The sequence below is a fragment of the Salmo salar genome, chromosome 02, assembly GCF_965601325.2.
Source record: "Salmo salar chromosome 02, fSalSal1, whole genome shotgun sequence".
Taxonomy (NCBI): Eukaryota; Metazoa; Chordata; class Actinopteri; order Salmoniformes; family Salmonidae; genus Salmo; species Salmo salar.
Genome location: NC_138292.1, coordinates 23,826,190 through 24,082,730, shown reverse-complemented (window position 1 = coordinate 24,082,730; position 256,541 = coordinate 23,826,190). Strand labels below are relative to the sequence as shown.

The 256,541-nt window shown below is 41.4% G+C and overlaps 6 protein-coding genes, 2 long non-coding RNA genes and 3 pseudogenes across 23 annotated transcripts; 6 read left to right on the top strand and 5 right to left on the bottom strand.

Moving 5' to 3' along the window:
- The first annotated feature begins 5,556 nt into the window (after positions 1–5,556).
- On the top strand, positions 5,557–8,100 carry LOC145860370 (uncharacterized). Its single transcript, XR_014380410.1, has 2 exons — positions 5,557–7,460; positions 7,610–8,100. It is a non-coding gene; the product is annotated as an uncharacterized LOC145860370 (long non-coding RNA).
- A 13,925-nt stretch (positions 8,101–22,025) lies between these two features.
- Positions 22,026–26,968, bottom strand: LOC106578648 (NXPE family member 3-like; annotated as a pseudogene).
- A 2,658-nt stretch (positions 26,969–29,626) lies between these two features.
- Positions 29,627–136,783, bottom strand: LOC123728689 (cell adhesion molecule CEACAM5). Of its 4 annotated transcripts, none has more exons than XM_082961087.1 (12): positions 43,873–45,683; positions 38,049–38,138; positions 37,465–37,785; positions 36,440–36,724; positions 35,715–35,981; positions 33,128–33,403; positions 32,649–32,903; positions 32,302–32,419; positions 32,066–32,094; positions 31,677–31,759; positions 31,325–31,366; positions 29,627–31,169 (listed from the first exon to the last, which is right to left on the bottom strand). In XM_082961087.1, the coding sequence occupies exons 2-12, from the start codon at positions 38,116–38,118 to the stop codon at positions 31,167–31,169; spliced, it is 1,749 nt and encodes a 582-aa protein (XP_082817213.1). In that variant the 5' UTR covers positions 38,119–38,138; positions 43,873–45,683; the 3' UTR covers positions 29,627–31,166. The 4 variants fall into 4 exon arrangements, with proteins under 4 accessions (XP_082817213.1, XP_082817211.1, XP_082817218.1 ...); XM_082961085.1 differs by having other exon boundaries at positions 29,627–31,172; positions 43,873–45,682; XM_082961092.1 differs by lacking the exons at positions 37,465–37,785; positions 38,049–38,138; positions 43,873–45,683 and adding exons at positions 125,223–125,543; positions 136,504–136,764 and having other exon boundaries at positions 29,627–31,172.
- LOC145850293 (cell adhesion molecule CEACAM2) lies at positions 61,344–76,714 on the bottom strand. Of its 7 annotated transcripts, none has more exons than XM_082961101.1 (10): positions 75,237–76,714; positions 73,255–73,346; positions 71,086–72,113; positions 69,971–70,295; positions 64,702–64,971; positions 64,188–64,442; positions 63,696–63,816; positions 63,417–63,445; positions 62,945–63,147; positions 61,344–61,692 (listed from the first exon to the last, which is right to left on the bottom strand). In XM_082961101.1, the coding sequence occupies exons 4-10, from the start codon at positions 70,251–70,253 to the stop codon at positions 61,642–61,644; spliced, it is 1,212 nt and encodes a 403-aa protein (XP_082817227.1). In that variant the 5' UTR covers positions 70,254–70,295; positions 71,086–72,113; positions 73,255–73,346; positions 75,237–76,714; the 3' UTR covers positions 61,344–61,641. The 7 variants fall into 7 exon arrangements, with proteins under 7 accessions (XP_082817227.1, XP_082817228.1, XP_082817230.1 ...); XM_082961102.1 differs by having other exon boundaries at positions 71,086–71,176; XM_082961104.1 differs by having other exon boundaries at positions 75,394–76,714.
- LOC106578641 (NXPE family member 3-like) lies at positions 105,870–116,024 on the bottom strand (annotated as a pseudogene).
- A 2,827-nt stretch (positions 136,784–139,610) lies between the features above and the next one.
- Positions 139,611–142,297, top strand: LOC123728686 (uncharacterized). The gene is made up of 4 exons (XM_045700654.1): positions 139,611–139,884; positions 140,232–140,349; positions 141,688–141,731; positions 142,230–142,297. Exons 1-4 carry the CDS (start codon positions 139,644–139,646, stop codon positions 142,280–142,282), a joined length of 456 nt encoding a protein of 151 aa, XP_045556610.1. The 5' UTR covers positions 139,611–139,643; the 3' UTR covers positions 142,283–142,297.
- A 10,882-nt stretch (positions 142,298–153,179) lies between these two features.
- Positions 153,180–161,790, bottom strand: LOC123728683 (cell adhesion molecule CEACAM6). 2 transcript variants are annotated; one of them, XM_045700643.2, is made up of 11 exons: positions 161,575–161,790; positions 160,657–160,977; positions 159,790–160,065; positions 158,687–158,941; positions 158,435–158,546; positions 158,190–158,218; positions 157,859–158,035; positions 157,662–157,732; positions 157,465–157,500; positions 157,208–157,239; positions 153,180–157,050 (listed from the first exon to the last, which is right to left on the bottom strand). In XM_045700643.2, coding segments are annotated over exons 1-11 (1,356 nt in total). In that variant the 5' UTR covers positions 161,621–161,790; the 3' UTR covers positions 153,180–157,049. The 2 variants fall into 2 exon arrangements, with proteins under 2 accessions (XP_045556599.2, XP_045556596.2); XM_045700640.2 differs by lacking the exon at positions 157,208–157,239.
- Positions 161,791–188,464: 26,674 nt separating this feature from the next.
- On the top strand, positions 188,465–206,320 carry LOC106578702 (cell adhesion molecule CEACAM20). Of its 3 annotated transcripts, none has more exons than XM_045700614.2 (9): positions 188,465–188,742; positions 198,068–198,388; positions 203,811–204,098; positions 204,323–204,577; positions 204,809–204,926; positions 205,114–205,142; positions 205,449–205,531; positions 205,843–205,884; positions 206,037–206,320. In XM_045700614.2, exons 1-8 carry the CDS (start codon positions 188,697–188,699, stop codon positions 205,849–205,851), a joined length of 1,149 nt encoding a protein of 382 aa, XP_045556570.2. In that variant the 5' UTR covers positions 188,465–188,696; the 3' UTR covers positions 205,852–205,884; positions 206,037–206,320. The 3 variants fall into 3 exon arrangements, with proteins under 3 accessions (XP_045556570.2, XP_045556578.2, XP_082817200.1); XM_045700622.2 differs by having other exon boundaries at positions 206,040–206,279; XM_082961074.1 differs by lacking the exon at positions 198,068–198,388 and having other exon boundaries at positions 188,502–188,742.
- A 4,113-nt stretch (positions 206,321–210,433) lies between these two features.
- Positions 210,434–212,499, top strand: LOC145850434 (NXPE family member 3 pseudogene; annotated as a pseudogene).
- A 16,038-nt stretch (positions 212,500–228,537) lies between these two features.
- LOC145860364 (uncharacterized) lies at positions 228,538–242,231 on the top strand. 2 transcript variants are annotated; one of them, XR_014380399.1, is made up of 2 exons: positions 228,538–229,201; positions 241,117–242,231. It is a non-coding gene; the product is annotated as an uncharacterized LOC145860364 (long non-coding RNA). The 2 variants fall into 2 exon arrangements; XR_014380398.1 differs by lacking the exon at positions 228,538–229,201 and adding an exon at positions 238,980–239,227.
- A 273-nt stretch (positions 242,232–242,504) lies between these two features.
- Positions 242,505–253,899, top strand: LOC106578911 (cell adhesion molecule CEACAM2). 3 transcript variants are annotated; one of them, XM_045700607.2, is made up of 9 exons: positions 242,505–243,327; positions 244,263–244,432; positions 249,454–249,723; positions 249,984–250,238; positions 250,610–250,730; positions 250,981–251,009; positions 251,279–251,439; positions 253,401–253,433; positions 253,586–253,899. In XM_045700607.2, exons 2-9 carry the CDS (start codon positions 244,399–244,401, stop codon positions 253,589–253,591), a joined length of 909 nt encoding a protein of 302 aa, XP_045556563.2. In that variant the 5' UTR covers positions 242,505–243,327; positions 244,263–244,398; the 3' UTR covers positions 253,592–253,899. The 3 variants fall into 3 exon arrangements, with proteins under 3 accessions (XP_045556563.2, XP_045556559.2, XP_045556545.2); XM_045700603.2 differs by having other exon boundaries at positions 244,109–244,432; positions 253,589–253,899; XM_045700589.2 differs by having other exon boundaries at positions 242,506–243,327; positions 244,109–244,432.
- The last annotated feature ends 2,642 nt before the right edge of the window (positions 253,900–256,541 follow it).

Genomic DNA, 256,541 nt, shown 5'->3' with positions numbered 1-256,541 from the left:
ATAAGGGTCACGAGCATGGCGCATTTCGTGACAAAAGATTTCTAAATATTCCATTACCGTACTTCGAAGCATGTCAACCGCTGTTTAAAATCAATTTTTATGCCATTTTTCTCATAAAAAAACGATAATATTCTGACCGGGAATCTGCGTTTAGGTAAACAGACAAAAGAAAACAAAGCATGGGGTCGACGCGGGCACGAGCCTGAGTCTCACAGTACTATAACCAGCCACTATCCAAACGCGCTACTTTTTTTCAGCCAGAGCCTGCAAAGCCACGATTCAGCTTTTTGCCACCTTCTGAGAGCCCATGGGAGCCGTAGGAAGTGTCACGTAACAGCAGAGATCCTCTGTAATGGATAGAGATAATCAAGAAGGGCAAGAAATTGTCAGACAGGGCACTTCCTGCATGGAATCTTCTCAGGTTTTGGCCTGCCAAATGAGTTCTGTTATACTCACAGACACCATTCAAAGAGTTTTAGAAACTTTGGAGTGTTTTCTATCCAAAGCTAATAATTATATGCATATTCTAGTTTCTGGGCAGGAGTAATAATCAGATTAAATCGGGTCCGTTTTTTATCCGGCTGTGAAAATACTGCCCCCTAGCCATAACCCTGAGACATTTTCTGACAGGAAGTGGATACCTGATGTGTTGAATTACCTTTAAGCCTATGCCATTGAAACACACAGGGACTGATTAATGTTTTGGCACTTCCTATTGCTTCCACTAGATGTCACCAGCCTTTACAAAGTGTTTTGAGTCTTTTACTGTGAGATCTGACCGAACAAGAGCCTTGGAACGGTGATGGCCAATTAGACTCTGGCGCGCGAGTTCATGTTGGGTACCCTCGTTCCAATACGTTTTAAAAGAGAATGCATTCGTCCACCTTGAATATTATTCATGTTCTGGTTAAAAAAGGCACTAATGATTTATGCTATACAACGTTTGACATGTTTGAACGAACGTAAATATATTTTTTCCCCTCGTTCATGACGAGAAGTCCGGCTGGCTTAGATCATGTGCTAACAACACAGAGCTTTTTGGACATAAATGATGAGCTTTTTTGAACAAAACTACATTCGTTATGGACCTGGGATTCCTGGAAGTGACATCTGATGAAGAGAATCAAAGGTAATGGATTATTTACATAGTATTTTCGATTTTAGATCTCTCCAACATGGCCGTTTGTCTGTATCGCAAAGCGTATTTTTCTGGGCGCAGTGCTCAGATTATTGCAAAGTGTGATTTCCCAGTAAGGTTATTTTTAAATCTGGCAAGTTGATTGCGTTCAAGAGATGTAAATCTATAATTCTTTAAATGACAATATAATATTTTACCAATGTTTTCTAATTTTAATTATTTAATTTGTGGTGCTGACTTGACTGCCGGTTATTGGAGGGAAACGATTTCCTGAACATCAACGCCATAGTAAACTGCTGTTTTTGGATATAAATATGAACTTGATAGAACTAAAAATGCATGTATTGTCTAACATAATGTCCTAGGAGTGTCATCTGATGGAGATTGTCAAAGGTTAGTGCATCATTTTAGCTGGTTTTATGGTTTTGGTGACGCCTGTCTTTGAATTGACAAAACATTACACACAGCTATTGTCAATGTACTCTCCTAACATAATCTAACTTTATGCTTTCGCCGTAAAACCTTTTTGAAATCGGACAACGTTATTAGATTAAGGAGATGTTTATCTTTCAAAGGGTGTAAGATAGTTGTATGTTTGAAAAATTTGAATTTTGACATTTATTTGGTTTCAAATTGGCTGGCTTGTTAGCTAACGTTACGTGACGTGTGTGATCTTACACGTTGTTTACCTAGCTAGGTTCATTGTTTATCTAGCCAGCTAGCTACATGGCTTAAGCTAAACTGTACAACACCCGTTAAATATGGCCAGTGTCAATAAACATCTGAAAAAAATCAAATTGTTGCCAGCAGAGCTGGTTAGGCTGTTTTCATGTTATCCATAGGTAAACAAATCATTGGCCAGACGTCAAGTGTGTGCTCTGAACGCTCCGAGAGTGAAACGAGATGGGTGGGGCTAAAGCTTAAGAGTGTGTGAACGATGCTGAATGGGTGACGACAAAGAGAAGCTCTTCACTAGATACCAAAAGATTCAAAGGCCATTTTCTTAAAAGTGAGTTTACAAGTTTATCAACTTTCAAAGAAGTGTCATGACGTTGGCCTCTTTGAGTACAGGGAGGACAGTTGACCCCCTCCCCCCTTGCACCATCCCCCAACCTACCTCCCCCCACCCAGTCCCTGTGTGAAAGGGTTGTAAAATTCCAGAGGAGAATCTTACAACCACATGGCCCAGTTGAGACACAGAGGGGTCCCATAGAGAGACACAGGAAATTCTTCCAACTCACAGAATTGGGGAACCGAATGACATTTGTGTTCTGGAGAAGGTATGGAAGATTGGTGAAGAATCCAGCTACGAACTGGTCCGCTTGGTACAATTTTGTGATACTCAGAAGAGACAATATAGCCATATTACCATGAAACGGTTTATATAATAGCCTCAGCCTTGAGACTTGAATCCACATGGTTGTATAGAATGTATTAATAAGGATAAAGCTGTTTGTAATACATTGAGATGCTATGTACTGATGTTAATGTGATAGAATTATATTTCTGTACCAAGCTTAACTCAGTCATCGGCACGCCCCCAGGGACACAGACAGGACCAGGTGTCATGTGACATGTTCACTATAAAACCATAGCTTGATCTACTTTCTTCAGACCCGGCCTCCACTCCATTGCGAGTTGGCCAATAGGTTTGACCATCCAAGTACTCTACTAAAAGTGAACTATACCACGTGGTTAACTTTTAGACTATCGATACCGACAGAATAAGAACAAGTCTTTGATATTAATTATTAGTCTGCAGCTAAGTAAATTATATCATTGAACGCAAAGACCAACGAAACATCCATTCTATGACGACATTAATGAATGTCGCTTTGAAAGATCCATTCCAACCGAGAGAGAGAGAAAGAGAGAGAGCGAGAACTCTCCAACCGAACGACGCTTCAACAAGGATCCCGACGACACACTGAGCGCAAATATATACTGCCCCAAAAAATAAAGGGAACACTTAAACAACACATCCAAGATCTGAATGAAAGAAATTATCTTAGTAAAGACTTTTTTCTTTACATAGTTGAATGTGCTGACAATAAAATCACACAAAAATAATCAATGGAAATCCAATTTATCAACCCATGGAGGTCTGGATTTGGAGTCACACTCAAAATTAAAGTGGAAAACCACACTACAGGCTGATCCAACTTTGATGTAATGTCCTTAAAACAAGTCAAAATGAGGCTCAGTAGTGTGTGTGGCCTCCACGTGCCTGTATGACCTCCCTACAACGCCTGGGCATGCTCCTGATGAGGTGGCGGATGGTCTCCTGAGGGATCTCCTCCCAGACCTGGACTAAAGCATCCGCCAACTCCTGGACAGTCTGTGGTGCAACGTGGCGTTGGTGGATGGAGCGAGACATGATGTCCCAGATGTTCTCAATTGGATTCAGGTCTGGGGAATGGGCGGGCCAGTCCATAGCATCAATGCCTTCCTCTTGCAGGAAGTGCTGACACACTCCAGCCACATGAGGTCTAGCATTGTCTTGCATTAGGAGGAACCCAGGGCCAACCGCACCAGCATATGGTCTCACAAGGGGTCTGAGGATCTCATCTCGGTACCTAATGGCAGTCAGGCTACCTCTGGCGAGCACATGGAGGTCTGTGCGGCCCCCCAAAGAAATGCCACCCACACCATGACTGACCCAACGCCAAACCGGTCATGCTGGAGGATGTTGCAGGCAGCAGAACGTTCTCCACGGCGTCTCCAGACTCTGTCACGTCTGTCATGTGCTCAGTGTGAACATGCTTTCATCTGTGAAGAGCACAGGGCGCCAGTGGCGAATTTGCCAATCTTGGTGTTCTCTGGCAAATGCCAAACGTCCTGCACGGTGTTGGGCTGTAAGCACAACCCCCACCTGTGGACGTCGGGCCCTCATACCACCCTCATGGAGTCTGTTTCTGACCGTTTGAGCAGACACATGTACATTTGTGGCCTGCTGGAGGTCATTTTGCAGGGCTCTCCTGCTCCTCCTTGCACAAAGGCGGAGGTAGCTGTCCTGCTGCTGGGTTGTTGCCCTCCTACGGCCTCCTCCATGTCTCCTGATGTACTGGCCTGTCTCCTGGTAGCGCCTCCATGCTCTGGACAATACGCTGACAGACACAGCAAACCTTCTTGCCACAGCTCGCATTGATGTGCCATCCTGGATGAGCTGCACTACCTGAGCCACTTGTGTGGGTTGTAGACTCCGTCTCATGCTACCACTAGAGTGAAAGCACCGCCAGCATTCAAAAGTGACCAAAACATCAGCCAGGAAGAATAAGAACTGAGAAGTGGTCTGTGGTTACCACCTGCAGAACCACTCCTTTATTGGGGGTGTCTTGCTAATTGCCTATAATTTCCACCTGTTGTCTATTCCATTTGCACAACAGCATGTGAAATTTATTGTCAATCAGTGTTGCTTCCTAAGTGGACAGTTTGATTTCACAGAAGTGTGATTGACTTGGAGTTACATTGTGTTGTTTAAGTTTTCCCTTTATTTTTTTTGAGCAGTGTATATTGATTGCAATTGTTCCCGAATGAGTGAGCGTTCAATTGTCAATTGTTAATATTAAAGAACTCTGTGTACCTCCTCAGCTGAACATTTTATGACCCATTGTTCTACAAGACACCAGCCATGCCTGTTTTAGACCACTAGGGCACATTACTCTACCAATTCTTTGTGACGATAATTACTGTTTGTATACTTTATGTGAATTACTTAGTTTAGTAAATAAATGATTTTAAGACAATTGATGTATGGATGACTCTTAGTAAAGACTGGGTTCGTGCAGATACAACAATTTACGACGTTTGGAATGAGACTGGACGCGAGGTAAAATACACCATTCAAACCAGAAGATAATCGGCCTATACTATAATAGAATAGAATATATAATATAGGAAAGTTATATTAGGAAAATTATAACTTTGTAATCTGAATATTTTCCTTGGTGCCCCGATCTCCTAGTTAATTACAATTAAACGATTAATCAGTTTAATCGCGTGATAATAATTACAGGGAGTTAATTGATAAACATGTCTTCAGTTTAATGGTACCCCAAAGACACGACAGAAGTAAATGATATACCATTTTGTAGCTCTGAGTCTCTACTTTTATCCAATGTAAAAAACAATTTCATATTTTGCTACATAAGACCAAATCCAGGTGGTGAGTCACATATACAGTATCATTAGGCAATACTGTATGTTCCATCACATGTCAAGGCTTTTGATTTTTGATAGAATTTTTGTTTTCTTACTACAAAATGTTCATACCATTAAAGCCCAATGTTGCATTTTTGCAACGTTTCCAGAAATCTGTTCTGCAAACTTGAAATTCATAAAAATATTATTTTCATAATCAGAGGCCCATTACAAGTATTTCTGAAGGGGAATACATTATTTTCCTAATTTGGATCTATGCTTGGGTCTCACAGGGTTAACACAGTAAACATGTTGTATCTTACTGTACTTAGCTCCTAAGTTAATAATTAGCAAAAAAAACAACATCAAAATCTGTCTGATTAAGCTAGAGTTATGTTTTTTTTGCATGGGCTGTGTCTTCCGCATCTGCGGTGGCAGAGCTACAGTGGTGTTTGTTAGACCATGAGACATCCCGAAAATCGGTCTTCTCACGAAAACGTCTGCAGAGTTTGAATGGATCGGGCTAGAACAAGCTTCATGGTACTCGTCTGAAGTCGGGACCTGCTGATGTGCCAACTTCTGTCTGTAGCGTCCGAACGGTTTGGGCTACAAACTCATATGACCCCACCATATAAAGCTGAGCTCTTCTGCATGGCACAGCTCCTGAAGTGCTCATTTCAGCTATGTTAATGAAAGATGTGTGCAAATACAGCTAAACACTATACTGTGTGGCATTGGATCAGTCAACTAAGCAAATAGGAAGTAGTTATTCTGTTTTTAACACACAAAGCCAGTCTCCAATGTGGTGATAATTGCCACTGCAACACATTTTATGGAGTTTAACAGTACATTTATTCCGTGCTGCCCTCAAACCAAAGCACTCAGACTGTTTTTATTTATAGTCTGTTTTCAACTTGTCAATTTTAAATACTTTTTAAAGTTTTTAATTTTCTAATAACAGTTTGAATTGAGGTGTGTTCCGCCTCATTCATTCACATAGAAGTAGTCATTTTTACTTTTGCGGACCAATACATTTTTTTGACGTTTCTGACCCGGACAAAATTCCCCAAAACACTTCTCAAATGTTTGTGCAGTTCAAGTCTGCAGACATTTGCTCATCTGCCGTCCTACATGTCCATATTTTACATCTGTTGCCTGCATCGCAATCAAAGTTGATTTCGTTACCAATAATAACTTTGGAAATGTGTGCGTTTCTATCAAAGTAAGTGCCTTATTACGTTATAATAGTTTCTGCATGTCGTGTTATGTCGTTTCTACTGTAGCATAATGTTTTTGTGTATATTCCTTATAACCGTGGACACGCGATGTAATGTTACTCATTTCATAACATTTATGGTGTTAAACTCAATGCTTAGGTAGCTAGCTACATTCTTCTATTAGCTCTGGAAAACAATGCTAATTGCGTCAGGGAAGTATTAGCATGTGTTGTATTTTGAAGCTACCCTGGCCTTATGACTCCCAAGTGGCACTACGTCTCAGTGCTAGAGGCGTCACTACAGGCACCCATCTTCAAATCCAGACTGTGTTTCTATCAAAGTAAGTGTCTTATTACGTTATAATAGTTTGTGTGTCGTGTTATACCATTTCTACTGTAGCTCACTGTGTGTATGGAGCACAATATATTTGTGTCTATTCCTTATAACCATGGACACGCGAGGTAACGTTACTCACCTTTTATGGTGTTATATTCAATCGTGCTTATGTAGCTAGTTACATTCTTCTATTATCTCTGTAAAACAATGCTAAATGTGTCAGACGTATTGGCATGTTGTATTTTGAAGCTACCCTGGAAAAATTCAAAAATATCTTATACCACTTGGTCATTTTCTGAGTGCATTCCACAAAGCTGTTTATCATGTCAGCCTTATCCACTGCCCCCATTTTGAGGTTATAGTCAAGCACGCAGTCTGGTTTGATGTTTCTCTGTCTGGTTTGTTTCTCTCTCCTGTCAGGTGGTCCACCTTCCCTGTGGCCGACATGGTTGCTGTATGGACAGTGGAGAGGACATGGACGTCTCGTTTGTCATGGCACTTTACTGCCAGCTGTTAACATTTCTTATTTTGTATAACGGGTCATTTAGGATGGCAGTACCGTTGTTGATGAAATGCAGTCATAGCAGCAGAACTAGAAAGCAGTCTTGGGAAAAGAGGGTGGCAAAGAAGTGAGTTGCAGACATAGGATCTCTGCTCCAGTATTCTCTTAGGGAGTTCTTCTTTATTATCCCCATGAGAAGGACTGTCACCAGGAATGCATACATTTCACTAATTGTGGTTCTCTCCCCCCCACTCCTGGCTCTCTCTTCTCCTGTAGCTCCAAGGCATAGCGATTGGTCTCTACTATGTCTCCCACCAACTCCTCTGTCAGAAACAACTTGAAGCACTCTGCCTCAGATGGAAATGGCAAGGGGCGTTGCACTCCAGACTGGGACTCATTAACACAAACAGCAGTGAAATGCTGGCAGCCTTCCAGCTACCACAGAACTCCTGTACTTCATCCACTATCGGTCTGCCTCCACCACCACCAGCATCTTCAAAGGGAACTGGGACTTTGTCAGTGGACAAGGGGTCCTCAGACAAGGGGTCCTCTGTCACTGTCAGAATCTGATTCCTGACTTTCTTTAAATCCCCAGAATTTCTGCATTTCTGAGTTGTCTCCTTATGAAAGACATTGCTAATGCTACAGCTTAGCTCATTAGCTACATACATAAACAACAACACTGAGTGGCTCAGAGTGTGAGTGAGAGGTTACCATGATTGACTGCCTGCATGCGCCATTTGTATCAATAAATCATTATCAGAAAATGTTTTGTGTGGTATTATTGATATATTTACTATTTTATTCACGTTTTTCAATTACCAGTGATAAATCATGCATTCCGATTTTTGCATAGATTGTAATGGGCACATAGTATGTGTGTAAAATAATGTTTTGAAGGTTGTACTGATTATGATGAGCTAAGCTAATTCCAGCTATGCGTGTGGAGCCATGTTTGTTGACATACAATGCATTCTGGGTTTCACTTGATCATCTGTTGGACCAAAGATGCTATAACAAAATGAGGTGCGTAAGGGTTCACTCATTTTTTGAGAACTTCAGGAAGTGAATGTGGGATGTGAACGATGGGAGACGACACACCCCTTCAACATGCATACTATAAACAGACCAAACTAATATTGTCTTCTCTTATTATCTTTGGTTTCTGTGAGGTAAAAAAGCATGGCTGCGCGTTGAAACTAATTGACGGATTTATTTCGATTTCTATGGTGAGCTCACCCATGATGTGATTAATTATATATAGTAATTGCTATTAGCTAATTCATAGTGTAGTTTATGTCAGCCGAGAGTTAGAAAGTATGACCACTTGTGTTGCGTCGATCTTTCCTCAGTTAGCGCTAGGACAAATGTAGCCTACATTTCTCCGGTTAGGATGATTGTGTTATGCTATAGATACTTCTGTGAATATCTGAACATTGCATCCAAAAATAAACTGCTCACATTCTGGACATAACTTTGTAAGGACTGTATATGTGTAAATAGTTTCTGAAAAAAGTGTGGCCAGCGAAAATGCTGATTGTTGCGTCATTCGAAACTGGCCGTTCTAAATGAGCGTTCTAAATGAGTGTTCTAATCACACGGGGTGTGATCGTACGCTTCAGGGACCACTGTAGAACGATCACACCCGTGCGATGGTACGTGTGAAAGGGTTAAGGGCACGGTGATGATAGTTTGTAGAGTGATTACCTTTACGGTCCATTGAGGTACTTAACACTGTGTTATAGTCTCCTACCATAATGATTAGATCATTTGTTGCCTGTAAGTTCAATAAATTGGTATAAATGTTTTCGAAGAAGTGTGGATCATCCTGATTTGGACCATAAAGATTAATGAGACAAATCTCTTTTTTGTCCACTTTCATATTCAAAAGAATCCAGCTATTAATATCATCACACCCTTTGAGTTCCTTTCTCCATGCCAGAAAATTATTTCACCACCCCATTCCTTTTTCCACGCAACATCATCTAAGGATGTAGAGTGAGTTTCCTGTAAACAGTTTATGTTATATTCCTTTTCTTTTAGCCATGTAAAGACTGATCTTTTTTAATAATCTGCCAAACCGTTACAATTATAACTAGCTATACTTATTTCACCCCTTACCATAACTAGATACTATTCTCAGGCTAAATTGACCATAATTAGTGCTTGTTAAGTTACTGCCACCAGAGGTATATTGAAGGTCATAACTAGAGCTTTCAAATGTCTGATATTTAGAATTCAAGAAATAGGTTCTAGCAATATTTTTTTTATTCCCTTGCCTGTTTGCCTGTGAGCTGATGTTAGAAATGATGTTAGAAAATTGAGACAAATGATCTGTGTAACAAATCTGAGTAGGTTGACGTGTATGATATTGGATATGATATAATGAGAGTGTGTATGATGTCTGTATAAGAGTAAGACTATAATGTGTGATGTCCAAATAAATAATAACTCTGCCAATTTGCATGTTTGAGTGTCTATGTGTGTATTGAAAAACACATCCCAGCATTTCCATAGCAATTGACGTTTCACATGATCATGAAAGAGACCTTGCATTACTCTAGAGACGGCTTCACTACAGTAGAAATGTATTCCGTACAATATGTTATTATTCCCCAATGCCCCTATTTTGATATCTTCCCTTTGCTTGTTGTAAACATATATAAACTTGTAGACAAATACATAAAAAAGATAGACAAACAAACACATCAAATTATAAAACAGTTCTCGACAATAGAAAGAGAGGGAGAGAAGAGAAGAGAAAGAGAGAGTGAGAGAAGAGAGCGAGATCAGGTGTGTGTGTGTATGTATAAGTCCGAATGTGTAAGCAAGCATGTAGTTGAGTATGTGTGTGTTCATATCCACCTCATAATGTTCAGATATTTTAAACAGTTCCCATACCTTCTTTTTTTCGTAACCGGAAGTCCCTGTAGAATTTAGTACAGCCACGGTGTTATGGAGCTGTCTCGGAATAGCTGTCCATCTATAAAGAGTTTGTCCACAATGATAAAGGCATGCCTACCATCCATCCTTTGTTGTCTTTGTACCGGATACAGTTTCTTACGACGTTCGTTTATCTCCTTTGGAAATTGGTCACTGAGACCGAATTTGGTCCCTTTAAGCTCCCTTCCTCTGCTTTTGATCAGCTCCTTTTGTTGGTAGGGTTCAATTTTGCGATGATCGGTCGGGGACCCTTGGTCTTGTCGCTCCAAGTCTGTGTACTCGGTGGAAAGCCATCTTGTTTACAGTCTCTATAGGAAGTTTCAATGCGGATTTCATGAATTCTCTTATCGCGCCCTCTGGATTATTGGATGCGTCCTCAGGAATACCCGAAAAAAATTGATTTTCCCACATGCTACGACTTTGTATGTCTAGTAGTGTCTCCTTCATCACCCTGTTTTCCCTGAGTAGACAATCCATGTTGGAATCGTGTATTTTTACCTTGGCTGTGAGTGTCTTGTTTTCTCTTTGGAGCTTGAGAATTTCACTCTGGCTGAACTCCAAACTCCCCCTCAGCCCTGCTACCTCCTCACACAACTTTTCCATTGTTGCATGGATTTAAGCCAGAGCACTAGCCTCTACCTCAATGGTAAGTAAATCGTCCGTGTCTGTAGATGAATCTGTTTTCTTTTTTTTCTCGGGTTAAAGTTATTTTGTGAGGTGGTTCGGATCTTTCCAGGAGTATGTTGTTCTTCCATAGCGTAAAGCTGTTGGTACTCGTCGATTTCCCTCAGGATCTGCTTGGTATCCAGATTGGCTCTATACTGCAACCAGTTGTTTTACAAAAAGATAACAATGAGTCTTTCCCACGACGTCGACAGGTGTCTGTAGTACAGCCAGCCAGCACTTGCAGAATCCACGCAAAAAAAAGGAACACAAACTTGCAGTCCCAGCCGTAAAAGCTAACCGCGTTGTGGAATCCTTAGTAACAAAACTTTAGTTCGGATTAAAATCAATTTAATGAAAAAGTTTTAATGTAAACAACAAACCGAGTGTAGAGAGTACAGTGTCCTGTTGCGCGCTCTGATGACGTCTCTCTCTCGTCTCATCTGCACTTGTGTTAGTGTCTGTACACTTTTGTGTATATGAAAGTCTGTCTTCTATTGTATGTTTCTGAGTTTCAGGCTGAGCACCTATTGGTTTGTGAGTTATATCTCTTAGGTCGTTCCATGAATAGCGCTTTTTTGTTCGTGTAATTTTTAAAAGAATAAGGGCTCTATTCAATCTGCATCGCAGAAGTTCAGCTTTACAGCGTGATTGAAATTTAAAGGCAATGTTCCCACTTTAGTAGAGACTGCATTCAGCGTGAACACTGTATATGTTGTCTCAATGGAAAAACGAACCTTTACATTTCTAGTACAGAATCTTTATGGATTGAATAAAGACCCAACTATTTATTTCACCTAATTTTAACATTCTGTCATTAAGAGCACGGCAAATTTTATAATTAAACATCTCCAGAGCTTAAATTAAGAAAAAGGACTATAAAAAAGGTGACAATTAAAGTAACAAGGTTGACCGTAACAGGGTATCAAAACATCCTATTAAATCAGCCATAACTCCTCTTGTGAAAGGGGGGATGGAAGCTTGTTGTGTGCAACCGGGAGGGGCAATTGAATGCAAGCTTAACAAAACATTTGAACTTAAAACATCCACCACAAAACATCAGAAAATTGCAAAGAAATGTAAAATTGTATCACCAGCTCACCTGCTTTTACAGTATGATTTGACTATTACACTGAACAGAAATATAAACGCAACATGTAAAGTGTTGGTCCTATATTTCATGAGCTCAAATAAAAGATCCTAGAAATGTTCAATATGCACAAAAAGCTTGTTTCTCTCAAATGTGGTGCACAAATTTGTTTACATCCCTGTTAGTGAGCTTTCTCCTTTGCCAAGATAATCCATCCGCCTGACAAGTATAGCATATCAAGAAGCTGATAAAACAGCATGATCATTACACAGGTGCCCCTTGTGCTGGGAACAAAAATGCCACTCTAAAAATATGCAGTTTTGGCAAAAACAATGTCACAGAGGTCTCAAGTTGAGGGAGCGTGCAATTGGCATGAGTACCGCAGAATGTCCACCAGAGCTGTTGCCACAAAATGTAATGTTAATTTCTCTACCATAAGCTGCCTCCAACGTTGTTTTAGAGAATTTGACAGTACGTACAACCGGGCTCACAACCGCAGACCCTGTGTATGATGTGTGGGAGAGCGGTTTGCTGATGACAATGTTGTGAACAGAGTGCCCCATGGTGGCGGTGGGGTTACGGTATGGGTAGGCATAAGCTACGGTTAACAAACACAATTGCATTTTATTGATGGCCATTTGAATGCACAGAAATACCGTGGCGAGATCCTGAGGCCCATTTTCTTTAAGGTGCCAGTCATCCCAGTCATGTGAAATCCATATATTATGGCCTAACGAATTTATTTCAATTTACTTGTTTACTCATATAAACTGTAACTCAGTAAAATAGTGGTAAAATTGTTGCATTTATATTTTTGTTCAGTATATACTAGATGGTCAAATGTTCCTTTTGAAAAAAGGTTTTACCATAGTAACACCAGAGTTCTAGAACCCACAATCTGCAATATTAAAGCTGATCTACCCCCCCAACCCCCACCCCCAAAAAAGTTCAGTTCACATAACGCGTTGACCTTAAACCTGAGGGAGAAATGTAAATTAATCACATTAAATACAATAAATAATCTTCAAAAATGACTTTGTCAAAGCAACAAAATAACTGGGGCTTCACAATGGTTAAAACTTGGGGAAATGTTGGGGTTAAGTGGGTTAAAATCTTCTTAGTAGTTGGACAAACATGATGTGAGACGTGCCAAAATTGGGATTTTCAAAGACCAAAGATTTGTGACCAAATTTACTAAACTTAGTAATAATCCATTTAGTATATAAAGGAAAATAAACAAAAAAGGTGGGCCTCCAACCCCCCCAGAGAACATGTTACCATCCAACCATCCACCTCCCGGAAACCATGATTTCACCCTCTTCCCATCCCGCCTAGCAACTAAGGTTGCCTATCAGTTTCCTCTCCCCCCACAACTTATATATAATTTAAAACACACTACCGGCCATTTTTTACATTGTTTAGATTAGTTACAGGGTAGATGTATGGGACCCAACTGTTAAATTTAGTGTTTTATTAAAATGAACACACAATGTCACAAGGACAAAATGGCACTCTACTCAAAGATAACCCAGCTATGGTAGGAAATGGGAGTTTTGTTAAGGCTCTGTTCTAGGCCCTCTCCTATTCTCGCTATACACCAAGTCACTTGGCTCTGTCATATCCTCACATGGTCTCTCCTATCATTGCTATGCAGACGACACACAATTAATCTTCTCCATTCCCCCTTCTGATAACCAGGCGGCGAATCGCATCTCTGCATGTCTGTCAGACATATCAGTGTGGATGACGGATCACCAGCTCAAGCTGAACCTCGGCAAGACGGAGCTGCTCTTCCTCCCGGGGAAGGACTGCCCGTTCCATGATCTCGCCATCACGGTTGACAACTCCCTTGTGTCCTCCTCCCAGAGTGCTAAGAACCTTGGCGTGATCCTGGACAACACCCTGTCGTTCTCCACTAACATCAAGGCGGTGACCCGATCCTGTAGGTTCATGCTCTACAACATTCGCAGAGTACGACCCTGCCTCACACAGGAAGCGGCGCAGGTCCTAATCCAGGCACTTGTCATCTCCCGTCTGGATTACTGCAACTCGCTGTTGGCTGGGCTCCCTGCCTGTGCCATTAAACCCCTACAACTCATCCAGAACGCCGCAGCCCGTCTGGTGTTCAACCTTCCCAAGTTCTCTCACGTCACCCCGCTCCTCCGCTCTCTCCACTGGCTTCCAGTTGAAGCTCGCATCCGCTACAAGACCATGGTGATTGCCTACGGAGCTGTGAAGGGAACGGCACCTCCATACCTTCAGGCTCTGATCAGGCCCTACACCCAAACAAGGGCACTGCGTTCATCCACCACTGGCCTGCTGGCCCCCCTACCTCTGAGGAAGCACAGTTCCCGCTCAGCCCAGTCAAAACTGTTCGCTGCTCTGGCACCCCAATGGTGGAACAAGCTCCCTCACGACGCCAGGACAGCGGAGTCAATCACCACCTTCCGGAGACACCTGAAACCCCACCTCTTTAAGGAATACCTAGGATAGGATAAAGTAATCCTTCTAACCCCCCCCCCCCTTAAAATATTTAGATGCACTATTGTAAAGTGGTTGTTCCACTGGATATCATAAGGTGAATGCACCATTTTGTAAGTCGCTCTGGATAAGAGCGTCTGCTAAATGACTTAAATGTAAATGTAAATGTAATGTAAGTTCTCTGAAGTTGAGAAGACAAAACGTTCTCAGTTAATTAATGATGTACAGGTCTTATTTTTTTACATTCAGAGAGTAACAATCATAACAGTCTGATGTGACAAGTAAAAACCCAGAACGTACATGTCAGGTGCATTATGTACAATTAGGATTACTAGGCATATTGCCAATATTGTATAGGTGGGTGATTCTGCACCTTCGGGCACAATCAATGTAAATTATACATACAGTTGAAGTCGGAAGTTTACATACACTTAGATTGGAGTCATTAAAACCTCTTAGGGATAGGGGGCAGTATTTTCACGGCTGGATGAAAAACGTACCCAAATTAAACTGCCTGCTACTCGGGCCCAGGAGGTAGGATATAGATTTGGATAGAAAACACTCTGAAGTTTCTAAACCTGTTTGAATGATGTCTGTGAGTATAACAGAACTCATATGGCAGGCAAAAACCTGAGAAAAATCCAACCAGGAAGAGGGAAATCTGAGGTTGTAGTCTTTTCAAGTGATTGCCTTTACAGTATACAGTGACTTAGGGTTCATTTTGCACTTCCTAAAGCTTCCACTAGATGTCAACAGTCTTTAGAACCTTGTTTGATGGTGAATTTGAAGGGAATAACAGCCCAAGGAAGTAGGTGTCCCATTATAAGGCATGGGTTCAGTCATGCGCAGAGACTTGGGAGCGAGCTGCGTTCATATTCATTCCTAAAGAGAACGGATAGGTCCGGTTGGAATTTTATTGAAGACATATGTTAAAAACAACCGAAAGATTGATTCTATACATCGTTTGACATGTTTCTACAAACTGTAGTAAAACTTTTTTGACTTTTCGTCTGGACTAAGTAAGCACGCGCGTTGTGGATTTGGATAGTGAACCTAACGCGCGAACAAAATGGATATATTTGGACATAAAGATAATCTTTATCGAACATTTATTGTGGAGTTGGGATTCCTGGGAGTGCATTCTGATGAAGATAATCAAAGGTAAGTGAATATTTCTAATGTAATTTCTTAGTTTTATTGACTCCAAGATGGCAGGTTTCTGTTTGCTGGTTGTTGTTGTCTTCTGGGCTGTACTCAGATTATTGCAAATTGTGCTTTCAAACCTTTTTTTAAATCTGACAAAGCGGTTACATTTAGGAGAAGTTTATCTATAATTCTGTGCCTAATACTTGTATATTGATCAAAGTTTATGATGAGTATTTCTGTAATATGTGTGCTCATTGTGCTCATTCACCGGAAGGTTTGGAGGGTAAACATTTCTGAACATTACGCGCCAATGTAAAATGGGATTTTTGGATATAAATATGAACTTTATCGAGCAAAACATACATGTATTGTGTAACATGAAGTCCTATGAGTGCCATCTGATGAAGATCATCAAAGGTTAGTGCTTCATTTTAGCTGTACTTCTGGTTATTGTGACGTCTCTCCTTGCTGGGAAAATGGTTGTGTGGCTTTTCTTGTTTAGGTGGTATCCTAACATAATCTAATGTTTTGCTTTTGCTGTAAAGCCTTTTTGAAATCGGACAATGTGGTTAGATTAAGGAGAATCTTATCTTTAAAATGATGTATAATACTATTATGTGTGAGAAATCTGAATTATGACATTTTTGTTGTTTTGAATTTGGCGCTCTGATTTTTTCACTGGCTGTTGTCAAAATGAGTGTTAAGGGGTCTCTAAGAGGTTTAAAACTTGTTTTTCAACCACTCCATAAATATCTTGTTAAACTAGAGTTTTGGCAAGTCAGGTAGGACATCTACTTTGTGCATGACACAAGTCATTTTTCCAAAAATTGTTTACAGACAGATTATTTCACTTATAATTCCCTGTTTCACAATTCCAGTGGATCAGACGTTTACATACACTAAGTTGACTGTGCCTTAATCAGCTTGGAAAATTCTAGCAAATAATGTCATGGCATTAGAAGCTTCTGATAGGCTAATTGACATCATTTGAGTCAATTGAAGGTGTACCTGTGGATGTATTTCAAGGCCTACCTTCAAACTCAGTGCCTCTTATTGACATCATAGGAAAATAAAAATAAATCAGCCAAGACCTCAGAAAAAAAACTGTAGACCTCCACAAGTCTGGTTCATCCTTGGGAGCAATTTCCAAATGCCTGAAGGTACCACGTTCATCTGTACAAACAACAGTACGCAAGTATAAACACCATGGGACCACGCAGCCGTCATACCGCTCAGGAAGGAGACGGGTTCTGTCTCCTAGGGATGAACGTACTTTGGTGCGAAAAGTGCAAATCAATCCCAGAACAACAGCAAAGGACCTTGTGAAGATGCTGGAGGAAACGGGTACAAAACTATCTATATCCACAGTAAAACGAGTCCTACATTGACATAACCTGAAAGGCCGCTCAGCAAAGAAGAAGCTACTGCTCCAAAATCGCCATAAAAAAGCCAGACTACGGTTTGCAACTGTACATGGGGACAAAGATCGTACTTTTTGGAGAAATGTCCTCTGGTCTGATGAAGCAAAAATATAACTATTTGGCCGTAATGACCATCGTTATGTTAGGTGGAAAAAGGGGGAGGGTTGCAAGCCGAAGAACACCATCCCAATCGTGAAGCATGGGGGTGGCAGCTTCATGGTGTGGGGGTGCTTTCCTGCAGGAGGGACTGGTGCACTTCACAAAATAGATGGCATCATGAGGGAGGGAAATTATGTGGATATATTGAAGCAACATCTCAAGACATCAGTCAGGAACTTAAAGCTTGGTCACAAATCGGTCTTCTAAATGGACAATGACCCCAAGCATACTTCCAACGTTGTGGCAAAATGGCTTAAGGATAACAAAGTCCCACTATGGTACACTTCTTCCTTGGGCCGAAGCCACATGGGATTCCCGCTGGGGCGGGACTTCTGTCAGTACTGGATTACTGAATGGGTTTTGCAAAAATGTTTTTACTGATTGATAAATTTTAATGATAAATCAAACCTGTATAGGCTATTTGGGATTTAAACTTTAATTAACCTGAGAGGTTTATTCATCTAGGTTAATGTGGAAAAAAGATTACAATGTCTCATTTAGAAAACTCATCAATTTGGATATTATTTAAAAGATCCACTTGAGAATGTAAATCTGGCAATTTCACTTATTAGTTCAATTGAATAAGACATCGATACCAGTCTGGATATCATGAGTAACGACTTGAGTGTCACCTGACTAATTCTTCTTGAAGGAAAGTACTGGTGACTCTTCAGAGGCCCCTGCTGGCACACGCTGAAATCAAGTGGAAGAACCCAGGGCGGGACTTCCGTTCCGCAAGGCGGAGGACTTACCATGTGGCACAAAACAAAACGGCTGTTTTCCCTTTTGTTAGCTTAGCATCTCGAGCTAGCTAATCCTACTTTTTGCATATTTCAGGTATAACATAGGATTCCCTTGGCAACGGAAAGGTTTTAATCATAACGTATTATTTTCAAACCCTTTTCAGCGTTATTTTGACGATGTTTTAACCGGAACTCGCGGCAAACAACAAACTGCGCCGTGGTCTACTCGCGTGTAAACACGAGAGAGACAGAGAGATACTTATCGCTGGTCAAGCTAATCTCTACTAAATTTCAATTGGCTGGATCTTTGTCCTCGCTTGAGAAGTCAATAATGACCGAGCCAACACGCGTCTGAAACGCGCGAGGCAGAAATAGCCCTGCGTTTGGCCAAACACACTATTTCTCAGATAGCTTTATCAGCCCAAATACAGAAATGTATAGCTTACGCTACCCACTGACTACGTCAGAGAACAACACGGAGACGGGGAATCTCCAGCACACACCAACAACAATTCCTGTCTACAATTCCCATAATGTATATAATAAACTTGGTATATTATTTAATCTGCTTTTCAATTTTACATAGGCTGAATCAAAATGAAAGCGTCATCCTATTTTAGATTCCTTGCATGGGGGCTCCAAAATGTTGTGTCTTTGGCTATGCCGGATTAAGTGATATGACATGCTATTCTATTAAATCCTTTCTCTGTAATTAATATTACCTGATTAAGCTAATCATGTAAATGTCATTAACTAGAAAGTCGGGGCACCACGGAAGAACGTTTATAGAGCCGTTATCTTCCGAATAAACTCTTAAAAGACTTAGTAATATTTTACATCGATAGCCGTCATCTTAATCCTCACCTTATTTCAGTCTCATAATGAAAGTTGTAAATTCTTGGTTATCTTCACGAACCCTGGCTAACAAGTTGAATCAGCAATACAAAATTGGGTTTAATTATTTATTTACTAAATACCTAACTAATCACACAGAATTACATGTACACAGAATACAAATGATGTCATACAGAAAACGTCCCTGGCGGACGGAGCCGACATGCCGGCTTGTTACACAAAGAAAGGGGGTTGGGCTTGAATGAAAGAGCGGGAAGACCGAGGAACAAAGAAACAGCTATGCTATCGTAAATACAGAATCTTATGCATTCTAAATTACCGCCCATTTGGAAAAGGAAAATGCAATAAATATTTACTCTGAGCTGTGCTTCGGTAGATTGGTCGTAGATAGTAGGCCGGGTTAGCCAAGAGAGATCTTCCTGTCCTCGGAAGAATGTCTCTGGTGGTAAATTGGATACGTTGTGGTATCTTCGTTTGTGTTAGACTGGATCCGTCATCCGTCCTTTCCTAGCCCACGTCTACAGCAGCCGCTGCTAACTCAACGGCTAGGAAGTATCACTTCTGTAGTGAATAAGTTCAAAGTTCATACCATTCACAACCAAAGCTCACGCCGAGGTTGGCTTAGTTCTGTACTTGACATGTGTGTCCTTGTAACGCAGAGGCTGCAGACCTCACGTAGTGGAACTCAATTACATTGTGTCATTGTCTTATATAGTGGTGAGGGGAGGAGGGTGTGTTTCATCGTTTATAACCCCTGTCTCTTCACAGGGGCGGGACACTGATCAAGCAGGGCACTTTCCTTATGAAAACCCAATTCTCTCAATTGGAAGTTAAAATTACATTTAATCTCCTAACAAACAATTTCAATATCAAACATTTCAATTGCATAACAATTCCATGTGACTCTGATAACTAGAGGGTGTATACTTTCCCAGGTACAGTTAATGTCGTCCTGTCATCAGTCATAATGTCTCAGATGACAACCGAACTGACATCCATACTCATTAAGTTCCAAAGCATATTTCCAACTGGTTTTATTACCAAAATATGGTTCCTTTTCCCAATTTGTTTGATGTTCTCAGACTCTCTATATTTAACAAAGGCTATTCAACAGTCCTTCAGTAGGGTCAGAAAGAGAGGGGAAGGGAGAAAGGTATTTATGGAGGGGTCATAAACCTTACCCACAGGCCAACGTCATGATACTGGATTCTATGGACGTGATGTCAAAAGTAAAGCAACAGGGGGAGAAGGACACACTAACGAGGGACAAGAAAAAAAGCAGAAGCACTTCTTGAATGGCACAATTCAGAACCTTTATTAGAATTTTAAGAGGAAATATTCAGAGAGTGCTCATGCACTCTTTCTTCAGGTTCTCACAGCACAAAGACGCAATAAGGTTCTCATTGTTCCTGCAGCTGATCACTTTGTGATACTGTAGTTTGTCCGCCATGAACTGGAAATTGGTGTGGGTTTTGCAGAGGCATGTGTCCCTATCCTGGACTGTTATTTTTCAGAATTCATAGTAGGAAATTTTAATCTCTGAATATTCCTTCTTCAAATTCTGATAAAGGTTCTGAATTATGCCATTCAAGAAGCGCGTAGCTTTTTTTCCCTTGTTCCTCATTAGTGTGTCCTTTTTCCCAATTGTTGTTGCTCTACTGTTGATATCACATTCATTGAATCTAGTGATATTCTCTTCTGTGGCTGTGCTAATTATGTTACACTGCTTTTTCCTGGAGTTTTGAAGACTTGTTGGCCTGTTTTCATTTGCCCTCACTGCTTTTGCTGAAAATCCAATTTCTCTGTTTGCGGCTTTGACCAGGCCATACTTTCTCAGGATGTTGCCTCTGAGCATTTTTTTACTTGTTATGGATAGGGGGCAGTATTTTCACGTCCGGATAAAAAACGTACCCGATTTAATCTGGTTATTACTCCTGCCCAGAAACTAGAATATGCATATAATTAGTAGCTTTGGATAGAAACCACTCCAAAGTTTCTAAAACTGTTTGAATGGTGTCTGTGAGTATAACAGAACTCAAATGGCAGGCCAAAACCTGAGAAGATTCTGTACAGGAAGTACCCTGTCTGACCATTTCTTGGACTTCTTTGTCATCTCTATCCAAAACAAAGGATCTCTGCTGTAACGTGACACTTCCTAAGGCTCCCATAGGCTCTCAGAAGGCGCCAGAACGTTGAATGATGACTTTGCAGCCCATGGCTGAAAAACAGTAGCGCATTTGGTAAGTGGTGGATCTGAGAACAATGAGACGGATGCGCGCGTGCACGTGAAGAGTCCATTTTAGATTATCAGTCTTTGAACTAAAACAACGACTCCCGGTAGGAATATTATCGCTATTTATGAGAAAAATGGCATAAAAATTGATTTTAAACTGCGTTTGACATGCTTCGAAGTACGGTAATGGAATATTTTGTCATTTTTTGTCATGATACGTGTCTGCGCGTCACCCTTCGTTACCCTTCGGATAGTGTCTTGAACGCACAAACAAAACGCCGCTATTTGGATATAACTATGGATTATTTTGAACCAAAACAACATTTGTTGTTGAAGTAGAAGTCCTGGGAGTGCATTCTGATGAAGAACAGCAAAGGTAATACAATTTTTCTTATAGTAAATCTGAGTTTGGTGAGTACCAAACTTGGTGGGTGTCAAAATAGCTAGCCCGTGATGGCGAGCTATGTACTCAGAATATTGCAAAATGTGCTTTCACCGAAAAGCTATTTTAAAATCGGACACCGCGATTGCATAAAGGAGTTCTGTATCTATAATTCTTAAAATAATTGTTGTTTTTTTGTGAACGTTTATCGTGAGTAATTTTGTAAATTCACCGGAAGTGTTCGGTGGGAATGCTAGTTCTGAACTTCACATGCTAATGTAAAAAGCTGTTTTTTTATATAAATATGAACTTGATTGAACAAAACATGCATGTATTGTATAACATAATGTCCTAGGAGTGTCATCTGATGAAGATCATCAAAGTTTAGTGCTGCATTTAGCTGTGGTTTGGGTTTATGTGACATTATATGCTAGCTTGAAAAATGGGTGTCTGATTATTTCTGGCTGGGTACTCTGCTGACATAATCTAATGTTTTGCTTTCGTTGTAAAGCCTTTTTGAAATAGGACAGTGTGGTTAGATTAACGAGAGTCTTGTCTTTAAAATGGTGTAAAATAGTAATATGTTTGAGAAATTGAAGTAATAGCATTTCTAAGGTATTTGAATAACGCGCCACGGGATTCAACTGGCTGTTGAGTAGGTGGGACGATTTCGTCCCGCCGACCCTAGAGAGTTTAACTTGTTGTTAATCCAGCCGCCATGTCAGATGTCAAAAAGGCTTTACGGTGAAAGCAAACCATGCGATTATCTGAGGACAGCGCTCAGCACACAAAACATTACATACAGATACCAGCCAAGTAGATTAGCCACGAAAGTTAGAAATAGCAATAAAATGAATCACTTACCTTTGATGATCTTCGTATGGTTGCACTCACAAGACTCCCAGTTACACAATAAATGTTTGTTTTGTTCGATAAAGTCCCTCTTTATATTCAAAAACCTCCATTTTGTTGGTGAGTTTGTCCAGTAATCCAATGGCTCAAATGCGGTCACAACAGGCAGACGAAAATTCCAAATAGTACCTGTAAAGTTCGTAGAAACATGTCAAACGATGTTTATAATCAATCCTCAGGTTGTTTTAAGCCTAAATAATCTATAATATTTCAATCGGACAATAGCGTTCTGTAACGGCTGTCGGAAGAGAGAGTAGACCAAGGTGCAGCGGAGTTAGTGTTCATCTTGAAATTTAATACGAACAAAGAGAACACTACAAAAATGAACAAAACACGACAGCAAAACAGTCCTGTTAGGAAACACTCTAAACCGAAACAATCACCCACAAAACCCAAAGGAAAAATAGGCTACTAATGTGTGACTCCCAATCAGCAACAACGAACTTCAGCTGTGCCTGATTGGGAGCCACACACGGCCCAAAACAAAGAAATACAAAAACATAGAAAAATGTACATAGAACACCCACCAATGTAACACCCTGGCCTAACCAAAAATAAAGAACAAAAAACCCCTCTCTATGGCCAGGGCGTTACACATACTCACAGTAAATATTGATATAGATTTGATTTAATTGACTCTTTCTCTAGAAGATTAAATAATGTGCAATTATTCATGTCATGTTCTCTCATAGAAAAACATAGTAGAAGCTTTTTGAGCTTCTGAGTCAGGGACAAGGGCAAAACAGTGAAATTGAGGTATAAAATGCATCTGAAAAGTAGCTACAATACTTGATAGAGAGGTGTAAAAAAAATCTGGGGTAATGTTAGTGTGAACTTAATATATAAATAAATAATACATACATATTTTTTTTATAAAATCCCCCAAATTGACCCTGAGGACATAGAAGTTTCCGTAGTTGCAGAATCACCCAGGTGTTGAATGATGGAGAATTCAGACATAAATCATTCACTTAATCTGCTAGCCCTTCTCTGGGGAGACATGAGAGAGCATAATGTCTATCATGTTCTTGATAATGATGGGGGGGCAGATGGAGGTCATGGGGGAGGTGGTGGGCAAGGGTCATCTCCTTGCCCAATGTTCAGGGGTCAGACCCCTGAACATTGCCCTGAGCACCCTGTACAGCTACACTGAGAACCAGTCACTATTGTACAGGCTCACATTTGGGTCCAGGGCCTGGAGGTTGGCCGAGCACAACACCACCAGGGTCCCCGAAGCCCGGTCCAGAAGCCACACCACCGCCCGCCGAATGTGGTGTAGTCGGCAAATGTAGACCTGCACAGGGAAGGTGCTGAAATGGGACCATATGCCGATAAACACCACAGTATTTGACCCACCAGTCAGGCCATCCAGCTCATTAGCTACATAGCGCATCTCACTGGTGATGACAGTGTTGAAGCGGATTGGAGGACCGTGACAATGGTACTTCAGCAGGATGTTGTGGGTGCTGTCCACTGTCATGAAAGGTGACCAACTTCTTAGGACTGCAGAGGTTGAACTCCTTCACCTGTGGCACAAAGAGGAAGGGAGAGTTGGGAGTTAGAAAGCACCTGAGGCATCAGAGAGTGAAAGATGCGTTGAGGTACTTGAACCACTGTCTAACAGTAGAGTCTCTGTACATGTACACCACTTTGCCCTTCAGACACTGAGTGGCAGACAAGTCATTAACCTCTCTGGGCTAGGTGGCACCAAATCGTCCCAACTACTCAACAGCCAGTTGAATCCTGTGGCGCGATTTTCAAATACCTTAGAAATGCTATTACTTCAATTTCTCAAACATATGACTATTTTACAGCTATTTAAAGACAAGACTCTCGTTAATCCTACCACACTGTCCGATTTCAAAAAGGCTTTACAACGAAAGCAAAACATTAGATTATGTCAGCAGAGTACCCAGCCAGAAATAATCAGACACCCATTTTTCAAGCTAGCATATAATGTCACAAAAACCCAGAAGACAGCTAAATGCAGCACTAACCTTTGATGATCTTCATCAGATGACAACCCTAGGACATTATGTTATACAATACATGCATGTTTTGTTCAATCAAGTTCATATTTTTATCAAAAAACAGCTTTTTACATTAGCATGTGACGTTCAGAACTAGCATACCCCCCGCAAACTTCCGGCGAATTCACTAACAATTTACTAAATTACTCACGATAAACATTCACAAAAAGCATAACAATTATTTTAAGAATTATAGATACAGAACTCCTCTATGCACTCGATATGTCCGATTTTAAAATAGCTTTTCGGTGAAAGCACATTTTGCAATATTCTAAGTAGATAGCCCGGCATCACAGGGCTAGCTATTTAGACACCCAGCAAGTTTAGCCTTCACCAAAATCAGATTTACTATAACAAAAATGTTATTACCTTTGCTGTTCTTCGTCAGAATGCACTCCCAGGACTTCTACTTCAATAACAAATGTTGGTTTGGTCCCAAATAATCCATCGTTATATCCAAACAGCGCCGTTTTGTTCATGCGTTCTAGACACTATCCGAAATGGTAAATCAGGGTTACGAGCATGGCGCATTTCGTGACAAAAAAAAATCTAAATATTCCATTACCGTACTTCGAAGCATGTCAACCGCTGTTTAAAATCTATTTTTATACAATTTATCTCGTAAAAAAGCGATAATATTCCGACCGGGAATCTGCAATTAGGTAAACAGAGGAAAAAAAAGAAAGACGGGGACGACCAGTGCACGCGCCTAAGCCCACTGTCCCTTGATCAGCCACTTGACAAAGGCGATAATGTGTTTCAGCCTGGGGCTGGAATAACGACATTCAGCTTTTTCCCGGGCTCTGAGAGCCTATGGGAGCCGTGGGAAGTATCACGTTACCGCAGAGATCCTTTGTTTTGGAAAGAGATGTCAAAGAAAGCCAATAAATGGTCAGACAGGCCACTTCCTGTAAAGGAATCTCTCAGGTTTTTGCCTGCCATATGAGTTCTGTTATACTCACAGACACCATTCAAACAGTTTTAGAAACTTTAGGGTGTTTTCTATCCATATCTAATAAGTATATGCATATTCTAGTTACTGGGTAGGAGTAGTAACCAGATTAAATCGGGTACGTTTTTTATCCGGCGGTGTAAATACTGCCCCCTAGCCCTAAGAGGTTAAACTGGCGCATCACACCACCACCCAGCGTTCGCCATGACCCTTGGAAGTAATACCCGGAAGGAGTGATCTTGGTAGACTCTGTCTTCATGCTGCTTCTCTCCACGTCTGCTTTGTCTGAAAGAGGAAAGCAAGCATCTTGTACCAGCTAGCATCATTACTTTACAGGCAATAGAGGTGCTAGGGCTTTCCCATCTTACATTACTGTAGATGCAGTAGTTGGCTTGAATACTGTCCTCCACACCCAGAAACTCTCCAGGGATGACATATACAGCCACAAAGCAGAGCAGAGCAGTTAGTAGGCTGGCTAGCTAGTGTTAAAAAGATAAACACACAGTTGTACTGTGATATCTCCTAGCTCGCCTACCTTCTTTTCTCAGGCAGCACAATGACACTGTCAGACCCTGAAGGAGGAATGGGAACTTTGATGTTCACACCACTGAGAAAGAATTGAGAGAGAATCATATTTGAATGTTAAATAAACCCACATAAGCAAGCAATCTGATACATTGAAAACAAATTCTGTGATTCAATTAGACACACTTTCACTCATATATGGAGTGTACCCCTCACTAACCTCTGGAAGAGCAAGGCCTCTTTGTTGGTGAGCAGATGTTTCACAGTTTCCTCAAATAGCGTGGTTGATCTGTGCGTCACAGCTCAGCAGCTTGTGCTTGTAGCAGTACCAGGGCTCCCCTGTGTGGGGGTCTGTGAAATTGCACAACGGATCCTGGTTTATCAGCAGACACAGGTTACATACAGTTGTTTGGGACAGTTTTCCAGAGCGGAACAGACTCTTAAAGAAAATCCGATCGGGCCGTTCTTCTCGTAACCATCTTAGAACATGAACTGCCTCACTAGGATGGACCAGTGTCACCTCCACCTGTGCATACCCCTGCTATAGTAATGGGAAAATGGCAGAGTAGGTCCCATTCCTGTGGTCCAGCACCTGTCCTGCAACTCCTGTCTCCAACTTGGAGTGCAGCCAGGCCAGCATGAAGTCTCCACCATAGCTCTTGGGACACCCCTGGAAATCGTGTATATGGACCAGAGCCTCCAACTGGTCCACCATGTGCCACTTTCTTCTGCTTCCTGCTGACAGGATCACAAAAAGGCTGTGTGCAGAGTCACTGGTCTGGTTCAGGGACACATTCACAGAGTGGAGGTGAGGCTGTGGCCAGGCGATAGACTCCAGGAGGTCACGCTCCTCCAGAGCCTTCTCCGGTGAGGGCCCCTGGCTACAGTGGCTCTGGTTGCGACGCAGAGGAGAAAGTCCCTCTGTGATGAAAGCTAGCTGGATGCTGCTCTGGAGCTGGTAGAATGTTGACACCATGTTTTGACCTATAACTTGTTTTGAGTGCAGATGGCTGTACCCTACCTCCAGAATGTTGATGTTACTGAACAGGAAGCAGAGGCATGACAGGGCCAACAGGAAGACAATACAGATATATTTCTTCTTCACATGATCCTCTGTCAGTCCCCCTGATGTTAACACAAAGAAGCTGGTAACTGTTTGCCCTATGCATGTTTGCATGTGTGCATAAATAGAGAAGAACTAGAAAATATGCATTAATTTAGCTTAGCAGGCTTCACATCTTGTTGAGCACAGGTGACCTGGTTTTTAAACCCCAGTCAGTCACACTTTGGCTGTAAAAGTTTAGTCTTTTCCTAGACCGATTGATTGTTGATCATATCATACAGTATTATATACACATGTTCACTTACCTCCATATGTATTTTGACAGTAAAGCTAAAATCTTAATTTGTCTCTATACTCCAGCATTGAGATTGAATGTATTTAGCCCCCCCTTTTGGAAGTCATAAGTATTTTGACAAATTAAAGGCCCAATGCAGCAGTTTCTCTCAATATCAAATTATTTCTGTGTAACAATTAGTTACTTTACAGTATTAGTTTTCTATTCAAATTAAATTATACAAAATATAGTTTTAGCAAGAAAATAAATCTGATGAAAAACTGTCTGGGATTGGTCTGAGCAGTAGTGCTGAGCAACTAGTGCTTTTTGAGGTTGGTTCAGATTTTTCAATTTCGGTTGACTTTTTTGTAAACAATAAATGCATTATATTTTTGGCTCCCGAGTGGCACAGCAGACTAAGGCACTACTTCTCAGTGCTAGAGGCGTCACTACAGACCCTGGTTCAATTCCAGGCTGTATCACAACTGGCAGTGATTGGGAGTCCCATAGGGCGGCGCTCAATTGGCCGTCATTGTAAATACGAATTTGTTCTTAACTGAATGTTTCCTAGTTAAATAAAATAAATATTGGTTCAATGCTGTAACACAGAATAAAACAAATTGATGGTAATGACTGCCCATTACTATCACTTATTAGGCTAACCATCATTGTTTCACATTACTAAAATAAAATATTTTGGCTGTGTATATTATTTGTTTTTAGTATGATGATGACTATTTCATTAATACAACCACAATGGTAGTAACTTCCCATTACTGCATATCACTTCTTTTTTTTAACTACCTTAATTCACATTACTTTAATAAAATATTTCAAATTGTGTATATTAGATGTTTTTATTTTATTACTTATTTTATTCCAAGTCATCATGTCATCTCTGTTCAGGCAGTAACAGCCAGCCAGCCATCTTGCGCCGTGAGTGATGTGTACGCCGAGGAACTTAAAAAAACGTTCCACCTTCTCCACTGCTGTCCCGTCGATGTGGATGGGGGGTGCTTCCTCTGCTGTTTCCTGAAGTCCACGATCATCTCCTTTGTTTTGTTGACGTTGAGTGAGAAGTTATTTTCCTTACACCACACACTGAGAGCCCTCACCTCCTCCCTGTAGGCTGTCTTGTCGTTGTTGGTAATCAAGCCTACTACTGTTGTGTCGTCTGCAAACGTGATGATTGAGTTGGAGTCGTGCACGGCCACGCAGTCATGGGTGAACAGGGAGTACAGGAGAGGGCTGAGCACGCACCCTTGTGGGGCCCCAGTGTTAAAGGTCAGCGAAGTGGAGATGTTTCCCACCTTCACCACCTGGGGCGGCCCGTCAGGAAGTCCAGAACCCAATTGCACAGGGCGGGGTTGAGACCCAGGGCCTCAAGCTTAATGATGAGCTTGGAGGGTACAATGGTGTTGAATGCTGAGCTGTAGTCAATGAACAGCATTCTTACATAGGTATTTCTCTTGTCAGATGGGATAGGGCAGTGTGAAGTGTGATGGCGATTGCATCGTCTGTGGACCTATTGGGGTGGTAAGCAAATTGAAGTGGGTCTAGGGTGACAGGTAAGGTGGAGGTGATATGATCCTTGACTAGTCTCTCAAAGCACTTTATGATGACAGAAGTGAGTGCTACAGGGCGATACTCATTTAGTTCAGTTACCTTTGCATTCTTGGGTACAGGAACAATTGTGACCATCTTGAAGCATTTGGGGACAACAGACTGGGATAATGTACAGTGTTACCAAAGAAGAATATACAAGAAAGGTTGATCTAACATTTATTTGCACACTAGGGAGAAGAAAAATAACTATGAAGGTAAAATAATAACTTAAAGCTGAACACTTCTCTTGCACCTCTCGCCACTCTGCAATTAACATCTCTGTTTGACCTCAGTGTGTCTGTGTCTGTTGAGAATGCAAGGTGAAGTCTTACCTAAAAGTACTGCCATGGTGAGAGAAACTACTGTAGCTGCTTCCATCTCTCCTGATATAACAAGTTTTGGTGATTCAGATTGAATCATCTGTCCAAACAAATAATAAGGGGTTTCAGTAATGCCCGCTTATTTGTTTTGTTATCAAAATATTATATACAATTGATATAAAATGTCTTCATAAGTGATATTGCAGCACAAGGGAACAAATTCCTAAACTGCATGATGCTGATTATATATTTAACAATACTGGACTTTGGTGTTGGGGGTGTTTAGTAAAACAAACAGTTTGATAATCCATCATTGTTAAAGCACAACTTTCAAAACCTGAATTTGAAAGTGATTATATTTCCCCAGCTCCAACAAACAGTGTCAGGTTCAGGCTGTCTAAATAGAAGATTGTACCTTTAGATAGAAAACAGGTTAGTTTGAGATTCTTCCTCAGTAGGAGGGACTACTACATATAACTAAACACCACCATCAGGAGACAATATTGTTTCATTTATTCTTAATATAACATACATACAAAATATGCATTATTGACAAATAGTTATGGGAATGTTACTAATATCAAATGTTTTTCTTTTTTATAAAGGTAGCGCTTTAAAAGTGATCCAAAACTGAATAACAATTGATTTATTTCCATTGCACTTTTCTTTGCTTACTTATTCTTTTTTTTAGATCAATTGTCCCTCTGAAAAGGGGGAATCTGCAGTTTCTAAATCCATTTCTGGATTTAAAGATGTATACCTATTGATTCTTAAAGAACATAACTTAAAATGCCTCATGAGGTTAGTTCATCAGATCCCAAACACTTGTTTTACTCCAATGTTTGTAAACAAATAATTTTATTAAACACTAGTTAAACTAGTTAAAACTATAATTTTGATATCATGGATGGTCAGTCCTTTCATCCATAGCTCTGTTTATGAATTTGATAATGGTTGCATTTCTCCAGACCCATCCCTCAGCTGTTCATCAAAATAAGGGTGGGATTGTGCTTTGTTATGGTTTCAACTGCTGATTCCCCCTTCAAATTGCTCCTGAGAGTATTGCAATAGTGAGAGAAATTACTGCAGCGTCTGCTATCTCTTCTGATGTTTTAAATGTCAGTGATTCAGACTGTAGGTCTGTCTCCACAAATAAGTATAGAAGACAAGGCTACAATAAGAGTGTTCTAAAGTAACACCAAAACCTGATATGAGGAAGAAATATTACATCTATTCATCACTGCATAAAGGAACAAATTATCAAACTTCCCTATTTGTAGCACAAACCCCACCTCCACTAACACTAATAAGGAAGCTGTGTCAGGTTTTAAATCCACTGAGCCTGTTAACAATGTTGCCCTCTATTGCTTTGCAGGATTTGACTGATAAACATAGTGGACTTTGGTCTTGAGGTATTTTACGATAGTAAATGAAGCATAATTTACATTCATTTGAGATTACATATTATATATAATAAACATCTGTGCTTTATAATCCTTCTCTAACGCTAACATCTTTTAGAACCATCACCCAGCTATGTAGGAATGAATTAACTGAATGTCATTAGGTCATATCAACATATTACTGGCCACACTTGACAATAAGAACAACAGAGTTGATGGAGAAATAGCTGTCAGACTTCATTATTCTGTTTTGACATCATTTAAAGCATTTACGTATACAGCTTCTGTGTCTTTTTGGCACCGTAATTAACAATACAGTACACAAAAAAAATGTATTTACAGTACAGGTCTCACCTGTACCACCAGATGTAACCCTTATCGTTATGCTTTAATTTATGAAATTACTGTTCAGTGTTGTTCCATCTACTTTTTATTAGCATGTTATTTTGTTACTAAAAGTACACAATAAACAGAACAATTAAACATAGCATGTGTGTATTGATTGTATTGTATTGATTATGTATATTATATTACAGATCCACACTGGGTGTTATCATGCAGGTTTTCTATGAGTTGATGATGGAACCCAGTAGAGAATGGTGGTTGAAAGGAGGTATTTTCCATTGAATTATCTTACTGCTAGATTGAAGGTAGGTGAAAAAAGAAAGGAACATTAACTTCCATTTATCAGCTATAATACGGCATGAATACCATTTAACATATAACACATAAATCAGTTGTTTTTACGGTTTTGCAGTCACATGGTGCCATGTGATCTAACACAAACTTACCATTATCCTAGTATCATAGGTACTTTTAAAGTCCTGCATTTCCTAATTTGGGATAAAGCTTAAATTAATAAAGGCATTAAATACTGTAGAAGGAACAGCCACACAAAAATTTGCCATGATAAAATACGAAAACTCAAAGTCCTGAACAAACTTTTACAGCGATCATATTATAATAAATCATGTAAATGGCTGTCAGTGAGTCAACAATTGAAACTTCCTGGATAACACTTTCATAGACAAACAGTCTTTGTATACTACATTTCTTGTTTAGAAAAGTCATCTTTATTACACTAAGATTGTAATAGAATACAGACATGCACAGACACATCCCAGGTAACCAGGTCTTACTTACTGTCAGGGGTAGAGGTGGGGATTGTTTTTGTCTTGTGTTCTCATATACAGGTGATGGGTTCTCATATACAGGTTGTTGAGTGCCTATAAGAGATACATAAATAGTAGGGGTTGTATAGATGTTGCTACAGTATCTTGTCTGCATTTGTTTGCATAAGCATTGTTACAGTATTAGGCATTAATGGTTACATCGTTAGTCATAGTAGTGTTGTACTATATCTTGTAATATGTATGAATCCATTTAATTTCTTTGTGGAAACTGTACATTTCTCTGGATAATAGTGTCTCCTAATTGACTAAACATAAATGTGGAGTAAACATACATTTAAAAACCATTAGTAATTAGAAATACCATAACAACCTGTAAGATTGGAGATACAGTATGCTTACCTCTTCGACGCATTGGCTCAGCATTGGTTCTGTATAAAACAAGAAATAGACATTGAAAGGTTGCTGTTCAGAAAACTTCAAGAACATAATATTAGAGTCCTTTTTACAGTTTAGTGTTTTTGAAATATAACCTCTTTGTGACCAGCTTTCATCAATGTGGAAACTGAGCCAACATTTTCTACAAACTGCAGTGATAGAAAATAGCCTTGTTTGACTGAAATGTTTTTTTTACTTACCCATTTTTCCTGATGAAGAACACTGCAACACCAAATGCCACTCCCACAACCAGCAATAATCCAAACACAATACCAGCGATGGCACCAGCAGGCAGACCTAGTGATAAAGAGTCCTCTCCTGCAGAGACCAGAGACCAAACCATGCGGATGAGAGAAAGGCTACACAGTGAACAGGCAGTACTGCAAAATACAGTTCAAATGGGTATCAATTACAACACAACAAAGACAGCTAAAGCAATTATTTCAAAACAAGTTTGAAATGCTAAAATAATGTATGAGTAAATCATCTTGCATCAAAGAATTTAATTACTATCTGATATTTCCTTTATAGCTTCTGATAACTTTACCTTTTACTGACAGTTTATGGACCACAGATGTTTTGTTTCCAGTGACATCATTTGTTGCTGTACAGGTGTAATCCCCACTGTCAGAGTATTCACTCTTCTCTTTAGTGAACTCAGGTGAATGTCCTGGTATCTCTGTCTCATTGTGCATCCAGGTGTAACTAGCAGGGGGGTTGGAGTCAGCAGAGCAGGTCAATGTAAAATTCTGTCCTACTTCTATTTCAGTTGGATCCTTGATTTCCATACCATCAGGTCCATCTGTAACAAAAAACACCAGTTCACATTAGAAGTAGCCATATGTTTGTTAGTTGGTAATCAGTGTGAAGTTACACATTCAAACTGTTATATATATCCATATAATTACTTAGTGATATCTTGCGTATCCAGAATTCACACTGTGACTGTCAGATTTTAATGCAAAAAACAATAGTTAGAACACAGTAATTGTAACCCCAGGCTTATAGCAGAGCAGGCCTACTTACAGTTTACAATGAGACCGTGTTTAGCATCAGCGATGCTGAATGGGTTGCTGAGTCTACACAGGTATTCTCCACTGTCTGTTCTCTTCACAGGGTTTATGGACAGCACTCTCTTATCCTCAGAGATGATTAGGTTGCCACCAGCAGACAGAAGCTGACCATCCTTCATCCACTCTCTGGTGATGATGGAGCCAGAAGCATCACAGGTTAAGGTGACAGAACTGCCCTCGAGGATTGGAGGGTTTTGGGAAGTTGTAATGATAGCGCCAGATATTAGTTCTGTGAAAGATAATGGTCATATGAATCAGATAGGTTGGTATGATAATACAGATTTTAGTTTAGATTATAATGTAGATAATATATTATCTTGTCAAACAGTAACAGTTTCCTGCAGACATGATGAACACACGTGATATGAACAATGACATGCAACACTGTAAAGTTTGTGTATGATAAAGAAAGTAGGCCTGCACATGGTACAGTATCTGACAAATGTGAATAAATGATAGGATCTGATCCTTTTTTACAATTTTCGCCTAAAATGACATACCCAAATCTAACTGCCTGTAGCTCAGGCATTGAAGCAAGGATATGCATATTCTTAATACCATTTGAAAGGAAACACTTTGAAGTTTGTGGAAATGTGAAATGAATGTTGGAGAGTATAACACATTAGATCTAGTAAAAGAAAATACAAAGAAAAAACAACTGTTTTTGTATTTTTTTTGTACCATCATCTTTGAAATGCAAGAGAAAGGCCATAATGTAATTTTGGCCACTAGATGGCAGCAGTGTATGGGAAAAGTTTTAGACCGATCCAATGAACCATTGTATTTCTGTTCAAAATGTATCAAAACTGCCCAAATGTGCCTAGTTTGTTTATTAATAACTTTTCAAGTTCATAACTGTGCACTCTCCTCAAACAATAGCATGGTATTATTTCACTGTAATACCCACTGTAAATTGGACAGTGCAGTTCGATTAACAAGAATTTAAGCTTTCTGCCAATATCAGATATGTCTATGTCCCGGGAAATGTTCTTGTTACTTACAACCTCATGCTAATCGCATTAGCCTACGTTAGCTCAACCGTCCTGTGGGGGACCCACTGATCCTGAAGAAGTTTAAGGCTAAAAGTGCAATGCGGAAGAGCTGTCAAAGCTATACCAAGATCTCTTTCATTCTGCCCATACAGGGCCTATAGAAGAACTACACCCCCTTGTACTTTTTCCATCTAAAAATGAATTAAATATTTTTTTTTCCTACAGATCTACACGATCTAGTCCACATTTTCAAAGTGAAAGAAACTTATAGAAAATGTTCAATTATTTTTATTTTTTACAGAAATATCATAATTGGATTAGTCTCCAACCCCCGAGTTAACACTTGGTGGATGCAGCATTGGCAGCCATTGCAGCTGTGAATCATTTTCATTAAGATTCTACCAGCGAGACAATATTCTTTATGCCAAATACACACCAGAATGGCTTTCCAAGAGGTGTTGAGTGTTTCTGAGTGCTCTAGTCTCCGTCCTGACTTAAATCTGCTTCAAAATCAGAGACAAGGTTTGAATATTGCTGTCCATCTATGATTCCCAACCAAATGTAATGAGCTTGAGCAATTCTGAAAAAAAACGATAGATATATGTTGTCCTAAGAGTTGTGCAAAGTTGGTAGAATATTAATGAAAATTATTCACAGCTGTAATGGTTGTCAAAGGTGCTTTGACGAAGTGGTGGGGTGGAGACTTATCCAATTATGATATTTCCTTTTTTTCGTTTTTCTTTTAAAACGTTTCTATAAAGAGTGGACTAGGTTGTGTAGATCTGTAGGATGTATTTTTATGTGAAAAAAGTTCAAGGAGGTGTAGATTTCTATAGGCACTGTATATGTTCATCCTTCTCAGTATTTGGACACTATTCAGGCCATTGAATGGTAACAAAGGGATGATCATGTTTTTTGTTTTTTTTTTCCTAACAGCATGACAGAGCATTGACCAGCTACAACATGCAATGCTCCTATAGAAAATGTTCACAACCACAGCAACCAACACTGCATGGAATAACCCATAACAGCATTCAGTACAGTATCAGTTAATAGTCCAATGTCATCTGCTTTGTCTCATGTGCCACTCAGAGCTCTCATCCAAAGTGTTGATCACCCAGTCTCTGTTAGAAGGGACTTCTCTGCTACATACAGGAGAAGGTTTCCCATCCAAACACTTTTACAAAATGGAAGGAAAAGGAAAAGGTGTACTCAAACACCTTGGATAGGCCTTGAGCACAAACCTCAACTTGACAACAAATAACATGGAATAACCCCTGTACAGTATACAGTACAGTACCAGCTAATAGTCCAACGCTATGTGCTTTGTCTCACACGCTACTCAGAGAGCTCTATTGTCATATGTCGTAGACACTGTCTCTGTTGAAAGGGACAATCTTCTCTTCTACACACAAGAAGGCTACCCATCCAAATGTTTGTATAAAATGGAAGGAAAAGGAAAAATGTGTACTCAAGCACCTTGACTCCCTAAGAACCAGTCTGTCTCTCTCATCCCATGACTCTCTCCATCACCTCTCTACCACTTACCCAGCACAGTGATGTCAGTGGGCTCAGAGGTCTGGTACCTCAGGGTTCTGGTGTTATGGGCCCAGCAGCTGTAGCTACCACTCTGACTGGCCTGAATGTTCTCCAGACTGAGTTCTGGTCCCTTATTGGACAGCAGTGTTCCATTCAGAGCCCACTGAAACTTGGCAGGAGGACTGGACTTAGCTGAGCAGGACAAATTGAGGTTTGATCCTGTTTCATAATGTACATCTGATGGGATCACCTTCATTGCTGTGTTTTCTGGACCATCTGCAATGAATGATCCATGTTTAACACCAGCATTAATGAAGGCAATTCAACCAAAAGGGATGTACAGTAGTGCTCTAGAGTATTGATACCATGTTGAAATGACCCACCTAACAAATGTCAACACAAAATGCATTTATCTTGTTTAGGTTTTACATTACCATTAATCAGACACCCAAAACATACAGTAGGCGGGCCTGATTAGGTAGAAATGAAAGCCACAGAAAGATAACAATGTGCCAAAGCATGATAAATTAACGACATAATACCAGAATATAGTGGATTATTAATATGAGTCTTGTTATTTCAAAAAATATTACGTTTACAGTATCAGACAGGCACTGCAGGAAGCGCTATGAAGATGACCATATGAATTGTGAAAGGTAAACAAAGGTTACATAAATGGCTTTGTCCACATGCAGTGAACTAAGAAGAGTTAGACAGGCAGGTTAGAGACTCACAGCTGATAGTGAGGGTTAGATTCTGTCTGTTGATGTCACTGCTGACAGGGTTGGACACAATACAGCTGAACGGTCCCTGGTCATACCGGGTCACTCTGACTATGGTGAAAGTGCTGTTGCCATCACCAAACTGAACTCCATCCCCGGCTGTGACCTCAGAGCTGGCATTCAGCCAGCGGTAAGAGAGGGAGGTGCCAGAGGAGGAGCAAGACAGACTGACAGAGTTGTTGAACTCTACTAATATGTCAGTGTTGTTCAGCGTTATTGTCACGTTGGCGACTGGCTCTGTGGGTTAAAACACAAAAACAATTGTATCTTTCCTTAGTAGACTATTTACAGTAATCTAAACCATACATTACACTTGGCTTGGCTTCAGTAAGACACATTTCCATCAACACAGCAGATTAGAACACCTAAAAATACCTGTAAGTGTCCTTCAGAAGAGCTCAACAGTGGTATTAATAACAAATAGATTTGGAACCAGCAGGACCTAACTGCTCCATACCTCAAACAAATTTGCAACAAAGCAGTTATCATAACTTGGGAACCAAGTACGCCATCACAAGCTGACCATATATATTTCTGAGAAGTACATTAATGAATGTAAATGTAACAGATTTGGCCTTTTTCAACACCATCATACACAAGTATTATACAACGCATAGTAATATACAACATTGGGAATGGGAAGAGATGGACAGAAGTAATGGTTCACACTGAGTGAAATCATTGAATTTGAGAAACACCTACTAATGCAAAAGTAGGAGCAAAGAGTAGCCTAATCAACGTATCCGCCATAGATATGTCTGAGATTTGGCAACAGGAAATGTGCTTTTTACTTCAAACCCATTTACTAAATATCGTCTGTCAGTGTTATGGTATAGTAGTATGGTATAGGTAAGGCTTTGTAATGTTTCTGCAGTCCAGCCTTACAGTGATGTATTTGGACTGATGATGTGAAACCTAAAGCTAGAACATGGAAGGGAAAGTATTGACTGATAAAAGTAGAATACAAAACATCTTACCATACACTTCCAGTTTGGTGTTTTCCTCCACTGATACTGCTTCAGGTGTTAAAATGGTCACTGTGTATTGTCCACTGTCAGTCAGAACAAGATTCATGAGCTCCACGGATCCTGACAATCTGTCCAGATTGATTCTGTCTCTGTATCCATCTTCAGGCTTGAAAGTGTCAGAACTGCTGACATAGTTGAACATAGGTGTACTATTAACTCTCATTTGTAATGTTAGAAATGGCTGGTCTGATGCTCTGTTAAATGTCACATTCCCTCCAACCTTCCCAAGTAGGAGCCCGTCTGGTAACACACCTGCTCCATAACAAGACCCTAGGGAGGCAAGAACAGGTTTGAGTAACAATATGTGAGTTACATACACATATTTCCAAAGAACATGAAATGCATAGGTCGAGTTGAATGGGCCAAAATTGGCAGTGTTTCTTCTCACCAGGTTACATTCTAAACAGGCTGATTGAGCTGAATTTACCATCATTTAATTTCCATTCCATGAAATAGGGCACACAGTCAACAATGACAACACACATTTATAATTTCATGGGGCAGAAAAAGTCATTCAAATGACTCCCTCTTACCTATAACAGCCAGTAAATAAAGATAACATATACGGGGAGAATCCATTCGAAGCATCCGTCTGTAGGACATCCTGCATGTGCAGCAGCAGCCTGTGTGTGAGCAGAATTTAGTTCCAGTAGAACACACCCAGTTGTAGAGTACGAAGTCCTCCCACCTTCAAAATGGTTAAACCATTGACTGATATTACCTATTAGATTCACATACAACTTGATGAAACATCTCAAGGTAGTTATTATTATTGGTGAAATAGAATCAGAAATTGCCTGGTGATGGTTAAAGAAGCTTTACAAACAAATGTAGGTAACACTACATTACAGTAAGGATCCTTAAAACGGTGTAACTATTCATGTAGTGTAATACGTATTGTAATTACTCATTATTACAGTGAGTTACAATTTACAGCAGTAAACTTAACCCTAATCCCTAAACATAACCTATAGGCCTAACCATAACCCTAAATAGGCTACAATGTAAGTTCAGTGTATAATTATAGGAACAATTACAAGATTATAAGGGCACTGTACTGTAAAATGTATTTGTGTAACCATTAAAGAGTAGATAGCTATTTATACAAAGAAAAATGACACAGTCAACAGTAATGTGACATAAAAGTAGAGGGGGATCTGTCAGGAGGCACTGGCTGTTGTCAATTAAAAATACATGAAGCAATACTGACTTCTGATGGTGGTGGTGTAATATGTTCATCTAGGTTAGTTACACTCCCCTACATATTTATGTGGACAGTGAAGCTAAAACTTTTAATTTGGGTCTTTACTCCAGCATTTTGGATTTGAGTTCAAATGTTTTATATGAGGCGACAGTAAGCTACCGAATGCCACCTTTTATTTGACATTGTTTTCATACATACCTGTTTTACCGTTTAGAAATGAAAGCACTTTATGTATGTAAATCCCCCATTTGATGATGTCAGTATTTGGACAAATTCAAAAATTTAGTCAAACGTTTAGTATTTAATACCATATTGCTAGCACGCAATGACTACATCAAGCTTGTGACTTCACAAACTTGTTGGATGCATTTGCAGTTTGTTTTGGTTGTGTTTTGGATTATGTTGTGCCCAATAGAAATGAATGGTAAATAATGTATTCTGTCATTTTTTATTAATTTTTATTGTAAATAAGAATAGAATAGGTTTCTAAATACTTCTACATTAATGTAGCTACTATCATGATTACGGATAATCATCAGTGAGAAAAATACAGATGCACAGACAAAGATCATGCCCTCAAAATATGCTAACCTCCGCCCATTACCAATAACTGGGGAGGTTAGCGTTTTTTCAGGGGGGAATGATATTTATGCCTCTGGAACTTTCTCACTCGTCATTATTCACGATTCATTCATGAATATCCGTATTCATGGTAGCATCCACATTAATGTTGAAGTCTTCAGAAACATATTCTATTGTTATAAAACAATGATATCAAAAGTATAGTTTTAACCATGTTTTGAGTGTTTGTTTACATTTACTTTGTTTATAAACAATGGAGTAAAGCAAGCTTATATTTTGGGTTCTGATGGGGTATGACAGTTGAACTAAGCTCATGAGGCATTTGTAAGTTCTATTCTGCAGATTGCTCCTTTTAAGAGGGACAATTGAAAATTGACAATTGAAGGAGAAGTAAGCAGAGAAAAGTGCAATGGACATAAATAAATTGTTGTTCAGCTGTGGATCTCTTTTAGAGTTCCCTTTATTACAAAAAATAAACATTTTCAGTATTCAATTTTCACAAATGTTCAACTTCAAAGTCACTAATGCACAGTTTCTTTCCCATGCTATGATGCCTGATATTAATGACATTTCTATAAGTATTTGTCAATAATGTATATTTTATATACATTATACTGTATGTAATGTACTGGATGTATATTATATTATTGTATGTATAATATGTCACAGTCAACAGAAGGTATTAATTAATGAAACTAATATAGCACAGAAATTGGGGGGAGAAATCTGTCAGGAGGCAACGGCCATCATCAATTAAAAATAAATTAAACAATATTGGCTCCTGATGGTGGTGTTCAGTTATAGGATATTTAGTCCCTCCTACTGAGGAAGCATCTCAAACTAACCTATTTTCTATCTAAAGCAGCGGAGGCTGCTGAGGGGAAGACGCTCATAATAATGGCTGGAATAGAGTCAATGAAGTGGTATCAACCACATGAAAATCACGTGTTTGATGTGTTTGATACCATTCTATTGACTCCATTCCAGACATTATTATGAGCCGTCCTCCCCTCAGCAGCCTCTACTGATCTAAAGGTACAATCTTCTATTTCGACAGCCTAAACCTGACACTGTTTGATGGGGCTGGGGAAATATAATCACTTTCAAATTCAGGGTTGGAAAAGTTGTGTTTTAACAATGATGGATTATCAAACTGTTATGTCAAACATCTCAACACCAAAGTCCAGTATTGTTATTTATGATCAGCATAGTATTATACCAGTAGAGGGTAACACTGTATGACAGGGGAAATCCTGTGCAGCTTCCTTATTGAAGTGTCATTGGAGTTTGGTTATGTGTTCCGTTGTGCTGCAGTATCACTTATGAAGACATTTTATCTACATTTTATTTAAGATTTTGATCACAATGCAAGGAGTCTGGTATGACTGAATACTAAAGGTGAAACGGTACGGGTCCACGGTGCAAGGTTCGGTACGCACTGCGAACCGAACAATACATTAATCATATATTATAGCTAGGAAAATGTATATATATATATATGTCATTGTAAAAAAAAGTATTATTGCATAAACCAGTGGCATATATATTAACATGGGTAAAATATCCACATAGTAATAAAGTTGTCTCGTAGCTGTATGCAGCTCCGTTCATTAGTTATTTCACTCCAGAGAGAACAGAGCTGAGAGACCGTCGTAGCAGCAATTAGCTTATGAAGGAATTAGCAGTTAGCTAAATGCAAAGGAGCAAGATGGCAAGCATTGGCGAGCCAGGACTCGAAGATTCCCCAGTGTCATTCAGGTCTGCCGTCTGGGAACATTTTGGTATCCTTGTAAACTATAACGGGGATTGCCAAAGAGTGGTGTATAAAACCTCTACAACATGTAGGCTCTGTTCATTGTTGATAGCCTATTCCAGTGGCAATGAGAGTAACATGACTACTCATTTGCGCCGACATCACCCCAAAGTGCCAATCGGTGGGACTAGGTGAAAAAACGAAGCGGCAACCAATCGGCAACCACTTACTCCCCACAGCCTTCAGGCAACAATATGCGGCTGACTACGGTAGGGTTAAAGAAATCAACGCCGCGATAGCAAAATTAATAGCGGCAGATATGAGACCCTTCTCTGTGGTAGAGAATGCGCGGTTCAGAAACGCTTAAAGTGGTCGAGCCGCTATTCCTTCCCGTACACATTTTGCCCAGACATTAATACCTGCTGTCGTAACGTTGTATTGATTAATGTGACGACTGCTGTTCATCAAATGATTAACTGTTTATAATTATGTGATTAAATGGACCAGGTAATTATTAACTCATTAACCTGGGGCACTGTGGGAAAGTTTTGACATTACTGAGTTTCTATTTCCCAAATGAACTCAAAGAATATCAGAAGATCGATTGTCCAACAGTCGCTAATTAATTCATTTCCTCTACAGTTTCATTCTGAATGTCGCATAATCTGGGAATCTGCACAAACCCGAGTTTGTGCGTACCACACCAATTGAGTTGATTATTTATTTACTAACAAACTAAATGTCACGGCTGTCGAAAGGAGCGGACCAAAGTGCAGCGTGGTTGTAGTTCCACATTTTATTTAATCCGTGAAACTTTGCAATACATAAGTAACTGAAATGACAAAACAACAAACCGTGACGCAGAGAGAAATAAACACTACTCAAAATATAATAACCCACAAAACCCAGGAAGAAAAACCCCTACTTAAATATGATCTCCAATTAGAGACAACGAGGACCAGCTGCCTCCAGTTGGAGATCAACCCAAAAAACAACAACATAGAAATAGAAAAACTAGAACTTAAACATAGAAATATAAAACATAGAAAAACACAAAACACCCCCTGTCACGCCCTGACCTACTCTACCATAGAAAATAACCTCTTACTATGGCCAGGACGTGACAGTAACCCCCCCCCCAAAGGTGCAGACTCCGAATGCTCTTAAACAAAAAACAAACAAAAACAAAAGGAAGGGTAGGGTGGGCAACTCCTGTTTGTCGTGGCTCAAATTCAGTCCACATAACCTTAACCTCCAGCAGAGGAGGCAGCTCCGGTTCGGGGCGTAATCCCCGCTCAACCTGCTGATCCTTCTGCTTTATTACCACCGGACCGTGGATCGTCGTCGAAAGAACCGGACTGTAGATCATTGCTGGAGGTTCTGGGCTGAAGACTCTGGGCTGCAGGCCGCCACTGGAGGTTCTGGGCTGCAGGCCGCCGCTGAAGACTCTGGGCTGCAGGCCACCGCTGAAGACTCTGGGCTGCAGGCCGCCGCTGAAGACTCTGGGCTGCAGGCCGTCTCAGGAGGTTCCGGGCTGCAGGCAGTCTCAGGAGGTTCCGGGCTGCAGGCCGTCTCAGGAGGTTCCGGGCTGCAGGCCGTCTCAGGAGGTTCCGGGCTGCAGGCCGTCTCAGGAGGTTCCGGGCTGCAGGCCGTCTCAGGAGGTTCCGGGCTGCAGGCCGTCTCAGGAGGTTCCGGGCTGCAGGCCGTCTCAGGAGGTTCCGGGCTGCAGGCCGTCTCAGGAGGTTCCGGGCTGCAGGCCGTCTGAGGAGGCTCTGGACTGGGGAGCGTCGCTGGAGGCTCTGGACTGGGGAGTGTCGCTGGAGGCTCCAGACTGGGGATGCGCATTGGAGGTCTGATGCGTATTGGAGGTCTGATGCGTGGGACTGGCATAGGTGGCGCCAGACTGGTAACACGCACCTCAGGTCGAGTGCAGGGAGGAGGCAAAGGACGTACTGGGCTGTGGAGGCGCACTGGAGGCCTGATGCGTGGGACTGGTACAGGTGGCACCGGGCTGATGACACGCACCTAAGGGCGAGTGCGGAGAGGAGGCACAGGACGTAATGGGCTGTGGAAGCGCACTGGAAGGAGAGTGTGAGGAGCAGGTACAGGACGTTCTGGGCTGTGGAGGCGCACCGGAGGTCTGATGCGTGGGACCGATACAGGTGGCACCGGGCTGATGACACGCACCTCAGGGCGAGTGCGGAGAGGAGGCACAGGGTATACAGGGCCGTGGAGGCACACTGGAGATCTGGAGCTTATGGCTGGCACAACCCGTCCTGGCTGGATAACCACCGTAGCCCGACAAGCGCGAGGCGTTGTGACAGGTTGCACAGGTTTGTGTTGGCGAACTGGGGATACCGTGCGTAGAGCTGGCGCAGGATAACCTAGGCCGAGAAGACGCACCGGAGAGCAGGAACGCTGAGCAGGCATACTCCTTCCTGGCTGAATGCCAACTCTAGCATGGCACTGTGAGGAGCTTGCACTGAGTGCACCGAGCTGTAGCTGCGCACTGGCGACACAGTGCGTATCTCAGCATAACATGGTGCTTGCTCGATCACTCGCTCCCCACAGTAAGCACGGGGAGTTGGCTCAGGTCTCCAACCTGACTCTGCCAATCTCCCCATGTGCCCCCCCCCCCCCCCGCACAAATTTTTTGGGGGGCTGTCTCTCGCACAAAATGGGGATTTCAAAAGAGAGAGAAAGAGAGAGTGCACGAGAGAAATGGTACACTTGGGTACATTTGTAAGCTATGCTTAGTTTAACCTTAACCTTGCCCCGAACTGCCGCTCTTATGGGTCAGAATATAATATGTAATTACGTGTTGAAGGTCTCTGATGGGGTGTTTCTTCGTGGACCGGGTTCCGACTTCTCCCCTGATGGCGACACTCCTGTGGTTACCGGGTGTAACTCTCTGATTGTCCACACGATGTCAGTGTCCTTTCTCTTAGTGGTCTGTTTCCTCGCCCTTGTTCTGAAAAGGGGTCTTCTGAGGACGGCTAATCAGCCGTGTAGATGGTTCCAGCGTGTGAATGAAAACAGTGTAGACACACGATTCCTTGGAGATTGGTAACTCGGTGGTCCTGCTTGAATTCACCCTCTTGGACACAGCTATTCATGCATAGCATAGATTGTTAAAAGGTTCCTTTGTCTTCAACCTTGTGTTATGTTTTGGGGTTGCTGACTACTCAGACCTTGGCTGCAGCGCAGGGTCACCTAGACTGATGTGTCAATTCTTAACTCACATGTTTTATACCCTCGGGTCAGAAATAGGTGTTTCCACCTTTAGGGCAAGTTCTCTGGGCGTAACTAGTTACGAGGCAAGGTCTGGATTTTACTCAGATCCAATTTAGACAACCAACTTCACATTTCATCTTTACAAAAACATTCTATTTGATCTGGACATTTTCCACACAACGTACAGTATGCAAACATCAAGTACATATTGTGAAAACTCTTCAAATTACAATGTTTGAATTATAAAGTCGCCATTTAACTTTTAATAACATAACAAAAACAACATTCATTTTCATATTCCATCTACGTATCATCAGTACTATCATTTTGGCTGACGAAACATATTGTCCCAAAGTCCATTTAGTGCATGTTACTGGTTAGAGATAGGTTCTCCATAATGAGAGGACAAAGGGATTTTGTCTGCTGCCTTAAGATTTACAATGGGCGGGAGGTGTCATAAAACCCCCTACCTCATACCTGTTGATCTCTCCCCCGGTGGTGGGTGTGAGTTTGAATTTGAGTTTATTTTTATTTTTACAGGGACAGTGCACATTAATCAACGTTTTAGTAAAAGTGACGGTTTTAGCCAACCAGCTAATTTTCAGCCCCAGTCCCTGGGCAGGTTATTAAAAACAATTTAAATACAGACAATCAATGAGCAGTGAGCACACGCAGAGCAACATAGGACCAGCAAGACATAGCATGCAGAAAGAGCAACATAGCACAAAACGCCAGAAAGCTAAAACCATAAAAGCAACAAAGTGTTTCCACACCTCACAAGCTACAGACAACAGACAACATGGAAAGCGACAATACACAGCTAGGGATTATGTTCACAAATCTGATTGACATTTAGCCATGTCTTCATGTTTTCTGTGGAAGTGTGATAGGTGGTGCAGTTATGTGTGTCTGATTGCAGGGTATTCCAGACATGGGAAGCACTCACAGAGAAAGCAGATTGACTAAAGGTGCTTTTCCTTAAGGGAACTATACAGTCACCTCTCATGGCAGACCTTGTGGATCTGCTGCCATATGTTTGGGTTTTATTTAACAAAAGTACTTAGTAGCGGGGGAGCCAGGCCATTTAGGATCTTGAATACAAGACATGCATCGGTGTATCGCACAAGATTTTCCCAACTGAGGAGCTCATACTTTCTGAGGATGTAACAGTGACGATGACTATTGGGCTTCCTATCAAGCACTTTGAGAGCCTGTTTGTAGACAGACTGAATGGGTTTTAATGTTGTACAGAAAGCTTGGGCCCAACTAGTCAAGCAGTATGTTAAGTGGGGGGGTATCATAGATTTGAAGTACAGTTTTGCTACTTCTGTAGTCAAACAATTTCATATAAATCGGAAATTACCTAGGTTGAATTTGGTTATTTGAATTACCTTTACACCTACTTTTTAAAAGAGAGGTTGGAATCAAATATGATTCCAAGGTACTTAAAATCAGATACCACCTGGAGCTTCTCCCATGACACATAGACATCTGGCTCAGTAGCATCTGTTGCCCTCTTTGTGAAGAACATGCAGACAGTTTTTTTCACATTGAGATGCAAACACGAGTCATTGAGCCACTTTATGACCTGGACCATTACAGTAGTGAGTTATTGTGCAGCTTGTTGTTTGCTCTTTGCATGCACATATATCACTGTATCATCTGCATCCATTTGAACTTCAGACCCAGTACAGACAGAAGGCAGATCATTAATGTACAGGCTGAACAGGAGGGGCCCCAGTATTGACCCATGGGGCACGCCCACATCATAGCTAAGAGTGGGCGACAGCTCATTGCTCACTTTGACACACTGAGTTTCATCCATCTAAAGGCATTGGGGGAAAAGTTGAACTTCAAAATTTTTTTGATAAGAACCTCATGGTTAACAGTATCAAAAGCCTTCCTTAGGTCCAGAAACACAGCTCCAACAACGCCCCCTTTGTCCATCTTGAACTTCACATTTTCCAGAAAAAAGCAGTTGGCCGTTTCTGTGGAGTGTTTTGCTCTGAAACCAAACTGCATGGAGTGTAATGTGAATGGCCTGTTGTTGAGGTGGGCAATCAGTTGCTCTGCTACACACTTTTCAACAACCTTCGACACCACAGGTAGTATACTAATGGGCCTGTAGTTACTCACGTCAGCAGGGTCACCCGATTTAAAGATGGCCGTTATTATGGCCGACTTCCATACCCTTGGAAACACCCCCTGACCAATAGATGTGTTGGTGACCTTAGTAATGGGGCCAATGAGTGACTCTGTAGTTTTTAAGAAAGGTATAGTCCAGCCCAAACACATCTTTGGCTTTAGAGTTCTTTAGTGAGCTAATCACCTTGTTCACCTCTGACTCAGAAATCTCCCTTATGATGAAGACAGGCTGAACGTCATTCACTAGCACTGAGCCCAATAAACCAGTGGAGGGGTTCTGTGTCAGTACCCCGACAGAGTCAATAAAGTAGGAATTGAAGGCTATTGCTATTTCGACTGCATCCTGTGTTAGATTCTTATTCACCATGATTTCTATTCTTTTTGCAGTGTTACTATGGTCTTTCCCTGTTAACTTTTTTAGATTCTCCCAGATCAATTTAGAATTTCCCTTTGCTTCACCAATTATGTTAATAAAAAAGTTTGTCTTAGCCTGTCTGATTTCTTTCATCACCTTATTTCTCAACATGGTAAACCTACGTCTGTCATGCTCTAATTTGGAGTTCAGGGCTGTTTTTAGAGCGTAATCTCATTATTTAATCTATTTCCAGATTTCTCCATTGAGCCAAGGAAGAGTGCTCTTTTGGCCAGGTTTGGATTTGATTTTCTTTTGGAAGCCATTTATTGTAGTCTGGATTGTGAAAAGAAAAACCTGACTACTTTCACATCTGTATAGGACAAGAGAGAGGACAAGAGATCATTCCAGTTAATTCCCTTAATTGCGTTTTCAAAATAATTGAATTCACTCTTAGGTATTCTTAGTTGATCCGGCTTTCTAACAGTAGAGAGGTTAAACCTGCTCTTAGAAAGCTTTCTGGCTATGTGTCAGATTATGATCTTCCATATTGAATGATTTAGTCACGCTCTCTGGTTTATTACTGAACACCAAATCAGTCTGTGTTTTAGAGCAACAAGTCACCCTGGTTGGCCATTTAACTAGCTGTGTAAGGTCAAAGGCATTAGTGATCCGTTTGAGGGTTTTTCCTACAAGACTTGTCTTCTTAATTAATCTTAAAATCTCCCATTAAGATGACGTCTGTGGTGGCTAATTTCTGCATTACCAAATGAGGAGAGTTACAAACTTCACACACCAGTCAGAGTTATACTTAAACTACATCTTTGATAATAAGAGCTTTGCAAAAGCACTTGACTTTCAATGATGCGCTATCTCCAATGAACAATTGAAAGTGACAACATAAAAGTACAAAGATCTATTATAGCCAAGATACACCCCTCTCAACGTACATGACAAACCACAGATCTTAGGAACAGTTCACAAAGGGACTTTATATTTGAGAAAGGAGTATCTCTTAGCCAGATAACATTCGCTATAAATTATCGTTCAGTTTGGTCCCTATGACGAGGTTCTAATCTCGTTCCTGGTACTTCATAGTACAAAAACACCAACTCATCCAATGGCATATATCAATTGTCAACTCTAGTTACTCCCATCTCAAGTAAACCCCCTCTTGATCCCACTCCTGGACAAGCTCACTGAGGGGAGTGACTTGCGCACAGACATTGTGGAGACAAATAATTGTTTCCCCATTAATCACGCGATCCCTTCACATGATTTAAGAATAGGTAAAGACACATTCACATATGAAGACAATGTTCCATTCTGTCCTCTTCCCTTTCTGATATTCTGCATTGCACCAGGGATATGTGAAAGACAAGCCTGACCTCTCCCCTCTCTGGGCCCCAAGTGACTGAGCCCTAGCAAAGGGAAAAGTGCCACTGCCAACACCAGAGTCCAAAGGGATACATTCTAATGACAAGTATCTCACATAAGCATATTATGCAAATAAAACATCTTAATTATCTATGTTACCCAACTAATTCTGATTCATCCACCACACCTCTTTCCCAAAATCAAATTTCCTAAGCATGTTATTAAACTGATCAAAAAACACACTTTTGGTGGAAGGTAGTCTATACATTCCAATAAGGGTAAAATACATTTGGGGAGACAGTGTAACATTCAGGCCAATACATTCTAGTTCATTATCACATGACCACTCAATTTGTTTACATCGGATATGTTCTTTAATGTAAATCATCAGACCCCCTCCTCTTCCTTCAATCATGTCTCTCCTGAAAACAATGTAGCCAGGCACAATCAAAGCAGCATATGGAGAGTTTTTATGGAGCCATGTCTCTGAAAGGCGAGAAAATGTTGAATTTGATCACATTTTGGAATGACACTATGAATGTTCAAGTTCCCCCCTAGTAGTCCCTAGGGCTTAGCTCGTGGGTCCCAGATGACTCGAGAGTGATTGACACATTGAACATTTTTACATTTTCTGTGTTTTCTGACAGCTGGGTTTAGGCCATTTTGTTTTGTTTTGATTAGGGGCCATTCGGTAGTGCAATGAACAATCCCTCCCGCTTGCACTGGATGTGGGGAACTAATTAAAACAGCTTACGTACCAGAAGCAGAGTCAGGGATCGCATATAGCAACTTGGATATGTTTGAAGAGTCAAATTCCATCTTGGAGCCGGGTGAGTCGAGAGAAACCATGGGACCATAGCACTCACCCACTTCCGCAGCGGCGACGATCAGTGGATGAGGCCATCCACTGCTTTCCACTCCAGTGAGTATCGCCGGCTCGGTGATGTTAGGCCCAGGATTGAGTTGCACATCCCCGGAGAGCAGGATGGTAGTGAACAGGTAGTTTAACAGTTTCTGATAAATATTGGACTTGTGTTTGTTGCGCCAAAGCGGTTCAGTGGAATAAGGAGCGAGGTAGACTTGGCCATTATTCAGAACATTATGGTATGCTGTGTACTGTCCGCTCCCGTGGAACGGTGAACCAATGTGTTTGGTGTTGATATTCTCCGGCAGTAGATTGATTGTGTCATCCCAGCAAAGACACACTGAGATTATCAGTAGAGCAGCTACATAACTGACAATAATGGCAGTGTACTGGAGATAAAACACATAATTGCTCTCTAAATCTTTGCATGAGTTACTTAGCTGGGGTCAGCTATGTCTGTAGGATTATGGTCCACGGTAACCTGACCCGAACAGGCCAGTCATGACACTGCCTTATACAAAAAAATCAAAGAACAACTTGAGAGTGAATTGTCAGAAACCCGGTCTGTTGCTCTAACAACAGACAGTTGGACATCTAGAGCTACAGAGAGCTACCTTACTGTAACGGCTCATTTCATTACAGCAGAGTGGGAGATAAAAAGCCATGTCCTTCAAACATGTCCCCTTGAGAGTAGTCACACCAGTGTAAACTTGGGGGAAGAGCTAAGGGAAGTAGTTGCAGTGTGGAAGTTGGAGAGGGATAATGTAACGATTCCTGTGACCACTGACAACGCTAGAAATATTGTAAATGCAGTTGCACTAGCTGGATTGGGGCCACAGATCTAGCATCTCAAAAAGCAATGTCAGTGAATCCAATCTCTCGCCTCCTGGCAAAGATCAGGAAGGTGGTATCCTTCTTTCATAAAAGCACAACTGCTGCACATGTTTTCAAGACAAAACAGGAGATGCTGGACCTGCCAAATCACAAACTAATCGAAGATGTCCCTACTAGATGGAATTCAAGCCATGACATGGTTGAGAGATACCTTGAGCAGAAAGTTGCAGTGTATTCTACACTGACTGATCAAGCTGTGAGGAAGAATGTCAAAGATATTGTGACTTTGTCTGAAAATGACATAAGACTAGCAGAGGAAGTTATCAAAGTGTGCAAACCTCTCAAAACAGTCACAGCACTGATATGCACTGAGAGCATTCCATCAGTTTCTATGGTCTTGCCTATGAAAACAATGATCCTGAAATCAATGGTGGCATCTGATGAAGATGAACCCGCAGTAAGGGATGTCAAGACTGCTATCAGAGTTAACCTGGAGCCTAGATATGCTGACCCTGGTGTCCAAGACTTCTTACACAAGAGCACCGCTTTAGACCACCGGTTCAAGTCCCTGCTGCACCTGGATGCTGCTGCTCGTCTGAGTCTACAATGAACTCACAGCAGAGATTGTGAACAATATACAACAGGTATTGTATTTATTTATTTTGTTAATGTGACATTTATTATTTTATTAATACGTGATTTAACAAGTAATTATAAAGTAATAATTGTAATTGTCATAATCGTGTCTGATAGATATTTCTAACAACAAATCATATTTTTAACTTCTCCAGGGTAGGGGGCAGTATTTTGACGTCCAGATGAAAGGCGTGCCCGTAGTAAACTGCCTGCTACTCAGGCTCAGAAGGTCGGATATGCATATTATTAGTAGATTTGGATAGAAAACACTGAAGTTTCTAAAACTGTTTGAATGATGTCTGTGAGTATAACAGAACTCATATGGCAGGCAAAAACCTGAGAAAAATCCAACCAGGAAGTGTGGAAATCTGAGGTTTGTAGTTTTTCAAGTGATTGCCTATACAGTATACAGTGACTTAGGGTTCATTTTGCACTTCCTAAGGCTTCCACTAGATGTCAACAGTCTTTAGAACCTTGTTTCATGATTGTACTGTTACTGGGGAGAGAATAAGAGCTGACTCAACAAGTGGACTGCCTGAGGCCAATGAGTTGTTTACTGCGCAGTCACACAGGCGCGCCGTTCCTTCTTTTTCCTCTGTAATGAATACGCTATTGTCCGGTTGGAATATTATCGAATATTTATGATAAAAAGACCTTAAGGATTGATTGTAAACATCGTTTGACATGTTTCTACGAATGGTAATGGAACTTTTTGACTTTTCGTCTAGGGTTTTGCTCTCGCGCATTGTGCCTTTGGAATAGTGATCTGAACGCGCGAACAAAATTGAGGTATTTGGACATAAATATGGAGTTTATCGAACAAAACTAAAATTTCTTGTGGAAGTGGGAGTCCTGGGAGTACATTCCGACAAAGAGCAGCAAAGGTAAGTGAAGATTTATAATACTATTTCTGAGTTTTGTTGACTCCAGAACTTGGCGGGTAACTGTATAGCTTGCTTTGATGGCTGAGCTCTGTACTCAGAATATTGAACAATGTGCTTTTGCCATAAAGCTATTTTGAAATCTGACACAGCGGTTGCATTAAGGAGAAGTGTATCTATAATTCTTTCAATAACTGTTGTAAATTTTATCAATGTTTATGTGAGTATTTTTGTAAATTGATGTGCTCATTCAGTTTTGGATGCAAAACATTTTCTGAACATCACGGGCCAATGTAAAATGGGGTTTTTGGATATAAATATGAACTTTATCAAACAAAACATACATGTATTGTGTAACATTGAGTCCTGGGAGTGTCATCTGATGAAGATCATCAAAGGTTAGTGATTAATTTTAGCTGTATTTCTGGTTTTTGTGACGCCTCTCCTTGCTTGGAAAATGGCTGTGTGGTTTTTCTTGTCTCAGCGCTGTCCTAACATAATCTAATGTTATGCTTTCGCCATAAAGCCTTTTTGAAATCGGACAATGTGGTTAGATTAACCTGTTAGGGCTAGGGGGCAGTATTGACACGGCTGGATAAAAAAACATACCCGATTTAATCTGGTTACCACTCCTACCCAGTAACTAGAATATGCATATACTTATTACATATGGATAGAAAACACCCTAAATTTTCTAAAACTGTTTGAATGGTGTCTGTGAGTATAACAGAACTCATTTGGCAGGTAAAACCCTGAGACATTTTCTGACAGGAAGTGGATACCTGATGTGTTGTATTGCCTTTAAACCTATCCCATTGAAAAACACAGGGGCTGAGGAATATTTTGGCACTTCCTATTGCTTCCACTAGATGTCACCAGCCTTTACAAAGTGTTTTGAGTCTTCTGGAGGGAGATCTGACCGAACAAGAGCCATGGAACGATGATGTCCCATTAGACACCTGGCGCGCGAGTTCATGTTGGGTACCCTCGTTCCAATACGTTATAAAAGAGTATGCATTCGTCCACCTTGAATATTATTCATGTTCTGGTTAAAAAAGGCCCTAATGATTTATGCTATACAAGGTTTGACATGTTTGAACGAACGTAAATATATTTTTTCCCCTCGTTCATGACGAGAAGTCCGGCTGGCTTAGATCATGTGCTAACAAGACGGAGATTTTTGGACATAAATGATGAGCTTTTTTGAACAAAACTACATTCGTTATGGACCTGTGATACCTGGAAGTGACATCTGATGAAGAGAATCAAAGGTAATGGATTATTTACATAGTATTTTCGATTTTAGATCTCCCCAACATGACGTCTAGTCTGTATCGCAACGCGTATTTTTCTGGGCGCAGTGCTCAGATTATTGCAAAGTGTGATTTCCCAGTAAGGTTATTTTTAAATCTGGCAAGTTGATTGCGTTCAAGAGATGTACATCTATAATTCTTTAAATGACAATATAATATTTTACCAATGTTTTCTAATTTTAATTATTTAATTTGTGACGCTGACTTGACTGCCGGTTATTGGAGGGAAACGATTTCCTCAACATCAATGCCATAGTAAAACGCTGTTTTTGGATATAAATATGAACTTGATAGAACTAAAAATGCATGCATTGTCTAACATAATGTCCTAGGAGTGTCATCTGATGGAGATTGTAAAAGGTTAGTGCATCATTTTAGCTGGTTTTATGGTTTTGGTGACCCTGTCTTTGAATTGACAAAACATTACACACAACTCTTGTAAATGTACTGTCCTAACATACTCTAAATTTATGCTTTCGCCGTAAAACCTTTTTGAAATCGTAAAACGTGGTTAGATTAAGGAGATGTTTATCTTTCAAAGGGTGTAAAATAGTTGTATGTTTGAAAAATTTGAATTTTGACATTTATTTGGATTCAAATTTGCCGCTCTTGAAATGCACCTGCTGTTGATGGAGTGCACCACGGGTGGCACGCTAGCGTCCCACCTAGCCCATAGAGGTTAACGAGAAGTGTATCTTTAAAATGGGATATAATAGTTGTATGTTTGAGAAATTTGAATTATGAGATCTTTGTTGTTTTGAATTTGGCGCCCTGCTATTTCACTGGCTGTTGAATAGTGTGTCCCGCTAGCGTCCCACATACCCCAGAGAGGTTAAAGCCACTTCAGAGATAGTAATTTTCATCTAATTTAATTCTGCAGGGTCAAGCCACAGATACCACAGGAGCAAACCCCGCTCCAGAGACGGCAGACAACAGGGGTTCTCGTCCAGAAAATAAGTCTGCCATGGCTGATCTTTTTGGGGAGTTGTTCACGACCCAGGAGCAGGGAACCAAGTCAAAGGTCAAGGTCATAGAGGAGGAGGTGAACCACTTGGTGGAAGACCAAAGAGTTAATATACCCTCATGTTGCCATGTTAGCAAGGCGCTACCTGGCTGTGCCTGCGACCTCTGTCCCTAGCGAGAGGGTATTCTCCACAGCGGCTGACAATGTCACAGCAAGCCGATCTGTGCACACTGCAGATAATGTGGATAGACTAATCTTCTTAAAGAAAAAAACAAGTAACCAGTCTCAAGTGGTCTTATTTTATTTAAGGCACTGCTATCTGATTTTGATATATGCTGCTGGACTATGCACCTTGTTAAGTTCTGTTTTAAAACACTATTTTATTTCATGTTATAAGGCAGGCACTGATGTTTTTTGTTGTCCCTTTGTTTCCATATGCTCATGGAAATTCAAGCTACACATGTTTACTATTACAATAAATGGAAAATCTAAATACAAATGACATATTTCTCAGGCATTTATTTCGTCAACGTATCGAAACCGTACCGAACCGTGACAACACTGTACCGTATCGTACCGAACCGTCAGTTTTGTGAACCGTTTCACCCCCCACCCTACTGAATACTCTTATTAATTATTTGGACAGATTCAATCTGAATCACCAGGAGAGATGGAAGCAGCTACAGTAGTTCCTCTCACCATGGCAGTACTTTCAGGTAAGACTTTACCTGGCATTCTCCAGAGACACAGACACACAGAGGTCAAACAGAGATGTTAATTGAAGAGTGGAGAGAGGCAGACCTGGCGCCAGAATAAATCAGTTGGACGTGTCACGCCCTAATCGGTTTCACCTGTCTTTGCGATTGTTTCCAACCCCCTCCAGGTGTCGCCCCCATCTCGCCATTATCCCCTGTGTACTTATACCTTTGTTTTCTGTTTGTCCGTTGCCAGTTCGTCTTGTTTGTCAAGCTTACCAGCATTTGTTCCTGTCAGCTCCTGTCTTTTCCCAGCCTCTCTTTTCTCTACCTCCTGGTTTGTGACCCTTGCCTGTCCTGACCCTGTACCCGCCCGCTTGACCACTCTGCCCGTCCCTGCCGTCTCTTATGACCAAAAATAACTTCTAGACATCAGGACTGCGATTACTCACCACGGACTAGCAGAATCCTTTTTCTTCTTTCACGACTCTGACGAGCCTGAGGCGGAGGATATACGGCTTCCTCGGGAACAGGCCCTGACCCCAGTGATCTGCGTGAAGAGGAGGCGGAGAAAGAAAAGCCGGAGGGCGGGCTGCCTTCTGAGGAGTAGGAGGAGATCGAATCAACCCCCACTCCCCTCAATTCTGCTCGCAAACATGCAATCTTTGGACAATAAAATGGACAAGTTATTGGGAAGATTAAACTACCAACGGGACATTACAAACTGTAACACCTTATGCTTCACGGAGTCGTGGCTGAACTAAGACAATATCAACATACAGCTGACTGGTTATACGATGTACTGGCAGGGTAGAACAGCAGCGTCTGGTAAGACAAGGGGCGACGGTCTATGTATTTTTGTAAACCACAGCTGGTGCACAATATTTAAGGAAGTCTCGAGCTACTGCTCGCCTGAGGTAGAGTTTCTCATGGTAAGCTGCAGACCACATTACCTACCGAGAGAGTTTTCAACTATATTCTTTGTAGCTGTTTACATACCACCACAGTCAGAGGTTGGCACTAAGATAGCATTGAATTAGCTGTATTCCACCATAAGCAAACAAGAAAATGCTCACCCAGAGGCGGCACTCCAAGTAGCCAGGGACTTTAATGCAGGGAAACTTAAATCAGTTTTACCTAATTTCTATCAACATGTTAAATGTGCAACCAGAGGGAAAATAACTGGACAACCTATACTCCACACACAGAGATGCATACAAAGCTCTCCCCCGCCCTCCATTTGGCAAATCTGACCATAATTCTATCCTCCTGATTCCTGCTTACAAGCAAAAATGAAAGCAGGAAGCACCAGTGACTAGATCAATAAAAATGTGGTCAGACTAAAAAGATGCTAAGCTACAGGACTGTTTTGCTAGTACAGCTTGGAATATGTTCCAGGATTCCTCCAATGGCATTGAGGAGTACACCAAATCTGTCATTGGCTTCATCAATAAATACATCCATGACGTCATCCCCACAGTGACTGTATGTACATACCCCAACGAGAGACCATGGATTACAGGCAACATCAGCCCTGAGCTAAGGCTAGACCTGCTGCTTTCAAGGAGCGGGACTAACCCAGAGGCTTATAAGAAATCTCGCTATGCCCTCCAACGAACCCTCAAACCGACAAAGCATCAATACAGGACTAAGATCGAGTCGTACTCTGACGCTCGTCGGATGTGGCAGGGCCTGCAAACCATTACAGACTACAAAGGGAAGCACAGCCGAGAGCTGCCCAGTGACACGAGCCTACTGGACGAGCTAAACTACTTCTATGCTCACTTCGAGTCAAATAACACTGAAACTTGCATGAGAGCACCAGTTGTACCGAAGACTGTGTGATCACGTTCTCCTCAGCCGATGTGAGTAAGACCTTTAGACAGGTCAACATTCACAAGGCCGCAGGGCCAGACGGATTACCAGGATGTGTACTGCGAGCATGCGCTGACCAAGTAGAAAGTGTCTTCACTGACATTTTCAACCTCTCCCTGTCCGAGTCTGTAATACCAACATGTTTCAAGCAGACCACCATAGTGCCTGTGCCCAAGAACACTAAGGTAACCTGCCTAAATGACTACCGACTGGTAGCACTCACATCTGTAGCCATGAAGTGCTTTGAATGGCTGGTCATGGCTCACATCAACACCATCATCCCAGAAACCCTAGACCCACTCCAATTTGCATACTGCCCCAACAGATCCACAGATGATGCAGTCTCTATTGCACTACACACTGCCCTTTCCACCTGGACAAAAGGAACACCTATGTGAGAATGCTATTCATTGAGTACAGCTCAGCGTTCAACACCATAGTGTCCTCAAAGATCATCAATAAGCTAAGGACCCTGGGACTAAACACCTCCCTCTGCAACTGGATCCTGGACTTTCTGACGGGCCGCCCCCAGGTGGTAAGGATAGGTAACAACACATCCGCCACGCTGATCCTCAACACAGGGGCCCCTCAGGGGTGCGTGCTCAGCCCCCTCCTGTACTCCCTGTTCAGTCATGACTGCATGGCCAGGCACGACTCCAACACCATCATTACATTTGCCCGATGACAGAAAAGTGGGAGGCCTGATCACCGACAACAACGAGACAGCCTATAGGGAGGAGGTCAGAGACCTGGCCGTGTGGTGCCAGGACAACAACCTCTCCCTCAACTTGATCAAGATGAAAGAGATGATTGTGGACTACAGGAAAAAGAGGACCGAGCCCGCCCCCATTCTCATTGACGGGGCTGTAGTGGAGCAGGTTGAGAGCTTCAAGTTCCTTGGTGTCCACATCACCAACAAACTAACATGGTCCAAGCACACCATGACAGTCGTGAAGCGGGTACGACAAAACCTATTCCCCCTCAGGAGACTGAAAAGATTTGGCATCGGTCCTCAGATCCTCAAAAGGTTCTACAGCTGCACCATCGAGATCATCCTGACTGGTTGCATCACTGTCTGGTAATGCAACTGCTCGGCCTCCGACTGCAAGGCACTACAGAGGGTAATGCAAATGGCCCAGTACATCACTGGGGCCAAGCTTCCTGCCATCCAGGACCTCTATACCAGGCGGTGTCAGAGGAAGGCCCTAAAAATTGTCATAGACTCCAGCCACCCTAGTCATAGACTGTTCTCTCTGCTACCACACGGCAAGCGGTACCGGAGCACCAAGTCAAGGTCCAAGAGGCTTCTAAACAGCTTCTACCCCCAAGCCATAAAACTTCTGAACATCTAGTCAAATGGCTACCCAGACTATTCACATTGCTCCCCCCTCCCCTCTCCACACCACTGCCACAGTCTATGCATAGTCACTTTAATTAACTCTACCTTCATGTCCATACTTCCTCAACTAACCGGTGCCCCCGCACATTGACTCTGTACCGGCACCCCCTGTATATATTGTTATTTTTTTACTGCTCCTCTTTAAATACTTGTTACATTTATCTCTTATTCTTATCTGTATTTTTTTAAATTGCATTGTTGGTTAGGGGCTCGTAAGTAAGCATTTCACTGTAAGGTCTACACCTGTTGTATTCGGCGCATGTGACTAATACAATTTCATTTGACCTTGAGCCTGCCAGCCATCCTGTACCTTTGCTCCACTTCTGGATTACTGAACTATACCTGTCCCTGACCTGTCATTTGCCTACCCCTGTGGTTACAATAAACATTGTTACTTCACACAGTCTGCACTTGGGTCTTACCTTGATTCCTGATAGGACGGGCATTTGATTTCCGTAGGCGGGCCCATTTTTTCACAGGGCCTCCTATGTGTGCACGTTCTTGAACACATTTTTAAATGGGTGTAATAGTAACGACCATAGGCAGTTCATTAGTTTCAAGTTTGGGGAAGCAGACAATTTATCCTACGATTTCTACCGATCTATGGACCAGTTATTAATATTTATATATGCACATTCCGTGGAACAGTTTCATTTCAATAATAACGTTGTTGTTTCTCAAAATCACTGTCACATGGTTAATCATAACTATCTGAAGTAAAACGATAAAAATCAAAAGTTAAAATCAGGTCCGCAACTTTCACTCAGGAAGGGGGGGGGGGGGGGGGGGGGGGCATTTTGGTATTTTATTAGGCTCCCCTTTAGATGTTGCAAAAGCAGCAGCTACTCTTCCTGGGGTCCCCACAAAACATGAAACATGACATAATACAGAACATCAATAGAAAAGAGCAGCTCAAGCACAAAACTACATCCATTTTTAAAAAGGCACACGTAGCCTACATATCACAGAGGGTGTTCTTTAATGGAAGCCTCTCCAACATAATCCAGGTAGAATCAGGAATTCCCCAAGGCAGCTGTCTAGGTCCCTTACTTTTTAAAATCTTTACTAACATGCCACTGGCTTTGAGTAAAGCCAGTGTGTCTATGTATGCGGATGACTCAACAGTATAATTGTCAGCTACTACAGCGACTGAAATGACTGCTACACTTAACAAAGAGCGGGAGTTTCAGAATGGGTGGCAAGGAATAAGTTATTTCTAAATATTTCAAACACTAAAAGCATTGTACAGTTTTTGGGACAAATCTTTCACTAAACCTCAACTAAATCTTGTAATAAATAATGTGGAAATTTAGCAAGTTGAGATGGCTAAACTGCTTGGAGTAACTCTGGATTATAAACTGTCATGGTCAAAACATATTGATACAACAGTAGCTAAGATGGGGAGAAGTGTGTCCATAATAAAGCGCTGCTCTACCTTCTTAACAGCACTATCAACAAGGCAGGTCCTACAGGCTCTAGTTTTGTCGCACCTGAACTACTGTTCAGTTGTGTGATCAGGTGCCAAAAAGAGGGACTTGGGAACACAGAGCGCTTGGATGTACACAGAGAGCTAACATTAATAATATGCATGTCAATCTCTCCTGGCTCAAAGTGGAGGAGATATTTATTTCCTCACTACTTGTATTTGTGAGAGGTATTGACATGTTGAAAGCACCAAGCTGTCTGTTTAAACGACTAGCACACAGCTCAGACACCCATGCATACCCCACAAGACATGCCACGAGAGGTCTCTTCACAGTCCAGAACAGACTTTGGGAGGCGCACAGTACTACATAGAGCCATGACTACATGGAACTCTATTCCACATCAGGTAACTGATGCAAGCAGTAGAATTAGATTTAAAAACCAGATAAAAAAAACACCTTATGGAACAGCTGGGACTGTGAAGCAACACAAACATAGGCACAGACACATGGATACACACATAAGATAACATACACACTATAAACACATGTACACATGGATTTTGTGTTGTAGATATGTGATAGTGGGGTAGGGGCCTGAGGGATACACACTCTGTGTGTTGTGAAATCTGTTATGAATGTATTGTAAAAAAATATATAATTGTATAACTGCCTTAATTTTGGCAGACCACAGGAAGAGTAGCTGATGCCTTGGCCGCAGCTAATGGGGATCCATAATAAATACAAATATCAATACATACACACAAACTATATAGGTCAAATAGGGGAGAGGCGTTGTGCCATGAGGTGTTGCTTTATCTGTTTTTTTTTAAACACAATAATGGCTCTATATAATACTGTACGCTTTCTTGAATTGGTTCTGGATATTGGGACTATGAAAATACCACTGGTGGCATATCTGGTGGAGTAAATGTGTGTGTCAGAACTATGTGTAAGTTGACTATGCAAACAATTTGGGATTTTCAACACAATGTTTCTTATAAAAAGAAGATGTGATACAATCAGTCTTTCCTCAACTCTTAGCCAAGAGAGACTGGCATGCATAGTACTTATATTAGCCCTCTGATTACAAGGAAGAGCAAGACGTGCCACTCTGTTCTGGCCAGCTGCAGCTTAACAATGTCCTTTCTTCCAGCATTCGACCACACGCCTGGATAATAATCAAGATAAGATAAAACTAGAGCCTGCAGGACTTGCTTTTTGGAGTGTGGTGTAAAAAAGGCAGAGCGTCTCTTTATTACAGACAGACCTCTCCCCATCTTTACAACCATTGAATCTATATGTTTTGACCATGAATGTTTACAATCTAAGGTAACACCAAGTAATTTAGTCTCATCAACTTGTTCAACAGACATACCATTCATTACCATATTCAGCTGAGGTCTAGAACTTTGAGAATGATTTGTACCAAATACAATGCTCTTAGTTTTAGAGATGTTCAGGACCAGTTTATTACTGGCCACCCATTCCTAAACAGACTGCAACTATTTGTTAAGAGTTTCAGTGACTTTATTAGCTGTGGCTGCTGATGTGTATATGGTTGAATCATCAGCATATATGGACACACATGCTTTGTTTAATTCCAGTGGCAGGTCATTGGTAAAAATAGAAAAAGACCCCCCCACATTCTGAAATTTCATTTTTGTCCCCCAAGTTTTATCATTGAATTGAGATACAAAAAGCGGCATCGGTGTGCTTTATGACCATGCGGACGCTTCAGAGCGGTCGGGTAGGCTGTTTGGTGGTTTCAACCTGTTGGACACCACAGAGAGTGCGAACAGAGGAAGCTGTTGTCTAATTAAGTGATAATGCCCTCGAAGCCGGCGTTTGGAGGATATATTGGCACGACGAAGTCGAGGACCGGCAAACCGTGCCAATATATCCTCCAAACATCGGCTTCGAGGGCATTATCAGTTTTATACAACGGGTTACCAACATATTCAAATAATGATTGACATATTTTCATTAAAAACATTATTTTGATGAATTTATTCATACTATTTCATCCTTCCACAAGACTTAGTCCCGACACAAATCTAGGGTTGCTACCCAAAGCGGCTGGTCATTTGTTCTATTGGTTTGTTTGCTAGAGACGCGACACAGTCGTTCAGTCTTTTTGTTCTGTATCTATGGACGCGGCTCAGTCGTTTGTTCTAAATGTTCCATTGCCATACTGGCTAGCAACGTTTTCATCTCTTTTTTGCTAGCTAGCCAACTAAGGCTAACTTACAGTCATGCAGCCAGAATAACAACAAAGTATCATTTGCATTTAAGCTGTTTTCTAGTGACATTTATTTGTATACATACTTAACAATGGGCTATTGAGGCGTGATTTCGCCTGCCATAGAAAATGTGCTCACTCGTCAGGACACTGTTGTTCAGAGCAGAGGAGCTAGCCAACAACACAGCTAACATAATCACTTCAAACTGAAGCTGGAAAAACTGCTTAATTTCACCTTTTTTAACTGACATTTCTTTGTGTGTGTATATATATATATATATATATATATACAGTATATCCATAAAAATGATGCCAGCTGATTCATGAGTTTGTCTAGCCAAGAAACGCTGACTACCTGTCGTTCTCGTCCCGACTCCCGACACATTCATTACTATGGGACAGCTGGAGATGAAATTTGAATAGTAAAACAATGTTGCAAATGACAGAGAAACAGACAACAAGGTTTATACAAATCTCCACTGTTGAAAACTAAATGTTAGTCTAAAAGAAATGTGAGATTTACATTTTAGTCATTTAGCAGACGCTCTTATCCAGAGCGACTTACAGTAGTGAATGCATACATTTCATACAACTCATACATTTCATACATTTTTTTTATTTTCTGTGCTAGCCCCCCGTGGGAATCGAACCCACAACCCTGGTGTTGCAAACACCATGCTCTACCAACTGAGCTACAGGGATTGACAATGTCTAGATGCTTTTTATAGTGGAGATGGAGATCAAGTTTATAAATTGCATGGCTGACGAGACAGTGGATTGTGCCGTCAGATGGAACAGAGTAAATAGGCATTTTAACATCATAGATTTAGCCTGTGTGAGGCAGAGTACGACCCTGCCTCACACAGGAAGCGACGCAGGTCCTAATCCAGGCACTTGTCATCTCCCGTCTGGATTACTGCAACTCGCTGTTGGCGGGGCTCCCTGCCTGTGCCATTAAACCCCTACAACTCATCCAGAACGCCGCAGCCCGTCTGGTGTTCAACCTTCCCAAGTTCTCTCACGTCACCCCGCTCCTCCGCACACTCCACTGGCTTCCAGTTGAAGCTCGCATCCGCTACAAGACCATGGTGCTTGCCTACGGAGCAGTGAGGGGAACGGCACCTCTGTACCTTCAGGCTCTGATCAGTCCCTACACCCAAACAAGGGCACTGCGTTCATCCACCTCTGGCCTGCTCGCCTCCCTACCTCTGCGGAAGCACAGTTCCCGCTCAGCCAAGTCAAAACTGTTCGCTGCCCTGGCACCCCAATGGTGGAACAAGCTCCCTCACGACGCCAGGACAGCGGAGTCAATCACCACCTTTCGTAGACACCTGAAACCCCACCTCTTTAAGGAATACCTGGGATAGGATATAGTAATCCTTCTAACCCCCCCCTCCCCCAAAAAAATATATAGATGTACTTCTGTAAAGTGGTTGTTCCACTGGATATCATAAGGTGAATGCACCAATTTGTAAGTCGCTCTGGATAAGAGCGTCTGCTAAATGACGTAAATGTAAATGTAAATAATTGGCAAACAGTCTTGCATACAGTATTTTCAACACTGTACATTCTGTTAAGCAAAGTAATCTTGTTTATTACAGTAAGACTGTAGTAGAATACAGATGTGCACAGACACATCCCATGTTTTACTTACTGTCAGGGGTAGAGGTGGAGATTGATTTTGTTCTGTGTTGTCACGCACAGGTGATGGGTTCTCATACACAGGTGATGTGTTCTCATACACAGGTGATGTGTTCTCATACACAGGTGATGTGTTCTCAGGTGATGGGTTCTCATACACAGGTGATGGGTTCTCATACACAGGTGATGGGTTCTCATATACATGTTGTTGCGAGCCTTTAAGAGATACACAAATAGAGGTGGTTGTATAGTTGCTGTTATCTTGTCTGCATTTGTCTGCATAAGCATTGTTACAGTATTAGGCATCGTCATAGAGGTGTTGTACTATATCATGTAATTTGTATGAATCCATTTCATTTCTTTGTGGAAACTGTACATTTCTCTGGATGAGAGTGACTGCTAAATGACAATTTTAATGTAAATGGATAAAACAAATGTTTGAAAACATGATTCATTATAAGATTGGAGATAAAGCATATGCTTACCTCCTCGATGCATTGGCTCAACATTGCTTCTATATGCAACAATAAATAAACATTACAAGGTATGAGAACATGATATTACAGTGCTTTTAACAGTTTATAGTGAAGTAATAAGATAAGAACATAATATTACAATGTTTTTAAAAGTTTATGGTGCTTTTGAAATATACCCAAGCCCTTTTTTCTGACCAGTTTAGATCAATGTGAAAACAGAGCCCATATTGTCTATTGCCGGCAGTGATAGAAAATACACTTGTTTGAATGAAACGTTTCTTAACTCACCCATTTTTCTTGATGAAATAGACTGCAACACTAACTGCCACTTCCACAACCAGCAACACTATTATCACAATCCCAGTGATGACAACAACAGACAGTCCGTCTGGAGTTAGAGAGCCCTCCGCTGCAGAGACCAGAGAGACAACCATACAGAGCTGAGAGAAAGGCTACACACAGAGAACAAGCAGTACTGCACATTACAGTGCATCTAGGTGACAATTACAATACAACAAACACAACTAAAGGCACTATTTTAAAACAAGTTTGGAATGCAAAACTTCATACGTATAACTTTTCTTCTACTAGCACTGACTTTTCTGATAATTACTTTGAGAAAAATTGTACTTACTATGACTGAGATATTTGGTTGTCCCACATAGCTACCTTAATGCATTAACTGTAAGTATCTCTGGATAAGAGGGTATGCTAAATGACTAGATGTAACTTATCTACTTACTATTTTCATATTGTCTTTAAAACTTCTACTAACTTTACCTTTTACTGACAGTTTATGGACCACAGATGTTTTGTTTCCAGTGACATCATTTGTTGCTGTACAGGTGTAATCCCCACTGTCAGAGTATTCACTCTTCTCTTTAGTGAACTCAGGTGAATGTCCTGGTATCTCTGTCTCATTGTGCATCCAGGTGTAACTAGCAGGCGGGTTGGAGTCAGCAGAGCAGGTCAATGTAAACTTCTGTCCTACTTCTATTTCATTTGGAACCCTGATATCCATACCATCAGGTCCATCTGTAACACAGAGATCACCAGTTAGTCATAGCTACAAGTTCATTAGTTTGTAATCAGTGTGACGGTGGAGTCATAATGGTTGGTGTAAAGTGTGTGTTCAGTCATTGTTATATTCTTTTCACGATCATCTGTTGATGGTACGGTTGCTACATTTATCTGGTACATTTATCAAATCAAATCAAATTTTATTGGCATGTGTATGCGACCAACAAATTTGATTTGATTTGATTTATCCCCAGGCTTATAGGGAAGTACTTACAGATTACATTCACAGTGTCACTGGCATTTTCAGAGCTGATATGGTTGCTGACTCTACACAGGTATTCACCACTGTCTGTTCTCTTCTTTATGGACAGCACTCTCTTATCCTCAGATAAGATGATATTGTCACCAGAAGACACAGGATGACCATCCTTCATCCACTCTCTGGTGATGTTGAAGCCAGCTGCATCACAGGTTAAAGTGACAGAGCCCCCCTCGATGATTGGTGGGTTTGGGGTAATTGTGATAGAAGCACCAGATACGGTTTCTGTGAAGTTAATACAAGATGAGATAATACTAATTATTGTGGTTTGTTAAAAAAGAAAAGGAGAAACAAGTTAGTTTTATGTTCATGTTACACAGTGGTAGAAAAAGTACCCAACTGTCAAACTTGAGTAAAAGTAAAAATACCTTAATCGAAAATTACTCAAGTAAAAGTGAAAGTCACAGTAAAATACTACTTCAGTAAAAGTCTAAAAGTATTTGGTTTTAAATATACTTAAGTGTCAAAAGTAGATGTAATTGCTGAAATATACTTAAGTATCAAAAGTAAAAGTACATAATTTCACCGTCCTGATAAGCAAACCAGACAGCACGATTTTCTTGTCTAATTAATTTACGGGTTGCCAGGGACACACTCCAATACTCAAACATATTTACAAACAAAGCATTTGTGTTTAATGAGTCTGCCAGATCAGAGGCAATAGGGATGACTAGGGATGTTCTCTTGATAAGTGCTGCTAAGCATTGGAAATGTAACGCCTACTTTTGGGTGTCAGTGAAAATGTAGGGAATAAAAAGTACATTATTTTCTTTAGGAATGTAGTGGAGTAAAATTAAAAGTTCTCAAAAATGTAAATAGTAAAGTACAGATACCCCCCAAAAACTGGCTAAGTAGTACTTTAAAGTATTGGTACTTAAAAAATATACACCACTGGTGTGACATTACCATGGACAGGCGCAGAGCTCATCAGCATAGACGGGGCAGTGCGCTCTCAAAGGGTCTGTCATGCCAAATAATGTCTCCCGGCCAAATAGTGTCCCCCTCTACGTCACAATGGGATTCGCTAAACTATTAGCGTCCGTTGTTATATCAACGGTGGGATGACCTAATGATTCGAATTTTTGAGATCATTACATTCTAAATTACATTCTTTTCATCATTGCTATGTAAACAAGGCTGATTTTCGTGACAATTTCGCTGTTTAAACAAGTTTGGTTTAGCTAATAAAATGAAACAATTAATTCAAACTACTTTTGGGTACCTTGTTAACATTACAACATGAAATCCATGTCTTAAACATTGCTACATTTCAGAAATGGCAAAGCAAACGTGTAATCTGCTTGACACATTAAAGTTACTTACCTTACAGATCACAAAGTCAGCTAATTTCCACTCCATTCATATGCAAATCCATTTGATTCTTACACTGGCTTGTCTGGCTGTCATGTTTTTATTTTAACCTGCCCTTCCCTTGTCTACACTGAAATAATATAATTTCACTAGTCCTCTATTAGGATTTTCTTTTCTGGCATAGCACATTAGTACACCCTTGTGGTTCAATATATTGTAGGTCCTAGGCTACAACAATGAATAATGTGGAACAAATAAATACCATCAAAGGATACCTTACAATTTACAATAATGAACACCTTGTGAAACAGCTGTGAAATCCAACCTGAAGTTCTAGCAACAGCCCAGCAACAGAAGCTAGAACTGATCGAATCCCATCAATGACGTAGAGGGGGAAACTATTTGGCAAGGGGACACTATTTGGCATGACAGGTCCTTAGCAAATCTTTTAAAATTAATAGCTGATATGCACCATCATAAAAAAAAATTAGGCTGTTAGTAGGTTATTTTATCATCTAACTTATTTATAACTTGCGTTACTGCAAACCGCATACAGAGCCTAGTTTGAGCAAAGCGAGAGCTCGCAGCTCATTGATCATGTGTTCTTATAATCCCAGTCATTGTGCAACATTTCTACATACAATCGCGTGTGAAAACCGTTTTACGTCATATCCTATTTTGACGCATGTTTAACCTTGCTTCGAAGTAGCCTATAGCCAAAATTGGACCATAGAAATGTTTAGGGAATAATTTTATAACTATTCCTCATATATCATTGAAACCAGCATTTCTCTCTTGTGCTATACATTTTTATATCAACTTTATTTCATTGTCCAGAAGCCAAAGTCACAATCCTACACTATTAGAAAAAAGGGTTCCAAAAGGGTTCAATGGCTGTCCCCATAGGAGAACCCTTTTTGGTTCCAGGTAGAACCCATTTTGATTCAAGGTAGAACCCTTTTGGGTTCCATGTAGAACCTTCTGTAGAAAGGTTTCTACATGGAACCCAAAAGGGTTCTAACTGGAACCAAAAATGGTTCTTTAAAGGGTTCTCCTTTGGGGACAGCCGAAGAACCCTATTAGGTTTTAGATAGCCACTTTTTTTTATAAGTCATATTAGCAACCCATTCTAGTTGTTGCATCTTTAGATTTCCACTCATTCTAAGTTTCTAACAGATATTTGTACCTGTCACATGAAACCACTGGGATCAGCTGCCCTTTAGAACAGTGTTTTCCCGGTAATTGCATGTTGGAAAATGATGTAGCCTAATACATTGCTTGCTATATTACAGTAGCTGAATGTTAAAAAATGGCCTAGAGTCTCTTGGTTGTGAAACAATGTAGTGGTGCTGTATGAAGTAGACTATTAGTAGTTTGTTAGTTTAACACTACTAATAGTCTACTTCATACAGCACCAATACAACATTAGAATAATTTTCCAGGTAATAATTAGACAATAATATTAAATGAAAACAAATTGTTTAGCCAAGCCTTTTCAATGTTCATATTTATTTTTTTCAATCATTATTAGCAGTTTTAAACTAACAAACGTACTAAATAAATGAATAATCATTTTGAAGACCCTGGTCCCTCCCAGCAGCAGACAGCAGCCCTGGCAGTTGCCAGTCCCAGGCCAGGGGGCCCCTCAAGGGGGTAGAGTGACAGACAGCTAGTTGTACATTGCTTTATAAAATAAGCAACACCAGCTCAGACCAATTCCAGGATCTAATGAAATAGTTTTACAGTTGAAGTTGGAAATGTACATACACCTTAGACAAATACATTTAAACTCAGTTTTTCAGAATTCCTGACATTTAATCATAGTAAAAATTCCCTCTCTTAGATCAGTTATGATCATCACTTTATTTTAAGAATGTGAAATGTCAGAATAATAGTAGTGAGAATGATTTATTTCAGATTTTATTTCTTTCGTCACATTCCCAGTGGGTCAGAAGTTTACATACACTCAATTAGTATTTTGTAGCATTGCCTTTAAATTGTTTAACTTGGGTCAAACGTTTCGGGTAGCCTTCCACAAGCTTCCCACAATAAGTTGGGTGAATTTTGTCCCATTCCTCCTGACAGAGCTGGTGTAACTGAGTCAGGTTTGTAGGCCTCCCTGCTCACACTGGCTTTTTCAGTTCTGCCCACAAATTTTCTATAGGATTGAGGTCAGGGCTTTGTGATGGCCAATCCAATACCTTGACTTTGTTGTCCTTAAGCCATTTTACCGCAACTTTGGAAGTATGCTTGGGGTCATTGTCCATTTGGAAGACCCATTTGCGACCAAGCTTCAACATCCTGACTGATGTCTTGAGATGTTGCTTCAATATATCCACATAATTTCCCTTCCTCATGACGCCATCTATTTTGTGAAGTGCACCAGTCCCTCCTGCAGCAAAGCACCCCCACAACATGATGCTGCCACCCCCGTGCTTCACGGTTGGGATGGTGTTCTGTGGCTTGCAAGCCTCCCCCTTTTTCCTCCAAACATAACAATGGCCATTATGGCCAAACAGTTCTAATTTTGTTTCATCAGACCAGAAGACATTTCTCCAAAAAGTACTATCTTTGCCCCCATGTGCAGTTGCAAACCTTGGTCTATATTTTTTATGGCGGTTTTGGAGCAGTGGCTTCTTCCTTGTTGAGTGGCCTTTCAGGTTATGTTGATATAGGACTCGTTTTACTGTGGATATAGATAGTTTTGTACCCGTTTCCTCTAGCATCTTCACAAGGTCCTTTGCTGTTGTTCTGGGATTGATTTGTACTTTTTGCACCAAAGTATGTTCATGTCTAGGAGACAGAACATGTCTCCTTCCTGAGCGGTATGATGGCTGCATCGTCCTTTGTTGTTTATACTTGCGTGCTATTGTTTGTACAGATGAACGTGGTACCTTCAGGTGTTTGGAAATTGCTCCCAAGGATGAACCGGACTTGTGGAGGTCTCCAATTTTTTTTCTGAGGTTTTGGCTGACTTCTTTTGATTTTCCCATGATGCCAAGCAAAGAGGCACTGAGTTTGAAGGTAGGCCTTGAAATACACCCACAGGTACACCTCCAATTGACTCAAATTATGTCAATAAGCCTATCAGAAGCTTCTAAAGCCATGACATCATTTTCTGGAATTTTCCAAGCTGTTTAAAGGCACAGTCAACTTAGTGTATGTAGACCTCTGACCCACTGGAATTTGTTACAGTGAATTGTAAGTGAAATAATCTGTCTGTAAACAATTGTTGGAAAAATTACTTGTGACTTGCCAATACTGTAGTTTGTTAATTAACAAGAAATGTGTGGAGTGGTTGAAAGATGAGTTTTAATGACTCCAACCTAAGTGTATGTAAACTTCCGACTTCAACTGTATATATTGGGATGTTTTACAGTGTCAAAAATGTTTTTTTCTTTGGTTTTTGGTACATCATTGTTGAAAAGTTTTTTTGTTGTTATTTATTTATTTATTTCTCCAGGATCAGGGGGCCCCTAGGTGTGTGGTCCCTGGGGTGATCACCAGGGTTGGGGTAAATTCAATTTCAGTTCCTGTAAATTCAGGAAGTACACTTAATTTCCAATTCCAATTATCTTCTATGGTTTTCAATTAGTAAAAATTGAAATTTGAATTGGAGTTTGCTTAACTTTTTGAATTGACTGGAATTTAATTGGAATTGAAACCCACGCTGGTCGTACCCATGGCCCTCACACTAGCTCTGCTTCTGACCATGGATCATGTTTGTAGTAGAGTGTCAAGAGATATCCATCAAATAAATTGCACCATCAAAAGACTAGAGTAACTGCATTTCAACAAGCACATTCAGTTTTTTGTTTTGTATTGTTTTTAGGTATGGAAGTACATTCAATTCACAGTTGACAACTCAACTTTAACATTAAGTGACATCTTTTGGAACTCAGGAGGTACTCACCATAGACATTCAGTGAAGTATTTGACAAATACATCAAATCAGACTCTCTTAGGATCACTCTGTATTCTCCATTGTCAGCAATGGTCAGTTTCAAGAGCTCCAGAGATCCAGTGCTATTGTCCAGACTGATCCTGCCAACATATCCCTCTCCGGTCACAGGACCTTCAGAACTGAGAAAGTCAACAATGATGACAGGGGGGGTCACCAAAAGTCCAGACAATTGCACTAAGTGTGGTTGGATTGATGGTGGTTTTGAAAAACACATTTCCTCCCAATGTTCCATTCGCAGGTCCAGGTGGAAGCACTTCTAGACCAGCACAATATACTGAGGAAACATTAACAGGGCTTGATTATCATGTCTCCAAAACAAACAAAAAACACTGTAACCAGACAGTTTTTATGAGTTCTTATGCACTTTTATTTAACTTGGTAAGTCAGTTAAGAACAAATTCTTATTTACAATGACAGCCTAGGAACAGTGGGTTAACTGCCTTGTTCAGGGGCACAACAACAGATTTTTACCTTGTCAGCTCAGGGATTCGATCTAGCAACCTTTTGGATACTGGCCTAAGGCTCTAACCACTAGGCTACCTGCCGCCCCCAAAATTAATTATAACATAATTATTTTATCAAGACAATTTTGGAAGTCACTGTGGAAGCCATTGTGCCTAGTAGAATGACTATCTTTTGTGCAAGCAAATATTAAGCAGCATTTGTCACCAACTGAAAGGGATAGTTCACCCAAATTACAAAATGACATATTGATTTCTTTACCATGCAAGCCATCTATGGACAAGATCTGACACCAATCCGTTAAACATTTAATTAAATGTGTATGGCCTTAGAGATGGGCATGAACATCATTGAAACTACGTCTATGAATATTGACAAAGAACCTGCTATTGATTGAAGAACCATTCCTACTGTCACGGGAACAGAGAAGAATGTATTACATTAACACAGAAATCATGGTCCTACATTTTCAGAAGGATCAAAAAGGGTTTAGAAATTATAACGTGTTTCACCCCTTGGATTTAAAATTGTCCCTTGTCGGTGCTTTTAGGGCTAACCTATATGTGGCTGTATTTTATTGAGTGCAGCAGATAAGGTCTCACCTGAGAGTATTGCCATGGTAAGAAAGACGACTACAGATGCCACCATCTCTTCTGATGTAACAAATGCCTGTGTTTCAGACTACTTCTGTACCTAGAAATAAGTATTGCATAAGAGACAGGGCTTCAATAAAAGTGGTCTACAGTAACATCAAAACCTGATATGAGGAAGGAATATTGAGATAAAGGGTTTTGATGAGATATCGCTGCATGAAGGAACAAATGACCAAACTCCACTTTCAGAATACTACAATCCACCTCCACTAAGACTAATAAGGAAGCTTTGTGGGGTTTTACATTCACTGAGCCTGTTGCCCTCTATTGTTTTGCAGGCTTTGACTGATAAAGATAGTAGACTTTGGTCTTTAGGTATTTTCTGATAATAGATGATATATTATATATAATATACTCCTTCTCAAACACTGACATCACTGTAGGATCACTTAGAACCAACACCCAGCTTTGTAGGAATGTTAGTTGAGGTAATATGTACATCTAGGTAGAGTTATTAAAGTGACTATGCATAGACGATAACAACAGAGAGTAGCAGCGGTGTAAAAGAGGGGGAGTGGGGGGAGGGGCAATGCAACTAGTCTGGGTAGCCATTTGATTAGGTGTTCAGGAGTCGTACGGCCTGGGGGTAGAAGCTATTTAGAAGCCTCTGGACCTATACTTGGTGCTCCGGTACCACTTGCCGTGCGGTAGCAAAGAGAACAGTCTATCACTAGGGTGGCTGGAGTCTTTGACAATTTTTAGGGCCTTCCTCTGACACCGCCTGGTATAGAGGTCCTGGATGGCAGGAAGCTTGGCCCCAGTGATGTACTGAGCCATTCACACAACGCTCTGTAGTGCCTTGCAGTCGGAGGCCGAGCAGTTGCCATACCAGGCAGTGATGCACCCAGTCAGGATGCTCTCGATGGTGCAGCTGTAGAACCTTTTGAAGATCTGAGGACCCATGCCAAATCTTTTCAGTCTCCTGAGGGAGAATAGGTTTTGTCGTGCCCTCTTCACGACTGTCACGACTGTCTAGACTAACAGGGATGTAAAACAAATTTGTACACAAAATTTGAAAGAAATACATTTTGTATGCAAATAGAACATTTCTGTGATCTTTTATTTCAGCTCATGAAACATGGGACCAACACCTTACATTTATATATTTTTGTTGAGTATACATGGTTTAGTTTAGTTTATTAGGATCCCCATTAGCTACCGCACATGCATAGCCATTAAAGCTTACTACTGCATGTCATAAAAACAAAGCTAACCAAATTAATTTAGCTAAGTCGACCTGGTAGGCCCATAACCTGCATAAACATGCAATAACCTGATGCTAGTCTATTGTTAAACCTTTGCAGCAGAAGGTTAATTTAAAAGATCAGCGTTACCTAGAACTTCGCCAGGTCAACATTGGAAAACAAAAAAACGGACAACAAATATGAACAATGATAATCAGAATTACGACTAACTTACCAGAAAAAAGTACGATTAGACTCTTGAATGACGATTAGTACAGTTAAATACTAAACATGCCGGCATGGTGACTGGCTTTGTAAAATCAAACAAAAATTAGCACAAAGTTAAGTGTGAGCAAATTCCCTATCTAGTCTAGTTATCATCAAACCATGGTATTTGAATATGTATTCAATGTGTCACACTCTGATCTGTTTCACCTGTCCTTGTGATTGTCTCCACCCCCCTCAAGGTGTCGCCCATCTTCCCCATTATCCCCTGTGTATATATACCTGCTTTCTCTGTTTGTCCGTTGCCAGTTCGTCTTGTTTTGTCAAGTCAACCAGCGTTTTTTCAGCTCCTGCTTTTCCCCAGTCTCTCATTTTCTCGCCCCCCTGGTTTTGACCCTTGCCTGTCCTGTCTCTGAGCCCGCCTGCCCGACTACTCTGCCTGTCCTGACCCTGAGCCCACCTGCCGTCCTGTACCTTTGCCCCACCACTGGATTACCAACCTCTGCCTGACCTGACCCTGCCTGACGTCCTGTACCTTTGCCCCACTACTCTGGACTACCAACCTCTGCCTGACCTGACCCTATCTGCCGTCCTGTACCTTTGCCCCTCTACTCTGGATTATCGACCCCTGCCTGCCTTGACCTGTCGTTACCTGCCCCTGTTGCTATAATAAACATTGTTACTTCGACAGTCTGCATCTGGGTCTTACCTTGGTTCCTGATACAATGATAATTGTAGCCTCGTAGTCTGCCGGCCCGTGATTGGTCTGTGTCAGTGATTGGTCTGTGTCAGCACGTGGTCCTGTGTGATGACAAATGTAGTCATCAGAATGGATCACAATTTAATTAAATATCTTGATTTGAACTTTCAAATAATTCAGCGCGGGGATCGAATTTGATAATAATAAAGTAATTTTAGAGCCCAAAACGGCCTTCCAAAAAGTTGTTTGGCCGTCTGACAATCGTGATTTACATAGTCTTTCTGGGGAAGACCGTGGCTTTTGTCATCGCTAGGATGCTACGCAGTAGCCGACCTGCAGAGCTCGTGACTGCGCTCCAGACCAGACACTGGGGGCCTGGGTTGGACACATTACAGCTAAATGGCCCCTGGTCATACCGGGTCACTCTGACTATGGTGAGAGTGCTGTTGCCATCACCAAGCTGAACTCCATCAATGGCTGTGACCTCAGAGCTGCCATTCAGCCAGCGGTAAGTCAAGGAGGAGCCAGAGGAGGAGCAGGACAGACTGCCAGAGCTGTTAACGAAGTTATAGAGGTAGAAATAGGGTTCGCGGATACTAATTTATGGATGGAGTGGATCCAATATACAGCAAGGTCTATGGCTAAGAAAGAAGGTTATGCCTGTGGAGCAGCCAAACCCCGATTAACGACTACACCATTCCCACTTGATGCAACTAATTCACCTAGAGGGGTAGCGTGTATGGTAAATCTTTTCATGAAAGCAGGAAAGCCTGACAATGATAGCTGTACTGATCTACATTATTTGTATCCCCATGTGCCTAGTAGATCTAGGTTTCCCCCCTTCATAGTGGCAGGAGGAGACAATTACTGTTTGGCCCGGTACAATACTCATGGGAGAGACTTGGGGGAGGTGGCCAGATGTAACAGGACTGAAAATGTCACTACTGATGAGACTATGAGGGATCTGACAGGGTGGTTGAGATCCGAGGACTTCAGTAAGATTGAGAAGCCAAGAGCTGATGTTTGGTGGTTGTGTGGGGGAGTGAAACTGTGGCCGAATTTACCTATGAATTGGACAGGTATTTGAGCATTGGTACAGTTAGGCTTGCCCTTCACCCTTATTCAATACAAAGACCTAGAGCAAGGCAGAAGAGAGAGGAGGAGTGCTCCGTCAGGGTCCTTCGACGATAGAGTATACATTGATAGTATTGGGGTTCCACGAGGGGTGCCATATGAATTTAAAGCAAGAAACCAAATATTAGCAGGGTTAGAGTCAAGCATTTTCTGGTGCTCCACCTTAAATAAGAATGTGGATTGGATAAATTATATCTATTCATAATCAACAGCGCTTCATCAACTATAGTAGTGATGCGATAAAAGGATTAGCAGAACAGACGGAGGCAGCTAGTTTGATGGCTTGGCAGAATAGAATAGCATTGGATATATTACTGGCTGAGAAGGGTGGTGTGTGTGTGTGATATTTGGATCAATGTGCTGTACTTTCATCCCAAATCACACAGCTCCAGATGGATCAGTGACCAAGGCCCTGGCTGGTTTAACCACATTGGCAAATGAGTTAGCAGAGAACTCTGGGGTGGAGACTTCCCTGACAGGGTGGTTCGATAGTATGTTTGGGAAATGGAAAAATGTTGGAATCACTGTGTTGTGGGCTGTTTTCACCTGTATGAGTGTGTTATTGTTGAGTGGTTGTTGATTGATTCCCTGTGTGAGAGGTTTGATTAATAGGACTCTGGAGAGATCGATGACGCAACAGATGGTGAGATATGGACCGATCCCAAGTTAAGAACAGTGGGACGACAAATATCAAATCAAATCAAATGTTTTTATATAGCCCTTCTTACATCAGCTGATATCTCAAAGTTCTGTACAGAAACCCAGCCTAAAACCCCAAACAGCAAGCAATGCAGGTGTAGAAGCACGGTGGCTAGGAAAAACTCCCTAGAAAGGCCAAAACCAAGGAAGAAACCTACAGAAGAACCAGGCTATGAGGGGTGGCCAGTCCTCTTCTGGCTGTGCCGGGTGGAGATTATAACAGAACATGGCCAAGATGTTCAAATGTTCATAAATGACCAGCATGGTCAAATAATAATAATCACAGTAGTTGTCGAGGGTGCAACAAGTCAGCACCTCAAGAGTAAATGTCAGTTCGCTTTTCATAGCCGATCATTGAGAGTATCTCTACCGCTCCTGCTGTCTCTAGAGCGTTGAAAACAGCAGGTCTGGGACAGGTAGCACATCCGGTGAACAGGTCAGGGTTCCATAGCCGCAGGCAGAACAGTTGAAACTGGAGCAGCAGCACGGCCAGGTGGACTGGGGACAGCAAGGAGTCATCATGTCAGGTAGTCCTGAGGCATGGTCCTAGGGCTCAGGTCCTCCGAGAGAGAGGGAAAGAAAGAAAGAAAGAAAGAAAGAAAGAAAGAAAGAAAGAAAGAAAGAAAGAAAGAAAGAAAGAAAGAAAGAAAGAAAGAAAGAAAGAAAGAAAGAAAGAAAGAAGAAGAAAGAAAGAATTAGAGAGAGCATACTTAAATTCACACAGGACACTGGATAAGACAGGAGAAATACTCCAGATATAACAGACTGACCCTAGCGCCCCGACACATAAACTACTGCAGCATAAATACTGGAGGCTGAGACAGGACGGGTCAGGAGACACTGTGGACCCATCCGATGATACCCCCGGACAGGGCCAAACAGGAAGGATATAATCCCACCCACTTTGCCAAAGCACAGCCCCCACACCACTAGAGGGATATCCTCAACCACCAACTTACCATCCTGAGACAAGGCCGAGTATAGCCCACAAAGATCTCCGCCACGGCACAACCCAAGGGGGGGCGCCAACCCAGACCGGAAGACCACGTCAGTGACTCAACCCACTCAAGTGACGCACCCCTCCTAGGGACGGCATGGAAGAACACCAATAAGCCAGTGACTCAGCCCCTGTAATAGGGTTAGAGGCAGAGAATCCCAGTGGAGAGAGGGGAACTGGCCAGGCAGAGACAGCAAGGGCGGTTCGTTGCTCCAGAGCCTTTCCGTTCACCTTCACCCTCCTGGGCCAGACTACACTCAATCATAGGACCCACTGAAGAGATGAGTCTTCAGTAAAGACTTAAAGGTTGAGACCGAGTCTGCATCTCTCACATGGGTAGGCAGACCATTCCATAAAAATGGAGCTCTATAGGAGAAAGCCCTGCCTCCAGCTGTTTGATTAGAAATTCTAGGGACAATTAGGAGGCCTGCGTCTTGTGACAGTAGCATACGTGTAGGTATGTACGGCAGGACCAAATCTGAAAGATAGGTAGGAGCAAGCCCATGTAATGCTTTGTAGGTTAGCAGTAAAACCTTGAAATCAGCCCTTGCTTTAACCTGTTATGGCTGGGGGCAGTATTTTCACGGCCGGATAAAAAACGTACCCGATTTAATCTGATTATTACTCCTGCCCAGAAACTAGAATATGCATATAATTATTAGCTTTGGATAGAAAACACTCCAAAGTTTCTAAAACTGTTTGAATGGTGTCTGTGAGTATAACAGAACTCATTTGGCAGGCCAAAACCTGAGAAGATTCCATGCAGGAAGTGCCCTGTCTGACAATTTCTTGCCCTTCTTGATTATCTCTATCCATTACAGGGGATCTCTGCTTTTACGTGACACTTCCTACGGCTCCCATGGGCTCTCAGAAGGCGGCAAAAAGCTGAATCGTGGCTTTGCAGGCTCTGGCTGAAAAAAAGTAGCGCGTTTGGGTAGTGGCTGGTCACAGTACTGTGAGACTCAGGCTCGTGCCCGAGTCGACCCCATGCTTTATTTTCTTTCGTCTGTTTACCTAAATGCAGATTCCCGGAAAAGCGCTTTTTTACGAGAAAAATGGCATAAAAATTGATTTTAAACAGCGGTTGACATGCTTCGAAGTACGGTAATGGAATATTTAGAAACCTTTTGTCACGAAATGCGCCATGCTCGTGACCCTTATTTACACTTCGGATAGTGTCTTGAACGCACGAACAAAACGCCGCTATTTGGATATAACGATGGATTATTTTGAACCAAACCAACATTTGTTATTGAAGTAGCAGTCCTGGGAGTGCATTCTGACGAAGAACACCAAAGGTAATCAAACTTTTCTAATAGTAAATCGGAGTTTGGTCAGGGCTAAACTTGGTGGGTGTCTAAATAGCTAGCCGTGATGGCTGGGCTATCTACTCAGAATATTGCAAAATGTGCTTTCACCGAAAAGCTATTTTAAAATTGGACACCTCGATTGCACAAAGGAGTTCTGTATCTATAATTCTTAAAATAATTGTTATGTTATTTGTGAACGTTTATCGTGAGTAATTTAGTAAATTCACCGGAGGTTTGCGGGGGGTATGCTAGTTCTGAACGTCACATGCTAATGTAAAAAGCTGTTTTTTTATATAAATATGAACTTGATTGAACAAAACATGCATGTATTGTATAACATAATGTCCTAGGTGTGTCATCTGATGAATATCATCAAAGGTTAGTGCTGCATTTATGTGTGGTTTTGATTTTTTTGACATTATATGCTAGCTTGAAAAATGGGTGTCTGATTATTTCTGGCTGGGTACTCTGCTGACATAATCTAATGTTTTGCTTATCTTGCAACAAATGTTGGTTTGGTCCAAAATAATCCATCGTTATATCCAAACAGCGGCGTTTTGTTCGTGCATTCTAGACACTATCCTAAAGGGTAAATAAGGGTGACGAGCATGGCGCAATTCGTGACAAAAGAATTCTAAATATTCCATTACCGTACTTCGAAGCATGTCAACCGCTGTTTAAAATCAATTTTTATGCCATTTTTCTCATAAAAAAGCGATAATATTCCGACCGGGAATCTGCGTTTAGATAAACAGACAAAGGAAAAGAAAGCATTCGGTCGAAGCGGGCACGCGCCTAAGCCCATAGTACTCTGAGCGGCCACTTGCCAAAATTGATAAAGTGTTTCAGCCAGAGCCTGCCTCGATATCGTTCAACGTTTTCCCAGGCTCTGAGACCCTATGGAAGACGTAGGAAGTGTCACGTTATTGCACAGATAAATAAAAAGAGCCAAGATGAAACACTACTTCTCAGACAGGCCACTTCCTGCTTGAAATCTTCTCAGGTTTTGGCCTGCCATAGGAGTTCTGTTATACTCACAGACACCATTCAAACAGTTTTAGAAACTTTAGGGTGTTTTCTATCCAAAGCCAATAATTATATGCATATTCTAGTTACTGGGCAGGAGTAGTAACCAGATTAAATCGGGTACGTTTTTTATCCAGCCGTGTCAATACTGCCCCCTAGCCCTAACAGAAGATCTCTTTGTTTCTTGGGACCTAGAACAAGCATCTCTGTTTTGTCCGAGTTTAAAAGTAGAAAGTTTGCAGCCATCTACTTCCTTATGTCTGAAACACAAGCTTCTAGCGAGGGCAATTTTGGGGCTTCGCTATGTTTCATTGAAATGTACAGCTGTGTGTCATCCGCATAGCAGTGAAATTTAACATTATGTTTTCGAATGACTTCCCCAAGAGGTAAAATATATAGTGAAAACAATAGTGGTCCTAAAACGGAACCTTGAGGAACACTGAAATTTACAATTGATTTGTCAGAGGACAAACCATTCACAGAGACAAACTGATATCTTTCCGACAGATAAGATCTAAACCAGGCCAGAACTTGTCCATGTAGACCAATTTGGGTTTCCAATCTCTCCAAAAGAATGTGGTGGTCGATGGTATCAAAAGCAGCACTAAGATCTAGGAGCACGAGGACAGATGCAGAGCCTCGGTCTGACATCATTAAAAGGTAATTTACCACCTTCACAAGTGCACTCTCAGTGCTATGATGGGGTCTAAAACCAGACTGAAGCGTTTCGTATACATTGTTTGTCTTCTGGAAGGCAGTGAGTTGCTGCGCAACAGCTTTTTCAAAATGTTTTGAGAGGAATGGAAGATTCGATATAGGCCGATTGTTTTTTATATTTTCTGGGTCAAGTTTTGGCTTTTTCAAGAGAGGCTTTATTACTGCCACTTTTAGTGAGTTTGGTACACATCCGGTGGATAGAGAGCCGTTTATTATGTTCAACATAGGAGGGCCAAGCACAGGAAGCAGCTCTTTCAGTAGTTTAGTTGGAATAGGGTCCAGTATGCAGCTTGAAGGTTTAGAGGCCGTGATTATTTTCATCATTGTGTCAAGAGATATAGTACTAAAACACTTTAGTGTCTCCCTTGATCCTAGGTCCTGGCAGAGTTGTGCAGACTCAGGACAACGGAGCTTTGGAGGAATACACAGATTTAAAGAGGAGTCCGTAATTTGCTTTCTAATGATCATGATCTTTTCCTCAAAGAAGTTCAATTATGAATTTATTGAATTTATTACTGCTGAAGTGAAAGGCATCCTCTCTTGGGGAATGCTGCCTTTTAGTTAGCTTTGCGACAGTATCAAATTTCTTTTTCGTATTGTTCCCTCAATTAAGTTGGAAAAATAGGATGATCGAGCAGCAGTGAGGGCTCTTCGATACTGCACGGTACTGTCTTTCCAAGCTAGTTGGAAGACTTCCAGTTTGGTGTGGCGCCATTTCCGTTCCAATTTTCTGGAAGCTTGCTTCAGAGCTCGTGTATTTTCTGTATACCATGGAGCTAGTTTCTTATGACAAATGTTTTTAGTTTTTAGGGGTGCAACTGCATCTAGGGTATTGCGTAAAGTTAAATTGAGTTCCTCAGTTAGGTGGTTAACTGATTTTTGTCCTCTGATGTCCTTGGGTAGGCAGAGGGAGTCTGGAAGGGCATCAAGGAATCTTTGGGTTGTCCGAGAATTTATAGCACGCCTTTTGATGCTCCTTGGTTGGGGTCTGAGGAGATTATTTGTTGCAATTGCAAACGTAATAAAATGGTGGTCCGATAGTCCAGGATTATGAGGAAAAACATTAAGAATACCTGCTGCCGAGCCTGGTGGAGGATTCATTCAATTACGAGGAGTCAATGTTTGATGAGACTATCTTCAATGTTTAGACTGATTGTTCCTTTCGTGAAGATTATGATGAAAATCCTGAAAATAAGAGTTATAATTGGATATAGGCCTAGAACAATAATTGATGAGTATCGAATGTAAATGTATTGGTTTTGGTTATTCTTATGCAACATTTATGTTTCCATATAGCGTTTGATGTATCAGTGTGTATTATTTAGTCATTAAGGTTGGATTGTTAAGGGATTTATATGTTTGAATGTAATGATTAAATAATTCTACCCTGAAACGTAAGTATTAGGGATATGGTCTATATAGTATGTAGAATGAGTAACTTAAGGGTTAAGCATAAGTCTAACGAGGTTGGACTAGGATAGGAGAGGAATGTATGTGTGTGCGTAAGTAAGGAGTGAACTATAAAAATGATGTCTCTGTACAACGGACTTCAGAGCGCACTCATGAATAAACATTCTTTACAATTGTAAGCTGGGAATTCTGTCTGTTTTATTTAAACCAGAACTTTACGAACTCTGAGTTGCAGAAGGAGTATTTTAACCTCTATGGGCTATGTGGGACGCAAGCGTCCCAACCCTGGTACACCCTATCAACAACAGGTGAAATATCAAGAGCGCCAAATTTGAAAACAATTAAATGTCATAATTCAAATTTCTCAAACATACAATTATCTTACACCCTTTGAAAGATAAACATCTCCTTAATCTAACCACGTTGTCCGATTTCAAAAAGGCTTTACGGCGAAAGCATAAAGTTAGATTATGTTAGGACAGTACATTGAAAATAGCTGTGTGTAATGTTTTGTCAATGCAAAGACACGCGTCACCAAAAGCAGAAAACCAGCTAAAATTATGCACTAACCTTTGACAATCTCCATCAGATGACACTCCTAGGACATTATGTTAGACAACACATGCATTTTTTGTTCTATCAAGATCATATTTATATCCAAAAACAGCGTTTTACTATGGCGTTGATGTTGAGGAAATATTTTCCCTCCAATACCGCCAGTCAATCAGCACAACAAATTAAATAATTACTATTCGAAAACATTGGTAAAATATTATATTGTCATTCAAAGAATTATAGATTTACATCTCTTGAACGCAACCGCATTGCCAGATTTAACCTCTCTAGGCTAGGCGGGACGAATTCGTCCCACCTACGTAACAGCCACGGCTATCCTGTGGCGCGATTTTCAAAACCTTAAAAATCCTATTACTTCAATTTCTCAAACATATGACTATTTTACAGCCATTTAAAGATAAGACTCTCGTTAATCTAACCACACTGTCCGATTTCAAAAAGGCTTTACAACGAAAGCAAAACATTAGATTATGTCAGCAGAGTACCAAGCCAGAAATAATCAGACACCCATTTTTCAAGCCAGCATATAATGTCACCAAAACCCAGAAGACAGCTAAATGCAGCACTCACCTTTGATGATCTTCATCAGATGACAACCCTAGGACATTATGTTATACAATACATGCATGTTTTGTTCAATCAAGTTCATATTTATATCAAAAACCAGCTTTTTACATTAGCATGTGACATTCAGAACTAGCATACCCCCCGCAAACTTCCGTGGAATTCGCTAACATTTTACTAAATTACTCACGATAAACGTTCACAAAAAGCATAACAATTATTTTAAGAATTATAGATACAGACCTCCTCTATGCACTCGATATGTCCGATTTTAAAATAGCTTTTTGGTGAAAGCACATTTTGCAATATTCTAAGTACATAGCCCAGGCATCACGGGCTCGCTATTTAGACACCCGGCAAGTTTAGCACTCACCATAATCATATTTACTATTATAAAAATTTCATTACCTTTTGTTGTCTTCGTCAGAATACACACCCAGGACAGCTACTTCAATAACAAATGTTGGTTTGGTCGAAAATAATCCATCGTTATATCCGAATAGCGGCGTTTTGTTCGTGCGTTCCAGACACTATCCGAAATAGTAAAGAAGTGTCGCGCGCATGGCGCAATTCGTGACAATAAAATTCTAAGTATTCCATGACCGTACTTCGAAGCATGTCAACCGCTGTTTAAAATCAATTTTTACGACATTTTTCTCGTAGAAAAGCGATAATATTCCGACAGGGAATCTCCTTTTCGGCAAACAGAGGAAAAAATCCCAAAGGCGGGGGCGGTCGGGGTCACGCGCATAAGCTAGTGTCTCTTGATGGGCCACTTGAGAAAGGCGATAATGTGTTTCAGCCTGGGGCTGGAATGACGACATTCTGTTTTTTCCCGGGCTCTGAGCGCCCCCAAAATTTGAATTTTGACATTTATTTGGTTTCAAATTTGCCGCTCTTGAAATGCACCTGCTGTTGATAGGGTGCACCACGGGTGGCACGCTAGCGTCCCACATAGCCCCAAGAGGTTAAGACATGATTTGGCACTGTGTTCGTTGTTTAACTAGTTAACGCTAGCTGGCTGGCTTGTTAGCTAACGTTACGTGACGTGTGTGATCTTACACGTTGTTTACCTAGCTAGGTTCATTGTTTATCTAGCCAGCTAGCTACATGGCTTAAGCTAAACTGTACAACACCCGTTAAATATGGCCAGTGTCAATAAACATCTGAAAAAAAGCAAATTGTTGCCAGCAGAGCTGGTTAGGCTGTTTTCATGTTATCCATAGGTAAACAAATCATTGGCCAGACGTCAAGTGTGTGCTCTGAACGCTCCGAGAGTGAAACGAGATGGGTGGGGTTAAAGCTTAAGAGTGTGTGAACGATGCTGAATGGGTGACGACAAAGAGAAGCTCTTCACTAGATACCAAAAGATTCAAAGGCCATTTTCTTAAAAGTGAGTTTACAAGTTTATCAACTTTCAAAGAAGTGTCATGACGTTGGCCTCTTTGAGTACAGGGAGGACAGTTGACCCCCTCCCCCCTTGCACCATCCCCCAACCTACCTCCCCCCACCCAGTCCCTGTGTGAAAGGGTTGTAAAATTCCAGAGGAGAATCTTACAACCACATGGCCCAGTTGAGACACAGAGGGGTCCCATAGAGAGACACAGGAAATTCTTCCAACTCACAGAATTGGGGAACCGAATGACATTTGTGTTCTGGAGAAGGTATGGAAGATTGGTGAAGAATCCAGCTACGAACTGGTCCGCTTGGTACAATTTTGTGATACTCAGAAGAGACAATATAGCCATATTACCATGAAACGGTTTATATAATAGCCTCAGCCTTGAGACTTGAATCCACATGGTTGTTTGGAATGTATTAATAAGGATAAAGCTGTTTGTAATACATTGAGATGCTATGTACTGATGTTAATGTGATAGAATTATATTTCTGTACCAAGCTTAACTCAGTCATCGGCACGCCCCCAGGGACACAGACAGGACCAGGTGTCATGTGACATGTTCACTATAAAACCATAGCTTGATCTACTTTCTTCAGACCCGGCCTCCACTCCATTACGAGTTGGCCAATAGGTTTGACCATCCAAGTACTCTACTAAAAGTGAACTATACCACGTGGTTAACTTTTAGACTATCGATACCGACAGAATAAGAACAAGTCTTTGATATTAATTATTAGTCTGCAGCTAAGTAAATTATATCATTGAACGCAAAGACCAACGAAACATCCATTCTATGACGACATTAATGAATGTCGCTTTGAAAGATCCATTCCAACCGAGAGAGAGAGAAAGAGAGAGAGAGAGAACTCTCCAACCGAACGACGCTTCAACAAGGATCCCGACGACACACTGAGCGCAAATATATACTGCCCCAAAACATAAAGGGAACACTTAAACAACACATCCAAGATCTGAATGAAAGAAATTATCTTAGTAAAGACTTTTTTCTTTACATAGTTGAATGTGCTGACAATAAAATCACACAAAAATAATCAATGGAAATCCAATTTATCAACCCATGGAGGTCTGGATTTGGAGTCACACTCAAAATTAAAGTGGAAAACCACACTACAGGCTGATCCAACTTTGATGTAATGTCCTTAAAACAAGTCAAAATGAGGCTCAGTAGTGTGTGTGGCCTCCACGTGCCTGTATGACCTCCCTACAACGCCTGGGCATGCTCCTGATGAGGTGGCGGATGGTCTCCTGAGGGATCTCCTCCCAGACCTGGACTAAAGCATCCGCCAACTCCTGGACAGTCTGTGGTGCAACGTGGCGTTGGTGGATGGAGCGAGACATGATGTCCCAGATGTTCTCAATTGGATTCAGGTCTGGGGAATGGGCGGGCCAGTCCATAGCATCAATGCCTTCCTCTTGCAGGAAGTGCTGACACACTCCAGCCACATGAGGTCTAGCATTGTCTTGCATTAGGAGGAACCCAGGGCCAACCGCACCAGCATATGGTCTCACAAGGGGTCTGAGGATCTCATCTCGGTACCTAATGGCAGTCAGGCTACCTCTGGCGAGCACATGGAGGTCTGTGCGGCCCCCCAAAGAAATGCCACCCACACCATGACTGACCCAACGCCAAACCGGTCATGCTGGAGGATGTTGCAGGCAGCAGAACGTTCTCCACGGCGTCTCCAGACTCTGTCACGTCTGTCATGTGCTCAGTGTGAACATGCTTTCATCTGTGAAGAGCACAGGGCGCCAGTGGCGAATTTGCCAATCTTGGTGTTCTCTGGCAAATGCCAAACGTCCTGCACGGTGTTGGGCTGTAAGCACAACCCCCACCTGTGGACGTCGGGCCCTCATACCACCCTCATGGAGTCTGTTTCTGACCGTTTGAGCACACACATGTACATTTGTGGCCTGCTGGAGGTCATTTTGCAGGGCTCTCCTGCTCCTCCTTGCACAAAGGCGGAGGTAGCTGTCCTGCTGCTGGGTTGTTGCCCTCCTACGGCCTCCTCCATGTCTCCTGATGTACTGGCCTGTCTCCTGGTAGCGCCTCCATGCTCTGGACACTACGCTGACAGACACAGCAAACCTTCTTGCCACAGCTCGCATTGATGTGCCATCCTGGATGAGCTGCACTACCTGAGCCACTTGTGTGGGTTGTAGACTCCGTCTCATGCTACCACTAGAGTGAAAGCACCGCCAGCATTCAAAAGTGACCAAAACATCAGCCAGGAAGAATAAGAACTGAGAAGTGGTCTGTGGTTACCACCTGCAGAACCACTCCTTTATTGGGGGTGTCTTGCTAATTGCCTATAATTTCCACCTATTGTCTATTCCATTTGCACAACAGCATGTGAAATTTATTGTCAATCAGTGTTGCTTCCTAAGTGGACAGTTTGATTTCACAGAAGTGTGATTGACTTGGAGTTACATTGTGTTGTTTAAGTGTTCCCTTTATTTTTTTTGAGCAGTGTATATTGATTGCAATTGTTCCCGAATGAGTGAGCGTTCAATTGTCAATTGTTAATATTAAAGAACTCTGTGTACCTCCTCAGCTGAACATTTTATGACCCATTGTTCTACAAGACACCAGCCATGCCTGTTTTAGACCACTAGGGCACATTACTCTACCAATTCTTTGTGACGATAATTACTGTTTGTATACTTTATGTGAATTACTTAGTTTAGTAAATAAATGATTTTAAGACAATTGATGTATGGATGACTCTTAGTAAAGACTGGGTTCGTGCAGATACAACAATTTACGACGTTTGGAATGAGACTGGACGCGAGGTAAAATACACCATTCAAACCAGAAGATAATCGGCCTATACTATAATAGAATAGAATATATAATGTTATAATATAGGAAAGTTATATTAGGAAAATTATAACTTTGTAATCTGAATATTTTCCTTGGTGCCCCGATCTCCTAGTTAATTACAATTAAACGATTAATCAGTTTAATCGCGTGATAATAATTACAGGGAGTTAATTGATAAACATGTCTTCAGTTTAATGGTACCCCAAAGACACGACAGAAGTAAATGATATACCATTTTGTAGCTCTGAGTCTCTACTTTTATCCAATGTAAAAAACAATTTCATATTTTGCTACATAAGACCAAATCCAGGTGGTGAGTCACATATACAGTATCATTAGGCAATACTGTATGTTCCATCACATGTCAAGGCTTTTGATTTTTGATAGAATTTTTGTTTTCTTACTACAAAATGTTCATACCATTAAAGCCCAATGTTGCATTTTTGCAACGTTTCCAGAAATCTGTTCTGCAAACTTGAAATTCATAAAAATATTATTTTCATAATCAGAGGCCCATTACAAGTATTTCTGAAGGGGAATACATTATTTTCCTCATTTGGATCTATGCGTGGGTCTCACAGGGTTAACACAGTAACCATGTTGTATCTTACTGTACTTAGCTCCTAAGTTAATAATTAGCAAAAAAAACAACATCAAAATCTGTCTGATTAAGCTAGAGTTATGTTTTTTTTGCATGGGCTGTGTCTTCCGCATCTGCGGTGGCAGAGCTACAGTGGTGTTTGTTAGACCATGAGACATCCCGAAAATCGGTCTTCTCACGAAAACGTCTGCAGAGTTTGAATGGATCGGGCTAGAACAAGCTTCATGGTACTCGTCTGAAGTCGGGACCTGCTGATGTGCCAACTTCTGTCTGTAGCGTCCGAACGGTTTGGGCTACAAACTCATATGACCCCACCATATAAAGCTGAGCTCTTCTGCATGGCACAGCTCCTGAAGTGCTCATTTCAGCTATGTTAATGAAAGATGTGTGCAAATACAGCTAAACACTATACTGTGTGGCATTGGATCAGTCAACTAAGCAAATAGGAAGTAGTTATTCTGTTTTTAACACACAAAGCCAGTCTCCAATGTGGTGATAATTGCCACTGCAACACATTTTATGGAGTTTAACAGTACATTTATTCCGTGCTGCCCTCAAACCAAAGCACTCAGACTGTTTTTATTTATAGTCTGTTTTCAACTTGTCAATTTTAAATACTTTTTAAAGTTTTTAATTTTCTAATAACAGTTTGAATTGAGGTGTGTTCCGCCTCATTCATTCACATAGAAGTAGTCATTTTTACTTTTGCGGACCAATACATTTTTTTGACGTTTCTGACCCGGACAAAATTCCCCAAAACACTTCTCAAATGTTTGTGCAGTTCAAGTCTGCAGACATTTGCTCATCTGCCGTCCTACATGTCCATATTTTACATCTGTTGCCTGCATCGCAATCAAAGTTGATTTCGTTACCAATAATAACTTTGGAAATGTGTGCGTTTCTATCAAAGTAAGTGCCTTATTACGTTATAATAGTTTCTGCATGTCGTGTTATGTCGTTTCTACTGTAGCATAATGTTTTTGTGTATATTCCTTATAACCGTGGACACGCGATGTAATGTTACTCATTTCATAACATTTATGGTGTTATACTCAATGCTTAGGTAGCTAGCTACATTCTTCTATTAGCTCTGGAAAACAATGCTAATTGCGTCAGGGAAGTATTAGCATGTGTTGTATTTTGAAGCTACCCTGGCCTTATGACTCCCAAGTGGCACTACGTCTCAGTGCTAGAGGCGTCACTACAGGCACCCATCTTCAAATCCAGACTGTGTTTCTATCAAAGTAAGTGTCTTATTACGTTATAATAGTTTGTGTGTCGTGTTATACCATTTCTACTGTAGCTCACTGTGTGTATGGAGCACAATATATTTGTGTCTATTCCTTATAACCATGGACACGCGAGGTAACGTTACTCACCTTTTATGGTGTTATATTCAATCGTGCTTATGTAGCTAGTTACATTCTTCTATTATCTCTGTAAAACAATGCTAAATGTGTCAGACGTATTGGCATGTTGTATTTTGAAGCTACCCTGGAAAAATTCAAAAATATCTTATACCACTTGGTCATTTTCTGAGTGCATTCCACAAAGCTGTTTATCATGTCAGCCTTATCCACTGCCCCCATTTTGAGGTTATAGTCAAGCACGCAGTCTGGTTTGATGTTTCTCTGTCTGGTTTGTTTCTCTATCCTGTCAGGTGGTCCACCTTCCCTGTGGCCGACATGGTTGCTGTATGGACAGTGGAGAGGACAAGGACGTCTCGTTTGTCATGGCACTTTACTGCCAGCTGTTAACATTTCTTATTTTGTATAACGGGTCATTTAGGATGGCAGTACCGTTGTTGATGAAATGCAGTCATAGCAGCAGAACTAGAAAGCAGTCTTGGGAAAAGAGGGTGGCAAAGAAGTGAGTTGCAGACATAGGATCTCTGCTCCAGTATTCTCTTAGGGAGTTCTTCTTTATTATCCCCATGAGAAGGACTGTCACCAGGAATGCATACATTTCACTAATTGTGGTTCTCTCCCCCCCACTCCTGGCTCTCTCTTCTCCTGTAGCTCCAAGGCATAGCGATTGGTCTCTACTATGTCTCCCACCAACTCCTCTGTCAGAAACAACTTGAAGCACTCTGCCTCAGATGGAAATGGCAAGGGGCGTTGCACTCCAGACTAGGACTCATTAACACAAACAGCAGTGAAATGCTGGCAGCCTTCCAGCTACCACAGAACTCCTGTACTTCATCCACTATCGGTCTGCCTCCACCACCACCAGCATCTTCAAAGGGAACTGGGACTTTGTCAGTGGACAAGGGGTCCTCAGACAAGGGGTCCTCTGTCACTGTCAGAATCTGATTCCTGACTTTCTTTAAATCCCCAGAATTTCTGCATTTCTGAGTTGTCTCCTTATGAAAGACATTGCTAATGCTACAGCTTAGCTCATTAGCTACATACATAAACAACAACACTGAGTGGCTCAGAGTGTGAGTGAGAGGTTACCATGATTGACTGCCTGCACGCGCCATTTGTATCAATAAATCATTATCAGAAAATGTTTTGTGTGGTATTATTGATATATTTACTATTTTATTCACGTTTTTCAATTACCAGTGATAAATCATGCATTCCGATTTTTGCATAGATTGTAATGGGCACATAGTATGTGTGTAAAATAATGTTTTGAAGGTTGTACTGATTATGATGAGCTAAGCTAATTCCAGCTATGCGTGTGGAGCCATGTTTGTTGACATACAATGCATTCTGGGTTTCACTTGATCATCTGTTGGACCAAAGATGCTATAACAAAATGAGGTGCGTAAGGGTTCACTCATTTTTTGAGAACTTCAGGAAGTGAATGTGGGATGTGAACGATGGGAGACGACACACCCCTTCAACATGCATACTATAAACAGACCAAACTAATATTGTCTTCTCTTATTATCTTTGGTTTCTGTGAGGTAAAAAAGCATGGCTGCGCGTTGAAACTAATTGACGGATTTATTTCGATTTCTATGGTGAGCTCACCCATGATGTGATTAATTATATATAGTAATTGCTATTAGCTAATTCATAGTGTAGTTTATGTCAGCCGAGAGTTAGAAAGTATGACCACTTGTGTTGCGTCGATCTTTCCTCAGTTAGCGCTAGGACAAATGTAGCCTACATTTCTCCGGTTAGGATGATTGTGTTATGCTATAGATACTTCTGTGAATATCTGAACATTGCATCCAAAAATAAACTGCTCACATTCTGGACATAACTTTGTAAGGACTGTATATGTGTAAATAGTTTCTGAAAAAAGTGTGGCCAGCGAAAATGCTGATTGTTGCGTCATTCGAAACTGGCCGTTCTAAATGAGCGTTCTAAATGAGTGTTCTAATCACACGGGGTGTGATCGTACGCTTCAGGGACCACTGTAGAACGATCACACCCGTGCGATGGTACGTGTGAAAGGGTTAAGGGCACGGTGATGATAGTTTGTAGAGTGATTACCTTTACGGTCCATTGAGGTACTTAACACTGTGTTATAGTCTCCTACCATAATGATTAGATCATTTGTTGCCTGTAAGTTCAATAAATTGGTATAAATGTTTTCGAAGAAGTGTGGATCATCTTGATTTGGACCATAAAGATTAATGAGACAAATCTCTTTTTTGTCCACTTTCATATTCAAAAGAATCCAGCTATTAATATCATCACACCCTTTGAGTTCCTTTCTCCATGCCAGAAAATTATTTCACCACCCCGTTCCTTTTTCCACGCAACTTCATCTAAGGATGTAGAGTCAGTTTCCTGTAAACAGTTTATGTTATATTCCTTTTCTTTTAGCCATGTAAAGACTGATCTTTTTTAATAATCTGCCAAACCGTTACAATTATAACTAGCTATACTTATTTCACCCCTTACCATAACTAGATTCTATTCTCAGGCTAAATTGACCATAATTAGTGCTTGTTAAGTTACTGCCACCAGAGATATATTGAAGGTCATAACTAGAGCTTTCAAATGTCTGATATTTAGAATTCAAGAAATAGGTTCTAGCAATATTTTTGTTTATTCCCTTGCCTGTTTGCCTGTGAGCTGATGTTAGAAATGATGTTAGAAAATTGAGGCAAATTATGTGTGTAACAAATCTGAGTAGGTTGATGTGTATGATATTGGATATGATATAATGAGTGTGTGTATGATGTCTGTATAAGAGTAAGACTATAATGTGTGATGTCCAAATAAATAATAACTCTGCCAATTTGCATGTTTGAGTGTCTATGTGTGTATTGAAAAACACATCCCAGCATTTCCATAGCAATTGACGTTTCACATGATCATGAAAGAGACCTTGCATTACTCTAGAGATGGCTTCACTACAGTACAAATGTATTCCGTACAATATGTTATTATTCCCCAATGCCCCTATTTTGATATCTTCCCTTTGCTTGTTGTAAACATATATAAACTTGTAGACAAATACATAAAAAAGATAGACAAACAAACACATCAAATTATAAAACAGTTCTCGACAATAGAAAGAGAGGGAGAGAAGAGAAGAGAAAGAGAGAGTGAGAGAAGAGAGCGAGATCAGGTGTGTGTGTGTATGTATAAGTCCGTATGTGTAAGCAAGCATGTAGTTGAGTATGTGTGTGTTCATATCCACCTCATAATGTTCAGATATTTTAAACAGTTCCCATACCTTATTTTTTTCGTAACCGGAAGTCCCTGTAGAATTTAGTACAGCCACGGTGTTATGGAGCTGTCTCGGAATAGCTGTCCATCTATAAAGAGTTTGTCCACAATGATAAAGGCATGCCTACCATCCATCCTTTGTTGTCTTTGTACCGGATACAGTTTCTTACGACGTTCGTTTATCTCCTTTGGAAATTGGTCACTGAGACCGAATTTGGTCCCTTTAAGCTCCCTTCCTCTGCTTTTGATCAGCTCCTTTTGTTGGTAGGGTTCAATTTTGCGATGATCGGTCGGGGACCCTTGGTCTTGTCGCTCCAAGTCTGTGTACTCGGTGGAAAGCCATCTTGTTTACAGTCTCTATAGGAAGTTTCAATGCGGATTTCATGAATTCTCTGATCGCGCCCTATGGATTATTGGATGCGTCCTCAGGAATACCCGAAAAAAATTGATTTTCCCACATGCTACGACTTTGTATGTCTAGTAGTGTCTCCTTCATCACCCTGTTTTCCCTGAGTAGACAATCCATGTTGGAATCGTGTATTTTTACCTTGGCTGTGAGTGTCTTGTTTTCTCTTTGGAGCTTGAGAATTTCACTCTGGCTGAACTCCAAACTCCCCCTCAGCCCTGCTACCTCCTCACACAACTTTTCCATTGTTGCATGGATTTAAGCCAGAGCACTAGCCTCTACCTCAATGGTAAGTAAATCGTCCGTGTCTGTAGATGAATCTGTTTTCTTTTTTTTCTCGGGTTAAAGTTATTTTGTGAGGTGGTTCGGATCTTTCCAGGAGTATGTTGTTCTTCCATAGCGTAAAGCTGTTGGTACTCGTCGATTTCCCTCAGGATCTGCTTGGTATCCAGATTGGCTCTATACTGCAACCAGTTGTTTTACAAAAAGATAACAATGAGTCTTTCCCACGACGTCGACAGGTGTCTGTAGTACAGCCAGCCAGCACTTGCAGAATCCACGCAAAAAAAAGGAACACAAACTTGCAGTCCCAGCCGTAAAAGCTAACCGCGTTGTGGAATCCTTAGTAACAAAACTTTAGTTCGGATTAAAATCAATTTAATGAAAAAGTTTTAATGTAAACAACAAACCGAGTGTAGAGAGTACAGTGTCCTGTTGCGCGCTCTGATGACGTCTCTCTCTCGTCTCATCTGCACTTGTGTTAGTGTCTGTACACTTTTGTGTATATGAAAGTCTGTCTTCTATTGTATGTTTCTGAGTTTCAGGCTGAGCACCTATTGGTTTGTGAGTTATATCTCTTAGGTCGTTCCATGAATAGCGCTTTTTTGTTCGTGTAATTTTTAAAAGAATAAGGGCTCTATTCAATCTGCATCGCAGAAGTTCAGCTTTACAGCGTGATTGAAATTTAAAGGCAATGTTCCCACTTTAGTAGAGACTGCATTCAGCGTGAACACTGTATATGTTGTCTCAATGGAAAAACGAACCTTTACATTTCTAGTACAGAATCTTTATGGATTGAATAAAGACCCAACTATTTATTTCACCTAATTTTAACATTCTGTCATTAAGAGCACGGCAAATTTTATAATTAAACATCTCCAGAGCTTAAATTAAGAAAAAGGACTATAAAAAAGGTGACAATTAAAGTAACAAGGTTGACCGTAACAGGGTATCAAAACATCCTATTAAATCAGCCATAACTCCTCTTGTGAAAGGGGGGATGGAAGCTTGTTGTGTGCAACCGGGAGGGGCAATTGAATGCAAGCTTAACAAAACATTTGAACTTAAAACATCCACCACAAAACATCAGAAAATTGCAAAGAAATGTAAAATTGTATCACCAGCTCACCTGCTTTTACAGTATGATTTGACTATTACACTGAACAGAAATATAAACGCAACATGTAAAGTGTTGGTCCTATATTTCATGAGCTCAAATAAAAGATCCTAGAAATGTTCAATATGCACAAAAAGCTTGTTTCTCTCAAATGTGGTGCACAAATTTGTTTACATCCCTGTTAGTGAGCTTTCTCCTTTGCCAAGATAATCCATCCGCCTGACAAGTATAGCATATCAAGAAGCTGATAAAACAGCATGATCATTACACAGGTGCCCCTTGTGCTGGGAACAAAAATGCCACTCTAAAAATATGCAGTTTTGGCAAAAACAATGTCACAGAGGTCTCAAGTTGAGGGAGCGTGCAATTGGCATGAGTACCGCAGAATGTCCACCAGAGCTGTTGCCACAAAATGTAATGTTAATTTCTCTACCATAAGCTGCCTCCAACGTTGTTTTAGAGAATTTGACAGTACGTACAACCGGGCTCACAACCGCAGACCCTGTGTATGATGTGTGGGAGAGCGGTTTGCTGATGACAATGTTGTGAACAGAGTGCCCCATGGTGGCGGTGGGGTTACGGTATGGGTAGGCATAAGCTACGGTTAACAAACACAATTGCATTTTATTGATGGCCATTTGAATGCACAGAAATACCGTGGCGAGATCCTGAGGCCAATTTTCTTTAAGGTGCCAGTCATCCCAGTCATGTGAAATCCATATATTATGGCCTAACGAATTTATTTCAATTTACTTGTTTACTCATATAAACTGTAACTCAGTAAAATAGTGGTAAAATTGTTGCATTTATATTTTTGTTCAGTATATACTAGATGGTCAAATGTTCCTTTTGAAAAAAGGTTTTACCATAGTAACACCAGAGTTCTAGAACCCACAATCTGCAATATTAAAGCTGATCTACCCCCCCAACCCCCACCCCCAAAAAAGTTCAGTTCACATAACGCGTTGACCTTAAACCTGAGGGAGAAATGTAAATTAATCACATTAAATACAATAAATAATCTTCAAAAATGACTTTGTCAAAGCAACAAAATAACTGGGGCTTCACAATGGTTAAAACTTGGGGAAATGTTGGGGTTAAGTGGGTTAAAATCTTCTTAGTAGTTGGACAAACATGATGTGAGACGTGCCAAAATTGGGATTTTCAAAGACCAAAGATTTGTGACCAAATTTACTAAACTTAGTAATAATCCATTTAGTATATAAAGGAAAATAAACAAAAAAGGTGGGCCTCCAACCCCCCCAGACAACATGTTACCATCCAACCATCCACCTCCCGGAAACCATGATTTCGACCTCTTCCCACCCCGCCTAGCAACTAAGGTTGCCTATCAGTTTCCTCTCCCCCCACAACTTATATATAATTTAAAACACACTACCGGCCATTTTTTACATTGTTTAGATTAGTTACAGGGTAGATGTATGGGATCCAACTGTTAAATTTAGTGTTTTATTAAAATGAACACACAATGTCACAAGGACAAAATGGCACTCTACTCAAAGATAACCCAGCTATGGTAGGAAATGGGAGTTTTGTTAAGGCTCTGTTCTAGGCCCTCTCCTATTCTCGCTATACACCAAGTCACTTGGCTCTGTCATATCCTCACATGGTCTCTCCTATCATTGCTATGCAGACGACACACAATTAATCTTCTCCTTTCCCCCTTCTGATAACCAGGCGGCGAATCGCATCTCTGCATGTCTGTCAGACATATCAGTGTGGATGACGGATCACCAGCTCAAGCTGAACCTCGGCAAGACGGAGCTGCTCTTCCTCCCGGGGAAGGACTGCCCCTTCCATGATCTCGCCATCACGGTTGACAACTCCCTTGTGTCCTCCTCCCAGAGTGCTAAGAACCTTGGCGTGATCCTGGACAACACCCTGTCGTTCTCCACTAACATCAAGGCGGTGACCCGATCCTGTAGGTTCATGCTCTACAACATTCGCAGAGTACGACCCTGCCTCACACAGGAAGCGGCGCAGGTCCTAATCCAGGCACTTGTCATCTCCCGTCTGGATTACTGCAACTCGCTGTTGGCTGGGCTCCCTGCCTGTGCCATTAAACCCCTACAACTCATCCAGAACGCCGCAGCCCGTCTGGTGTTCAACCTTCCCAAGTTCTCTCACGTCACCCCGCTCCTCCGCTCTCTCCACTGGCTTCCAGTTGAAGCTCGCATCCGCTACAAGACCATGGTGATTGCCTACGGAGCTGTGAAGGGAACGGCACCTCCATACCTTCAGGCTCTGATCAGGCCCTACACCCAAACAAGGGCACTGCGTTCATCCACCACTGGCCTGCTGGCCCCCCTACCTCTGAGGAAGCACAGTTCCCGCTCAGCCCAGTCAAAACTGTTCGCTGCTCTGGCACCCCAATGGTGGAACAAGCTCCCTCACGACGCCAGGACAGCGGAGTCAATCACCACCTTCCGGAGACACCTGAAACCCCACCTCTTTAAGGAATACCTAGGATAGGATAAAGTAATCCTTCTAACCCCCCCCCCCCCCCCCCTTAAAATATTTAGATGCACTATTGTAAAGTGGTTGTTCCACTGGATATCATAAGGTGAATGCACCATTTTGTAAGTCGCTCTGGATAAGAGCGTCTGCTAAATGACTTAAATGTAAATGTAATGTAAGTTCTCTGAAGTTGAGAAGACAAAACGTTCTCAGTTAATTAATGATGTACAGGTCTTATTTTTTTACATTCAGAGAGTAACAATCATAACAGTCTGATGTGACAAGTAAAAACCCAGAACGTACATGTCAGGTGCATTATGTACAATTAGGATTACTAGGCATATTGCCAATATTGTATAGGTGGGTGATTCTGCACCTTCGGGCACAATCAATGTAAATTATACATACAGTTGAAGTCGGAAGTTTACATACACTTAGATTGGAGTCATTAAAACCTCTTAGGGATAGGGGGCAGTATTTTCACGGCTGGATGAAAAACGTACCCAAATTAAACTGCCTGCTACTCGGGCCCAGGAGGTAGGATATAGATTTGGATAGAAAACACTCTGAAGTTTCTAAACCTGTTTGAATGATGTCTGTGAGTATAACAGAACTCATATGGCAGGCAAAAACCTGAGAAAAATCCAACCAGGAAGAGGGAAATCTGAGGTTGTAGTCTTTTCAAGTGATTGCCTTTACAGTATACAGTGACTTAGGGTTCATTTTGCACTTCCTAAAGCTTCCACTAGATGTCAACAGTCTTTAGAACCTTGTTTGATGGTGAATTTGAAGGGAATAACAGCCCAAGGAAGTAGGTGTCCCATTATAAGGCATGGGTTCAGTCATGCGCAGAGACTTGGGAGCGAGCTGCGTTCATATTCATTCCTAAAGAGAACGGATAGGTCCGGTTGGAATTTTATTGAAGACATATGTTAAAAACAACCGAAAGATTGATTCTATACATCGTTTGACATGTTTCTACAAACTGTAGTAAAACTTTTTTGACTTTTCGTCTGGACTAAGTAAGCACGCGCGTTGTGGATTTGGATAGTGAACCTAACGCGCGAACAAAATGGATATATTTGGACATAAAGATAATCTTTATCGAACATTTATTGTGGAGTTGGGATTCCTGGGAGTGCATTCTGATGAAGATAATCAAAGGTAAGTGAATATTTCTAATGTAATTTCTTAGTTTTATTGACTCCAAGATGGCAGGTTTCTGTTTGCTGGTTGTTGTTGTCTTCTGGGCTGTACTCAGATTATTGCAAATTGTGCTTTCAAACCTTTTTTTAAATCTGACAAAGCGGTTACATTTAGGAGAAGTTTATCTATAATTCTGTGCCTAATACTTGTATATTGATCAAAGTTTATGATGAGTATTTCTGTAATATGTGTGCTCATTGTGCTCATTCACCGGAAGGTTTGGAGGGTAAACATTTCTGAACATTACGCGCCAATGTAAAATGGGATTTTTGGATATAAATATGAACTTTATCGAGCAAAACATACATGTATTGTGTAACATGAAGTCCTATTAGTGCCATCTGATGAAGATCATCAAAGGTTAGTGCTTCATTTTAGCTGTACTTCTGGTTATTGTGACGTCTCTCCTTGCTGGGAAAATGGTTGTGTGGCTTTTCTTGTTTAGGTGGTATCCTAACATAATCTAATGTTTTGCTTTCGCTGTAAAGCCTTTTTGAAATCGGACAATGTGGTTAGATTAAGGAGAATCTTATCTTTAAAATGATGTATAATGCTATTATGTGTGAGAAATCTGAATTATGACATTTTTGTTGTTTTGAATTTGGCGCTCTGATTTTTTCACTGGCTGTTGTCAAAATGAGTGTTAAGGGGTCTCTAAGAGGTTTAAAACTTGTTTTTCAACCACTCCATAAATATCTTGTTAAACTAGAGTTTTGGCAAGTCAGGTAGGACATCTACTTTGTGCATGACACAAGTCATTTTTCCAAAAATTGTTTACAGACAGATTATTTCACTTATAATTCCCTGTTTCACAATTCCAGTGGATCAGACGTTTACATACACTAAATTGACTGTGGCTTAATCAGCTTGGAAAATTCTAGCAAATAATGTCATGGCATTAGAAGCTTCTGATAGGCTAATTGACATCATTTGAGTCAATTGAAGGTGTACCTGTGGATGTATTTCAAGGCCTACCTTCAAACTCAGTGCCTCTTATTGACATCATAGGAAAATAAAAATAAATCAGCCAAGACCTCAGAAAAAAAACTGTAGACCTCCACAAGTCTGGTTCATCCTTGGGAGCAATTTCCAAATGCCTGAAGGTACCACGTTCATCTGTACAAACAACAGTACGCAAGTATAAACACCATGGGACCACGCAGCCGTCATACCGCTCAGGAAGGAGACGGGTTCTGTCTCCTAGGGATGAACGTACTTTGGTGCGAAAAGTGCAAATCAATCCCAGAACAACAGCAAAGGACCTTGTGAAGATGCTGGAGGAAACGGGTACAAAACTATCTATATCCACAGTAAAACGAGACCTACATTGACATAACCTGAAAGGCCGCTCAGCAAAGAAGAAGCTACTGCTCCAAAATCGCCATAAAAAAGCCAGACTACGGTTTGCAACTGTACATGGGGACAAAGATCGTACTTTTTGGAGAAATGTCCTCTGGTCTGATGAAGCAAAAATATAACTATTTGGCCGTAATGACCATCGTTATGTTAGGAGGAAAAAGGGGGAGGGTTGCAAGCCGAAGAACACCATCCCAATCGTGAAGCATGGGGGTGGCAGCTTCATGGTGTGGGGGTGCTTTCCTGCAGGAGGGACTGGTGCACTTCACAAAATAGATGGCATCATGAGGGAGGGAAATTATGTGGATATATTGAAGCAACATCTCAAGACATCAGTCAGGAACTTAAAGCTTGGTCACAAATCGGTCTTCTAAATGGACAATGACCCCAAGCATACTTCCAACGTTGTGGCAAAATGGCTTAAGGATAACAAAGTCCCACTATGGTACACTTCTTCCTTGGGCCGAAGCCACATGGGATTCCCGCTGGGGCGGGACTTCTGTCAGTACTGGATTACTGAATGGGTTTTGCAAAAATGTTTTTACTGATTGATAAATTTTAATGATAAATCAAACCTGTATAGGCTATTTGGGATTTAAACTTTAATTAACCTGAGAGGTTTATTCATCTAGGTTAATGTGGAAAAAAGATTACAATGTCTCATTTAGAAAACTCATCAATTTGGATATTATTTAAAAGATCCACTTGAGAATGTAAATCTGGCAATTTCACTTATTAGTTCAATTGAATAAGACATCGATACCAGTCTGGATATCATGAGTAACGACTTGAGTGTCACCTGACTAATTCTTCTTGAAGGAAAGTACTGGTGACTCTTCAGAGGCCCCTGCTGGCACACGCTGAAATCAAGTGGAAGAACCCAGGGCGGGACTTCCGTTCCGCAAGGCGGAGGACTTACCATGTGGCACAAAACAAAACGGCTGTTTTCCCTTTTGTTAGCTTAGCATCTCGAGCTAGCTAATCCTACTTTTTGCATATTTCAGGTATAACATAGGATTCCCTTGGCAACGGAAAGGTTTTAATCATAACGTATTATTTTCAAACCCTTTTCAGCGTTATTTTGACGATGTTTTAACCGGAACTCGCGGCAAACAACAAACTGCGCCGTGGTCTACTCGCGTGTAAACACGAGAGAGACAGAGAGATACTTATCGCTGGTCAAGCTAATCTCTACTAAATTTCAATTGGCTGGATCTTTGTCCTCGCTTGAGAAGTCAATAATGACCGAGCCAACACGCGTCTGAAACGCGCGAGGCAGAAATAGCCCTGCGTTTGGCCAAACACACTATTTCTCAGATAGCTTTATCAGCCCAAATACAGAAATGTATAGCTTACGCTACCCACTGACTACGTCAGAGAACAACACGGAGACGGGGAATCTCCAGCACACACCAACAACAATTCCTGTCTACAATTCCCATAATGTATATAATAAACTTGGTATATTATTTAATCTGCTTTTCAATTTTACATAGGCTGAATCAAAATGAAAGCGTCATCCTATTTTAGATTCCTTGCATGGGGGCTCCAAAATGTTGTGTCTTTGGCTATGCCGGATTAAGTGATATGACATGCTATTCTATTAAATCCTTTCTCTGTAATTAATATTACCTGATTAAGCTAATCATGTAAATGTCATTAACTAGAAAGTCGGGGCACCACGGAAGAACGTTTATAGAGCCGTTATCTTCCGAATAAACTCTTAAAAGACTTAGTAATATTTTACATCGATAGCCGTCATCTTAATCCTCACCTTATTTCAGTCTCATAATGAAAGTTGTAAATTCTTGGTTATCTTCACGAACCCTGGCTAACAAGTTGAATCAGCAATACAAAATTGGGTTTAATTATTTATTTACTAAATACCTAACTAATCACACAGAATTACATGTACACAGAATACAAATGATGTCATACAGAAAACGTCCCTGGCGGACGGAGCCGACATGCCGGCTTGTTACACAAAGAAAGGGGGTTGGGCTTGAATGAAAGAGCGGGAAGACCGAGGAACAAAGAAACAGCTATGCTATCGTAAATACAGAATCTTATGCATTCTAAATTACCGCCCATTTGGAAAAGGAAAATGCAATAAATATTTACTCTGAGCTGTGCTTCGGTAGATTGGTCGTAGATAGTAGGCCGGGTTAGCCAAGAGAGATCTTCCTGTCCTCGGAAGAATGTCTCTGGTGGTAAATTGGATACGTTGTGGTATCTTCGTTTGTGTTAGACTGGATCCGTCATCCGTCCTTTCCTAGCCCACGTCTACAGCAGCCGCTGCTAACTCAACGGCTAGGAAGTATCACTTCTGTAGTGAATAAGTTCAAAGTTCATACCATTCACAACCAAAGCTCACGCCGAGGTTGGCTTAGTTCTGTACTTGACATGTGTGTCCTTGTAACGCAGAGGCTGCAGACCTCACGTAGTGGAACTCAATTACATTGTGTCATTGTCTTATATAGTGGTGAGGGGAGGAGGGTGTGTTTCATCGTTTATAACCCCTGTCTCTTCACAGGGGCGGGACACTGATCAAGCAGGGCACTTTCCTTATGAAAACCCAATTCTCTCAATTGGAAGCTAAAATTACATTTAATCTCCTAACAAACAATTTCAATATCAAACATTTCAATTGCATAACAATTCCATGTGACTCTGATAACTAGAGGGTGTATACTTTCCCAGGTACAGTTAATGTCGTCCTGTCATCAGTCATAATGTCTCAGATGACAACCGAACTGACATCCATACTCATTAAGTTCCAAAGCATATTTCCAACTGGTTTTATTACCAAAATATGGTTCCTTTTCCCCATTTGTTTGATGTTCTCAGACTCTCTATATTTAACAAAGGCTATTCAACAGTCCTTCAGTAGGGTCAGAAAGAGAGGGGAAGGGAGAAAGGTATTTATGGAGGGGTCATAAACCTTACCCACAGGCCAACGTCATGATACTGGATTCTATGGACGTGATGTCAAAAGTAAAGCAACAGGGGGAGAAGGACACACTAACGAGGGACAAGAAAAAAAGCAGAAGCACTTCTTGAATGGCACAATTCAGAACCTTTATTAGAATTTTAAGAGGAAATATTCAGAGTGCTCATGCACTCTTTCTTCAGGTTCTCACAGCACAAAGACGCAATAAGGTTCTCATTGTTCCTGCAGCTGATCACTTTGTGATACTGTAGTTTGTCCGCCATGAACTGGAAATTGGCGTGGGTTTTGCAGAGGCATGTGTCCCTATCCTGGACTGTTATTTTGCAGAATTCATAGTAGGAAATTTTAATCTCTGAATATTCCTTCTTCAAATTCTGATAAAGGTTCTGAATTTTGCCATTCAAGAAGCGCGTAGCTTTTTTCCCTTGTTCCTCATTAGTGTGTCCTTTTTCCCTGTTGTTGCTCTACTGTTGACATCACATTCATTGAATCTAGTGATATTCTCTTCTGTGGCTGTGCTAATTATGTTACACTGCTTTTTCCTGGAGTTTTGAAGACTTGTTGGCCTGTTTTCATTTGCCCTCACTGCTTTTGCTGAAAATCCAAATTCTCTGTTTGCGGCTTTGACCAGGCCATACTTTCTCAGGATGTTGCCTCTGAGCATTTTTTAACTTGTTATGGATAGGGGGCAGTGTTTTCACGTCCGGATAAAAAACGTACCCGATTTAATCTGGTTATTACTCCTGCCCAGAAACTAGAATATGCATATAATTAGTAGCTTTGGATAGAAACCACTCCAAAGTTTCTAAAACTGTTTGAATGGTGTCTGTGAGTATAACAGAACTCAAATGGCAGGCCAAAACCTGAGAAGATTCTGTACAGGAAGTACCCTGTCTGACCATTTCTCGGACTTCTTTGTCATCTCTATCCAAAACAAAGGATCTCTGCTGTAACGTGACACTTCCTAAGGCTCCCATAGGCTCTCAGAAGGCGCCAGAACGTTGAATGATGACTTTGCAGCCCATGGCTGAAAAACAGTAGCGCATTTGGTAAGTGGTGGATCTGAGAACAATGAGACGGATGCGCGCGTGCACGTGAAGAGTCCATTTTAGATTATCAGTCTTTGAACTAAAACAACGACTCCCGGTAGGAATATTATCGCTATTTATGAGAAAAATGGCATAAAAATTGATTTTAAACTGCGTTTGACATGCTTCGAAGTACGGTAATGGAATATTTTGTCATTTTTTGTCATGATACGTGTCTGCGCGTCACCCTTCGTTACCCTTCGGATAGTGTCTTGAACGCACAAACAAAACGCCGCTATTTGGATATAACTATGGATTATTTTGAACCAAAACAACATTTGTTGTTGAAGTAGAAGTCCTGGGAGTGCATTCTGATGAAGAACAGCAAAGGTAATACAATTTTTCTTATAGTAAATCTGAGTTTGGTGAGTACCAAACTTGGTGGGTGTCAAAATAGCTAGCCCGTGATGGCGAGCTATCTACTCAGAATATTGCAAAATGTGCTTTCACCGAAAAGCTATTTTAAAATCGGACACCGCGATTGCATAAAGGAGTTCTGTATCTATAATTCTTAAAATAATTGTTTTTTTTTTGTGAACGTTTATCGTGAGTAATTTTGTAAATTCACCGGAAGTGTTCGGTGGGAATGCTAGTTCTGAACTTCACATGCTAATGTAAAAAGCTGTTTTTTTATATAAATATGAACTTGATTGAACAAAACATGCATGTATTGTATAACATAATGTCCTAGGAGTGTCATCTGATGAAGATCATCAAAGTTTAGTGCTGCATTTAGCTGTGGTTTGGGTTTATGTGACATTATATGCTAGCTTGAAAAATGGGTGTCTGATTATTTCTGGCTGGGTACTCTGCTGACATAATCTAATGTTTTGCTTTCGTTGTAAAGCCTTTTTAGAAATAGGACAGTGTGGTTAGATTAACGAGAGTCTTGTCTTTAAAATGGTGTAAAATAGTAATATGTTTGAGAAATTGAAGTATTAGCATTTCTAAGGTATTTGAATAACGCGCCACGGGATTCAACTGGCTGTTGAGTAGGTGGGACGATTTCGTCCCGCCGACCCTAGAGAGGTTAACTTGTTGTTAATCCAGCCGCCATGTCAGATGTCAAAAAGGCTTTACGGTGAAAGCAAACCATGCGATTATCTGAGGACAGCGCTCAGCACACAAAACATTACATACAGTTACCAGCCAAGTAGATTAGCCACGAAAGTTAGAAATAGCAATAAAATGAATCACTTACCTTTGATGATCTTCGTATGGTTGCACTCACAAGACTCCCAGTTACACAATAAATGTTTGTTTTGTTCGATAAAGTCCCTCTTTATATTCAAAAACCTCCATTTTGTTGGTGAGTTTGTCCAGTAATCCAATGGCTCAAATGCGGTCACAACAGGCAGACGAAAATTCCAAATAGTACCTGTAAAGTTCGTAGAAACATGTCAAACGATGTTTATAATCAATCCTCAGGTTGTTTTAAGCCTAAATAATCTATAATATTTCAATCGGACAATAGCGTCGTCATTATAAAAGAAAAACAAGAAAGGCGCACTCTCGGTCGTGCGCAGGAAACAGCTCTGGGGACATTACAGTACCCCCTCCAAAGGTGCGGACTCCGGCAGCAAAACCTGACTCTGAAGGGGAGGGTCCGGGTGGGCCTTTTTACGGCGGTGGCTCAGGTGCGGGACGTGGCCTCCGCTCCACCCTCGGCGTCGCCCACTTAGGTGGTGCACCTGGCCGCGACAGAGGACTGGTGGGTGACCCTGGCTGCGCCCGGCTGGCGGGCGACCCTGGCTGCGCCCGGCTGGCGGGCGTCCCTGGCTACGCCCGGCTGGCGGGCGTCCCTGGCTGCGCCCAGCTTGCGGGCGACCCTGGCGGCTCTGGTGGCTCCGGGCTGGCTGATGGCCCAGGCGGCTCGGGGCTGGCGGGCGAACCTGGCGGCTCCGGGCTGGCGGGCGACCCTGGCGGCTCCGGGCTGGCGGGCGGCTCTGCCCCAGGATTCACCAGGCTGGGGAGACATGAAGGAGGCCTGGCCCTGGGCGCAGGCACAGGACTCACCAGGCTGGCGGGCGGCTCCGGCGGCTCCGGACAGGCGGGCGGCTCCGGCGGCTCCGGACAGGCGGGCGGCTCCGGCGGCTCCGGACAGGCGGGCGGCTCCGGCGGCTCCGGACTGGCGGGTGGCTCTGGCGGCTCCGGACTGGCGGGCGGCTCTGGCGGCTCCGGACTGGCGGCTCTGGCCTGGTGGGCGGCTCTGGCGGCTCCAGACTGGCGGGCGGCTCTGGCCCAGGATTCACCAGGCTGGGGAGACATGAAGGAGGCCTGGCTCTGGGCGCAGGCACTGGACTCACCAGGCTGGGGAGACCCACTGGAGGCCTGGTCCTAGGAGGAGGCACAGGACGGACCAGGATGTGGAGACCCACTGGAGGCCTGGACCGAGGAGGAGGCACAGGATAAACCGGGCTGTGGGGGAGCACTGGAGTTCTGCTACTTAGGCTATTTACCCACACTCCAGACTGAATGCCCACTTTGGCCCGCACGGGCGGAGCGCAGGCATTGGACGAACTGGACCCTCCCAGCTCCCTGGAGACACAGTGCGCAGTGCCGGTGCAGGATAACCTGGACCGAAAAGGCGCACTGGAGACCAGCACAATCCGTCCTGGCTCGATGCCTGCACTCACATGGCACTTGCGGGGGGCTGGCCTATAGCGCACCGGGCTATGCACGCGCACTGGAGACACCGTGCGCTTCACAGCATAACACGGTGCCTTAACAGTACCACGCTGCCTGCCGTAAGCACGGGGAGTTGGCCCAGAATTCCTTCCTGGTTCCGCCACACTCCCCGTGTGCCCCCCCCAAAACAATTTGTTGGGGCTGCCTCTCATGCCTGTTGCGCGCCCTCGCTTCATACCAGCGCCTCTCAGCTATCGCCGCCTCGATCTCCCACTGCAGGCGGCGATACTCCCCAGCCTGAGCCCACGGTCCACCTCCGTCGAGCAATTCCTCCCATCTTCAGGAATCCTGAACGCACCTTTCCATCTCCTCCAAAGTCCATGAGTCCATATTACCCCTCTCCTGGTGCTTCTCCTTCCTCCGCTGCTTGGTCCGTTTTTGGTGGGTGATTCTGTAACGGCTGTCGGAAGAGAGAGTAGACCAAGGTGCAGCGGAGTTAGTGTTCATCTTGAAATTTAATACGAACAAAGAGAACACTACAAAAATGAACAAAACACGACAGCAAAACAGTCCTGTTAGGAAACACTCTAAACCGAAACAATCACCCACAAAACCCAAAGGAAAAATAGGCTACTAATGTGTGACTCCCAATCAGCAACAACGAACTTCAGCTGTGCCTGATTGGGAGCCACACACGGCCCAAAACAAAGAAATACAAAAACATAGAAAAATGTACATAGAACACCCACCAATGTAACACCCTGGCCTAACCAAAAATAAAGAACAAAAAACCCCTCTCTATGGCCAGGGCGTTACACATACTCACAGTAAATATTGATATAGATTTGATTTAATTGACTCTTTCTCTAGAAGATTAAATAATGTGCAATTATTCATGTCATGTTCTCTCATAGAAAAACATAGTAGAAGCTTTTTGAGCTTCTGAGTCAGGGACAAGGGCAAAACAGTGAAATTGAGGTATAAAATGCATCTGAAAAGTAGCTACAATACTTGATAGAGAGGTGTAAAAAAAATCTGGGGTAATGTTAGTGTGAACTTAATATATAAATAAATAATACATACATATTTTTTTTATAAAATCCCCCAAATTGACCCTGAGGACATAGAAGTTTCCGTAGTTGCAGAATCACCCAGGTGTTGAATGATGGAGAATTCAGACATAAATCATTCACTTAATCTGCTAGCCCTTCTCTGGGCAGACATGAGAGAGCATAATGTCTATCATGTTCTTGATAATGATGGGGGGGCAGATGGAGGTCATGGGGGAGGTGGTGGGCAAGGGTCATCTCCTTGCCCAATGTTCAGGGGTCAGACCCCTGAACATTGCCCTGAGCACCCTGTACAGCTACACTGAGAACCAGTCACTATTGTACAGGCTCACATTTGGGTCCAGGGCCTGGAGGTTGGCCGAGCACAACACCACCAGGGTCCCCGAAGCCCGGTCCAGAAGCCACACCACCGCCCGCCGAATGTGGTGTAGTCGGCAAATGTAGACCTGCACAGGGAAGGTGCTGAAATGGGACCATATGCCGATAAACACCACAGTATTTGACCCACCAGTCAGGCCATCCAGCTCATTAGCTACATAGCGCATCTCACTGGTGATGACAGTGTTGAAGCGGATTGGAGGACCGTGACAATGGTACTTCAGCAGGATGTTGTGGGTGCTGTCCACTGTCATGAAAGGTGACCAACTTCTTAGGACTGCAAAGGTTGAACTCCTTCAACTGTGGCACAAAGAGGAAGGGAGAGTTGGGAGTTAGAAAGCACCTGAGGCATCAGAGAGTGAAAGATGCGTTGAGGTACTTGAACCACTGTCTAACAGTAGAGTCTCTGTACATGTACACCACTTTGCCCTTCAGACACTGAGTGGCAGACAAGTCATTAACCTCTCTGGGCTAGGTGGCACCAAATCGTCCCAACTACTCAACAGCCAGTTGAATCCTGTGGCGCGATTTTCAAATACCTTAGAAATGCTATTACTTCAATTTCTCAAACATATGACTATTTTACAGCTATTTAAAGACAAGACTCTCGTTAATCCTATCACACTGTCCGATTTCAAAAAGGCTTTACAACGAAAGCAAAACATTAGATTATGTCAGCAGAGTACCCAGCCAGAAATAATCAGACACCCATTTTTCAAGCTAGCATATAATGTCACAAAAACCCAGAAGACAGCTAAATGCAGCACTAACCTTTGATGATCTTCATCAGATGACAACCCTAGGACATTATGTTATACAATACATGCATGTTTTGTTCAATCAAGTTCATATTTTTATCAAAAAACAGCTTTTTACATTAGCATGTGACGTTCAGAACTAGCATACCCCCCGCAAACTTCCGGCGAATTCACTAACAATTTACTAAATTACTCACGATAAACATTCACAAAAAGCATAACAATTATTTTAAGAATTATAGATACAGAACTCCTCTATGCACTCGATATGTCCGATTTTAAAATAGCTTTTCGGTGAAAGCACATTTTGCAATATTCTAAGTAGATAGCCCGGCATCACAGGGCTAGCTATTTAGACACCCAGCAAGTTTAGCCTTCACCAAAATCAGATTTACTATAACAAAAATGTTATTACCTTTGCTGTTCTTCGTCAGAATGCACTCCCAGGACTTCTACTTCAATAACAAATGTTGGTTTGGTCCCAAATAATCCATCGTTATATCCAAACAGCGGCGTTTTGTTCATGCGTTCTAGACACTATCCGAAATGGTAAATCAGGGTTACGAGCATGGCGCATTTCGTGACAAAAGAAAATCTAAATATTCCATTACCGTACTTCGAAGCATGTCAACCGCTGTTTAAAATCAATTTTTATACAATTTATCTCGTAAAAAAGCGATAATATTCCGACCGGGAATCTGCAATTAGGTAAACAGAGGAAAAAAAAGAAAGACGGGGACGACCAGTTCACGCGCCTAAGCCCACTGTCCCTTGATCAGCCACTTGACAAAGGCGATAATGTGTTTCAGCCTGGGGCTGGAATAACGACATTCAGCTTTTTCCCGGGCTCTGAGAGCCTATGGGAGCCGTGGGAAGTATCACGTTACCGCAGAGATCCTTTGTTTTGGAAAGAGATGTCAAAGAAAGCCAATAAATGGTCAGACAGGCCACTTCCTGTAAAGGAATCTCTCAGGTTTTTGCCTGCCATATGAATTCTGTTATACTCACAGACACCATTCAAACAGTTTTAGAAACTTTAGGGTGTTTTCTATCCATATCTAATAAGTATATGCATATTCTAGTTACTGGGTAGGAGTAGTAACCAGATTAAATCGGGTACGTTTTTTATCCGGCGGTGTAAATACTGCCCCCTAGCCCTAAGAGGTTAAACTGGCGCATCACACCACCACCCAGCGTTCGCCATGACCCTTGGAAGTAATACCCGGAAGGAGTGATCTTGGTAGACTCTGTCTTCATGCTGCTTCTCTCCACGTCTGCTTTGTCTGAAAGAGGAAAGCAAGCATCTTGTACCAGCTAGCATCATTACTTTACAGGCAATAGAGGTGCTAGGGCTTTCCCATCTTACATTACTGTAGATGCAGTAGTTGGCTTGAATACTGTCCTCCACACCCAGAAACTCTCCAGGGATGACATATACAGCCACAAAGCAGAGCAGAGCAGTTAGTAGGCTGGCTAGCTAGTGTTAAAAAGATAAACACACAGTTGTACTGTGGTATCTCCTAGCTCGCCTACCTTCTTTTCTCAGGCAGCACAATGACACTGTCAGACCCTGAAGGAGGAATGGGAACTTTGATGTTCACACCACTGAGAAAGAATTGAGAGAGAATCATATTTGAATGTTAAATAAACCCACATAAGCAAGCAATCTGATACATTGAAAACAAATTCTGTGATTCAATTAGACACACTTTCACTCATATATGGAGTGTACCCCTCACTAACCTCTGGAAGAGCAAGGCCTCTTTGTTGGTGAGCAGATGTTTCACAGTTTCCTCAAATAGCGTGGTTGATCTGTGCGTCACAGCTCAGCAGCTTGTGCTTGTAGCAGTACCAGGGCTCCCCTGTGTGGGGGTCTGTGAAATTGCACAACGGATCCTGGTTTATCAGCAGACACAGGTTACATACAGTTGTTTGGGACAGTTTTCCAGAGCGGAACAGACTCTTAAAGAAAATCCGATCGGGCCGTTCTTCTCGTAACCATCTTAGAACATGAACTGCGTCACTAGGATGGACCAGTGTCACCTCCACCTGTGCATACCCCTGCTATAGTAATGGGAAAATGGCAGAGTAGGTCCCATTCCTGTGGTCCAGCACCTGTCCTGCAACTCCTGTCTCCAACTTGGAGTGCAGCCAGGCCAGCATGAAGTCTCCACCATAGCTCTTGGGACACCCCTGGAAATCGTGTATATGGACCAGAGCCTCCAACTGGTCCACCATGTGCCACTTTCTTCTGCTTCCTGCTGACAGGATCACAAAAAGGCTGTGTGCAGGGTCACTGGTCTGGTTCAGGGACACATTCACAGAGTGGAGCTGAGGCTGTGGCCAGGCGATAGACTCCAGGAGGTCACGCTCCTCCAGAGCCTTCTCCGGTGAGGGCCCCTGGCCACAGTGGCTCTGGTTGCGGCGCAGAGGAGAAAGTCCCTCTGTGATGAAAGCTAGTTGGATGCTGCTTTGGAGCTGGTAGAATGTTGACACCATGTTTTGACCTATAACTTGTTTTGAGTGCAGATGGCTGTACCCTACCTCCAGAATGTTGATGTTACTGAACAGGAAGCAGAGGCATGACAGGGCCAACAGGAAGACAATACAGATATATTTCTTCTTCACATGATCCTCTGTCAGTCCCCCTGATGTTAACACAAAGAAGCTGGTAACTGTTTGCCCTATGCATGTTTGCATGTGTGCATAAATAGAGAAGAACTAGAAAATATGCATTAATTTAGCTTAGCAGGCTTCACATCTTGTTGAGCACAGGTGACCTGGGTTTAAACCCCAGTCAGTCACACTTTGGCTGTAAAAGTTTAGTCTTTTCCTAGACCGATTGATTGTTGATCATATCATACAGTATTATATACACACATGTTCACTTACCTCCATATGTATTTTGACAGTAAAGCTAAAATCTTAATTTGTCTCTATACTCCAGCATTGAGATTGAATGTATTTAGCCCCCCCTTTTGGAAGTCATAAGTATTTTGACAAATTAAAGGCCCAATGCAGCAGTTTCTCTCAATATCAAATTATTTCTGTGTAACAATTAGTTACTTTACAGTATTAATTTTCTATTCAAATTAAATTATACAAAATATAGTTTTTGCAAGAAAATAAATCTGATGAAAAACTGTCTGGGATTGGTCTGAGCGGTAGTGCTGAGCAACTAGTGCTTTTTGAGGTTGGTTCAGATTTTTCAATTTCGGTTGACTTTTTTGTAAACAATAAATGCATTATATTTTTGCCTCCCGAGTGGCACAGCGGACTAAGGTACTACTTCTCAGTGCTAGAGGCGTCACTACAGACCCTGGTTCAATTCCAGGCTGTATCACAACTGGCAGTGATTGGGAGTCCCATAGGGCGGCGCACAATTGGCCGTCATTGTAAATAAGAATTTGTTCTTAACTGAATGTTGCCTAGTTAAATAAAATAAATATTGGTTCAATGCTGTAACACAGAATAAAACAAATTGATGGTAATGACTGCCCATTACTATCACTTATTAGGCTAACCATCATTTATTCACATTACTAAAAGAAAATATTTTGGCTGTGTATATTATTTGTTTTTACATTTACATTTTAGTCATTTAGCAGACACTCTTATCCAGAGCGACTTACAGTAGTGAATGCATACATTTCATACATTTTTTTATTTTAATTTTTTCTCCATACTGGCCCCCCGTGGGAATCGAACCCACAACCCTGGCATTGCAAACACCATGCTCTACCAACTGAGCCACACGGGACCACACATTATGGTTGATTATGATTATGATTATGACTATTTCATTAATACAACCACAATGGTAGTAACTTCCCATTACTGCATATCACTTCTTTTTTTTAACTACCTTAATTCACATTACTTTAATAAAATATTTCAAATTGTGTATATTAGATGTTTTTATTTTATTACTTATTTTATTCCAAGTCATCATGTCATCTCTGTTCAGGCAGTAACAGCCAGCCAGCCATCTTGCGCCGTGAGTGATGTGTACGCCGAGGAACTTAAAAAAACGTTCCACCTTCTCCACTGCTGTCCCGTCGATGTGGATGGGGGGTGCTTCCTCTGCTGTTTCCTGAAGTCCACGATCATCTCCTTTGTTTTGTTGACGTTGAGTGAGAAGTTATTTTCCTTACACCACACACTGAGAGCCCTCACCTCCTCCCTGTAGGCTGTCTTGTCGTTGTTGGTAATCAAGCCTACTACTGTTGTGTCGTCTGCAAACGTGATGATTGAGTTGGAGTCGTGCACGGCCACGCAGTCATGGGTGAACAGGGAGTACAGGAGAGGGCTGAGCACGCACCCTTGTGGGGCCCCAGTGTTAAAGGTCAGCGAAGTGGAGATGTTTCCCACCTTCACCACCTGGGGCGGCCCGTCAGGAAGTCCAGAACCCAATTGCACAGGGCGGGGTTGAGACCCAGGGCCTCAAGCTTAATGATGAGCTTGGAGGGTACAATGGTGTTGAATGCTGAGCTGTAGTCAATGAACAGCATTCTTACATAGGTATTTCTCTTGTCAGATGGGATAGGGCAGTGTGAAGTGTGATGGCGATTGCATCGTCTGTGGACCTATTGGGGTGGTAAGCAAATTGAAGTGGGTCTAGGGTGACAGGTAAGGTGGAGGTGATATGATCCTTGACTAGTCTCTCAAAGCACTTTATGATGACAGAAGTGAGTGCTACAGGGCGATACTCATTTAGTTCAGTTACCTTTGCATTCTTGGGTACAGGAACAATTGTGACCATCTTGAAGCATTTGGGGACAACAGACTGGGATAATGTACAGTGTTACCAAAGAAGAATATACAAGAAAGGTTGATCTAACATTTATTTGCACACTAGGGAGAAGAAAAATAACTATGAAGGTAAAATAATAACTTAAAGCTGAACACTTCTCTTGCACCTCTCGCCACTCTGCAATTAACATCTCTGTTTGACCTCAGTGTGTCTGTGTCTGTTGAGAATGCAAGGTGAAGTCTTTACCTAAAAGTACTGCCATGGTGAGAGAAACTACTGTAGCTGCTTCCATCTCTCCTGATATAACAAGTTTTGGTGATTCAGATTGAATCATCTGTCCAAACAAATAATAAGGGGTTTCAGTAATGCCCGCTTATTTGTTTTGTTATCAAAATATTATATACAATTGATATAAAATGTCTTCATAAGTGATATTGCAGCACAAGGGAACAAATTCCTAAACTGCATGATGCTGATTATATATTTAACAATACTGGACTTTGGTGTTGGGGGTGTTTAGTAAAACAAACAGTTTGATAATCCATCATTGTTAAAGCACAACTTTCAAAACCTGAATTTGAAAGTGATTATATTTCCCCAGCTCCAACAAACAGTGTCAGGTTCAGGCTGTCTAAATAGAAGATTGTACCTTTAGATAGAAAACAGGTTAGTTTGAGATTCTTCCTCAGTAGGAGGGACTACTACATATAACTAAACACCACCATCAGGAGACAATATTGTTTCATTTATTCTTAATATAACATACATACAAAATATGCATTATTGACAAATAGTTATGGGAATGTTACTAATATCAAATGTTTTTCTTTTTTATAAAGGTAGCGCTTTAAAAGTGATCCAAAACTGAATAAGAATTGATTTATTTCCATTGCACTTTTCTTTGCTTACTTATTCTTTTTTTTAGATCAATTGTCCCTCTGAAAAGGGGGAATCTGCAGTTTCTAAATCCATTTCTGGATTTAAAGATGTATACCTATTGATTCTTAAAGAACATAACTTAAAATGCCTCATGAGGTTAGTTCATCAGATCCCAAACACTTGTTTTACTCCAATGTTTGTAAACAAATAATTTTATTAAACACTAGTTAAACTAGTTAAAACTATAATTTTGATATCATGGATGGTCAGTCCTTTCATCCATAGCTCTGTTTATGAATTTGATAATGGTTGCATTTCTCCAGACCCATCCCTCAGCTGTTCATCAAAATAAGGGTGGGATTGTGCTTTGTTATGGTTTCAACTGCTGATTCCCCCTTCAAATTGCTCCTGAGAGTATTGCAATAGTGAGAGAAATTACTGCAGCGTCTGCTATCTCTTCTGATGTTTTAAATGTCAGTGATTCAGACTGTAGGTCTGTCTCCACAAATAAGTATAGAAGACAAGGCTACAATAAGAGTGTTCTAAAGTAACACCAAAACCTGATATGAGGAAGAAATATTACATCTATTCATCACTGCATAAAGGAACAAATTATCAAACTTCCCTATTTGTAGCACAAACCCCACCTCCACTAACACTAATAAGGAAGCTGTGTCAGGTTTTAAATCCACTGAGCCTGTTAACAATGTTGCCCTCTATTGCTTTGCAGGATTTGACTGATAAACATAGTGGACTTTGGTCTTGAGGTATTTTACGATAGTAAATGAAGCATAATTTACATTCATTTGAGATTACATATTATATATAATAAACATCTGTGCTTTATAATCCTTCTCTAACGCTAACATCTTTTAGAACCATCACCCAGCTATGTAGGAATGAATTAACTGAATGTCATTAGGTCATATCAACATATTACTGGCCACACTTGACAATAAGAACAACAGAGTTGATGGAGAAATAGCTGTCAGACTTCATTATTCTGTTTTGACATCATTTAAAGCATTTACGTATACAGCTTCTGTGTCTTTTTGGCACCGTAATTAACAATACAGTACACAAAAAAAATGTATTTACAGTACAGGTCTCACCTGTACCACCAGATGTAACCCTTATCGTTATGCTTTAATTTATGAAATTACTGTTCAGTGTTGTTCCATCTACTTTTTATTAGCATGTTATTTTGTTACTAAAAGTACACAATAAACAGAACAATTAAACATAGCATGTGTGTATTGATTGTATTGTATTGATTATGTATATTATATTACAGATCCACACTGGGTGTTATCATGCAGGTTTTCTATGAGTTGATGATGGAACCCAGTAGAGAATGGTGGTTGAAAGGAGGTATTTTCCATTGAATTATCTTACTGCTAGATTGAAGGTAGGTGAAAAAAGAAAGGAACATTAACTTCCATTTATCAGCTATAATACGGCATGAATACCATTTAACATATAACACATAAATCAGTTGTTTTTACGGTTTTGCAGTCACATGGTGCCATGTGATCTAACACAAACTTACCATTATCCTAGTATCATAGGTACTTTTAAAGTCCTGCATTTCCTAATTTGGGATAAAGCTTAAATTAATAAAGGCATTAAATACTGTAGAAGGAACAGCCACACAAAAATTTGCCATGATAAAATACGAAAACTCAAAGTCCTGAACAAACTTTTACAGCGATCATATTATAATAAATCATGTAAATGGCTGTCAGTGAGTCAACAATTGAAACTTCCTGGATAACACTTTCATAGACAAACAGTCTTTGTATACTACATTTCTTGTTTAGAAAAGTCATCTTTATTACACTAAGATTGTAATAGAATACAGACATGCACAGACACATCCCAGGTAACCAGGTCTTACTTACTGTCAGGGGTAGAGGTGGGGATTGTTTTTGTCTTGTGTTCTCATATACAGGTGATGGGTTCTCATATACAGGTTGTTGAGTGCCTATAAGAGATACATAAATAGTAGGGGTTGTATAGATGTTGCTACAGTATCTTGTCTGCATTTGTTTGCATAAGCATTGTTACAGTATTAGGCATTAATGGTTACATCGTTAGTCATAGTAGTGTTGTACTATATCTTGTAATATGTATGAATCCATTTAATTTCTTTGTGGAAACTGTACATTTCTCTGGATAATAGTGTCTCCTAATTGACTAAACATAAATGTGGAGTAAACATACATTTAAAAACCATTAGTAATTAGAAATACCATAACAACCTGTAAGATTGGAGATACAGTATGCTTACCTCTTCGACGCATTGGCTCAGCATTGGTTCTGTATAAAACAAGAAATAGACATTGAAAGGTTGCTGTTCAGAAAACTTCAAGAACATAATATTAGAGTCCTTTTTACAGTTTAGTGTTTTTGAAATATAACCTCTTTGTGACCAGCTTTCATCAATGTGGAAACTGAGCCAACATTTTCTACAAACTGCAGTGATAGAAAATAGCCTTGTTTGACTGAAATGTTTTTTTTACTTACCCATTTTTCCTGATGAAGAACACTGCAACACCAAATGCCACTCCCACAACCAGCAATAATCCAAACACAATACCAGCGATGGCACCAGCAGGCAGACCTAGTGATAAAGAGTCCTCTCCTGCAGAGACCAGAGACCAAACCATGCAGATGAGAGAAAGGCTACACAGTGAACAGGCAGTACTGCAAAATACAGTTCAAATGGGTATCAATTACAACACAACAAAGACAGCTAAAGCAATTATTTCAAAACAAGTTTGAAATGCTAAAATAATGTATGAGTAAATCATCTTGCATCAAAGAATTTAATTACTATCTGATATTTCCTTTATAGCTTCTGATAACTTTACCTTTTACTGACAGTTTATGGACCACAGATGTTTTGTTTCCAGTGACATCATTTGTTGCTGTACAGGTGTAATCCCCACTGTCAGAGTATTCACTCTTCTCTTTAGTGAACTCAGGTGAATGTCCTGGTATCTCTGTCTCATTGTGCATCCAGGTGTAACTAGCAGGGGGGTTGGAGTCAGCAGAGCAGGTCAATGTAAACTTCTGTCCTACTTCTATTTCAGTTGGATCCTTGATTTCCATTCCATCAGGTCCATCTGTAACAAAAAACACCAGTTCACATTAGAAGTAGCCATATGTTTGTTAGTTGGTAATCAGTGTGAAGTTACACATTCAAACTGTGATATATATCCATATAATTACTTTGTGATATCTTGCGTATCCAGAATTCACACTGTGACTGTCAGATTTTAATGCAAAAAACAATAGTTAGAACACAGTAATTGTATGTCCAGGCTTATAGCAGAGTAGGCCTACTTACAGTTTACAATGAGAATGTATTTAGCATCAGCGGTGCTGACAGGGTTGCTGACTCTACACAGGTAGTGTCCATTGTCTGTTCTCTTCACAGGGTTTATGGACAGCACTCTCTTATCCTGAGAGATGATTAGGTTGCCACCAGCAGACAGAAGCTGACCATCCTTCATCCACTCTCTGGTGATGATGGAGCCAGAAGCATCACAGGTTAAGGTGATAGAACTGCCCTCAAGGATTGGAGTGTTTGGGAAAGTTATGGTAGTACCAGATATTGGTTCTGTGAAAGATAATGGTTATATGAATCAGATAGCTTGGTTTGATAATACAGATTGTAGTCTAGATTATAATGTAGATTATATATTATATTGTCAAACAGTAACTGTAGTGTATTGATATTATAGTTTGTCCCTTTAGGGCACCTGTAACACACACCCCTCTGCCTACATACGTTGGAATGCTTGAAATGTTTTGTCCTGTGAAACGCATTAAACAATGCCCACGTTAGTTTCTACTCCTGTCTCATGTCCTGTCCTTATATTAGTTGTATAAGTAATACAGTGTGCTATACAGCAAAACTGTCGATGAGGAAGAAACGTTCGCACGTTTGTGATCATTAGCTTCAGTAGAAAGTCTGAGTTTAATTCGTTTTTTTTGCTGTTGAAAGATGCAAAGAAACTAGCTAGTTGAGTGATGCTAGCTAGCTTCTGATGTCAAAGCAAGAAGAGCCTCGAGGGATAGGAAGAGTTTCGCTGAGGGAGAAAGTGAAGTCACTGATTGAAAAAAAGAGGGTCAGGGAGTAAGGGACCGTCTGAAAAGTGTGAGAAAGAATAAACTGAAAATGTCTGCGTTGGTTGGAAATATAGGAACATTTGATGAATCTGTGGAACAATGGAGTTCTTTCACAGAATGTTTTGAGTACTTTGTGTTGTCAAATGGAATTAAAAGCAGAAGTAGTTGTGCCAACATTTTTGACTGTTAACCTGTTATGGCTAGGGGGCAGTATTTTCACGGCTGGATAAAAAAACGTACCCGATTAAATCTGGTTACTACTCCTGCCCAGTAACTAGAATATGCATATAATTATTGGCTTTGGATAGAAAACACTCCAAAGTTTCTAAAACTGTTTGAATGGTGTCTGTGAGTATAACAGAACTCAAATGGCAGGTCAAAACCTGAGAGATTCCTTTACAGGAAGTGGCCTGTCTGACCATTTCTTGAACTTCTTTGCCATCTCTATCTTTTACAAAGGATCTCTGCTCTAACGTGACACTTCCTACGTCTTCCATGGGCGCTCAGAGACCGGGAAAAACCTGAATGTCGTCATCCCAGCCCCAGGCTGAAACAAATTATCACCTTTCTCAAGTGGCCGATCAAGGGACTGTGGGCTTAGGCGCGTGCCCTGGCCGCCCCCGTCTTTGTGATTTTTCCTCTGTTTGCCGAAAATGAGATTCCCGGTCTGAATATTATCGCTTTTTTACGAGATAAATTGCATAAAAATTGATTTTAAACAGCGGTTGATATGCTTCGAAGTACGGTAATGGAATATTTAGAATTTTTTTGTCACGAATTGCGCCATGCGCACGACCCTGATTTACCATTTCGGATAGTTTCTGGAACGCATGAACAAAACGCCGCTATTCGGATATAACGATGGATTATTTGGGACCAAACCAACATTTGTTATTGAAGTAGCAGTCCTGGGAGTGCATTCTGACGAAGACAACAAAGGTAATAACATTTTTGTTATAGTAAATCTGACTTTGGTGAAGGCTAAACTTGCCGGGTGTCTAAATAGCTAGCCCGTGATGGCTGGGCTATGTACTTAGAATATTGCAAAATGTGCTTTCACCAAAAAGCTATTTTAAAATCGGACATATCGAGTGCATAGAGGAGTTCTGTATCTATAATTCTTAAAATAATTGTTATGCTTTTTGTGAACGTTTATCGTGAGTAATTTAGTACATTGTTAGTAAATTCGCCGGAAGTTTGCGGGGGGTATGCTAGTTCTGAACGTCACATGCTAATGTCAAAAGCTGTTTTTTGATATAAATATGAACTTGATTGAACAAAACATGCATGTATTGTATAACATAATGTCCTAGGGTTGTCATCTGATGAAGATCATCAAAGGTTAGTGCTGCATTTAGCTGTGGTTTGGGTTTATGTGACATTATATGCTAGCTTGAAAAATGGGTGTCTGATTATTTCTGGCTGGGTACTCTGCTGACATAATCTAATGTTTTGCTTTCGCTGTAAAGCCTTTTTGAAATCGGACAGTGTGGTTAGATAAAGGAGAGTCTTGTCTTTAAAATGCTGTGAAATAGTCATATGTTTGAAAAATTTAAGTTTTTGTATTTTTGAGGAATTTGTAATTCGCGCCACGCCTATCATTGGATATTGGAGCAGGTGTTCCGCTAGCGGAACGTCTAGATGTAAGAGGTTAAGGGAGAAAAAATATTCAATCTACTCAGCAGTCTAGTAACGCCTGATAAACCTGGTGATAAATCATATGATGAAATTGCGGCTACCTTAATGTAGCATGTATAATGAATAATTAAAGTACCAATTGACAGGCACATAAGGTCTAGTAGAGGCCCGGGACAAAATGTGTGTGTGTGTGTTTTAGTGGGCCTAAGATAACAACAAGTAGACTGTGCTGGACCCTGCAGCTGAGGAACTTGGAGTAACTTAGAGGATAAAGGGAGTGTATTTGGGAGAGTATTTGCACGGCCGGATAAAAAAACGTACCCGATTTAAACTGGTTACTACTCTTGCCCAGAAATGAGAATATGCATATAATTAGTAGATTTGGATAGAAAACACTCTAAAGTTTCTAAAACTGTTTGAATGGTGTTTGTGAGTATAACAGAACTCATATGGCAGGCCAAAACCTGAGAAGATTCCATACAGGAAGTGCCCTGTCTGACAATTTGTTGTCCTTCTGTTGCATCTCTATCAAAAATACAGCATCTCTGCTATAACGTGACATTTTCTAAGGCTTCCATTGGCTCTCAGAAGGCGCCAGAAAGTGTAATGGGGTGTCTGCTGTCTCTGGGCGAAGAACAGCAGGAGAATTTGTGAGTGGTCAGCCTGGGGACAGTGACACTGGAGATGCGCGTTCATGAGAATTCTCAAATTTTTTCTTTCAGCCTTTGAATGAATACAACGTCGCCCAGTTGGAATATTATCGCTATTTTATGAGAAAAATAGCATAAAAATTGATTTTAACCTCTCTGGGCTAGGTGGCACCAAATCGTCCCACCTACGTAACAGCCAGTTGAATCCTGTGGCGCGATTTTCAAATACCTTAGAAATGCTATTACTTCAATTTCTCAAACATATGACTATTTTACACCTATTTAAAGACAAGACTCTCGTTAATCTAACCACACTGTCCGATTTCAAAAAGCCTTTACAACGAAAGCAAAACATTAGATTATGTCAGCAGAGTACCCAGCCAGAAATAATCAGACACCCATTTTTCAAGCTAGCATATAATGTCACAAAAACCCAGAAGACAGCTAAATGCAGCACTAACCTTTGATGATCTTCATCAGATGACACACCTAGGACATTATGTTATACAATACATGCATGTTTTGTTCAATCAAGTTCATATTTATATCAAAAACCAGCTTTTTACATTAGCATGTGACGTTCAGAACTAGCATACCCCCCCCGCAAACTTCCGGGGAATTTACTAACAATTTACTAAATTACTCACGATAAACGTTCACAAAAAGCATAACAATTATTTTAAGAATTATAGACACAGAACTCCTCTATGCACTCGATATGTCCGATTTTAAAATAGCTTTTTGGTGAAAGCACATTTTGCAATATTCTAAGTACATAGTCCAGCCATCACGGGCTAGCTATTTAGACACCCAGCAAGTTTAGCCTTCACCAAAATCAGATTTACTATTACAAAAGTTTGATTACCTTTGATGTTCTTCGTCAGAATGCACTCCCAGGACTTCTACTTCAATAAGAAATGTTGGTTTGGTCAAAAATAATCCATCGTTATATCCAAACAGCGGCGTTTTGTTCGTGCGTTCTAGACACTATCCGAAATGGTAAATCAGGGTTACGAGCATGGCGCATTTCGTGACAAAAAATGTCTAAATATTCCATTATCGTACTTCGAAGCATGTCAACCGCTGTTTAAAATCAATTTTATGCAATTTATCTCGTAAAAAAGCGATAATATTCCGACCGGGAATCTGCGTTTCGGTAAATAGAGGGAAAAAAAGAAAGACGGGGGCGACCAGTGCACGCGCCTAAGCCCATTGTCCCCTGAGCGGCCACTTGACAAAGGCGATAATGTGTTTCAGCCTGGGGCTGGAATGACGACATTCAGCTTTTTCCCGGGCTCTGAGAGCCTATGGGAGCCGTGGGAAGTGTCACGTTACCGCAGAGATCCTTTGTTTTGGAAAGAGATGTCAAAGAAAGCCAATAAATGGTCAGACAGGCCACTTCCTGTAAAGGAATCTCTCAGGTTTTTGCCTGCCATATGAGTTCTGTTATACTCACAGACACCATTCAAACAGTTTTAGAAACTTTAGGGTGTTTTCTATCCATATCTAATAAGTATATGCATATTCTAGTTACTGGGTAGGAGTAGTAACCAGATTAAATCGGGTACGTTTTTTATCCGGCGGTGTAAATACTGCCCCCTAGCCCTAAGAGGTTAAACAGCGTTTGACATGCTTCGAAGTACGGTAATGGAATATTTTGCATTTTTTTCTCACAAAATGCGATCGCGCGTCACCCTTCGGATAGTGATCTGAACGCAAGAACAAAACAGAGCAATTTGAATATAATTATGGATTATTTGGAACCAAAACAACATTTGTTGTTGAAGTAGAAGTCCTGGGAGTGCATTCTGATGAAGAACAGCAAAGGTAATCCAATTTTTCTAATAGTAATTCTGAGTTTAGGTTGTCCCAAACTTGGTGGGTGTCAAAATAGCTAGCCGTGATGGCCGGGCTATCTACTCAGAATATTGCAAAATGTGCTTTCGCCGAAAAGCTATTTTAAAATCTGACACCCCGATTGCATAAAGGAGTTCTGTATCTATAATTCTTAAAATAATTGTTATGTATTTTGTGAACGTTTATCGTGAGTAATTTAGTAAATTCACCGGAAGTTTGCGGTGGGTATGCTAGTTCTGAACATCACATGCTAATGTAAAAAGCTAATTTTTGATATAAATGTGAACTGGATTGAACAAAACATGCATGTATTGTATAACATAATGTCCTAGGAGTGTCATCTGATGAAGATCATCAAAGGTTAGTGCTGCATTTAGCTGTCATTTAGGTTTTTGTGACATATATGCTTGCTTTGAAAATGGCTGTGTGATTATTTTGGCAGGGTACTCTCCTGACATAATCTAATGTTTTGCTTTCGCTGTAAAGCCTTTTTGAAATCGGACAATGTGGTTAGATTAACGAGAGTCTTGTCTTTAAAATGGTGTAAAATAGTAATATGTTTGAGAAATTGAAGTTATAGCATTTTTGAGGTATTTGTATTTCGCGCCACGCGATTCCACTGGCTGTTGACTAGGGTGGGACGCAAGTTAAGTACTAATTAACAATGGATTATTGATTCATTTACCTTTATTAGATAATTCTCTTATCAGAAACCAAGTCACCAAGCAGAGGAATGTTGGTGCAGAAGTTGTGGCTAAAAGGGTCACATTGAACGTGCATGTAAAAACAAAAAGACACAATCAAACAAAAATACTGAAAAGCGACTTCATGAAGTACAAAAAGAAAGTGCATAAAATGGAGCACACAGATGAACAAAGTGACCCTGTCTGAAGGGGAAGAATCTTTGCATGTTTTGTCCATTTCAGACAATGACCACGGGCACTGGGTGACACCGCTACCGGATGGAAAAGTAATACGGATGCAAGTGGACACTGGAGCAGCCATATCTTTGCTGTCTGAGGCTGTATACAAGGAGAAACTACATCACCTCACACCACAGCCCACAAAGATGATGCTGAGAACATGCGGTGAGATTGTTCCAGTGAGAGGAAGTGTGATTGTTACAGTGGAGCTCAACAATTAGAAGGTAAAGCTACCACTCTACATTGTGAAAGGCAACCATCCAGCCTTGCTAGGACACACATGGCTGGAAAAGATCAAACTAAACTGGCAGGAAATTCACATGGTTGCAAAAGAGGACACAAACCTACAAGGCATATTGAGGAAATACGCGGATGTGTTCAAAGGACAATTTGGCAGCATGAAGGACATAACATGAAGGACATAACAGAAACCAGACAGCAAGCAAAAAGCTTCAAAGTTAGACCTGTCCCATATGCCATAAAACCAAAAAGTTTAAACTCAGCTAAACAGACTAGTCGAGAGGGGAGTGTTGGATCCAGTGAATGTTAGTGAATGGGCTACACCCGTTGTTCCAGTCATAAAAAAATATAGATCACTCAGACTCTGTGGTGATATCAAAGTCACCATTAACCCAGTCTTGACTGCTGAAAAATATCCACTACACCTCATTGACAACCTCTTTTCTGGTGTAGTTGGAGGACAGAAATTCAGTAAGAGACTTATGTCAGGCCTATCTTCAGATGCATGTGGATCAAGAGTCACAAGAACTGTTGACCATAGTGCCTCACAAAGGACTGTACAGGTGTCGGAGGCTTCCTTTCAGAATCACCTCAGCTCCGCCTTGTTTCAGAGAGCTATGGACCAGATACTGAGCGGGCTCACTGGGGTCCAATGTTACCTCAATGATCTACTCATCACCGGCAAAGACGAGCAGGAGCCCCTGAGAAACCTGAATGTTACACTGCAGAGACCATATTTATATGTATATATTCTTATTCCATCCCTTTACTTAGATTTGTGTGTATTAGCTAGTTGTTGTGGAATTGTTAGATTACTTGTTAGATATTACTGCACTGTCGGGAACTAGAAGCACAAGTTTTTCGCCACACTCACAATAACATCTAACCATGTGTATGTGACCAATAACATTTTTATTTTATTTGGAGGAGTACGGTCTGAGGGTCCGGAAGGCCTTCTGTTGAGTACCTGGGCCACGTCATCAAGAGTTCGGGGCTTCACAAGGCTCCATCAAAGGTGAATTCTGTCGCAATAGCTCCATTCACACAGAAAGTGAGCCAACTGAGATCATTCATTGGACTACTGACGTCTACGCGAAGTTTGTGCCGGACCGAGCTAATATGTTAAAGCCACTGCACAAACTTTTGAACAAAACCAAATAGTGGAAGTGGACAGACAGATGTGAGGAGGCCTTCAAGAAAGTGAAAACAGCCTTAGCTCAGTCAGAGGCCCTAACCCACTTCAACCCGACTTGCCATTACTGTTGGCATGTGATGCATCGCCTTATGCCATTGGTGCTGTTGTTTCACACATCATGCCACCAGGTAAAGAAAGGCCAATTGCTTTCCCATCACGGACCTTAAGTGAGAAGTTAAGAAATTTCATCAGTTTCCATTTGGCCGACGATTCACACTGCTGAAGGACCATAGACCCCTCACCTCCATCTTTGGTCCTAACACCGGCATTACGTCGCTCGCAGCCAGCCGCATGCAGCGATGGGCATTACTGTTATTTGCTCACCAGTACGATATCAAGTACAGAAGTACTGAGCAGCACTGCAATGCAGACGGCCTCTCAAGACTTCCCTTACCTGTCGCACACACTGAGCACTCCCAGGCAGAGATCTTCTACTTCAAGGAAGTGACAAATGCCCCAGTTACGTCTGTCCAAGTGAAAAAGTTCACCCACACTGATCCAGTGATGTCTGAGGTTGTGTCCATTGCCAATCGTGGGAAAGGAGGAGAGCTGTCGGACAGCCTAAAACCTTACCTAGTGAGGAGAAACGAGCTCACAGTTCAGTCTGGATGCATGCTATGGGGCTGTCGAGTCATCATACCGCCGCCACTGAGAAGGCAGGTGCTTGAAGAACTCCATTCAGGGCACTGTGGCATGGTGCGAATGAAGGAGATTGCACGCAGCTACTTTTGGAGGCCAGGTTTGGACACAGCTATCGAAGACAAGGCCAAGTCATGTTCTGCATGTCAAAAGATGAGGAACATGCCTCAGCTAGTGCCACTACACCCATGGGACTTCCCAGAGGAGCCTTGGCAGCGAGTCCACATAAACTATGCAGGCCCACTGGAGGATCGTATGTTCTTAGTGGTAGTTGACACACACAGCAAATGGCCCGAGGTCACATTTATGAAGAGCACCTCAGCGGAGAGAACCATCGAAACGCTACGGTCAATCTCCAGTCGCTTTGGATTGCCAACGCAACTCGTTAGCGATAATGGCCCCTAACTGGTGTCCGAAGAGTTTCAGTCATTCATGGAAGCAAATGGAATTCAGCACATGAAGTCAGCGCCATATCACCCTGCAACGAACGGCCTTACTGAAAGATTTGTCCAGAAGATGAAGTAAGCTTCAAAATCATCACAAGGGAATGGGTCCTTCAATAGGCGCCTAAACACCTTCCTGTTGACCTACAGAAACACCCCCATGCTAAAACCAAAGTGGCACCCATGATGAAAAGACAGCTTCACACGCGACTCGACCTCCTGAGACCTCCAAAGACTAAACAGGTTGTACAGACACAACAGAGAGGACAGGTGGAGAAACCGAGCAAAGCAAAATACAATATTCAGTGCATGGCTTCAGTAACACACATTTTCATCAACACAGCAGAATGGAGCACCTAAAAATACCTGTAAGTGTAATTTAGAAGCGCTCAAAGGTGGCATTAATAACACATAGATTTGGAACCAGCAGGACCTAACTGTTCAATATCTCAATTTTTTTGTTGTTGCAACAAAGCAGTTATCATAACTTGAGGGCCAAGTAGGCCATCACAAGCTGATCATGACTATCTTCATTCTGAGTGGTACTGAGTGTGTCTATTCTAAAATGTACCTAACACACCTTTATTTCATCAAAGATGCTGACATTAATACAAATAATTGTGCTCTAGGCAGGTAACAGATTTGGCCTTGTTCACCAACATCATACACTAGTGATACGCAAAACATATAAATAACATAATTGGAAGTGGGAAGAGATGGACAGAAATAATTGTTCACACTGATTGATATGGTTGGATTTGAGAAACACCTACTATGCAAAAGCAAGGACAAACACCTGTGTGTTTTACTTCAAAACCATTTACTAAAATGTGATATCAGCGTTATGGTATAGTAGAATGGTATATGTATGGCTGTGAAATGTTTCTGCAGTCCAGCCTTACAATTAAGTACGTACACTGATGATGTGAAACCTAAAGCTAGAACATGGAAGGGAAAGTATTGACTGATAAAAGTAGAATACAAAACATCTTACCATACACTTCCAGTTTGGTGTTTTCATCCACTGATACTGCTTCAGATGTTACAATGGTCACTGTGTATTGTCCACTGTCAGTCAGAACAAGATTCATGAGCTCCACGGATCCTGACAATCTGTCCAGATTGATTCTGTCTCTGTATCCATCTTCAGGCTTGAAAGTGTCAGAAATGCTGATATAGTTGAACATAGCTGTACTATTAACTCTCATTTGTAATGTTAGAAATGGCTGGTCTGATGCTCTGTTAAATGTCACATTCCCTCCAACCTTCCCAAGTAGGAGCCCGTCTGGTAACACACCTGCTCCATAACAAGACCCTAGGGAGGCAAGAACAGGTTTGAGTAACAATATGTGTCGACTTTACTGTACTAGACAAGTGATCCTGTCTCTGTATGTCGGATGAATTATGTCAATTCACACATGGCCACGGATGTCAATGATATGGCTGGATAAGAGATACAAATGCCACCTAACCATACCTATCTTTAAATTGGCCAAATCAACCCCTCTTGTAATAGTAAATTCAAACGAATGAGAAAACGATCACAGCAGCATTTGCCTAAGTTTATATCAGCATCCTTATTTTTCATTTTGGGTCGAAAAGTAAAGTTGTACATTAAGTTGCTCCTATTTCTCTAACTACACAGTAATAACTAGTAACATCATAGTAGTTACATAGGAATTTCTATGTAGGCCGATTTACATGGTAATAGAGTTTAGCGGTATTGGTTATAAGACAATTGGAACCAGGAGTGTGTAATTACAAATCCACTTGCTGAAGGTTATTCAAAATGTCTAATTACTAGTGATCTATTTTATGTTACGGGGTGATTCTCTGGATGTCACTTTCCAATAAGTAAAAAACCATACCTTCTGCACGTGCTACTTTATGGTGAAAGGCCTGTTGTACAAGTCTTTGTCTGCTGTAACTATAAACGACAAGATCGACAGGCGTTCTTTTTTTTTTAGCTTTTCATGCTACGATAGGGCAGCATATACAGTACCAGTCAAAAGTTTGGACACACCTACTCATTCAAGATTTTTCTTTATTTTACTATTTTATACATTATAGAATAATAGTGAAGACATCAAAACTATGAAATAACACATATGGAATCCTGTAGTAACCAAGAAAGGGTTAAACAAATCAAAATATATTTTAGATTCTTCAAAGTAGTCACCCTTTGCCTTCACAACAACTTTGCACACTCTTGGCATTCTCTCAACCACCTTCATGAGGTAGTCACCTGGAATGCATTTCAATTAACAGCTGTGCCTTGCTAAAAGTTAATTTGTGGAATTTCTTTGATTCTTAATACATTTGAGTCAATCAGTTGTGTTGTAACAAGGTAGGGTTGGTATACAGAAGATAGCCCTATTTGGTAAAATACCAGGTCCATATTATGGTAAGAACAGCTCAAATAAGCAAAGAGAAATGACAGTCCATCATTACTTTAAGACATGAAGTTCAGTCAATGGGGAACATTTCAAAAACGTTGAAAGTTTCTTCAAGTGCAGTCGCAAAAACCATCAAGCGCTATGATGAATCTAGCTCTCATGAGGACCGCCACAGGAAAGGAAGACCCAGAGTTACATCAGTTGCAGAGGATAAGGTTGCTGAAATATCAGGGCGGCAAATTCAAAAACAACAAAATGTCATAATTCAACTTTCTCAAACATACAACTATTTTACACCATTTTAAAGCTACACTTCTCCTTGATGTAACCACATTGTCCGATTTCAAAAAGGCTTTACAGCGAAAGCAAAACATTAGATTATGTTAGGAGAGTACATAGACAAAAATAACCACAAAGCCATTTTCCAAGCAAGGAGAGGCGTCACAAAAACCAGAAATACAGCTAAAAAGAATCACTAACCTTTGATGATCTTCATCAGATGGCACTGATAGGACTTCATGTTACACAATACATGTATGTTGTGCTCGATAAAGTTCATATTTATATCCAAAACCCATTTTACATTGGCGTGTAATGTTCAGAAATGTTTTGAATCCCAAAACTTCCGGTGAATGAGCACATCAATATACAGAAATACTCATCATAAACATTGATAAAATATTAAACTGTTATTCAAAGAATTATAGATACCTCTCCTTAATGCAACCGCTGTGTCAGATTTCAAAAAAACTTTCAGTGAAAGCACACTTTACAATAATCTGAGTTCGACGCTCAGACAAGAAACCAAACCCGCCATTTTGTGGTGTCAACAAAACTCAGAAATAACATTATAAATATTCACTTACCTTTGATGATCTTCATCAGAATGCACTCCCAGGAATCCCAGTTCCCCAATAAATGTTCATTTGTTTCGATAAAGTCAACTCTGACATGGTGCTGTTCGTTGATGGTTCTGCTTATATAGATCAAAGCACAGGGAAGAAACATGTAGGATTTCTGTAGTAGATGTGGCAGGTGATATTGAGGTCCACCTACCAGACCATTTATCAGCGTAACAGACAGATTTATTAGCTCTGACCACAGCTTGTGAATTGGGGGAAGGGAAGGCCCTTACTTTCTACTCAGATGCAGCATATGCTAGTGGGATTTGGAAGGCTAATACCATAGGCACACCTATTAAAAACATACCTTATGTTGAACAGTTGTTTGAAGCTATGCGAAAACCTAACACATTGGGTATTGTTAAGGTTGAGGCACACACAGGTTGGTGTGATTGTGCTTGAATTGGTAACAGCATAGCGGATGAGGCGGCCAAGATGACTGTTTCCCATTGTCACACACATGCATTTTATTTTTTGTCGTTTGTGTCAACTGAAACTACTGATCTCGAGAAAAAGCAGCAGGCTGATATTCTCAATCACCAAGTGTAGAGGGAGAGAGGGTGTGCTCTCTGTCCTAGGTCTGGCTTATGGCTACATCTTTGTCTGGCATGCCCTGTTTACCATCAACCATGATCTTTAATATTTGCTGATTGGCTCATGGATTGAGCCATTCGTCAAAGGGGGGATTTAGGAGGAGGAGGAGAAGAATTAGGAGGAGAAGATTTCGTCCCAATGGTTTTGCCAAAATTTGATTGAGCATGTAAAAAATTTTACAATTTAAAAAACAGTTAAATTATTGTTGCGTGACATGTTTGTTATATAACATAGATAAGGGAACTCCACTGAAAGCAGAGAAGTTCCCCACTCCAAAAGGACCTTTTGTCCACCTAGCTATGGATTTCATAGACATGGTAGAGCGAAAAGAAAGAAAAAGATACTGCCTGGTGATAATTGACAGGTTTACCAGGTGGGTGGAACCATCCCACAACCAACTGTTATGCGCGAACAGTTGCAAAATTGCTAGTTAGGGAAATTATACTCCGGTTTGGAGTGCCTGAGGTTTGTCTGCAGACAATGGGACCCATCTCATAGAAAATGTCTCATAGAAAATGAGTAACGGGAGTTACAGAGAGGGCTAATTAAATGATCAAAGGGGGATTGTAAAAGCCTGCCATTCCACAAAAATGAGCTGGGTGGAATGCTTGCCCTTGTCCTCATGAAAATGAGCAGCAGCCTTAACAAAAGTATTGGGTGTACACCTTATGAGATGTTAACAAGACGACCAATGAACACCCCAGGGGTGAGACCTATGACTGACCGACAGATAGACATAACTAAGACATAGTGTGACCATTTTGAGTACATGAAGGAACTAACTTCTGTTGTAAGTTTTCTCCACTCTCACACTAGGAAAGCAGCAAAACCAATCCCAGAGTTCCAGATGGCACCATCTCTCCCATTCCAGGCTTCTCCCAGGTTGGCAACCATCCTGCTTAGAGGACAAAGAGAAGGAAAGAGGCTGAGACCCACCGATGAGGAGGGGCCAGAGGAGAAAAGGGGGAGACCACTGCCAGAGGGCTGAGACCAAAGGCCAGAAAAACCAACAGAAGGTTCAGCCACAGAACCTGAAGAGTCATCAGATGTCGAGGACACCATCATACACACACACTATGGTTGTGAAACAAGAAAATCACAACCATGGAAACACACATCTGTTGCTCTCCAAATCCTACTCGTTCCCTTTGTGCATGGGGATGTGGAGAATAATAAATGGATGAAGGCAGTGACATACTGCATCCTGATGTTGGTCACTAGAGGGAAGGAAGCAGCATGGGAAGGTGGATTATACAATAGGACAACAGGTAATAGTCCAGATGCAGCTAAAGAATTTGAGGGTGGATCCATTGAGACTAAATGGCCAAGGTGGACGAAGGTTCCTAGCGTACAACCAGGTAACATTTCCCAGCTGATTAAATGCATAGGACCTCCAAAAGTACAATGGAGGGAGTATCTGACGGGTAGTAGATGATGTGTTGACAGGATTAAAAACCCACAATAACTCCCCCTGTTTGTATCTGCAACTCAGGGAATGTGGATTTAGGAAACACCACCACACAGGCCTAAAAACGGATACCAGTAGTTTTGATGTACTGGATGGGCAACAATTGATAACTAGGGTAAATATGGCAAACATACGCAAAGGCATGGGGACACCTCCGGATCATCTCTGGATCTGTGGGGGTAATGGCTACATTTTCCTCCCCATGGGATGGAAAGGGTGTTGTTATCTAGGGAAAACTGAACTGGCAGCAGCAACATTACCTGCTTCTGAGCTGCTGAACAGTTCTTTGCAAATTAGTTTCAGATCGAATGGCAGAGCTAAAAGAGCATAGGCTCAAAATAATGAGGCTTATGGACATGTGCTGTCTCAGGTAGAGATGGCAGCCCTAGTAATCTTTCCAGGTCCAGGAGTTGTAGTAAAGGGAAAGGGGATTAACAATTTGACATACTCCATGCAGGCCCTTACTAATTTGATAGTACAGGGTTTTACTCAGTTGTCACTAAATGTGCAGAATTGGTAGGCAGTAGTGACCAGAGACAAAATGGCACATATTGGCTAAAGACAGAGGGGCCTACAGGTCTTTGGAATAGACGATGAGGAATACTGTGTCATGTTGCTTCCTGACTCCTCTGACAACATGACAGCTATTATTAATGACCTGGCTAAATTAGGTTGTACTCTGGGAAAAGCTGACAACACCATCTTTGACCAAATTGGACACTGGTTTAAGGGTGTATTTTCACGTGATGGGAAAGGTAATGATATTCCTGGCTGCCATGATTGTTCCACTTCTGGTAGGACTATTGTGCTTTGCTGTTGCTTTCTGTATAATAAAGTGCTTGGCTCAAAAGACTGTTGAACATTTGGGGATTTGAGGTGGTCACAAGAAGGGAGCAAACTTACTTCATGTGGTAGAAGAAAGGAGGAGGAATGGGAGTATAGACAGACTCACCCCACCCCCACCAGAATTCCAGGAACCTCAGGAGTTGTTTCTCCCTTTAGCAGGCCATCCCTGGGATCAAATTGATCCGAGGGATTGGCGAAATCTGTTTGATTTCAGAGGAGAATGTTATGATTGATGGTGTGAGACTCTGGGTGAGTCTCAAAGGGGGGAATGATGGGTTCATGATAGGGGCTGCACCAAATGTTTGATGTATTATAATAATTGATAATGCTTATGTTGTATTAATAGAAGGGGAGGGGCTATGGGACCCCCCCTCCTCCACATTTCTAGGGTCCTAGACTACAGATTAACAATATATATTCATTATAAGGTTTAGAATTGTTCCACAGTCTTTTCTAAGACTCAGAAAAATGGAACCAACACTATTCATAAGAAGCATTGCCTAATGTGAACCATGCCTCAAACTAAAGAGATCTCAGAAGACCTAAGATTAAGAATTGTTGACTTGCGTAAAGCTGGAAAGGTTACAAAAGTATCTCTGAAAGCCTGGATGTTCATCAGTCCACGATAAGACAAGTTGTCTATAAATGTAAAAAGTTCAACACTGTTGTTAGATTGGCTGTCCTGCAAAGATTACTGCAAGAGCACAGAGCAGAATGCTCAATGAGGTTAAGAAGAATCCTAGAGTGTCAGCTAGACTTACATAAATCTCTGGAACATGCTAAAATCTCTGTTAACGAGTTTACAATATGTAAAACACTAAACAAGAATGGTGTTCATGGGAGGACACCACATGAAGAAGCCACTGCTGTCAAAAAAAAACATTGCTACATGTATGAAGTTCACAACAAGGGACTTGGATGTTCCACAGCTCTACTAGCAAAATATTTTTTGGAAGGAACACACAACACTATGTGTGGAAAAAAAGGCACAGCACACCAACATCAAAACCTCATCCCCACTGTAAAGTATGGTGGAGGGAGCACCATGGTTTGGGGCTGCTTGGCTGCCTCAGGACCTGGACAGTTTGCTATCATCGACAGAAAAATTAATTAGCAAGTTTATCAAGACATTTTGCAGGAGAATGTATGGCTATTGAATGTACGCCAATTGAAGCTCAACAGAAGTTGGGTGAACAACAACCCAAAACACAGAAGTAAATCAACAACAGAATGGCTTCAACAGAAGAAAATACACCTTCTAGAGTGGCCCAGTCAGAGTCCTGACCTCAACCCGATTTGAGATGCTGTGACATGACCTCAAGAGAGCGGTTCACAACAGACATCCCAAGAATATTGCTGAACTGAAACAGTTTTGTAAAGAGGAATGGTCCAAAATTCCTCCTGACCGTTGTGCAGGTCTGATCCGCAACTACAGAAAACATTTGGTTGAGGTTATTGCTGTCAAATGAAGGTCAACCAGTTACTAAATCTAGGGGTTCACATACTTTTTCCACCCTGCACTGTGAATGTTTACATGGTGTGTTCAATAAAGACATGAAAACGTATCATAGTTAGTGTGTTATTAGTTGAAGCAGACTGTGTTTGTCTATTGTTGTGACTTAAATGAAGATCAGATCACATTTTATGACCAATTTATGCAGAAATCCAGGTAATTCCAAAGGGTTAACATACTTTTTCTTTCCCCTGTACATTAACCTGAGTTATATGCAGCCCCTTCCTTGTCAAGTTAAGATAAATAGAACAAGTATTTGTTATAGTTGAAGTTGTCATGATACACTACAACACACAAACTCAGATTTGAATATTGGATTAAAATAGCCAGGGAGTTACTCTAGAGTCCCGATACAGTTGCGCCTTGATGTAAAGTTAATTCACCACCAAGGAGACTTGTTTATTCAGGCAACGCTTTCTTTTCATGATGGGATACAGTTTTTTTCTCCTTTCATTGATCTCTGTGGGGAAGTGATCATTCATTTCAAAATCAGTGTTTCTGCGTTATCTGCCTCCGCTCTTCACCATTTCCTTTTGCTTAAAATGTTCTAAACATGCAATAATAGCCCGTGGCCTATTCCCAGAGGACTTACCCATTCTATTGACTCTGGAGAAAGTGACATTACGCACGACATCTGTGGGCAGATTCAGTTGAGTTGACATAAAGTCTCGGACAGTGTCCTCACAGCTTCTGCTGTTATCATTCTCCAGTATTCCTGAAAATATGAGATTGTCCCGCATAGAACGACACTGTACATCAAGCAAGGTTCTCCCTTTGCACCACCTCCACCTTGCCATGAATATAGTCTACAGTACGTTTGAGCACCTTGTTCTCTTTCCTTGGATCATCACTCTGAAAAGGTCTCAATTCTAAGCTGGCACATAATGCATTGATGTCATTTCAGGAAATATTTTTGTTTTGTTTTTGACACATATTTAACCCCTTTTTGGGTAGACACAAAACTACTGTACCTTCATACTTCCATAATTTTTTTAAAACAAGTACCAGTTACCTTCAGATGAGTCCTGTGACACTTGTGAGGGTCGTAGAGCAAAATGGAGAACACCATCTTCTTCATGAGAACCTCCCCTTTCCACAGTCGGGTCACCTTCGTTTGTAGCTCAAAAGGTTCAGATGCTACAAACAGCATTTTGGCAAATCGACGGTACCGACTCCAGACGAGCCTTCATTTGTGGGTGCTCATAGAGCAAAGCGAAGAACAACATCTTGTCATGAGAATCTCCCCTTTCTATAATTGTTTTTAGGGCAACACATTCGGACGCTAAATACATTTTTGTGAGAAGACGATTTTCGAGATGTCTTGTTACAAGTCTTGTTACCAGGTCCTAGTCTTTAAGACCATATCAACCCTGGGACTACCTGGATTTTTGTTTATACTGGCCCTGTATAGTTACCAGGCCTCAGTGTCCGGTGTGGTGTGAAGTCAAGAGCTCTACTGGTCGGCTACAAAGTAGCAACCTAGCGGTGCCATAAGGTCTTCCCTAGAAAGCCTATGTAAATTTGATCGCCAGAAAGCCAAACCCCCAAAATATGTTAGTTCGTTTATTCGTTTAAAATGAGTTTATTATGATCAGGTTCGTTTCCCACTGTGAATTATTTAAAAGTTGGCTACACATTGAGAAATTGAATTAAATAGTGATCCATTCCAACTACTACATTTGTCATCAAACTTGCTGACAAACACCATTTAAGGGCCAGCAGGCCATGAGGAGGCACCATAGACATTGAGGTTGACTGTCTCAGGCAGGATGAAAATGACTACATCGACCATAATCCTTTGCCAGTTATGGACACTATCAAATCAATTCAAATCAATTTTATTTACATAGCCCTTCTTACATCAGCTGATATCTCAAAGTGCTGTACAGAAACCCAGCCTAAAACCCCAAACAGCAAGCAATGCAGGTGTAACGATCGTCGTGCAGGAAGGAAGAAGTGGACCAAGGCGCAGCTGGGAGCGAACACATGTTATTTATTACAGACTGAAATAACACGGTGAAAACAGAGAATAAACGTATCGCTACTGCTCCAACAAAAAGAGACAACAACCCACAAACATCGTGGGGGGAAAAGGAACTTAAATATGATTCCCCAATCAGAGGCAACTAGCGACAGCTGTCTCTGATTGGGAATCGACAGAACCCAACATAGAAATACGCCCCAAAGCAAGGCTATACCAAAAACATAGAAAATAAACTATAGAAATGCCACACCCTGACCAAAATAGAAGAGTTCACCTGGTCAGGGCGTGACAGTACCCCCCCCTCCAACGGTGCGTACTCCCGGCGCACCAACCTAAAGTCTATTAGGGGGGGGACCCGGGTGGGCGCCTCACCCTCGGTGGAGGCTCTGGCCCCGGGCGTGTTTCTCCCCCTGCCTCCACCCTAGCCCTACCCCTCTGGCCCGGACTGGACCACGGTGGAGCGGCATGCTCAGGCTCCGGAGCGGAGCCGCCGACCGGAACAGGACTGGTCACCGGTGGACCGGACACAGGCCGTGCCGTGGGCCTGGTGCGGGGAACAGGGACGGGCCGGACAGGACCGGGGACACGCACCACCAACCTGGTGCGGGGAGCAGGGACGGGCCGGACTGGCCTGGGGACACGCACCACCAACCTGGTGCGGGGAGCAGGGACGGGCCGGACTGGACTGGGGACACGCACCACCGGCTTGGTGCGGGGAGCCGGGATGGGCCGGACAGGACTGTGGACACGCACCACTAACCTGGTGCGGGGAGTAGGGACGGGCCGGACAGGACTGGGGACACGCACCACTAACCTGGTGCGGGGAGCAGGGACGGGCCGGACTGGACTGGGGACACACACCACTGGCTTGGTGCGGGGAGCAGGGACGGGCCGGACTGGACTGGGGCCACGCACCACCGGCTTGGTGCGGGGAGCCGGGATGGGCCGGACAGGACTGTGGACACGCACCACTAACCTGGTGCGGGGAGCAGGGACGGGCCGGACAGGACTGGGGACACGCACCACTAACCTGGTGCGGGGAGCAGGGATGGGCCGGACAGGACTGGGGACACGCACCACTAACCTGGTGCGGGGAGCAGGGACGGGCCGGACTGGACTGTGACCGCACACCGGCGACACAGTGCGCATAAGCGGCGCCGGATATCCTGGACCGAGGAGGCGCACTGGAGGTCTGAAGTGCACAGCTGACATCACCCGTTCGGGCTCAACACCCACCTTAGCCTGGCAAGTGTGGCGCGCTGGCACAGTGCGCGTCCTCGGCGCAGGATACATCGGACCGAGAAGGGGCACCGGAGGCCAGGAGCGCTGAGCCGGCACAACACGTCCTCGCTGAACACTCCCCCTAGCCCGGCAAATGTGGGGCGCTGGCACAGAGCGCACTGGGCTGTGCAAGCGCACTGGCGATACCGTGCGCACCTCTTCCTCCACGCTGTCCCTACGCCACATCTCTGCCTCCTCCTTCGCCGTTATCCCCCACGAGAGCAGTGGTCTGGGCTCTTCCTCTGCCCTTCCGGACCACCCCATTAGCCCCCCGAAAAAAAATTCTTGGGGGTGTCTTCCGGGCCTCCTCGACCGCCGCCTGCGACTCCTTCCACCGGCTGGCATCACCTCCTCGACCTGGGAATCCTTCCGCCAGGGTCCTTTCCCCGACATGATCTCCTCCCAGGTCCAGAACTCCTTTCCCTCGCGAGCCCATCTCTCGCGTTCCTTTTCCTCCCGCTGCTTGGTCCTGGTAGGGTGGGTTGTTCTGTAACGATCGTCGTGCAGGACTGCTCCAACAAAAAGAGACAACAACCCACAAACATCGTGGGGGGAAAAGGAACTTAAATATGATTCCCCAATCAGAGGCAACTAGCGACAGCTGTCTCTGATTGGGAATCGACAGAACCCAACATAGAAATACGCCCCAAAGCAAGGCTATACCAAAAACATAGAAAATAAACTATAGAAATGCCACACCCTGACCAAAATAGAAGAGTTCACCTGGTCAGGGCGTGACAGCAGGCGTAGAAGCACTATCACCATGATCATTCAGCAACATGGCATGCTTCAAAATCAAGTACTTCCGGCTTCATGCACCATCAGGAATTTTCTATAGGAATACGTGGATGATGTCAGTGCTATCACTATCTACTGGTTTTAATGTCTATGGTAGTTATATGTAACAATGTCACATTTTGGTTGGAATTATTAACGTGGTTATTCACAGATGACTTTCAAACATGTAATTACAAAACATAATATATCATAAGTCCTTAAACATGTGGAAAAACCTTGAGCAAGTGGATTTGTAATTACACAGTCCTTGTTCCAATGTGTGTAGTTACATAGTATTAGGGGCAACTTAATGTACAGTGTTACCAAAGAAGAACATACAAGAAAGGTTGATCTAACATTTATTTGCACACTAGGGAGAAGAAAAATAACTATGAAGGTAAAATAATAACTGAAAGCTAAACACTTCTCTTGCACCTCTCGCCACTCTGCAATTAACATCTCTGTTTGACCTCAGTGTGTCTGTGTCTGTTGAGAATGCAACGTAAAGTCTTACCTAAAAGTACTGCCATGGTGAGAGAAACTACTGTAGCTGCTTCCATATCGCCAGATGTAACAAGTGTTGTTGATTCCGATTGAATATGTCCAAACAATTAATAAGGGTATTCAGTCATCCCAGACTCTGTGCTTTGTGATTTAAAATATTAAATACAATTTTGATAAATTGTATTCACAAGTGAGACTGCAGAACAAGTGAACAAACTACTAAACTCCTATGACACTTCAACAAGGAAGTTGTGTGGGATTTTCCCTGTCATACAGTGTTGCCCTCTACTGGTATAACACTATGCTGATTAAATATTTAACAATACTGGACTTTGGTGTTGAGGTGTTAATTAAAGCAAACAATTTGATAATCCATCATTGTTATACACAACTTTCAAATCCTGAATTTGAGAGTGATTACTTCCCCAGACCCACCAAACAGTGTCAGGTTCAGACTGTTGAAATAGAAGATTGTACCTTTAGATAGAAAAAACGTCAGTTTCAGACACTTCCTCCGTTGGAGTGACTACATATCCTATAACTAAACACCACCATCAGGAGTAAATATTGTTCTATTTATTCTTAATTGACGACGGCCATTGCCTCCTGACAGATTTCTCCCTCCAATTTCTATGCTATAATGGTTCCATTAATTAATATATTCTGTTGACTGTGACATGTTATACAGTACTAGTCAAAACTTTGGACACATCTACTCATTCAAGGGTTGTTCTTAATTTGTACTATTTTCTACATTGTAGAATTGGACTGCAGATTGAAGGAAAAGAAGCCAACAAGTGCTCAGCATATGTGGGAACTCCTTCAAGACTGTTGGAAAAGTATTCCAGGTGATGCTGGTTGAGAGAATGCCAAGAGTGTGCAAAGCTGTCATCAAGGTAAAGGATGGCTACTTTGAGAATCTCAAATATAAAATACATTTTGGTTTGTTAAACACTTTTTTGGTTACTACATGATTCCATATGTGTTATTTCATAGTTTCGATGTCTTCACTATTATTCTAAAATGTAGAAAATAGTAAAAATAAAGAGAACCCCTGGAATGAGTACGTGTGTCCAAACTTTTGACTGGTACTGTACAAAAATATCAGGTGTCATACAAAGTTGAAGAGATATCAATGCCATATGGTACATTTGTGAAAATGTAAGAATATTGAAAATGTTTACATTTTCAAATAAAGGTAACTCTCTAAAAGTGATCGAAAGCTGAACAATTTATTTATGTCCATTGCACTTTTCTCTGCTTTCTCTTTCTTTAGATAAATTGCCCAGCTTAAAAGAGGCAAACTATAGTTTCAACATCCATTTCTGGACTTATATATGAATTATATGTAACTAGTGATTCTTGAAGAATATAACTTAGAAATGCCTCATGAGATTAGTTCAACTGTCATCCCCCATCAGAACCCAAAAGCTTGCTTTACTCCAATGTTTATAAACAAAGTAAATGTAAACAAACACTATATAGCCTCAAAACTTGCTTAACACTATACTTTTGACATCATGGATGGTCAGACCTTGCATCCATTCATGAATTTGAGACTGGTTGATTTTTCCACCCACATACCTCAGCTTTTTAGGGCATAGATTACGCTTTGATATTGTTTCAAATGCTGATTGCCCCTTTAAGTCTCTCCATTGAGTATTGCAATGGTGAGAGAAATTACTGCAGCGTCTTCCGTCTCTTCTGATGTTTTAAATGTCGGTGATTGACTGAAGGTCATTCTCCACAAATAAGTGTAGAAGACAAGACAGGAAGATATGAGGAAAAATATTACATGTATTCATGAGTTACATCACTGCACAGGAACAAATGACCAAACTTCCCTATTTGTAGCACAAACCCCACTTCCACTAACACTAATAAGGAAGCTGTGTGTTTTTTTCTTCTTCACTGAGCCTTTTAACAATGTTGCCCTCTATTGCTTTGCAGGCTTTGACTGATAAAGATAGTGGACTTTTTAAATGAAGCACAATTTAAAATCATTTGAGATTATATACTGTTGAAGTTGGAAGTTTACATTCACCTTAGCCACTGACATTCCTGTCTTGCAGGAAATCACGCACAGAACGAGCAGTATGGCTGTTGGCATTGTCATGCTGGAGGGTCATGTCAGGATGAGCCTGCAGGATGGGTACCACATGAGGGAGGAGGATGTATTCCCTGTAAAGCACAGCGTTGAGATTGCCTGCTATCAAGCTCAGTCCGATGATGCTGTGACACACCGCCCCAGACCATGACGGACCCTCCACCTCCAAATCGATCCCGCTCCAGAGTACAGGCCTCGGTTTAACGCTCATTCCTTCGACAATTAACGTGAATCTGACCATCACCCCTGGTGAGACAAAGCCGCGACTCGTCAGTGAAGAGCACTTTTTGCCAGTCCTGTCTGGTCCAGCGACGGTGGGGATGTGCCCATAGGAGACATTGTTGCCGGTGATGTCTGGTGAGGACTTGCCTTACAACAGGTCTACAAGCCCTCAGTCCAGCCTCTCTAAGCCTATTGCGGACAGTCTGAGCACTGATGGAGGGATTGTCCGTTCCTGGTGTATCTCGGGCAGTTGTTTTTGCCATCTTTTACCTGTCCCGCAAGTGTGATGTTCGGATGTAGCGATCCTGTGCAGGTGTTGTTACACATGGTCTGCCACTGTGAGGATGATCAGCTGTCCGTCCTGCCTGTAGAGCTGTCTTAGGCGTCTCACAGAACGGACATTGCAACTTATTGTCCTGGCCACATCTGCAGTCCTCATGCCTCCTTGCAGAATGCCTAAGGCACGTTCACACAGATGAGCCTAAGACAGATGAGCCTCTTTAGTGTCCTAAGTTTTCATAACTGTGAACTTAATTGCCTACCGTCTGTAAGCTGTTAGTGTCTTAACGACCGTTCCACAGGTGCATGTTCATTAATTGTTTATGGGTCATTGAACAATCATGGGAAACAGTGTTTAAACCCTTTACAATGAAGATCTGTGAAGTTATTTGGATTTTTCGAATTATCTTTGAAAGACAGGGTCCTGAAAAAGGGACGTTTATTTTTTTTGTGTGTAACTTCAAACTGATTACCAACTAACAAACACATGGCTACCTCTCATTGGAACTGGTGCTATCTGTTTTACAGATGGACCTGATGGTATGGAAATCAAGGGTCCAACTGAAATAGAAGTAGGACAGAAGTTTACATTGACCTGCTCTGCTGACTCCAACCCCCCTGCTAGTTACACCTGGATGCACAATGAGACAGAGATACCAGGACATTCACCTGAGTTCACTAAAGAGAAGAGTGAATACTCTGACAGTGGGAATTACACCTGTACAGCAACAATTGATGTCATTGCAATTAAAACATCTGTGGTCCATAAACTGTCAGTAAAAGGTAAAGTTAGTAGAAGTTTTAAAGACAATATGAACATAGTTAGTAGATAATTATGGATCTCCAACTTGCATCACATACAGTTGGCTATTTGGCTACAGGTATGTAAATATGTAACCTGCATAGTGATATATATTTCGATATCTGCTGCTGATATGCTGTGTGAGAATGTTCCATTTAGAAAACTTGATGCAAGATGATTCATTTGTATTAGTTTAGCATTTCATGCCTTTAGTTGTGTTTGTTGTTTTGTCATTGTCACCTAGATGCACTGTAATGTGCAGTACTGCTTGTTCACTGTGTGTAGCCTTTCTCTCAGCTCTGTATGGCTGTCTCTCTGGTCTCTGCAGCGGAGGGCTCTCTAACTCCAGGTCTGTCTGCTGGTGCCATTGCTGGGATTGTGATTGGAGTATTGCTGGTTGTGGGAGTGGCAGTTGGTGTGGCAGTCTACTTCATGAAGAAAAAAGGGTGTGTAAAAAAAACAACATTTTGTTGTAAGATCACTTTTCATTCTGAAATGAGACAGTTTGAAATCAGATTATTTTATTTAGTGATAAATAAAGAATGACGTTATATATCAACTTTTTGCATGAAAAGGTTTTATAGTGGAATCCATTTCACTGAAGTATATCACTTACTGTCTCCCACACCAACAGCCTGAATTGTGGGTCTGTGAATTCTTACTATCTGTCCCACATATCCTTGCTCTGTATGGCATCTTTGGCTTAAATTGATTGAGTTAGCTTTGAAATAGCTTTCATAGCTCAATGCTGATTTTTCAGACAACCAAATACTTAAAGTTCTTTAAGATACAGGACAGTAAACCAATGAAGTCTCGTTTGTTTGTTGCTCAATTCTCTGTAGTATCACCCACCTGTAAATCAGTTGGTCTATTGCATAAAGCATTTGGTAACTAACCTAGGGGCCGAATCTGAGGTGGATAGTGAGGAACATTTTTGAAACAGAGTATAACAGTAATATACATGCGCATTGAAAAACAACACAGGCCCAATAGTATCTGAAAGAGAATCAGTTCTAAATGACACTGCAATTTTCTATGTGGTTAATGGTTTACTAGTCACAACCCACAGAGGGAAATCACAACTGTATTCAGTTTAAAAAGTATTAGCTTTGTGACATATCTCCCTGACCTTTGACCCTCAGGTTTATGTGTCTCTCTGACCAATAACTGAAACTAAAAAAGATTCCTAACAAACTTTAACTCATGGAACTTATAAGGTTAGAGGCCATGGAGAGAGATTTCTAAAGTTGGGTAGTCAATTATGAATTCCTAAGTTGTCACCATTTGTTTAGAGACCATTTACTGTGATAGAGCCCTATCATAAGTTGTCTCTGTGTTTTAACTCCAAGGTATGGCTTTTCAAGTAACCAAACACACAATTCTGGAATCAGATATGCAATCATGAGTTATAATAAGAGAGGGTTTCAAAATAAATAGTAATAAACAATGTGTGAAGGCTGTGGAAATGTCAATTGAAGGGCAGTTGACCATTTCCTATAAGTCATTATAAACGGATAACAACCAAAGTATTGTGCCGCCGCGTGAAGAGGAGATATATAGAGTATACTGTAGTTAACAGTAAAATGAGTTTATAATCATATTGACCCTCCCTGTATTTGGCTGGCAGGGCTGTTTGTCAGTGGTTGTTATGAACAAATATAATTGTACAGAATTTGTTGGCAGTTCATAACGCACTTGTCTCATCTAAATTGGGCCTAAATGTGTCTCTGCAAATAACAATAATAATTTCCCCAAAATACTGACTGTTTCCTAACTTACATTAGTTTCTTCAAGAAGGAATCCTCCATTGAAATGAGTGTTGGCAACAGTAAGTATGAGCTCTGTGTCTCACATACATTCATTGATTTAGTAAATAATGTATATGCCCACTTAATGACCTTCTGATCTCCATCCACTTCTGCTCTGTCTACTACCACTAGTAGTAAATGGATCTCCATATGTCTACACACACAACGTTGTTTCCACATCATTTCAATTAAATTACGTTGAACCAACATGGAATATATGTTGAATTGACGTCTGTGCCCAGTTGGTCTGTTCCCAGCTCTCTAAATACTTAATCTCCTCTGTCTACGTGGGCAAGCAATTTCTCGGGTCCTGTTCACCATAACTTTCTACACAGACACACAAAATATAAACTAACGATAACCTACTAATGTGAAGCTTCATGCCTGTAATCTAAGGCAATACTTTCAATGAAGGTGTGTGTATAGACAATCAAAGTTGATCGCTGCTTCAGGATTGTGAAGCCTATATACTGTAAACTACAGTCCCATCTCTAACTGCTGTTTGTGTGTCATCTCAGCAGGTAAAAGCTCTGCTAATGGACGGGGACCAGGAGGAAACCAGGTACTATGAACTGTCATGTCATGCATTTAACTTTCATGTATTTCTGTTTTCCTAGCTTCCATAGTACATTTGTTTATCTGAAATGGATGCAGGCTAATATGTAATATCAGTGTATACTACATCCATTATTGACAATATTGACATACTGCAGGTGCACAGATAAGCGACTGGCCTGCTTATATTCCTTTGATTCTGCCATTTTGAGTAGAAGAGCTGCACATTGAGCTACCTGTACTGTATTATAGCTTGTCTGGCTATCAGAGATCCTGATCAGAATAGTAAATATCAGCGTTGTGTAAGACTGAAGAGAATAATGTAATGACTCTTTTATCTGTATATATCAACGATGTCGCTCTTGCTGCGGGTGATTCCCTGATCCACCTCTAAGCAGACGACACCATTCTGTATATATCTGGCCCTTCTTTGGACACTGTGTTAACAAACCTCCAAACGAGCTTCAATGCCATACAACACTCCTTCCGTGGCCTCCAAATGCTCTTAAATGCAAGTAAAACTAAATGCATGCTCTCCAACCGATCGCTGCCCGCACCCGCCCGCCCGACTAGCATCACTACTCTGGATGGTTCTGACTTAGATTATGTGGACAACTACAAATTCCTAGATGTCTGGCTAGACTGTAAACTCTCCTTCCAGACTCATATTAAACATCTGAAATCAAAAATTAAATCTAGAATCGGCTTCCTATTTCACAACAAAGCCTCCTTCACTCACGCCGCCAAACATACCCTCGTAAAACTGACTATCCTACCGATTCTCGACTTTGGCGATGTCATTTAGAAAATAGCCTCCAACACTCTACTCAGCAAACTGGATGCAGTCTATCACAGTGCCATCCGTTTTGTCACCAAAGCCCCATATACCACCCACCACTGCGACCTGTATGCTCTCGTCGGCTGGCCCTCGCTACATATTCGTCGCCAGACCCACTGGCTCCAGGTCATCTATAAGTCTTTGCTAGGTAAAGCTCCGCCTTATCTCAGCTCACTGGTCACGATAACAACACCCACCCGTAACATGCGCTCCAGCAGGTATATTTCACTGGTCATCCCCAATGCCAACACCTCCTTTGGCCGCCTTTCCTTCCAGTTCTCTGCTGCCAATGACTGGAAAAAATTGCAAAAATTGCTGAAGCTGGAGACTTATATTTCCCTCGCTAACTTTAACCTGTCTGGGCAACGTGGGCGTCCCACCTTAGTCAACAGCCAGTGGAATCGCGTCGCGCGAAATACAAATACCTCATAAATGCTATAACTTCAATTTCTCAAACATTTGACTATTTTACACCATTTTATAGATACACCTCTCCTGAATCGAACCACGTTGTCCGATTTCAAAAAGGCTTTACAGCAAAAGCAAAACATTAGATTATGTTAGGAGAGTACCCTGCCAAAAATAATCACACTGCCATTTTCAACGCAACTAGCATGCATCACAAATACCCAAAACACAGCTAAATGCAGCACTAACCTTTGACAATCTTCATCAGATGACACTCCTAGGACATCATGTTACACAATACATGCATTTTTTGTTTGATAAAGTTCATATTTATATATAAAAACAGCATTTTACATCGGCGCGTGACGTTCAGAAAATATTTTCCCTCAAATGCTTCCGGTGAGCAGCGCTACAATTTACAAAATTACTATTCGAAAACATTGGTAAAATATAATATTGTCATTCAAAGAATTATAGATTAACATCTCGTGAATGCAACCGCATTGCCAGATTTAAAAATAACTTTACTGGGAAATCACATGTTGCAATAAACGAGGTGCTATGCTCCGAAAAATAGGCTAGGCGATACAGGTTAGCGCCATCTTGGACTCATCTAAAATCAAATATACTATTGTAAATATTCACTAACATTTGATTATCTTCATCAGAAGGCACTTCCAGGAGTCCCAGGTCCACAACAAATGTAGTTTTGTTCGAAAAAGTTAATAATTTATATCCCAATAGCTCCTTCTTGTTAGCGCGTTCCGAAGGCTACTCAAAATGTAGGAAGCGCGCGGGACTTGTCGTCACGAATGTGCAAATAAAATGTATTTACGTTCGTTCAAACATGTCAAACGTTGTATAACATACATCTTTAGGGCCTTTTTCAATCAGAACTTCAATAATATTCAAGGCGGACGATTGCATTGTCTTACAAAACATTTCGGAACGAAAGAGTACCCACGGGCATGCGCGTCATAGTAGTAATGGCCCTCCCTCTATGACAAACTTTCCAGGCCTCTCGTTCGGTCAGTTTTTACCGGAGAAGACTCAAACCACTTTGTAAAGACTGTTGACATCTAGTGGAAGCCTTAGGAAGTGCTAAATGAATCCTAACCCACAATGTGTTTCATAGGCAAAGGCTTGAAAGTGATTCCACAAATCAGATTTCCACTTCCTGTTAGGATTTGTCTCAGGGTTTTGACTGCCATATGAGTTCTGTTATACTCACAGACACCATTCAAACAGTTTTAGAAACTTCAGTGTTTTCTATCCAAATCTACTAATTATATGCATATTCTCGTTTCTGGGTAAGAGTAGTAACCAGTTTAAATCGGGTACGTTTTTTATCCGGCCGTGAAAATACTGCCCCCTATCCCAAACAGGTTAAGAATATGTTTTTGTTTCAGTCTCCTCCATCTCCACTAACTGAAGCTAATTGTATGGATTTTTTCCCTAATAATAATGTAAAATTAACATCTGCACAGAAAGACTCATGTGAAGTCCAAATTACAGAGGAGGAACTTCTTGATGCAATTAAAGCCTTTATTAAGGCTGGGAAAACTCCAGGGCTGGATGGCATACCAGTGGAAGTATAAGAAACTTTTTTTGATATTCTCAGAGGATCATTATTAGCATGTTTTAACCACTCCTATATAAATGGTAGATTATCAGACACGCAACAAGAAGGTCTGATATCATTATTACTGAAACAGGACCCAAGTGGTGTATATAAAGATCCAGTCCATTTAAAATAGTGGCGGCCTCTTACACTTCAGTGTTGTGATGCAAAATTCCTAGCAAAATGCTTGGCAGTTACAATTAAAAAAGTATTGTCAGATATTATTCATCCTAATCAGACATGTTTTTTACATGGACGATACATTGGAGATAATATAAGACAAGTACTGGAAACAATAGAGTACTATGATATATCGGGGACATCAGGCCTGGTTTTCATATCTGATTTTGAAAAGGCTTTTGATAAAGTACAACTGGAGTTTATATCTAAATGCCTCGAAAATTTCAATTTTGGGGAATCTTTTATAAAATGGGTTAAAGTTATGTATAGTAACCCTAGGTGTAAAATAGTAAATAATGGCTACATCTCAGAAAGTTTTAAACTATCTAGAGGATTAAAACAAGGTTGTCCACTATCGGCATATCTATTTATTATTGCCATCAAAATGTTAGCTGTTAAAATTAGATCCAACAATAATATTTAGGGATTAGAAATCTGTGGCTTAAAATCTAAGGTGTCATTATACGCTGATGATTCATGTTTTCTTTTAAAACCACAATTAGAATCTCTCCACGGCCTCATAGAGGATCTAGATACTTTTGCTATCCTCTCTGGATTAAAACCAAATTATGATAAGTGATATTATTATGATATTACGTATTGGATCACAAAAAAATGCTAATTTTACATTACCGTGTAATTTACCAATTAAATGGTCTGAAGGAGGTGTGGACATACTCGGTATACAAATCCCAAAAGAAAGAAATGATCTCACTCCAATAAATGTTTATAGAAAGTTAGCAAAAATAGATAAGATCTTGCTACCATGGAAAGGAAAATACCTGTCTATTTGTGGAAAAATCACCCTGATTAACTGTTTAGTCATATCACAGTTTACCTATTTGCTTATGGTTTTGCCTACACCTGCTTTTTAAATTATATGAACAAAAAATATTCAATTTTATTTGGAATGGCAAGCCAGACAAAATTAAAAAGGCCTATTTATATAATGAATATGAATTCGGAGGGCAGAAATTATTAAATATTAAAGCATTAGATCTCTCACTAAAGGCATCAGTCATACAAAAGTTATACTTAAATCCAAACTTGTTCTCTAGTAAATTGGTAGGAATGTCTCATCCTATGTTCAAGAATGGCCTTTTTCCCTTTATTCAGATTACAACTGCTCACTTTTGGTTGTTTGAAAAGGAAATAATCTCCCAAATATCGTTATTTTTTAACCTCTATGGGCTAGGTGGGACGCGTCCCACCTACTCAACAGCCAGTGTAATTCCGTGGCGCGTTATTTAAATTCCTCAAAAATGCAAAAAACTTCAATTTTTCAAACATATGACTATTTTACACCATTTTAAAGACAAGACTCTCGTTAATCTAACCACACTGTCCGATTTCAAAAAGGCTTTACAACGAAAGCAAAACATTAGATTATGTCAGCAGAGTACCCAGCCAGAAATAATCAGACACCCATTTTTCAAGCTAGCATATAATGTCACATAAACCCAAACCACAGCTAAATGCAGCACTAATGTGCCATTAACCCTCTAGAGAGGGGATCAACTAGATTCAGCCACGGGCGGCAAGAAGCCCAAACAGATATAATGTTTGACTAAAACATAATCATTTCAAACCTTGCTTACATCTGTATACAATCATGTGTCTCTCTATTATGTGTGGGAATACTTGGGAACAGATTTCTTAAATTGAAATTACTTGGAGCTGATTTCCTGGTGTTTTTCCAGTCTTTTATGTCCACCAATGAAGAAAATAATAAAAATAAGAAATTAGCTTGGGGGGCCAAATAAGACCACCCATGGGCCAAATTCTGGGGATGTTCTACTAAACTAACACATGGAATTGTTTTAAGATGGTCATACCAAGGATCATTTTAGATGTTTGATTTTGAATTTTAAGACCCCTTAAAGATAGTTTCTCTTATTGCTATTTTCAGTTCCCATACATACTGTTGAGGTAACTGGAGGCCTATTATACCACAAATTGGGAAAATCATTAGCATGCATCCCATGGTTTAGCAGAATAGCAACATAGAGGAACACCATCTCTCAGGGTGACGTGGGTACCATTGCCCTGGTCATTTGCATTTACCGTTTGTACTGTTAGATATCATAAAAGGGAAATGAAAAAACCCTGTGTGCAGTATGTGTAAAGGATTGATCCTATGTTTGTTTTGTTTATTAGCAATAGATGGCTCTCACAGTTGCTTTGTTTCTCTGGTTATATTTTTTGAGTGTACAGGATGTACATTCAGGAATTATTTTTATGAATATTTTCCCTATGGCTATTTGATTACAAAAACACCAATAATAATATAGGAATGAAAGATACTATATTACTTATTATTTCTGACTATCTTCTCTGTAAATTGAAAGGTTCAGTACCAGACACATCTATCATAGAACGAGCTGTCTTGTTGTTTGTGGACAACATAGTCCCAACCAGGTAATGGGAAGTTATTAAACACTGCACTACTCCTTTAGCTTTAATAATGAAGCTGTATTTATTATTTGGGACATTTTCTACAATGATGCTTGTACCTCAAACTTATTATCAATAACATATATTACTATTTTTTGTATGTTTAAATTATTAAATTAACGTACAATGTGTGAGAAAGCAGGCTTGACTTACCATGAGATACATTTGATCATCTGTATGATTGCCAGCTTTATTCTGGTTTATTGTGGTTCCAATCATTTTTGTTATTTGTGAATCCACCTATGTTTGAGTCATTATGTATTTTGAAGCAAAAATAGAAGTGTCTGTATGCTTAAGAATTGTTTATTTAATGTCAAATGTACTGTACTATCACGTTGGCATGAAGAGATTCAGGAGACAGACGCAGGAATGTGTAATACGGGGTTTTATTAAGCCCTAATTTACGGCGTGCCGTGTTAAGGGCACGAGGACAAAGACCAAACAAACACGTAACAAAACACACAGGGTAGAAACCCAAAACAAAAGAATGAGGAGTACCTCGAATAAATACACACGCGCACAATGATTAACACACAGGATGAGACCCGTAATCATCTGTGCAATCCACAAGGACATGAAAGCCCAAAATACACAACACAGGTACTCACACGCACCAACGGACATTGGAAGAATTATCGATAAGACCATGGAAACCAAAGGGCACATATATACAAATACTAATCAGTGAGAATACGGGACAGGTGTGCGTGATGAAAGTTCCAGAGGCATCCGTGACATGTACATGATCTAGTGCCATGTCTACTCCCAAACCAAACATTCCGGTCTATCTACTACCAAACAAATCATAGAGTTGTTATTTACTAACACAGGGAAAGGCACAGCATGTGTAATGCTATACTCCAACTTCAAAGGCCCTCTCATTAAACCCTTTCAATATACTTAGTAGTTCATTTATACTAATGAATCCTGTGTGGCTCAGTTGGTAGAGCATGGTGTTTGCAACGCCAGGGTTGTGGGTTCGATTCCCACGGGGGACCAGTACGGAAAACATTTTATGAAAGGAAATGTATGCATTCACTGCTGTAAGTCGCTCTGGATAAGAGCGTCTGCTAAATGACTAAAATGTAAATGAATCCATTGGTTCCTATGATGTGAGCGTGTCATTGAAGTTTTACTTTTCCACCTATTGACTGCTACTGTACATGATTATTATGCATAATGAATTTTAAACTTGTCTGCCTTTAAAAAAAGAGTAATGCAACTATTTATTTTGACATAATTGCGCTTTTATGGAAGAATGAGTTTTTATGCAAATAAATTATATTTGCTGTAACATGGCCAAAGTGTCTGTATTGGAGTGGCAGGGAATTAGCACATGGGGTTCTGTTTTCAAATTGCTGTGTAGTACAGAAAAAGTACATCTGAGACAAGCTATTTGGGGTTTAAGTGGTTTGTACTAAAGAATATATCAGTAACATATTCTCAATTTTAATAATTAACTGTAATGAATGAGGTCCACGTATAATGTTAAAACACTTCTCTCTTTTAACAATGTCATATTTTTGTAACGTCCTAGTTGAATATTTTAAAGCACGTCTCTCTTTTAAAGGGCAATTCCTCCACTGTTCAGTCTTATATTCATTATCTCCAGCACCAAACAAATGTCAACATATGTGAAAATCCATGAAAGGTCCTGAAAAATTCTTCTTTGTGACATCACTAAGGAGGATTAAAAGTAAAAAAAAGCGTCTTATATGGTGAGCTACCGAGTGACTAGGACAGGCAAGCCCCATACTGTTGTGGAGGACTTAATTCTTCCTGCTTGCGTGGATATCGCTGGGACAATGCTGGGGGAAAGGGACAAAAAAACTATACAGACAATGACTCCATCAAACAACACTGTTTCACGACACATCAGTGACATGATAGGAGATGTTTTGAAACAATTACAAGCCAGTGAATTTTATGCGTTACAGCTGGATGAGTCAACAGACATGGCAGGCCTGGCACAGCTCCTGGTATATGTCCATTACATTTATGGTGGGTCAATTAAGGAAGGCATCCTCTTGTGCAAACCACTGGAAACCAGGACAACAGGAGATTATATTTTTAAAGTACTGGACAGCTTTGTGACATCAAATGTACTTTGGTGGTCAAGATGTGTTGGTATCTGTACTGATGCCGCAAAAGCCGTGACAGGGAGACATAGTGGAGTGGTAACATGCATGCAAGCAGTTGCTCCCGACGCTACTTGGATACACTGCAGCATCCACCGAGAGGCTCTTGCTGCCAAGGGAATGCCTGACAGCTTGAAAGATGTTTTCGACACTGAAATGTGAAAATGGTTAACTTTGTTAAAGCAAGGCCCCTGAACTCTTGTGTATTTTCTGCACTCTGCAGTGATATGGGCAGCGACCATGTAATGCTTTTGCAACATACAGAAGTGCGCTGGTTATCAAGGGGCAAAGTATTGACACTTTTTTTTATTGAGAGACGAGCTTAAAGTTTTCTTTATTTACCATAATTTTCCCTTGTCTGACCACTTGCATGATGACGAGTTTCTTCCACGACTGGCCTATCTGGGTGATATATTTTCTCGCCTGAATGATCTGAATATAGGATTACAGGGACTCTCAGGGACAACTATATTCAATGTGTGGGACAAAATTGAGGCTATGATTAAGAAGTTGGAGCTCTTCTCTGTCTGCATTAACAAGGACAACACACGGGTCTTTCCATCATTGTATCACGTTTTAAGGTACGACCCAGATGCAGACAGGGTTGAAGAAACAGAAGTGTATTCCTACAACAGGGGCAGGCAAACAACAGGTCAAGGCAGGCAGGGGTCAATAATCCAGAGATGGCGTAAAGGTACAGGACGGCAGACAGGCTCAGGGTCAAGTCAGGCAGAGGTTAGTAATCCGGAGTAGTAGGGGAACTGTACAGGACAACAGGCATGCTCAGGGTCAGGGCAGGCAGAACAGTCAACCGGGAAAACAAGAAAACAAGGGCAAGACACAGGCAGGAGCAGGGGAACAAAACGCTGGTAGTTTCTACGAACAAAACTAACTGGCAACAGACAAACAGAGAACACAGGTATAAATGCACAGGGTATAATGGGGAAGATGTGCAACACCTGGAGGGGGTGGAGACAAGAACAAAGACAGGTGAAACAGATCAGGGAGAGTATGATTTTTGTGTGCAAATGAACTCAAGCTTACGGACAATGTCAAATGTTATATAGCCATGCACCTGAGTGAGTTGGGTACGCAATTACGCAGGTACGTTCCCAAAATGTATGACACAAACAAGTGGATTCGTAATCCCTTTCATGCCCTGCCTCCAGTCCACTTACCGATATCTGAACAAGAGAGCCTCATCGAAACAAGCGGTTCTGTGAAAATGTAATTTAATCAGAAGCCACTGCCAGATTTCTGGATTGGGCAGCGCTCAGAGTATCCTGCCTTGGCAAATTGCGCTGTTAAGTCACTGATGCCCTTTGCAATCACGTACCTATGTGAGAGTGAATTCTCGGCCCTCACTAGCATGAAACTAAATACAGGCACAGACTGTGTGTGGAAAATGATTTAACACTGAGACTCTCTTCAATACAACCCAGCATTGCAGAGTTATGTGCATCCTTTCAAGCACACCCTTCTCATTAACCTGTTGTGAGTTATTCACAATTGTCGATGAACAAATAAGGTTTTATGTGTAAGACGGTTAAATGAAGAGCAAAATTATTGATTATTATTATATTATTATTTGTGCCCTGGTCCTATAATAGCTCTTTGTCACTTCCCACAAGCTGGGTTGTGACAAAAACTCACACTCATTCTTATGTTTAATAAATGTATCATATAGTGTGTGTGTGTGTGGCAGGCTTACGATGATGGCAAAAAACAACATTTGAGAGTGCGCTGACCCTGGTGCTAGAGGGGGTACGCAGCTGGAGGTTGAATGTTTGAAGGGGTACGGGACTATAAAAGGTTGGGGAACCACTGCCCTAGAGGCACCACTTCATCTAATGAGAGCTTTGGAGATTATTTCACAAGTAAAGTGCAAAACAACAAACTTTCATGCCATACTTAAAACCAATAATACAGTGGCACAGAAAGAATAAGCAATATTGTCATACTGTACAGTGCTCTACCTGTGACATCACACAAGGAGACTGTGAATCAAACTGTATAACAGTATGGAATTTGTAAAACAGTTGGTGAAGTAGAATTTCCATGATAGACAGTGAATAATCTAGATATATACTGCATGTGATGCTGATCTCCCCTGAGGATATTGCACTGTCATTTTTTTGCTTCAGATCTGCTTTCAGAAGGCCAAATTTCATCATGTGTTTCAGCAGTGTGTAACCGTTTGCGAAACTATTTGTGGCTTTTCTTGAGAAGAGACAAAAGCAACATTCTTGACCAAATATACACGTTACCTTTATTTCAGACCCATAGACTGCAGTTACTGAACGTGTAGTTAAGAAATGATTAGCAACAAATGCTAAGAAAATTCTAAGGTCTCTCGTTCTATCAATAACTCATGTAGTATTCATGCTATCCTAAAGGAGAGAGAGAGAGAGAGAGAGAGAGAGAGAGAGAGAGAGAGAGAGAGAGAGAGAGAGAGAGAGAGAGAGAGAGAGAGAGAGAGAGAGAGAGAGAGAGAGAGGAATATGGATTCAAAGCCCATAAAAGGCAAATGTTGTGTAAACAACAGTCACTGCCAGGAATAATGCAGCATTGCAGCCCTTTTACAATGTGCTGTTAAATTGCAACATGTATCGTGATAGGACCTAGCCCCATGTCCATTCCTCCTGTTGCTTTACATGTCAACCTTTACTCTTTGGAGTCATATTTATGTGCTCCATAAAGACTAGAGTGGCATAGCAACCACTTTAGTTTTAGTCCATGGTGCAGTCAGGTGAGATGGTCATACCTGCAGAAACACCAGATCAGATCACATCAACTTGGGCTCCCAAGTGGTGCAGTGGTGTAAGGCACTGCATCTCAGTGCTTGAGGTGTCACTACAGACACCTTGGTTTGAATCCAGGCTGTATCACAATCGGCTGTGATTGGGAGTCCCATTGGGTGGCACACAATTGACCCAGTGTCGTCCGGGTTTGGCCGGTGTAGACCGTCATTGTTAATAAGATTTTGTTCTTAACTGACTTGCCTAGTTAAATAAAGGTTAAATAAAAAGATCAGACACACCTTATTCGTCTTCACAGTGATGCTGACCTTGTCCCCAGGCTATTGCGCAGTGGGCACGAGATTACAGTGACGTTAACTTCCAGTCAGTTTAGTCACTGACTACCGCAGCTGTGCTAAGAGGCCAGGGAACTTGACTTTGACACTGTTATCCACAGGGATATCACCACAGGCATTGACTACAGGGTAGTGTGCAGGCTTTTGTTCCAGTTCAGCTCTAACACAAAAGATTCAATATAATCAAACAAATCAAAGTTTATTTGTCATGTGTGCTGAATACAGCAGGTGTAGACCTTACAGTGAAATGCTTACAAGCTTTAACCAACAGTGCAATTTCTAAAAAAAAAAAGGTTTTAGGTGAACAATAGGTAAGTAAGGAAATAAAAACAACAGTAAAAAGACAGTGAAAAATAACAGTAGTGAGGCTATATACAGTAGCGAGGCTATAACAGCAGCAAGGCTATATACAGGCACCGGTTAGTCGGGCTGATTGAGGTAGTATGTACATGTAGATATGGTTAAAGTGACTATGCATATATGATAAACAGAGAGCCATCAATTACTGATTAATCAACTGAAACATTCGCTTTGTGGCAACAGGACATTGTGGAATCAGTAGCAGTCATGAAGTGATGAGGCAAGAGAGGAAGGCATTTCACCAAAATTTGAACTCACATACTAGTTTTGAAGTCATCATTTAAACCAGCCCACTCTCTGAGGTAACAAGTCATTTTTAACCAGTCCACTCTCCGAGGTAACGAGGCATCATTTAAACAGCCCACTCTTTAAGGTAACAAGTAATAAACACATAATCGATTAACAACCTGGAATCTTTAGTCAATGTTTCTCAGCACAAGAGGCATGTATAAAGAATCAAATCAAATGAAATGTATTTATAAAGCCCTTCTTACATCAGCTGATATTTCAAAGTGCTGTACAGAAACCCAGCCTAAAACCCCAAACAGCAAGCAATGCAGGTGTAGAAGCACAGGGGCTAGGAAAAACTTCCTAGAAAGGCCAGAACCTAGGAAGAAACCTAGAGAGGAACCAGGCTATGAGGGGTGGCCAGTCCTCTTCTGGCTGTGCCAGGTGGAGATTATAACAGAACATGGCCAAGATGTTCAAATGTTCAAAGATGACCAGCATGGTCAAATAATAATAATCACAGTGGTTGTTGAGGGTGCAACAGGTCAGCACCTCAGGAGTAAATGTCAGTTGGCTTTTCATAGCGATCATTGAGAGTATCTCTACCGCTCCTGCTGTCTCTAGAGAGTTGAAAACAGCAGGTCTGGGACAGGTAGCACGTCTGGTGAACAGGTCAAACAGTTGAAACTGGAGTTGAACAGTTGAAACTGGAGCAGCAGCACGGCCAGGTGGACTGGGGACAGCAAGGAGTCATCAGGCCAGGTAGTCCTGAGGCATGGTCCTAGGGCTCAGGTCCTCCGAGAGAGAGAAAGAACGAAAGAAAGAAAGAAAGAGAGAATTAGAGAGAGCATACTTAAATTCACACAGGACATCGGATAAGACAGGAGAAATACTCCAGATATAACAGACTGACCCTAGCCCCCCGACACATAAACTACTGCAGCATAAATACTGGAGGCTGAGACAGGGGTAGGTCGGCAGACACTGTGGCCCCATCCGACGATACCCCCGGACAGGGCCAAACAGGCAGGATATAACCCCACCCACTTTGCCAAAGCACAGCCCCCACACCACTAGAGGGATATCTTCACCAACTTACCATCCTGAAACAAGGCTGAGTATAGCCTACTTAAATACTTTACACCACTGGTCATTGCCTGTCCAGACCCGGGACCGTTGTCGGGCACGGCTGCGACTGAGACGGGCGGGGACAAGTCAAGTCCTCGGCCCCTGCTGGTCCTCAGGAGTTGCCCGCTACGGAGACTGAGCCCACCCCAGATGTCATACCCGATCTCACCTCCATTACTGTGGTGTATGGGGGAACCCTCTCCCCCGGCTCAGGTGGCCTATGCGATTCCAGCAGCATTGCCACACGGTAGTGAGCCTAAGTTGCTGACTGGACCCTATTCCTATCCGCCACCAGATCATCACCAGCCAAAGTTACCCGGCGAGCCACACTAGGGGACCCTCCAGCAGCACCGAACCCACCTGTTGCTACCTCCAATGACCGGTCCAGCCTTGACCTGGGCCCATCAGGGGACCAAGCCATACCACTGTCACCAGCTACTGATAGTACAGATTCACCTGACCCAGCCACCGCCCTGGGTCCCGTTCGGGGTGTCCGTGTCCAGGATGCCCCTGCCCAGCATGCACCCCCTGACCTAGCTCCAATCCTGGTCCTGCAGTTACGGACTCACCAAGTACAGTGAGGGTGGTGGTTCCCTCAAATGAACTGGCAGGGAAGGCTGTCAGGATACAGGTGTAGTTCACAGCATCAGTCATCTCCACATATTTTATAGTGAAGGAGGGATCCTCTGTGGAAGCACCAGAGAACTCCACTCTCCCTTTTAGGCGCAAATCATCATGTGTTTCCCAAAGGTAGGGCTATGGTGAGCTATGCCAACCTCTTTTCTATCTGATTGCTCTTACCGCCACATAACCTGAGTGAGATTGTCCTGGAGCAACTGACTAAGTAGTGTGACATCATTAGCCAGGAACGCCATCATCTGTTGGTCAACACTGACCTGGGCTGTCAAAACTACTGGAGATGCAGAGAAGGGGGAGAGAGTGAGAGATAGAGAAACAGAGATAATCAGAGAGACAGAGAGAAACATAAACTAGGAATAATTACATTATCTTTGCATCCCTACAGATTGTTTGACCAAACAGCAGCTTAATTACTGGTGAAGAGACCCCGTATTTGACTCATTTTAAGTAACGGTATTAGTGAGCGGTGGTCTGAAGGTATGTATTAGTGTAAAATTATAGAAAGAAAGTCGACACTATATTCTCCCAACATTTAATGGGTTAACATAAGCAATGTTTTGGCACGTAGTGCCTTATAGGTTGAAATGTAAAATGTAGTTTAGTGTAAAATTATACCAGTATTAGTTAAGCAATTGTACTTCAACATATTACAGATGTAGATGGGTTAAATATACTACAAAATATGTTGATGTGACAAAAGATTTAAGCGTTACCGATCAGTGCTGCCGATATCAAAGAGAACTTTTGCTGCCTTCATCTCTCTTCCTACTCAAAAAACTAGCTATATGAATGAAAAGCAACACAGAGACGCTATGTTCCTGTTTCGTTTGTCTAATTTACACACAAGACATTTCACATTGGGATTCATTTCTTTATTGTTCAATTAATCCTGTGAGACAAAATAAGAACTATTTACAAGACCCTATAGTGATCAGAGACCTATGATAAATACAAAGTTGTTGATGTACTCGTTTGTGATATTTTCATCCACTCCAACTCCACTCATTTAACACTCACAGTGCATGAATTGTGTATAATATTATTCTAAATAAAGTGTGATGGTCAAGTTTATACGTATTACACCCAATTCCAGAGTCATTAACAAAATCCATACATGGAGCAGGGTTCAGTTCATGAGATGAATAAAACATCTAATTCCATTATTTTATTGGAATTTTAGTTAATCTTCTGCATCCTATATAGTGCACTAGTTTTGGCCAGAACCACATAGGTACTGGATTAGGAGTCAGCAAGCATAGCAGGATCACTCAGACTTCCTCCTTTCAGTGGAAAAAAAAAAGCTGTTGCATCTGCTACATGTGTAATGTGGTTCAGTGTAGGAAGTTTCTATGAAACCTCCCCTGATGGCATTTAATGTAACACAGGTCATTATGGTCTGAGGGATAGCAGTTTGACCAGAGGAAGTCGATTCAAATGAGTAGGACTTCAACTGGTGTGTGTAATTTAAGGGGATACAATTTGTCCTTGTGTCTCAGTGTACTGTTACCTGGTCTATATTACATTGAGCAATTAGACAAAGACCAGTGTCTCATCAGAGGTGGAGTACAGTAGTGTCTAGTCTTCTTGGCTGGTCATCCAGTGGTTTGTTGTGTCCATGTTTACTTGATTAAGGTGTAAAACTTGATGGGTGAAGTCCAGAGCCAACTGAAGATATGTAGTTGAGATCAGCTGCTCTCTGAGTCAGGGAGAGAGAGAGAGAGAGAGAGAGAGAGAGAGAGAGAGAGAGAGAGAGAGAGAGAGAGAGAGATTGAGACCGAGGCAACTATAAAGCTATAAAACAAGTATAATCAATGGTAATATCATAACAAGGATCCAATAAACAGTTCACTTACCAATTTATAATTGTATTGTCTATGTTGGAGCCCTGGATTTCCCGGGTTAGTAAAGACAGAACGAGACACACTGAGTACATTTGTATAAATCGTCTATACCTAACTACTGTAGGTAGGTTATTCAGGGATGATGTGGTACATCAAAGATTGTGTATCGGTGAGTTCTCCTTTTCATTACAGCTATAACAAAATGCTTCAATGCAGTAAGGTGCCAGCAAGGTGCCAGCAAGGTGCCAGAGGTACCTTGTACTACTTACAGTGTCAGTGTTGGTTTGTCTGGTAGGAAGTTTTCCCTGAGAGAGAACAGTAAAGGACTCAGTCACTACAGTATACTAACAGACCCACAGTCTGTCACAATGCTGCTATCGCTGTAACTAACTCATACAGGACATGGTGGGAACCATAGGATTACAATATCATAAGTGTTTCATTTAACTTTGTGGTGGAAACTCACTCTTAAAGGTAGTGTTGGAGCTCCAGTTTTCTTATTTCCTATGCACTCATACTCGTGTTCGCCTGCAGAAGCTGTGTGGGCATGTGGTGGGTGGAGAGAGAGAAAAACAAAATAGCAGCTGATGAAGTTGATAACGAGACAGATTGTTGTCAGCTCGCAAATATTTGCTACACTATATACGCAAACCTCTCTCTGACCTTTGGTTCCTGGTGCATGGCTGGTGGCTATAGTATGGCTGGTGCCTGGTTGTGGTTGCTTGCGATCATGGGTTCTGTCCTGGATTTGGGTGGTCAGTTTGTGCCCCTCACGTCCTTTGTCAGGGCTGGACATGGACATATCCTCTGTCTGGGACGATCTGCTCAGTGCGTCTGTATCTGATGGACATCAAAGATGATAAAGGACAACTGTGGTCATCAGCTGCAGCACAGAAAGGCTCTCCACTCTCATCTCAATACTTGTATGAATGATATTACCATACAGTAATTGAAAAAAGTGTACTAGACTAAAATTATCATGTTTTTCTCTTACCTTTCTCTTCGTTGGTCCCTTTCTTGTTCCTAAACAACATACAGAAAACATTTACATTTACTTCCAAAATGGTCTGCAAAATATTTATACACAAAACCTCAATTGTCTTTTTGAAATGTATTGTTATTTTCCCACAATTGATAGACTAAATGTTTTCTATTGAAATCAATGGTTTCCAGTTTTTGTTACACCAGAAGAAAAATGACTTATTGGCATAACAAACCACATTAGTTTCATAGACTCACCGATGATGAGTTATGCTGAAATAGAGACCAAGAGCTACAGCAACGACTACCAACATCACAGCGACTGCTATACCTGCTGCTCCCTCTGGGCTTAGGGGTGGAGGGGTTTTATCTGCAATGCTCCAACACAGGAACTCATTCAATAAACAAAACACAACCTATAGAAATAATGCTGATGTGATGTTGATCGTTTTGGGCATTAGTTAGCTTTGATGGTCTACGTCTAATGGTGAATGTATCAGAGACCAGTACCTTTAACTGACAGACTATGGCCCATAGAGACAACTGTTCCAGTGAGATCATTCTTAGCATCACATCTGTAGTCCCCGCTGTTGTTGTAGCTGACGCTCTTTATGATGTATCCAGCTTCATGTACACCTGTCTGTTGCCCATTGAACCGCCAGGTGAATGTAGCAGGCGGTACAGACTGAACGGAGCAGTAAATGAGGGTGAATGACTCCACCTCAGCGATGTGTTGGCCCAGGATGGTATTGGAATCTGGTCCATCTGTAAGCCCATGAACAGAAGACCCTCAGACTGTAGTAGTAAACACAACATGCACAGATGTAGGATCTTAATTTGAGCCAGTATGCTACAGCAGAAATATTATGAATTATATATATTTTATAATTAATGGACATCTTTGTAGGGGTGGCTACATTTTTTGTAAGGAAAATCAAGTCTGAAATTTCTAAATGGAAATTACTAACTTCAGAAGCCTTTTAAAACCTCAATACAGGAAAGTGCAGGAGATGCAGGAAAGTTATCATGCAACAGGGTAATCAAATTAAGATCCTGCAGCTGCATGAGGGCCAAGAATTTTTCCTGACCACATGACCTGAACAGAAAAAAAGTGGGCTCTAAGAACTGGGCATTATGAGTGTAATATCTCATAGGGCAGTTTTCCCAGACACAGACTAAAGGTGCACTATGCAGAAATTGGTCCACCATTTCCTGGTTGCTAAAATTCAAATAGTTTACTTAATTTCAGTTTATGTGACAAAACAAGCAAGTATTGTGAAGACAATCATTGAACCATCCAAACCACTTTTATCTTTTCCATAACCCAAAATATTGTATTTTCAAAAATGAAATTGAAGATTGGGAAACATAGAAATAGCGCACATAGAACATATCTATTGCTTCTTAGACTTGCTTTCAATGAATGATAGATCTATAACTCACACTTCTATGTGAATTTGGTCGAGTCGCCCAAGAAGTAACATATTGCAGCTTTAAATCTAGTTCTGGATTTAAAATACTTGGAAGCGTGCTTGTTAGTTCAGGACTAGGCTTAATTTGTGTCTGAGAAACCGACCCATAGATTATTAGATTAGTTATAGACCGTTACTCACAGTTCACTATCATTCTATAGGAGGCAGTAGCAGAGCTGGCAGGGTTGGTGAGTTTACACACATATTCTCCGCTGTCGTGTCTCTTCACAGGACTGATGGATAATTTCCTGTTTTCCTCTGAGAAGAATATATTGCCACCAGCGGATAGAGGCTGACCTTCCTTCATCCATTGTATAGCAGTGATGTTACCAGCAGCCTCACAGGTTAAGTTGGCGGAGCTCACATTTGCAAACAGATGGTTTGATGGTCCTGTGATATTGGCATCAGATATATTCTCTGTAAAACATGAAGTCATAGCCAACACTTATGAATATCAAAGATACCACAATGATAATGATGATGATGATTTTTATGGTTTTGATGATGATAAGGTCAAGTGATATCTATTTCAAAGTTTCCTCATTGTAACTAAACTCTTAATCCGTATTGCCAAATACATTAATTGACTTCAAAATTGATGACATATACCCATTGATTATTGAATGTAAGTTCCCACTGGGCACACACTGGTTGAATTGTTGTTTCCACCTGAAATTACGTTGAATTGACGTGGAATAGACGTTGAATTGACGTATGTGCCTCATAACCTTAGTTCAACAGCCATATCCCATCATAACCCAAAATATAAGCTTGTTTTACTCCAATGTTTGTAAATAATATAAATGTAAACAAACACTGTATAGCCTCAAAAGATGGTTAAAACTATAATGTTGATATCCATAGCTTTGTCTATGATTTTCAGAATTGTTTCATTTCACCAGACCCATATCTCAGCTTTAACCAAAACTGAAGCGGGACGACCACTTTGTTATTTTTTCATTTAAGGATTTGAGCTTTAACTGTCTTTGTCATGGCACTTGGACTTACCATACACAACCAGTTCAGTTGATCCATTGATTGTTTCTGCTGTAGCTGTTGTTATAGCCACTCTGTATTCTCCACTGTCAGCCAGGGTCAGATTCCTGAGCTCCAGAGATCCAGTAGTTTTGTTCAGAGTGATCCTGTCTCCGTATCCAGGCCCTATAGAGTCATCACTGGATGAGATTATAATATTGGCTCCACCAACACTCCAGGATATTCTTATGAACGGCTGGGCTGGTGGGCTTAGATTTGTGATGAACATCACTGTCCCTCCTTCTGCTCCATTCACAGGACCTTGTGGAAACAGACCCTGACCGGCACAGAGACCTGAAGGGAATACAGGGCGGCAGAGAGCATGGCCTCAGACAACATGCTGTACATGGTGGTACACACTGTACACTAAAACGTTCCATCATTCAGAACCGTTCTAAATGACTGACTCAGAGAACAATAGGCCCAGTAACAATCACACAGCACTAATAGTCAGACATAGCTAGCTATACGTACACACAACACAGACAGACTGTCTTCCACAAAAAGGGGTGTAGCCAACATTTGTAGTTTAAACACAGGAGAATAAGACGTGGAATCAACATTTTACTAATTTCACGTGGTGTCTGACAAATACATGAATATATCAACTGAATAAGGCATGATCACTGACAGAGAGTTTTCTCCCTTACTTTGGTAATCAGAGTGTAATTACTGTACTCTACTGTACACAGTAATCTATAGTACAATAATTTCAATTCAATCAAAGGAAACTGTAGCTGTATGAAATTAGCAACGAATGTAGGTTTTTGTGCAGTTAATGCTACGTGCAATTACATTGTAACTACAATGTAAATGTACAACTCAAAGATCTGTAAAGCATGGCCTAGGTAACAACAAGGTTTAAAGAGACAAAGAAGATATCTGCTTTACCTGTGAGTATGAACAGAGTGAGAGAGATGGCTACTGTAGTTTTCATTGCTGTTGGAATACTTTGTTCTGTTCCAGATTTAGAGAGTGCTTCTAGTACACTCACAGTATGATGCTATAGAATAGGCTGAGGTACTATCTTTTAGAGCTGCCAGCCAGGTGACAAGGAAGTTCCCCAATTACTGTAAGCCACATTGCAGTGACCTTTGTGTCAGTTCATGTAATGGCCCTGTAATGTTATTTTGATACAGATATTTATGGTTTACTGTACATGAAGGACAGGAATTCGGTAAACTAGATAATGATCTGCATGGCAGATAAACACACACTTTTTCCTAACATCGTCATTCATTAATGTGATTCGCCATTCAGGATTGGGCCTTGCTGTGGAATGAAGTTAGGACACAAACACTCAAAGAGAGAAGGATGTTGACCAAAACTACAGCTTTTAATGAATCCAGTAAACAAGCTTTAGTTTAGTCGTCAACCCAAACATGAACTTGAACTACAAGCAAGTTGTGGATCTTATAACTTTATTCAGTCTTTACCTGGACAGCCACACCCTCAACTAGGCAATTACTCACATTTGTTAGACAATGTTACGTTTTTGGTAACATTTCCCTTTATTCTAAATAAACTGAACAAAAACATTAATGCAACACGCAACAAACAAAGATTTTACTGAGTTATAGTTCATATAAGGAAATCAGTCAATTGAAATAAATAAATTAGGCTGTAATCTATGGTTTAACGTGATTGGGGATACAGACATGCATCTGTTGGTCACAGAAACCTTACAAAAATTAGGGGCGTGGATCAGAAAACCAGTCAGTATCTGGTGTGACCACCATTTGCCTCATGCAGCATGACACATCTCCTTTGCATAGAGTTGATCAGGCTGTTTATTGTGGCCTGTTTTCCCACTCCTCTTCAATGGCTGTGTGAATTTGCTGGGTACTGGCGGGAACTGGAACACGTTGTAATACAGGTCGATCCAGAGCATCTCAAACATGCACAGTGGGTGACATGTCTGGTGTGTATGCAGGTCATGGAGGAATTGGGACATGTTCAGCTTCCGGGAATTGTGTACAGATCCTTGCAACATGGGGTCGTGCATTATCATGCTGAAATATGAGGTGATGGCGGTGGAGGAATGACACGACAATGGGCCTCAGGATCTCGTCACAGTATCTCTATGCATTCAAATTTCAATCAATAAAATGCAATTGTGTTTGTTGTCCATAGCTGATGCCTGCCCATACAATAACCCCACTGCCACCATGGGGCGCTCTGTTCACAAAGTTGACATCAGCAAACCGCTCGCCCACACGAGGCCATTCACAATGTCTGCCATCTACTCGGAACAGATGAAACCGGGATTCATCTGTGAAGAGCACACTTCTCCAGCGTGCCAGTGGCCATCTAAGGTGAGCATTTGCCCACTGAAGCCGGTTACAACGCCAAACTGCAGTCAGGTCAAACCCTGGTGAGGACAACGAGCATGCAGATTGTCACGATTTTCTAAGACAGAACCCAGAAGCAGACCAGGACAAGGTGAGTAAAATGAAGGTGAATATTTATTGGTAGTCTTGATGTGTAAATTGAATAATCCAGGAGACGGAACGGCAGCGGAGGTGAGTTGATGAGAGTGAATGGGTTGATCCAATGAAGTCACTGAATCCACCGACGGCCAGGTAAGGGAGTTGAATGTTCCGGGAGAATGACTGTAGACAGAGTAAACGGGAGTGAGTAACCGGCAACAAGTACAGAATAACAAAACAAACTCAGGAAACATGAGGCTGATACGCTGGCACAACATACTGTTCGTTGCTAACGATCCGGCAGGGAATGGATGTCAGGTCAGGGCTTATGAAGAGGTGATGATCAGGACCAGGTGTGCAGATGGTTGATGAGATGCAGGTGCGGGTAATCAAAAGTTCTCCCGCCTAGCTTTGTTGCCTGGCAACCAGACAGGGTGCGTTCAGGAACCTCAGACAAAAGACTCCAAAACAAAAAACAGTCAGCTCAGGCAGAAAACAGACTCACGAAGCGGGATTCCTGACAGTACCCCCCCCCTCCGACGAACGCCACCGGGCGGACAACCCGGAGCGCCAGGATGGAGGCGGTAGAAGTCACGAAGGAGGGTATCATCCAGGATCTGACGCCGAGGAATCCAACTCCTCTCCTCAGGACCATACCCCTCCCAGTCCACGAGATACTGGAAACCCCGACGTCTGGAATCCATAATGCGGCGCACCGTGTAGACAGGACCACCTCCGATCATCCGAGGAGGAGGAGGCGGAGGGGGTAGCAGAGGACTGAGGTGCACAGGCTTGAGGCAGGAGACATGAAAGGTGGGCTGGACTCTGAGCGTCTTAGGCAACTTGAGTCGAACCACAACAGGATTGATCACCTTCTCCACCACAAACGGACCAATGAACTTCGGTGACAGTTTCCTTGACTCAGTCCACAGAGGAAGATCCCGTGTAGCCAACCATACCTTATCACCGATGGCATAAGCGGGAGCTGGAATCCGGCGACGATTCGCCTGGAGCTGATAACGGTCAGAAACTTTAAGGAGAGCCTTTCTGGCCCGATGCCAGGTCCGGTGGCAACGACGAATGTGGGCCTGGACCGAGGGTACAGAGAGATCCTTCTCCTGAGAAGGAAACAAGGGGGGTTGGTAACTGTACAGGCACTGGAAGGGAGACATCCCAGTAGCAGATGTAGGGAGAGTATTGTGGGCATACTCGACCCATGGCAACTGAGAGGCCCAAGAGGCGGGGTTGGAAGAGACAAGGCAGCACAGCGTGGATTCCATCTTCTGGTTGGCTCTCTCCGCCTGACCATTAGATTGGGGGTGAAATCCAGATGTGAGACTGACTGTAGCTCCAATGGCCAAACAGAAAGATTTCCAGACAGCAGAGGTAAACTGAGGACCACGGTCGGAAACAATGTCACTGGGCAACCCGTGGACCCTGAAAACCTCCCTAACCAGGATCTCGGACGTCTCAGAGGCAGAGGGAAGCTTGGAGATAGGTACAAAGTGGGCGAACTTGCTGAATCTGTCCACAATAGTCAGAATGACCGTGTTCCCATCAGAAGAGGGCAATCCAGTAACAAAGTCCAGAGCCAGATGCGACCATGGTCGCCGGGGAATCGGTAGGTGATGAAGAAGTCCAGAGCTGGCCCGATTGGCACTTATTCTGTGCACATACTGGGCATGCAGCAACAAACCTCCGGGTATCTTCTCCCATGGCAGGCCACCAAAATCGTCTGCGTAGTAATGCCATCGTCTGAGCCACCCCCGGGTGACAAGCCATCTTGCTGGACCATTGGAGGACGGCAGAACGGACAGATTCAGGCACAAACAACCGACCGGGTGGACTGTTACCGGGACCGGGATGCATCCGAAGGGCCGCCAGAACCTGCTCCTCAACCCTAAATGTGACTGCTCCCACGACGAAGTTCTGGGGAAGAATCGTCTCAGTCTTGGCCCCACTCTCATCAGTCTTGGAGAACATCCGGGACAAGGCGAACGCCTTGCCGTTCTTAGACCCAGGTCGGAACGTCAGGGAAAAATTAAAGCGTCCAAAAAACAAAGCCCACCTGGCCTGATGCGAGTTGAGACGTCTAGCCGATTGCACGTAAGCAAGATTCTTGTGGTCAGTCCAGACAATAAACGGTTGCTCCGCTCCCTCCAACCAGTGACGCCACTCCTCCAAGGCCCGTTTCACCGCAAGCAGCTCCCGGTTAACCACATCGTAATTCCTCTCCGCAGACGAAAGACGGCGAGAATAGAAGGTGCAGGGATGGAGTTTACCGTCAGTGGAGCTTCGCTGGGACAGGATGGCGCCAACCCCCACATCAGACGCGTCCACTTCCACGACAAACTGCCGAGCAGCGTCAGGTTGAGGGGGAATCGGGGCGTTGGTGAATCGACTCTTCAAATCCAGAAACGCCCGGTCTGCCTCAGGATTCCAACTGAAGGTCCTGGTGCTAGAAGTCAGGGCAGTTAACCTGTTGGGTCTAGGGGGCAGCATTTGCACGTCTGGATAAAAAAAATGTACCCGATTTAATCTGGTTACTAATCCTACCCAGTAACTACAATATGCATATACTTATTATATATGGATAGAAAACACTCTAAAGTTTCCAAAACTGTTTGAATGGTGTCTGTGAGTATAACAGAACTCATTTGGCAGGCAAAACCCTGAGACATTTTCTGACAGGAAGTGGATACCTGATGTGTTGTATTGACTTTAAACCTATCCCATTGAAAAACACAGGGGTTTAGGAATATTTTGGCACTTCCTATTGCTTCCACTAGATGTCACCAGCCTTTACAAAGTGTTTTGAGTCTTCTGGAGGGAGATCTGACCGAACAAGAGCCATGGAACGATGATGGCCCATTAGACACCTTGCGCGCGAGTTGATGTTGGGTACCCTCGTTCCAATACGTTATAAAAGAGTATGCATTCGTCCACCTTGAATATTATTCATGTTCTGGTTAAAAAAGGCCCTAATGATTTATGCTATACAACGTTTGACATGTTTGAACGAACGGAAATATATTTTTTCCCCTCGTTCATGACGAGAAGTCCGGCTGGCTTACATCATGTGCTAACGAGACGGAGATTTTTGGACATAAATGATGAGCTTTTTTGAACAAAACTACATTCGTTATGGACCTGTGATACCTGGAAGTGACATCTGATGAAGAGAATCAAAGGTAATGGATTATTTACATAGTATTTTCGATTTTAGATCTCCCCAACATGACGTCTAGTCTGTATCGCAACGCGTATTTTTCTGGGCGCAGTGCTCAGATTATTGCAAAGTGTGATTTCCCAGTAAGGTTATTTTTAAATCTGGCAAGTTGATTGCGTTCAAAAGATGTAAATCTATAATTCTTTAAATGACAATATAATATTTTACCAATGTTTTCTAATTTTAATTATTTAATTTGTGACGCTGACTTGACTGCCGGTTATTGGAGGGAAACGATTTCCTCAACATCAATGCCATAGTAAAACGCTGTTTTTGGATATAAATATGAACTTGATAGAACTAAAAATGCATGCATTGTCTAACATAATGTCCTAGGAGTGTCATCTGATGGAGATTGTAAAAGGTTAGTGCATCATTTTAGCTGGTTTTATGGTTTTGGTGACCCTGTCTTTGACTTGACAAAACATTACACACAACTCTTGTAAATGTACTGTCCTAACATACTCTAAATTTATGCTTTCGCCGTAAAACCTTTTTGAAATCTTAATGGAGCGGCCACCCGGCTGTAGTCATGGATAAATCTACGATAGAAATTTGCAAACCCCAGAAACCTCTGGAGCTGCAATCTCGTATTGGGCTGGGCCCAATCCAGACCTGCCCTAACCTTCTCTTAGTCCATCTTAATCTCTCCCCGGGAGACGATGTACCCGAGGAAGGATGTAGTGTGGGCGTGAAATTCACATTTTTCGGCCTTCACAAACAGGCGGTTCTCCAACAATCGCTGCAGAACCTGCTTGACATGCTGGACGTGGCTGGAAGGCTCCTTAGAGAAGATCAAAATATCATCCAGGTAAACGAACACAAACAAACCGATCATATCTCTCAAGACGTCATTCACCATACTCTGGAATACTGCTGGAGCATTGGTCAATCCAAACGGCATCACCAGATACTCGAAATGACCCATCGGTGTATTGAAGCCAGTTAACCACTCGTCTCCCTCTCTGATCCGGACCAGATGATACGCATTGCGTAGATCCAGCTTAGTGAACATAGTAGCACCCTGTAAGGAGTCGAAAGCAGAGCTCATCAAGGGCAGGGGATACTTATTCTTGACCGTAATATCATTCAACCCCCGATAATCAATACAAGGTCGAAGAGAGCCATCCTTCTTACTCACAAAAAAGAAACCAGCCCCCAGGGGTGATGATGAGGGACGAATGAGACCAGCAGCTAGAGACTCCTTTATGTATGTCTCCAAAGCTTCACGTTCCGGTCGAGAGATACTGTATAACCGTCCCTTGGGATAGGTAGCTCCAGGGAACAGGTTAATGGCACAGTCATATGGTCGGTGGGGAGGAAGTGACAGCGCCTTCTGCTTACTGAATACTTCACCCAAATCGTGATATGTTTCAGGAACCAGGGACAAATCAGGGGGAGTCGACTCAATAACCTGACTGGGAACAGAATGGGAACAGGCAGTCTTAAGGCAGTTAGCATGACATTCAATGCTCCAACTAGTTACCTTGCCAGTCACCCAATCGAACGTGGGATTGTGTTCTCTCAGCCAGGGGTATCCAAGAACCAGAGGAACATGGGGAGAAGGCAGAATGAATAAGGAGATAACCTCTGCATGATTCCCTGACAACAACATCCTAACCGGTTCAGTCCTCATAGTGATGCGTGCCAGACTACTGCCGTCTAGAGTAGTAGCTTCAATGGCTTCCGGTAACTTCTCCTTGGAAAGCCCCAGCTGTTCCACCAAGTCGGCATCTATAAAGCTGCCATCGGCACCTGAGTCGATAAAAGCGTTAATCGCTAAACTCTGATCCTTGTTCATGAGTGTAGCAGGAAAAAGGGGTCTAACAGGACTGTTGAGAGGTTGAAACTGACTAGCTAAAAGACCTCCCAAACTTAGCGAGCCGAGCAGTTTAACGGGCGCTGAGAACCAGCGGAGATGTAATGTCCCGAGTTACCACAATAGAGGCAGCCGTTGTTCTCACGTCTCCGTTGGCGCTCCTCCTTGGTTAACCCGTGAGGTGAATAATGAGCGACTCGTTCCGGTCCACTTCCTGACCCGAATGGTCCCCGAGTAGCTGATTGATTGGAAGTGCCCCATTGCTTCTCCCTCCTTCTCTCTCGGATTCTGTTATCCACCCGAATAGATAATGCTATCAGACCGTCCAGGTCACAAGGCTCAGGATAGGAGATCAACTCATCCTTGAGTTGCTCCGACAACCCCTGGTAAAAAAACGCTTGTAGTGCTTCCTCATTCCACTCACTCTCCACAGCCAATGTCCTGAATTCAATAACGAAGTCTGCCACACTGCGAGCTCCTTGGCGAAGAGAGAACAAACGTTTAGCTGCGTCCTTACCTCGGACAGGATGGTCAAAAAGCTTCCTCAGCTCTGCCGTGAACTCCTGGTATGACACTATGCAGGTGTCCTGTCGTTCCCATATGGCTGAAGCCCACTCCAGAGCTCTTCCACGCAGCAGTGCAATAACAAAAGCTATCCTAGCCTTGTCTGTGGCGTAAGAGTGGGGCTGCAGATCAAAAACTAGCCCACATTGCATAAGAAACGAACGGCATCTTCCCAAATCCCCTTCATACTTATCTGGCGTCGGAACCTTGGGCTCACGAAAGGGAACATCTCCAGAAGCGACAGGTGAGAGAGGTGAGGTAGGTGGTGGATGATCTGCCGGCAAACTGAGCTGAGCCTGGATACTCGTCAGACTAGAAGAAAAGTTCCGCACCGAAAGTGCGATCTCCTGTAGCGCCATGCTGTGTTGTCCCAACATCTTCTCCTGAAGGGAAATGGCATGGTGAACGGAGTCCAGGTCCGCTGGGTTCATTTCTGTCCGGATCGTTCTGTCACGATTTTCTAAGACAGAACCCAGAAGCAGACCGGGACAAGGTGAGTAAAATGAAGGTGAATATTTATTGGAAGTCTTGATGTGTAAATTGAATAATCCAGGAGACGGAACGGCAGCGGAGGTGAGTTGATGAGAGTGAATGGGTTGATCCAATGAAGTCCCTGAATCCACCGACGGCCAGGTAAGGGAGTTGAATGTTCCGGGAGAATGACTGTAGACAGAGTAAACGGGAGTGAGTAACCGGCAACAAGTACAGAATAACAAAACAAACTCAGGAAACATGAGGCTGATATGCTGGCACAACATACTATTCGTTGCTAACGATCCGGCAGGGAATGGATGTCAGGTCAGGGCTTATGAAGAGGTGATGATCAGGACCAGGTGTGCAGATGGTTGATGAGATGCAGGTGCGGGTAATCAAAAGTTCTCCCGCCTAGCTTCGTCGCCTGGCAACCAGACAGGGTGCGTTCAGGAACCTCAGACAAAAGACTCCAAAACAAAAAAACAGTCAGCTCAGGCAGAAAACAGACTCAGGAAGCGGGATTCCTGACACAGATGAGCTTCCCTGAGACAGTTTCTGACAGTTTGGTCTTGGGCTGGCATGGTTACACGTGGTCTGCGGTTGTGAGGCCTGTTGGACGTACTGCCAACTTCTCCAAAATTCTCTAAAGCAGCTTATTGTAGAGAAATTAACATTACATTCTCTGGCAACAACTCTGGTGGACATTACTGCAGTCAATATCCCAATTGCACGCTCCCTCAACTTGAGACATGTATGGCCAGGAGCACGAATACAGGACATCATCAGGCTGCTTCCGACTGTTCTACGACAGATGCCGGGAGCTGACATTGTCGTACTCTGTGGGGTCAAATGACATCAGGAGGGCTAGCTCTGAACATCTGAAAATTGATTTTAAAGAACTGATTTTAGCATTAAAAGACTCCAAAAAACGGCAAATCATTTCAGGTCCAATACCATCGTTGGGCCATGGGTGTGATAGATTCCTCAGGCTACTGACATTACACATCTGGCTAAAAGATTATTGTAGCTCTGCTGGAGTCACTTTTATAGATAACGTTGACACCTTCTGGAAACAGAAGATACTCTACAGGAGTCTATCCAAATCATCTTGGCTCCTGGACTCTGTCCTCGCATTTCAAGGCTGCATTGAAACAATGACTTATCAATGACCCAAGACCAGCTCAGTTAATCCCTACCATTGTGACAATGAGTTGTCATGATGCTGCATCAAATGTACATTATCCAAGGGGCGTTGGCAGACACAATGTAAGTAACATAATTTATGTGCCCCTAATTGCCCTGAATACCTTTGTTAATTAGCTATTGTATGCAGTAATCATGAGCCTATGAACCAGAGTTACACTGTTAGCACTGAGGTGGTGTGCCCTAGTAGGAAGATCACTTTGTGCAGCTCACCCTGCACTATCAAGTCTACTTCTGATAATCTCCCGGTAAAGCATTAAAAACAATCAAGCAACCCAGAAAAGTGCTAAAAATAGCCCATATTAACATTTGCAGCCTGAGAAACAAGGTCCATGAAGTCAATAACTTGCTTGTAACAGATGACATTGATATTCTGACTACCTTTGATGATACAATGGTAGCAATACACAGTTATAGCATTTACCGAAAAGACAAAAATGCCAACGGGGGTGGTCTTGCGGTCTATATGAAGAACCACATTCATGTAAAGCTTAGAGAATGTCTAATGTTAAATACTGTTTAAGTAATATGGCTACAGGTTCACCTACCTTACCTAAAGCCCATTATTGTGGGAAGCTGCTATAGACCACCAAGTGCTAACAGTCAGTCTCTGGATTGTCACGGTTGTCGTAGGGTAAAGTGGACCAAGACGCAGCGGGAAAATGTGCACTCATCTTCTTTTTATTTAAACGGACAAGAAGGTGAACCAAAACAAACACAACAAAACAAAACGACTAATAACAGGCCGGTAAGGCAACAAAGCTATACCAAGCACAATCTCCCACAAAACACTAAAACAAACACATACCTATATATAGGACCCTCAATCAGAGGCAACTAGAAAACACCTGCCTCCAATTGAGAGTCCAATCCCCAATTAACTAAACATAGAAATACAAAGAACTAGACTAAACATAGAAATACATTAACATAGAACAGTGCCCAAAACCCCAGAGTAATAAATCAAACACACCACTAAACACACAACCACCCCGAACCACATAAAACAAATACCCCATGCCACGTCCTGACCCAACTACAATAACAAATAACCCCTATTACTGGTCAGGACGTGACATGGATAATATGTGTGAAATGCTTGATAATGTATGTGGCTCTCATCAAGGTGCCCACTCAAGAAAAAAATCCAAACTGTAAACAGTGCCTGCAACCTGGTTCACGTTGTCGGTCAACCTACCAGGGTAGTTACAAACAGCACAGGAATGAAATCATCCACATGTATTAATCACATCTTTACTAATGCTGCAGAAATGTGCTTAAAACTTCTTAAGGATCGGTGTCCCGCTAGCGGTACAACTTCCGGTGAAACTGGAGGGCGTGCAATTCAAATAAATAATCATACATATTATGGATTTTAAACATTTAGGTACATATGTGTCTTATATCGGCTGAAAGCTTACATTCTCGTTAATCTAACTGCACTGTCTGATTTACAGTAGCTATTACAGAGAAAACATGCCATGCGATTGTTTGAGGATAGCGCCCCACATCCAAATATTTTTCCACCCGCACAGGTTTCATACATTCACATATAAAGATTAAATTCACTTACTTTTTGAAAATCTTCCTCTGATTTGTCATCCAAAGGGTCCCAGCTTTAACATGTATTGTCGTTTTGTTAAATAAAATCCTTCTTTATATCCCAAAAAGTCTGTTCAGTTGGCACCATCGATTTGAGTAATCCACTCGTTCAACATGCAGAGAAAGGAATCCAAAAATCTACCTCTAAACTTTGTTTCTGTCACGCCCTGACCTGAGAGAGCCATTTTTCTCTGTTTGGTTAGGTCAGGGTGTGATATGGGGTGGGCATTCTATGTCATTTAACCTCTCTGGGCTAGGCGGGACGAATTCTTCCCACCTACGTAACAGCCACTTGCAGCCTGTGGCGCGATTTTCAAAACCTTAAAAATCCTATTACTTCAATTTCTCAAAAATATGACTATTTTACAGCTATTTAAAGACAAGACTCTCGTTAATCTAACCACACTGTCCGATTTCAAAAAGGCTTTACAACGAAAGCAAAACATTAGATTATGTCAGCAGAGTACCAAGCCAGAAATAATCAGACACCCATTTTTCAAGCCAGCATATAATGTCACCAAAACCCAGAAGACAGCTAAATGCAGCACTCACCTTTGATGATCTTCATCAGATGACAACCCTAGGACATTATGTTATACAATACATGCATGTTTTGTTCAATCAAGTTCATATTTATATCAAAAAACAGCTTTTTACATTAGCATGTGACGTTCAGAACTAGCATACCCCCCGCAAACTTCCGGGGAATTCGCTAACATTTTACTAAATTACTCACGATAAACGTTCACAAAAAGCATAACAATTATTTTAAGAATTATAGATACAGACCTCCTCTATGCACTCGATATGTCTGATTTTAAAATAGCTTTTTGGTGAAAGCACATTTTGCAATATCCTAAGTACATAGCCCAGGCATCACGGGCTCGCTATTTAGACACCCGGCAAGTTTAGCACTCACCATAATCATATTTACTATTATAAAAGTTTGATTACCTTTTGTTGTCTTCATCAGAATGCACACCCAGGACTGCTACTTCAATAACAAATGTTGGTTTGGTCCAAAATAATCCATCGTTATATCCGAATAGCGGCGTTTTGTTCGTGCGTTCCAGACACTATCCGAAATGGTAAAGAAGTGTCGCGCGCATGGCACAATTCGTGACAATAAAATTCTAAATATTCCATGACCGTACTTCGAAGCATGTCAACCGCTGTTTAAAATCAATTTTTACGCCATTTTTCTCGTAGAAAAGCGATAATATTCCGACAGGGAATCTCCTTTTCGGCAAACAGAGGAAAAAATCACAAAGGCGGGGGCGGTCGGGTCACGCGCATAAGCCCAGAGTCCCTTGATCGGCCACTTGAGAAAGGCGATAATGTGTTTCAGCCTGGGGCTGGAATGACGACATTCTGTTTTTTCCCGGGCTCTGAGCGCCTATGGACGACGTGGGAAGTGTCACGTTAGAGCAGAGATCCTTAGTAAAAGATAGAGATGGAAAAGAAGTTCAAGAAATGGTCAGACAGGCCACTTCCTGTAAAGGAATCTCTCAGGTTTTGACCTGCCATTTGAGTTCTGTTATACTCACAGACACCATTCAAACAGTTTTAGAAACTTTAGGGTGTTTTCTATCCATATGTAATAAGTATATGCATATTCTAGTTACTGGGTAGGAGTGGTAACCAGATTAAATCGGGTATGTTTTTTATCCAGCCGTGTCAATACTGCCCCCTAGCCCTAACAGGATATTTCTTTGTGTTTGGCTGAGTATGGTTCCTAATCAGAGGCAGCTGTCTATCGTTGTCTCTGATTGGGAATCATACTTAGGCAGCCCTTTTTCCCACCTTCAGTTGTGGGATCTTGTTTTTGTACAGCTCTGTGTAAGCCTGCAGAACGTAACGTTCGTTTTCCTTTTCGTTATTTTGTTTAGTGTTCTGAGTTAAATAAAAGTAAACATGAGCACTTACCACGCTGCACCTTGGTCCACTCCTCTCTACGACGATCGTAACAGTTTCAACAAGTTAAAATATGTTTCTATTTGCTCCTCAGATACTCTAAAATGTAATCATACTATAATATTTATTTCGGAAAGAAGTATGTTCAATAGGAAACCGCAAACACACATTTCCAAGACTGTGTCCTTCTACTAAAACTGATATTTCGTATTCATTTTTGAAGTTACAAGCCTGAAGCCTTGAACATAGACTGCTGACACCCTGTGGAAGCCATAGGAATTGCATACAGGTAGCTAATTCTCAATATGACCTTTCTCTTGCATTTCTAGGAGTTGGTTGGTTTGTCTTTGGATTTCCTCCTACCATATCTATTGTGTTATATTATCCTACATTAGTTTAACATTTCTACAAACTTCAAAGTGTTTTCTTTCCAATGCTACCAATTATATGCATATCCTGGCTTCAGGGCCTGAGCTACATGCAGTTTACTTTGGGCACATCATTCAGACAGGAAGTGGAGAAAAAAGGGGCCTAGCCCTAAAAAGTTTTAAAGCAGTATCCAAATCCATAGGATGTAGTGATCACAATATAATAGCCATATCTAGGAAAACTAAAGTTCCAAAGGCTGGGCCTAATATAGTGTATAAGAGGTCATACAAGATGCTTGTAGTGATTCATATGTTGATATAAAGAATATTTGCTGGTCTGTGGTGTGTAATGAGAAGCAACCAGATGCTGCACTTGACACATTTATGAAATTGCTAATTCCAGTTACTAATAAGCACGGACCCATTAAGAAAATGACTGAAAAAACTGTTACATCCCCTTGGATTGATGAGGAATTTAAAAATTGTATGGTTGAGAGGGATGAGGCAAATAAGTCTGGTAGCCCAACTGATTGGCAAACGTACTGCAAATTAGGAAATCATGTGACTAAGGTAAATAAAAATAAACTATACTATGAAACAAAGATAAATTATATGTATAAAGAATGATAGTAAAAAGCTTTGGAGCACCTTAAATGACATTTTGGGGAAAAAAGCCAACTCGGCTCCATCATTCATTGAATCAGTGTCACGTCCTAACCAGTATAAGGGGTTATTTGTTATTGTAGTTTGGTCAGGACGTGGCAGGGGTGTGTTTGTTTTGTGTTGTCGGTGTTTTTGGGTAGTGTTCTATGTTTTGTATTTCTATGTTCTTTTTTCTATTTCTATGTCTCGTTTATTGTTTTGACCTTCAATTGGAGGCAGCTGTTCGTCGTTGTCTCTAATTGAAGGTCCTATTTAGTAGGGGTGTTTTTCATGTTTTTTTTGTGGGTAGTTGTTTCTTGTTTAGCTGTGTGCCTGACAGGACTGTTTTCGTTGTTATTTTTGTTCAGTGTTCATTTATTTAATAAAGAAGAAAATGAGCATTCACGTACCCGCTGCATTTTGGTCCAATCACTACGACGGCCGTGACAGAACTAACCACCAACAACGGACCAAGCAGCGGAGGAAGGAGCAGGAGAGGAGCTCAGTGGAGTCATGGACATGGGAAGAGATTCTGGATGGGGCAGGACCTTGCCACCAGGCTGGGGAGTACCGACGCCCTAAGGAGGAGCTGGAGGCAACCAAGGTGGAGCGGCGCTATTATGAGGCATTATACGCACCGAGAGGCAAGTGCGAGAGGCAGCCCCAAAAAATGTTTTTTTTGGGGGGGCACACGGGTAGTTTGGCTGGGCCTAGGGTAAGCCCTAAGCCAACTTCCCGTGTTTCTTATGGGGAGCGTTTTGCAGTGAGAGCGCCGGTCTATGCGGAAGTGCGCACGATCTCGCCCATGCGCATGCACAGTCCGGTGCGAGCGATCCCAGCCCACCGTAAGTGCCATGCTAGAGTGGGCATCCAGCCTGGGAGAAGTGCGCCGGCAGAATACATCTGGCCACCAGTGCGTCTCCTGGGTCCAGGCTACCCTGCGCCTGCTCTACGCACGGCAGCCATCCTCTGCACAGTGCAGTTCGCCTTGTGCCAGCACTCCACCTGTGCAGGGCTACTGTGACTACCCAGCCAGGACGGGTGGTGCAGGCTGTGCGCTCCAGACCTCCAGTACTGGTTCATGACCCAGTGTATCCAGTTCCCGCTCCTCACACTAGCCTTGAGGTGCGTGTTTCCAGTCTGGCGCCTCCAACGCCAGCACCACGCACCAGGCCTCCAGTGCGTCAGCCCAGTCCAGTACGTCCTGTTCCTGCTCCTCGCACTAGCCTTGGGGTGCGTGTCTCCAGTCTGGTACCTCCAGTACCAGCCCCACGCACCAGGCCTCCAGTACGTCAGCCCAGTCCAGTTCGTCCTGCTCCTGCTCCTCACACTAGCCCTGTGGTGCATGTCCCTAGTCTGGCGCCTCCAAAGCCAGCCCCACGCATCAGGCCTTCAGTGCGCAGTCCCCGTCCAGAGCTTCCGACTACAGTTCCCCGTCCAGAGCTTCCGACTACAGTTCCCCATCCAGAGCTTCCGACAACAGTTCCCCGTCCAGAGCTTCCGACGACAGTTCCCCGTCCAGAGCTTCCGACGACAGTTCCCCGTCCAGAGCTTCCGGTGACAGTTCCCTGTCCAGAGCTTCCGGTGACAGTTCCCCGTCCAGAGCTTCCGGTGACAGTTCCCCATCCAGAGCCTCCGGCGACAGTTCCCCGTCCAGAGCCTCCGGCGACAGTGCCCCGTCCAGAGCTTCAGGCGACAGTGCCCCGTCTAGAGATGGCCCACAGTCCGGAGCCAGCAGAGACGGCCCACAGTCCGGAGCCAGCAGAGACGGCCCACAGTCCGGAGCCAGCAGAGACAGCCCGCCAGTCCGGAGCCAGCAGAGACGGCCCGCCAGTCCGGAGCTCCCAGAGTCGGCCCGCCAGTCCGGAGCTCCCAGAGTCGGCCCGCCAGTCCGGAGCTCCCAGAGTCGGCCCGCCAGTCCGGAGCTCCCAGAGTCGGCCCGTCAGTCCGGAGCTCCCAGAGTCGGCCCGCCAGTCCGGAGCTCCCAGAGTCGGCCTCCAGCCCGAGGTCTCCAGCGACGTGCCTCAGCCCGAGGTCTTCAGCGATGCGCCTTAGTCCAGAGACTTCAGGAGGGGTAAAATATAATAAGCAGTTAGCGGGGGTGGACAGGTTAGGTTGGGGAGTAAGGCCGGAGCCTGAGCCACCTCCGTAGTAGGAGGTTGGGGTTGGGGTGTAGCACAAGAACCGTTGCTGATGGTGGCCACCCTCCCTTCCCTCCCTTTAGTTTGGGATTATTTTTGTTTTGGATTTATTTTTGTGTTTTTGTTTAAGGTGCATCCGGGGTCTGCACCTTTGGTGGGGGGTACTGTCACGTCCTGACCAGTATAAGGGGTTATTTGTTATTGTAGTTTGGTCAGGACGTGGCAGGGGTGTGTTTGTTTTGTGTTGTCGGGTTTTTTGGGTAGTGTTCTATGTTTTGTATTTCTATGTTCTATTTTCTAGTTTTTCTATTTCTATGTCTAGTTTATTGTTTTGACCTTCAATTGGAGGCAGCTGTTCCTCGTTGCCTCTAATTGAAGGTCCTATTTAGTAGGGGTGTTTTTCATGGTTTTTTTGTAGGTAGTTGTTTCTTGTTTAGCTGTGTACCTGACAGGACTATTTTCGTCGTTCTTTTTGTTCAGTGTTCATTTATTTAATAAAGAAGAAAATGAGCATTCACGTACCCGCTGCATTTTGGTCCAATCACTACGACGGCCGTGACAATCAGATGGCTAATTTATCACAAAACCCACTGATATTGCCAACTGCTTTATTAATTACTTTTTCATTGGCAAGATAAGTAAACTTGGGATGACATGCCAGCAACAAACGCTGACACTACACATCCAAGTATATCTGACAAAATTATAAAGGACAGGAATTGTACTTTTGAATTCTGTAAAGTCAATGTGGAAGAGGTGAACAAATTATTGTTATTATTGTTGTCTATTAACAATGACAAACCACCAGGATCTGACAATCTAGATGGAAAATTACTGAGGATAATAGCGGATGATACTGCCACTCCTATTTGCCAAATCTTCAATATTTGCCTACTAGAAAGTGTGTGCCCTCAGGCCTGGGGGGAAGCTAAAGTCATTCCGCTACCCAATAATATTAAAAACCCCTTTACTGGCTCAAATAGCCGACCAATCAGCCTGTTACCAACCCTTAGTAAACTTATGAAAAAAATAGTTTGACCAGATACGATGCTATTTCACAGTAAACAAATTGACAACAGACTTTCAGCACACATATAGGGAAGGACAGCACTTACACAAATAACTGATGATTGGCTGAGAGAAATTGATGATAAAATGATTGTGGGGGCTGTCTTGTTATACTTCAGTGCAGCTTTTGACATTATTGATCATAGTCTGCTGCTGGAAAAACGTATGTGTTATGGCTTTACACCCCCTGCTATATTGTGGATAAAGAGTTACTTGACTAACAGAACATAGAGTATGTTCTTTAATGGAAGCCTCTCAAACATAATCCAGGTAGAAGCAGGAATTCCACAGGGTAGCTGTTTAGGCCCCTTGCTTTTTTCAATCTTTACTAACGACATGCCACTGGCTTTGAGTAAGGCCAGTGTGTCTATGTATGCGGATGACTCAACACTATACATGTCAGCAACAACAGTGACTAAAATAACTGCAACACTTAAACAATGCCCACTTTAGTTTCTACTCCCACCTCATGTCCTGTCCTTATCTTAGCTGTATAAGTAATACAGTGTGCTATACAACAAAACTGGCGACGAAGAAGAAACGTTCTCACGTTTGTGCTCATTATCTTCGGCAGAAGTCTGAGTTAAATTGTTTTTTTTCACTGTAGAAAGATGCAAAGAAAACATGAAGCTGGCCAGTCGAGTGATGCTAGCTAGCTTCTGATGTCACAGCAATGAGAGCCTCGAGGGATAGGAAGAGTTTCGCTGCAGGAAAAAGTGAAGTCACTGAGTGGAAAAAAATTTGTACAAAAAAAGGGTCTTGGAGTAAGGGACTGTCTGAAAAGTGTGAGAAAGAAAAAGAATAAACCGAAAATGTCTGCATTGGTTGGAAATATAGAAACATTTGATGAATCTGTGGAACAATGGAGTTCTTACACAGAACGTTTTGAATACTTTGTGTTGGCAAGTGGAATTAAAGCAGAAGTCGTTGTGCCAACATTTTTGACTGTTATGGGAGGAAAAATATTCAATCTACTATGCAGCCTAGTAACACCTGATAAACCTGGTGATAAATCATATGATGAAATTGTGGCTGCCTTAACTCTTTCCCGCGTGAGTTCCAAATATCTCTAACGGTCGCCCCAGCGTGAGTTTTTTTATGCACGTGATGTTCGAACGTTCTCTCCATTCCAGGATGTGATTGTTACATAAACAACAACACTGAATGGCTCAGAGTGGGAGTGAGAGGTTACCGTGATTGACTGCCTAAACGCGCAATTTGTATCAATAAATCACTATCAGAAAATGTTTTGTGTGGTATTATTGATATATTTACTATTTTATTTAAGTTTTTTAATTACCCGTGATAAATCATGCGTTCCGATTTTTGCATAAATTGTAAAGGGCGCATAGTATGTGTGTAAAATAATGTTTTGAAGGTTGTACTGATTATGATGAGCTAAGCTAATTCCAGCTTTGTGTATGGAGCCGTGTTTGTTAACATACCTAGCATTCTGGGTTTCACTTGATCGTCTGTCGGACCAAAGATGCTATAACAAAATGAGGTGAGTAAGGGTTCACTCATTTTTTGAGAACTTCAGGAAGTGAATGTGGGATGTGAATGATGGTAGACCACACCCCTTCAACAACTCATCTTGTCTTCTCTTATTATCTTCGGTTTCTGTGAGGTAAAAAAGCATGGCTGTGCGCTGAAACTAATCGTCGGATTACTTTCGATTTCTAGAAAGTGTTTTACTCAATTATTTTGATCAACGGTGAGCTCACCCGTGATGTGATAAATTGTACATAGTAATTGCTATTAGCTAATTCATAGTGTAGTTTATGTCAGCCGAGAGTTAGAAAATATGACCGCTTGTGTTGCGTCAATCTTTCCTCAGCGCTAGGACAAATGTAGCCTACATTTTTCCGGTTAGGATGATTGTGTTATGCTATAGATACTTCTGTGAATATCTGAACATTGCATCCAAAAATAAACTGCTCACATTCTGGACATAACTTTGTAAGGACTGTGTTTGTGTAAATAGTTTCTGAAAAAAGTGTGGCCAGCTCAAATGTTGATTGTTGCGTCATTCGAAACTGGCCGTTCTAAACGAGCGTTCTAAATGAGTGTTCTAATCACACGGGGTGTGATCGTACGCTTCAGGGACCACTGTAGAACGATCACACCCCGTGTGATGGTACGTGTGAAAGGGTTACATTTACATTACATTTACATTTACATTTAAGTCATTTAGCAGACGCTCTTATCCAGAGCGACTTACAAATTGGTGCATTCACCTTATGATATCAAGTGGAACAACGACTTTACAATAGTGCATCTAAATCTTTTAAGGGGGGGGGGGGGGTTAGAAGGATTACTTTATCCTATCCTAGGTATTCCTTAAAGAGGTGGGGTTTCAGGTGTCTCCGGAAGGTGGTGATTGACTCCGCTGTCCTGGCGTCGTGAGGGAGCTTGTTCCACCATTGGGGTGCCAGAGCAGCGAACAGTTTTGACTGGGCTGAGCGGGAACTGTGCTTCCTCAGAGGTAGGGGGGCCAGCAGGCCAGAGGTGGATGAACGCAGTGCCCTTGTTTGGGTGTAGGGCCTGATCAGAGCCTGAAGGTATGGAGGTGCCGTTCCCTTCACAGCTCCGTAGGCAATCACCATGGTCTTGTAGCGGATGCGAGCTTCAACTGGAAGCCAGTGGAGAGAGCGGAGGAGCGGGGTGACGTGAGAGAACTTGGGAAGGTTGAACACCAGACGGGCTGCGGCGTTCTGGATGAGTTGTAGGGGTTTAATGGCACAGGCAGGGAGCCCAGCCAACAGCGAGTTGCAGTAATCCAGACGGGAGATGACAAGTGCCTGGATTAGCACCTGCGCCGCTTCCTGTGTGAGGCAGGGTCGTACTCTGCGAATGTTGTAGAGCATGAACCTACAGGATCGGGTCACCGCCTTGATGTTAGTGGAGAACGACAGGGTGTTGTCCAGGATCACGCCAAGGTTCTTAGCACTCTGGGAGGAGTGTTAAGGAGGTTAAAAGGACATTATTCTCCCAGAGCACTGATAATCGCAGAGAGATTCAGGTTTCATAAGAGAAATCAAGAGGACGGGGAATCAATCTCATAGTTGGTGGCTGTATTGAAACAGTTATCTGAACACTGTGAATTTGGGTGATCAATGAGTGACACTATACGCGATAGGTTAGTTAGTGTGTGGCATGCGCAGCGAGGCAATACAGAAACGCCTTTTGACTGTGAATAACTTAACATTGTAGAGAGCAATAGAAGTACGTACATCAGTGGAAATGGCAAATAAAGATGCACAACAGCTAAGTGCATTGACCCAAGTGCATAAGGTGTCTAGGGAGTTACAAAAAAAGACAGGAGGTGGCAAGCCATGCTATCGCTGCAGGAAACCAGGTCACCAAGCAGAGGAGTGTTGGTACCAAGAATTAGACTGCAGAAGTTGTGGAAAAAAGGGTCACATCGAATGTGCATGTAAAAACAAAAAGACACTATCAAACAAAAGTACTGAACAAAGGAAAAACGACTTCAGAAAGTACAAAAAGAAAGTGCATAAAATGGAACACACAGAGGATGAACAAAGTGAGACTCTGTCTGAAGGGGAAGAATCTTTGCATGTTTTGTCCATTTCAGACAATGGACACGGATACTGGGTGACATCGCTACTGGATGGAAAAGCAGTACGGATGCAAGTGGACACTGGAGCAGCCGTATCTTTGCTGTCTGAGGCTGTATACAAGGAGAAACTACATCACCTCACACCACAGCCCACAAAGATGACGCTGAAAACATACACTGGTGACATTGTTCCAGTGAGAGGAAGCGTGATTTTTACGGTGGAGCTCAACAAACAGAAGGTAAAGCTACCAATCTACATCGTGAAAGGCAACCATCCAGCATTGCTAGGACACACATGCCTGGAAAAGACCATACTACACTGGCAGGATATTCACATGGTTGCAAAAGAGGACACAAACCTACAAGGGATATTGAGGAAACACGTGGATCTGTTCAAAGGAGAACTTGGCAGTTTGAAGGACATAATAGTTAAACTGACCATGAAACCAGACAGCAAGCCAAAATGCTTCAAAGCTAGATCGGTCCCATACGCCATAAAACCAAAAGTTGAAACTGAGCTAAACAGACTAGCCGAGATTGGAGTATTGGATCCAGTGAATGTTAATGAATGGGCTACACCCGTCGTTCCAGTCCTAAAAAAATATGGATCACTGGTGATTGTGGTGATTTCAAAGTCACCATTAACCCAGTCTTGACTGCTGAAAAATATCCACTAACTCTCATTGACTACCTCTTTTCTGGTTTAGCTGGAGGACAGTAATTCAGTAAGATAGACTTACGTCAGGCATATCTACAGATGCATGTGAACCAAGAGTCACAAGAACTGTGACTCACAAAGGACTGTACAGGTATCGGAGGCTTGCTTTCGGAATCACCTCAGCTCCGCCTTGTTTCAGAGAGCTATGGACCAGATACTGAGCGGGCTCACTGGGGTCCAATGTTACCTCAATGATCTACTCATCACCGGCAAAGACGAGAAGGAGCACCTGAGAAACCTGAACAAATGAGAGTTTTTCCTGCCTTCTGTTGAGCACCTGGGCCACGTCATCCACAAGGAGCGATCGAAGGTGAAGGCCGACGCTCCATCCCCACAGAACATGAGTCAGCTGAGATCATTCTTAGGACTACTGACATACTACGCACAGTTTGTGCCGAACCAAGCTAAAATGTTATAGCCACTGCATGAACTTTTGAACAAAACCAAACAGTGGAAGTGGACAGACAGATGTGAGGAGGCCCCCAAGAAAGTGAAAACAGCCTTAGCTCAGTCAGAGGCCCTATCCCACTTCAACCCCAACTTGCCATTACAATTGCCTTATGGCATTGGTGCTGTTGTCTCACACATCATGCCATCAGGTGAAGAAAGGCCAACTGCTTTCAAATCATGGACCTTAAGTAAAGCTGATAGCAATTATGCAATTATTTAACCTTTATTTAACTAGGCAAGTCAGTTAAGAACAAATTCTTATTTACAATGACTCCCTAGGAACAGTGGGTTAACTGCCTTGTTCATGGGCAGAATTACATATTTTTACCTTGCCAGCTCGGGGATCTAGCAACCTTTCGGTTACTGGCCCAACACTCTAACCACTAGGCTACCTGCCGCCCCAGATAAAGTGTGAAGCACTTGCCTTTGTGTTAGGTTTCAAGACATTTCATCAGTTTCTGTTTGGCCAACGAGCCACACTGCAGATGGACCATAGACCTCTCACCTCCATCTTTGGTCCCAACACTGGAATTCCGTTGCTCGCAGCCAGCCGCATGCAGGAATGGGCATTATTGTTATCTGCTCACCAGTACTATATCAAGTACAGAAGTTCTGAGCAGCACTGCAATGCAGACAGCCTCTCAAGGCTTCCCTTACCGGTCACACACACTGAGCACTCGCAGGCTGAAAACTTTTACTTCAAGGAAGTGATGAACATCTCAATTTCGTCGGTCCCATTGAAAAGGTTCACCCACACTGATCCAGTGATGTCTGAGGTTGTGGACATTGTCACTCGTGGGAAAGGAGGAGAGCTGTCAGACAGCCTAAATACTTACCTTGTGAGGAGAAACAAGCTCACAGTTGAGTCTGGATGCCTGCTATGGGGCATTCGAGTCATCATACCGCCGCCACTGAGAAGGAAGGTGCTTGAAGAACTCCATTCAGGGCACTTTGGCATGGTGCGAATGAAGGAGATTGCACGCAGCTACTTTTGGTGGCCAGGTTTGGATGCAACTATCGAAGTCAAGGCCAAGTCATGTTATGCATGTCAAAAGATGAGGAACATGCCTCAGCTAGCGCCACTACACCCATGGGACTTCCCAGAGGAGCCTTGGCAGCGAGTCCACATAAACAATGCAGGCCTACTGGAGGATCGTATGTTCTTAGTGGTAGTTGACACACACAGCAAATGGCCTGAGGTCACAGTGATGAAGAGCACCTCAGTGGAGAGAACCATCGAAGCGCTACGGTCAATCTTCAGTCACTTCGAATTGCCAACGCAACTTGTTAGCGATAATGGCCCGCAACTGGTGTCTGAAGAGTTCCGGTCATTCATGGAAGCAAATGGAATTCAGCACATCAAGTCAGCGCCGTATCACCCTACAATGAACGGCCCCGTTGAAATATTTGTCCAAACAATGAAGCAAGCTTTGAAATAATTTCAAGGGATCAGCTCCCTCAATAGGCACCTAAACACCTTCCTTTTGACCTACAGAAACACCCCCCATGCTACAACCTAAGTGACATCCGCATCAGCCATGAAGAAAATACAGCTTCACACGTGACTCGACCTCCTGGGACTACCAAAGACTAAACAGGTTGTACTGTTGAAGTCGGAAGTTTACACATACACTTAGGTTGGAGTCATTAAAAAAAATTGTTCAACCACTCCACAAATTTCTTGTTAACAAAGTATAGTTTTGGCAAGTCGGTTAGGACTACTTTGTGCATTACCAGTGTGGATCTGTAACATAACGTCCATAATAAATACATTACATGTTTGATTGTCCGCTTAATTGTGTACTTTTAGTAACAAAAAACATGTTAATAAAAAGGTAGATAACACAATACTGTACTGCAACTTAATGAATTAAAATATAATGACAAGGGTGTCCTCTGATAGGGGTGGGGTCTATACTAAATTGTAAATACACTTTTTTGTGTACTGTATTGTCAATTATGGTGCCAAACAGGAACATAAGCTGTGTACTTAAATGCTTTGAATGATGTAAAAACAGTATAATTCAGATTGACATTCATTTCTCCATCAACTCGATTGTTCTTTGTGTCAAGTGTGACCAATAATATGTTGATATGACCTAATGACACTCAGCTAATTAATTCCTACAAAGCTGGATGATGGTTCTAAAAGATTCTACAGTGATGTCAATGTTAGAGAAGGATTATAAAGCAAAGATGTTGATTATATATAATACAGTTTAAGTCAGAAGTTTACATACACTTAGTTTGGAGTCATTAAAACTCGTTTTTCAACCAATCCACAAAGTTCTTGTTAACAAACTATAGTTTCGGCAAGTCGGTTAGGACATCTACTTTGTGCATGACACAAGTCATTTTTCCAACAATTGTTTACAGACAGATTATTTCACTTAAAATTCACTGTATCACAATTCCAGTGGGTCACAAGTTTACATATACTAAGTTGACTGTGCCTTTAAACAGCATGGAAAATTCCAGAAAATGATGTCATGGCTTTAGAAGCTTCTGATAGGCTAATTGACATAATTTCAGTCAATTGGAGGTGTACCTGTGGATGTATTTCAAGGCCTACCTTCAAACTCAGTGCCTCTTTGCTTGACATCATGGGAAAATCAAAATAAAGCCAAGACCTCAGAAAAAAAATGTAGACCTCCACAATTCTGGTTCATCCTTGGGAGCAATTTCCAAACGCCTGAAGGTACCACGTTTATCTGTACGAACAATAATACGCAAGTATAAACATCTTGGGACCACACAGCCATCATACTGCTCAGGAAGGAGACACGTTCTGTCTCCTAAAGATGAATGTACTTTGGTGCGAAAAGTGCAAATCAATCCCAGAACAACAGCAAAGGACCTTGTGAAGATGCTGGAGGGAACAAGTACTAAAGTATCTATATCCACAGTAAAACGAGTCCTATATCGACATAACCTGAAAGCCCACTCAGCAAGGAAGAAGCCACTGCTCCAAAACCGCCATAAAAATTCCAGATTACGGTTTGCAACTACACATGGGGACAAAGATCATACTTTCTGGAGAAATGTCCTCTGTTCTGATGAAACAAAAATAGAACTGTTTGGCCATAATGGCCATCATTATGTTTGGAGGAAAAAAGGGGAGGATTGCAAGCCGAAGAACACCATCCCAACCATGAAGCACGGGGTTGGCAGCATCATGTTGTGGGGGTGCATTGCTGCAGGAGGGACTGGTGCACTTCACAAAATAGATGGCATCATGAGGGAGGGAAATTATGTGGATATATTGAAGCAACATCTCAAGACATCAGTCAGGAAGTTAAAGCTTGGTCGCAAATGGGTCTTCCAAATGAACAATGACCCCAAGCATACTTCCAAAGTTGTGGCAAAATGGCATAAGGACAACAAAGTCAAGGTATTGGAGTGGCCATCAAAAAGCCCTTATCTCAATCATATAGAAAATTTGTGGGCAGAAATGAAAAAGCATGTGCAAGCAAGGAGGCATACAAACCTGACTCAGTTACACCAGCTCTGTCAGGAGGAATGGGCCAAAATTCACTCAATTTATTTTGGGAAGCTTGTGGAAGGTTACCCAAAACGTTTGACCCAAATTAAACAGTTTAAAGGCAATGCTACCAAATACTAATTGAGTGTATGTAAACTTCTGACCCACTGGGAATGTGATGAAAGAAATAAAATCTAAAATAAATCATTCTCTCTACTATTATTCTGACATTTCACATTCTTAAAATAAAGTGGTGATCCTAACTGACCTCAGACAGGTAATTTTTACTCTGACTAAAAGTCAGGAATTGTTTAAAGCTGACTATAAATGTATATGGCTAAGGTGAATGTAAACTTCCAACTTCAACGGTATATAATCTCAAATGATTTTAAATTGTGCTTCATTTAAAAAGTCCACTATCTTTATCAGTCAAAGCCTGCAAAGCAATAGAGGGCAACATTGTTAAAAGGCTCAGTGAAGAAGAAAAAAACACACAGCTTCCTTATTAGTGTTAGTGGAAGTGGGGTTTGTGCTACAAATAGGGAAGTTTGGTCATTTGTTCCTTTGTGCAGTGATGTAACTCATGAATACATGTAATATTTTTCCTCATATCTTCCTGTCTTGTCTTCTACACTTATTTGTGGAGAATGACCTTCAGTCAATCACCGACATTTAAAACATCAGAAGAGACGGAAGACGCTGCAGTAATTTCTCTCACCATTGCAATACTCAATGGAGAGACTTAAAGGGGCAATCAGCATTTGAAACAATATCAAAGCGTAATCTATGCCCTAAAAAGCTGAGGGATGTGGGTGGAAAAATCAACCAGTCTCAAATTCATGAATGGATGCAAGGTCTGACCATCCATGATGTCAAAAGTATAGTGTTAAGCACGTTTTGAGGCTATATAGTGTTTGTTTACATTTACTTTGTTTATAAACATTGGAGTAAAGCAAGCTTTTGGGTTCTGATGGGGGATGACAGTTGAACTAATCTCATGAGGCATTTCTAAGTTATATTCTTCAAGAATCACTAGTTACATATAATTCATATATAAGTCCAGAAATGGATGTTGAAACTATAGTTTGCCTCTTTTAAGCTGGACAATTTATCTAAAGAAAGAGAAAGCAGAGAAAAGTGCAATGGACATAAATAAATTGTTCAGCTTTCGATCACTTTTATAGAGTTACCTTTATTTGAAAATGTAAACATTTTCAAGATTCTTAAATGTTCACAAATGTACCATATGGCATTGATATCTCTTCAACTTTGTATGACACCTGATATTTTTGTACAGTACTAGTCAAAAGTTTGGACACACCTACTCATTCCAGGGGTTCTCTTTATTTTTACTATTTTCTACATTTTAGAATAATAGTGAAGACATCAAAACTATGAAATAACACATATGGAATCATGTAGTAACCAAAAAAGTGTTTAACAAACCAAAATGTATTTTATATTTGAGATTCTCAAAGTAGCCATCCTTTGCCTTGATGACAGCTTTGCACACTCTTGGCATTCTCTCAACCAGCATCACCTGGAATGCTTTTCCAACAGTCTTGAAGGAGTTCCCACATATGCTGAGCACTTGTTGGCTTCTTTTCCTTCAATCTGCAGTCCAATTCTACAATGTAGAAAATAGTAAAAATAAAGAACAACCCTTGAATGAGTAGATGTGTCCAAAGTTTTGACTAGTACTGTATAACATGTCACAGTCAACAGAATATATTAATTAATGGAACCAATATAGCATAGAAATTGGAGGGAGAAATCTGTCAGGAGGCAATGGCCGTCGTCAATTAAGAATAAATAGAACAATATTTACTCCTGATGGTGGTGTTTAGTTATAGGATATGTAGTCACTCCAACGGAGGAAGTGTCTGAAACTGACGTTTTTTCTATCTAAAGGTACAATCTTGTATTTCAACAGCCTGAACCTGACACTGTTTGGTGGGTCTGGGGAAGTAATCACTCTCAAATTCAGGATTTGAAAGTTGTGTATAACAATGATGGATTATCAAATTGTTTGCTTTAATTAACACCTCAACACCAAAGTCCAGTATTGTTAAATATTTAATCAGCATAGTGTTATACCAGTAGAGGGCAACACTGTATGACAGGGAAAATCCCACACAACTTCCTTGTTGAAGTGTCATAGGAGTTTAGTAGTTTGTTCACTTGTTCTGCAGTCTCACTTGTGAATACATTTTATCAAAATTGTATTTAATATTTTAATCACAAAGCACAGAGTCTGGGATGACTGAATACCCTTATTAATTGTTTGAACATATTCAATCGGAATCAACAACACTTGTTACATCTGGCGATATGGAAGCAGCTACAGTAGTTTCTCTCACCATGGCAGTACTTTTAGGTAAGACTTTACGTTGCATTCTCAACAGACACAGACACACTGAGGTCAAACAGAGATGTTAATTGCAGAGTGGCGAGTGGTGCAAGAGAAGTGTTCAGCTTTCTGTTATTATTTTACCTTCATAGTTATTTTTCTTCTCCCTAGTGTGCAAATAAATGTTAGATCAACCTTTCTTGTATGTTCTTCTTTGGTAACACTGTACATTAAGTTGCCCCTAATACTATGTAACTACACACATTGGAACAAGGACTGTGTAATTACAAATCCACTTGCTCAAGGTTTTTCCACATGTTTAAGGACTTATGATATATTATGTTTTGTAATTACATGTTTGAAAGTCATCTGTGAATAACCACGTTAATAATTCCAACCAAAATGTGACATTGTTACATATAACTACCATAGACATTAAAACCAGTAGATAGTGATAGCACTGACGTCATCCACGTATTCCTATAGAAAATTCCTGATGGTGCATGAAGCCGGAAGTACTTGATTTTGAAGCATGCCATTTTGCTGAATGATCATGGTGATAGTGCTTCTACACCTGCATTGCTTGCTGTTTGGGGTTTTAGGCTGGGTTTCTGTACACCACTTTGAGATATCAGCTGATGTAAGAAGGGCTATATAAATAAAATTGATTTGAATTGATTTGATAGTGTCCATAACTGGCAAAGGATTATGGTCGATGTAGTCATTTTCATCCTGCCTGAGACAGTCAACCTCAATGTCTATGGTGCCTCCTCATGGCCTGCTGGCCCGTAAATGGCGTTTGTCAGCAAGTTTGATGACAAATGTAGTAGTTGGAATGGATCACTATTTAATTCAATTTCTCAATGTGTAGCCAACTTTTAAATAATTCACGAACCTGATCATAATAAACTCATTTTAAACGAATAAACAAACTAACATATTTTGGGGGTTTGGCTTTCTGGCGATCAAATTTACATAGGCTTTCTAGGGAAGACCTTATGGCACCGCTAGGTTGCTACTTTGTAGCCGACCAGTAGAGCTCGTGACTTCACACCACACCGGACACTGAGGCCTGGTAACTATACAGGGCCAGTATAAACAAAAATCCAGGTAGTCCCAGGGTTGATATGGTCTTAAAGACTAGGACCTGGTAACAAGACTTGTAACAAGACATCTCGAAAATCGTCTTCTCACAAAAATGTATTTAGCGTCCGAATGTGTTGCCCTAAAAACAATTATAGAAAGGGGAGATTCTCATGACAAGATGTTGTTCTTCACTTTGCTCTATGAGCACCCAAAAAAAGGGGTTAAATATGTGTCAAAAACAAAACAAAAGTATTTCCTGAGAGGACATCAATGCATTATGTGCCAGCTTAGAATTGAGACCTTTTCAGATTGATGATCCAAGGAAAGAGAACAAGGTGCTCAAACGTACTGTAGACTATATTCATGGCAAGGTGGAGGTGGTGCAAAGGGAGAACCTTGCTTGATGTACAGTGTCGTTCTATGCGGGACAATCTCATATTTTCAGGAATACTGGAGAATGATAACAGCAGAAGCTGTGAAGACACTGTCTGAGACTTTATGTCAACTCAACTGAATCTGCCCACAGATGTCGTGCGTAATGTCACTTTCTCCAGAGTCAATAGAATGGGTAAGTCCTCTGGGAATAGGCCACGGGCTATTATTGCATGTTTAGAACATTTTAAGCAAAAGGAAATGGTGAAGAGCGGAGGCAGATAACGCAGAAACACTGATTTTGAAATGAATGATCACTTCCCCACAGAGATCAATGAAAGGAGAAAAAAACTGTATCCCATCATGAAAAGAAAGCGTTGCCTGAATAAACAAGTCTCCTTGGTGGTGAATTAACTTTACATCAAGGCGCAACTGTATCGGGACTCTAGAGTAACTCCCTGGCTATTTTAATCCAATATTCAAATCTGAGTTTGTGTGTTGTAGTGTATCATGACAACTTCAACTATAACAAATACTTGTTCTATTTATCTTAACTTGACAAGGAAGGGGCTGCATATAACTCAGGTTAATGTACAGGGGAAAGAAAAAGTATGTTAACCCTTTGGAATTACCTGGATTTCTGCATAAATTGGTCATAAAATGTGATCTGATCTTCATTTAAGTCACAACAATAGACAAACACAGTCTGCTTCAACTAATAACACACTAACTATGATACGTTTTCATGTCTTCATTGAACACACCATGTAAACATTTACAGTGCAGGGTGGAAAAAGTATGTGAACCCCTAGATTTAGTAACTGGTTGACCTTCCTTTGACAGCAATAACCTCAACCAAATGTTTTCTGTAGTTGCAGATCAGACCTGCACAACGGTCAGGAGGAATTTTGGACTATTCCTCTTTACAAAACTGTTTCAGTTCAGCAATATTCTTGGGATGTCTGTTGTGAACCGCTCTCTTGAGGTCATGTCACAGCATCTCAAATCGGGTTGAGGTCAGGACTCTGACCGGGCCACTCTAGAAGGTGTATTTTGTTCTGTTGAAGCCATTCTGTTGTTGATTTACTTCTGTGTTTTGGGTTGTTGTTCACCCAACTTCTGTTGAGCTTCAATTGGCGTACAGATAGCCATACATTCTCCTGCAAAATGTCTTGATAAACTTGCTAATTAATTTTTCTGTCGATGATAGCAAACTGTCCAGGCCCTGAGGCAGCCAAGCAGCCCCAAACCATGGTGCTCCCTCCACCATACTTTACAGTGGGGATGAGGTTTTGATGTTGGTGTGCTGTGCCTTTTTTTCCACACATAGTGTTGTGTGTTCCTTCCAAAAAACTCTACTTTAGTTTAATCTGTCCAAAGAATATTTTGCTAGTAGATCTGTGGAACATCAAAGTCCTCTTTTGTGAACTTCATACATGTAGCAATGTTTTTTTTGGACAGCAGTGGCTTCTTCTGTGGTGTCCTCCCATGAACACCATTCTTGTTAAGTGTTTTACATATTTTAAACTTGTAAACAGAGATGTTAGCATGTTCCAGAGATTTATGTAAGTCTATCTGACACTCTAGGATTCTTCTTAACCTCATTGAGCATTCTGCTCTGTGCTCTTGCAGTAATCTTTGCAGGACAGCCAATCTAACAACAGTGTTGAACTTTTTACATTTATAGACAACTTGTCTTATCGTGGACTGATGAACATCAAGGCTTTCAGAGATACTTTTGTAACCTTTCCAGCTTTACGCAAGTCAACAATTCTTAATCTTAGGTCTTCTGAGATCTCTTTAGTTTGAGGCATGGTTCACATTAGGCAATGCTTCTTATGAATAGTGTTGGTTCCATTTTTCTGAGTCTTAGAAAAGACTGTGGAACAATTCTAAACCTTATAATGAATATATATTGTTAATCTGTAGTCTAGGACCCTATAAATGTGGAGGAGGGGGGGTCCCATAGCCCCTCCCCTTCTATTATCCTGTTAGGGCTAGGGGGCAGTATTGACACGGCCGGATAAAAAACGTACCCGATTTAATCTGCTTACTACTCCTGCCCAGTAACTAGAATATGCATATAATTATTGGCTTTGGATAGAAAACACCCTAAAGTTTCTAAAACTGTTTGAATGGTGTCTGTGAGTATAACAGAACTCATATGGCACGCAAAAACCTGAGAAGATTCTAAACAGGAAGTGGCCTGTCTGACAAGTTGTTGTTCATCTTGGCTCTTTTTATTGAAGACTGAGGATCTTTGCTGTAACGTGACACTTCCTACGGCTCCCATAGGCTCTCAGAGCCCGGGAAAAAGCTGAATGATATCGAGGCAGCCCCAGGCTGAAACACATTATCGCGTTTGGATAGTGGCCGGTCAGAGTACTCTGAGACTCAGGCTCGTGCACGAGGGCACGAGATGTTTTTATTTTCTCTCTCTTTGTACGTATACACGCTTTCCCGGTCGGAATATTATCGCTTTTTTACGAGAAAAATGGCATAAAAATTGATTTTAAACAGTGGTTGACATGCTTCGAAGTACGGTAATGGAATATTTAGACATTTTTTGTCACGAAATGCGCCATGCTCGTCACCCTTATTTACCCTTTCGGATAATGTCTTGAACGCACAAAAAAAAACGCCGCTATTTGGATATAACAATGGATTATTTGGGACCAAACCAACATTTGCTATTGAAGTAGAAGTCCTGGGAGTGCATTCTGACGAAGAACAGCAAAGGTAATAACATTTTTCTTAAAGTAAATCTGACTTTGGTGAGTGCTAAACTTGCTGGGTGTCTAAATAGCTAGCCCTGTGATGCCGGGCTATCTACTGAGAATATTGCAAAATGTGCTTTCACCGAAAAGCTATTTTAAAATCGGACATAGCGAGTGCATAGAGGAGTTCTGTATCTATAATTCTTAAAATAATTGTTATGTTTTTTGTGAACGTTTATCGTGAGTAATTTAGTAAATTCACCGGCAGTGTTCGGTGGGAATGCTAGTCACATGCTAGTCACATGCTAATGTAAAAAGCTGGTTTTTGATATAAATATGAACTTGATTGAACAAAACATGCATGTATTGTATAACATAATGTCCTAGGGTTGTCATCTGATGAAGATCATCAAAGGTTAGTGCTGCATTTAGCTGTGGTTTGGGTTTATGTGACATTATATGCTAGCTTGGTCTCAGCCCTCTGGCTGTGGTCTCCCCCTTCTCTCCTCTGGCCCCTCCTCATCGGTGGGTCTCAGCCCCTTTCCTTCTCTTTGTCCTCTAAGCAGGATGGTTGCCAACCTGGGAGAAGCCTGGAATGGGAGAGATGGTGCCATCTGGAACTTTCTCAAACATACAACTATTTTACACCATTTTAAAGATACACTTCTCCTTGATGTAACCACATTGTCCGATTTCAAAAAGGCTTTACAGTGAAAGCAAAACATTAGATTATGTTAGGAGAGTACATAGACAAAAATAATCACACAGCCATTTTCCAAGCAAGGTCATGTGTCAATAAAACCCAAAATACAGCTAAATGAAGCACTAACCTTTGACGATCTTCATCAGATGACACTCCTAGGACATTATGTTACACAATACATGTATGTTTTGTCCGATAAAGTTCATATTTATATCCAAAAACAGCATTTTACATTGGCGTGTGATGTTCAGAAAATGTATTCCCACCAAATCGTCCGGTGAATATGCACATCAATTTACAAAAATACTCATCATAAACGTTGACAAAATATATAACAATTATTTAAAGAATTATAGATAGACTACTCCTGGATGCAACCGCTTTGTCAGATTTTAAAATAGCTTTACGGAGAAAGCACATTTTTCAATATTCTTAGTACATAGCTCAGCCAAGTTCGGGGAAACCTAAACTCAGAATTAGTATTAGAAATATTCTCTTACCTTTGCTGATCTTCGTCAGAATGCACTCCCAGGACTGCTACTTCCACAAGAAATGTTGTTTTTGTTCGAAATAATACATATTTATGTCCAAATACCTCCGTTTTGTTCGTGCGTTCAGAGCACTATACAAAGGCATAACGCGCAAGCGCAGTACCAGAGACGAAAAGTCTAAATGTTCCATTACTGTACTTAGAAGCATGTCAACCGCTGTTTAAAATCAATCTTTATGGTATTTTTAACGTAAAGTTGCGATAATATTCCAACCGGACAATAGCGTATTCATTCAAGGAGAAAAAGAAGGAACGGCGCGCTCGCGGGACCGAGCATATCCAATCCCTTTGTTGCCAGGCAGTCCACTCAGAAACTGAGCTCCTATTATCTGCCCAGTGACAGGAGAATGCTCAAACCACTTTCTGAAGGCTTTAGACAGCCAATGGAAGCCTTAGGAAGTGCAAAGTAACCCCACGGATACTGTAGTTTCGAAAGGGACTAGAAAGAAGAACTACAATTCTCACATCCTCCACTTCCTGGTTGACTTTTTCTCAGGTTTTTGCCTGCCATATGAGTTCTGTTATACTCACAGACACCATTCAAACAGTTTTAGAAACTTCAGAGTGTTTTCTATCCAAATCTAATAATATGCATATTCTAGTTTCTGGGCAAGAGTAGTAACCTGTTTAAATTGGGTACGTTTTTCATCCGGCCGTGAAAATACTGCCCCCTAGCCCAGACAGGTTAAAGGTCCCCAAAGCACACACATCCCTGGGTCACTCCAATTTTCAGTTCACTGCAGCTAGCGACTAGAACAATCTTTAAAAAACACTCAAACTGGATTGTTTTATCTCAATCTCTTCATTCAAAGACTCAATCATGGACACTTGTGGCTGCTTCACGTGATGTATTGTTGTCTCTACCTTCTTGTCCTTTGTGCTGCTGTCTGTGCCCAATAATGTTTGTACCATGTTTTGTGCTGCTACAGTAACATGTTGTGCTGCTGCCATGTGGTGTTGCTATATTGTTCATGACATGTTTGGTTGCTACCATGCCGTGTTTTCATGTATTGCTGCCATGCTATGTTGTTGTCTTAGGTCTCTCTTTATGTAGTGTTGGGGTGTCTCTCTTGTTGTGATGTGTGTTTTGTCCTTTGGTTGACCTTCATTGTAAATAAGATTTTGTTCTTACCTGACTTGCTTAATAATTAAATAAAGGTTAAATAAAAAAATAAAAACCTTATCCTCTGCAACAGAGGTAACTCTGGGTCTTCCTTTCCTGTGGCGGTCCTCATGAGAGCTAGATTCATCATAGCGCTTGATGGTTTTTGCGACTGCACTTGAAGAAACTTTCAACGTTTTTGAAATGTTCCCCATTGACTGAACTTCATGTCTTAAAGTAATGATGGACTGTCATTTCTCTTTGCTTATTTGAGCTGTTCTTACCATAATATGGACTTGGTATTTTACCAAATAGGGCTATCTTCTGTATACCAACCCTACCTTGTTACAACACAACTGATTGACTCAAATGCATTAAGAATCAAAGAAATTCCACAAATTAACTTTTAGCAAGGCACAGCTGTTAATTGAAATGCATTCCAGGTGACTACCTCATGAAGGTGGTTGAGAGAATGCCAAGAGTGTGCAAAGTTGTTGTGAAGGCAAAGGGTGACTACTTTGAAGAATCTAAAATATATTTTGATTTGTTTAACCTCTCTAGGGCCGGCGGGACGAAATCGTCCCACCTACGTAACAGCCAGTGGAATCCTGTGGCGCGTTATTCAAATACCTTAGAAATGCTATTACTTCAATTTCTCAAACATATGACTATTTTACATCATTTTAAAGACAAGACTCTCGTTAATCTAACCACACTGTCCGATTTCAAAAAGGCTTTTTACAACGAAAGCAAAACATTAGATTATGTCAGCAGAGTACCCAGCCAGAAATAATCAGACACCCATTTTTCAAGCTAGCATATAATGTCACAAAAACCCAGAAGACAGCTAAATGCAGCACTAACCTTTGATGATCTTCATCAGATGACACACCTAGGACATTATGTTATACAATACATGCATGTTTTGTTCAATCAAGTTCATATTTATATAAAAGAAAACAGCTTTTTACATTAGCATGTGACATTCAGAACTAGCAAACTTCCGGTGAATGTACAAAACATTTACTAAATTACTCACGATAAACGTTCACAAAAAGCATAACAATTATTTTAAGAATTATAGATACAGAACTCCTCTATGCACTCGATATGTCCGACGTTAAAATAGCTTTTCGGTGAAAGCACATTTTGCAATATTCTAAGTAGATAGCCCGGCATCACAGGGCTAGCTATTTAGACACCCAGCAAGTTTAGCACTCACCAAAATCAGATTTACTATAAGAAAAATGTTATTACCTTTGGTGTTCTTCGTCAGAATGCACTCCCAGGACTTCTACTTCAATAACAAATGTTGGTTTGGTCCCAAATAATCCATAGTTATATCCAAACAGCGGCGTTTTGTTTGTGCGTTCAAGACACTATCCAAAAGGGTAAAGAAGGGTGACGAGCACGATGCATTTCGTGACAAAAAAATTCTAAATATTCCATTACCGTACTTCGAAGCATGTCAACCGCTGTTAAAAATAAATTTTTATGCCATTTTTCTCGTAAAAAAGCGATAATATTCCGACCGGGAATCTGCGTTTAGGTAAAAAGACTAAAGAAAATAAAGCATGGGGTCGACTCGTGCACGCGCCTAAGCCCATTGTCCTCTGATCGGCCACTTGCCAAAAGCGCAAATGTGTTTCAGCCAGAGGCTGCCTCGATATCATTCAGCTTTTTCCCGGGCTCTGAGAGCCTATGGGAGCCGTAGGAAGTGTCACGTTACAGCAAAGATCCTCAGTCTTCAATAAACAGAGACAAGATCTTGTCAGAGAGGGCACTTCCTGTAAGGAATCTTCTCAGGTTTTTGCCTGCCATATGAGTTCTGTTATACTCACAGACACCATTCAAACAGTTTTAGAGACCTTAGCGTGTTTTCTATCCAAAGCCAATAATTATATGCATATTCTAGTTACTGGGCAGGAGTAGTAACCAGATTAAATCGGGTACATTTTTTATCCGGCCGTGCCAATACTGCCCCCTACCCCTAACAGGTTAACCCTTTCTTGGTTACTACAGGATTCCATATGTGTTATTTCATAGTTTTGATGTCTTCACTATTATTCTATAATGTATAAAATAGTAAAAATAAAGAAAAATCTTGAATGAGTAGGTGTGTCCAAACTTTTGACCGGTACTGTATATGCTGCCCTATCGTAGCATGAAAAGCTAAAAAAAAGAACGCCTGTCGATCTTGTCGTTTATAGTTACAGCAGACAAAGACTTGTACAACAGGCCTTTCACCATAAAGTAGCACATGCAGAAGGTATGGTTTTTTACTTATTGGAAAGTGACATCCAGAGAATCACCCCGTAACATAAAATAGATCACTAGTAATTAGACATTTTGAATAACCTTCGGCAAGTGGATTTGTAATTACACACTCCTGTTTCCAATTGTCTTTTAACCAATACCGCTAAACTCTATTACCATGTAAATCGGCCTTCATAGAAATTCCTATGTAACTACTATGATGTTACTAGTTATTACTGTGTAGTTGGAGAAATAGGAGCAACTTAATGTACAACGTTACTTTTCGACCCAAAATGAAAAATAAGGATGCTGATATAAACTTAGGCAAATGCTGCTGTGATCGTTTTCTCATTCGTTTGAATTTACTATTACAAGAGGGGTTGATTTGGCCAATTTAAAGATAGGTATGGTTAGGTGGCATTTGTATCTCTTATCCAGCCATATCATTGACATCCGTGGCCATGTGTGAATTGACATAATTCATCCGACATACAGAGACAGGATCACTTGTCTAGTACAGTAAAGTCGACACATATTGTTACTCAAACCTGTTCTTGCCTCCCTAGGGTCTTGTTATGGAGCAGGTGTGTTACCAGACGGGCTCCTACTTGGGAAGGTTGGAGGGAATGTGACATTTAACAGAGCATCAGACCAGCCATTTGTAACATTACAAATGAGAGTTAATAGTACAACTATATTAAACTCTATCAGCAGTTCTGACACTTTCAAACCTGAAGATGCATACAGAGACAGAATCAATCTGGACAGATTGTCAGGATCCGTGGAGCTCATGAATCTTGTTCTGACTGACAGTGGACAATACACAGTGACCATTGTAACATCTGAAGCAGTATCAGTGGAGGAAAACACCAAACTGGAAGTGTATGGTAAGATGTTTTGTATTCTACTTTTATCAGTCAATACTTTCCCTTCCATGTTCTAGCTTTAGGTTTCACATCATCAGTGTACGTACTTAATTGTAAGGCTGGACTGCAGAAACATTTCACAGCCATACATATACCATTCTACTATACCATAATGCTGATATCACATTTTAGTAAATGGTTTTGAAGTAAAACACACAGGTGTTTGTCCTTGCATTTGCATAGTAGGTAGGTGTTTCTCAAATCCAACCATATCAATCAGTGTGAACAATTATTTCTGTCCATCTCTTCCCACTTCCAATTATGTTATTTATATGTTTTGCGTATCACTAGTGTATGATGTTGGTGAACAAGGCCAAATCTGTTACCTGCCTAGAGCACAATTATTTGTATTAATGTCAGCATATTTGATGAAATAAAGGTGTGTTAGGTACATTTTAGAATAGACACACTCAGTACCACTCAGAATGAAGAGAGTCATGATCAGCTTGTGATGGCCTACTTGGCTCTCAAGTTATGATAACTGCTTTGTTGCAAAAAAATTGTTTGAGATATGGAACAGTTAGGTCCTGCTGGTTCCAAATCTATTTGTTATTAATGCCACCTGTGAGCGCTTCTAAATTACACTTACAGGTATTTTTACATGCTCCATTCTGCTGTGTTGATGAAAATGTGTGTTACTGTAGCCATGCACTGAATATTGTATTTTGCTTTGCTCCGTTTCTCCACCTGTCCTCTCTGTTGTGTCTGTACAACCTGTTTAGTCTTTGGAGGTCGAGTCACGTGTGAAGCTGTCTTCTCATCATGGGTGCCACTTTGGTTTTAGCATGGGGGTGTTTCTGTAGGTCAACAGGAAGGTGTTTAGGCGCCTATTGAAGGACCCATTCCCTTGTGATGATTTTGAAGCTTACTTCATCTTCTGGACAAATCTTTCAGTAAGGCCGTTCGTTGCAGGGTGATATGGCGCTGACTTCATGTGCTGAATTCCATTTGCTTCCATGAATGACTGAAACTCTTCGGACACCAGTTAGGGGCCATTATCGCTAACGAGTTGCGTTGGCAATCCAAAGCGACTGGAGATTGACCGTAGCGTTTCGATGGTTCTCTCCGCTGAGGTGCTCTTCATAAATGTGACCTCGGGCCATTTGCTGTGTGTGTCAACTACCACTAAGAACATACGATCCTCCAGTGGGCCTGCATAGTTTATGTGGACTCGCTGCCAAGGCTCCTCTGGGAAGTCCCATGGGTGTAGTGGCACTAGCTGAGGCATGTTCCTCATCTTTTGACATGCAGAACATGACTTGGCCTTGTCTTCGATAGCTGTGTCCAAACCTGGCCTCCAAAAGTAGCTGCGTGCAATCTCCTTCATTCGCACCATGCCACAGTGCCCTGAATGGAGTTCTTCAAGCACCTGCCTTCTCAGTGGCGGCGGTATGATGACTCGACAGCCCCATAGCATGCATCCAGACTGAACTGTGAGCTCGTTTCTCCTCACTAGGTAAGGTTTTAGGCTGTCCGACAGCTCTCCTCCTTTCCCACGATTGGCAATGGACACAACCTCAGACATCACTGGATCAGTGTGGGTGAACTTTTTCACTTGGACAGACGTAACTGGGGCATTTGTCACTTCCTTGAAGTAGAAGATCTCTGCCTGGGAGTGCTCAGTGTGTGCGACAGGTAAGGGAAGTCTTGAGAGGCCGTCTGCATTGCAGTGCTGCTCAGTACTTCTGTACTTGATATCGTACTGGTGAGCAAATAACAGTAATGCCCATCGCTGCATGCGGCTGGCTGCGAGCGACGGAATGCCGGTGTTAGGACCAAAGATGGAGGTGAGGGGTCTATGGTCCTTCAGCAGTGTGAATCGTCGGCCAAATGGAAACTGATGAAATTTCTTAACTTCTCACATAAGGTCCGTGATGCGAAAGCAATTGGCCTTTCTTTACCTGGTGGCATGATGTGTGAAACAACAGCACCAATGGCATAAGGCGATGCATCACATGCCAACTGTAATGGCAAGTCGGGTTGAAGTGGTTTAGGGCCTCTGACTGAGCTAAGGCTGTTTTCACTTCCTTGAAGGCCTCCTCACATCTGTCTGTCCACTTCCACTAATTGGTTTTGTTCAAAAGTTTGTGCAGTGGCTTTAAAACCTTTTGGGGATAGGGGGCAGTATTTGCACGGCCGGATAAAAAACGTACCCGATTTAATCTGGTTACTACTCCTGCCCAGTAACTAGAATATGCATATAATTATTGGCTTTGGATAGAAAACACCCTAAAGTTTCTAAAACTGTTTGAATGGTGTCTGTGAGTATAACAGAACTCATATGGCAGGCAAAAACCTGAGAAGATTCCTTACAGGAAGTGGCCTGTCTGACCATTCCTTGAGCTTCTTGACTCTGTTTATTGAAGACTGAGGATCGTTGCTGTAACGTGACACTTCCTACGGCTCCCATAGGCTCTCAGAAGGCGGGAAAAAGCTGAATGATGTAATTCCAGCCCCAGGCTGAAACACATTAGCGCTTTTAGCAAGTGCTCTATCAGAGGACAATGGGCTTAGGCGCGTGCATGAGTCAACCCCATGTTTTTATTTTCGTTCGTTTCTGAACCTAAACAGAGATTCCCGGTCGGAATATTATCGCTTTTTACGAGAAAAATTGCATAAAAATTGATTTTAAACAGCGGTTGACATGCTTCGAAGTACGGTAATGGAATATTTAGAATTTTTTTGTCACGAAATGCGTCCTGCGCGTAACCCTTATTTACCCTTTCGGATAGTTTCTTGAACACACGAACAAAACGCTGCTATTTGGATAAAACTAGGGATTATTTGGGACCAAACCAACATTTCTTATTGAAGTAGAAGTCCTGGGAGTGCATTCTGATGAAGAACACCAAAGGTAATAACATTATTCTTATAGTAAATCTGACTTTGGTCAGGGCTAAACTTGCTGGGTGTCTAAATAGCTAGCCCTGTGATGCCGGGCTATCTACTCAGAATATTGCAAAATGTGCTTTCACCGAAAAGCTATTTTAAAATCGGACATATCGAGTGCATAGAGGAGTTCTGTATCTATAATTCTTAAAATAATTGTTATGCTTTTTGTGAACGTTTATCGTGAGTAATTTAGTAAATGTTTAGTAAATTCACCGGAAGTTTGCGGGGGGTATGCTAGTTCTGAACGTCACATGCTAATGTAAAAAGCTGTTTTTTGATATAAATATGAACTTGATTGAACAAAACATGCATGTATTGTATAACCTGTTATGGCTAGGGGGCAGTATTTTCACGGCTGGATAAAAAACGTACCCGATTTAATCTGGTTACTACTCCTGCCCAGTAACTAGAATATGCATATAATTATTGGCTTTGGATAGAAAACACTCCAAAGTTTCTAAAACTGTTTGAATGGTGTCTGTGAGTATAACAGAACTCAAATGGCAGGTCAAAACCTGAGAGATTCCTTTACAGGAAGTGGCCTGTCTGACCATTTCTTGAACTTCTTTGCCATCTCTATCTTTTACAAAGGATCTCTGCTCTAACGTGACACTTCCTACGTCTTCCATGGGCGCTCAGAGCCCGGGAAAAACCTGAATGTCGTCATCCCAGCCCCAGGCTGAAACACATTATCGCCTTTCTCAAGTGGCCGATCAAAGGACTGTGGGCTAAGGCGCGTGCCCTGGCCGCCCCCGTCTTTGTGATTTTTCCTCTGTTTGCCGAAAAGGAGATTCCCGGTCGGAATATTATCGCTTTTTTACGAGATAAATTGCAGAAAAATTGATTTTAAACAGCGGTTGACATGCTTCGAAGTACGGTAATGGAATATTTAGAATTTTTTTGTCACGAATTGCGCCATGCGCGCGACCCTGATTTACCATTTCGGATAGTGTCTGGGACGCACGAACAAAACGCCGCTATTTGGATATAACGATGGATTATTTTGGACCAAACCAACATTTGTTATTGAAGTAGCAGTCCTGGGAGTGCATTCTGACGAAGACAACAAAAGGTAATCAAACTTTTATAATAGTAAATCTGATTTTGGTGAAGGCTAAACTTGCCGGGTGTCTAAATAGCTAGCCCGTGATGGCTGGGCTATGTACTCAGAATATTGCAAAATGTGCTTTCACCAAAAAGCTATTTTAAAATCGGACATATCGAGTGCATAGAGGAGTTCTGTATCTATAATTCTTAAAATAATTGTTATGCTTTTTGTGAACGTTTATCGTGAGTAATTTAGTAAATTGTTAGAAAATTCCCCGGAAGTTTGCGGGGGGTATGCTAGTTCTGAACGTCACATGCTAATGTAAAAAGCTGGTTTTTGATATAAATATGAACTTGATTGAACAAAACATGCATGTATTGTATAACATAATGTCCTAGGTGTGTCATCTGATGAAGATCATCAAAGGTTAGTGCTGCATTTAGCTGTGGTTTGGGTTTATGTGACATTATATGCTAGCTTGAAAAATGGGTGTCTGATTATTTCTGGCTGGGTACTCTGCTGACATAATCTAATGTTTTGCTTTCGTTGTAAAGCCTTTTTGAAATCGGACAGTGTGGTTAGATTAACGAGAGTCTTGTCTTTAAAATGGTGTAAAATAGTCATATGTTTGAGAAATTGAAGTAATAGCATTTCTAAGGTATTCAAATAACGCGCCACAGGATTCCACTGGCTGTTACGTAGGTGGGACGATTTCGTCCCGCCGACCCTAGAGAGGTTAACAGTCAAAAATGTTGGCATAACTACTTCTGCTTTTAATACCATTTCACTACACAAAGTACTCAAAACATTCTGTGAAAGAACTCCATTGTTCCACAGATTCATAAAATGTTCCTATATTTCCAACCAACGCAGACATTTTCAGTTTATTCTTTCTCACACTTTTCAGACTGTCCCTTACTCCCTGACCATCTTTTTTTTCACTCACAGTGACTTCACTTTCTCCCTCAGCTAAACTCTTCCTATCCCTCGAGGCTCTTCTTGCTTTGACATCAGAAGCTAGCTAGCATCACTCAACTAGATAGTTTCTTTGCATCTTTCTACAGCAAAAAAAAAACTAATTAAACTCAGACTTTCTACTGAAGATAATGATCACAAACGTGAGAACGTTTGTTCCTCATTGACAGTTTTGCTGTATAGCAAACTGTATTACTTATACAATTAATATAAGGACAGGACATGAGACAGGAGTAGAAACTAACGTGGGCATTGTTTAATGCGTTTCACAGGACAAAACATTTCAAGCATTCCAACATATGTAGGCAGAGGGGTGTGTGTTACAGGTGCCCTAAAGGGACAAACTATAATATCAATACACAACAGTTACTGTTTGACAATATAATATATAATCTACATTTTAATCTAGACTACAATCTGTATTATCAAACCAACCTATCTGATTCATATAACCATTATCTTTCACAGAACCAATATCTGGTACTACCATAATAACTTTCCCAAACACTCCAATCCTCGAGGGCAGTTCTGTCACCTTAACCTGTGATGCTTCTGGCTCCATCATCACCAGAGAGTGGATGAAGGATGGTCAGCTTCTGTCTGCTGGTGGCAACCGAATCATCTCTCAGGATAAGAGAGTGCTGTCCATAAACCCTGTGAAGAGAACAGACAATGGACACTACCTGTGTAGTGTCAGCAACCCTGTCAGCAACCCTGTCAGCACCTCTGATGCTAAATACATTCTCATTGTAAACTGTAAGTAGGCCTACTCTGCTATAAGCCTGGACATACAATTACTGTGTTCTAACTATTGTTTTTTGCATTAAAATCTGACAGTCACAGTGTGAATTCTGGATTCGCAAGATATCACAAAGTAATTATATGGATATATATCACAGTTTGAATGTGTAACTTCACACTGATTACCAACTAACAAACATATGGCTACTTCTAATGTGAATTGGTGTTTTTTGTTACAGATGGACCTGATGGAATGGAAATCAAGGATCCAACTGAAATAGAAGTAGGACAGAAGTTTACATTAACCTGCTCTGCTGACTCCAACCCCCCTGCTAGTTACACCTGGATGCACAATGAGACAGAGATACCAGGACATTCACCTGAGTTCACTAAAGAGAAGAGTGAATACTCTGACAGTGGGGATTACACCTGTACAGCAACAAATTATGTCACTGGAAACAAAACATCTGTGGTCCATAAACTGTCAGTAAAAGGTAAAGTTATCAGAAGCTATAAAGGAAATATCAGATAGTAATTAAATTGTTTGATGCAAGATGATTTACTCATACATTATTTTAGCATTTCAAACTTGTTTTGAAATAATTGCTTTAGCTGTCTTTGTTGTGTTGTAATTGATACCCATTTGAACTGTATTGTACACTACTGCCTGTTCACTGTGTAGCCCTTCTCTCATCTCTGCATGGTTTTGTCTCTGGTCTCTGCAGAAGGGGACCTTTTATCACTAGGTCTGCCTGCTGGTGCCATTGCTGGTATTGTGTTTGGATTATTGCTGGTTGTGGGAGTGGCATTTGGTGTTGCAGTTTTCTTCATCAGGAAAAATGGGTAAGTAAAAAAAACATTTCTATCACTGCAGTTTGTAGAAAATGTTGGCTCAGTTTCCACATTGATGAAAGCTGGTCACAAAGAGGTTATATTTCAAAAACACTAAACTGTAAAAAGGACTCTAATATTATGTTCTTGAAGTTTTCTGAACAGCAACCTTTGAATGTCTATTTCTTGTTTTATACAGAACCAATGCTGAGCCAATGCGTCGAAGAGGTAAGCATACTGTATCTCCAATCTTAAAGGTTGTTAAGGTATTTGTAATTACTAATGGTTTTTAAATGTATGTTTACTCCACATTTATGTTTAATCAATTAGCAGACACTATTATCCAGAGAAATGTACAGTTTCCACAAAGAAATGAAATGGATTCATACATATTACAAGATATAGTACAACACTACTATGACTAACGATGTAACCACTAATGCCTAATACTGTAACAATGCTTATGCAAACAAATGCAGACAAGATACTGTAGCAACATCTATACAACCCCTACTATTTATGTATCTCTTATAGGCACTCAACCACCTGTATATGAGAACCCATCACCTGTATATGAGAACACAAGACAAAATCAATCCCCACCTCTACCCCTGACAGTAAGTAAGACCTGGTTACCTGGGATGTGTCTGTGCATGTCTGTATTCTATTACAATCTTAGTGTAATAAAGATGACTTTTCTAAACAAGAAATGTAGTATACAAAGACTGTTTGTCTATGAAACTGTTATCCAGGAAGTTTCAATTGTTGACTCACTGACAGCCATTTACATGATTTATTATAATATGATCGCTGTAAAAATTTGTTCAGGACTTTGAGTTTTCGTATTTTATCATGGCAAATTTTGGTGTGGCTGTTCCTTCTACAGTATGTAATGCCTTTATTAATTTAAGCCTTTATCCCAAATTAGGAAATGTAGGACTTTAAAAGTACCTATGATACTAGGATAATGGTAAGTTTGTGTTAGATCACATGGCACCATGTGACTGCAAAACTGTAAAAACAACTGATTTATGTGTTATATGTTAAATGGTATTCATGCCGTATTATAGCTGATAAATGGAAGTTAATGTTCCTTTCTTTTTTCACTTACCTTCAATCTAGCAGTAAGATAATTCAATGGAAAATACCTCCTTTCAACCACCATTCTCTACTGGGTTCCATCATCAACTCATAGAAAACCTGCATGATAACACCCAGTGTGGATCTGTAATATAATATACATAATCAATACAATACAATCAATACACACATGCTATGTTTAATTGTTCTGTTTATTGTGTACTTTTAGTAACAAAATAACATGCTAATAAAAAGTAGATGATACAACACTGAACAGTAATTTCATAAATTAAAGCATAACGATAAGGGTTACATCTGGTGGTACAGGTGAGACCTGTACTGTAAATACATTTTTTTTGTGTACTGTATTGTTAATTACGGTGCCAAAAAGACACAGAAGCTGTATACGTAAATGCTTTAAATGATGTCAAAACAGAATAATGAAGTCTGACAGCTATTTCTCCATCAACTCTGTTGTTCTTATTGTCAAGTGTGGCCAGTAATATGTTGATATGACCTAATGACATTCAGTTAATTCATTCCTACATAGCTGGGTGATGGTTCTAAAAGATGTTAGCGTTAGAGAAGGATTATAAAGCACAGATGTTTATTATATATAATATGTAATCTCAAATGAATGTAAATTATGCTTCATTTACTATCGTAAAATACCTCAAGACCAAAGTCCACTATGTTTATCAGTCAAATCCTGCAAAGCAATAGAGGGCAACATTGTTAACAGGCTCAGTGGATTTAAAACCTGACACAGCTTCCTTATTAGTGTTAGTGGAGGTGGGGTTTGTGCTACAAATAGGGAAGTTTGATAATTTGTTCCTTTATGCAGTGATGAATAGATGTCATATTTCTTCCTCATATCAGGTTTTGGTGTTACTTTAGAACACTCTTATTGTAGCCTTGTCTTCTATACTTATTTGTGGAGACAGACCTACAGTCTGAATCACTGACATTTAAAACATCAGAAGAGATAGCAGACGCTGCAGTAATTTCTCTCACTATTGCAATACTCTCAGGAGCAATTTGAAGGTGGAATCAGCAGTTGAAACCATAACAAAGCACAATCCCACCCTTATTTTGATGAACAGCTGAGGGATGGGTCTGGAGAAATGCAACCATTATCAAATTCATAAACAGAGCTATGGATGAAAGGACTGACCATCCATGATATCAAAATTATAGTTTTAACTAGTTTAACTAGTGTTTAATAAAATTATTTGTTTACAAACATTGGAGTAAAACAAGTGTTTGGGATCTGATGAACTAACCTCATGAGGCATTTTAAGTTATGTTCTTTAAGAATCAATAGGTATACATCTTTAAATCCAGAAATGGATTTAGAAACTGCAGATTCCCCCTTTTCAGAGGGACAATTGATCTAAAAAAAAGAATAAGTAAGCAAAGAAAAGTGCAATGGAAATAAATCAATTGTTATTCAGTTTTGGATCACTTTTAAAGCGCTACCTTTATAAAAAAGAAAAACATTTGATATTAGTAACATTCCCATAACTATTTGTCAATAATGCATATTTTGTATGTATGTTATATTAAGAATAAATGAAACAATATTGTCTCCTGATGGTGGTGTTTAGTTATATGTAGTAGTCCCTCCTACTGAGGAAGAATCTCAAACTAACCTGTTTTCTATCTAAAGGTACAATCTTCTATTTAGACAGCCTGAACCTGACACTGTTTGTTGGAGCTGGGGAAATATAATCACTTTCAAATTCAGGTTTTGAAAGTTGTGCTTTAACAATGATGGATTATCAAACTGTTTGTTTTACTAAACACCCCCAACACCAAAGTCCAGTATTGTTAAATATATAATCAGCATCATGCAGTTTAGGAATTTGTTTCCTTGTGCTGCAATATCACTTATGAAGACATTTTATATCAATTGTATATAATATTTTGATAACAAAACAAATAAGCGGGCATTACTGAAACCCCTTATTATTTGTTTGGACAGATGATTCAATCTGAATCACCAAAACTTGTTATATCAGGAGAGATGGAAGCAGCTACAGTAGTTTCTCTCACCATGGCAGTACTTTTAGGTAAGACTTTACGTTGCATTCTCAACAGACACAGACACACTGAGGTCAAACAGAGATGTTAATTGCAGAGTGGCGAGAGGTGCAAGAGAAGTGTTCAGCTTTAAGTTATTATTTTACCTTCATAGTTATTTTTCTTCTCCCTAGTGTGCAAATAAATGTTAGATCAACCTTTCTTGTATGTTCTTCTTTGGTAACACTGTACATTATCCCAGTCTGTTGTCCCCAAATGCTTCAAGATGGTCACAATTGTTCCTGTACCCAAGAATGCAAAGGTAACTGAACTAAATGATTATCGCCCTGTAGCACTCACTTCTGTCATCATAAAGTGCTTTGAGAGACTAGTCAAGGATCATATCACCTCCACCTTACCTGTCACTCTAGACCCACTTCAATTTGCTTACCACCCCAATAGGTCCACAGACAATGCAATCGCCATCACACTTCACACTGCCCTATCCCATCTGACAAGAGAAATACCTATGTAAGAATGCTGTTCATTGACTACAGCTCAGCATTCAACACCATTGTACCCTCCAAGCTCATCATTAAGCTTGAGGCCCTGGGTCTCAACCCCGCCCTGTGCAATTGGGTTCTGGACTTCCTGACGGGCCGCCCCAGGTGGTGAAGGTGGGAAACATCTCCACTTCGCTGACCTTTAACACTGGGGCCCCACAAGGGTGCGTGCTCAGCCCTCTCCTGTACTCCCTGTTCACCCATGACTGCGTGGCCGTGCACGCCTCCAACTCAATCAACACGTTTGCAGACGACACAACAGTAGTAGGCTTGATTACCAACAACGACAAGACAGCCTACACGGAGGAGGTGAGGGCTCTCAGTGTGTGGTGTAAGGAAAATAACTTCTCACTCAACGTCAACAAAACAAAGGAGATGATCGTGGACTTCAGGAAAAAGCAGAGGAAGCACCCCCCATCCACATCGACGGGACAGCAGTGGAGAAGGTGGAACGTTTTTTTAAGTTCCTCGGCGTACACATCACTCATGGCGCAAGATGGCTGGCTGGCTGCTACTGCCTGAACAGAGATGACATGATGACTTGGAATAAAATAAGTAATAAAATAAAAACATCTAATATACACAATTGAAATATTTTATTAAAGTAATGTGAATAAAGGTAGTTTAAAAAAAGAAGTGATATGCAGTAATGGGAAGTTACTACCATTGTGGTTGTATTAATGAAATAGTCATAATCATAATCATAATCAACCATAATGTGTGGTCCCGTGTGGCTCAGTTGGTAGAGCATGGTGTTTGCAACGCCAGGGTTGTGGGTTCGATTCCCACGGGGGGCCAGTATGGAGAAAAAATTAAAATAAAAAAATTTATGAAATGTATGCATTCACTACTGTAAGTCGCTCTGGATAAGAGTGTCTGCTAAATGACGTAAATGTAAAAACAAATAATATACACAGCCAAAATATTTTCTTTTAGTAATGTGAATAAATGATGGTTAGCCTAATAAGTGATAGTAATGGGCAGTCATTACCATCAATTTGTTTTATTCTGTGTTACAGCATTGAACCAATATTTATTTTATTTAACTAGGCAACATTCAGTTAAGAACAAATTCTTATTTACAATGACGGCCAATTGTGCGCCGCCCTATGGGACTCCCAATCACTGCCAGTTGTGATACAGCCTGGAATTGAACCAGGGTCTGTAGTGACGCCTCTAGCACTGAGAAGTAGTGCCTTAGTCTGCTGTGCCACTCGGGAGGCAAAAATATAATGCATTTATTGTTTACAAAAAAGTCAACCGAAATTGAAAAATCTGAACCAACCTCAAAAAGCACTAGTTGCTCAGCACTACCGCTCAGACCAATCCCAGACAGTTTTTCATCAGATTTATTTTCTTGCAAAAACTATATTTTGTATAATTTAATATGAATAGAAAATTAATACTGTAAAGTAACTAATTGTTACACAGAAATAATTTGATATTGAGAGAAACTGCTGCATTGGGCCTTTAATTTGTCAAAATACTTATGACTTCCAAAAGGGGGGGCTAAATACATTCAATCTCAATGCTGGAGTATAGAGACAAATTAAGATTTTAGCTTTACTGTCAAAATACATATGGAGGTAAGTGAACATGTGTGTATATAATACTGTATGATATGATCAACAATCAATCGGTCTAGGAAAAGACTAAACTTTTACAGCCAAAGTGTGACTGACTGGGGTTTAAACCCAGGTCACCTGTGCTCAACAAGATGTGAAGCCTGCTAAGCTAAATTAATGCATATTTTCTAGTTCTTCTCTATTTATGCACACATGCAAACATGCATAGGGCAAACAGTTACCAGCTTCTTTGTGTTAACATCAGGGGACTGACAGAGGATCATGTGAAGAAGAAATATATCTGTATTGTCTTCCTGTTGGCCCTGTCATGCCTCTGCTTCCTGTTCAGTAACATCAACATTCTGGAGGTAGGGTACAGCCATCTGCACTCAAAACAAGTTATAGGTCAAAACATGGTGTCAACATTCTACCAGCTCCAAAGCAGCATCCAACTAGCTTTCATCACAGAGGGACTTTCTCCTCTGCGTCGCAACCAGAGCCACTGTGGCCAGGGGCCCTCACCGGAGAAGGCTCTGGAGGAGCGTGACCTCCTGGAGTCTATCGCCTGGCCACAGCCTCAGCTCCACTCTGTGAATGTGTCCCTGAACCAGACCAGTGACCCTGCACACAGCCTTTTTGTGATCCTGTCAGCAGGAAGCAGAAGAAAGTGGCACATGGTGGACCAGTTGGAGGCTCTGGTCCATATACACGATTTCCAGGGGTGTCCCAAGAGCTATGGTGGAGACTTCATGCTGGCCTGGCTGCACTCCAAGTTGGAGACAGGAGTTGCAGGACAGGTGCTGGACCACAGGAATGGGACCTACTCTGCCATTTTCCCATTACTATAGCAGGGGTATGCACAGGTGGAGGTGACACTGGTCCATCCTAGTGACGCAGTTCATGTTCTAAGATGGTTACGAGAAGAACGGCCCGATCGGATTTTCTTTAAGAGTCTGTTCCGCTCTGGAAAACTGTCCCAAACAACTGTATGTAACCTGTGTCTGCTGATAAACCAGGATCCGTTGTGCAATTTCACAGACCCCCACACAGGGGAGCCCTGGTACTGCTACAAGCACAAGCTGCTGAGCTGTGACGCACAGATCAACCACGCTATTTGAGGAAACTGTGAAACATCTGCTCACCAACAAAGAGGCCTTGCTCTTCCAGAGGTTAGTGAGGGGTACACTCCATATATGAGTGAAAGTGTGTCTAATTGAATCACAGAATTTGTTTTCAATGTATCAGATTGCTTGCTTCTGTGGGTTTATTTAACATTCAAATATGATTCTCTCTCAATTCTCTCAGTGGTGTGAACATCAAAGTTCCCATTCCTCCTTCAGGGTCTGACAGTGTCATTGTGCTGCCTGAGAAAAAAAGGTAGGCGAGCTAGGAGATACCACAGTACAACTGTGTGTTTATCTTTTTAACACTAGCTAGCCAGCCTACTAACTGCTCTGCTCTACTTTGTGGCTGTATATGTCATCCCTGGAGAGTTTCTGGGTGTGCAGGACAGTATTCAAGCCAACTACTGCATCTACAGTAATGTAAGATGGGAAAGCCCTAGCACCTCTATTGCCTGTAAAGTGATGATGCTAGCTGGTACAAGATGCTTGCTTTCCTCTTTCAGACAAAGCAGACGTGGAGAGAAGCAGCATGAAGACAGAGTCTACCAAGATCACTCCTTCCAGGTATTACTTCCAAGGGTCATGGCGAACGCTGGGTGGTGGTGTGATGCGCCAGTTTAATGACTTGTCTGCCACTCAGTGTCTGAAGGGCAAAGTGGTGTACATGTACGGAGACTCTACTGTTAGACAGTGGTTCAAGTACCTCAACGCATCTTTCACTCTCTGATGCCTCAGGTGCTTTCTAACTCCCAACTCTCCCTTCCTCTTTGTGCCACAGGTGAAGGAGTTCAACCTTTGCAGTCCTAAGAAGTTGGTCGCCTTTCATGACAGTGGACAGCACCCACAACATCCTGCTGAAGTACCATTGTCACGGTCCTCCAATCCGCTTCAACACTGTCATCACCAGTGAGATGCGCTATGTAGCTAATGAGCTGGATGGCCTGACTGGTGGGTCAAATACTGTGGTGTTTATCGGCATATGGTCCCATTTCAGCACCTTCCCTGTGCAGGTCTACATTTGCCGACTACACCACATTCGGCGGGCGGTGGTGTGGCTTCTGGACCGGGCTTCGGGGACCCTGGTGGTGTTGTGCTCGGCCAACCTCCAGGCCCTGGACCCAAATGTGAGCCTGTACAATAGTGACTGGTTCTCAGTGCAGCTGTACAGGGTGCTCAGGGCAATGTTCACTACTATATTTTTCTATGAGAGAACATGACATGAATAATTGCACATTATTTAATCTTCTAGAGAAAGAGTCAATTAAATCAAATCTATATCAATATTTACTGTGAGTATGTGTAACGCCCTGGCCATAGAGAGGGGTTTTTGTTCTTTATTTTTGGTTAGGCCAGGGTGTTACATTGGTGGGTGTTCTATGTACATTTTTCTATGTTTTTGTATTTCTTTGTTTTGGGCCGTGTGTGGCTCCCAATCAGGCACAGCTGAAGTTCGTTGTTGCTGATTGGGAATCCCACATAAGTAGCCTATTTTTCCTTTGGGTTTTGTGGGTGATTGTTTCTGTTTAGAGTGTTTCCTAACAGGACTGTTTTGCTGTCGTGTTTTGTTCATTTTTGTAGTGTTCTCTTTGTTCGTATTAAATTTCAAGATGAACACTAACTCCGCTGCACCTTGGTCTACTCTCTCTTCCGACAGCCGTTACAGAATCACCCACCAAAAACGGACCAAGCAGCGGAGGAAGGAGAAGCACCAGGAGAGGGGTAATATGGACTCATGGACTTTGGAGGAGATGGAAAGGTGCGTTCAGGATTCCTGGAGATGGGAGGAATTGCTCGACGGAGGTGGACCGTGGGCTCAGGCTGGGGAGTATCGCCGCCTGCAGTGGGAGATCGAGGCGGCGATAGCTGAGAGGCGCTGGTATGAAGCGAGGGCACGCAACAGGCATGAGAGGCAGCCCCAACAAATTTTTGGGGGGGGCACACGGGGAGTGTGGCGGAACCAGGAAGGAATTCTGGGCCAACTCCCCATGCTTACGGCAGGCAGCGTGGTACTGGTAAGGCACCGTGTTATGCTGTGAAGCGCACGGTGTCTCCAGTGTGCGTGCATAGCCCGGTGCGCTATAGGCCAGCCACCCGCAAGTGCCATGCGAGTGCAGGTATCGAGCCAGGACGGATTGTGCCGGCTCAGTGCGTCTGGTCTCCAGTGCGCCTTTTCGGTCCAGGTTATCCTGCACCGGCACTGCGCCCTGTGTCTCCAGGGTGCTGGGAGGGTCCAGTTCGTCCAATGCCTGCGCTCCGCCCGTGTGGGCCAAAGTGGGCATTCAGCCTGGAGTGTGGGTAAATAGCCTAAGTAGCAGGACTCCAGTGCTCCCCCACAGCCCGGTTTATCCTGTGCCTCCTCCTCGGTCCAGGCCTCCAGTGGGTCTCCGCATCCTGGTCCGTCCTGTGCCTCCTCCTAGGACCAGGCCTCCAGTGGGTTTCCCCAGCCTGGTGAGTCCAGTGCCTGCGCCCAGAGCCAGGCCTCCTTCATGTCTCCCCAGCCTGGTGAACCCTGGTCCAGAGCTGCCCGCCAGTCTGGAGCCGCCAGAGCCGCCCACCAGGCCAGAGCCGCCAGTTTGGAGCCGCCAGAGCCACCCGCCAGTCCGGAGCCGCCGGAGCCGCCCGCCAGTCCGGAGCCGCCGGAGCCGCCCGCCTGTCCGGAGCCGCCGGAGCCGCCCGCCTGTCCGGAGCCGCCGGAGCCGCCGCCTGTCCGGAGCCGCCGGAGCCGCCCGCCTGTCCGGAGCCGCCGGAGCCGCCCGCCTGTCCGGAGCCGCCGGAGCCGCCCGCCTGTCCGGAGCAGCCGGAGCCGCCCGCCAGCGTGGTGAGTCCTTCTCAAACATATGACTATTTTACAGCTATTTAAAGACAAGACTCTCGTTAACCTCTCTAGGCTAGGCGGGACGAATTCGTCCCACCTACGTAACAGCCACTGCCAGCCTGTGGCGCGATTTTCAAAACCTTAAAAATCCTATTACTTCAATTTCTCAAACATATGACTATTTTACAGCCATTTAAAGATAAGACTCTCGTTAATCTAACCACACTGTCCGATTTCAAAAAGGCTTTACAACGAAAGCAAAACATTAGATTATGTCAGCAGAGTACCAAGCCAGAAATAATCAGACACCCATTTTTCAAGCCAGCATATAATGTCACCAAAACCCAGAAGACAGCTAAATGCAGCACTCACCTTTGATGATCTTCATCAGATGACAACCCTAGGACATTATGTTATACAATACATGCATGTTTTGTTCAATCAAGTTAATATTTATATCAAAAACCAGCTTTTACATTAGCATGTGACGTTCAGAACTAGCATACCCCCCGCAAACTTCCGGGGAATTCGCTAACATTTTAATTACTCACGATAAACGTTCACAAAAAGCATAACAATTATTTTAAGAATTATAGATACAGACCTCCTCTATGCACTCGATATGTCCGATTTTAAAATAGCTTTTTGGTGAAAGCACATTTTGCAATATTCTAAGTACATAGCCCAGGCATCACGGGCTCGCTATTTAGACACCCAGCAAGTTTAGCACTCACCATAATCATATTTACTATTATAAAAGTTTGATTACCTTTTGTTGTCTTCGTCAGAATGCACTCCCAGGACGTCTACTTCAATAACAAATGTTGGTTTGGTCCAAAATAATCCATCGTTATATCCGAATAGCGGCGTTTTGTTCGTGCGTTCCAGACACTATCCGAAATGGTAAAGAAGTGTCGCGCGCATGGCGCAATTCGTGACAATAAAATTCTAAATATTCCATTACCGTACTTCGAAGCATGTCAACCGCTGTTTAAAATCAATTTTTACGCCATTTTTCTCGTAGAAAAGCGATAATATTCCGACAGGGAATCTCCTTTTTGGCAAACAGAGGAAAAAATCACAAAGGCGGGGGCGGTCGGGTCACACGCATAAGCCCAGAGTCCATTGATCGGCCACTTGAGAAAGGCGATAATGTGTTTCAGCCTGGGGCTGGAATGACGACATTCTGTTTTTTCCCGGGCTCTGAGAGCCTATGGAAGATGTGGGAAGTGTCACGTTAGAGCAGAGATCCTTAGTAAAAGATAGAGATGGAAAAGAAGTTCAAGAAATGGTCAGACAGGCCACTTCCTGTAAAGGAATCTCTCAGGTTTTGACCTGCCATTTGAGTTCTGTTATACTCACAGACACCATTCAAACAGTTTTAGAAACTTTAGGGTGTTTTCTATCCATATGTAATAAGTATATGCATATTCTAGTTACTGGGTAGGAGTGGTAACCAGATTAAATCGGGTATGTTTTTTATCCAGCCGTGTCAATACTGCCCCCTAGCCCTAACAGGTTAATCTAACCACACTGTCCTATTTCAAAAAGGCTTTACAACGAAAGCAAAACATTAGATTATGTCAGCAGAGTACCCAGCCAGAAATAATCAGACACCCATTTTTCAAGCTAGCATATAATGTCACATAAACCCAAACCACAGCTAAATGCAGCACTAACCTTTGATGATCTTCATCAGATGACACTCCTAGGACATTATGTTATACAATACATGCATGTTTCGTTCAATCAAGTTCATATTTATATCAAAAAACAGCTTTTTGAATTAGCATGTGACGTTCAGAACTAGCATTCCCACCAAACACTTCCGGTGAATTTACTAAATTACTCACGATAAACGTTCACAAAAAAATATATATATTTTAAGAATTATAGATACAGAACTCCTTTATGCAATCGCGGTGTCCGATTTTAAAATAGCTTTTCGGTGAAAGCACATTTTTCAATATTCTGAGTAGATAGCTCGCCATCACGTGCTACCTATTTTGACACCCACCAAGTTTGGTACTCACCAATCTCAGATTTACTATAAGAAAAATTGTATTACCTTTGCTGTTCTTCGTCAGAATGCACTCCCAGGACTTCTACTTCAACAACAAATGTTGTTTTGGTTCAAAATAATCCATAGTTATATCCAAATAGCGGCGTTTTGTTCGTGCGTTCAAGACACTATCCGAAGGGTAACGAAGGGTGACGCGCGGACGCGTATCATGACAAAAAATGACAAAATATTCCATTACCGTACTTCGAAGCATGTCAAACGCTGTTTAAAATCAATTTTTATGCCATTTTTCTCATAAATAGCGATAATATTCCGACCGGGAGTCGTTGTTTTAGTTCAAAGACTGATCATCTAAAATGAACTCTTCACGTGCATGCGCACATCCGTCTCATTGTTCTCAGATCCACCACTTACCAAATGCGCTACTGTTTTTCAGCCATGGGCTGCAAAGTCATCATTCAATGTTCTGGCGCCTTCTGAGAGCCTATGGGAGCCTTAGGAAGTGTCACGTTACAGCAGAGATCCTTTGTTTTGGATAGAGATGACAAAGAAGTCCGAGAAATGGTCAGACAGGGTACTTCCTGTACAGAATCTTCTCAGGTTTTGGCCTGCCATTTGAGTTCTGTTATACTCACAGACACCATTCAAACAGTTTTAGAAACTTTGGAGTGTTTTCTATCCAAAGCTACTAATTATATGCATATTCTAGTTTCTGGGCAGGAGTAATAACCAGATTAAATCGGGTACGTTTTTTATCCGGACGTGAAAACACTGCCCCCTATCCATAACAAGTTAAAAAATGCTCAGAGGCAACATCCTGAGAAAGTATGGCCTGGTCAAAGCCGCAAACAGAGAATTTGGATTTTCAGCAAAAGCAGTGAGGGCAAATGAAAACAGGCCAACAAGTCTTCAAAACTCCAGGAAAAAGCAGTGTAACATAATTAGCACAGCCACAGAAGAGAATATCACTAGATTCAATGAATGTGATGTCAACAGTAGAGCAACAACAGGGAAAAAGGACACACTAATGAGGAACAAGGGAAAAAAGCTACGCGCTTCTTGAATGGCAAAATTCAGAACCTTTATCAGAATTTGAAGAAGGAATATTCAGAGATTAAAATTTCCTACTATGAATTCTGCAAAATAACAGTCCAGGATAGGGACACATGCCTCTGCAAAACCCACGCCAATTTCCAGTTCATGGCGGACAAACTACAGTATCACAAAGTGATCAGCTGCAGGAACAATGAGAACCTTATTGCGTCTTTGTGCTGTGAGAACCTGAAGAAAGAGTGCATGAGCACTCTGAATATTTCCTCTTAAAATTCTAATAAAGGTTCTGAATTGTGCCATTCAAGAAGTGCTTCTGCTTTTTTTCTTGTCCCTCGTTAGTGTGTCCTTCTCCCCCTGTTGCTTTACTTTTGACATCACGTCCATAGAATCCAGTATCATGACGTTGGCCTGTGGGTAACGTATATTACCCCTCCATAAATACCTTTCTCCCTTCCCCTCTCTTTCTGACCCTACTGAAGGACTGTTGAATAGCCTTTGTTAAATATAGAGAGTCTGAGAACATCAAACAAATGGGGAAAAGGAACCATATTTTGGTAATAAAACCAGTTGGAAATATGCTTTGGAACTTAATGAGTATGGATGTCAGTTCGGTTGTCATCTGAGACATTATGACTGATGACAGGACGACATAAACTGTACCTGGGAAAGTATACACCCTCTAGTTATCAGAGTCACATGGAATTGTTATGCAATTGAAATGTTTGATATTGAAATTGTTTGTTAGGAGATTAAATGTAATTTTAGCTTCCAATTGAGAGAATTGGGTTTTCATAAGGAAAGTGCCCTGCTTGATCAGTGTCCCGCCCCGGTGAAGAGACATCGGTTATAAACGATGAAACACACCCTCCTCCCCTCGCCACTATATAAGACAATGACACAATGTAACTGAGTTCCACTACGTGAGGTCTGCAGCCTCTGCGTTACAAGGACAGACATGTCAAGTACAGAACTAAGCCAACCTCGGCGTGAGCTTTGGTTGTGAATGGTATGAACTTTGAACTTATTCACTACAGAAGTGATACTTCCTAGCCGTTGAGTTAGCAGCGGCTGCTGTAGACGTGGGCTAGGAAAGGACGGATGACGGATCCAGTCTAACACAAACGAAGATACCACAACGTATCCAATTTACCACCAGAGACATTCTTCCGAGGACAGGAAGATCTCTCTTGGCCAACCCGGCCTACTATCTACGACCAATCTACCGAAGCACAGCTCAGAGTAAATATTTATTGCATTTTCCTTTTCCAAATGGGCGGTAATTTAGAATGCATAAGATTCTGTATTTACGATAGCATAGCTGTTTCTTTGTTCCTCGGTCTTCCCGCTCTTTCATTCAAGCCCAACCCCCTTTCTTTGTGTAACAAGCTGCCATGTCGGCTCCGTCCGCCAGGGACGTTTTCTGTATGACATAATTTGTATTCTGTGTACATGTAATTCTGTGTGATTAGTTAGGTATTTAGTAAATAAATAATTAAACCCAATTTTGTATTGCTGATTCAACTTGTTAGCCAGGGTTCGTGAAGATAACCAAGAATTTACAACTTTCATTATGAGACTGAAATAAGGTGAGGATTAAGATGACGGCTATCGATGTAAAATATTACTAAGTCTTTTAAGAGTTTATTCGGAAGATAACGGCTCTATAAACGTTCTTCCGTGGTGCCCCGACTTTCTAGTTAATTACATTTACATGATTAGCTTAATCAGGTAATATTAATTACAGAGAAAGGATTTAATAGAATAGCATGTCATATCACTTAATCCGACATAGCCAAAGACACAACATTTTGGAGCTCCCATGCAAGGAATCTAAAATAGGATGACGCTTTCATTTTGATTCAGCCTATATAAAATTGAAAAGCAGATTAAATAATATACCAAGTTTATTATATACATTATGGGAATTGTAGAAAGGAATTGTTGGTGGTGTGTGCTGGAGATTCCCCGTCTCCGTGTTGTTCTCTGACGTAGTCAGTGGGTAGCGTAAGCTATACATTTCTGTATTTGGGCTGATAAAGCTATCTGAGAAATAGTGTGTTTGGCCAAACGCAGGGCTATTTCTGCCTCGCGCGTTTCAGACGCGTGTTGGCTCGGTCATTATTGACTTCTCAAGCGAGGACAAAGATCCAGCCAATTGAAATTTAGTAGAGATTAGCTTGACCAGCGATAAGTATCTCTCTGTCTCTCTCGTGTTTACACGCGAGTAGACCACGGCGCAGTTTGTTGTTTGCCGCGAGTTCCGGTTAAAACATCGTCAAAATAACGCCAAAAAGGGTTTGAACATAGTACGTTATGATTAAAACCTTTCCGTTGCCAAGGGAATCCTATGTTATACCTGAAATATGCAAAATGTAGGATTAGCTTGCTCGAGATGCTAAGCTAACAAAAGGGAAAACAGCCATTTTGTTTTGTGCCATATGGTAAGTCCTCCGCCTTGCGGAAGGGAAGTCCCGCCCTGGGTACTTCCGCTTGATTTCAGTGTGTGCCAGCAGGGGCCTCTGAAGAGTCACCAGTACTTTCCTTCAAGAAGAATTAGTCAGGTGACACTCAAGTCGTTACTCATGATATCCAGACCGATATCGATGTCTTATTCAATTGAACTAATAAGTGAAATTGCCAAATTTACATTCTCAAGTGGATCTTTTAAATAATATCCAAATTGATGAGTTTTCTAAATGAGACATTGTAATCTTTTTTCCACATTAACGTGGAAAAGATGAATAAACCTCTCAGGTTAATTAAAGTTTAAATCCCAAATAGCCTATACAGGTTTGATTTATCATTAAAATTGATCAATCAGTAAAAAAATGTTTTGCAAAACCCATTCAGTAATCCAGTACTGACAGAAGTCCCGCCCCAGCGGGAATCCCATGTGGCTTCGGCCCAAGGAAGAAGTGTACCATAGTGGGACTTTGTTATCCTTAAGCCATTTTGCCACAACATTGGAAGTATGCTTGGGGTCATTGTCCATTTAGAAGACCGATTTGTGACCAAGCTTTAAGTTCCTGACTGATGTCTTGAGATGTTGCTTCAATATATCCATATAATTTCCCTCCCTCCTGATGCCATCTATTTTGTGAAGTGCACCAGTCCCTCCTGCAGGAAAGCACCCCCACACCATGAAGCTGCCACCCCCATGCTTCACGATTGGGATGGTGTTCTTCGGCTTGCAAGCCTCCCCCTTTTTCCTCCTAACATAACGATGGTCATTACGGCCAAATAGTTATATTTTTGCTTCATCAGACCAGAGGACATTTCTCCAAAAAGTATGATCTTTGTCCCCATGTACAGTTGCAAACCGTAGTCTGGCTTTTTTATGGAGATTTTGGAGCAGTAGCTTCTTCTTTGCTGAGCGGCATTTCAGGTTATGTCAATGTAGGACTCGTTTTACTGTGGATATAGATAGTTTTGTACCCGTTTCCTCCAGCATCTTCACAAGGTCCTTTGCTGTTGTTCTGGGATTGATTTGCACTTTTCGCACCAAAGTACGTTCATCCCTAGGAGACAGAACCCGTCTCCTTCCTGAGCGGTATGACGGCTGCGTGGTCCCATGGTGTTTATACTTGCGTACTGTTGTTTGTACAGATGAACGTGGTACCTTCAGGCATTTGGAAATTGCTCCCAAGGATGAACCAGACTTGTGGAGGTCTACAGTTTTTTTTCTGAGGTCTTGGCTGATTTCTTTTTATTTTCTTATGATGTCAATCAGAGGCACTGAGTTTGAAGGTAGGCCTTGAAATACATCCACAGGTACACCTTCAATTGACTCAAATGATGTCAATTAGCCTATCAGAAGCTTCTAATGCCATGACATTATTTGCTAGAATTTTCCAAGCTGATTAAGGCACAGTCAACTTAGTGTATGTAAACGTCTGATCCACTGGAATTGTGAAACAGGGAATTATAAGTGAAATAATCTGTCTGTAAACAATTTTTGGAAAAATGACTTGTGTCATGCACAAAGTAGATGTCCTACCTGACTTGCCAAAACTCTAGTTTAACAAGACATTTATGGAGTGGTTGAAAAACAAGTTTTAAACTTCTTAGAGACCCCTTAACCTCTTAGGGCTAGGGGGCAGTATTTACACCGCCGGATAAAAAACATACCCGATTTAATCTGGTTACTACTCCTACCCAGTAACTAGAATATGCATATACTTATTAGATATGGATAGAAAACACCCTAAAGTTTCTAAAACTGTTTGAATGGTGTCTGTGAGTATAACAGAACTCATATGGCAGGTAAAAACCTGAGAGATTCCTTTACAGGAAGTGGCCTGTCTGACCATTTATTGGCTTTCTTTGACATCTCTTTCCAAAACAAAGGATCTCTGCGGTAACGTGACACTTCCCACGGCTCCCATAGGCTCTCAGAGCCCGGGAAAAAGATGAATGTCGTCATTCCAGCCCCAGGCTGAAACACATTATCGCCTTTGTCAAGTGGCCGATCAGGGGACAGTGGGCTTAGGCGCGTGCACTGGTCGCCCCCGTCTTTCTTTTTTTCCCTCTATTTACCGAAACGCAGATTCCCGGTCGGAATATTATCGCTTTTTTACGAGATAAATTGCATAAAAATTGATTTTAAACAGCGGTTGACATGCTTCGAAGTACGGTAATGGAATATTTAGACATTTTTTTGTCACGAAATGCGCCATGCTCGTAACCCTGATTTACCATTTCGGATAGTGTCTAGAACGCACGAACAAAACGCCGCTGTTTGGATATAACGATGGATTATTTGGGACCAAACCAACATTTGTTATTGAAGTAGAAGTCCTGGGAGTGCATTCTGACGAAGAACAGCAAAGGTAATAACATTTTTTTTATAGTAAATCTGATTTTGCTGAAGGCTAAACTTGCTGGGTGTCTAAATAGCTAGCCCGTGATGGCTGGGCTATGTACTTAGAATATTGCAAAGTGTGCTTTCACCAAAAAGCTATTTTAAAATCGGACATATCGAGTGCATAGAGGAGTTCTGTATCTATAATTCTTAAAATAATTGTTATGCTTTTTGTGAACGTTTATCGTGAGTAATTTAGTAAATTGTTAGTAAATTCCCCGGAAGTTTGCGGGGGGTATGCTAGTTCTGAACGTCACATGCTAATGTAAAAAGCTGATTTTTGATATAAATATGAACTTGATTGAACAAAACATGCATGTATTGTATAACATAATGTTCTAGGGTTGTCATCTGATGAAGATCATCAAAGGTTAGTGCTGCATTTAGCTGTGGTTTGGGTTTATGTGACATTATATGCTAGCTTGAAAAATGGGTGTCTGATTATTTCTGTCTGGGTACTCTGCTGACATAATCTAATGTTTTGCTTTCGTTGTAAAGCCTTTTTGAAATCGGACAGTGTGGTTAGATAAAGGAGAGTCTTGTCTTTAAAATTGTGTAAAATAGTTATATGTTTGAGAAATTGAAGTAATAGCATTTTTAAGGTATTTGAATATCGCGCCACGGGATTAGACTGGCTGTTGCGTAGGTGGGACGATTTGGTGCCACCTACCCTAGAGAGGTTAACACTCAGATCCCGTTAACGGGATTGATTTTGACAACAGCCAGTGAAAAAATCAGAGCGCCAAATTCAAAACAACAAAAATGTCATAATTCAGATTTCTCACACATAATAGCATTATACATCATTTTAAAGATAAGATTCTCCTTAATCTAACCACATTGTCCGATTTCAAAAAGGCTTTACAGCGAAAGCAAAACATTAGATTATGTTAGGATACCACCTAAACAAGAAAAGCCACACAACCATTTTCCCAGCAAGGAGAGACGTCACAATAACCAGAAGTACAGCTAAAATTAAGCACTAACCTTTGATGATCTTCATCAGATGGCACTCATAGGACTTCATGTTACACAATACATGTATGTTTTGCTCGATAAAGTTCATATTTATATCCAAAAATCCCATTTTACATTGGCGCGTAATGTTCAGAAATGTTTACCCTCCAAACCTTCCGGTGAATGAGCACAATGAGCACACATATTACAGAAATACTCATCATAAACTTTGATCAATATACAAGTATTAGGCACAGAATTATAGATAAACTTCTCCTAAATGTAACCGCTTTGTCAGATTTAAAAAAAGGTTTGAAAGCACAATTTGCAATAATCTGAGTACAGCCCAGAAGACAACAACAACCAGCAAACAGAAACCCGCCATCTTGGAGTCAATAAAACTAAGAAATTACATTAGAAATATTCACTTACCTTTGATTATCTTCATCAGAATGCACTCCCAGGAATCTCAACTCCACAATAAATGTTCGATAAAGATTATCTTTATGTCCAAATATATCCATTTTGTTCGCGCGTTAGGTTCACTATCCAAATCCACAACGCGCGTGCTTACTTAGTCCAGACGAAAAGTCAAAAAAGTTTTACTACAGTTTGTAGAAACATGTCAAACGATGTATAGAATCAATCTTTCGGTTGTTTTTAACATATGTCTTCAATAAAATTCCAACCGGACCTATCCGTTCTCTTTAGGAATGAATATGAACGCAGCTCGCTCCCAAGTCTCTGCACATGACTGAACCCATGCCTTATAATGGGACACGTACTTCCTTGGGCTGTTATTCCCTTCAAATTCACCATCAAACAAGGTTCTAAAGACTGTTGACATCTAGTGGAAGCTTTAGGAAGTGCAAAATAAACCCTAAGTCACGGTATACTGTAAAGGCAATCACTTGAAAAGACTACAACCTCAGATTTCCCTCTTCCTGGTTGGATTTTTCTCAGGTTTTTGCCTGCCATATGAGTTCTGTTATACTCACAGACATCATTCAAACAGGTTTAGAAACTTCAGAGTGTTTTCTATCCAAATCTATATCCTACCTCCTGGGCACGAGTAGCAGGCAGTTTCATTTGGGTACGTTTTTCATCCAGCCGTGAAAATACTGCCCCCTATCCCTAAGAGGTTTTAATGACTCCAATCTAAGTGTATGTAAACTTCCGACTTCAACTGTATGTATAATTTACATTGATTGTGCCCGAAGGTGCAGAATCACCCACCTATACAATATTGGCAATATGCCTAGTAATCCTAATTGTACATAATGCACCTGACATGTACGTTCTGGGTTTTTACTTGTCACATCAGACTGTTATGATTGTTACTCTCTGAATGTAAAACAATAAGACCTGTACATCATTAATTAACTGAGAACGGTTTGTCTTCTCAACTTCAGAGAACTTAAAAAAACTCCCATTTCCTACCATAGCTGGGTTATCTTTGAGTAGAGTGCCATTTTGTCCTTGTGACATTGTGTGTTCATTTTAATAAAACACTAAATTTAACAGTTGGATCCCATACATCTACCCTGTAACTAATCTAAACAATGTAAAAAATGGCCGGTAGTGTGTTTTAAATTATATATAAGTTGTGGGGGGAGAGGAAACTGATAGGCAACCTTAGTTGCTAGGCGGGATGGGAAGAGGGTGAAATCATGGTTTCCGGGAGGTGGATGGTTGGATGGTAACATGTTGTCTGGGGGGGTTGGAGGCCCACCTTTTTTGTTTATTTTCCTTTATATACTAAATGGATTATTACTAAGTTTAGTAAATTTGGTCACAAATCTTTGGTCTTTGACAATCCCAATTTTGGCACGTCTCACATCATGTTTGTCCAACTTCTAAGAAGATTTTAACCCACTTAACCCCAACATTTCCCCAAGTTTTAACCATTGTGAAGCCCCAGTTATTTTGTTGCTTTGACAAAGTCATTTTTGAAGATTATTTATTGTATTTAATGTGATTAATTTACATTTCTCCCTCAGGTTTAAGGTCAACGTGTTATGTGAACTGAACTTTTTTGGGGGTGGGGGTTGGGGGGGTAGATCAGCTTTAATATTGCAGATTGTGGGTTTTAGAACTCTGGTGTTACTATGGTAAAACCTTTTTTCAAAAGGAACATTTGACCATCTAGTATATACTGAACAAAAATATAAATGCAACAATTTTACCACTATTTTACTGAGTTCCAGTTTATATGAGTAAACAAGTAAATTGAAATAAATGCGTTAGGCCATAATATATGGATTTCACATGACTGGGATGACTGGCACCTTAAAGAAAATGGGCCTCAGGATCTCGCCACGGTATTTCTGTGCATTCAAATGGCCATCAATAAAATGCAATTGTGTTTGTTAGCCGTAGCTTATGCCTACCCATACCGTAACCCCACCGCCACCATGGGGCACTCTGTTCACAACATTGACATCAGCAAACCGCTCTCCCACACATCATACACAGGGTCTGCGGTTGTGAGCCCGGTTGTACGTACTGTCAAATTCTCTAAAACAACGTTGGAGGCAGCTTATGGTAGAGAAATTAACATTACATTTTGTGGCAACAGCTCTGGTGGACATTCTGCGATACTCATGCCAATTGCACGCTCCCTCAACTTGAGACCTCTGTGACATTGTGTTTGCCAAAAATGCATATTTTTAGAGTGGCCTTTTTGTTCCCAGCACAAGGGGCACCTGTGTAATGATCATGCTGTTTTATCAGGTTCTTGATATGCCATACTTGTCAGGCGGATGGATTATCTTGGCAAAGGAGAAAGCTCACTAACAGGGATGTAAACAAATTTGTGCACCACATTTGAGAGAAACAAGCTTTTTGTGCATATTGAACATTTCTAGGATCTTTTATTTGAGCTCATGAAATATAGGACCAACACTTTACATGTTGCGTTTATATTTCTGTTCAGTGTAATATTCAAATCATACTGTAAAAGCAGGTGAGCTGGTGATACAATTTTACATTTTTTTGCAATTTTCTGATGTTTTGTGGTAGATGTTTTAAGTTCAAATGTTTTGATAAGCTTGCTTTCAATTGCTCCTCCCGGTTGCACACAACAAGCTTCCATCCCCCCTTTCACAAGAGGAGTTATGGCTGATTTAATAGGATGTTTTGATACCCTGTTACGGTCAACCTTGTTACTTTAATTGTCACCTTTTTATAGTCCTTTTTCTTAATTTAAGCTCTGGAGATGTTTAATTATAAAATTTGCCGTACTCTTAATGACAGAATGTTAAAATGAGGTGAAATAAATAGTTGGGTCTTTATTCAATCCATAAAGATTCTGTATAAGAAATGTAAAGGTTAGTTTTTCCATTGAGACAACATATACAGTGTTCACGCTGAATGCAGTCTCCACTAAAGTGGGAACATTGCCTTTAAATTTCAATCACGCTGTAAAGCTGAACTTCTGCGATGCAGATTGAATAGAGCCCTTATTCTTTAAAAAATTACACGAACAAAAAAAGCGCTATTCATGGAACGACCTAAGAGGGATAACTCAGAAACCAATAGGTGCTCAGCCTGAAACTCAGAAACATACAATAGAAGACAGACTTTCATATACACAAAAGTGTACAGACACTAACACAAGTGCACAGACACTAGCACAAGTGCAGATGAGACGAGAGAGAGACGTCATCAGAGCGCGCAACAGGACACTGTACTCTCTACACTCGGTTTGTTGTTTACATTAAAACTTTTTCATTAAATTGATTTTAATCCGAAGTAAAGTTTTTTTTACTAAGGATTCTACAACGCGGTTAGCTTTTACGGCTGGGACTGCAAGTTTGTGTTCCTTTTTTTTGCGTGGATTCTGCAAGTGCTGGCTGGCTGTACTACAGACACCTGTCATCGTCGTGGGAAAGACTCATTGTTATCTTTTTGTAAAACAACTGGTTGCAGTTGTCATGACGTTGGCCTCTTGTGGTACAGGGAGGACAGTTGATCCCCTCCCTTTTGCACCACCACCCAACCTACCTTCCCCCCAATCCACCCTGTGTGTAAAGGGTTGTAAAAACTCTTAAATTCCAGGAGAGTCTCTGGCCACATGGCCCACAGAGAGACACAGGAAATTCTTCCAACTCATAGAATTGGAGAGCCAAGCGACATTTTGTGTTCTGGAGAAGGTATGGAAGATTGGTGAAGAATCCAGCTACGAACTGATCCGCTTGGTACAATTTTGTGATACTCAGAAGAGACAATATAGCCATATTACCATAAAACTGTTTATATAATAGCATCAGCTTGAGACTTGCAACATAATGGTTGTATAGAATGTATTAATAAGGATAAAGCTTTTGTAAGACATTGAGATGCTATGTACTGATGTAATGTGATAGAATTGTATTTCTGTAACCAAGTCTAGCTCAGTCATCGGCCCGCCCCCAGGGACACATACAGGACCAGGCGTCATTTGACAAGCCTGTTCTATGGGCACTATAAAACACCCCCTGATTTACATTTCTTCAGACCAGGCCTACACTCTATGGCCAATAGGTTTTACCATCCAATTCCTCTACTGAAAGTGAACCATACCACGTGGTTAACTTTTAGACTATTGATACCGACAGAATAAGAACAAGTCTTTGATATTAATTATTAGTCTGCAGCTAAGTAAATTATATCATTGAACGCGAAGACCAACGAAACAACCATTCGATGACGACATTAATGAATGTCGCTTTGAAAGATCCATTCTAACCGAGAGAGAGAGAGACTCTCCATCAGAACTACTCTCCAACAAGAATCAGAACGATACACTGAGCGTAAATATATATTGATTGCAATTGTTCCCGAATGAGTGAGCCTTCAATTGTCAATTGTTAATATTAATGAACTCTGTGTGCCACAGCTGACCTTTTATGATCCATTGTTCAACAGGCCGACCTGCCTGTTTAGCCCACAAGGGCACATTCCTCTACCAATCCTTTGTGACGATAATTACTGTTTGTATGTTTTCTGTTAATTACTTAGTGTAGTAAATAAATGATTTTAAGACAATTGATGTATGGATGATTTTAGTAAAGACTGGGTTCGTGCAGATACAACAATTTACGACGTTTGGAATGAGACTGGACTCGAGGTAAAATACACCATTTAAACCAGAAGATAATCGGCCTATACTATAATAGGATATAATATTATAGTACAGGAAAGTTATATTAGGCAAATTATAGCTTTGTAATCTGAATATTCTCCTTGGTGCCCCGATCTCCTAGTTAATTACAATTAAACGATTAATCAGTTTAATCGCGTGATAATAATTACAGGGAGCTAATTGATAAACATATCTTCAGTTTAATGGTACCCCCAAAGACACGACACAGTATAGAGCCAATCTGGATACCAAGGAGATCCTGAGGGAAATCGACGAGTACCAACAGCTTTACGCTATGGAAGAACAACATACTCCTGGAAAGATCCGACCACCTCACAAAATAACTTTAACCCGACAAAAAAAAGAAAACAGATTCATCTACAGACACGGACGATTTACTTACCATTGAGGTAGAGGCTAGTGCTCTGGCTGCAATCCATGCAACAATGGAAAAGTTGTGTGAGGAGGTAGCAGGGCTGAGGGGGAGTTTGGAGTTCAGCCAGAGTGAAATTCTCAAGCTCCAAAGAGAAAACAAGACACTCACAGCCAAGGTAAAAATACACGATTCCAACATGGATTGCCTACTCAGGGAAAACAGGGTGATGAAGGAGACACTACTAGACATACAAAGTCGTAGCATGTGGGAAAATCAAATTTTTTCGGGTATTCCTGAGGACTCATCCAATAATCCAGAGGGCGCGATCAGAGAATTCATGAAATCCGCATTGAAACTTCCTATAGAGACTGTAAACAAGATGGCTTTCCACCGAGTACACAGACTTGGAGCTCGGAGCGACAAGACCAAGGGTCCCCGACCGATCATCGCATCATTTGAACACTACCAACAAAAGGAGCTGATCAAAAGCAGAGGAAGGGGGCTTAAAGGGACCAAATTCGGTCTCAGTGACCAATTTCCAAAGGAGATAAACGAACGTCGTAAGAGACTGTATCCAGTACAAAGACAACAAAGGATGGATGGTAGGCATGCCTTTATCATTGTGGACAAACTCTTTATAGATGGACAGCTATTCCGAGACAGCTCCATAACACCGTGGCTGTACTAAATTCTACAGGGACTTCCGGTTACGAAAAAAAGAAGGTATGGGGACTGTTTAAAATATCTGAACATTATGAAGTGGATATGAACACACACATACTCAACTACATGCTTGCTTACACATACGGACTTATACATACACACACACACCTGATCTCGCTCTCTTCTCTCACTCTCTCTTTCTCTTCTCTTCTCTCCCTCTCTTTCTATTGTCGAGAACTGTTTTATAATTTGATGTGTTTGTTTGTCTATCTTTTTTATGTATTTGTCTACAAGTTTATATATGTGTACAACAAGCAAAGGGAAGATATCAAAATAGGGGCATTGGGGAATAATAACATATTGTACGGAATACATTTCTACTGTAGTGAAGCCGTCTCTAGAGTAATGCAAGGTCTCTTTCATGATCATGTGAAACGTCAATTGCTATGGAAATGCTGGGATGTGTTTTTCAATACACACATAGACACTCAAACATGCAAATTGGCAGAGTTATTATTTATTTGGACATCACACATTATAGTCTTACTCTTATACAGACATCATACACACTCTCATTATATCATATCCAATATCATACACGTCAACCTACTCAGATTTGTTACACAGATCATTTGTCTCAATTTTCTAACATCTGTGGCACTGGCTCACAGGCAAACAGGCAAGGGAAAAAATCAAAATATTGCTAGAACCTATTTCTTGAATTCTAAATATCAGACATTTGAAAGCTCTAGTTAAGACCTTCAATATACCTCTGGTGGCAGTAACTTAACAAGCACTAATTATGGTCAATTTAGCCTGAGAATAGTATCTAGTTATGGTAAGGGGTGAAGTAAGTATAGCTAGTTATAATTGTAACGGTTTGGCAGATTATAAAAAAAATATCAGTCTTTACATGGCTAAAAGAAAAGGAATATAACATATACTGTTTACAGGAAACTCACTCTACATCCTTAGATGAAGTTGCGTGGAAAAAGGAACTGGGTGGTGAAATAATTTTCTGTCATGGACAAAGGAACTCAAAGAGTGTGATGATATTAATAGGTGGATTCTTTTGAATATGAAAGTGGACAAAAAATAGATTTGGCTCATTAATCTATATGGTCCAAATCAGGATGATCCACACTTCTTCGAAAACATTTATACCAATTTATTGAACTTACAGGCAACAAATGATCTAATCATTATGGTAGGAGACTATAACACAGTGTTAAGTACCTCAATGGACCGTAAAGGTAATCACTCTACAAACTATCATCACCGTGCCCTTAACCCTTTCACACGTACCATCGCACGGGTGTGATCGTTCTACAGTGGTCCCTGAAGCGTACGATCACACCCCGTGTGATTAGAACACTCATTTAGACCGCTCGTTTAGAATGGCCAGTTTCGAATGACGCAACAATCAGCATTTGCGCTGGCCACACTTTTTTCAGAAACTATTTACACAAATACAGTCCTTACAAAGTTATGTCCAGAATGTGAGCAGTTTATTTTTGGATGCATTGTCCAGAATGTGTGCAGTTTATTTTTGGATGCAATGTTCAGATATTCACAGAAGTATCTATAGCATAACACAATCATCCTAACCGGAAAAATGTAGGCTACATTTGTCCTAGCGCTAACTGAGGAAAGATCGACGCAACACAAGTGGTCATACTTTCTAACTCTCGGCTGACATAAACTACACTATGAATTAGCTAATAGCAATTACTATATATAATTAATCACATCATGTGTGAGCTCACCATAGAAATCGAAATAAATCCGTCAATTAGTTTCAACGCGCAGCCATGCTTTTTTACCTCACAGAAACCAAAGATAATAAGAGAAGACAATATTAGTTTGGTCTGTTTATAGTATGCATGTTGAAGGGGTGTGTCGTCTCCCATCGTTCACATCCCACATTCACTTCCTGAAGTTCTCAAAAAATGAGTGAACCCTTACTCACCTCATTTTGTTATAGCATCTTTGGTCCAACAGATGATCAAGTGAAACCCAGAATGCATTGTATGTCAACAAACATGGCTCCACACGCATAGCTGGAATTAGCTTAGCTCATCATAATCAGTACAACCTTCAAAACATTATTTTACACACATACTATGTGCCCATTACAATCTATGCCAAAATTGGAATGCATGATTTATCACTGGTAATTGAAAAACGTGAATAAAATAGTAAATATATCAATAATACCACACAAAACATTTTCTGATAATGATTTATTGATACAAACGGTGCGTGCAGGCAGTCAATCACGGTAACCTCTCACTCCCACTCTGAGCCACTCAGTGTTGTTGTTTATGTATGTAGCTAATGAGCTAAGCTGTAGCATTAGCAATGTCTTTCATAAGGAGACAACTCAGAAATGCAGAAATTCTGGAGATTTAAAGAAATTCTGACAATGAGTCTGAGTCTGAAAGTCAGGAATCAGATTCTGACAGTGACAGAGGACCCCTTGTCTGAGGACCCCTTGTCCACTGACAAAGTCCCAGTTCCCTTTGAAGATGCTGGTGGTGGTGGAGGCAGACCGATAGTGGATGAAGTACAGGAGTTCTGTGGTAGCTGGAAGGCTGCCAGCATTTCACTGCTGTTTGTGTTGATGAGTCCCAGTCTGGAGTGCAACGCCCCTTGCCATTTCCATCTGAGGCAGAGTGCTTCAAGTTGTTTCTGACAGAGGAGTTGGTGGGAGACATAGTAGAGACCAATCGCTATGCCTTGGAGCTACAGGAGAAAAGAGAGCCAGGAGTGGGGGGGAGAGAACCACAATTAGTGAAATGTATGCATTCCTGGTGACAGTCCTTCTCATTGGGGATAATAAAGAAGAACTCCCTAAGAGAATACTGGAGCAGAGATCCTATGTTTGCAACTCACTTCTTTACCACCCTCTTTTCCCAAGACTGCTTTCTAGTTCTGCTGCTATGACTGCATTTCATCAACAACGGTACTGCCATCCTAAATGACCCGTTATACAAAATAAGAAGTGTTAACAGCTGGCAGTAAAGTGCCATGACAAACGAGACGTCCATGTCCTCTCCACTGTCCATACAGCAACCATGTCGGCCACAGGGAAGGTGGACCACCTGACGGGAGAGAAACAAACCAGACAGAGAAACATCAAACCAGACTGCGTGCTTGACTATAACCTCAAAATGGGGGCAGTGGATAAGGCTGACATGATAAACAGCTTTGTGGAATGCACTCAGAAAATGACCAAGTGGTATAAGATATTTTTGAATTTTTCCAAGGTAGCTTCAAAATACAACATGCCAATACGTCTGACACATTTAGCATTGTTTTACAGAGATAATAGAAGAATGTAACTAGCTACATAAGCACGATTGAATATAACACCATAAAAGGTGAGTAACATGAGTAACGTTACCTCGCGTGTCCATGGTTATAAGGAATATACACAAATATATTGTGCTCCATACACACAGTGAGCTACAGTAGAAACGGTATAACACGACACACAAACTATTATAACGTAATAAGACACTTACTTTGATAGAAACACAGTCTGGATTTGAAGATGGGTGCCTGTAGTGACGCCTCTAGCACTGAGACGTAGTGCCACTTGGGAGTCATAAGGCCAGGGTAGCTTCAAAATACAACACATGCTAATACTTCCCTGACGCAATTAGCATTGTTTTCCAGAGCTAATAGAATAATGTAGCTAGCTACCTAAGCATTGAGTATAACACCATAAATGTTATGAAATGAGTAACGTTACATCGCGTGTCCACGGTTATAAGGAATATACACAAAAACATTATGCTACAGTAGAAACGACATAACACGACATGCAGAAACTATTAGAACGTAATAAGGCACTTACTTTGATAGAAACGCACACATTTCCAAAGTTATTATTGGTAACGAAATCAACTTTGATTGCGATGCAGGCAACAGACGTAAAATATGGACATGTAGGACGGCAGATGAGCAAATGTCTGCAGACTTGAACTGCACAAACATTTGAGAAGTGTTTTGGGGAATTTTGTCCGGGTCAGAAATGTCAAAAAAATGTATTGGTCCGCAAAAGTAAAAATGACTACTTGTATGTGAATGAATGAGGCGGAACACACCTCAATTCAAACTGTTATTAGAAAATTAAAAACTTAAAAAAGTATTTAAAATTGACAAGTTGAAAACACACTATAAATAAAAACAGTCTGGGTGCTTTGGTTTGAGGGCAGCACGGATTAAATGTACTGTTAAACTCCATAAAATGTGTTGCAGTGGCAATTATCACCACATTGGAGACTGGCTTTGTGTGTTAAAAACAGAATAACTACTTCCTATTTGCTTAGTTGACTGATCCAATACCACGCAGTATAGTGTTTAGCTGTATTTGCACACATCTTTAATTAACATAGCTGAAATGAGCACTTCAGGAGCTGTGCTATGCAGAAGAGCTCAGCTTTATATGGTGGGGTCATATGAGTTTGTAGCCCAAACCGTTCGGACGCTACAGACAGAAGTTGGCACATCAGCAGGTCCCGCCTTCAGACGAGTACCATGAAGCTTGTTCTAGCCCGATCCATTCAAACTCTGCAGACGTTTTCGTGAGAAGACCGATTTTCGGGATGTCTCATGGTCTAACAAACACCACTGTAGCTCTGCCACCGCAGATGCGGAAGACACAGCCCATGCTAAAAAACATAACTCTAGCTTAATCAGACAGATTTTGATGTTGTTTTTTTTGCTAATTATTAACTTAGGAGCTAAGTACAGTAAGATACAACATGGTTACTGTGTTAACCCTGTGAGACCCAAGCATAGATCCAAATGAGGAAAATAATGTATTCCCCTTCAGAAATACTTGTAATGGGCCTCTGATTATGCAAATAATATTTTTGTGAATTTCAAGTTTGTAGAACAGATTTCTGGAAACGTTGCAAAAATGCAACATTGGGCTTTAATGGTATGAACATTTTGTAGTAAGAAAACTAAAATTCTATCAAAAATCAAAAGCCTTGACATGTGATGGAACATACAGTATTGCCTAATGATACTGTATATGTGACTCAACACCTGGATTTGGTCTTATGTAGCAAAATATGAAATTGTTTTTTACATTGGATAAAAGTAGAGACTCAGAGCTACAAAATGGTATATCATTTACTTCTTTGAAAGTTGATAAACTTGTAAACTCACTTTTAAGAAAATGGCCTTTGAATGTTTTGGTATCTAGTGAAGAGCTCTTCTTTGTCGTCACCCATTCAGCATCGTTCACACACTCTTAAGCTTTAGCCCCACCCATCTTGTTTCACTCTCGGAGCGTTCAGAGCACACACTTGACGTCTGGCCAATGATTTGTTTACCTATGGATAACATGAAAACAGCCTAACCAGCTCTGCTGGCAACAATTTGCTTTTTTTCAGATGTTTATTGACACTGGCCATATTTAACGGGTGTTGTACAGTTTAGCTTAAGCCATGTAGCTAGCTGGCTAGATAAACAATGAACCTAGCTAGGTAAACAACGTGTAAGATCACACACGTCACGTAACGTTAGCTAACAAGCCAGCCAGCTAGCGTTAACTAGTTAAACAACGAACACAGTGCCAAATCATGTCTTAACTACCCTGCATGAATATGCTGGGAGCTAACCAACCAGGTTCAATGTTAGCTAGCTAACATTAAGCTCTAACTAGAAAAGCAAATGGCTCTGGGATACGAATAATAACGTCAGCTAGGGAGCCAGCCAGCTAATGTTAGCTAGCTAGCTAACAGTACACTTTAGCTTAACCTGTTATGGCTAGGGGGCAGTATTTTCACAGCCGGATAAAAAACGTACCCGATTTAATCTGATTATTACTCCTGCCCAGAAACTAGAATATGCATATAATTATTAGCTCTGGATAGAAAACACTCGAAAGTTTCTAAAACTGTTTGAATGGTGTCTGTGAGTATAACAGAACTCATTTGGCAGGCCAAAACCTGAGAAGATTCCATGCAGGAAGTGCCCTGTCTGACAATTTCTTGCCCTTCTTGATTATCTCTATCCATTACAGAGGATCTCTGCTGTTACGTGACACTTCCTATGGCTCCCATGGGCTCTCAGAAGGTGGCAAAAAGCTGAATCGTGGCTTTGCAGGCTCTGGCTGCAGTACTGGTTACAGTACTGTGAGACTCAGGCTCGTGCCCGCGTCGACCCCATGCTTTGTTTTCTTTCGTCTGTTTACCTAAACGCAGATTCTCGGTCGGAATATTATCGCTTTTTTACTAGAAAAATGGCATAAAAATTGATTTTAAACAGCGGTTGACATGCTTCGAAGTACGGTAATGAAATATTTAGAAATCTTTTGTCACGAAATGCGCCACGCGCACGACCCTTATTTACCATTCGGATAGTGTCTAGAACGCACAAACAAAACGCCGCTGTTGGACATAACTATGGATTATTTTGGACCAAACCAACATTTGTTATTGAAGTAGCAGTCCTGGGAGTGCATTCTGACGAAGAACATCAAAGGTAATCAAACTTTTCTAATAGTAAATCTGATTTTGGTCAGGGCTAAACTTGGTCGGTGTCTAAATGGCTAGCCGTGATGGCTGGGCTATCTACTGAGAATATTGTAAATGTGCTTTCACCGAAAAGCTATTTTAAAATCGGACATATCGAGTGCATAGAGGAGTTCTGTATCTATAATTCTTAAAATAATTGTTATGTTTTTTGTGAACGTTTATCGTGAGTAATTTAGTAAATTCACCGGAGGTTTGCGGGGGGTATGCTAGTTCTGAACGTCACATGCTAATGTAAAAAAGCTGTTTTTTGATATAAATATGAACTTGATTGAACAAAACATGCATGCATTGTATAACATAATGTCCTAGGGTTGTCATCTGATGAAGATCATCAAAGGTTAGTGCTGCATTTAGCTGTGGTTTTGTTTTTTGTGACATTATATGCTAGCTTGAAAAATGGGTAGTCTGATTATTTCTGGCTGGGTACTCTGCTGACATAATCTAATGTTTTGCTTTCGCTGTAAAGCCTTTTTGAAATCGGACAGTGTGGTTAGATTAACGAGAGTCTTGTCTTTAAAATGCTGTAAAATAGTCATATGTTTGAAAAATTGAAGTTTTCGATTTTAGAGGAATTTGTATTTCGCCCATCATTGGATATTGGAGCAGGTGTTCCGCTAGCGGAACGTCTAGATGTAAGAGGTTAATTGAGGAAAATAAGAACAATACGAAAAATAAATTTGATACTGTCGCAAAGCTAACTAAAAAGCAGCATTCCCCAAGAGAGGATGGCTTTCACTTCAGCAGTAATAAATTCAATAAATTCATAATTGAACTTCTTTGAGGAAAAGATCATGATCATTAGAAAGCAAATTACGGACTCCTCTTTAAATCTGTGTATTCCTCCAAAGCTCCGTTGTCCTGAGTCTGCACAACTCTGCCAGGACCTAGGATCAAGGAGACACTAAAGTGTTTTAGTACTATATCTCTTGACACAATGATGAAAATAATCATGGCCTCTAAACCTTCAAGCTGCATACTGGACCCTATTCCAACTAAACTACTGAAAGAGCTGCTTCCTGTGCTTGGCCCTCCTATGTTGAACATAATAAACGGCTCTCTATCCACCGGATGTGTACCAAACTCACTAAAAGTGGCAGTAATAAAGCCTCTCTTGAAAAAGCCAAAACTTGACCCAGAAAATATAAAAAACAATCGGCCTATATCGAATCTTCCACTCCTCTCAAAACATTTTGAAAAAGCTGTTGCGCAGCAACTCACTGCCTTCCTGAAGACAAACAATGTATACGAAACACTTCAGTCTGGTTTTAGACCCAATCATAGCACTGAGACTGCACTTGTGAAGGTGGTAAATTACCTTTTAATGATGTCAGACCGAGGCTCTGCATCTGTCCTCGTGCTCCTAGATCTTAGTGCTGCTTTTGATACCATCGATCACCACATTCTTTTGGAGAGATTGGAAACACAAATTGGTCTACACGGACAAGTTCTGGCCTGGTTTAGATCTTATCTGTCGGAAAGATATCAGTGTGTCTCTGTGAATGGTTTGTCCACTGACAAATCAACTGTAAATGTCGGTGTTCCTCAAGGTTCCGTTTTAGGACCACTATTGTTTTCACTATATATTTTACCTCTTGGGGATGTCATTCGAAAACATAATGTTAAATTTCACTGCTATGCGGATGACACACAGCTGTACATTTCAATGAAACATAGGGAAGCCCCAAAATTGCCCTCGCTAGAAGCCTGTGTTTCAGACATAAGGAAGTAGATGGCTGCAAACTTTCTACTTTTAAACTCAGACAAAACAGAGATGCTTGTTCTAGGTCCCAAGAAACAAAGAGATCTTCTGTTAAATCTGACAATTAATCTTGATGGTTGTACAGTCGTCTCAAATAAAACTGTGAAGGACCTCGGCATTGCTCTGGACCCTGATCTCTCTTTTGAAGAACATATCAAGACTGTTTCAAGGGCAGCTTTTTTCCGTCTACGTAACATTGCAAAAATCAGAAACTTTCTGTCCAAAAATGACGCAGAAAAATTAATCCATGCTTTTGTTACTTCTAGGTTGGACTACTGCAATGCTCTACTTTCCGGCTACCCGGATAAAGCACTAAATAAACTTCAGTTAGTGCTAAATACGGCTGCTAGAATCCTGACTAGAACCAACATTTTTTATCATATTACTCCAGTGCTAGCCTCCCTTCACTGGCTTCCTGTTAAAGCAAGGGCTGATTTCAATGTTTTACTGCTAACCTACAAAGCATTACATGGGCTTGCTCCTACCTATCGTTCAGATTTGGTCCTGCCGTACATACCTACACGTATGCTACTGTCACAAGACGCAGGCCTCCTAATTGTCCCTAGAATTTCTAAGCAAACAGCTGGAGGCAGGGCTTTCTCCTATAGAGCTCCATTTTTATGGAATGGTCTGCCTACCCATGTGAGAGATGCAGACTCGGTCTCAACCTTTAAGTCTTTACTGAAGACTCATCTCTTCAGTGGGTCCTATGATTGAGTGTAGTCTGGCCCAGGAGGGTGAAGGTGAACGGAAAGGCTCTGAAGCAACGAACCGCCCTTGCTGTCTCTGCCTGGCCAGTTCCCCTCTCTCCACTGGGATTCTCTGCCTCTAACCCTATTACAGGGGCTGAGTCACTGGCTTATTGGTGTTCTTCCATGACGTCCCTAGGAGGGGTGCGTCACTTGAGTGGGTTGAGTCACTGATGTGGTCTTCCTGTCTGGGTTGGCGGCCCCCCTTGGGTTGTGCCGTGGCGGAGATCTTTGTGGGCTATACTCGGCCTTGTCTCAGGATGGTAAGTTGGTGGTTGAGGATATCCCTCTAGTGGTTTAGGGGCTGTGCTTTGGCAAAGTGGGTTTGATTATATCCTTCCTGTTTGGCCCTGTCCGGGGGTATCATCGGATGGGTCCACAGTGTCTCCTGACCCGTCCTGTCTCAGCCTCCAGTATTTATGCTGCAGTAGTTTATGTCGGGGCGCTAGGGTCAGTCTGTTATATCTGGAGTATTTCTCCTGTCTTATCCAGTGTCCTGTGTGAATTTAAGTATGCTCTCTCTAATTCTCTCCTTTCTTTCTTTCTTTCTTTCTTTCTTTCTTTCTTTCTTTCTTTCTTTCTTTCTTTCTTTCTTTCTTTCTTTCTCTCTCTCTCGGAGGACCTGAGCCCTAGGACCATGCCTCAGGACTACCTGACATGATGACTCCTTGCTGTCCCCAGTCCACCTGGCCGTGCTGCTGCTCCAGTTTCAACTGTTCTGCCTGCGGCTATGGAACCCTGACCTGTTCACCGGACGTGCTACCTGTCCCAGACCTGCTGTTTTCAACTCTCTAGAGACAGCAGGAGCGGTAGAGATACTCTCAATGATCGGCTATGAAAAGCCAACTGACATTTACTCTTGAGGTGCTGACTTGTTGCACCCTCGACAACTACTGTGATTATTATTATTTGACCATGCTGGTCATTTATGAACATTTGAACATCTTGGCCATGTTCTGTTATAATCTCCACCCAGCACATCCAGAAGAGGACTGGCCACCCCTCATAGCCTGGTTCTTCTGTAGGTTTCTTCCTTGGTTTTGGCCTTTATAGGGAGTTTTTCCTAGCCACCGTGCTTCTACACCTGCATTGCTTGCTGTTTGGGGTTTTAGGCTGGGTTTCTGTACAGAACTTTGAGATATCAGCTGATGTAAGAAGGGCTATATAAAAACATTTGATTTGATTTGATATTTGTCGTCCCACTGTTCTGAACTTGGGATCGGTCCATATCTCACCATCTGTTGCGTCATCGATCTCTCCAGAGTCCTATTAATCAAACCTCTCACACAGGGAATCAATCAACAACCACTCAACAATAACACACTCATACAGGTGAAAACAGCCCACAACACAGTGATTCCAACATTTTTCCATTTCCCAAACATACTATCGAACCACCCTGTCAGGGAAGTCTCCACCCCAGAGTTCTCTGCTAATTCATTTGCCAATGTGGTTAAACCAGCCAGGGCCTTGGTCACTGATCCATCTGGAGCTGTGTGATTTGGGATGAAAGTACAGCACATTGATCCGAATATCACACACACACACCACCCTTCTCAGCCAGTAATATATCCAATGCTATTCTATTCTGCCAAGCCATCAAACTAGCTGCCTCCGTCTGTTCTGCTAATCCTTTTATCGCATCACTACTATAGTTGATGAAGCGCTGTTGATTATGAAGAGATATAATTTATCCAATCCACATTCTTATTTAAGTGGAGCACCAGAAAATGCTTGACTCTAACCCTGCTAATATTTGGTTTCTTGCTTTAAATTCATATGGCACCCCTCGTGGAACCCCAATACTATCAATGTATACGCTATCGTCGAAGGACCCTGACGGAGCACTCCTCCTCTCTCTTCTGCCTTGCTCTAGGTCTTTGTGTTGAATAAGGGTGAAGGGCAAGCCTAACTGTACCAATGCTCAAATACCTGTCCAATTCATAGGTAAATTCGGCCACAGTTTCACTCCCCCACACAACCACCAAACATCAGCTCTTGGCTTCTCAATCTTACTGAAGTCCTCGGATCTCAACCACCCTGTCAGATCCCTCATAGTCTCATCAGTAGTGACATTTTCAGTCCTGTTACATCTGGCCACCTCCCCCAAGTCTCTCCCATGAGTATTGTACCGGGCCAAACCGTAATTGCCTCCTCCTGCCACTACGAAGGGGGGAAACCTAGATCTACTAGGCACATGGGGATACAAATAATGTAGATCAGTACAGCTATCATTGTCAGGCTTTCCTGCTTTCATGAAAAGATTTACCATACACGCTACCCCTCTAGGTGAATTAGTTGCATCAAGTGGGAATGGTGTAGTCGTTAATCGGGGTTTGGCTGCTCCACAGGCATAACCTTCTTTCTTAGCCATAGACCTTGCTGTATATTGGATCCACTCCATCCATAAATTAGTATCCGCGAACCCTATTTCTACCTCTATAACTTCGTTGACAGCTCTGGCAGTCTGTCCTGCTCCTCCTCTGGCTCCTCCTTGACTTACCGCTGGCTGAATGGCAGCTCTGAGGTCACAGCCATTGATGGAGTTCAGCTTGGTGATGGCAACAGCACTCTCACCATAGTCAAAGTGACCCGGTATGACCAGGGGCCATTTAGCTGTAATGTGTCCAACCCAGGCCCCCAGTGTCTGGTCTGGAGCGCAGTCACGAGCTCTGCAGGTTGGCTACTGCGTAGCATCCTAGCGATGACAAAAGCCACGGTCTTCCCCAGAAAGACTATGTAAATCACGATTGTCAGACGGCCAAACAACTTTTTGGAAGGCCGTTTTGGGCTCTAAAATTACTTTATTATTATCAAATTCGATCCCCGCGCTGAATTATTTTAAAGTTCAAATCAAGATATTTAATTAAATTGTGATCCATTCTGATGACTATATTTGTCATCACACAGGACCACGTGCTGACACAGACCAATCACTGACACAGACCAATCACGGGCCGGCAGACTACGAGGCTACAATTATCATTGTATCAGGAACCAAGGTAAGACCCAGATGCAGACTGTCGAAGTAACAATGTTTATTATAGCAACAGGGGCCGGTAACGACAGGTCAAGGCAGGCAGGGGTCGATAATCCAGAGTAGAGGGGCAAAGGTACAGGACGTCAGGCAGGCTCAGGGTCAGGTCAGGCAGAGGTTGGTAATCCAGTGGTGGGGCAAAGGTACAGGACGGCAGGTGGGGTCAGGACAGGCAGAGTAGTCGGGCAGGCGGGCTCAGAGACAGGACAGGCAAGGGTCAAAACCAGGGGGGCAAGAAAATGAGAGACTGGGGAAAAGCAGGAGCTGAAAAAACGCTGGTTGACTTGACAAAACAAGACAAACTGGCAACGGACAAACAGAGAAAGCAGGTATATATACACAGGGGATAATGGGGAAGATGGGCGACACCTTGAGGGGGGTGGAGACAATCACAAGGACAGGTGAAAAACAGATCAGGGTGTGACACATTGAATACATATTCAAATACCATGGTTTGATGATAACTAGACTAGATAGGGAATTTGCTCACACTTAACTTTGTGCTAATTTTTGTTTTATTTTACAAAGCCAGTCACCATGCCGGCATGTTTAGTATTTAACTGTACTAATCGTCATTCAAGAGTCTAATCGTACTTTTTTCTGGTAAGTTAGTCGTAATTCTGATTATCATTGTTCATATTTGTTGTCCGTTTTTTTGTTTTCCAATGTTGACCTGGCTAAGTTCTAGGTAACGCTGATCTTTTAAATGAACCTTCTGCTGCAAAGGTTTAACAATAGACTAGCATCAGGTTATTGCATGTTTATGCAGGTTATGGGCCTACCAGGTCGACTTAGCTAAATTAATTTGGTTAGCTTTGTTTTTATGACATGCAGTAATAAGCTTTAATGGCTATGCATGTGCAGTAGCTAATGGGGATCCTAATAAACTAAACTAAACCATGTATACTCAACAAAAATATATAAATGCAACATGTAAGGTGTTGGTCCCATGTTTCATGAGCTGAAATAAAAGATCACAGAAATGTTCTATTTGCATAAAAAATGTATTTCTTTCAAATTTTGTGTACACATTTGTTTTACATCCCTGTTAGTCTAGACAGTCGTGACAGTCGTGAAGAGGGCACGACAAAACCTATTCCCCCTCAGGAGACTGAAAAGATTTGGCATGGGTCCTCAGATCTTCAAAAGGTTCTACAGCTGCACCATCGAGAGCATCCTGACTGGTTGCATCACTGCCTGGTATGGCAACTGCTCGGCCTCCGACTGCAAGGCACTACAGAGCGTTGTGTGAATGGCTCAATACGTCACTGGGGCCAAGCTTCCTGCCATCCAGGACCTCTATACCAGGCGGTGTCAGAGGAAGGCCCTAAAAATTGTCAAAGACTCCAGCCACCCTAGTGATAGACTGTTCTCTTTGCTACCGCACGGCAAGCGGTACCGGAGCACCAAGTATAGGTCCAGAGGCTTCTAAATAGCTTCTACCCCCAGGCCGTACGACTCCTGAACACCTAATCAAATGGCTACCCAGACTAGTTGCATTGCCCCTCCCCCCCCACTCCCCCTCTTTTACACCGCTGCTACTCTCTGTTGTTATCGTCTATGCATAGTCACTTTAATAACTCTACCTAGATGTACATATTACCTCAACTAACATTCCTACAAAGCTGGGTGTTGGTTCTAAGTGATCCTACAGTGATGTCAGTGTTTGAGAAGGAGTATATTATATATAATATATAATCTATTATCAGAAAATACCTAAAGACCAAAGTCTACTATCTTTATCAGTCAAAGCCTGCAAAACAATAGAGGGCAACAGGCTCAGTGAATGTAAAACCCCACAAAGCTTCCTTATTAGTCTTAGTGGAGGTGGATTGTAGTATTCTGAAAGTGGAGTTTGGTCATTTGTTCCTTCATGCAGCGATATAACTCATCAAAACCCTTTATCTCAATATTCCTTCCTCATATCAGGTTTTGATGTTACTGTAGACCACTTTTATTGAAGCCCTGTCTCTTATGCAATACTTATTTCTAGGTACAGAAGTAGTCTGAATCACAGACATTTGTTACATCAGAAGAGATGGTGGCATCTGTAGTCGTCTTTCTTACCATGGCAATACTCTCAGGTGAGACCTTATCTGCTGCACTCAATAAAATACAGCCACATATAGGTTAGCCCTAAAAGCACCGACAAGGGACAATTTTAAATCCAAGGGGTGAAACACGTTATAATTTCTAAACCCTTTTTGATCCTTCTGAAAATGTAGGACCATGATTTCTGTGTTAATGTAATACATTATTCTCTGTTCCCGTGACAGTAGGAATGGTTCTTCAATCAATAGCAGGTTCTTTGTCAATATTCATAGACGTAGTTTCAATGATGTTCATGCCCCTCTCTAAGGCCATACACATTTAATTAAATGTTTAACGGATTGGTGTCAGATCTTGTCCATAGATGGCTTGCATGGTAAAGAAATCAATATGTCATTTTGTAATTTGGGTGAACTATCCCTTTCAGTTGGTGACAAATGCTGCTTAATATTTGCTTGCACAAAAGATAGTCATTCTACTAGGCACAATGGCTTCCACAGTGACTTCCAAAATTGTCTTGATAAAATAATTATGTTATAATTAATTTTGGGGGCGGCAGGTAGCCTAGTGGTTAGAGCCTTAGGCCAGTATCCAAAAGGTTGCTAGATCGAATCCCTGAGCTGACAAGGTAAAAATCTGTTGTTCTGCCCCTGAACAAGGCACTGTTCCTAGGCTGTTATTGTAAATAAGAATTTGTTCTTAACTGACTTACCTAGTTAAATAAAAGTGCATAAGAACTCATAAAAACTGTCTGGTTACAGTGTTTTTTGTTTGTTTTGGAGACATGATAATCAAGCCCTGTTAATGTTTCCTCAGTATATTGTGCTGGTCTAGAAGTGCTTCCACCTGGACCTGTGAATGGAACATTGGGAGGAAATGTGTTTTTCAAAACCACCATCAATCCAACCACACTTAGTGCAAACGTCTGGACTTTTGGTGACCCCCCTGTCATCATTGTTGACTTTCTCAGTTCTGAAGGTCCTGTGACCGGAGAGGGATATGTTGGCAGGATCAGTCTGGACAATAGCACTGGATCTCTGGAGCTCTTGAAACTGACCATTGCTGACAATGGAGAATACAGAGTGATCCTAAGAGTGTCTGATTTGATGTATTTGTCAAATACTTCACTGAATGTCTATGGTGAGTACCTCCTGAGTTCCAAAAGATGTCACTTAATGTTAAAGTTGAGTTGTCAACTGTGAATTGAATGTACTTCCATACATAAAAACAATACAAAACAAAAAACTGAATGTGCTTGTTGAAATGCAGTTACTCTAGTCTTTTGATGGTGCAATTTATTTGATGGATATCTCTTGACACTCTACTACAAACATGATCCATGGTCAGAAGCAGAGCTAGTGTGAGGGCCATGGGTACGACCAGCGTGGGTTTCAATTCCAATTAAATTCCAGTCAATTCAAAAAGTTAAGCAAACTCCAATTCAAATTTCAATTTTTACTAATTGAAAACCATAGAAGATAATTGGAATTGGAAATTAAGTGTACTTCCTGAATTTACAGGAACTGAAATTGAATTTACCCCAACCCTGGTGATCACCCCAGGGACCACACACCTAGGGGCCCCCTGATCCTGGAGAAATAAATAAATAAATAACAATTAAAAAACTTTTCAACAATGATGTACCAAAAACCAAAGAAAAAACATTTTTGACACTGTAAAACATCCCAATATATACAGTTGAAGTCGGAAGTTTACATACACTTAGGTTGGAGTCATTAAAACTCGTTTTTTAACCACTCCACAAATTTCTTGTTAATTAACAAACTACAGTATTGGCAAGTCGGTTAGGACATCTACTTTGTGCAAGACACAAGTCATTTTTCCAACAATTGTTTACAGACAGATTATTTCACTTACAATTCACTGTAACAAATTCCAGTGGGTCAGAGGTCTACATACACTAAGTTGACTATGCCTTTAAACAGCTTGGAAAATTCCAGAAAATGATGTCATGGCTTTAGAAGCTTCTGATAGGCTTATTGACATAATTTGAGTCAATTGGAGGTGTACCTGTGGGTGTATTTCAAGGCCTACCTTCAAACTCAGTGCCTCTTTGCTTGGCATCATGGGAAAATCAAAAGAAATCAGCCAAAACCTCAGAAAAAAAAATGGAGACCTCCACAAGTCCGGTTCATCCTTGGGAGCAATTTCCAAACAACTGAAGGTACCACGTTCATCTGTACAAACAATAGCACGCAAGTATAAACAACAAAGGACGATGCAGCCATCATACCGCTCAGGAAGGAGACACGTTCTGTCTCCTAGACATGAACATACTTTGGTGCAAAAAGTACAAATCAATCCCAGAACAACAGCAAAGGACCTTGTGAAGATGCTAGAGGAAACGGGTACAAAACTATCTATATCCACAGTAAAACGAGTCCTATATCAACATAACCTGAAAGGCCACTCAACAAGGAAGAAGCCACTGCTCCAAAACCGCCATAAAAAATATAGACCAAGGTTTGCAACTGCACATGGGGGCAAAGATCGTACTTTTTGGAGAAATGTCTTCTGGTCTGATGAAACAAAATTAGAACTGTTTGGCCATAATGGCCATCGTTATGTTTGGAGGAAAAAGGGGGAGGCTTGCAAGCCACAGAACACCATCCCAACCGTGAAGGACGGGGGTGGCAGCATCATGTTGTGGGGGTGCTTTGCTGCAGGAGGGACTGGTGCACTTCACAAAATAGATGGCGTCATGAGGAAGGGAAATTATGTGGATATATTGAAGCAACATCTCAAGACATCAGTCAGGATGTTGAAGCTTGGTCGCAAATGGGTCTTCCAAATGGACAATGACCCCAAGCATACTTCCAAAGTTGTGTTAAAATGGCTTAAGGACAACAAAGTCAAGGTATTGGATTGGCCATCACAAAGCCCTGACCTCAATCCTATAGTAAATTTGTGGGCAGAACTGAAAAAGCCAGTGCGAGCAGGGAGGCCTACAAACCTGACTCAGTTACACCAGCTCTGTCAGGAGGAATGGGACAAAATTCACCCAACTTATTGTGGGAAGCTTGTGGAAGGCTACCCGAAACGTTTGACCCAAGTTAAACAATTTAAAGGCAATGCTACAAAATACTAATTGAGTGTATGTAAACTTCTGACCCACTGGGAATGTGATGAAAGAAATAAAATCTGAAATAAATCATTCTCACTACTATTATTCTGACATTTCACATTCTTAAAATAAAGTGATGATCATAGCTGATCTAAGAGAGGGAATTTTTACTATGATTAAATGTCAGGAATTCTGAAAAACTGAGTTTAAATGTATTTGTCTAAGGTGTATGTAAATTTCCAACTTCAACTGTAAAACTATTTCATTAGATCCTGGAATTGGTCTGAGCTGGTGTTGCTTATTTTATAAAGCAATGTACAACTAGCTGTCTGTCACTCTACCCCCTTGAGGGGCCCCCTGGCCTGGGACTGGCAACTGCCAGGGCTGCTGTCTGCTGCTGGGAGGGACCAGGGTCTTCAAAATGATTATTCATTTATTTAGTACGTTTGTTAGTTTAAAAGTACTAATAATGATTGAAAAAAATAAATATGAACATTGAAAAGGCTTGGCTAAACAATCTGTTTTCATTTAATATTATTGTCTAATTATTACCTGGAAAATTATTCTAATGTTGTATTGGTGCTGTATGAAGTAGACTATTAGTAGTGTTAAACTAACAAACTACTAATAGTCTACTTCATACAGCACCACTACATTGTTTCACAACCAAGAGACTTTAGGCCATTTTTGAACATTCAGCTACTGTAATATAGCAAGCAATGTATTAGGCTACATCATTTTTCAACATGCAATTAGCGGGAAAACACTGTTCTAAAGGGCAGCTGATCCCAGTGGTTTCATGTGACAGGTACAAATATCTGTTAGAAACTTAGAATGAGTGGAAATCTAAAGATGCAACAACTAGAATTGGTTGCTAATATGACTTATAAAAAAAGTGTCTATCTAAAACCTAATAGGGTTCTTCGGCTGTCCCCAAAGGAGAACCCTTTGAAGAACCATTTTTGGTTCCAGTTAGAACCCTTTTGGGTTCCATGTAGAAACCTTTCCACAGAAGGTTCTACATGGAACCCAAAAGGGTTCTACCTTGAATCAAAATGGGTTCTACCTGGAACCAAAAAGGGTTCTCCTATGGGGACAGCCATTGAACCCTTTTGGAACCCTTTTTTCTAATAGTGTAGGATTGTGACTTTGGCTTCTGGACAATGAAATAAAGTTGATATAAAAATGTATAGCACAAGAGAGAAATGCTGGTTTCAATGATATATGAGGTATAGTTATAAAATTATTCCCTAAACATTTCTATGGTCAAATTTTGGCTATAGGCTACTTCGAAGCAAGGTTAAACATGCGTCAAAATAGGATATGATGTAAAACGGTTTTCACACGCGATTGTATGTAGAAATGTTGCACAATGACTGGGATTATAAGAACACATGATCAATGAGCTGCGAGCTCTCGCTTTGCTCAAACTAGGCTCTGTATGCGGTTTGCAGTAACGCAAGTTATGAATAAGTTAGATGATAAAATAACCTACTAACAGCCTAATTTTCTTTTATGATGGGGCATATCAGCTATTAATTTTAAAAGATTTGCTAAGGACCTGTCATGCCAAATAGTGTCCCCTTGCCAAATAGTTTCCCCCTCTACGTCATTGATGGGATTCGATCAGTTCTAGCTTCTGTTGCTGGGCTGTTGCTAGAACTTCAGGTTGGATTTCACAGCTGTTTCACAAGGTGTTCATTATTGTAAATTGTAAGGTATCCTTTGATGGTATTTATTTGTTCCACATTATTCTTTGTTGTAGCCTAGGACCTACAATATATTGAACCACAAGGGTGTACTAATGTGCTATGCCAGAAAAGAAAATCCTAATAGAGGACTAGTGAAATTATATTATTTCAGTGTAGACAAGGGAAGGGCAGGTTAAAATAAAAACATGACAGCCAGACAAGCCAGTGTAAGAATCAAATGGATTTGCATATGAATGGAGTGGAAATTAGCTGACTTTGTGATCTGTAAGGTAAGTAACTTTAATGTGTCAAGCAGATTACACGTTTTCTTTGCCATTTCTGAAATGTAGCAATGTTTAAGACATGGATTTCATGTTGTAATGTTAACAAGGTACCCAAAAGTAGTTTGAATTAATTGTTTCATTTTATTAGCTAAACCAAACTTGTTTAAACAGCGAAATTGTCACGAAAATCAGCCTTGTTTACATAGCAATGATGAAAAGAATGTAATTTAGAATGTAATGATCTCAAAAATTCGAATCATTAGGTCATCCCACCGTTGATATAACAACGGACGCTAATAGTTTAGCGAATCCCATTGTGACGTAGAGGGGGACACTATTTGGCCGGGAGACATTATTTGGCATGACAGACCCTTTGAGAGCGCACTGCCCCGTCTATGCTGATGAGCTCTGCGCCTGTCCATGGTAATGTCACACCAGTGGTGTACATTTTTTAAGTACCAATACTTTAAAGTACTACTTAGCCAGTTTTTGGGGGGTATCTGTACTTTACTATTTACATTTTTGAGAACTTTTAATTTTACTCCACTACATTCCTAAAGAAAGTAATGTACTTTTTATTCCCTACATTTTCCCTGACACCCAAAAGTAGGCGTTACATTTCCAATGCTTAGCAGCACTTATCAAGAGAACATCCCTAGTCATCCCTATTGCCTCTGATCTGGCAGACTCATTAAACACAAATGCTTTGTTTGTAAATATGTTTGAGTATTGGAGTGTGTCCCTGGCTACCCGTAAATTAAAATGACAACAAAATCGTGCTGTCTGGTTTGCTTAATATCAGGACGGTGAAATGATGTACTTTTACTTTTTTTTAGTATATTTCAGCAATTACATCTACTTTTGATACTTAAGTATATTTAAAACCAAATACTTTTAGACTTTTACTGAAGTAGTATTTTACTGTGACTCACTTTTACTTGAGTAATTTTCGATTAAGGTATTTTTACTTTTACTCAAGTTTGACAGTTGGGTACTTTTTCTACCACTGTGTAACATGAACATAAAACTAACTTGTTTCTCCTTTTCTTTTTTAACAAACCACAATAATTAGTATTATCTCATCTTGTATTAACTTCACAGAAACAGTATCTGGTGCTTCTATCACAATTACCCCAAACCCACCAATCATCGAGGGGGGCTCTGTCACTTTAACCTGTGATGCAGCTGGCTTCAACATCACCAGAGAGTGGATGAAGGATGGTCATCCTGTGTCTTCTGGTGACAATATCATCTTATCTGAGGATAAGAGAGTGCTGTCCATAAAGAAGAGAACAGACAGTGGTGAATACCTGTGTAGAGTCAGCAACCATGTCAGCTCTGAAAATGCCAGTGACACTGTGAATGTAATCTGTAAGTACTTCCCTATAAGCCTGGGGATAAATCAAATCAAATCAAATTTTGTTGGTCGCATACACATGCCAATAACATTTGATTTGATTTGATAAATGTACCAGATAAATGTAGCAACTGTACCATCAACAGATGCACGTGAAAAGAATATAACAATGACTGAACACACACTTTACACCAACCATTATGACTCCACCGTCACACTGATTACAAACTAATGAACTTGTAGCTATGACTAACTGGTGATCTCTGTGTTACAGATGGACCTGATGGTATGGAAATCAGGGGTCCAAATGAAATAGAAGTAGGACAGAAGTTTACATTGACCTGCTCTGCTGACTCCAACCCGCCTGCTAGTTACACCTGGATGCACAATGAGACAGAGATACCAGGACATTCACCTGAGTTCACTAAAGAGAAGGATGAATACTCTGACAGTGGGGAGTACTCCTGTACAGCAACAAATGATGTCACTGGAAACAAAACATCTGTGGTCCATAAACTGTCAGTAAAAGGTAAAGTTAGTAGAAGTTTTAAAGACAATATGAACATAGTAAGTAGATAAGTTACATCTAGTCATTTAGCATACCCTCTTATCCAAAGATACTTACAGTTAATGCATTAAGGTAGCTATGTGGGACAACCAAATATCTCAGTCATAGTAAGTACAATTTTTCTCAAAGTAATTATCAGAAAAGTCAGTGCTAGTAGAAGAAAAGTTATACGTATGAAGTTTTGCATTCCAAACTTGTTTTTAAATAGTGCCTTTTGTTGTGTTTGTTGTGTTGTAATTGTCACCTAGATGCACTGTAATGTGCAGTACTGCTTGTTCACTGTGTGTAGCCTTTCTCTCATCTCTGTATGGTTGTCTCTCTGGTCTCTGCAGCGGAGGGCTCTCTAACTCCAGACGGACTGTCTGTTGTTGTCATCACTGGGATTGTGATAATAGTGTTGCTGGTTGTGGAAGTGGCAGTTAGTGTTGCAGTCTATTTCATCAAGAAAAATGGGTGAGTTAAGAAACGTTTCATTCAAACAAGTGTATTTTCTATCACTGCCGGCAATAGACAATATGGGCTCTGTTTTCACATTGATCTAAACTGGTCAGAAAAAAGGGCTTGGGTATATTTCAAAAGCACCATAAACTTTTAAAAACATTGTAATATTATGTTCTTATCTTATAACTTCACTATAAACTGTTAAAAGCACTGTAATATCATGTTCTCATACCTTGTAATGTTTATTTATTGTTGCATATAGAAGCAATGTTGAGCCAATGCATCGAGGAGGTAAGCATATGCTTTATCTCCAATCTTATAATGAATCATGTTTTCAAACATTTGTTTTATCCATTTACATTAAAATTGTCATTTAGCAGTCACTCTCATCCAGAGAAATGTACAGTTTCCACAAAGAAATGAAATGGATTCATACAAATTACATGATATAGTACAACACCTCTATGACGATGCCTAATACTGTAACAATGCTTATGCAGACAAATGCAGACAAGATAACAGCAACTATACAACCACCTCTATTTGTGTATCTCTTAAAGGCTCGCAACAACATGTATATGAGAACCCATCACCTGTGTATGAGAACCCATCACCTGTGTATGAGAACCCATCACCTGAGAACACATCACCTGTGTATGAGAACCCATCACCTGTGCGTGACAACACACAACAAAATCAATCTCCACCTCTACCCCTGACAGTAAGTAAAACATGGGATGTGTCTGTGCACATCTGTATTCTACTACAGTCTTACTGTAATAAACAAGATTACTTTGCTTAACAGAATGTACAGTGTTGAAAATACTGTATGCAAGACTGTTTGCCAATTATTTACATTTACATTTACGTCATTTAGCAGACGCTCTTATCCAGAGCGACTTACAAATTGGCGCATTCACCTTATGATATCCAGTGGAACAACCACTTTACAGAAGTACATCTATATATTTTTTTTTTTGGGAGGGGGGGGTTAGAAGGATTACTATATCCTATTCCAGGTATTCCTTAAAGAGGTGGGGTTTCAGGTGTCTACGGAAGGTGGTGATTGACTCCGCTGTCCTGGCGTCGTGAGGGAGCTTGTTCCACCATTGGGGTGCCAGGGCAGCGAACAGTTTTGACTGGGCTGAGCGGGAACTGTGCTTCCGCAGAGGTAGGGGGGCCAGCAGGCCAGAGGTGGATGAACGCAGTGCCCTTGTTTGGGTGTAGGGCCTGATCAGAGCCTGAAGGTACGGAGGTGCCGTTCCCCTCACAGCTCCGTAGGCAAGCATCATGGTCTTGTAGCAGATGCGAGCTTCAACTGGAAGCCAGTGGAGTGTGCGGAGGAGCGGGGTGGCGTGAGAGAACTTGGGAAGGTTGAACACCAGATGGGCTGCGGCGTTCTGGATGAGTTGTAGGGGTTTAATGGCACAGGCAGGGAGCCCTGCCAACAGGGAGTTGCAGTAATCCAGACGGGAGATGACAAGTGCCTGGATTAGGACCTGCGCCGCTTCCTGTGTGAGGCAGGGTCGTACTCTGCGAATGTTGTATAGCATGAACCTACAGGATCGGGTCACCGCCTTGATGTTAGCGGAGAACGACAGGGTGTTGTCCAGGGTCACACCGAGGCTCTTAGCACTCTGGGAGGAGGACACAATGGAGTTGTCCACCGTGATGGCGAGATCATGGAAAGGGCAGTCCTTCCCCGGGAGGAAGAGCAGTTCCGTCTTGCCGAGGTTCAGCTTGAGGTGGTGATCCGTCATCCACACTGATATGTCTGCCAGACATGCAGAGATGCGATTCGCCACCTGGTTATCAGAAGGGGGAAAGGAGAAGATTAATTGTGTGTTGTATGCGTAGCAATGATAGGAGAGACCATGTGAGGATATGACAGAGACAAGTGACTTGGTGTATAGCGAGAATAGGAGAGGGCCTAGAACTGAGCCCTGGGGGACACCAGTGGTGAGAGCACGTGGTGCGGAGACGGATTCTCGCCACGCCACCTGGTAGGAGCGACCTGTCAGGTAGAACGCAATCCAAGAGTGAGCCGCGCCGGAGATACCCAACTCGGAGAGGGTGGAGAGGAGGATCTGATGGTTCACAGTATCAAAGGCAGCAGATAGGTCTAGAAGGATGAGAGCAGAGGAGAGAGAGTTAGCTTTAGCAGTGCGGAGAGCCTCCGTGACACAGAGAAGAGCAGTCTCGGTTGAATGACCAGCCTTGAAACCTGACTGATTTGGATCGAGAAGGTCATTCTGAGCGAGATAGCAGGAGAGCTGGCCAAGGACGGCACGTTCAAGAGTTTTGGAAAGAAAAGAAAGAAGGGATACTTGTCTGTAGTTGTTGACATCGGAAGGATCGAGTGTAGGTTTTTTGAGAAGGGGTGCAACTCTCGCTCTCTTGAAGACGGAAGGGACGTAGCCAGCGGTCAAGGATGAGTTGATGAGCGAGGTGAGGTAAGGGAGAAGGTCTCCGGAAATGGTCTGGAGAAGAGTTTCGTTTTGACTTAATGACTACTATTCAGTCTCGATCCCTTTCATGTTATTCACTAACACATGATCGCTGTAAAAGTTTGTTTAGGACTTTGAGGTTATGTATTTTGTCATGGCAACTGTTGGTGTGGCTGTTGCCTTCTATGTTCTGCAGTTGTTTACTTCTGCTTTTATCCCAAATTATGAATTGCAGGACTTCAAGAGTACCTATGATACTAGGATAATGGTAAGTTTGTTCTAGACCACATGTCACCATGTGACTGTAATACTGTAAAAACAACTGATTTATGTGTTATATGTTAAATGGTATTCATGCCGTATTATAGCTGATAAATGGAAGTTAATGTTCCTTTCTTTTCTCCCTTACTTTCCTACTAGCAGTAAGAGGTCAGGAAGAGATCTCCATTCAACCACCATTCTCCAGTTCCACAATCAACACAAAGAAAACCTGCATGATAACACCCAGTGTGGATCTGAAATGTAACGTACATAATACATTTATGCTATGTTTGTCTGCTTTATTGTGTCATTTATTAACATTGAAAAGAAAACCTTGTTAATGAAAGTAGATAACGCATTACTGTACTGTAATTTTATAAATTAGAGCATAATTAATGCCAGTTAAATAAATACAAATTATTTAAATGATGTAAAAACAGAATGACTAATAAATATTGCCTGCTATTTTCCTACTACTCTGTTGTTCTTTGTGTCAGACCAGTGATTACCAGTTTATAAGATATATACTGAACAAAAATATAAAAGTAACATGTAAAGTGATGGTACAATGTTTCATAAGCTTAAATAAAAGATCCCAGAAATTGTCTGTACACACAAAAAAAAGATTTATCTCATATATTGTGCACAAATATGTTTACTTTAGTGAGCATTTCTCATTGTTAAGATAACCAATCCACCTGACAGGTGTGGCATATCAGGAAGCTGATTAAACAGCATGATAATTACACAGGTGCACCTTGTGCTGGGGACAATAAAAGGCCACTCTAAAATGTGCAGCTTTATCACACAACACATTGCCACAGACCTACAGACCTGACTGCAGTTAGGTGTCATAACTGACTTCAGTGGGCAAATGCTCACCTTCGATGGCCACTGGCACACTGGAGAAGTGCGCTCTTCACGGATGAATCCCGGTTGTATGGCATTGTGTGGGCGAGCGTTTTGCTGATGCCCATGGTGGCGGTGGGGTTATGGTATGGCCTGGCATAAGCTACGGACAATGAACACAATTACATTTTATCGATGGCAATTTGAATGCATGACGAGATCCTGGAGGCCCGTTGTCGTGCCATTCACACACCATCATCACCTCATGTTTCAGCATGATAATGCACGGCCCCAGGTCGCAAGGATCTGTACACAATTCCTGGAAGCTGAAAATGTCCTAGTTCTTCCATGGCCTAGATACTCACCAGACATGTCACCCATTGAGCACGTTTGGGATGCTCTGGATCGATGTGTACGACAGTGTGTTCCAGTTCCAGCCAATATCCAGAAACTTTCCCTAGCCATTGAGTGGGACAACATTCCACAGACCACAATCAACAGCCTGATCAACTTTATGTGAAGGAAATGTGTCACCCTGCATGAGGCAAGTGGTGATCACACCAGATACTGCCGTTTTTTTTATCCAAGCACCTACCTTTGTTTTTATCGTATCTGTGACCAATAGATGAATATCTGTATTCCCAGTCATGTGAAATACATAGATTAGTACCTAATGAATTTATTTTGATTGACTGATTACTTTATATGAACTGTAACTCAGTAAAATCTTTAAAATTGTTGCATTTTGCATTTATATTTTGTTCAGTGTACTTTAGTTATATGATTCCATATTACCATAAATATGAATATATTCTCAACACTTTAAAGTCATGAATACCTTCAATTCTGACAATGTAGATGCATGAGGCTCCTGAACTATTCCTGTTTTTGGTTTCTGATATCCAGCTTCTTCTGATATGACTAATCCTGTAATCCTGGATACGCGGTATTACCTACTGACCTTCAGTATTATATGTCCCTACAAAGCTGGGTGTTGGTTCTGAGTGATCATAGAGTGATTATAGCATGGGTTATGGTCATCAAATAACCCAACTCTATATGAGTCCCTGTACTGAACGACACTCCAAGACACAGGACCTTTAGCCTGTGTCATGGTAAACTATGGGCAGATTCACTCTTTTTTTCCGACACTTGACACATGAGATGGCATGAAAGCAGCTGCAATATTCATTTTCACCATGGCAGTACTCTCAGGTGAGTTTTACCTGGTGTTCTCAGCAACTTACAGAGACAAGGAAGACAAAGAGGGACATTCATTTGTCTTCGTAAGGAGGGCAGTCATCTAAGTCTTCTAGGGATTCCCTGTTTCAACTACTGATAAGCGTGATCTTACAATTTGCTTCTGAGTAATGTAATGTTTTAATTGACTTACTTTATGGACTGCTGTTTGAGTCAAATTGTAAAAAGGACACTCAATCGGCTATTGATATAATGATTAACATTCATAATTGCCATCATTCAGGGCCAGCAGGTCAACATGTGTTTCCTTCTGAACCTGTACACTGAGCTGTAGGAAAGAATGTAAACCACATACAGTATCTCATCCAATTACATCAGTATCCTTAAAGTTAATGGTACCAATGTAATAACCTTTCCTCTGACACAAATGAACTGGGATACAATGACAGGATCACTCCTGTCATGTGCATGTAACATACATTATGAAGAGATACCCAAATCGGTTCTGCTTTTGTCTCTCCAGGGTCTTGTTATGGATTAGGTGTGTTACCAGATTAGGTGTGTTACCTAGTTGCGGCAGTAGGAGGAAATGTGACATTCACCACAGTGGTTGATACAGCGGTCAACATGTCCACAATATTCTGGAGTGCGAATGGCCTCCATATAATAATCGCTACCATCACTCGTGACAGCATCTGGCCTGGATACGAAGACAGGGTCACTCTGGACAGAACCTCTGGTTCCCTGGAGCTCACGGACCTGGCCCCATGGGACGGTGCAAAATACAAAGTATCCCTTTTTCTTAAAGAAGGATCACCGCTGGGTGGGGAAACAAGGCTGGAGGTGTATGGTGAGTACTGTTGTTGGAGCACTTCTGATCCAGATCTATTAAATGGTTTTACCATCAAGTTAACTTTTCCCTCTGAGGTGAAATCAAAAACATCTGTAGAGTAGATTACATATTTTCAAATCAAATAAATGTTTATTTGTCACATGCTGCTAATACAACATGTGTAGACTTTACCATCAAATGCTTACTCACGAGCCCTTTCCCATCAATGCAGTT

What these genes read in the sequence shown, in the direction of transcription:
- LOC123728686 (XM_045700654.1), top strand. Translation starts at nt 139,644, where the DNA reads ATGGAAATCAAGGGTCCAACTGAAATAGAAGTAGGACAGAAGTTTACA. An exon ending in CCATAAACTGTCAGTAAAAG is followed by an intron (nt 139,885 to 140,231) that starts GTAAAGTTAGTA and finishes TGGTCTCTGCAG; the next exon opens with CGGAGGGCTCTCTAACTCCA. An exon ending in TACTTCATGAAGAAAAAAGG is followed by an intron (nt 140,350 to 141,687) that starts GTGTGTAAAAAA and finishes AACTTACATTAG; the next exon opens with TTTCTTCAAGAAGGAATCCT.
- LOC123728683 (XM_045700640.2), bottom strand. Translation starts at nt 161,620, where the DNA reads ATGAAAACTACAGTAGCCATCTCTCTCACTCTGTTCATACTCACAG. An exon ending in AGGGACCAACGAAGAGAAAG is followed by an intron (nt 158,036 to 158,189) that starts GTAAGAGAAAAA and finishes GATGTCCATCAG; the next exon opens with ATACAGACGCACTGAGCAGA. An exon ending in CTCCAACACTACCTTTAAGA is followed by an intron (nt 157,501 to 157,661) that starts GTGAGTTTCCAC and finishes GTTCTCTCTCAG; the next exon opens with GGAAAACTTCCTACCAGACA.
- LOC123728689 (XM_082961085.1), bottom strand. Translation starts at nt 38,118, where the DNA reads ATGTCCTACAGACGGATGCTTCGAATGGATTCTCCCCGTATATGTTAT. An exon ending in TCTAACCCTCACTATCAGCT is followed by an intron (nt 35,982 to 36,439) that starts GTGAGTCTCTAA and finishes CATTCATTGCAG; the next exon opens with ATGGTCCAGAAAACACAGCA. An exon ending in ACACGGTCTCATTGTAAACT is followed by an intron (nt 32,904 to 33,127) that starts GTAAGTAGGCCT and finishes TTTTTGTTACAG; the next exon opens with ATGGACCTGATGGTATGGAA.
- LOC145850293 (XM_082961101.1), bottom strand. Translation starts at nt 70,253, where the DNA reads ATGGAACATTGGGAGGAAATGTGTTTTTCAAAACCACCATCAATCCAA. An exon ending in TACTTCACTGAATGTCTATG is followed by an intron (nt 64,972 to 69,970) that starts GTGAGTACCTCC and finishes TTAACTTCACAG; the next exon opens with AAACCGTATCTGGTGCTTCT. An exon ending in CCATAAACTGTCAGTAAAAG is followed by an intron (nt 63,817 to 64,187) that starts GTAAAGTTAGTA and finishes TGGTCTCTGCAG; the next exon opens with CGGAGGGCTCTCTAACTCCA.
- LOC106578702 (XM_045700614.2), top strand. Translation starts at nt 188,697, where the DNA reads ATGGAAGCAGCTACAGTAGTTTCTCTCACCATGGCAGTACTTTTAG. An exon ending in CACCAAACTGGAAGTGTATG is followed by an intron (nt 198,389 to 203,810) that starts GTAAGATGTTTT and finishes TATCTTTCACAG; the next exon opens with AACCAATATCTGGTACTACC. An exon ending in CCATAAACTGTCAGTAAAAG is followed by an intron (nt 204,578 to 204,808) that starts GTAAAGTTATCA and finishes TGGTCTCTGCAG; the next exon opens with AAGGGGACCTTTTATCACTA.
- LOC106578911 (XM_045700589.2), top strand. Translation starts at nt 243,282, where the DNA reads ATGGTGGCATCTGTAGTCGTCTTTCTTACCATGGCAATACTCTCAG. An exon ending in TACCATGGCAATACTCTCAG is followed by an intron (nt 243,328 to 244,108) that starts GTGAGACCTTAT and finishes ATGTTTCCTCAG; the next exon opens with TATATTGTGCTGGTCTAGAA. An exon ending in TATTTCATCAAGAAAAATGG is followed by an intron (nt 250,731 to 250,980) that starts GTGAGTTAAGAA and finishes TGTTGCATATAG; the next exon opens with AAGCAATGTTGAGCCAATGC.